This window comes from Acomys minous (genome assembly GCF_964271855.1).
Source record: "Acomys minous genome assembly, chromosome: 4".
Classification (NCBI taxonomy): Eukaryota; Metazoa; Chordata; class Mammalia; order Rodentia; family Muridae; genus Acomys; species Acomys minous.
Genome location: NC_140486.1, coordinates 72,445,808 through 72,689,600, shown reverse-complemented (window position 1 = coordinate 72,689,600; position 243,793 = coordinate 72,445,808). Strand labels below are relative to the sequence as shown.

Sequence of the window (243,793 nt, the reverse complement as noted above, 5' to 3'; positions counted from 1 at the left end):
CAAAGAGTCTCTGATAATACACTCATGAAATTACTATTAGCACACTGCCCAGATACCACGCTGTGGGCCTTGCGTTCTTTTTGAGACAAGGTCTCACTGGATAGCCTTGGCTCACTGTCACTTATTTTCATCTAGGCTGGCCTCAGACTCACTGCAACCCACCTGCCTGTGTCTCCCGAGGGCTGAAATTAAAGCCATATGTTACGGTACCCAACAGGGTATTTTGGAAGATTTAAAAACCCACAAAGAAACAATTTAAAATGATAGAATTTATTTTAATATAATGATATCTGTATGCACATATACTATTTTAAAAATAAGGATGTAAATGATAATAATTATAAAACATAAATCAGCCCTAATTTAATATCATCAGAGTAAAGAGCAGGTATAGAATTCAGTCTAACATTGTTGCATTTGCATCTTAGAGTCAGAACAAACACTTAGCACATTGTAATTTATTCTTTTCAGTTTCTTCTTATCAGGAATGCCCCTCTAATAATTTACATTCAAATCATCAAAATCCCTTAACAGTTATTAAGGTGCTATTAAGTCACCTAAACAGAGTGATCTAAAAATACTAGCCTAAATTAAAACCCTGAGGAATTAAAATCTTTTTTACACAATAGTTTTGGTTAAGTGCAATTCTGTTCCATAAGGACTACTTAATTTTAAGGTCATACTTGGTAAGGCATAGTAAAAATAAGATCTACGATAGTAACAATCTAAACTATCTTTAGTTTCTTGCTACAAAGTTGTTTTGTTTCCCTAAGAAGTTTTTGCCTGTGATTCTGGACCATTTCACCCACCTGCCGGCGTATCAGCATCACGAAATTCCTGCATTAACCTGAACTGCCTTAACCGTGGTGGCTCAGACTTAATGCACCCAGTGACTACATGTTGGAGAGTTCGTGTCCGTGCTCAACCATGGCCTGCACAAATTGCTTGAAGACTCGATCCATGTAAGTGCACTGCCTAGGCCAGATTCCCTCCAGAAAACCAATATGGCCTCCATAAGAAGTAAGGACCAAAGCCACGTTAGGGTTTTGCTTAGCAGTTTCTATTGGGATAGCTTGAGGAATTAAAGTAAAGTGGGGAGTTGGAGAGGGGAGCAAGGAGGTAGAGGAGGGAGAGGGAAGGAAGGAGGGAGGGGGGAGAGAGAGGGGCAGAGGGAGAGGGAGAGGGAGAGGGAGAGGGAGAGGGAGAGGGAGAGGGAGAGAGAGAGAGAGAGAGAGAGAGAGAGAGAGAGAGAGAGAGAGAGAGAGAGAGAGAGAGAGATCATTAACATTCTTCTTGGTTAGGAAAAGTGTACGTCATCATTTGTAATCAGTAAAAACATCATTAAACACATACTTGTAACAGCACCACTGTAGTCCCAGCACTCGGGAGGCAGAGGCAGGCCGATCACTGTGAGTTCGAGGCCAGCCTGGTCTACAAAGTGAGTCCAGGGTAGCCAAGGCTACACAGAGAAACCCTGTCTATCTAGAAAAGCCAAAACAAATAAAAATAAAGATGTAGTGCAGGACTGTAAACTGCTGAGTCATCTCTCCAGCCTGATAACCTGATTCTTCTCTTTGGGACCCACGTGGTATAAAGAAAGAACTGGCTGACCTCTACACATGTGCTCTAGCACTCATGTGCATGCATGGACTTGCATGCACAAACACACATGGAAAGACAAGGTGCAATAAAATGAAAACATAGGCTGATTCTTGTTTTTGAGAAGTTAAAACTAAGCTAATCTTTGTGAGAGTTGCAAATCCATTCTGTATAATTTTGATTAAGTTTACATAAATTTAGATTTCTAAAGATGATTGATATCTTTACAAAGGACTTAAAATTCCAAGTGTGATGTGTGTGTGTGTGTGTGTATTAAAAACAAATAAAATTCTGCCCAGCGGTAACAAGTGTTTAACCTTCTGTTGCTGAGACATCTAGACAAGGCGATTATCTCTTTCTATCTTCCTGGTTTTCTGTTTACACTCAACAGAAAGAGGAACTTTATCGGAAAACAGAGCTGAAGTGAGATGTAATCAACTCCCTAGTAACAGCAGCGTTTGCATGTCTTCTAGCAAGTTTACCTCCCGCAGAAGCTTCAAGAGCACGAAGTAAACATGTTGTTTTCTTTTTCTCGCAGGCGAGAGAGACAGAGACTGTGTGTGTGTGTGCGCGTGTCTGTGCACGTGTGTGTGCGCACGTGTGCGCACGCCTGCACGCATGCGTTGCCTAGCCCCACAGACTAACTGAGAGCCTCATGAGCGCTCAGCCTAAGTTCCCACTGGCCTTCACACAGCGCTCTCAGCGGTTTCTAACCCTGACTGCTACAGTCTTATCAGAACAAAAGGCTTTGTCAGGCTGCAGTCTTGTGAACGAAGTAAGCCGCCTGTTCCCTCAGGATGCAGACAATTGTCCACTCTGTGTAAGAATATCTAGAGGGCCTGGGAACAAATAGGAAATAATGAGTCCAAACTTTGCCCTAGTGAGTCAGGGTAAATCCTGGGAAACTTGTTTGTAGCAAATGTATCCATAAGAGTGGATGGAGAAATACCAGATCTTATCCAGTGAAATTATGTGAGGCAACCACCACACAATTTAATAGATACCAAAGGCAGTTTCATTTTCTCATCTACAGCCAAAGGCTCAAAGTGCCAGTTATGTGATCTCTCAGAGAAATGATGGGTGATTTCAAATATTTGTGTACGCTGCGATTTTCTAAAACATTTACAACATATGCTGCAGTTGGGCCTTTCTGGGCCTCTCACGTGCTGGGCAAGCACCCTACCACAGAGCTCCAACCCACCCCAAAGAAATGGTTTTAATTAAGTAGTTGGGAACATGTTTTTGTTGTTGTTGTTTTGTTTTGTTTTATTCTGAGGGACTGGAGACATGACTCAGAGGTTAAGAGCGCAGGTTGATCTTGCAGAGAGCCTGCATTTGACCCCCTGCTCCCACGGGGCAGCTCACTGCCATCTGCAGCCCCAGTTCTAGGAGCTATGACTTCCTCTTCTGACCTGTGTGGCCAGCAGGCACAGACGCACATGCAAGCCACACACCCCAAAAACGTAAAAGTTTGAAAACAACTTAAAAAAAAAAAAAAATATATATATATATATATATATATATATATATATATTGGAGCCAGGCATGGTGGGTCACACTTGAAATACCAGAACACGGGAGGTTAAGGCAGGAGCATCACGAGTTCCAGGCAAGCCTGGGCTACACAATGACATCCTGTGTGGACAACAACAAAACCAACAGCCCCCCTTAAAACTTCACACAATACAGTTAGAGGGCGAGCCTACCGACACTCCAGTTTGTAAGATTACTTTCAATAAATGAACATGTTTGATTTTAGCTATTCTTTTTAATTTTTTAAAAGTCAGGAGGCTTCTTTTTACGATTTTTGTTATTTAGAGTTATGTGTGTCTAAGACAGGAATGTGCACATGTGTGAAGTGCACTTGTGTGAAGTGCACATGCCTGTGGAGGCAGAAGCAGGCGTCAGGTCTGGAGTTACAGGTGATTTTGAGTTGCTTGATGTAGGTGCTGGGAATTGAACTTGCGTCCTCTGTAAGAACAATACATGTTCCTCACCACAGAGCCATCTCTCTTGCCTAATTGCTCTTCTTCAACTAAGAGACTATGAAGGCTAATTTTAGAGTAATTTTCTTTCTTACAGTATCTAGGGGGGAAACTAGACCATTTTCCTTTAGAAAGGAACTTTTAGCCCAGATCTGCTTCCAGCATTGGAATTCACAAGGACGTTATGTTTCTCTCAGGTTCTCTTCCCAGTTAAAGGGGAAGAAAACTTTAAATTCTCTTACTTTGGGACTCCAGGAAGAGGAGGCAAATAGTGACAATGGACTCCCAGACGAGGCTGCTGGAGCCCATTCTGTTAAGCAGAACCAAAGGTTGTACACACACGAGCACTGAGTCCCACACAGGCTGAGTCCCTGACAGCAGGTGGGGACCCTGCACAGGTGATCTTAAACACTCGGACACTGAGCTGGGAGGGGGGCCTGACTCGGACACTGAGCTGGGAGGCCTGACTCGGACACTGAGCTAGGGGGGCCTGACTCAGACACTGAGCTGGGGGGGCCTGACTCGGACACTGAGCTAGGGGGGCCTGACTCGGACACTGAGCTGGGGGGGGCCTGACTCAGACACTGAGCTGGGGGGGGCCTGACTCGGACACTGAGCTGGGGGGGCCTGACTCGGACACTGAGCTGGGGGGGCCTGACTCGGACACTGAGCTAGGGGGGGCCTGACTCAGACACTGAGCTAGTGGGGTCTGACTCAGACACTGAGCTAGGGGGGCCTGACTCTGACACTGAGAGAGCTGGAGAGGCCTGACTTTGGTTTGCCTGTTTGAGATAATGTCTTGCTAGCCCAGGCTGCTTTTCAGCTCATTAAGTTCAGGCTGGCCTCAAGCTCTTTACATATCTTGCCTCAGTATCCCAAGTGCTGGGATTACAGGCATGGAGCACCATGACAGGCATCTTAAAAAAACCTTAATAGCAGACCAGCCTTTCTGTGTTTATTATCATATCTCCTTCAAAAGAAACAACAGCTTTAGACTTACCAAGATAGGAACATGTTTTCTACAAGGCTGCCAAATACAAATAGCCAAAAAACTATGAGTATAACATTTATTATTTTTTAGATTCTAATAATAATAATAACAACAACAACAACTATTATTATTATTATTATTATTATTATTAGATTCGTCTGTGGTTCTTGGGTCTATGTAGTTTATGTTATATACGTATAATATAAATATATATGTAAAAATATTATTAAAAAGAAAGAAACAACAGCAATATTTTAAGTTAAATGAGGAGCCAGGGAGACAGCTTCACAGTTAAGAGTGCTGCCGCTCTCCCAGGGGGCCCGGGTTCAGTTCCCAGCACCTATGTCTGTGGCTCACAACCATCTGCCACTCCAGCTCCCGGGCCTCTGTTGCCCTCTTCTGGCCTCTGTGAATACCAACACACACTGTCATATATGCACATCGACATACATACACAGAAATAAAACTAAAAAACAAGTCTTTTAAAAAGGAAGTTATGTCACGCCAAAGCATGTGGACAGATGGCTCTCTTACCATGGCTGGGCGAGAACACGTCATCCGCAGCATTCAGGCACAGCACTGGGATCCCCACTGACTTCAGTCTGCGGTTTGGACTGGCATCGGTGTAATAGTCATCGATTGTTCGATATCCAAACATGACTGAGGTGAATCGTTTATCAAACTCTCTGATGGACTTAGCCTGAAGAACAAAACCAGACTGAATCTATCCATTCTTGGCGTCACAAGAGGAAATAAACATCTGGAGAAGTGTCCTCTTACCTTCATGACCTGGTCCATGTCAATTTGCTTGACAAACATATGCCGGTGCCTGGAACAAAAGACATTTCAAAACTGAAAATTAGGATCATCTCTACAAAGCCAGGCGTGGTGCTACAGACCTTTAATCCCAGCACTCGGGAGCCAGAGGCACACGGATCTACCAGAGACACTGTCTCCTAAATATATATAAAAGTAGATAATTAAATAGCCTAACACAGGACACAAAGCCGGTACTAAAATAATATTTCCTGGGCCAGTGAGATGGCTCAGTGGGTGAAGGACCCCTGCTGTCAAGTCTGATGCCCCACATGGTGGAAAGAGAGAACATGGTTCTCATACAGATGGTTCTCTGACCTCCACAGCATGCTGCCTACACAAAGTAAGGTAATAAAAAGCACAATGAAATTATTTTAAGTTTGCTTAATCAGATACAGGACTAGTAAGTACATCAACATCCATTCCTAAGAGGTGTTAGTGCTTTTTTGTTTGTTTGTTTTGTTTTGTTTTGTTTTTTTGAGACTAAGTTTCTCTGTGTAGCCATAGCTGTCCTGAAACTTACGCTGTATACCAGGCTGGCCTCGAACTCATAGAGATTTGCCTGCCTCTGACTTCTAAGTGCTTGGATTAAAGGCATGTCCTATCATGCCTGGCTGCTTTTTAAAAGTACTTTTTTTAAAATTTTTTTTGGTTTTTTCGAGACAGGGTTTCTCTGTGTAGCCTTGGCTGTCCTGGACTTGCATTGTAGACAGGCTGGCCTCAAACTCACAGAGATCTGCTTGCCTCTGCCTCCCAAGTGCTGGGGTTAAAGGCGTGCGCCATCATGCCTGGTGAATAAGTTTTCTTAAAATTAAAAAAATAATCTATTTTGGGTCCGTGTGTGTGTGTGTGTGTGTGTGTGAGTGTGTGTGTGTGTGTGTAGGTCAAAAGTCCCTGTAAGGGACTGTGTTCTCTCCCTTGTGGGTCATGGGGCTTGAACTCAGGTCCTTAGGCTTGGTGGCAGGCACCTTTACCCACTGAGACATCTTTCCAGTTCACGTTATCCCATTTCTAAAACACACCATGCTGGTAAAAACTTGCCTAAGGAGCTGTATTACTCAACACGGGACACTCTGTTGTTGGCTTGTTTTTTGAGACAGGGTGTGGTGATGTGAACAGAAATGGCCCCCTTAGCCTCCTATGTCTGAATGCCTGGCCCATAAAGAGTGGCACTATTGGGAGGTGTGGCTTGCTGGAGGAAGTGTGTCACTGTGGGAGTGGACGGTCCAGCCAGGTTTAGTAGCTCAGTCTCTCTGCTGGCTGCAGATCTAGATGCAGCTCTCTTAGCTCCTCCTGCAGGACCACGCCTCCAGCTTCCACCATGATGACAATGGACTAACCCTCCAGACTGTAAGCCAGGTCCAGTTAGATGTTTGCCTTTGTAGGTGGTGCTGTGGTCACGGTGTCTCTCCACAGTAATAAAACCCCAAGTCACAGGTCTCCCTATGTAGCCCAAGCTGTCCTGGAGCTCACTTTTTAGACCTCAGAGATCTTCCTAAGTGCTTGGACACTTAGCTGCAGAGGACAGTCTTAACATATACCTGAGAATTAGGTTTGGGAAAGATTAATAACCAAGAAATCTAAAGAAATATCCCAAACACTCTCCATACTAACATAGTTTTCAGAATAATTTAGACTAGCATCTTCAATGCAGGATGGGTGTGGGGGATGAGGAGGCCCAGACACAGAATGCTTTATTACTTTTATCTATATTTTCAACTTATAATTTGTGCTATACATTCATAGTATAGAAAGGGATATTTTGGTGTAGTAATAAATCATGTAAATAAATCACATATGCTGGTAGTGTTGTACCCTGAAATGTTATACTGCTGGGTTATGAAACCTAAAACGTTTGTAACAAATGGCTTTAAATATGACTTACTTCTTAACTGAAGACTGGAGACATGTTGTTAAGTAGTAATTAAAAAGCAGCCAGTTCAGTGGCTTCTCCAGCGACTCGGAGCAGGCGAAAGTATTCCAGCCAACAGAAAAGGTCGCAGCTGCCATCAGAGGCGTTTTGGACCCAATTTTGCCCAAGTAATTTAGAAGCAGCATTCTAAAATGGGGAGAAACAAGAAGCCTGTGACTGGTCACATCTGTAAGATACCTCCGTTCTAACCATGAGTTTCCTGAGAACAAGGCAGCAACCACTGCTCAGTTTTTTTTTTTGTTGTTTTTTGAGCTAAGGTCTCAGACAGCCCAGACTGACCCTGAACACTCACTCCGTACGATAGCGCTGAGCACCTGACCCTCTGGTCTTGGCTTCCCAAGGGCTGGGTCTGCCCTATCACATGACTGCTATTTAAGTCCTGCACATTGGAAAGGTTATTTTTGTTCATTCCTCATCGTTTCAAGAGGTTTTTGTTGTTGTTGTTGTTTTTTTATACATGTGTTACCTTTTCTTGCATGTGCACGTGCCACGGTGTGAGTGGGGGTCGGCTTTCGCCTTCCACTGTGTGGGTCCAGGGGTCAAAGTCAGGACATCAGACTTGGCTGTAGAGACCTTTACCCAGGGACATGTCACCTGCTGTGCTCATATTTGTCTGAGAGGACATCCTGACCCATATCCTTACTTACATTGCTCTTGACTAAACTGTGAGTGAGACAAACCGTATTGATTCCTATATGTTTCTTCTTATGGCGTAAACCAAGTCATGCGAACACGGAAGAGATGTGCCCTGTGTACTGCGATCACCTGGGGACGTTGTGAACTATTACTGTCTGGACTTAACTCCCTGAGTGCGGGTGGTCATGGACCTTACCCATGCACTGGCTTCCAGGGCGCGCTTATGAAGGACTCTCCAGTCCAGGAATAGACTTTTTGAGTTGTGGCTGAGCATTTGGCCCTTAAAGTTACAGAATTTCTCTGCCATAGGATATCCTGTTTCTTTTATTCTATTAATTTTCTCAATTCCAGCCAAGTTGGGTTTTTTGTTTTTGTTTTTCAAGACAGGGTTTCTCTGTGTAGCCTTGGCTGTCCTATTCTCACTTTGTAGACCAGGCTGGCCTTGAACTCACAGTGATCTGCCTGCCTCTGCCTCCCGAGTGCTGGGATTAAAGGTGTGCGCCACCTCCGCCCTGCTCCAGGCAAGTTCAATTCTTGTGATGGACAAGAATTGAGTTGAGCTCAACAGTTCAAACCGTGAAGGATGCCGCCCTCGCTGGACCTCTCATTACATCTTCTAGACACAGCTACTTCAGTAGCCTAGGTTCCAAAACAGATGAAATACTCCCTCATGCCCAGCACGGTGGCGCACGCCTTTAATCCCAGCACTCTAGACGCTGAGGCAGCTGGATCGCTGGGAGTTCAAGGCCAGCCTGGTCTACAAAGCGAGTCCAGGACAGCCAGGGCTAACACAGAGAAACCCTGCCACGAAAAACCCAAACCCAAACCAAACCAAAAACAAAATACTCCCTCAATATCTTTTACAAGTCAAGTGGCTTACAAGGGCAGGAAATTTTTATGAAAAGTGGACATCTAGCTTTTGAAATTATTATTATTTTAATTTATAATTACATGTATTTATTGTATGTACACATGCATGTGCATTCTATAGCAAGTTTCTGGAGATCAGAGAACAATCTGAGGGGGTGGGTTCTCTTTCTACTGTGTAGGTCCTAGGCTAGAACTCAGGTCATCATGTAGGGCAATAAACACCTCACTCCTGAAGCGCTTCCAGCCCTGGTCATAATTGGTTTTTTAAGACAGGAATATTCATATTCTCTCTCTCTCTCTCTCTCTCTCTCTCTCTCTCTCTCTCTCTCTCTCTCTCTCTCTCTCTCTCTCTCTCTCGGGTTTCTCTGTGTAGCCTTGGCTCTCCTGGACTTGCTTTGTAGACCAGGTTGGCCTTGAACTCACAGAGATCCCCCTGCCTCTGCCTCCCGAGTGCTGGGATTAAAGGCGTGCCCCACCACACCCCGCTGAATTCACTGTTTTTAGCTCAGTAAGTCCCTGGAATTCGCACAACCAAATCTTCAGAGGCAGTTCCTGGTTATTACTCCCGAGTGAAATAATGTCAAAGTACTACCCCGAAAAAGTTATTATTTTACCCTGAAAGAAGGACCCCTCCTGTCACCAGTGGGCAGGGCACTGTGGGAATGAAAGAACTACATGGAGAAAGAACTCATGAGTTAAAGTATTTAAATACCAAAGAACAGAATTTTATTTGACATCTGTACTATCAAACTATAAAATTAAATAAGAGAAGACTGGGGGATTGTGAACACTCAGCACAAGGATTCTGATGAGTACTGTTTGTTAATCTAACTCTGGTGTGTAGGAGTGTTACAACTTTGCTGGGCATGGTAGTGGCACATGCCTTCAATCCCAGCACTCAGGAGGCAGAGGCAGGTGGATCGCTGTGAATTCGGGGCCAGCCTGGTTTACAAAGCATGTCCAGGACAGCCAAGGCTACACAGAGAAACCTTGTCTCAAAAACCCAAAAACAAACAAACAAACAAACAAAAAAACGTTCTGACTTCAAGAAAAGAGCCAGGCCTTCCCTGTAGGGCTGCCAACTGAGGTCCTAATCCACTGGCCCTCCTCTGTGTGACCCGCTGCTATGAGGCTGATGCACTGTGTGGACTAAGCAAGATCCCATCCCGACTTCCTGTGCCCCAGTCCACTGACTCTGCTGTCCTGGGGCAGAGGCTGTATCAGCCACTGAGGTAATCACAGCCAAACACCGAGGAGTGACTCAACCGGCCCATCACTATCTCGAGATGCTAGGAACTGAGCCCAGGCCCTTCCATGCATTAAGCACGTGCTCTTCTCAGTCCCATCAGACATAACAAAATGATTGCTGACATTTGGGTAACAAGGATCAGAATTGGGACTGAGCTGGTCGCCTGGGCAACACTGATGAACCGAGACGACACATGAGCTGGTAAGCACAGAAGCTGGGGTGACTGTATGCAGGGAATGCCCTTAGGGGTTTGTGTTTGGGATTTCCTACTTATTTAAAAAGTATTTCCTAACTCACTGGGACACTAGAATCTGGATGCAGAGCTGCAGTTTCTCGACTTAAATCTGTTCTGGCTCAAAGCCCACACTTGGCCCCAGGCATCCCACGCACTGAGATGGCCCCAGCCCGGTGGCTCACTGGGCGCAAAACTCCTGCTTTAGTCAGCTGCATCTCTAGAGGAAAAAGAAAGTGCGCTCACTTGGGAATGCATCCCAGTGCCAGGCAACTGGAAGGGGTGATCCCTTCAAATCATTTACCAGCCTTTACTATTCAGCTAGCTGGAAAAGCTAATCGAATGGCCAGACCCCGCCTTTGGGCACCGAGGTTTCAATGCTGGATGAATAGGCCTTTCCCCAGAGCTTCTGAATACACAATTGGGTTCTCTTTATGTAAGGGCTAGCCTTGAAGAAAAAAAAAAGTCATGAATTCATAAGATTAGGGGGGAAAGTTCAGCCCTCATCTGTCTTTTCAGGTTCACACTGTGGGCTGGAGGAGGGAGGTGCTAAAATCAGTCCTCTAAGCAGGACCTGGAAATCCCACTTGTTTCCACACTGACTCAGAATACTCCCTTTACTAGGTCAAGTCAGACCTTCCATGCTAATGGAAGAGATGGATTCTTTATCAGAATCTGAAAAGCTCTTCAAAGTTGGTTGTTCACGGAGCCCTTGCGTTTCCCAACACCCACACTTTTAAGATGTTCTGAAAACAGAGATGGCTAAATCCATCCATCCATGAATACACCCGGAATATAAAGTTAAGAAAACTGTTTTCTGCTTTAAAGGTTGACTGGCTTTAGAAAACAAATAAAAAACAAAACACTCATTTACTTTTACGTATATAGGTGTTTGCCCACATGTACGTCTGTGCACCATGCACGTGCAGTGCCCATGGAGGCCACGAGACAGCACTAGGATCCCCCTGAACTGGAGTTTTAAATGGTTGTGAGCTGTCATGTGGATGCTGGGAACTAAACTTGCGTCCTCTATAAGAGCTGCAAGTGTTCTTAATTTCTGATACATCTCTCTAGCCCTCCAAAAACAGCTTTTAAAATAAAGGCAAATGGTCATTTAGTGTGCTTGAGTATCAATAGTGTAGAATAAAATACACAAATTATAAAATATCCTAATGAAAATAGATAAGTAGTATTAATCTTATATATAGGCTTTGGTGGGTGAAATATCTATAGTTTTATATATATAGTTAAGTCTATTTTTTGGTAATGTATTCTGCAAATAGGTTAAATATGTGCGAAAGAGAATTTTTCATTAGATAAAACTTAAAAAGGTAAAGTGTTTGCCTAACATACATTTATCCTAGGTTCAAACTCCAGCTCTATTAAAAAAAATATATATATATATAGTTTTTTGAGACAGGGTTTCTCTGTGTAGCCTTGCTGTCCTGGACTCGCTTTGTAGACCAGTAGACCAGTAGAACTCACAGTAATCCACCTGCCTTTGCCTCCAAGTGCTGGGATTGAAGGTGTATGCCACCACACCCAGCTTAAAAAATAAATTAATTAATTCAATTTAAAAGTAAATTTGGACATGCTTTAATCCCAGCACTAAGGAGGCAGAGGCAGGAAGATCTCTGAGTTCAAGGCCAGCCTGGTCTACAGAGTGAGTTCAGGGACAGCTAGCACTACACAGAGAAACCGTGTCTCAAAAAAAAGTAAGTTTGGACAGTGGTGAGAGGGATAGTAAAGGAAAATACTAGATAATACTTTAGACTTCTTTCTTTCTAAAGCATGCACACATGTGTATACACACACACACACATGCATGCACACATGCAATACAAACAGTTATTTGTCAGGTATCACTCAAATATAAGTGTGGCAATTCATAGTTCCAAAAGGGGCTGAAGATGCTCTACCACGAAGCACTTAATGCTTTCCCAAAGGACCTGAGTTCAGCTCCCAGAACTCATAGCAGGAAGCTCACAACTGACTACCGGTCCTGCTCCAAGGGGTGTACACACACACACACACACACACACACACACACACATGCATGTGCACACACATGTATACGCACACACACACACAAACAAATTTTAAAAACTGCTCCCCTTGCCTGTGTAGTCCTCTAAGAGAGGGAGGGAAGGAGGAAGGGAGGGAGGGGGAGAGGAGAGAGAGAGAGAGAGAGAGACTATGAACGCCATGAGGGCTGCTTCCATCTCCAACATTTAAGAACAGTCCTTACCCTCCCATTGACACGCCTGCTGCCAGAAAAGGGGCCAAAGGGTATAGGCTGTGGACGTGGTGAATAACGGCCTCCAAGTCTTCAGTGTTCGCACAGCAATAAGTCCGAGGTGTCTAGAAAAGAAGGACATTATTGTTAAAAATGAGTGGAATGATTTGTATAAAGTAGAATTGTTTAATTAAAAAACAAACAAGAAGCCCAGGCCTGGTGGCGCACACTTTTAATCCCAGCACCCGGGAGACAGAGGCAGGCGATTGCTGTGAGCTTGAGGCCAGACTGGTCTACAAAGCGAGTTCAGGACAGGCAAGGCTACACAGAGAAACCCTGTCTCCAATACATACATACATACATACATACATACATACATACATACATACATACATACCTTTCTTGGTTTGTATGTATTAATAATAATATTATGTTCATATCTTATAGTACACATATCTGCCACTTAAAATCAACATGATTTGGTAACACTAAGAAAAAAACTTTGAATGTGCAAAGAAAACTTTACATGAATGGGACAAGCCTGGTAAGTAAAAATACCTTCAATTAAAACAGACACAAATATGCAAATGTGTGAGAAACTATGTAAAGGATTACATTTTATAGAAAGATAATGTATGTTCTCTAAAAGGCAAAATGATTCTTTATTAAAAATAAAATAAGCAAGCAAAAAAGACTTCTTAATAATGTTATAAAAAGGATAAATTGCTGGGCAGGCTGGGAGTGGCGCACTTGTTATTTTAAGTGATTTTACTGCTCAGGTACATGTGCGAATTTATGCTGCTGGAGCAGAAGCTGTGGAGGGCTCGTATTTCCAGGTGGGCGGGAGCGCCTGCTTAGTCTTCTAGTAACAAGCCAACTGGTGAACCCTGCTCTCTATCCGAGTCAGGCGGAATTTAGCATCCTTCTCCTCTCTGTTCTTCTCAAGATGCTTGCAGCAGCAACCTCTTTCTCAAATGGTAGAGATCCTCTGGGACACCAGGGGCACAGCCTTTGGACTTAAGGGTTCTCAAGGTTTTATTACCAGTCACACATCGGACCTGTGCCACTCCGTGTGAGTCCCTTGGGGTCACATCTGGAGGGAGCCAGGCCTTTCCTGGCCACTTTGTAAATCTCTTCATATTGTCAGACATTCTCCCCAGCCATGGTAGGGCAGCGCTTCTGGGCCGGGCTCTTCCACAGGAGCCTGCAGGGACCCATGGCGGCAGAGATCTGGCAGCAAAGAGAGAACCAGTGCTGCACATCTTTAATGTTTGCACGTGGAAGGCACAGTCTGGGTCTCTGTAAGTTCCAGGCCAGCCCGGGCTACAGAGCAAGAACCTGTCTTAGGGGACAAAAAGAAAAGCTAACAAAGCACGCCTGTTTCTCACCAGGGAACTGCCTGACCAATGAAGAGATTCCAGACGCTGCCTTTATCTAGACATGGCACAACTTATTAAATATTTTCTGTTATGTTTCTATATTCATTTGGTCCCAGCTGTGCTTCACTGCAATAAATTCTTAAATTTTAAATTGTGTTAAGCTTATTATGCCTCAAAATATAATACAATAAAACAAAGTTTCCACGTGGAATTCATCAATGGGGCATTGTTTATGGCAGATAAGAGACGCTTCATTTGGGACCTGGCAGAAGGGAACATACACCCGAATGTGTGCTTGAATAATGTATCAGTGAGACAGACAAACTGACATTTAACTACATGCTGAATTGACTAACAGTAATGCAAACACTGAGGCTGGCTGCTTCATACCACCTGGTTTCAATGTTCTGCTAAACCATAAGCACACCGGGAAGCTTGCACATGGGAAACTTGCACACCAGGAAGCTTGCACACTGAAAAGTGCACACCAGGAAGCTCACATCGGGAAGCTTGCACATCACCAGCCATTCAGGGATTAACGAGTAGCTGCGGTAAATTACAACATTTTAATTCCCACCCAATTAAACTCATCCCCAAATCACGGCCTATTGCCCGCTGTCGTCTCTCTGAGATACATGAGTATGAAACACGGCAAAGACAAAGGCCACCCTGACGCTTTATGCTGGCTCTGGGTGTGCGTGGTGAAGCCTGAGGGAGGTGCTTCTATCATCTCTCTTCTCTAAGTGAGGAAAGGAGATAGAAGGGTTGATAGCTCTGCTAGCATTTTACTAGCTAGCTACTCTGTGTAGCCTTGGCTGTCTTAGACTCACTTTGTAGACCAGGCTGGCCTCGAACTCAGTAATGTTCTTTTCTCTGCCTCCCGAGCAGTGGCATCAGAATCCTTTTCTCTCTGAGTGGAACTTACCACCTTCTAATCAGGACACCTAAGATTTTAACTTTCTGCTGTTTGGAACTTAGAATATTTAATTTTGCACACCTCACTCAAGGTCTAGTGATCTGCATGCAATTTTTTTGTTTGCTTGCTGTTGTTTTTCCAGACAGGGTTTCTCTGTGTAGCCTTGGCTGTCCTAGACTCACTTTGTAGACCAGGCTGACCTCGAACTCACAACGATCTGCCTGCCTCTGACTCCCAAGTGCTGGGATTGAGGGCGCGTGCCACCATGCCCGGCCTATATGCAATTATTTAATAATTCTATTTAAAGCAACTCTGTGATTCTTATGTGGCTCTGCCCACCAAAAGAAGTTACTTTTATAATAGGCCTAATTGTGTCCTTCACTCCATCTCTACAGTGTGATTTGTTTTAAAACCATAGCCAAAGGGGGCTGGTGAGATGGCTCAGTGGTTAAGAGCACTGTCTGTTCTTCCAGAGGTCCTGAGTTCAATTCCCAGCAACCACATGATGGCCTACAACCATCTATAATAAGATCTGATGCCCTCTTCTGCCCTGTGGGTGTATATGTAGGCAAAGCACTGTATACATAAGAATAAATCATAGCCCCCCCCCCAAAAAACCCAACAGAAAACATAGCCATCCTCTGTCCAGTTCTTAGTGAACTGCCCATATTGTTCTGAAAAAATGGTTGCTAAGAAAATGGGTCTTAGTGTTGGAACATGAATTCATCAAGTAAAGAGTCTGGAAAGGAGGCATGTCCCAGGAATAAAATCAAAATGCATTTCACTGTAATTTGCTAATCCTGTCCTTGATGGATGAGCAAAAACAAGCAAGTGTCAAAATCTGCCTGAGAGCCTACTTTTCAAAAAAACAAAACAAAACTACAAACCATGAAATAAAGAGCCCCAGGAGGTGGCTGGAGAGATGGCTCAGTGGTTAAGAGCACTGGCTGCTCTTCCAGAGGAACTGAGTTCAATTCCTGACACTCACATGGCAGCTCACAGCTGTCTGTAACTCCAGGATCCAACACCCTCACACAGACATGCATGCAGGCAAAACACCAATGCACATAAAATAAAAATAAATAAATTATTTAAAAAAAAAAAAGAGCCCCAGGAAATGGCCCCGTGAGCTTCATGGCCAGGCTTGCTTCGTAGCTGTAAGCACGGGGCACACCAGTGCACCAGTGACCTTTGGTCAAGTGTCAGAGCAGCTTAGCCAGCCAGACCTTCTCAGAGTAAATTTCTAAGAGGCACATTTCATGAACTTCCATGGATGGGCTTGGGATTACACGAATGTTCCTTGCTTGCCTGTAGAACATGTGACAGTCAGGGAAGAAAAAATGTTTTAAAATAAAAGATCACAGACACTTACAAAAGAATCAGAGTCTGCATGAGGAGTGGGTGGAGTTCATGGGCCAGGGTGTGTCAAACCTTCCCAAGGCGTACAGCCAGGGTGAAGGACTGCCATCTAAGAGGACAGAAGCGGAGTTAAGGGCTGGACAAAGTGTGGAAGGGGACCACAGTGACAAGAGTGAGACAGCGGTGCTGAGTGCCTGGAGGGCACATCTAGTTGCCGGTGTGTCCTCGTCTCTGTGCTCTGAGGGATGCAGCTCTAAGTGTCTTGGACCTCACAGGCTCTTGGGCTCATGTTAGGCATTCAGCAAGCAGGAGCTACGGCATTATCATAAAACCCCTTAATCATTTAAGTTTTTCTTCTTGAGGAGGAAAGGGTTTATTTCAACATATACTTCCAGATTACAGTCCCACTGAGGGAAATCAGGGTAGGAATTCAAGCAAGGACCGAAGCAAACCCACGGATGAATGCTGCTTCCTGCCTCAAGTTCAGCTACCTTTCCTACAAGCTCGGGCTACTTGCCTAGGGACGGTGGAAGCCAGTAACTGACCCCCTTTTCAAAAATCAGGAAAACCCTAATGATATTGTGCTATACTCATAGATCAGTGCCTTGCCCAGTCGCCGTCAGAGAGGCTGCCTCTGCAGCAGATGGGAGCCGGTGCAGAGACCCACAGGCAGACATTGTGTGGAGAGGAGAGTCTAAGTTGGAGGTCACCACTGGTTCCCTCCCCTCAGAGGCCGCAGAACTCTGCAGAAGGCTGTGTCATTATCTATCTGTGTTGTCTGAGGGGATGGAGACTATCAGGAGAACACGGCCCACATGAATCACCCAGGCAGGGCTCCCCACAGAGCCCGTGTGCGTCTGCACCAAGGCCTCTCCCTGCACATCACGGCTCATGGCTTGCAGTTGTTGTGGGACTCCTAACAGTGGGAGCAGGTGCCTCACTGACACTTTTGCCTGCTACCGGAACGCTTCTCCTCCTGTTGGGTTGCCTTGCCAGCCTTGAGATAGAGGCTTTCACCCTGTATTACTGTAGCTTGTTTTGTTCTGTCTGATTGTCCTCTCTTGGGGGCCTGCTCTTTTCTGAAGAGGAAATGGGGGGGGGGCAGGAGGGCAGATCTGAGGGAGAGGGGAGGCAGGGGGAGCTAGGAGAAGTGGAAGGAGGGGAAACTGTTGTTACTATGCATTATATGAGAGAAGAATCTATTTTTTTCTTTCTTTTTTTTTTGAGAAGAACCTATTTTCAAAGAAAAAAAAAGCAGTAATACAAAGAAATCAGGAAAATGCCCCATGGACTTGCCTTCAGGCCAACTTGATGAGGCGTCCTGATTCATGACTGGGCAGGACAGCGTGAGTCGGAAGTGCCTGAGGGGACACATCTAACAACTGAATCATGACTGGCTGCACGGACCTCTGTGCAGCTTATTCTTCTCCCTTGGGCCATAAAGGTGACCCTAAGCCTTTCTAGAAGCCGCCTTCCAGCGCTTGATTTTTTTTTTTAATTAAAGAAGTTTATGTTGGGTGAGAGGGCACAAGGTAGGAGAGGGAACATAGAGAGAAATGAGGGTAGAGATCAGACCTGAGGAGAGCAGGGAGGGGCAGGAGGGCGGAAGGCCTGAAGAGGGCGCTGGCATCTCTGTGACAGGCTGGAGACAGGGTAGGCTTCTGGGAGGATGTGGGGGTGATTCTAGCTGAAAGTGAGACGGAAGAGGATGCCCTCTATCTAAACAGGCGTCCTAGTGCAGGGATAAAGACAGAGCAGAGATTGAGGGAATGTCTAACCAACGTCTGGCCCAACCTGAGACCCACCCCACGGGAGAGAGCCAACCCGACACCACTGACCGGAGCCTGGCATCGCTCTCCTCTGAGAGACTGTACATAACAACAGTTCTAATCAGATGTGGACACTCTTAGCCAAATATTAGACAAAGTGTCATGTGGGAAAGTGGGGGGATGGTAGAAGAACCTGGAGGAGACAGGAGCCCCACAAGAAGACCAACAGAGCCAACTAACCAGGGCCCAGAGGGGCTCGGGAGACTGAAGCACCAACCAAGGACCATGCATAGACTGGACCTAGGCCCCCTACACAGATGTAACTGATGGGCAGCTCAGGTTTCATGTGTGTTCCCTAGTAAGGGGAGCGGGTGCAGTCTCTAACATGGACTCTGTTGCCTGCTTTTTGGTCACTTTCCTCTGGTGGAGCTGCCTTGCCGCCACAGGGGAAGAGGATATGTCCAGTCCTGATGTGACTTGATGAGCTGGTGTGGGCGGATAGAGGGGGCTCCCCTTTTCTGAGGAAGAGGGAGGGAGGGACTGGGAGGAGAGGAGATTGGGGGCTATGATTGGGATGTAAAGTGAATAAATAAATTAAAATATTATGTTGGGGAATTATTATTCCCAGGACTAATTTAGGAAGTAATCAGTAATAATACGAGTTGTAGATCGCTTGAATTCCTGGATCCCTATATTTCTGTTTGTTTGTTTGCTTTTGGTTTTTTAAGACAGGGTTTCCCTGAGTAGCCTTGGCTGTCCTGGACTTAAACTCCCAGAAAGCCACCTGCCTTTGCCTCCCAGGTGCTGGGATTAAAGGTGTGCTCCACCCCGCCCAGCTTGGATTCCTATCTTTGAAAACCAATCTTCCAGGACAGAGGAAAAAGTCTTATATATCCCAGTTCCCTGAAGGGATGTCTGAGGTTCCATCTGCTGAGGCTGGCTGGGTTTCTCTAACTCCTACAGTGAGCAGCCTCAGCAAGGTGGGCACAGGGTCTCATCTCCTCAAACCAAGCTCTCCGGCCTTCCCTCATCCCTGCAAGACAAGAAGGATAACATGATGGGGCCTGGCCCTTTGTGGGGGCTGTAGCGCCCCCTGGGCACTGAGTGTATCTCTGACTCTCTCAAAGCCTTTACTCTGCGGTTTTCCCTCTCCTAGGAAAGCTGCTTACCCTCAATACCACTTCACCTCTGCCAGTTCTCCTGGGTTAATTTCAGTCAGAGACAGTTCTTTCCTGTTCAATCTTTGCTGACTCATCTTTTGTTCTCTAAGTGTTTCTTACTCTGGAGCTCAGCCACGCTGAAACAAGGAGAAGTATAAATAACACAGAACTTCCTCCAGACTGAAACGGAAACCACTCATGGCTCTACGGCAGCAAGAAAGACCACTAAGGGCTCTAAAGGCCAAAGCTGGACCAATACAGGCATCGTGTTCTGTGATCTTAGAGAATGCTCTAGATGTCGAATGACTAAACCACAATCAAAATTAATGTCCTCAGCCAGATGGTAGTGGCGCACGCCTTTAAGCCCAGCACTCAGGAGGCAGAAGGAGGCAGATCTCAGTGAGTTCGAGGCCAGCCTGGTCTACAAAGTGAGTCCAGGACAGCCAGGGCTACACAGAGAAACCCTGTCTTGAAAAACAAAAACAAAAACAAAAGCAAAAAACAAACAAACAAAAATTAATGTCCTTTTGGCTGGGCATGGCAGTGCATGCCTTAAATCCCAGCACTTCAGAGGAAGAGGCAGGCAGATCTCTGGCATTTCAAGGCCAGCCTGGTTTAGAAGGTGAGTCCAGGACAACCAAGGCTACACAGGAAAACCCTGTCTCAAAAAAAAAAAAATGTCCTTTTGAACAAAAAGCAGTTTCACTGAATGTCTAAAAATTGTTATAATTTCTATAACTACTTAAACTCCTTTTATAACTACTTAAAAAGTATTAGAATTGATACACTAATATATTGTAGGGCACTGCTGTGACAGCCCTGACCATGTTGTTTTGGGGAAGATTGGGGAAGGACTTTGGGACTTTGTACAAAAAAGCCATTGAGGGTACTATGCTCGGTGAGGTGCTCTGTAGGAAGGTGTTCTGCAGAAGGTGGAGGCCTGGCTTGTGAAATTTTAGAGGGAAGTTTTTTTTTTTTTTCCTAGACAGAGTCTCTCTGTGTAGCCTTGGCCATCCTGGACTCACTTTGTAGACCAGGCTGGCCTCGAACTCACAGCGATCCGCCTGCCTCTACATCCCGAGTGCTGGGATTAAAGGCGTGCGCTACCACGCCCGGCTTTAGAGGGAAGTTTACAGACTCTATTGGGGGCATTTGTTATTCTGAATTTAGATTCTGTGGTCTGGTTAGCTGGGGCTAAAGACTCAACTGTGACTAACAAGATACCAGAACTAATAAAGTGAAACCTTTGCTTTACGGGAGCTGAGAAATTAGTGGTGGTTAAGAAGAGACCAGCATCACTGAGATGAAGTCTTTGGGGAAGTGTTTTCTGAGAGGAAACAGAGCTGTGTTCCAGGGGCAGCCAAGGTTGTACCCTGTGTGGGCAGCTGAACTTGGCAGTGTGAGAGCCACCCAGGTAGTACTGGTTTGAAGGCATGGAGGTGTCACGGAGAGCTGCTGAGACTTGTGAGACTTGGCACTGTGAGAGGCCAGGAGAGGCCATCGGTGAAGGCGCATCCTCAGGGACAGGTGAAGGACCTGCACTGAAGGGGTCACGCAGAGAAGCGAGCTCAGGGAGGCTACTGGTGAAAGCGCAGCCCAGCTGCAGCAGAAGACTCCCCCAGTTCTGGAGATGCAGGTACCGTGGGATGACCACCAAGGGCAATAGCAGCAGTGGAGGGGGAGGCAGCCGGAGCCTAGAAGACAAGCTGCTGTGTGTGCTGCAGAGGGCGGAGCTGGAGAAGTGACCCAAGCCCTTTCTTTGAAGGAGTCCAGAAGACCGTGGGTGGATCCTACACACTGGGCGTTGAGTTATTTACATGGTTGGTGTTTGAATATGCTTGTTCAGACTGTGACCATGCCTTGGTTCTTCTCTCTTGAAGTAAGGAAATATTTACCTTGATTATTTATTTATTTATTTATTTTTTAAAGGAGCCAACAATAGAGAGAGTTTTGAATTCTTAAGAGATTTTGGACTTTAAAAGAGACTGGATGTGTTAAAGGGACCGAATTCTATTTTCGAGACAGAATTTCTCTGTGTAGCACTAGCTGTCTTGGACTCGCTTTGTAGACCAGGCTAGCCTCAAACTCAGAGATCCATGTGCCTGTGCCTCCCCATGTGCCGGGATTACAGGCGTGCGCCACCTCACTGGTTGGGACAGCATTTTTTAAAAAGTAGATATTTATTTATCTATTATGTATACAGTGTTCTGCCTGCATGTATGCTTGCATGACAGAAGAGGGAACCGGCTCTCATTATAGATGGTTGTGAGCTGGGAATTGAACTCAGAACCTTTGGAAGAACAGCCAGTGCTCTTAACCTCTGAGCCATCTCTCCAGCCCTGGACAGGATATTTTTATTTAATTAATTTATTCAGATTACATCTCAATAGTTTCCCCCTCACTTGTATGCACCCATTCCTCCCTCCCTCCTGCTTTCAGCCATGTTAACAGTAACATTGTTAGCTTAGCAATGTGAGATTCCAGGTGGCTTGGGCTTAGCCATCATAACAATAGCGCAAGTTAACAGTAGGCAAGTTAAAAATTGCAGGCTGGAGGTAAAACTTCTCCCCTAGGCTCCATCTCCACCCTGCTCTCGGAATTTACTGCCCCCAACGCATCCTACTTGGAATTTACTACCTCAGACCCCCATCCACCTAAAAGGTCACCTAGTGTTAGCCTATCACTTGATAACTAACCATCGTTGCTGAGTTCTGCTTCTATAAAGGGTAATTAAACCCTCTGCTTTTACAAAACGAGGTCTTCCAACTCTTCTGAGCTTGGTGGACCCCAGCACATCGGCTCAATAAAATTCCTTGGCTTTTGTGTCGACTCTGGACTCTGACTCTCAATTGGGCTTCCAGGAATAGACTCTGACGATCCAAGTCTGAGAGTCACAACCTTAAATGCACACTCAGAATGTTACTATCTTTATATGAATTTTCCCACCTCTTCCAAGAAGTTAGTTATACATTATTTGTGTTTTGCCGCTTAGCATAGCTTGCTACAGTTACACCTGGCATTGAACTGCACCTATTTTTTGTGCACTTGAGGCCTAAGCTTCTGAGAAGTACGTTATGGCCCATTAACGTGTACTTTATTTCCTTATTCATGACATCTTGTTTTCAATAAACAGATCCTTGTCTCTCAGACCATGGGACCCAAGAGACTCTGATTTAGCCTCTATTCCCTTCAGATCCTCAACACTATTATATTCCTCTTCTTGGGGTCTAGGAAGCACATACAGGAATAGGTAGCCAATAGGAACTGCTTAAGGTTGGGTGACGACCACAGTAGCCATCGCAAACTTTTTCCTTTAGAATGTCTGTCTGCAAGATTCCTACAGGGAACTGGGTGGTGATGGTGATGGCGTGTGCCTTTAATGCCAAGGGAGACAGAGGCAGGCGGATCTCTGTGAGTTTGAGACCACCCTGCTCTACAAAGGGAGGCCTGGACAGCCAAGGCTACACAGAGAAACCCTGTCCTGAAAAAAACAAAAAAGGAAGGAAAGTAGGAAGGAAGGAAAGGAATAAAGAGATTCCTAGGGAGGGGCTGCAATTGGGATGTAAGGTGAACACATTGGAAAAAAAGAAAGGAAGAAAGAAAGAGAGTCCTACAGGGCAGGAATCAATGAGCAAGCGTGAACTTTCTTTTCTTTTTTTCTTTTGGTTTTTCAACACAGGGTTTCTCTGTGTAGCCCTGGCTGTCCTGGATCTCACTCTGTAGACCAAACTGGCCTAGAACTCACAGAGATCGCCTGACTCTGCCTCCTTAGTGCTGGGATTAAAGGCGTGTGCCACCACGGCCCAGTTGCAAAGGTGAACTTGAATGCCACACTTTTCATGAGACATGAGTAAGAGCACAGACACTGTAACATATGCTTCTGAAATCATGTGATCTTTTTTCCTTTTAGTGCCTAAATAATCCAAAAGCTCTTTTTGTGAAAAGTGCTCACAAAATTCTGATGTTTGAGATGTGTGTGTGTGTGTGTGTGTGTGTGTGTGTGTGTGTGTATTAGTTTTTAGAAACAAGGTTTCTCTAATGTAGCCCTGGCTGTCCTAGAACTTGCTCTGTAGACCAGGCTAGCCTCAGACTCAGAGATCTACTTGCCTCTGCCCCCTGAGTGCTGGGATTAAAGGTATGCACCACCATATATTTTTTATTTCCATGTAACTTAATTATTTATACTCATTTACAAATTATATGGATAAAAGTTTTGCCTACCTGTATGTCTGTGCACCATGAACATGCCTGGCATCCACAGAGGCCAAAAAAGAGAACATCAGATCCCCTGGCAGTTGCCTTACAGGCTGATGTGAGCTGTCACGTGGTTGCTGGAAACAACCCAGGTCCTCTGGAGGGGCATCCAGTGACTCAACCACCGAGGCATCTCTCCAGCCCCGATGCCATTCTCTACTAATAAAAACTTTCAATTCTAGCAGATTTTTTTTTACACCTGTTGAACTGTTTAATTAGAAGTTAAAAAGCTATAAGAAAATTTCAGCGTGTTGAACTTTGCACTACTGTGATAAAATGCCTGGGAGCAAGAGAGGAAAGGTTCGTGGGCTTGGTACCTGCAATCACTCTTTCATAGAGATTGTCTCTGAGTCTCCTAAAGGTGATAGTGACTGCTGTAGAAGACTGAGGGAAAGCTGAAAGAATACAAACCAGTACACTTTTAGACAATTGTTAAAATTATTAGCATCCTTATAGGGAAATCACCCACCAGGGAAACACTTCTTAAAGCCTCTCTTACTTAGTGTGCTCTGTGGTGTACAGGGCTGAGCTTAAGTAAAAGACTGATCCAGATTTGAAGTGAATCTCTACCCCTGTGTCAGTGAGCTATCATGTACACGATGTTCTGTCTTTTGTTTCCTCGGCTATAAGATAAGGACAGCCCAATTTATTTTTGGTTTTTCGAGACAGGGTTTCTCTGTGTAGCCTTAACTGTCCTGGACTTGCTTTGTAGACCAGGCTGGCCTTGAACTCACAGCGATCCTCCTGCCTCTGCTTCTCCAGTCCTGAGATTAAAGACGTAAGCCACCATGCCAGGCAGGACAGCCCAATTTATAACAAATGTACGTCAGGTCTATAGCTGGCAAAATCTTTTTGTAAAGTGGGCAGAAGGGCGGAGAGAAAGCTCAGCAGGTAGTTAAGAGCCCGTGTTGTGCTTGCCTGGCACCTGAGTTCATTTCCCAGCACCCACACACAGCAGCTTATAACTGTGACTCCAGTTCCGAGCATGCCCCACTCTTTATGTGGGCGGTAGGACGTGAACTCAAGCCCTCATGAGGGTGCAGTAAGCACTCTTATCCACCGAGCCATCAACTCTTTATTTGGTTTGTTTTTGAGGCAGGATCTCACTCTGTAGCCCAGGGTCAGTATGCATGCCAGGATGGCTTCCATCTCTCAGCAATCCTCCACCCTCAGTCTCCTGAATCCCAGGCTTGTAAGTGTGCACTACATTCAGCTTCCACAGGAACCTCTCACACCAATCAAGGGGGCAATCATTAACCAGGACAAGCACACTCCTCAGCAGCCTGGCAAGCAAATGCACCTGCTGCTACGGCACCCCAACTGAGGGCCTGCACCTCAATACAAAATGTTCTCAGTTCTCTTCTGAGCTCCCACAACAGTTCCACCATTGTGAAAGTCAAAGACAAATGCTTGGCTGTGAGTCCCTACAAGCCATGAAAAAGTTGTAAACAGTGACACAATGGTAGACTGTAAACACTATCATTCTAAAAGGAATAGAGAAGAGCAAGGAAGTACTGGATCGCAGACCTCCGGAGTGCTTCCTACCTGGCATGGGATAATGGAACGGTGGGCTCCAACAAGCATGGGCAGCCCTCACTCGACAGCCAAGGCAAATCTGTCTTGATTTTCTGCCTGCAACTTTCCATATTGCTCACATTCCCAAATTCTGGGGTCTCATTACACACTTAGGTTTTAACCTCACAGCTTCATGTATTGCCTTCTCAAGGATTTTCTGCAGAGCCCCCTGACACACACACACACACACACACACACACACACACACACACACACACACACACACACACACACACATTGCTCCTCACCATACAAAAAACCATTGCTTTGGAGTCCAGATAGAAACCTCCTTGGAGATAAAACTCCTGCGTCTTGTATGCCTGCACCCAGCACCACATAAACCTCCAACTCTGCCACCATCTCAAATGACAATTAGAATCCCACGGACCACAGCTGCATCAGCACAGACATGGCTGAGCATGCTTAAGTAGATCCCAGGAAACAATCTCCTGGTTGGTCTTATGGGAACAAGGACCCTACAAGCATTGTCTTGATAAGAGAAACTCTTTCCAAGGACTTACTTTTCAGGCCCCTGAGCTGACCATCTGGCCAATTCCTAACATGCCACTAAGGCGTTGGTCCTAGTGCGCAGTCTCAGTCTCAGTGCACAGTGATGGCTTCCTAATGGCACTGGCCTCTTTAGAAACCATGCCTTTCTCATTTTCAACTTTACACTGGTTTTTCTAATCAACTTTTATTTTTTTGGAAGGGGGGGTTATTTTTCCTTTGTTCTTTTTTTTTTTTTTGGCCCAAATCTCATTTAAAAAAAGAAGAAGAACCACTAGCAACAATAATGCCATAGGCTGAGTATTTGGTGGCCTTCCTTAAAATCTTAACATACAGACAAAATAAAGATAAGTTAATTGCCAGAACAAATAAAATTTCCAATAGAGTTCTTGTTTCCATATGAAATTTCACAACCAGACTCTGTCCTTTCTACAGTTTTTTGTTTGTTTGTTTGTTTTGGTTTTGGTTTTTGGTTTTTCGAGACAGGGTTTCTCTATGTAGCCTTGGTTGGCTGGAACTCACTCTGTAGACCAGGCCGGCCTCTGCCTCCCAACTGCTGGGATTACAGGCATTTGCCACCACCACACCCGGCTCCTTTCCACAGTTCTATCAGCACTCAAGGCATCTGACCCCCTACCGGAATCACCCACTGATACTCAGTGCACCATTCTAGGGCTTTCTAGACCAGATACCCAAACTTTCACATTTCTCCTGACAATTAATTCCAATTTCCATATGGAAAGGTTTTGTTGGCTAGGTGTGGTGGCACACACCTTTAATTTCAGTACTCTGGAGGCAGAGGCAGGCAGATCTCTATAAGTTCAAGGCCAACCTAGTCTACAAAGTGAGTCCAGGACAGCCAGGGCTACACCGAGAAACCTTATCTTGGAAAAGAAAGAAAGATTTTGTTACGGCAACCACCCTACTCCTGGTACCAAATTTCTCTCTCTCTTTTTTTTTTCATTATTCTGACAGACCATCTAAGAAAACAATGTAAAGGACAAACAGTTTCTATTGCTTAGTTTTAGTGGTTTCAATCTATCATGGAAGTGGGCTTGGCAAAGATTCTATCACAGTGGCCAGGAAAGGTAGAGGGAGGGAGAGATAAGGAGAGAGAGAGAGACAGAGAGAGACAGAGAAAGAGAGAGAGAGGGGGGTCTAGACTGGTTTACTTTCTCCTTTTCCCCCTTCCATGTCTCTTAGCCCCACAGACTATGCAATGGCACCCATACTCTTTGTAGGCTTTTCACCCTGAGTTAACTTTCTCTAGACCTGCCCTCACAGATACACTTAAAATTCTCACAATTGTGTGTTACTAGTTTCATAGGCACTTTCTCATCAGGTCAAGCTTACAAGATGAACTTGTGGAAAGTATGATGCATTACAACATGGTCAATGGGTTTTTGTTTTGTTTTTGTTTGTCATCTCACTGTGTTGGCTTTGAATTTCTGAGCTCAAGTGATTCCCCTACTTTAGCCTCCCAAGTAGCTGTGAAGAAACATGCAGCGTGTCGCCATGCCTGGATCAGTGCACAGTGATGTGAGCGAATGTCCATTCTGCTGAAAACTAAATATAAGTTAGAGAAGAAAGGACATGATTTGAATTTCATTTTTAAAATGTTTTTGGTTTTTCGAGACAGGGCCTCTCTGTGTGAGCCTTGGCCTTACTCTATAGACCAGGCTGGCCTCAAACTCACAGAGGTTTGCCTGCCTCTGCCTCCCAAGTGCTGGGATTAAAGGCATGCTACACCACCACGCCTGGCTTAAATTTTAAATAATTTAAATAATATTACTTCTATGTAAAGCCTGGCTGTCAAATAAGCATATAATATACCGTCAATGTGTAGCATGACAAAACTAAATCTCTCTTGCTCATTCTTTTTTTTTTTTTTTTTTTAAAAAAACCAGGGTTTCCTGCCTGTCCTGGAGCTCAATCTGTTGACCAGGCTGGCCTCAAACTCACTTGTCTCTGCCTCTGGAGTGCTGGGATTAGATGTGTGGCACCACCACCCAGCTAAATTTCTTTTTATAGCAGAGAAACACGTACTGTTTTTGTTGTTTGGGGTAGTTTAACTGAGAAAATCCCCCATTGTCTCATATGTTTGAATGCTTGGTCCTCAGTAAGTGGAACTGTTTGGGAAGGATTAGGAGGTGTGGCCTTGTTGGAGAAGATGTGTCACTAGGGTGGGCTTCACACCAGGTCCAGTTTTGCTCTCTCAGCTGATGCCCATGGATCCAATGTGAACTCTTAAAGCTACTGCTATCTGCCTGCTATCATGCTCCCCAACATAGTGGTCATGGACTGACTCACCCTCTGAAATTGTTAGCAGGGCCCCAGTTAAAAGCTTTCTTTTAGCCAGGTGTGGTGGTACACCCTTTTAATCCCAGCACTCTGGAGGCAGAGCCAGGCCGATCGATGTGAGTTCAAGGCCAGCCTAGTCTACAAATCGAGTCAGGACAGCCAAGATTACACAGAAAAACCGTGTCTCGAAAAACAACAAACAAACAAACAAGTTTTCTTTTATAAGCTGCCTTATTCATGGTGTCTCTTCACAACAATAGAACAGTAACTAAGATCTTCTTGTTTTTGTTTGGTTTTTTGGTGTGGTACTAGGATCGATCCTAGAACTTTACAAATGCCAGGCAAGAACTCTAAACACTTAGCTGTATCTCCAGACTATAATGGTTACATTTTTAAAGAAAATGTATTTTGCATTAAAAATGACAGGCATACCTGGGTGGTGGTGGCACATACCTTTAATCCTAGTACTTGGAGGGGAGAGGCAGGTAGACTGTTGTGAGTTCAAGGTCAGCCTGGTCTATAGAGCAAGTTTTAGGACAGCCCAGGGCTACACAGAGAAACCCTGTCTGGAAAAAACAGTATCAACAAAAACACATTAATATCTACTGATGTTAAAATATAATGAATATAGCAAAAATAGTTTCAGTTAAAAAAGACACATTTCATTATAAAACAGGAAGTGATTCTTTTCAAAAATTATGAACATGAGACTTGTCATTTAAATTTACTTACCAAGAGACTCTCTCCTGCCACTCCTCTGTTATTAAAAACCACACACCTAAAAATGAAGAAAGCACTTTGTTATTTTTTCTACACAATTCTTCCTAATGATATAATATGAGATTGTCTTACTGACACTACGCTACAGCATTAAAATAGTAAACAAGTTGGATCAGGAAAAAATAGTTGGACGAGGGACGTAGCACAGTCCTAGTCTAGCATGCGCGAAGCCCCAGGTCCAATGCCAGCACCTCGGGAACTGGTTCTGGCGATGCCTGCCTACAATGCCATGGAGAAGCAGCTGCAGGGGGACCAGAAGTGCAGGTCAGTTTTACCTGTGCAGCAGCAGCAAGTGCGAGAGCAGCTTGGGACAGATGGAGATCCTACCTCAAACATCTGCCAGACGAGCAGCCTGAAAAACGCCCGTTCTAGGAACTTTGAGATAGCTTAGCTGGTAACAGCACTGTTTGCCAAGCCTGACCTCAGGTGCATCAGTAACCCTCAAGATTTAAAGAGAGAGGGCTGGAGAGATGGCTCAGAGGTTAAGAGCACTGGCTGTTTTTTCAAGGGTCCTGAGTTCAATTCCCAGCCACCACACGGTAGCTCATTACCATCTATAATGAGATCTGGTTCCTTCTTCCGGCATGCAGGCAGAATACTGTATAAATAAGTAAATAAATCTTAAAAAAAAAAAAGGATTTAAAGAGAGAACTTGTCCTCTGAGCCCCACACAATCACAACAGTGTATGCACATGTATGTGTGTGTATAAACATACATACATGCATACATACATACACACCAATTAATAAATACTAAACATGCCTGTAATATGGTCATGTTTTAACACCAAGAAGTAGCATCTTTAATAATTTTCCATAAATGACTACAAACCTTCACTTTTGGCTGTGCTACCGATAAACCTAGGGCCTCATGTTTGCTAGCAAACTGCTCTTACCACTGAGCTATATTACCAGTTCTAAGGAGTTTAAAAAAAAAAAATCTGTATTTGGGTTCAATTACAAAGTTACAAATTGGTCTCATGTTACTTTTTCCTGCCAAAGAGTATATACTTTACATTTTCTGATAAGCACTTCTCAAACAATTTTAAGTCAAAGTTACACATTTTTGCTTCAAATGTATCTTTTCCATTGTATTCATAGTACTAGTAAGAGTCTGTCCACACACTAAAACCAACTCTTATCCCTCAAGGTTCAGCAAACATGGTAACCAGAATTTTTTTTTAAAAATTAATATTTACTTTAGCAGAGTCTGGTGGTACACGCCTTTAATCCCAGCAGGAGGCAGAGGCAGGTGAATCTCTGTGAGTTCAAAGCCAGCCTGGTCTACAGAGTGAGTTGCAGGACAGCCAGAGCTACATAGTGAGATCCTGTGTCAAACACTTACTTTATTTTTAACTATGCGTATGAGTGTGTTTCTGCGTGAGAACGTGCACACGAGTGTGGCTGCCTCGGGAAGCTAGAAAGGGGAGTCAGGTCCCCTGGGACAGCCGTCACAGGTACTTGTGAATTGCAACGTGGGCGCTGGGAACGGAACTCAGGTCCTCTGCAAGAGCAAAAGCACCTTTCACTGCTGAGTTCTCTCTAGGCCTTACAAAATTTCGAAACATCCTTATTGTGTATATGTGGTGGTGGTGGGATTTATTTACCATGGCATAAGTATGCAAGTTAGAGCACAAGTCTGTTTTTCCCTCTGCCATGTGACACGGGTCCTAGGGGTGAAAATCACATCGTTGGGCTTGGTGTCAAGTACACACTTCTACAGTTCCAAGACCAGAGCCTTACCATTAGCAGTGCTAAAAGTGGTGGAATGGGCCACCAATATGCTACTATATGCATTAAAATATTTAACTCTCATTTAACTTTCAGTTAACAATTATATATACTATATATTACACATATATGTAATATAACTATATATAACTATACATATATAGCTATATATAACTATAACCATATATATATATTTACAATTCTTGACTCCTACCTATATGGATTTAGTGAGTGTATATGTGTGTATAAATATAACGTGTATATTTTTTCATGTCAATTAATTTTGTTTTTATCTATTTACCTAAGCAATCAGGCCCATTTAAGATTCAAACTTTCAGGCTGGAGAGATGGTTCGGAGGTTAAGAGCACTGCCAGCTCTTCCAGAGGTCCTGAGTTCAATTCCCAGCAACCACATGGTGTCTCACAACCATCTATAAGAAGATCTGGTGCCCTCTTCTGGTGTATAGGTGTACATGCAGACACAAAATTGCATATATTAAAATTTTTTTTTCAAAGTTTCTTCTTCTAGGGTCCTGTGAGCAGGGATGCATTGATAACCCTATGGAACATGCCTAATTCTGACTCTCCTCTCAGGGTGCGAGGGTTCAAGGCACACTCCCTCTGTTGAAGGTGGTGGTTTAGACTGCTGATTTACTTATTTATTCTGCCATTTCTTTTTGCATCTGAAATGTTATTTATAGAATTTTTAGGTTGAGATAAAAGAAAATAAGTGAAAGGTTAAAGATACCAGACATCAAGCTAAGGAGATGGCTTAGTCCATAAACCAGCCACCTGTGGTGAAGCACACTTGTGATCCCAGCACCAAGGAGGAGTGACAGGGAGCCTCAGGGCTTGCTGGCCACCCAGGGAGTCATTGGTGGGCGGGAAACTGTCTCAAAGAACAAACTGAGGAAGACACTTGAGAATCACCTCAGGCCTCCACATACATGTGCAGACATGAGGACACACACCCACATGCACACGTGCACCCACTAACATGGAAATCTAATGTGAGAAAACATAGAAATATTACATCTTAGTTGGGGATAGTGGCACACGCCTTTAATCCCAGCACTTGGAAGGCAGAGGCAGGCGCCTCTCTCTCTGTGAGTTCGAGGCCGGCCTGGTCTACAGAGTGAGTTCCAAGCTAGCGAGGGCTGCACAGTGAGGCTTTTGTCCTCTTAAGAGATGGAGTCTCCTACATGGCCCAGGTTGGTCCTAAACTCAGGTTCAAGCCACTTTCTGCCTCAGTCTCCCAACTAGCTGGCTGACAGACACAGTCCACTATAGTTGGCTTTCTTTTTTATCTCTTTTTCCTCTAAAAAGAGGAGCCAGACAGACTAGATATAAATAACAAATAAGTTGGCCACGAAGAGCCCTTGCATAAGCACTCGGCCACATGTGACCTCCAGCCTGAAGCTCCTGCAGAGGTAAGAGCTGCTTTAGAGGGCAAACACTAAGCACAGGCTCACACGCTTCTGGAGCAAGATGTCATATGACTGCCACGGGCTACAGAGCTAGAGAGGGAAGAGGAAAGATGACTTTCAAGTGTGTGCAAAAGCAATTTATCCACTTGGGACCATCCTCCAAACTACACTCTGGGCATGTGAGTCCCCCTCCTCTCCCTGCTCCACCCCTGTCCTGGCCTCTGCAACCAGGAAGTCAGAGGGAGAAATTGATTGACCTCTCCATCTTTGCACAGCTGTCACCTTCGTGCTTGGACATGGGCAGAGGGGTAAGGAAGCATGAAGAAACCGTTTGACCAGCCTGACTGTCCCTCTCTCCCAAGAGCTGTAAGAGGTGGGGACAAGCCCCATTATTAGCTCTCTCCACTTTTTTTCCATTCATCCAAATACCTTTAAATGGTATGTACACAAGAAAAATGGGACTGCTAGACGTTCTTCCTACATTTAGCTACTTAATTTTTTTCTTCTCAAAGCAAACAGAAACAAAGAGAAGACCTAACAAATGAACACGTATGTGTGAACAGGACCGAGAGGCACTGTGGTGGTTTGAATGTGATGGCCTCCCTCAGCTCCTATGTTTGAATACCCGCTCCCTAGCTGGTGGAACTGTTTGGAAAGATAGGGGCTGTGACCTTGACAATAGAGGTGTGCCACTGTGGGTGAGATTGAGGTTTTATGTCATTCCCAGTGTGCTCTCTGCCTCCCACAAGTGTGAGCGCTCAGCTGTTCCTACGACCACGCCTTTGCTCTGCCAGTGCGGACTCACCCCTCTGACACTCTGCATTCACTTAAATGCTTCCTTTTGTAAGTTGCCTTGGTCACTGCAAGGTAAGCACATAAAACTAACACAGAAGCCTCAGCGGTCAGGAGCTCTCGGTGCCTGTGTAGATGACTGGGGTTCAGTTAGCAGTTCCCACGTCGGGCAGATCACAACTGTGGCAAGCCCAGCCCCAGTGGATAAGAGGCTTTTTGGCCTCCCTGAGTACTGCACACATGAATGCAGACATATAATTTCTTAAAAATCGTAAAAAGAAATTTGATATGAAGAACTTCACAGCAAGAAAATATGTTCACCACTGTTTCACGTGACTTGCATGTGTCCCCAAGGGTTTGTGTGTGGGGATTTACATTGTGAGGTATTAAGAGATTAGAAACTTAATCTATGATCTTCATAGGTGAGGCCTTTGGGAGGTGACTGGAGTTAGACAGGCTCATCCAGTCTGTTCCTATTTGAAGGAAAGTGACAGACAGGACACACATGTGTGTCCTCCATCTCTCTTGCCATGTACTCCCCTGAGCCAGTTTGGGACTCAGCCTGGAGGAAGGTCATTTCTATATGCAGTCCCTTGATCTTGGACCTCTGGAAAAATGATCAAAATGAACCCTGTAGCTATAAACATCCAACCTCGGGGATTTCTTTACAGTGATGCACCAGGAGTTTTCTCTAATGAAAGTTAAATAAAGGGCAGAGAGCTGAGCGTAACCACACAGGCCTTCTTCATCTTCAACATGTGGGTCCTTTAGATGAGATAACTCTGCTGTAGGGCTGCCGTGTGTACTACAGGATGTTCAGTAGCATCTCTGCTCTCTCCTAACTAGAAGCCAATAAAAATGCCCCAGGCGTGACACTCAATAATGTTCATGGGTGCAGGGGAGTAGCTCAGTGCTAGAGATTTGACGGTCGTATAAGCCTACTTCCATGCCTTGTACTGTCTGAAAACACAAAACAAAACAAAACATAACCCATAGATACTGCCACATGTTCTTTGGTGCAAAGCTGCCCCTTGCTTGTATGGACTTGTTACTATGAGATCAACCAGAGAGTCAGGATCTGCTCAAGGGACCAAGAGACACATGGGATTTCCTACTCCACACACGGGCACACAGAGGAGCCGACTGTCCAGCAGGTGCCCGGCAAGCGCAATGAGATCATCTGTAAGCTAAAGGGATGTTGTCAGATCGTCTTAAGTCCTCTCTAGCTCTCCCCGTCTTCAGTTCTAACAGCCTCCAAGTCTTTGAATATGAATGTAGGAACACCGTAGGTCAGAGAGAAGCCGCCGGGTACATGTGCTGCCTCTCAAGCCTGATACCCTAAATTTCATCCCTTGGACCCAAGTGGTGGAAGAGATAGCCAGTTCTCACCAACTGCCCTCTGACCTACACACACACACACACACACACACACACACACACACACACACACACAATGGAATATTTATTCCTTTCCCCACAAAACAAGTGAGTAAAATATAATGATTCACATGAGCGCAGAAGCACCGACCAGGAAGCGGCGGCGTGAGAGGAACCCTCAGGAACCGGCTGCTTCTGCCAGGCCACCATTTCAGACACAGGCACTGTGACTGTCCGCCACCTGGGCAGAGCATGTCTTGCACAACTCTCAGGGCTGCTAAGATTAGAATGGCCCATTCATTCAAAACCCTCACGAAACAGAATCTACTGAATTAAAAAACAAATCGAAGCCTATAAAAGAGAAAAACAAAGCAGCAGTACGCAGTCCCTCAAGGAATATCTTCAGTTAGACTGAGGGCTATTTTCAGCTAACTAACGCAGTATGACAAGAGGGTTCAGTGTCCAATGAGTGGCGCACCAAGTACAGCTCTGTGGGTTCAGGATGAGCCGAGTTGATTAAGGCAGATAAATCTTATGCTGGCGCCATAATTGTAACAGAGAGGCAAGGTGAGACTATATGAAACGTCCTCAGGGTCAGGGAGGACGACATTATATTAGCTGAAACTACTGTGGTGGTTTGACTGAGAATGGCCCCATACGCTCACACGTTGGAATGCTCGGTTCCCAGCCGTGGGAACTGTTTGGGAAGGATTAGGAGGTGTGGCCTTGTTGGAGGATGTATGTTACCGAAGGTGGGCTTTGAGGTTTCAAAATGTTGTACCAGGCCCAGTCTAGCTCTCTCTGCTTCCTGCTTGTGGATCAGACGGGAGCTCTCAGCCTCTGTTCCCAGCTCCGTGCCTGCCTACCTACCGCCATGATGGCCATGAACCAACCCTCTGAAACTGTAAGTACAGCCCCCAATTAAACTCTTTCTTTTATAAGTTGCCTTGGTCATCTGTGTCTCCTCATAGCAACTGAATAGGAACCAAGACAGCTACCTAAAGAATAATGAATGTGCTTGTGCGTGTGTGTCTGTCTGTCTGTCTGTCTGCGTGTACGCAGGTGCCTAAGGAGGCAGAAGAGGGCATCAGAGTTTTGAGCCACCATGAGCTCCCTGATGCAGGAACAAGGAGCTGAACTCAGGTCTTCTGTAATCCCAGTAAGCATGCTCAACCCCTGAGCCAACTCTCCAGCCCTCTGTACAGAGCGCTAATGCAAGGTGAGGGAAGATGCCAAGGGCGCTCTAGTTCCAGGAAGGTCAAGGCAGAGCTTAGATGAGTAACTGTGAACTTTCAGAATATAAAAAGTAGGGAGGGAACAACAGCAAGGTAGGCAGAAAGTGAAAGCCACGGTGACACAGGGGAAAAGAGCACTGAGAGCACTGACTCCCTGTTTAGTTTGCTGAGGATGCTATTTTTCCATGACAGACAAAAGTCCAATAGAAACACTTGGTCTTATTAAGCTTGGAGAATACAAAGTTTGGGACAACTATTGCAGTTGGGAAATAGGGGAAACACAGGAAGAATTCTAAATTCTAGATGAAAACTGGGCCCTAATCTCTCCATAACCTCTCTGTTCCTCACCCAGCAGATTCTAAGCAGCATCTTTAAGGCTGTGAACTAGACAGAGATTTTAATGGCTGAATATCACAGACAAGACAGAGTTTGAAGTTTGAGTCTTGCCAAAATATCTGCCTGATAGAATAAAGAAAAATCATCATTATTCAGGAAAATATTACAGAATCCAAATTTTGTTTTGTCTTGGTTTTTCAAGACAGGGTTTCTCTGTGTAGCCTTAGCTGTCCTGGACACTCTCTGCAGACCAGGCTGGGCTGAAACTCAGAGCTCCACCTGTCTCTGCCTCCCGAGTGCTGGGATTAAAAGTGTGTGCCACCACTGCCCAGCTCTGAATCCAGCATCTTTGGCTGTGAGCCTAGCCTTTAACAGCCGAGCCATTTCTCCAGCCCAAGAATCCAGAATGTTAAAAATGGATTATCCATAGCACAGCTCAAAATTAGTAAACCATGAAGAAACGGGAAAACATAAGCCACACTCAAGAAACTAGACAACTGCCCCTGGCGTCCAGATGGCAGAATCAAAGTGAACTTAGAACACTTGGGGTGTATGTATGTGAAGAATTAAAAAAGAAAATCCCAGGCGGAGGTGGCGCACACCTGTAATCCCAGCACACAGGAGGCAGAGGCAAGCGGATTACTGGGAGTTCAAGGCCAGCCTGGTCTACAAAGTGAGTCCAAGACTGCCAAGGCTAACAGAGAAACTCTGTCTCAAACAACCAAACCAAACCAACCAAACAAACCTGTTGGGGGATGGTTTGATGTATTTTCATGTTAATTACTGTTTGTTGTCTGACCCAACCTTTTGTTTAATATGACATTTAAAAATATTTTTATAATTTTAAGGATTCTTTGACAATAAGACAGGTTAACTCCTGACAGTACCAAGCCTAACATAAAGAAGATGATGAGCATTAAAGAACCTCTTTGTGGAGATGGCTTTGAGTGTGACAAAACAGCCACAGGACAAAAATGTCCTCGTTTCTCCCAAAGACAGAATTCTGCCTAAAATGGACAAGCTTGGATACAGACAGAGTCAACTGCCAGACTCTGGCAAGACAGGGTAAACAAGTCCTCAATAGTTCCTGCTTCACAAATGTGTCTGTCAAATATACCGGGCCAAAAGGCTAAAGATGATGCTCCAACGTTATAGAGAGTTTTGGGTGTCTATTCAGACAGTAAACTGTCTCTGTCATTTTTTCATTTTAAAAGCTGCCAACCTGCACTTCCTGTTTATTCAGGTAGTTAATTTATTCCTTCTCAAGTCTCTGATGGGGTTAAAGACTAGATAGTTAATTTTTAAATTAAGTTTAGTTGTTTAGAAATTAAAAAGATACTTTTAGGTTGATAGATTTGAGCTTTAATAAATGTTGATTTAGGTTCAAAACTTTAGATTTACCAAGATAAAATAGATAATATTTTCTACAAGGTTGCCAAACACATTTTGATTAAAAATTATGTGTGTAAGTCTTACCTATTGGTTTTTATAATTTTTCACAATTGTACTTACTACATATTTTAAAAATGGTCTTTTTCATTTAGACAGAAAAGGGGAGATGTTGGGGGATGGTCTGATGTATTTTGATGCTAATTACTGCTTGCTGTCTGACCCAACTTTTTGCTTAATAAAAAGCCATCCCACCTGGGCAGGGCAAAGGAGGTAGGTGGGGCTTAGAGAGAGGAATTCTGAGAAAGGAGACCTGAAGTAAAGAGAGGAAGACCGCCATGGGTTAGCTGGAGGAGAAGCACATGGCCGGCGTGGATGGAGAATCCGGCCCAGATGAAGAACATGAGCAAGTATTTGGGGTTATGGATGGGACGTAGCTTGATAGAAGTTAATTGGAAGCAGATGGCATGGGATTGAGGCCGGGATCCCATGCCCGCCCCACTATGGGAAGTAGTTTAGAGGATTGATATCTGCCCTGCCCCAGGTTAACTAAGGCTATTTAAAAATATAACAAGTGTCTGTGTCTTGATTGCTAGCCGGGCCTACTGATAATACAGATAATTTTTAAAACAATACAAACCAACAACAAAAAAGAAAATCCCAGCAGAGGAACAGCACCTCTTAAAAATATAAAAAAGAATTGCCAATTAAAAAAATAGAAACTGTCAGACTAGATGAAACAAGGTACACACACACACACACACACACACACACACACACACACACACACAGTTTGTGGGTTTTTGTTTGTTTTGATTTTTGAGTCAGGGATTCTCTATGTGGCTGGGTGCCCTGGAACTCTCTGTATAGACAAGACTATCCCTGAGAGTCACCGGCCTCTGCCTCCAAAGTGCTGGGATTAAAGGTGTGCGCCACCATGTCCATCTTGGATTTTTAGTTTCTGAGACCGTCTCTTGTAAACTGAATCTGAAATCACTGTGCAGCTGAGGGTGGTCTTGAACTCTGCAACCTCCTGCTTCTCCCTGCCAAATGCTGGAATTACAGCCTACTGTGTATGTTATTAAGTTTAACAAGAGACATTCTGAGAGGTAAACAATGAGAAAGGATGTACCATGCAAACAGTAAGCAAAAGCCTTGAGTCATAATAACATCAGTTAATTGTATACTCTGTGACATGAAATTAAAAATGACCTATGAGGTTTCTGGCTTGGGATCAGTCGAGGGACAACAGGTACTCTGTCAGATGACAAAGGTAAAAGCCCCTGAGACGGTTCAAGAAGCAGCCAAGGAGATGGAGGAAGAAGACAAAGCGTCCAAGCAGAAACAAAAAAAGAAGCAGTAGGGGTTGAAGCAGCTAAAACAAAGGCTGAGGGTGAGGGCTCTCTGGCTGCAGGTGGAATGAAAAGCCAGGCAAAGAACAAGCTGCTCCTTACGCCTGGGACCACGGTGACCCCTGGCTCCTTTTAAACACCACAGTCCTAGTAATGATATTGTTTGCCACCTACAAAGTGAGCTGCCTGGTATGTGTGCTCAGAGCTGAACTGGGGTTCTCAGAAAAAGCAGCAAGCACTCTGGACTCACTCCTGAGCCATCACTCCAGCCCCGTATTTCTTTGGTGGACATTATTTTTTTTAATATTTATTTACTTATTTATTTGTATTTAGTGCTCTATTCACATGTATGTCTTCGTGACAGAAGAGGGTATCAGATCCTATTACAGATGGCTGTGAGCCACCATGCAGTTGCTGGGAATTGAACTCAGGACCTTTGGGAACAGCTAGTGCTCTTAACTGCTGAGCCATCTCTCCAGCCGCCTTGGTGGACATTATTAATGGCATTTTGAAGAGTTACTTGTTATGAGCTCAGCACCTAGACATGCAAGGGTATAAAAAGTTATCAGAGGAGTTCTGTGTGGTGGCGTATAGCTATAATGCTGGAATATAGAAGGTAAAAGCAAGGAACATCTGGAATCCAAGACCAATACTAGCTACAAAGATAATTCAAGGTCATCCTGGGCTATAGTTTAGCCTATATTAAAAAAATGGAGTTGTTGCGGGGCTCAGTAGTGCACGCCTGTAATCCCAGCACTGAGGAGGCAGAGGCAGGCGGATCTCTGTGAATTTGAGGCCAGCATGGTCTACAGAGCAAGTCCAGGTCAGTACAGAGAGAAACTCTGTCTCAAAGCACAAAAACCAAAAAGTTGTTAAAGTTCCTCAAGAGCTAATGACATCCCAAACAGCCTAACAGAAACTGTACAATTATCTGTAGCAAAGCTGTGACGCTCAATCCCAATCTTGTTACACACTAGCTGTATAACTGTGGTTAAACTACAACCTAGTCATTAGTGTATCTTGGTGAATTCAAGGCCATCCTGGGCTATGGGTCGAATGTGAAGACAGCACGGGCTACATAATGAGACCCTGGTTCAAACAAAACAAATCTTGGAATTAGGTGCACATAAAATGAGATTATGTATCATGCATAGTAGAGGCTTTTATTGGTGGGCAATCAACAATGCTAATTTGAAATTTTCATTTCCAACTGACATATTGTACAAAGCAGCAGGAGGTACTGCATGATAACCCAATGCCTGTATCCATTGCGTAAGCATCAGCTCAGGGAGGGTTGATGTCTCTAGACCCTGACTTTCACCATTTCTCTGTGTTGGAACTCTACATGTCTCCCCGGTCCCTGTCTCCCAACGCACCCCCCCCTACACTCCGCTGTAGAACAGCAGGACTTACTGTTCTCTCACCCCACGCTGCAACTCTTTATTCAGCTCACCACTTCTCTGTCCCTTCCCCTCAAAGGCTACATTTAATGGCCAAAGGAGCAATTCTAGTTACCTTTGATGATACTTACCTTAGTGGCCCTGTGGATTTGAAAACTGGAAAAGCCAGTTACTTATTTTATGAATGTGGTTTAATTTTTAGACATAATGTTTTTAAAAGTAGTGGCTGCATGGATGAAAGTGTCAAACACTTCCTGCATGGGAAGAAGGAGAAAACTTCAAACCCAGCTGGCATCAAGACTGCTCTTTCTAGAATCTTCTCTCCCACCATGTTACTGAAATCCCCCCTTTCAGTCCTGTTGCCTCTGATTTGACATTTATTCAGCAGCTTTCTGGGGCTCTCATATTTTATCTTGCTCACTTGCCTTCCAGTCCATGTCTTTAATTTCTTTTCTTCGTATTTTCTGCCAACTAAATATAGAGCCAAATTAGCTGAGTGTTCATAGGTAACGGGAGTGTCACAAGGTAAGGAGCACGGGAGGAGGTTAGCAAGGACAGCAGCAGCCTGACTGTCTCAGCAAGGCAGTCTTTTGGATCGCTCACTGCGCAGCTAGGCATGCTACCCTAGGCTTTCTCCGAATGGTTTCCTTGAGCAATAAGCTACCCAACACACCTTGCTTGTGGCTGGGCCTTCCTGGATGCAGGGCTCTTCCTTAATGATGACAGCCCTCAGTCACTCCTGTAGAGTCCAAGAACAACACTTTCTAACTTGTTGTTCTTGATGAGGGACCAGTCAGTGTTTATCCAGACTACACGGGAGCCTCGTAGTCTAGGAGGTGGAACGCATCCCTGCCAAGGAGAACATGGAGGGGCAGGGGGATCTCCATGAGACATTCCTGGAAGCACATATAATGTATAACCCTGGAACCTGAACTCCAAAGACTTGATGCAAAGATCCCTTGACCCACCTCACTCCTCTGTCCTGTTAGCTAAGCTAGCAGCATCAGAGTCTTTTTTTTTTTTTTGCCAAGGTGGATGGGAGTTTTGAACACATAGCATATCCCATGGGGATGTCAACTGTGATAGAAACAGCTCTGACCCTGAAAGGTTAAAGGTTATTTTTGCTTTAGCTTCTGCATGTGTATGTGTGCTGGATGAAAGTACAGCCTCGGGCAAGCTAGGCAAGTACTGGACCACTAAGGTACCTCTTTATCTCTGAGGTGTATGTTGACTATCTAACAATGGGACCGCTCCTCAGCAGCCACCATTAGACTATCATTACATTATCTGAACTTTTCATCAATGTTTCCCAATATGCTTAACCTAGCTAGTTTCAAGAGCAATTATTTATAACTACCTTATTTCTTATACTTAAAAATGCTATTTTTACAAAAAGTGAGTTACCAAGATAAAAAGCTTCTGATGCTAATTTAAAATAATTTCTAATCAAAAGTGTGTGTGTGGGCGGGGGGTGGGGTAGTCAGAACTCGATGTTTTGTTTCAAGAGCTCAATTGTTCTCAGTTTGGTTTTCCTCATTCTTCCTCCCTTGCAGGAGTCTTCAGGTTGTCCCAATGCACTGCTAATGGTCCTGGAAAAGCTACATAGCATTGAACTCTGACATCATGGCTATTATACCCTAAATAAAACCACAAGCAGAGAAATAAGGGCACGCTTGAAAGTGGTCAAATTTAACCTTAAACCGTCTCCCAAACGAGTCTCTCTCCTTCTGCCAATAAGGAGGTTCTGCAATAAAAGGGCATTGTCCTGTCAGACCACAGGACAAAAATTGCTCTTTCTCTAAGTAGGAAAAAAAGTATTGAGGCATGTTTCGAAACACAAGTCTTTTTTTTGTTTTTGTTTTTGAGACAGGGTTTCCCTGTGTAGCCTTGGCTGTCCTGGATTCACTCTGTAGACCAGGCTGGCCTGGAACTCACAGAGATCTGCCTGCCTCTGCCTCCCAAGTGCTAGGGTTAAAGGCGTGGGCCACCACACCTGGCTCAAAAGTCTTAATGTTGAAAGTTTCTCAAAAAGCTTAAAAAGGGAAAAATATCCTCCTTCCTTTTCTTCTAACTCAACTTCCCTCTCTCCTCTTTCTGTCAGGAGTATCAAATGCATACTCAGCCTCTGCGCTGGTCTCCTGAGGACATCTTAAGAGATGAAAACAATCCATCTTGGGGACATTCCTGGGGATCACACATGCTAGGCAAGCACTCTAGCACTGAGTTGAGGGCTTGGCCCCTTAGCTGTAGCATCCTTAAAGGATGAGGGTATACTTCCTACTCTTCTTTTACTCCCTCTCAGGCACTGGGATTCAAATATAATAGCTAGAGCTGAAGTGATAGGCTGGGGAGATGGCTCGGTGGGTGAAGTTCTTACTGTGCACGCTTAAGGACCTGAGTTCAGAGCCCAGCATGCATAAAAGCCAGGCTCAGCAGACAACACCTGTAAGAGTGTGTGTTTGTGGAGGGGGCCAACACAGAGAGACAGGTTGGACCTGGAGGCTTGCTCACCCTAGTCAGTCTAACTAAAATGGTAAGCTCCGGGTTCAGTTCAGACCCTGCCCGTACCCCCAGCTTCCACATGCACATGCATGAGGGAACACATTTGTATCTACACATATGTACATCACATGCATACCAGAGTTAACTGTTCCATGGCTCCTCACCAAACCAAACAACAACAAAACCTAGACTAGGGAAATGGCTTAGTCTGTACATTAAGGAGCTGAACCTACTGTATAAAACTGTTGGTGGGGTTCAGGGCTGGAGAGATGGCTCAGCAGTTAAGAGCCTTGTCTGTTCCTCCAGAGGTTCTCAATTCCCAGCAACCACATGGTGGCTCACAACCATCTGAAATGTGATCAGATGCCCTCTTCTGGCATGTACATGCAAATAGAGCACTCTTATACATAAAATAAATAAATTAATAAAATCTTTTTTTTTAACAAAGAGTATTGAGCCAGGTGTGGTGGCACACGCCTTTCATCCCAGCACCCGGGAGGCAGAGGCAGGCAGATCTATGTGAGTTCGAGGCCAGCCTGATCTACAAAGTCAGTCTAGGACAGCCAAGGCTACACAGAGAGACCCTGTCTCAAAAAACTAAACAAAACAAACAAACAAAATTATTAGGTTTAATTCCCAACACAATTGCCTCTACTCTAATCCCTGGGGCTCTGACACTTTGGCCTTCACAGGTCCTAGGCATGCACGTGGCGCTCAGACATACATGTAGGTAAAACACACATACATATAAATAAACATTAAAAAAAAAAAAGCAAGACATGGGCAAGGTGGTACACATCTGTAATCCCAGCATTAAAGCTTCCTGGGAACCACTGGCTAGTACACTTGCCTATTTGCCAAGCTCTAGGCCAGTGAGAGACCCTGCCTCACAAAACGAAACTAAAAACCATGAATGGTGCCTGAGGAATAACACCCTGGGCTGTCCTCTAGCCTCTATGTGTGAGCCTGTGTGTGCGCGCGCGCGCGTGCGCGCGCGTGTGTGTGTGTGTGTGTGTGTGTGTGTGTGTGTGCGCGCGTGTGCACGTGCGCGCACGCGCGCACTGATGTGCACCAGACAAGCTGTGTCAACCTCCAGGACTTTCATGGAAAAGAAAGACATCTGTGCCTTATCTTTACAACCCTTTGGTACTAGGGACCCTTCCCAGGACATCAAGCACACTGAGCAAGTATTCTAATACCCAGCCCAACTCGGGATCTTATTGGGCCATCGTCAGTTTGCACTTTCTATCTCTTGCAGCCAGTTCTGGTTCTGCAGAACGCATGCTTCCCTGTTTCTGCACATGCTGTCACTTCAACTAGACTATAGGTTCCTGGGGAATATAAGCTCTGATACTGCACAGCACCAAAATACTTAATGACTAACCTAGATTTCAATGAGCTTGTTATTACATAATTGTGGACAGGGTGTTACTCTTTAATATTAGCTGAGGGGTGGAGCATAATGATAAATGTTTGGGGAAAAAAGGCCAAGGTAAAAGCTGGTCCAGATATACTCAGGATCACTGTTTTCCTCTTGTTTTTGTTTTACTCCAGGATTTGAGCGAAAACAGGACATTAATTCTGGTATACAATGTTCCCTATTAAGCTTTGCTACAACATGTAAGTTTACTTTATTATTTCACTATGTTCTCATGCTTGCCTCAAACTCCTAGGCTCAAGTGATTCCCCTGCCTCAGTCTCCTGAGCAGACATAGATATATCACAAAGAAAGACTCTGTGTGTGTGTGCATGCATGTGTGCATTTGGAGGCCAAAAGACAGCCGCTGGCATCAGGCTCCAAATTCCACTGTGTTGGAAACAGGGTTTCTGTCATCTTTTTCTGTGTCCTATGCCAGGCCAGCTGCCTGTGGTCTCCTGGGTTCTCCTGTCTCTCTTCCCTTCTCCTGGGTTCTAGATAGCTGTGCTCTGGTATCTGGTGTTTGTTTGTTTTGTTTTTAAACCTGGGTCCTAAGGGTCCCCATGCTTGCATGGCAGACGGTTTTCTCACCAGAGCCATTGCTCCAGCCCCTGAATTGGGATTTTTAAAAGAAGCCAGCATAGGGCTAAAGAGGTGGCTCAGCAGTTAAGAGCACTGGCTGCTCTTGCAGACCACCTGGGTTCAAATCCCAGAGCCCACATGGCAGCTCACAACTGTCTGTGTAACTCCAATTCCAAGGGACCTGACACCCTCACACAGACATACATGCAGGCAAAACACCAACGCACATGAAATAAAAATAAAGACATCTTTTAAAAAAGGAATCCAGCAGGGTGATAAGGCCTAGCACCGGGAGTGATAGTGCCTGCCATTTGTAGCTCCTGGAAAACTGCAGAGGGGAAGTGAGAGTGCCATGCCAGCCTGGGCTACATACTGAGTTCTAGGCTAGCCTAGACTACTAAGTGAGACCCTGTCTCAAAGACAAAGAACTACCTTTTTCTTAGTCCTCCGGTTTCCATGCAATGTTTTTTCTTGTGGCCTCAATCTGCCTTATTTTGTATGCCCTCTAGAATGTCTCAACAGGTTAATAAAATTGGAAAGAATGTATCTGGCTCAAAAGTAGTCTCCCACAATAGGACATTCCCCAGCCATCGTGCTGTGACACCGGTCACAGTGAGCAGGCTAAACATTCTCCCTCCAAGCCCACTTACCTTTGACCTAGTTAGGAATACCTTTGCTCAACATTATCTTATATAAACTTTGGCCTAGTTTCTTACCCATCAGTCACGGGTTTTGAGTTAAGTGGAAAATGCTGTGTTTACATCAACCATAAACCTTTCCGCTTCACTCATCCATAGGCTGGGAGTTAGCTTCTCTCTAGTGCCTCAGTATCTTAGCAGAGACAGGGTCAGCAGTTCCCAGCTGACCTCACAGAACCCAGCTCCCCCCCCCAAAGACCATGAGTGGAGCTGGGTCCCTCTGCATCATCTGGCTGTTTATCTCTGTCTACAAAACTCGGTATCAGGAGACATTATACTGATGTCCACATGCTCCTGAAAAGAAAGGAGGCGTGGCTTGTGCTTCTAAATTATACAATTTACGACTCTGTATGGAGACTAAAGATGACAGAAAGAAGACAAACAGCAGGGCGCTGTGGCGCACGCCTGTAATCCCTGCACTCAGGGAGGCAGAGGAAGCCTGGTCCCAGAACTCTGGGAGGCAAGGCCAGCCTGGTCTACAAAGGGAATCCAGGACAGTCAGGGCTACACAAAGAAACCCTGTTTTGAAAAACAAAACAAAACAAAACAAACAAACAAACAAAAAAGAAAGAATGAAGGAATGAAGGAAAGAAAGGAGACAAACATTTTCTAAAGACACACTTTGTGTAGACAAGTACTGTATATGATCCAAGTAAATTCTCTGAAGTAAGAGATGGAACTGGGATAGGGCAACACAACTGCTTGGACCACTCTGTAAGTGGCAGTCCCATAATGTGAGTCCAGGTTAATGCTAAAGCCTACATAGGCCCCTTCCTCAAGCCTTGTTACCTGACAGCTCCCCAGCCACGCCCACAGTACCTTAGCTCTCTTTTGCTTCTCCACGACTCAACACAGCCTTCTGTCAAGCTTTCAGATTTACATTTTACTTTAGTGGTTTTGGAAACTCCCCGCAGTCTCTGTGGTAAATTACAAAGAACATTCCGTCCGAGCTTGCAATCCCTGCTCATTGACTCTGGGATAACTATCTGATTTGTTCCAGTCTGATTTGGAATGTTACAAAAGTAACACTGTGTGGGAGTTCTCAGTGTGGGCCTCAGAGGCCCTGACAGCTTTGGCTTTTGCATTCAGTAAACTCTCTTACAACAGCAGCAGTAGCAGCAGCAGCAGCAGCAGCAGCAGCAGCAGCAGCAGCAGCAGCAGCAGCAGCGCAGGCTGAGCCTGAGGGTACACCAGGCATCATGCCAGCTGAGCCGAGCAGTCCCAGCTGTGGTTCCCCAGCATGTGGCTGTCTTGACAGCTGACAATATATGCACTGACAATATATGATCCTGGCCCAAACCCCAAGACACATTCAGCAACCTTAGCCCAAACTGTCAGCCCCTGGGACTGAGCAGAATAGTTGTCTTCAACCATAAAGTGCTGGAGGGTTTGTTAAATGGCAAAGCTAACTGATACACCCCCACCCTACCCCACCCACCCCGACTTAGAGCAGAGTCTTGGAATATTTTCCTTGAGGCTTTATTTGTAGAACCAGAAATTCTTTGTTGCATGTGTCTATCTGTTGAATGTACTTATCAGTAATGGAGTATGCATGTGAGTACATGTGCATGGAAGAAAGAGGTTAAAGGTCTCTGAGTGAACCCAAAGCTCATCAGTCTGGGTGGAGCGGCTGGCCTGTGAGTGTCAGTGACTTGACACCCTCTATGTCCCCAGTGCTGGGGTTACAGGCATATGTCATTGTGCTTAGCTTCCTTTTCTTTTTTAGGTTTTATTTATTTTATGTATATGAGAGTTTATCTGCACATATGCATGTGTATCATGTTGCATGCTTGGTGCCCACAGAGGTCAGAAGGGAATCTAGAACTAGGTTTACAGACAGCTGTGAGCTGCTATGTGGGTGCTGGAAACTAACCCTGGTCCTCTGCAACAGCGCTCTTAACTGCTGAACTATCTCTCCAGTCTCTATGCTCAACTTTTCACACGGATTCTGGGGTCTGGACTTGGGTTCTTGTGTGGACTGGGCAGGCACTGTACTGACTGAGCCATGACCAGCCGGACCAGAGGTGCTTGGCACCTAAAGGTAAGTGGCCCTATGCCCCAAGGCCACTGAGGAGTTCCCTGATAAAGGCTTGCTGTTTCTCCCTTCTTCTGGCAAAGGCAGGAACTCCTCACATGCACACTGCTGCTCAACTAGTGTGCATGACCCCTGGGGTCAGTTCTGTAGTGACAAATGTATAACCACAGCACTCCAAGGCTAGAATGGGAGGTCCAGAGGTTCAAGGCCATGCTTGAACTGACCCACCCTTCTCTTTCTCACAAGGTTCCAGAGAGAAGTACAAAGTTTCTGATTCTTTGTGCTTGCCTTACATTTTGGCTACATAGTGACTTTGAGGCTAGCCTGGACTACATGAAGTTCTGCCTCAAAACTGGAGTTAGAGAGGGTGGCTTTGTAGACTCCCACCTTTTTAGCACGGCCAATTTTTAGATGCAAATTAGAAACATGCTTTGACTTAATTGGATGTTGCTTAAAAATGAAGCAATTATGTATTCCTCGTGAACTTCTGTAAACTGTCTGTGCAGAGGAATCTGAGCCTCTGAGAGAATGCTCCTCTACAGACATAAGAGGCTTTGGCGGCATACGCCTGTAATCCCAGCACTCGGGAGGCAGAGGCAAGTGAATTGCCATGAGTTTGAGGCTAGCCTGGTCTACAAAGCGAGTCCAGGACAGCCAAGGCTACACAGAGAAACCCTGTCTCAAAAAAAAAAAAAAAAGCCTTTGCCTGTATAAGATCAGAGTCTTGTTAAGACAGAATTATCTATTATGACATTTCCCTCTGCACCACAAATTTATTCACATAAACTCAACATTAGTTTTCATACACACTGAGTGTTTCCAGTTTATCCAGAGTGAATTCTAAATACAAGTCGCAGAGTGTTTAGCGTGGTTAGTCACTGCTGTGCTTGCCCTCAGCTGACGAACATACAAAACCAGAATCTCTCATAACAGCCCTGCATTAAGAAAGCTCTAGAGCTGAATCTGAAGTGTAAAGCTGCCAAGTCGCTTGGAATAATTAAATTGTACCTGGTGGCCAAGCTGAATAATGGTCCCTCAAAAATGCTATGTTATCATCTGGCCACCAGCCACGTGCACCTGCAAATTCAGGTGGACAGAAAAGGAACGGATTGCCTGTGGAAAAATAATGATGACGCCGAACAATTCCCCCCCTTTGGACCTAGGCCAGGTAGGTAAGATGAACAAATCTAAGGTCCACATTCAAAGTGACATGAGGGCCTCTGTACACTCTCAGGGACATGGAGCTGCTGTTCTGCAAAGCACTATCTGGTGGGGTCTAGTGCTCTATGTGGGAGGAGGTGGCGCCAGTCTCATTTGCTCATTCACCCTATGCCTGTGTGGCTAGCGTGCTAAAAATGATTTCCTGTGAGGTGATCGTTAGGAAACAGAGACAGAAGAATGAGGTATAAGTAACAACTTAGGAGTGTAAGCACATGCACACCTGTGTGTGTGTGTGTGTGTGTGTGTGTGTGTGTGTGTGTGTGTGTTTGTGTATTTGAAACATACAGTGAAGGGAAAAAAACCTTGATTTTGAGGGGGGGATTTTTTTTTTTTGAGACAGGGTTTCTCTGTGTCAGCCTTGGCTATCCTGGAATTCACTGTGTAGACCAGGCTATCCTCGAACTCACAGAGATCCACCTGCCTCTGCCTCCCAAGTGCTGGGATTAAAGGCATATGCCACCACCACCCAGCTTTTTTGGTTTCCTATTAAAGACAGGGTTTCTCTGTGTAGCTCTGGCTGCCCTGGACTCACTCTGTAGACCAGGTTGGCCTTGACCTCATAGAGATACATCTGCCTCTGCCTCCTGAGTGCTGGGATTTAAAGGCGTGCAACAGCACTGCGGTGGGAGTGGACTTTTTCTTTTCTTTTTTTAGATAGGGTGTATATCCTAATGGCCTAGATCTAACCTTGAACTCCAAGAGTTCTACCTGCCTCTGCTTCCCTCATGCTGGCCACATGCTCACTCAGCTTCATATAGCAGTAAGAATTAAGTGAAAAATGGGAAACAGTCTTTCACAGGTACCTGTATCCTAAGTCTTCACTGAGATGGATCATATGAAGGATGTAGGATTCTTTGCTTGTTCCAGTGAGGCCAGGCAAGAGCAGGATAGTAGGTCTGGTGCTGGCATCCACATAACATGCACTGTTATTGTTATCAAACCAGTCCAGTGAGATCTGTCCTCCATCTGCTGTTCTAATGAGTTCGCTGAAAGTAACAATTCCAGACACATTACCAGTCAGTAGTCCTTTGAGTCGCATCTTTGTTTTTTTCATTCTACAAATATGACATTATCTGGTCATCTCAAACGTATGTATGTACATTCATAAATATACACATATCTGTAAAAGTCATCTTCTTTCAGTATAAAAACATTATAAAGATTAATGCCATATTTCTAGCAGCCCTGATAAGAGGTAATGGACTCCAAAAGGGAATAAGTAGGGTAATTGTGTGTGTGTATATATATATATGTGTGTGCGTAAGAGAGAGAGGAGAGAGAGAATGTTGTCAAAAATACATTATATACAAGCACAAAATTATCAAAAAAAGCCAATAAAATATTTTTAAAAATTAATTTAGAAAAGAATAAACTTCAAAGAACTTAAAATATTTGCGGTGGGAATGTGGTAGAGCCCCTGCCTAACATGCATGAAGCTTTGGATTTATTCGTGGTAGCACATAGACACACACACACACACAGAGGCCTTAATACACTTACGTTAATTATTTCCTTATTACTCTCCAATGCCTAGCATTAACCCCTGTTTGATTGCGGTCACACAGATACCGGCAGGGAATTGTGAGGAAGGCTGGCGTACAATTCTTTTGACTCAGAGATGCAGCCCCTCACTGCGTGCCTTACAAGATTTGCTTCTTGAATGACTTCTCACAGGGCATCTATGGACCCAGGAGGACAAATTGGGAGGAGAAAAGGAACTCTGGAAATACTAGATGACTCAGGGAAATGTAACAGACTCTGTCTACATCTCACGGTTACTATGTCCCCGTTCACATCTGCAGCACCTCAGAAACACTATCCTCAAAAAACCCATGTGCTTGTCACCATGAGCTCTTCTGTGGGGAGACACACACAATCTGAAGCGATTGACAGCTGTCTGATCCCTATCCCGGCACTGTCAACACTTGAGTACTTTAGTGCATCTCATCAAGATGTCTAGGTCCTCAAGGACAAATGGAAATGACAAATTGGAAAACAGTACACCCCACCCCCGACCCCAAGGTGCTTCTCACATCCCAGAAATAAGCCAGGACTCCTATTCTGCCCATTTATATTAGGGTGAAAAGGAGAAAAGATGAAAGAGGGGGAAATTCCTGAATAATTTTCTACAGCTGGCGGGAGGTGGGTAGAGAGGGCATCCCTCCTATTTTCTGGTCTCTTTAATTCTGTTTACTTTGTAACCACGGGTCTATGAACCAAGAACTGGAAGCGGGAATTAGAACCCGTGATTTAGAAGACATGCCTCAAGGTGGACATTCACTTACTTCCTGTACTGCACCAGGGGCTTGGCAGTGATGAAGGGTCTCAGCAGCGTCTGTCCTCGGCTCTCCCAGCACCAAACCGTCGGGTAGTAGGTTTCTGTCACCACCGGACAGTGGTCCTGGAGGAAGCGGCTGAAACTTTCCCCTCCAGTCACTAACTGGGGTTTCTGCCGGGAGAAGCAGCATCGGTGAGGGGTCCAGAACAAAGTTTACAGAGGCCATAAGCCAGCAACCAGTGGACTTATAGGTGTCCCCACCCGAAGGCCGCGCGCGAGCCCTCCGGTTCCGTCTCCCGGAGACTGGTGCACAGAATCCACAATCACAACAGTCCCAAGCTGCGCTCAGTCGCATCCCAGGGGAAAGGCGAACAGAGAGCGCCGGGTGTCCTCCCCGAAGTACCGCAGCTGTGCTAGCCGGCCGGGGCAGCGGCCACCGGGTGGACCTGGAGCAGGACCCCGCACTTTGGCGGGCGGCTAGCGTCGCCCGCGCGCCCCCGGGGCCCGGCACGCTCCACTGCCCCCGCCCCCGGCTCACCTTGGCAATGCTGCTCAGGTAGTAGCAGGCATAGGCGACGCTGAAGCCCAGGATCAGCGACAAGCCCACGCCCGAGCCGAAGAAGCCGACGCGGACCTGGTGCTCCAGGTAGAGCGCCAGCTCCCGGGACAGCACCCGCAGGTCCATGGCCAGGCGCTGCATGGCTCGAGCGCAGCACAGCTGCGGCGGAGGCCGGCTTGCTGGAGCGCGGGGGACCGGCGACCGGCGACGCGGAGGCGAGGCGCCTGCGGGGCGGAGCGTGGCACCGGCCTCGGCCAACGGCGGCCTGGGAGGCGGGGCCCGCCTCGCCTCGCCCCACCCTACTTGCGAACCTTCCAGACGTGAGCTGGAACGCCCGTGGCCGTGGACCCCCGGGTGTCCCTCCAGAGCCAGGATCCCGGGAGAAAACGGGCCCTGCCGCCACCTGCGGTGACCTTGAACAAGAAGACTTGGCGAGCTCGGGAGGCAGCGGTTTGCAGAGAAGCTGGGCCCTTGCTTCGGATTCCAAGGAAGCTGCGGAAGGAGAGCTTTTGCACTACGTAGAGGGAGAATGAGTCCTCCATCTCACAGGAGCTCGCGTGCCTAGGGACACTATTGAAAGAGAAAAGATCCCATCAGCCGCAGACACTCACACTTGACTTTCAGTTTCCCAGTGAGTCTTGTAAATAGCTTACGGCTATTAAATGAGAACTAGGTCTTGAAAAGGTCAGGAACCGGAAATAAGATTAATGAGACTCACAGGTGTATAGTAATTCGGGCTGATTACCCAGCATGCGCACAGGAAAGCATTTATGAAGTAGGATCTCAGGCTTGTTTGTGGCAACGTGACAGAAGTCTGAGGATAAAGACATCTGAACCAAAGGTGGCAAAATTAAAAGGAAACAGTGAAGCAAGCTAAGGGCTGACGAGACTATGAAAAATGTCACAGTTTTAAATTATTTGAATATATTGGGGTTTTTTTTTTCTTTTTTTTAAAGGCAGAGTCATATGTAGCTCAGGCTGGTCTTGAACTCACTATGTTGCTAAGAACTTCTGATCTCCCTGCTTTCACCTTCCTAGTGCAGGGATTACCAGTCATACTGGAATCACCACCAACCCACGTTTATACAGTGCAGGGGACAGAACCTAGGGGTTTGCGCCTGCTAGGCAAGCGCTCTATCCGCTGAGCTACAGTCCTAGCTGTAGTGCTTGCTTCTATATGAGCACTTGTGTATTTGTGGATTACAGTGTGAGATGGCAATAGGGATCAAATCAGGGCAACTAGCAGACTAGTCCCTTGCTGCAGACATTCATCATGTCTTCATGTTGGGAACATAACAGTTCTGAAATAATAAGGTGGTGTCAGCCTGCTAGGATTGTGAGTTAATGATCTTTTGGCAGGGAAATGAGATGGGTTGGAAGTCAGCAGTTTATTTGGCTTTGATTTGGTGGTCATGGAAGCTTGTTGGCGTTGATCCCAGAATAACTCTCCTTCGACTGAAGAAAGCTCTCTGGATCTTTCACTGTTTTGTTTTGTTTTGTTTTTGTTTCTCAGACTAGCACTTTTCTATTTTTCTAATTTTTAAAAAAAGATTTATTTATTATGTATACAGTGTTCTGCCTGCATGTGCACATGTACTCCAGAAGGGGGCACCAGATCTCATTATAGATGATTCTGAGCAACCACGGGGTTGCTGGGCATTGAACTCAGGACTTCTGGAAGAGCAGTCAGTGCTCTTAACTTCTGAGTCATCTCTCCGTAGATTACCAGTTTTCAATCTGTGGTTCTAGACTCGTTTGGGGTTTGAAGAACCCTTTCAAAGGGCTCACATATCAGCTATCCTGCATATCAGATATTTACGTGATGACTCATGACAGTAGCAAAGTTACAGTTATGAAGTAGCAACAAAGATCATTTTAAACCTGGGAGTCACCACAATGTGAGGAACTATTAAAGGTTTCGGCATTAGGAGGATTGAGAACCACTGCTCTAGACTGCCTGGCCTCCAGATCTCTGTGGAGCTGAAAATGACCTTGAACTTCTCGTTCTCCTGCCTCCGTCTCCCAAGGACTGAGATTACAGGGTGGTACTGCTGCCACATCCAGGGTTATGGGGTACTGCGGACCAAACCTAGAGTTTTGTGCATGTTAGCAAGCACTCTATCACCACACCACATCCCCAGCCCCTTGTTTTATTTTTTTTCTTTTTTTCTTTCTTTCTTTCTTCCTCCCTTCCCTCCTTTCTTTTTTTGTTTTTTGTTTTTCGAGACAGGGTTTCTCTGTGTAGCCTTGGCTGTCCTGGACTCATTTTGTAAACCAGGCTAGCCTTGAACTCACAGTGATCCGCCTGCTTCTGCCTCCTGAGTGCTGGGATTAAAGGCGTGCACCACCATGCCCTGCTTTCTTCTTTCTTTCTTAAGACAAGGTCCTGCTTTATAGCCAAGATTGACCTGAAACTCACTGTGTAGCCTGGGAGACCTGGAGCTCACAGTCATCCTGCCTCAGCAGCCCAAGTACTTGCTGGACTTACAAATGTGTGGCACCAGCTGGGCCCCATTAATCCCAGCAGAGGCAGGCAGATCCATGTGAGTTCGAGGACAGCCTGGTCTACAAAGAAAGTCCAGGACAGCCAGGGCTACACAGAGAAACCCTGTGTAGCCACAACATCATGAACCTTTTTTTTTTTCCTTCAGTTTCATGTAAGATAAGGTCTTGCTGTGCAAGATGGCCAGGGACCTTCATGGTTCAGGCTGGCCTGGAACTTGTGGTACTCCTCCATTCTGAACCTTGCCAGTGCTGTGACCACAGGCCTGTGCCACTGTGCCCAGGAATATGTGTCGTTTTGTTTATGTGTATGGTGCTGGGGACTGAGCTCAGGGGCTCATGCAAGCTAGAAAAGCACTATACAATTGACCTGCACATCTGGTGCTCTATCCGTGACCTGCACACCCTGGCCTGTGTCTCCCCACTGTACCTGGATGCCCAAGCCTCTTTTCTCTTAGGATATTTACAGTATTCCTTTTTAAAAGATTTATTTATTTATTATTATGTATACAGTGCTTTGCCTGCATGTACACCTGCAGGCCAGAAGAGGGCATCAGATCACATTATAGATGGTTGTGAGCTACCATGTGGTTGCTGGGAATTGAACTCAGGACCTTTAGTAGAGCAGACAGTGCTCTTAACTTCTGAGCTTTCTCTCCAGCCCCAATTTACAGTATTCCTTAACACAAGAACCTAGACTCCTAAATTACAGGTGAGAGAGTGAGATTCTGGGTTTTATTCACTTTCAACTAACTTATTTGATGACCAAGAGACCAAAGACTTCAAAATTAGAGGCACAGAGGAGTAAGCACTTCAACGGGAGGAAATCTGCTGTGGTGGGGCGGGGTGGGGTGTATCAGTTGTAGTAAGGAGGGGTACTTAGAATAACAGGAAAAACCAATTTGGGTTTATTGTACATAGAAATGTATTAAAACAGCATTCAACAGTGGAGGAACTCTTTCTACTAGGTTTGGGAATTAAAGGCAATGCCTTACCATGTTGAAGAGCTGATCAGCAGGCAATGCTTACTCAGCATACGGAAGGACCAGGCTTTGATCTGCAGCACTGCATACCTTGGGCATTGTGGTGCATGATTGTAATCTCAGCACTTGGGAGGTAGAAGCAGGAAGCTCAGAAGTTCAAGGTCATCCTCCACTGTATAATTAGTTGGAGACCAGCCCGGGGTACATGATATTCTATGTCCCTCCCTGCAAATGTTGCAGAGCTGGTCCCGTGCTGGCAACACTCCTATCATTTCTAAGCTTTCTGCCATGGTGTTGGGCATCCACACTTACCACACTGGGCTCAAGCTCTGCTTTCAACATTGGCACCTTGACCTCTGTAAACAAGGGGCTATCGTCTTTGCCTCTTGCTTGTAGGCATTTCCCATGGTTCCTGCTTCTTAACTTGGCTGGTACAATGCAGTCTGGGTTACAGGCCAGCTTTTCTATGGCGGTAGGAGAACAGCCACCTGGTGTTTGTTGTTTCTCCTGTGTGTGGTGCTGGGGATTGAGCCTACAGCCTCATGCAATGTTGAAAACTGCCCCGCCACTGAGTTCTATCCCCAGCTCCCATTTTCAGCTACAATCTACAGTCAAAAGGCAGCTGGAGAAGAATTTCTGAAAGGATGTGAGCAAAGACTGAGTATCTTAGCCCAACTTTCCATTGCTATTGCAGAGTTGCCAGGGTCAGAGTGGTTTTCAAAGGAACGAACTTTGTGTTTCTGGAGATTCATGTCCAAGGTGAGGGACCTCATCCTACAAGAGTGTCACACACAGTCAACATCAGAGAGACGGCAGGCTGTGCAGAAGAGACGAACAGAAGTGGCCTTGAACACCTGTTCCTCAGGATGCACCCAGTTCCATGAAACCAAGCACTTACTGCTGTGAGAATTAACTTAGTCCTTCCAGAAAGGGAAGAACCCTTGTGGCCTCCCCAGTACCTCCTCAAGGCCTCGTTACCATCAGCATTGATACCCTAAGGACAACATTTTGACATGGTTTCAAAGGTAGCACACCATATTAAAATATAGCCTATAAAATACATCTCTAAATAAGTTAAAACATTCAACCCTTCGATATTCAAAAATAAGAAACCTAGTAAGAAAAATTGTTTTTCTGTTATGCTTTTTAGATTTTTTTGTTTGTTTTTTGAGACAGGCTTTCTCTGTGTAGTCTTGACTGTCCTGGACTTGCTTTGTAGATCAAGCTAGCCTTGAACTCACAGAGATCTGCCTGCCTCTGCCTCCCAAGTGCTGGGATTAAAGGCATGCACCACCACCGCCCGGCATAGATGTGTGTGTGTGTGTGTGTGTGTGTTGAGGCCCTTCACACTTCTAGAGCTGGAGCTACAAGCAGTTGTGAGCTACCTCACCTGTGGATGCTGGGAAGTGAGTTCCAGTCTTCTGAAAGAGCAGCAAGCGCTCTAAACCACTGAACTATTTTCTATACCCCTCTTTATGCATTTTTTGCTAAAATGCCACAGTGAACATTTGTCAAACAAACAAAAAAAAATGTGTGTGTGTGTATGTTTCAAGACAGGGTTTCTCTGTTTTAGCCCTGGCTGTCCTGAACTCACTCTGTAGACCAGGCTGGCCTCCAGAAAAGAAGAATGGATGATTCCAGAGGGTGAAAAAAGGCAGCTACATATGAAAAAACATAATTGACTTGTCATTAAATACCTTTAAATTTTTTTGTCCTGACTTTTACCATATGTAAACAACAACAAAAGGCAAAGAACTTTATTAGTTAACATTGTTTCAAGGTTAAAAGCCAAACCACAGAATGTACCCTGGCTTTACTCTTATAAACTTTGGCAGAATGTCTCTGTTTGCTATCGGGAAACTGCACTGGGATCTGTGAAGGTGAAGGCTGTGGGTGGAATCCTATGAGCACCCTGCGCAGATTACATTGTAAAAAGAAGGATTACAAGAAACCTGCTAGTCTCTGGTGCCATGTCACTGTGCTAATCGTCTATAAGCATTATTCCTGGATTTCCTAGGAAATCCATTCAGCCCCACAGCTTAGAGGATGAACTTTGGAGAATTTTTGCTTTGGTTTGGTTTTGGGTGCTGAGGAGTGATTGTGCAGCATTGACAGTATGCGTGTGTTTATCAGTGAGCTTTGCCTCCAATGCTGGAGAAAAACCACAAAACTGACTGGGCAGCTATGGCCTCGCCCAGGGTACAATGCTGGTAGCACTTTTCCTCTTGCCCTAGAATTGAATGTAGTACATATACATGCACGGGGTATCACATGCCCAAAGCTGGGGAGCTACACAGCTGTCTGGGTTTAGGACGTGAGGTTTAACCTAGTCTAAATACCCAATGCCAACATTCTAGGTACTTCCCTGTCTTCCTGGGCTGCATAGACAGACTGGAGTGGGAGAAAAAAATTGGGGCTTAGCATTGTTGGCCCGAGAATTTATTTTAAAGTCCTTTCTTTTTTTCTTTTTTCTTTTTTTTTTGAAACAGGCTGTCCTGTCCTGGACTCACTTTGTAGACCAGGCTGACCTCGAACTCACAGACGTTTGCCTGCCTCTGCCTCCTGAGCGCTGGGATTAAAGGTGTGTGCCACCATCACCCGGCTTAAAGTCCTTTCTGATGGCAGGTACATAAATGCTGTCTTCTTTGTGAATGAATCCCTAGCTCAGGATGGGGAAGAGATGGGCAAGCGCTCCTGTGGCTGGGCAGGTCTGCAGAGCACATTCTTGAATGGCTCCTTAGAGGCTCACTCTTGCGCGGTGCCTTCCAACAGGCCTTCTCGGCTCCACAGCCTCTGTCTTGCCCAGGAGTCTTTCTTCAGGGGGCAACTGCATTTGTGTCATTCTTTGCCAAGCAGCCTTTATACTGATGAAGCTGCAGGGGGCTAGGGTCTGGGTCGGTGACAAAGTTCATACATGACAGCTAGGTTTCACAGCCCAGGGCTACACAGCGAGCAGAAAGCCAGACACACGGACAGCTGCAAGTTAGGAAGACATGCTTGCTTAGAGCCTAACTTTCATGTTTTTGATTTCTTTTGTTTTTAGACGAGAGTTTCCTCTGTAGTCAAGGCTACTTGGAACTACTGCTGGAGCGGTGGGTATGGACCACCATGCCCAGCTGGAGTCCCTGTTTATTAGCCTATATATGTAGAGACTCAAGGATATTTACCTACTTACAGGAGGATTAGAGTCCCCAAGCACATTATTTTATTTTTTTAAGTTTTATTCATTGATGGATCGATTGTGCGCGTGTGCGGTTGCTCCCATGCGAAGGGACAGGTATGGAGGTCAGGTGAGAACTTGCAGAAGTAGGTTGTCTTCTACAACGTGGGTCACGGCGACTGAGCGCAGGCTGTCACACCTGGCATCTTGCCTCTTACTTTATTTCTAAACTTCTTAGGGCTGTGGCCACTGATGATGCTTTCATTTTGGCTCTTGGACAGTCTTCCTCTGTCATTGAAGTATTTCCTTACTGTGCAGTCACACAAGGAATTATTTCTAGTACTGTTACAGGCTTATTTGGCCATTTTTCTGCCCAAAGCCTAAAGCTAATTGGGTACTTCACTAAAGAGCCATGGTTTGTTCGTTCTTTTTGCTTTTTTAAAATCAAGAGTGATGTAGCCACTGTCGTTGGGATACCACTGTGATGCTATGAGCTCAGCGCCATGTACATGTACATTTGTATGTCTGCAATTATTTCTACCTGTATCCATCAGGACACTGTAGTAGGTAAAGATGAATGTCTGAACCCTCACATGAGTTCCCTGAGGGTTCACAAGGAGGAGTTACATCTCTTAGCAACGCTCTTGTTTCCCTTCTTCCACTGTTGGATGAAGCAAAAATTCTATCTGCAGCAGAGTGCATCCTATGTCTTACCCTTCTCAAATGTGCAACAAATCAGCAGCAAAAACTAGTCAGGAGAGCTTGCGGTTTGCATTTACAAAGAATTCCAGAACTGAAAAGCATATGCAGATAATGAAAACAATTTCAGGACTTATTCAACTTAAAATATACCATAGTCCTGTATAGATTATATGAGAAATAACAAGTATCATTAAATTAATAAGCTATTTGTTAGTAAAATACTGTGACCTCCAATTTTAACTCTGTATCTTATTGTTATAATCATAGCCCTAACTTGAAAATAACCGTGATTTTGACAGATAGGCACCACCTTTAAAACTAAACTAAACTAAACTAAATGGTCTTCCTACGAAGTCCTGACTGGCTTTGAACTCAGTACCTCTGCTGGCTCTGCCTTTCTAGCTTTCGACATGTACTAGAGACTGTGCACCATAGGCATATGCTGCTAAGTCCAGCCTGGCAGATGTATGTTGTAGACCCATTCTACCCTAAGAGCTGAGGAGGAAAAATCCCCAAGAGGATGCCGGGCATGGCAGCACACCCCTTTAATCCCACTCAGGAGGCAGAGGCAGGCAAGTCGCTGTGAGTTCGAGGCCAGCCTGGTCTAAAAAGGGAGTCTAGGACAGCCAAGGCTACACAGAGAGACCCCGTCTCAAAAAACAAAACAAAACAAAAAAACAAAAACAAACTAACAAAAAAAGATATAGAAAGCAAAAGGAACTTGGGTTGCAAGGAAAGGATGTCTGTGGTGTAGGAAACGGTCGTCAAGGGTCAGATTCATATTTGGCCTTGGACCTCATCCTGTCTGTATATTCATACTCATCTCTGGAGTCTTGGGTAGCAACGTGTTCATGGATTCCCTCAACATTAATTTGTGTTTATTAGATTCAGAGCCAAGCTGTATCCATAATAGGGAGAAAAATTATCCCTCCTTCCTCCAAGGTGACTGGCATCTTTTGGGAATACTTTCATGTGGAGAGGATTAATAACTCAACTAATAGCCTGATGGGGGAGGGGGACAGAGACAACTAGAGAGGCAGAGAATGGTGCTCCTTCCCTGGGAAGGAAGGAAAGAAGGAAGGAGTGAGGAAGAGAGGGAAGACAGGCAGTATAGGTTATAAATTCAGTGACCGAGACAAAGATTTCAGCCGAATTATAGCTTAATTCCTCTAGTTCCACTTCATGCATGTATACACATGGGGGCGGGGCTGGTAGGGATGTGCCTCAGTGCACATGTGCAGGTCTGAGGTGGGTAGGGATGTACCACAGCACACATGTGCAGGTCTTAGGTGGGTAGGGATGTGCCACAGCACACATGTGCAGGTCTGAGGTGGGTAGGGATGTGCCACAGCACACATGTGCAGGTCTGAGGTGGGTAGGGATGTGCCACAACACACATGTGCAGGTCTGAGGAGGGGGGAGGGATGTACCACAGCACACATGTGCAGGTCTGAGGTGGGTAGGGATGTGCCACAACACACATGTGCAGGTCTGAGGTGGGTAGGGATGTGCCACAACACACATGTGCAGGTCTGAGGTGGGTAGGGATGTGCCACAACACACATGTGCAGGTCTGAGGTGGGTAGGGATGTGCCACAGCACACATGTGCAGGTCTGAGGAGGGGGGAGGGATGTACCACAGCACACATGTGCAGGTCTGAGGTGGGTAGGGATGTGCCACAACACACATGTGCAGGTCTGAGGAGGGGGGAGGGATGTGCCACAGCACACATGTGCAGGTCTGAGGTGGGGAGGGATGTGCCACAGCACACATGTGCAGGTCTGAGGAGGGGGGAGGGATGTGCCACAGCACACATGTGCAGGTCTGAGGTGGGGAGGGATGTACCACAGCACACATGTGCAGGTCTGAGGAGGGGGGAGGGATGTGCCACAGCACACATGTGCAGGTCTGAGGAGGGGGGAGGGATGTGCCACAGCACACATGTGCAGGTCTGAGGTGGGGAGGGATGTACCACAGCACACATGTGCAGGTCTGAGGGGGAAGGGAGGGATGTGCTGCAGCACTTATGTGCAGGTCTGAGACCAAGGAAGTGGTGTCAGTCCTCTCCATCCACCCTTAGTTACATGGCTCTTGGGATGGAATTTGAGTTGCCAAGCAACTTTCTTTAGCTGCCAAGCCATCTCATGAAGAAATACCTCTAAAACATTTTAAATGTGTGTTTATAATTTATGTGTGTGGATGGATGTGCTTCTGAGTGTGTGGGTGTGAGTGCCATGGCATACGTGTGGTGGTCATTTCTCTTCCATCATGAGGCTGTTTTGGGGATTGAACTCAGGTCATGAGGCTTGGTAGTCAGTCCCTTTACCCACTGGACCATCCAGTTGGCCCAGGAAGCAATTTTCCGATCATGTGGAGTTGGAAAGAGAAATGTTTTTTGGTGATTTTGACATATGGGAAAAAACATTCTGTCTTGTTAATTCTTAAATATCTCTGAGGACATATAACCACAGATAAGTATAGAGTGGTCATGTGAAATGCTCTAAGGATTGCTAAAATTACCTACCTACCGTCCTTCCTTCCTTGGTATTTTGGAGCAGGGTCTTGCTATGTAGCCTGACTGGCTTGGAATCTGCTGGGTAGATCGGGATGGCCTGATACCTTCGTCTTTGCCTCCTGACTTGTAGAATAATAGGTATGCAGTGCCATGCCATTCCTAAGCAAGTCAACTCATTTAAGTTGGATTTCTCCAAGTTTAGCTTCAGATACACTATATAAGTGAGAATGCAGGAGCGGCAGCACAGGTGGAGGCGTGTCCTTTCCTGCCTCACAATCACTGTGCTAAGCAGAGTCCTAATGCCTCCCCTCACAAAGAACTACTTTTCTATTGCTGTGACAAAATAGCATGATCAGGACAATGTGTAAAAGACAGCATATAATAAGCTTATGGTTTAGAGCAGTGGCTCTCAACCTTCCTAATGCCATGACCCTTTAATTCAGTTCCTAATGTTATGATGACCCCAACCATGAAATTATTTTGTTGCTACTTCATAACCATAATTTCCTACTGTTGTGAGTTGTAATGTAAACACCTGACATGCAGGATCTCTGATACGTGGCTCACAGGTCCCGAACCACTGGTTTAGATGGTTAGAGTCCATGATGAAGGAGCAAAAGCATCATGGCGGGAAGAGCTGAGCGCTCACATCCTGATCTTACGCAGTGGGAAGAAAGAGGCACATTGGGAATGGCAAAGGCGTTTGAAACCTCAGAGCTCACCCCTCCCCAGTGATGTATCTCCTCATGCAAGGCCACATCTAATCCTTCCCAAACAGTTCTACCAACTGGGGATCAAGTATTCACATATAGGAACCCGTGAGGGACACTCTCATTTTAGTCATCACGAGATTCCTGATACGCACAGTTCTGGACTGTCCTTCCCCTTGGTGAGGGGTCAGGATACATGAATATGACAGAGTATCACTCTGGTGACTATTATTCATAGGACAAAGGTAATGGGATGCTGTAAGTGTAATTAAGGTCTGTAGTCAGTTGACTTTGAGTTATCAAAAGTAAGATTATCTTGGGCAGATATGATCTAACCGGTTGAGTCCTTTTAAAAGAGAGACCTGAGACCACGGGTGGAAGAGGGCAGAGGCTCCACTGCCGGCCTTGAAGAAGCAGCTGCCATGAGTTCTAGCTGCCAGCCAATGCATTCTGTAAACAACTGTGAGCTTGGAAGAGGACCTTGGACTTCAGACTGGACTACAGCTATGGTCACTGTGCTTGACTAGCCCTGTGAGACCCCGAGCCGGGCACTCACATCGACTGTGTCTGCTGTGGCTTATAAAGCAGTAATGGAAAAGTAATAACATCTTATCAGTCATCTCCATCTTCTGGTCCTTTCATCTGTTTGTCTATCCTTTTCTCTTGTTCCTCTAGGTGTTTCTTATCATCAGTTAAACAAGTTCAAATTGTCTAATCTTATAAATCTATTCCTAATCAATGTCCCCATGTAGTTTTGGTCTAGCTGCCTCCAAGTAATAGCTAGACATCTCGAGAGAACAGTGTGGTGTGGCATACAGCTCACATGAGGGGACTGAACAAGCTAAGGCTTTGCTTTTCTTTCACATGAAGGCAGGTAATACCGGATGTTGGCAGCAATACAAAGGATGTCTTCAATGTCCCAAGATGCTGGTTTCCATTCCTTAACGTGTCATCTTATGGTTGCTTTTATGATTTTCCCATTCCTGTTAAACTGTATTACAAGCAGGTAATAGAAGGGACTGTCACCTCTTTAAGGAGGGATCTCAGATGCATCACTCAATGACCGGCTTATACCTCACTCTATAGCACTGGGCCACATGGCCACACTACCTTTATGGGACCTGCGGGAAAGTCCATTTTTAGCTAGGCTCAACAGGGCACATGAAGCCTTAGCAAAATCAGGGCCTCATTCGTGAAGTGCCTTAGTCTACTTGTGTTGCTGTCTTTAAGTTGGGCAATTTATAAGCAATGGAAGTTTATTACTCAAGTACTAGAGGCTGTGAAGCCAAGACCAAGACACTGGCAGCGGCTAGGCAAAGCGGTGTGCTTCTATAATTCCCACTTGGGTGATAGAAGCAAGGAGAGAGCTACAAGTTGGAGGACAGTCTGGTTTACATAGCAAGTTCCAGGTCAGTCAGGGTGTATTAGTTACTTTTCTTATTGCTGTGACAAAATACCTGAGAACATAACAAGGAAAAGAGAGTCTATTGTACCTCACAGTTTGAGAGAACAGGTCATGGAGGGAAAGGCATGTGAGGTGGCATGCTTGTGAGGTGGCATGCATGTGAGGTGGCTGGCGTGTGAGGTGGCAGGCGTGTGAGGTGGCAGGCGTGTGAGGTGGCTGGCGTGTGAGGTGGCAGGCGTGTGAGGTGGCAGGCGTGTGAGGTGGCAGGCGTGTGAGCTGGCAGGCGTGTGAGGTGGCAGGCGTGTGAGGTGGCAGGCGTGTGAGGTGGCAGGCGTGTGAGGTGGCTGGCGTGTGAGGTGGCAGGCGTGTGAGGTGGCAGGCGTGTGAGGTGGCAGGCGTGTGAGGTGGCAGGCGTGTGAGCTGGCAGGCGTGTGAGGTGGCAGGCGTGTGAGCTGGCAGGCGTGTGAGGTGGCAGGCGTGTGAGGTGGCAGGCGTGTGAGGTGGCAGGCGTGTGAGGTGGCAGGCGTGTGAGGTGGCAGGCGTGTGAGGTGGCAGGCGTGTGAGGTGGCAGGCGTGTGAGGTGGCTGGCGTGTGAGGTGGCAGGCGTGTGAGGTGGCAGGCGTGTGAGGTGGCTGGCAGCTAAGACAGGACCTAGAAAAAGGAGGGGAGGGGAGCTGAGGGGAGGGAGAGTGCAGAGGGGAGAGGAGGGAAAGCGGAGAGAGGGGGAGGAAGGGGAGGGGAAAAAGGGGAGAGGAGCTTATATTTAGCTCACGTTCCTTCTCTTATCAGAGTAGGACCCCAACCCATGTAATCGTGCTGCCCATATTCAGGGTGTACTTTGCCTGCCTCAGTCACACCTTTCTGCAAACAGTCTTACAGGCACTCCTCCGAGAGGCCTGTCTCTTAGGTGGTTCTAAATTTTGTAAACTTGACAATCAAGATTAACTGATCATAAACTCTTCCCTTGTCAACCTGACACCCAAACATTGTAAAATGATAACATTTCACGCATGGCCCCTAAAGAGTCATGTTCGTTTTGTAATGTAACATTCATGTAGTTCGTATCTAGAAGTTCCCCCAAATCAAGATAGTTCCAAGTCTTTAAAAGCATAAGAGTAGTGTCTCTCCTGAGCCATAGACACAGTCAAGGTGAGTCCATATAAAGTAAAAGTTACATATTTCCAATACACAGTGGCACAGTAAAAACATTCTTTTTTTCTCTCTGTGTAGCCTTGACTGTCCTGGACTCACTTTGTAGACCAGGCTGGCTTCGAACACACAGTGATCCACCGGCCTCTGCCTCACAAGTGCTGGGATTAAAGGTGTGTGCCACCACCGCCCGGTGAAAAACACTCTTACTGCAAAGGGAGAGATGGGGGTACAGCGAAGAAAGACTGGACCAAAACAACACTGAAACAATGGGGAAAACAACAAACACCACAGTTCTGTATCTGCATCTGGGGCTTATGGAGCATCATCTGGGATGCAAGGGGCTTAGAGAGCCCAGCAGTCACGTTCTGCTGCCAAGAGCACACACAGCCTCTATCTAGGGGTAGCTGCCCCCATGCTCGCAGCTTAGCTGAGCAGACATACCAAGGCCCTGGCATCTTCAATATTCTTGAGGTCTCCACTGTCACTTGGGGTTCACCTTCCTAGATTTATCAGGTGGCTGCTCAGAGCCTCTTTGCAGGGATCAGATCCTTACACATACTGCCTGATTTTAATAACGTTCTAGAACCTTGGTGTAATCCCGCCTGACCTCTGTAACTCTTGCATTCTTCCAGGCCTGTAAAACCAGTACGGCATTCGTTGCTTTTCTATTACTATGATAAAACACCACGACCAAGGTAATTTATAGAAGGATGGGTTTATTTGTGTTTACAGTTCAAGATGGATAAGAGTCCACTGTGGCAGAACAGAGCCATGGGGCTGGAACAGGAAGTCAAGGGCTCACTTCTTAAATAGTACGCAGGAAGCAGAGGGAAAGAACTGGGAATGGTGTGAGTTTTAAACTCTTAGGAGTCCACCCACAGCAACACACTTCCTCAAACACTGCCAGGTGCCTGAGACTAGGGGGGACATCGCATTAAAACTACGAAGAGCATCAGGTGGACACTGCCCTTAAGTTCTACTGCCAGTTCAAGATGTAGCCAGGCCCACTTCTAACACAACTGTAGTGGTCTCAGTGTGCCTTCTTAGCTGAACTTGAGAACACTCAATCTTAGGCAGTTGCTTTCAAACAGGGGAGCGTTTTAGCAGAACTCTCTGTTTGGGTGCTCTGTTTTCACATGTCTGCACGTTTCTAAGTTGGCCCCTTTGATGGGTAGAGTCCTTCCCTCAGGTACTGCTCCTGATGTTCCAGTGCAGCATGGGTACTTTTTTTTTTTTTTTAAACACAATTGCTTCTCCTTCTCCTTCCTTGTGGTCCATTCGCCACCACCTGCACACTTTCCCTATTTTTCTTTTCCCTTTGCGGCTTCTCACAATACCAGTGAGCAATAACTATGGTAGAGTTTGTGTCCCAGGGTTTGACTAAATTGTGTGTATACATTCTCTTTAAAGTCCCCATGTGAGAAAGGTATTTCTGCTAAGATTGCTGGGAAAGAGCCTCCCTCACTTCCCGAAGCTTCTAGTGGTCAGGGTAAGAAGGCAGGAACTTGAGGCCACTAGCACCCACAGAGGAAACCAAGACATGGGAAGGCAGGAGTGAGGATGGAAAACCCGGGTCCAGAGATGCTGCCTGGACTAAAACAACACACAACCATCGGAATTTCCAAGGTGTTTCCTTGCCTGTCCTGGCATTCTGTAGAGCAGGCTGGCCTCAGACGTGGAGGTCTGCCTGCTCCTGCCCCCTGAGTAGCGGGGCTAACGGGCTGCACCACCACTGTCCAGTATCCTATTGTTAGATAATTCAATGAAATCAACTTAATTTCAGTTAAGCCAATTTAAATATTTTTTCTGCCTTTTAAAATAAAAATTTCCAACGAACACAAAAAGTTTTGAAAATTTTATTTATGTCTATTTTATGTACATTGGCGTCTTGCCTGAATGTATGTGTGTATGAGGGTCTCAGATGCCTGGAACAGGAGTTACATACAGTTGTGAGTTGGTATATGGGTGCTGGGAATTGAACCTGGGTCCTCTGGGAGAGCAGCCAGTGCTTCTAACCATCGAGCCATCTTTCCAGCTCCACAGAAAGATTTTTGTTGTTTAAGCAAAATAACTTTAGGAAGGAAGATAATGGAAATCACCAAAGAATAAATTTCTGAAATAACATATTAACATACACTATATTAAGATTTTGAAACAGCCTCTCAGACTCTCTCTCTCTCTCTCTCTCTCTCTCTCTCTCTCTCGATCTATCTCTTTTGTCATGGGCATTCCCCTTTTTATTCTCCCTCCCTGCTCTATCTCCTCTCCCCTTCCCTTCCCCCCAGAAAAATTCCTTATACCAGAAAAAAGAAAAGAAATTGAAACAGGGGTTGGAGAGGCGGTTCAGTGGTTAATAGCACTGGCTGCTCTTCCAGAGGACCTGGTTTAAATTCCCAGCACCCACATGGTAGCTCACAACTGCCTGTAACTCCAGTCCCAGGGGATCCAACGTCTTCTTCTGGCTTCCAAAAGTACCAGGCACACATGTAGTGCATAGATATACAGGCAGACAAAACATCCACACACAGAAAATAATAAAGAAGGCAGACAAAACATCCACACACAGAAAATAATAAAGAAGGCAGACAAAACATCCACACACAGAAAATAATAAAGAAGGCAAGAAAGAATTCGAATCATTTAGGACTATACTCAGTTTCAAGTTACAAGAGACCTATCTACTCAGGCCTGGTTGCATATGCCTGTAATCACAGCCCTTGGAAGGCTGAGACAGGAGGATTATGAGTTAGAGGTCACTTTGGGATTAGCAGTAAGATCCTGTCTCAAAACATAAGCCAGATAGCGGGGGAAGTTGCTTGGAGTTAGTTGCAGGTGGGGAAGCTGAGGCCTGGGGATTACTTGAGCCCAAGAGCTCCAGGCCAGCCTGAGCAGTGCGGTAAGACCCTGTGTGGTGGTTTCAATGGGACAGGCCCCAGAGGCTCATGTGATCGAATGAATGGTCCTCAGTTAGAAGTATTAGGAGGCGTGGCTTTGTTGGAGGAGCTGTGTCACTGGGAGTAAGCTTTAAGGTTTGAAAAGCTCCTGCTAGGCCAAGTCAGTGTCTCTCTCTCTCCCTGCACATTGGGGATCAGATGTGAGTCCTCAGCTGTTGCTCTAGAGACATTTTTCTCCTGCCTGTCGCCATGCAAGGTCATTGCTTTGAATATGTGACCAATGTATGCTATTCCTAAAGTCAGAATCAGTAGGTTCAGGAAGCAAGGTATTTATTTGGCTTTTTTCATCATCACACTACTAAATAGTTATCTTATAAATGTTTGGGCCGGGTGCTGAAAGGGGATAGTTTAATCACATCTTTGAGGTAGGAAGACACACCATTAATCCTAATCTTGAGGCAGGAAGAAATATACACCTTTACTCCAGATAGTTTTGAGTTGGGAAAACCCATCTCTTTCTGGGCCACACCTTCGGCTGGCAGCCTATGTAAGGACATGGAAGAGGCAGCTTTTGTTCTCTGCCTGTTTGCCCTCGCAGCCCTAGCTAGCAAGCCCACTCCTCCACTGGCGTTAGAGCCTACTCCTTCAGGATTCTGTCAGGTGCTGAAGACCAGCTGAGATATCCAGCCTCAAGGGACAGAACAATTATTGGATTTTTGGAATTTCCTTTCATAGGCAGCCATTGTTGGATTAGCTGGAGCACAGCCTGTCAGCAATTCTAATAAATCTCCCCTATATATATGTGTGTTCATTCTGTCAGTGCTGTTCCTCTGTCAGTGCTGTTCCTCTAGAGAACCCTGACTAATACAGTCAGCAGGCAGTGTGCGCAAGAGGTGAGATGCCGGTATTGCCAGTTCTGTAGTCTCAGACTCTGCTCCCACAGTGTATGCAGGAGGTGAGCAGCGGTGTTGGGAGTTCTGGAGTCTCAGACTCTGCTCCCACAGTGTATGCAGGAGGTGAGCAGCGGTGTTGGGAGTTCCGGAGTCTCAGACTGCTTCCACCCTCTCAAGACTTCACTGGAAGAGCGTTCACATTGAACATGCATGAGGCTACTTTTGTTATATGGATATTTAAGTTTGGTAGGATGGTCACAATGTGCTGAACACCTGAGGTAGTAGGCTATTTTTGTTATTTGTAAAAGAAGGAAGGAGAGAGAAGTCAAGTTTTGCCCTGTTCTTGCTGGAGCTGTGGTGGTTTTTTGTTGTTGTTGTTGTTTTTGTTTTTTGTTTTTTTTTGAGACAGGGTTTCTTTGTGTAGCCTTGGCTGTCCTAGACTCACTTTGTAGGCCAGGCTGGCCTCAAACTCACAGTGATTGGCTTGCCTCCCAAGAGCTGGGATTAAAGGTGTGTGCCACCATGCTCGGCAGCTGTGGTGATTTGAATGTGCTGCCCTCCATAGTCTTGGGCATCTGAATCCTTGGTTCAGCTGGTGGTGTTTGGGAAGGCTTGGGAGGTATGACCAAGGTATGTCACTGGAAGTGGGTTTGCAAGTGTAAAGATCTGTGTCATTTCCAATTTGGTCTCTGCTTCCTGCTTGCAGTTTGAGATGTGAGCACTCAGCTCTCAGTGTCTGGTTCCTGTCGCCACGTCTGCCACCTGCTGCCATGCTGTTCTGTAAGCCCAAATAAAGCCTGCCTTCTGTAACTTACCTTAATTGTGGTGATTTATTACAGTAATAGAAAACTAATACAGGGAGATTTGGGAAGTTTCTGGATACCTACAGAGGCACGCCTGTTCCAGCAGCTGCAGGATCAGGGTGTGCCCTGTACTCACAAGCCCTGTTTCTGGTAGGAGTCGAGACAGTGGTGCGTGGTATCGGGCTCCTTGTCTCAGTGTTAGTGTGAATGAGAAGCCCCGGCTGGCTGCAAAATAGCCCTAGTTGTAACAGTGCCAGAAGCTGAGGCACAGCCGCGTGGCTCCCCTCCCATGCCCTCCTTTGCTTCTCTAGTACCAGGGATGGCACTTTCTATTTTGTTGATGTCTTTTCATTTCTGCAGCTCTCCCAGCACTTTTTGCAGTCAATTTGCTATATTAAATTTCTGCTGTTTGGCTGCTTAAGAGTGATTTGAATTTTCAAAAGTCATCAGTTAAGTGACACGTTACACATGGCACTCAACTAGATTACATTTCCCCTCTTCAAGTAGGTGTGCCAGACGTCTAGATGATGGACTGAGACATGTGGTTTTGGAGTAAGGATCTTAAGAATTCTGGTCTTCAAGCCAGGTGCAGTGGCACACGCCTGTAATCCCAGCACTCGGGAGGCAGAGGCAGGTGGATCTCTGTTAGCTAGAGGCCAGCCTGGTCTACAAAGCAAGTCCAGTACAGCCAAGGCTACACAGAGAGACCCTGTCTTGAAAAACAGAAAACAAACCAACCAAAAAAAAAAAAAAGAATTCTGTTTCTCTATCTTCTCCCTCCCTCTGTTAGCTGTGTTAGGGGACTTAGAAACTGCCTGGATTCCTGCATCAGCACTTGGAGGAGAGCATCCACCTGCTTTAGCCTCTAGAGTGCTCGGATTAAAGGCATGTGTGAGCACACCCAGCAAGGATGCATCTCAGCCGTGGTTAGGAGAGAAGACATCTCCTAAGTGGTGAGTGGCACCAAATAGTTCCTTTTAAAAATGGGAGTAAGGTAAACTTAGGTGTTCAACAGCTGCATTACAAACATGACAGACCCATGTACAACAGCTGCATTACAAACATGACAGACCCATGTAGTTTCCGTGATGAGTCAAAGTGAGTTTGGAAAATGCCAATGACGTAGGTTGGCTCGAGAGCTTGATAACTTTTCTAAAGACATAAACAATCTTTTTTTAAATGTCTATTTTATATGGTAACCCACACAATGTAGACATGCATTGGGCTACATGAGATCCTGTCCTTTTTTTAAAAAAAAGATTTTATTTATTTATTATGTATACAGTGTTCTGTCTGCACGTACAGAGGACACCAGATCTCATTACAGATGGCTGTGAGCCACCATGTGGTTGCTGGGAATTGAACTCAGGATCTTTGGAAGAGCAGACAGTGCTCTTAACCTCTGAGCCATCTCTCCAGCCTGAGATCCTGTCTTAAAAGCCACTCTCCATTATAGATAGCCACTAGCTTATATTACCTCTTAAAACCCTTCCCATCTTAAGAAAGCGCAGCTACTCATCTAAGATAAAGTAAAATTCTTGGGTTTTATGTTTTTTTGAGACAGTCTGAATACGTAGCCCAGGCTGGCCACAGATTTACCGTCTGCTTGCCATAGTTTCCCAAATGCTTCGTTACAGGTGTGCACAATGATGCTAGGTTTGAAAAACAAAATACTGGCATTATAATTTTCTGTGATTACCTGGGTGTGGTGGGTGCAATTTGAGAGCTGAGGCAGCTAGTCTCAGGTTGAGGCTAAACTGGACTACATAGAGAAATTCTGTTTCAAACAGAACCCCAAAGATACGGCATTAAAAGTAAAAGTCCGGAGGCTGGGAGTGTAACTGTAGCTCCGCGGTACACCATGCATGTGCTTGGCATGAGAAAATCCCTATGTTCAATCACTACCATCCCCTTCCAAAAATCAGTTTAAATGTCATAATAATCATAATATGAAGGGTGGATTCGGCTTATTATCCTGACTGCAGTTAACCACAGCATATCTTTCAAAAGGCTTAAAAACACACCACCAGTCACCCACTCTAGTTTAAATTGTTTGTAATTTGTACAGGGAATTCAGGTCATCTTTAATCTGTGCTGTCATGTGCCCTACTCCCGCTCCCGTTAGAAAAGAAGCCTAAGACAGCACGCAACCCTCCACTCACATCCTGTACACCCGGAATCATCAACACTGACCTCAGTAGAGCCTCAGCTGGCTCGCAGCAGCCGGCTCACACTTCCTTTACCCCACTTCCAGCCTTCTTCCTCGTCGCTCCAGACGGGGGCGGGGCTTTCGGCCTGCTGGTCCCGGCCGCGCGCATGCGCGTTCCCTTTGCGTCCGGGGGACGCTTAGGGATCCGTTTCCTTCTCTTTCTTTTCTGGGTCGCGCGGCGTCCCCACAGCCTTCCCACCCGGTTCTCGCCGAGGAGCTCCTCGCCGTCCCTCACGAGGCGCCGCTCGGACCCGGGACGCGGCGGTACCCGGATGTGGAGCCGCTCTCGCCCGGCGGGGACTCGGTGGCGGGGCGGAGCGCGGCGGCGTGCGCGGGGGCTGAGGGAAGCGGGGCCCGGGGCCCGGGCGCCGGCCGCTCGCCGGCCGCTAGCGCCGCTGCCCACCGCGGAGCCGGCTCCCGGGCGCCCAGGCCCGAGCGAGCGGCCGGGGGCCGCTGACGGCCGGCGGCTCGCCCGGCCTCCCGCCGCGCCCGGGCGAGCCTCCCCCGGCCCTCCGCGCTCCCGGCCGGGGGAGAGCGAGGTTTGCTGGCGGCCGTCGCTGTAGCCCGGCCGGGGAGCCCGGGGCGAGCGGCAGAGCCCCCGCCCGCGGCCGCTCGCCCTCGGCCTGCAAGCCGCCGCCTGCGAGCCTCCGCGGGCGGGCCTCCAGTCGGAGCGGGGGCCGCGACGGCCACGGCCCGGCCGGGGTGAAGGGCTCCTCGGGGACCGCGCCGCCGCCCCGGTGAGTCGGCCCCACGGCCCGCGGGGCTCGCTGCCGCCTCCGCCGGCGCCCCGAGTGCGGCCCGGGCTCGGCTCGCTCACGGCCCCCCCGCCGGCGGCGGCGCCGCCCACCGTCCGGGCCCCGATGAGTAACTCCCGCAACAACCGGGTGATGGTGGAGGGGGTCGGTGCCCGCGTCGTGCGCGGCCCGGACTGGAAGTGGGGCAAGCAGGACGGCGGCGAGGGCCATGTGGGCACCGTGCGGAGCTTCGAGAGCCCGGAGGAGGTGGTGGTGGTGTGGGACAACGGCACGGCGGCCAACTACCGCTGCTCTGGGGCCTACGACCTGCGCATCCTGGACAGCGCGCCCACCGGTAAGCAGGGCCACGGGGCCCGGGGCTACGCGCGTGGGACGGAGGGAGGGACGAGGCCAGTCGTGGACGCCTGCCTTGAGGTGCAGTGCGGGGCCTCTGGGAGATTGAGGTTCCAGACTCGGTAAACAAAAAACTTGCCAAAGAGCCCCCTTCCCCGGTACCCCGCGGAAGGGCCATTACCAGGATGCTTTCAGGTTTGCTAGATGAAAAGCATTGCAGACAACAGATTGCCTCCTCTTCTGGAGCAGGGGGCTGGAGAGACTGTCTAATAAGCATTGCCATTAATCAGCCACCAAGTGATAACTGATGGGAGGCTTGCCTTGCCATATGGTGTGGAGTTGCCAGGGGTCCATCACTTGGTGGCTTCGCTTTGTTGAGCTAGTTTTTTTTTTCTCCCCTGCCTGCCTGTGACACAGAATGACTTATGAGTTTAGTTGTTAAATACCATTTGGGACTGAAAAATGCATTTTCATCCAAATTGTTTAAGTATATATATCTTTGTAGTAGTAGAGGGGGAAACACGGTTAGCTATTGCACTTTCGTGTGTGTGTGTGTGTGTGTGTGTGTGTGTGTGTGTGTGTGTGTGACTTTTTCCAAGGGGAAGACAGATATAGGAAACGCCCTTCATCTTCTTTGGTTAGTATCCTGTCTCGAAAACATGATGGTAAAATTCTACACATTCATCCTGAGGAGTTAGTGACCTTGGTTTGCTGTATTATAGGTGCCTATGAGTTATTGATACTACAGTTTTTATGTGACAAGTAGAGGGTTTTTTTTTTTTACGATTTTATTATTTTTACCTACTTTCCCTTAGATCTATTTATTTATTTAATTTTTGGTTTTTTGAGACAGGGTTTCTTTGTGTAGTCCTGGCTGTCCTGATCTGGCGTTTGTAGACCAGGCTGGACTCAGAACTCACAGAGATCCTTCTGCCTCTGCCTGGAGTGCTGGGATTGAAGGCATGTGCCACCACGCCTGGTGTTACTTAGATCTATTCTTGATAATTGTATTTATTTAGAAAGTTCAAATTAAAATTATATTACATTTCAGAATTTCTAAATAAGATGCTATTAAGACAATGGGCTAAGCAGAGCCTAAGTCTTGAATAGTTACTGGTAGCAGCAGAAAAAATTAATGTGAGTAAACTTGCCTTGGGAGTTGAACAAGAATTTATAAAATTTTGTTTCATTTTTAAAAAAAGAGAAGGTTTCATGAGTCGATGAGGCTGGCCGCACTCCTGATCTTCCTGCTTCAGCATCCCCAAATGCTGAGTTACAGGTGTTTGTCACCATACCCAGCTGAAAATCTTGTTTGTTTTACCTAGCACTGAAAAGGATGTGTGTGCATAACTCAAAAAGGCAACTATTGTTACTTGTTTCTTGTATATTTTTACAGTTGCAAGCACAGTTGGGAATGTACTGAAAATACAAATCTCTTTCTCCCTTTAAAAACAAATAGCAGTGAACTATATTTAGTTCTGCACTTTGTGTCTGTGCCTGTTTGTGTGTGCCTGTGTGTGCACAAGGATGGGTATACATCTGGGTGTGCAAGTGTGTGGAGGTCAAATGTTGATGTCTGGTGTCTTCCTCAGTCAGTTCTTTGCTTTGGAGACAGGGCTGCTCACTGAGCCTGGGGCACACTGATTGGCTGTGAGCCCTCCAGCGCTGGGTCACAGGCGCATGTGTGAGTCTTGATTGGCGTGTTTCAGCACAGGTACTGAGGAGCCATCTCCTAGCCCTCTGCACTTTCGCTTCTTTCATTTAGTATTTCATATTGGTGGTTGTTCCCATGTTTGTACTGCAGTAAGTTTACTTTATTCTTTCATGGGTGAATAGTATTCCAGTGACTTGGATGCAGAAACGTACTTCCCTGGTGGTTTATGGATAGGTGTTTATATTTTAGGTCTTTTACAATCAAACCGTGGGTGAATCCTACTGCCCTTGTGCATATATGCTACTTCTGCAGAAGTGGAATTGCTGCACCAAAGTACACACCTATTTAATATTCTCATAGGTGTTGACTGAGTGCCCCCAAAGATATGTGACCAGTTTATACTCCCAGCAGTTGTATCTGATTATGTACACTTTTGAAGTTCCGTTAGCTGGGTCTGAAGTCTAACCACAGTATAATAATTTGGAGGAATTCTTAGGATCAGTAACTGTAGGTTTATGGAGAAATTTTAAGTGTCTTTCTAGGGTAGAGGTGTTTTTATCCCCTCACACATTTATCATTTTCTTTGTGGTGAAGAACTTTAAGATCCTCTTCTCTCTCTCTCTCTTTCCTTTTCTTCTTTTTTTGTTTTGTTTTTGTTTTTTTTTGAGAGTTTCTTTGTGTAGCCAGAGGTGGCTTGGACTCACTACATAGACCAGGCTGGCCTGGAACTCACAGAGATTGGCTGCCTGTGCCTCCTGCCACCACACCCGGGTAAGATCTTTTTTTCTATAGCACATTGTTATTAGTGATACCCTCCTGTGCAGTTGAGCACCAGGACTCATTTCTCCTTTCTTCTGCCATGATTCTCCAGTGGCTGTTAATACTGGCTCATGCTCTACCATGGAGTCCACTGTTGTATCAAACAGCTTAGTATGAAAACATTTACTTTTTTAAAAAATGTTTATTTATTTATTATTTATACAATATTCTGTTTGCATGTGTGCCTGCAGGCCAGAAGAGGACACCAAATCTCATTGTAGATGGTTGTGAGCCACCATGTGGTTGCTGGGTATTGAATTCAGGACCTTTGGAAGAACAGGCTGAGCTCTTAAACTCTGAGCCATCTCTCCAGCCCTGAAAACATGTACTTTTAAGAAGTAACTTTCTGAGCCTTTGTTTACTTCAGGGTAATCTGAGATTATCTGTTGGGAAGCTGTTCATCTTGCTCATCTTATTCTTGAAATACTGTTTTGGTGCTGGGGATTGAGCCCAGGCCTACGGTCTGTGACTGCGGCATTCTAGCCTGTAACACTTGAAAGCGCTTGTGCGTGCAGGTTAAGTAGTATCCATGCCGAATGCTTGTTGGAATGTGTTGTTGTAGTGGTTTAAAGTAGTGAACAAACATATGCTTTTAGCTCTGGTTTATTTGCTAAACTGTATAACGCTATTTTTGTTTTTGCTTCATTTATTCTGTTATATTTAGTACTTGATATTTATTTACATAATAGTGAATATTACAGAATTCAGCTTTCACTTTGAAGTTATTTTAAGCTTACAAAAATATTGTAAACTAGTAAAATTTTTCTTGCTTTCTCTCATTTACTGGTCTCCTCTGGGCCATGTTTTCATTCTTTGTCTTTCAGAGGTACCAACCACAAATCATGTAGACTGTCCCTCAGAATGTCTAATGTTTCGTCAGGGTTAAAGGTGGGTTAAATATTTTGGCAACGGTTTGTTAGGAATGGTATTTTGCCCTTTGCAGTGCACTGCATTAGGAGACGCGTAATCGATTAGTCTTGTTTCTGTTAGTGCAGCAGCTCTTCACCTCCCAGTAGTATGATCAGTGCAATGCCAATATGAAGATGTGAGTAATATTTTTCATCTCATCATGCCAATATCTTTGGCCACATGAAGGCTACAAAATTGTCTTCCTTAGGGTTGTTGAAGAACCAGATTGAGAATTACTGTCCTAAGAGACTATCTCATGGAACAGAGTTTTGTATAAAAATGTTCACAGCAGTGTTGGTTACATGTAAAAGCAAAAACTTAGAAAAAAACTTAGCCAGGCGTGGTGGTGCACCCTTTAATCCCAGCACTAGGGAGGCAGAGGCAGGTAGATCTCTCTCAGTTCGAGGCCAGCCTGGTCTACAAAGTGAGTCTAGGACAGCCAGGGCTACCAGAGAGACCCTGTCTTGAAAAACCAAACCAAACCAAACCAAACAAAAAAACCTTAAGTATATAAATAGCATGAGTAATCATAGTGGTGGTAGTAAATGAGAGAACTGCGTATTTGAATAGTGACGTGGTGGTAGTGCAGGAGAGATGGTGGGGATTGAGCTATAAAAGAAGCCTGTGTGGAGTGTTGGAGTTGAGCCTGCACCTCAGGCGGTGAATACTTGTTAGTCGGTACAAGGTTCTGGGTTTGATTATCCGGAAAGACAAAAAAACCCTCTGATATGTTAAAATGCAAAACATTACTATTGAGTACCTAGTTTTAAAATTACATTTGTGTGTGTGTGTGTGTGTGTGTGTGTGTGTGTGTGTGTGTGTGTGTGTCCTACAGTAGGCATAGTGGTTCTCTCATTCTACTGTGTGTCTGGGAATCAAGCCTGGGGATGAGATTGTGAGGCTTTGAGACAGCCATCTTTACCTGTCATCTTCTCAGCTCTGTTGCAGTATTTAAATTTATGTCCTAGGCTAGTCAGACTTTAAGAAGAGGAACATTTGGTAGAAATTTTTATGATATAACTTGGGTCCTAGAAATACATTTGGCTAATTTGTAGTCACCAAAAAGATTGTGGAAATGCACGAGTTACTAGTTTGGGGTTGTGAAGCTTATGATCAGGTAGGTATAGTTGAGTTTGTATCATTTAAGCAGTGGTTTTAGAGGACTTGGGGAGAGGTATATTTTTACTGAAGATTGGTCCTGTCATCATTTGAGTGCCGTTCTGTATTTCCAAAGATCCTGGAGAACATGAACTAGGATTTCCTAAGGTTCCCTCTCTTGTGTGTAAGAAGGTGCTCGTCAGGGAAGTCAGGATTATTCCGACTCCTCCAGTCATTGTTGGCACGAAATGATGGGGTGTGTGGATCCTTGTGTCTTGTTCTACTCCAGCTGAGAGTGCTTCCCAGGTTACATGTGGAAGAACCCCACAGTTGTTTGTAGTCAAGTATGGGTTTTAAAGGTGCTAACCCAGGATTAAAAGAAAGAAGTGATTAGAATTTTCTTTTCTCAGATTCTCTACTGGTCCATTTCTAGAACTATATTAGAAAAGTATACTGCCAGGGGGCAGAGCCTTAGGATGCCAGGCGGAGGGGGAGCTGCTGCTGAGATTGCTGCTTAGTAACAGTTAATAACATCCACAAAGGAAGTTGGTTTTCTTATAGATTCTGACTATTTATAAAGGCTTCTATAGAATGACTTTATTTCTGTTTTCTAAAACAATGTTTTAAGTGAAAGTCCATCCAAAATTTTTTTATGGGCTGTTGGGAGGCTAGAGTCTTGAGTAATCTAAGCATGTTCTCCTACTGTTACTGCCCTTGTTGGATTGAGGACCTCAGCAAGGCCATTTAGTAGACACTATGTTATGTTTCTAAACTTCAGTAAGCCTATAGATCATGCTGGGATCTTTTAACAGCTCTGATTCTGCAAGAACCAGTCTCTTTCTCCCTTCTCCTCCTTTCCCCCCTCCCCTGTCTTCTTTCTCTTTATGTATGTTTCTGTGGAAAATATAAAAAAATGTTTCAAATTTGTGTGCCGACTCCTGACAGCATCAGAATGGTGTGGGAAAGAGTGAAAGGCATCCCGGATGTTGGACTTGACAGTTACAAGGAGCTGCTGAAAGATCTTAAAGGCTTTGATCCAGCAGAGAAATAGATTTATAACACATCATGAGAAATATTTCTCTTTGGACCTTCTGGAAAGAGAGTTATTGAACAAGAGCATACTGCTGTAGACTCTAGTTACTCAACAAAGGTGCTTACTTCCCTCAAAAATCGCCTGCGTTATTATCATGAAGATGAGGCAGACCAGAAGCTGATGATCCCCTGTCCCAGCTGCTCTTTTGCCCCACAGCCTGGGGTGGTGGGCAGGCACTTGTGGATGTTCATGCATCTTAAAGTTCAGAGCTACTCAGTAAGCATTCTGGGTGCATGTGTCTTCTTACACAACTGATGGGTGACAGGAGAGATGAGCAGTCAGCCCACTGAATTCCCCTTATCTTCTCATTTGTAGTACAGTAGTTCAGAGATGGTCACCACCTGCAATACCGCTGTGAGGAAGGGAATTGATTATAAGATTTTAAAACATTAGAAGTGAAATTTGTGCTATAAAATACTATAAATTGGCCAGTACTCTTTTAAAAGATTTTTATTTGTATTTTCTTTTATAATGATACTAGCTGGTTATTTAAAATGAATTTCTGTAACAAGCACTTGTGATTTTTCTTTTTAAAGCTACCCATAATTCTCTGTTGCCTAAAGCCAGGTACTTTGGTATACTGTTAAAAGTTTCTCTTTGCAGACCAGCGTGGTGGTGCACGCCTTTAATTCCAGTGCTGAAGGAGGCAGAGGCAGGTGGATCTCATGTGAGTACAATGCCAGCCTGGTCTACAAAGTGAGTCCGGGACAGCCAGGGCCAAAACAGAGAAACCCTGTCTCAAAGAAAACAAAAAAATAAAAAAAAGTTTCTCTCTTAGCACTTTTTTTTTCATGCTCGAGATTTTATTGGGTAGTTCTCTCTTGATATTTTTGGAGAATTGGTCCTAGGAACCCTTCCTCGTTCCAGAATCTAAGATGCTCAAGTCATTTGATAAATAGTATAGTATAACATTTGTGTATAAATTATGTATATCCTTTTATTTACTTTAAGTCATGTCTGGATACCTAAGCCTAACAATGCAAAGCTGTGTGTATGATAATTGATGCTGTGTTACTTAGGTGATAATATACATGTTCAATACACTTGCATTTTAGTTTTCCTGAACATTTTTTTTAAGGAAGGAAGGCTTTATTCGCACTCAGGGTTTGAAGGCACACAGTTCATTATGATAACAGGAGTGTGACATGACTGGTCACATGATATTTACAGCCAGAAAGCGGAAGTGAATGTACTTTTCTGATATTGATATATATATACACACACACACGCACACACACATATAAAGAATATATATCACTAAATTTTTTTTCATATAATATATTTTGATAACATTTTCCCCCTTTTCAAACTTCTCCCAGATACTTTCTACCTTCCTCCCCACTCAACTTTATGTTCTTTTTCTCTTTCAAAACAAAAACAAAAAACCCTTCACAAAAACAAAAGTCCAAACAAACAAGCAAAACACCAGGAAGACCAAAAATGCCCAAACAAAAGAAAGTGAAACAAAACAAAACAAAAGAGTCCACAAAACAAAACCATGGAGTTTTGTGGTGCTAGCCAACTACTCCTAGGCATGGAGCCAGTCCTAGCGTATGATTGGCACACCCAGTGACACTCCATGGGTGTGTATGGACTTTCCCTTTGCAGTGGGTGGCAGTTGCAAATAGCTTCTTGTCATTGGCTAGGGGACATATGGAACCTCCCTCCTCAACACACAAAGCATCACAGGCTGCTGCCAAGGCTATTGGTTGCCCTAGTGCCGAGTACAGCATTTGTTGATGCCCTTGAACATGGGGAATTCGAGCTGATGCCTGACTAGAAGCTTCACCCCTGCTAGTGTTGATGGTGTTAGAAAGTACTCTTCTGAACCCTGTTGGAGGAGAAGTTCACCCAGCTACAAACCCTACGGCCTATAACAGATACACTGGTGCAATAGTGATACAAATGTTACTGAAGTAACCAACCACTTTTTGATTGGAGTTAAGGCCCACCTTATGAGATGTAAAGCTTACCTGACACTGCTAATTGGCCAAGAACCTGAGACTAGATAGGTCATGGGTATGTGGGAAAGCCTACTACTGTTACTCTGTTGATGGAACATAGTAATAAAGTCATTCCTAATGACTTACTACTATACCCATGGGTAAGTGTCTCACTCAGCCTGCATCAGAGAAGCTGCTTCTTGCAGTAGTTGGGGATTAACACAGAGACCCACAGCTGGACATTGTGTAGACTTTGGAGCACTCAATCAATCCTAAATGGGATGTCTTTGTCACACTCCTCCTCTTAAGACTCAGGGATCATTGTGGGAGAGGAGACACAGTGAACTAGATGCATATATGAACTCAGAGTGGTCCCTTGGACACGGCCTTATCAGGCCAGATAAAGTCCCAGCACTGAGGGGGGGGGGAAGTGAACATGGGGTCTTAGCCATGATCTTTCTCAATATTTTAAATTCATGGGTGATGGGATTTGTGAATCCAGGTTGACTACTGTTGTTAAATGCTTTTCTGTTGTCATGTATTTTCTATTGAGTTGCTCATGGACTGGCAGAGTTAACCTCACTGGTGCTCATGGACTGGCAGAATTAATAGGAAAATAGTTTTATTACCACAAACAATCTACAGGTTGGATGCATACCCATCAAAATTCCAAAAGCATTCCTCACTGAAAAACAAACAATCCTAGAGTTGTTATGACAGCATGAAGAGCCAAGCAGGAAATCAGTGCTGCAGGCAATCACAGCACCTAACTTCAAACCTAACAGATCGGAGCGGCAAACAGACATGGATCAGTGGATAGGATCGAGAAACAAGCCCACACAGCCACAGCTGTGCCATTTCTGATGAAGGTGTCAGAAACAGATCAGAGAGCTGGTTATCCACACATAAAGAATGAAACTAAATCTGTCTCTCACCAGACCCAGAGATCAACTCAAAATGGGTCCCACAAAGATCTAGTGTGAGTCCCAGACCTGGAGCTGTTGGTGGGGCACGCTCTCAATCAGCTCAGAGCGGCTGTGGTTGTCCTGCATCCAGGCTCATCTCACACTGGCGGCCTCCATACAGTCCGTGACATCACAGTTGTCTACCTCAGGTGCCCAGAGGCAGAGGTGCCACACATGCCTTGGCCCCTGGGTCTGTCTGTCTGTCTCTAAACATCTCCAAGGCAACTGGAGATCTCCAAGTGAAACTGGCCACTCAGCATGGACAGGCCCAGATGAGGTGGGCAGAGGAGGACTAAATGGAGAAGACAGCAGAAAGGTATTGGGAGGAGAGAGGAGGGGATCTAGGGAGAGGGAGGAGGGCATTGAGGGGTGAGTGTGAGCAAGGTACAGTGATACATTTATGTGTGAAATATAGTAGTTGATACAGTAACTAGACTGAGAAAAAGAAAACTAAAATCACACCCCAACCTACCCTTGAAGCCTTTGGCAGGAACTGTTGCATTGTTATAATCTATATTTTTTCTTAATTTTAATTTTTAAAATTTTTTGGTTTTTCCTTTTCATTTATGGTTTTGTGAGACAAAATTTCTCTGTATAGCCTTAGCTGTCCTGGATTACCTTTGTAGACCAGGCCCGCCTTGAAAACACAGAGATCCACCTGCCTCTGCCTCCCAAGTGTTAGGGTTACAGGCGTGTGCTACCATGCCCAGCTTTTTTTTTTTTTTAACGACAGACTTGGTGCTTGTGACGTAGGCTGGGTCGGCTGTCCAGGGCTCGTCTCTACCTCTCCAGCTCTGGGATTGCAGAAGGGCACTACTCCCATGGGATGGGTCTCATGCAGGGGCAGTCCTTGGTTGGCCATTCCCTCAGTCTTTGCTCTTTGTCCCTGAACATCTTGCCGGTAGGACAGATTTTGGGTCAAAGGTTGTGGAAGGGTCACTTGAGGCTCTGTATCCCCCACTGCTAGGAGTCTCAGGCAGGGTGACCCCCATAGACTTCCTTTATCCCAGGACTCTGGCAAATCCCAAAGATGTCCCCACCTCCAATTTCCATACCCTCCCTACTCCTGATCCCTACCTCTGCCCCATCTCCTACCTAGTTGTCTCTTTCCGTTTGCTTCAGATACCTATTTTATTTCCCCTTCTGAGTGAGATTCAAGCATCTTCCTTTGAGTCCTCCTTGGCGCCTTTGATCAGGCACTTTATGGCCAATATCCACTTATAAGTGAGTACATACCATGTGTGTCTTTCTGGGTCAGGGTTACCTCACTCAGGGTGATCTTTTCTAGCTCCATCCATTTGCCTCCGAAGTGCATGATGTCTTTGATTTTAATAGCTGAGTGGTATTCCATTGTGTAAAAGTACCACAATTTCTCTATCCATTCTTCTGTTGAAGGACATCTAGGTTACTTCCCGTTTCTGGCTATTATGCATAAAGCTGAACCAATCCCTGATGCTATTAATGTTACTTTGCTGTGCTTATAGATAGGAACCTTAGGCTTTGCCCAGCAGCTGATGGAAACAGATGCAGAGACCCACAGCCAAACATTAGTCAGACATCGGGGAGTCCTATGGAATAGTTGGGGGAAACGATTGGGGGAACCAGAGGGGTCAAGGACTGTACAAGAAAACCTTCAGGGTCAACTAACGTGGGTCCATGAGACTGAACCACCAACCAAAGAGCATGCATGACTGGTCCTAGGCCCTGCACAGATGTAGCACCCTCCCTAACTCTGATTCCTCCCTTTGGATCCTGTTCCCCTAACTGGGCTGCCTTGTCTGGCCTCAGTGGGAGCGAATACATAGTTCTGCAGCAGCTTAACATGCCAAGGTGGGTTGGTACCCATTAGGAACCTCCCCCTTCCCTGAGGAGGAGAAAGGAAGATGGAGAGGAGGGGAAGGGTGTGTGTGTGTGTGTGTGTGTGTGTGTGTGTGTGTGTGTCTGGGTGGAAAGGAGTGGGGGCTGCAATCAGGATGTAAAATGAATGCTTTTTTTTAAAAAGGAGAAAAATGTGTACTACTGTGCCTGTTTTAATTTTTTTCGTTAATGTGGGCTCTGGGATCAAATTCAGGTTTGGTTGTGGTGGTGTTTTGCTTTGTTTTGTTTGAGGCAGAATTTTCCTGTATATCCCTAGCTCTTGAAGCTTACGCTAGACCAGGCTGGCCTTGAACTCAGAGATCTGCCTGTCTTTGCCTCTTGAGTGCTGGGATTAAAGGCGTTCACCACCACTGCTTGGCTAAATTCAGGTTCTTCCTGACTGAGCTATGTTAGTAATTTCTTTCTCTTTTTTCCTTTTTTTCTTTTCTTTGTGTAACCTTGGCTGTCCTGGACTTGCTTTGTAGACCAGGCTGTCCTCGAACTCACAGTGATCCGCCTGCCTCTGCCTCCCAAGTCCTGGGATTAAAGGCTTGCGCCACCATGCCCGGCTCTTAGTCATTTCTTACAAATTATTTGAAGGATTTGATATTTAAATTTTAAACAGCTGTGTTAAAAATCCTCTGAACCTAAAATAAAGTAAAAATTGTTTTAAGACACAGGTATGAAAGTTTGTTGGTAATATACTTCATCTCAGCACTGCAAACTATATATGGGCTGGTTGTGGAGTCTTGTGTCTGATGACAAGGGAGGATTGTGAGCTTGGGGCCCGCTTAGGTTACATAGTTGGTTCCAGGGTAGTTGAGCTACCTGTGAAACATTGTTGCTGTTCCCTTATCCTTAAAACAGTTGTTTGACATTGCTCCATCCATCTGGTTTCTTAAGATGGGACAGGATTTTCTTATTTACTGTCAGACATCACCTGTACCTAGGAGGGGTAGTTTAAAATAGGTGTATTTTTTCTTAAAGTCTAGGTGAACCAGTAATGACTACTTTTCAGTCTGGAAAAGGTAATGCAGTTTTAGAATACTGTCTGTTTTGTAGAAGAGAAATGTGGAACTCTTCCTTAGTTCTGGCTCTTTTGGCTGTAATCTCAGTTATTTTGGAAACTCAGACCTAAGTAGGGGCCCAGAAGTCACAGCATATGCTAATGTGCCAGAGGTCCACTGCTGGCAGGGCCCTAGTTAGCCCTCGTGTTCTCAGAGACACCTGTGTTCCATGTATGAATTTTACAGAGACCTACTGAGAGTGCTAGAGCAGCTGACCAATTTACAATTAATAAATAATACACATGTAGCTCAAAAGTAGTTTGTTTGTTTCTTTTTCTCAGAGGTGGGGTTTCTCTGTGTAGCCTTAGCTGTCCTGGACTCACTTTGTAGACCAGGCTGGCCTCGAACTCACATCAATCCACCTGCCTCTGCCTCCCAAGTGCTGGGTTTAAAGGTGGGTGCCGCCACACCTGGCTCAAAAGTAGTTTTAATGAATTTCTCTAAGTTAGTCAGGTGGGTGAGATTGCATTTATTTCCCTTTGGATTGTAGAGCAAGTGGCATGGTGTGTTTGCTTCCTAATACTTAACACCTTGAGGCTCACAGGAGCATTTTAAACAAATATATGAAATTCTGTAGTGAAGGTTAGGAGTAATCCCAAGGGAATTGGTTTTGTTTGGTTAGGTCAGAGCTTACCAAGAGTGAGTTTGCTGCTACTTTTTAAAAAATTGTTGGATTTGAGAATTACACGTAAGAAACTGGCTTGTCTGTCCTTTCAGGTCCCTCCCCACAATGCTCTCCCACTTCTTGAGGCACTTGTAACAAAGCAGGTTTTGCAGGAAAATCATTCAAGGCTCCATCATACACTGTCTTCTGGTATGTTGCTAACATCTCTCCTGCTTTCTCGCCCACTTTATTTATTCATTTATTTATTTTTCGAGAGAGGGTTTCTCTGTGTAGTCCTGGCTGTTCTGGACTCGCTTTGTAGACCCGGCTGACCTCGAACTCAGATTGCTTGCCTCTACCTTCCCCAGTGCTGGGATTAAAGGTGTACACCACTGCACACAGGTGCTGCTTGCTCACTTTCCGGCCCAATCAATTGTGTGCCCTCCCATGGCTGTGGAGCTAACTCTCCTAGTAAAACTCATTCCAAAGGTGGAAAGTGTGTGACACGTTACCTTGCATTTCACAGGGTCGTCTTCCTTAGGTCATGCTTCTCACTTTGAACCCAATGAACACGCGGGAACTGTGGGCGCCTGTGGGACAGTCCTTTATCCTCCTAGAGGACTGTAGGTGTCTGTGGGACAGTCCTTTATCCTCCTAGAGGACTGTGGGTGTCTGTGGGACAGTCCTTTATCCTCCTAGAGGACTGTAGGTGTCTGTGGGACAGTCCTTTATCCTCCTAGAGGACTGTGGGTGTCTGTGGGACAGTCCTTTATCCTCCTAGAGGACTGTAGGTGTCTGTGGGACAGTCCTTTATCCTCCTAGAGGACTGTAGGCGTCTGTGGGACAGTCCTTTATTCTCCTAGAGGACTGTAGGCATCTGTGGACAGTCCTTTATCCTCCTAGAGGACTGTAGGCGTCTGTGGGACAGTCCTTTATTCTCCTAGAGGACTGTAGGCATCTGTGGACAGTCCTTTATCCTCCTAGAGGACTGTAGGCATCTGTGGACAGTCCTTTATCCTCCTAGAGGACTGTAGGTGTCTGTGGACAGTCCTTTATCCTCCTAGAGGACTGTGGGTGTCTGTGGGACAGTCCTTTATCCTCCTAGAGGACTGTGGGCGTCTGTGGGACAGTCCTTTATCCTCCTAGAGGACTGTGGGCGTCTGTGGGACAGTCCTTTATCCTCCTAGAGGACTGTGGGCGTCTGTGGGACAGTCCTTTATCCTCCTAGAGGACTGTGGGCGTCTGTGGGACAGTCCTTTATCTTCCTAGAGGACTGTGGGTGTCTGTGGACAGTCCTTTATCCTCCTAGAGGACTGTGGGCGACTGTGGGACAGTCCTTTATCCTCCTAGAGGACTGTAGGCATCTGTGGGACAGTCCTTTATCCTCCTAGAGGACTGTAGGCGTCTGTGGACAGTCCTTTATCCTCCTAGAGGACTGTGGGCGTCTGTGGGACAGTCCTTTATCCTCCTAGAGGACTGTGGGCGTCTGTGGACAGTCCTTTATCCTCCTAGAGGACTGTAGGCATCTGTGGACAGTCCTTTATCCTCCTAGAGGACTGTGGGCGTCTGTGGGACAGTCCTTTATCTTCCTAGAGGACTGTGGGCATCTGTGGGACAGTCCTTTATCCTCCTAGAGGACTGTAGGTGTCTGTGGACAGTCCTTTATCCTCCTAGAGGACTGTGGGCATCTGTGGGACAGTCCTTTATCCTCCTAGAGGACTGTGGGCGCCTGTGGGACAGTCCTTTATCCTCCTAGAGGACTGTAGGCGTCTGTGGGACAGTCCTTTATCCTCTTAGAGGACTGTGGGCGTCTGTGGGACAGTCCTTTATCCTCCTAGAGGACTGTGGGCGTCTGTGGGACAGTCCTTTATCCTCCTAGAGGACTGTGGGCGTCTGTGGGACAGTCCTTTATCCTCCTAGAGGACTGTAGGCGTCTGTGGACAGTCCTTTATCCTCCTAGAGGACTGTAGGCGTCTGTGGGACAGTCCTTTATCCTCCTAGAGGACTGTGGGCGTCTGTGGGACAGTCCTTTTTCTTCCTAGAGGACTGTAGGCGTCTGTGGACAGTCCTTTATCCTCCTAGAGGACTGTAGGCGTCTGTGGACAGTCCTTTATCCTCCTAGAGGACTGTAGGCGTCTGTGGACAGTCCTTTATCCTCCTAGAGGACTGTGGGCGTCTGTGGACAGTCCTTTATCCTCCTAGAGGACTGTGGGCGTCTGTGGACAGTCCTTTATCCTCCTAGAGGACTGTAGGCGTCTGTGGACAGTCCTTTATCCTCCTAGAGGACTGTGGGCGTCTGTGGACAGTCCTTTATCTTCCTAGAGGACTGTGGGCGTCTGTGGGACAGTCCTTTATCCTCCTAGAGGACTGTGGGCATCTGTGGGACAGTCCTTTATCCTCCTAGAGGACTGTGGGCGTCTGTGGGACAGTCCTTTATCCTCCTAGAGGACTGTGGGCATCTGTGGGACAGTCCTTTATCCTCCTAGAGGACTGTAGGCGTCTGTGGACAGTCCTTTATCTTCCTAGAGGACTGTAGGCGTCTGTGGGACAGTCCTTTATCCTCCTAGAGGACTGTGGGCGTCTGTGGGACAGTCCTTTATCCTCCTAGAGGACTGTGGGCGTCTGTGGGACAGTCCTTTATCCTCCTAGAGGACTGTGGGCATCTGTGGGACAGTCCTTTATCTTCCTAGAGGACTGTGGGCATCTGTGGGACAGTCCTTTATTCTCCTAGAGGACTGTGGGCATCTGTGGGACAGTCCTTTATCTTCCTAGAGGACTGTGGGCGCCTGTGGGACAGTCCTTTATCCTCCTAGAGGACTGTGGGCGCCTGTGGGACAGTCCTTTATCCTCCTAGAGGACTGTGGGCGTCTGTGGGACAGTCCTTTGTCCTCCTAGAGGACTGTAGGCGTCTGTGGGATAGTCCTTTATCTTCCTAGAGGACTGTAGGCGTCTGTGGGACAGTCCTTTATCCTCCTAGAGCAGCGGTTCGCAACCTCCTTAACGCTATGACCTTTTAATACAGTTTCTCATGTGGTGACCCCCCCATAAAATAATAATTGTTATTATTATTTTGTTTTGTTTTTCGAGACAAGGTTTTTCTGTGTAGCTTTGGCTGTCCTAGACTCACCTTGTAGACCAGGCTGGCCTCGAACTCACAGCAATCCACTTGCCTCTGCCTCCAAAGTGCTGGGATTAAAGGTGTGCACCACCACGCCCTGCTCCATAAAATTATTTTTTGTTGCTACTTCATAACTGTGATTTTGCTACTGTTATGAATGCAATCTAAATATCTGATGTGTAGGATATCTGATATAGGACCCCTGTGAAAGGGTCATTCTACCCACAAAGGGGTCGTGACCCACAGGTTGAGAACTGCTGTCTGAGACCATGTCTTTACCTATGTTCCTAAGTAGCCCTCACACTGCTGTCTTATGCAGGTAGGGTAACAGTGATTGGATTATGACTTAGATGAATTGGGACAATCTGGAGTTTTGGAATTACACATAAGAAGTTTGGAATTGCAACAAAGAATTGTTGGAATTACAACTATTACAATACAGCAATAATTTTACCATTGTACTCTATAGATTGTATTTTTGGAGTAAACAGGTTTTGTGAAATAGTTGTGTTCTACCATTACCTTGCATTTGTTTCTTCAGGAAAATCAATTCTAGTTTTTAACCTGTTAGTTTATAAATGAACTTGTGAGATATAATATCCTAGATAAAGTGAGTTTAATTAAGTGGATGAGGTGGGCTGGAGAGATGGCTGAGCGGTTAAGAGCACTGACTGCTCTTCCAGAGGTCCTTGAGTTCAGTTCCCAGCAACCACATGGTGGCTCACAACCATCTATAGTGTGATGTGATGCCCTCTTCTGGCCTGCAGGCGTACATGCGGGCAGAGCACTGTACACATAATAAATAAATCTTTAAAGGGAGGAGATAATGTCATAAATAACTGCAAATAGAGTCTAGATGTCCTTCCTCCTCCTCCTTCACCACCATCATCATCATCACTATGCTAATTTTTAAAGTGTCTACCTTTGTAGGCATTTACTTTGTTCAGAACTGACCACACTAGAGATAGGAATATTTGGTTATTTTCCAGGGCTTGCTTTATTTTTCATCTTCCTTTTCTTTTTCTTTTAAAAAAGATATATTTATTTCTTATTATGCATACAGTGCTTTGCCTGCATGTACACCTGCGGGCCAGAAGAAGGCATCAGATCACATTATAGATGGCTGTGCGCCACCATGTGGTTGCTGGGAATTGAACTAAGGACCACTGGAGGAGCAGTCAGTGCCCCCTAACCTCTGAGTCATCTCTCCAGCCCTATTTTTTATTTTCTTTACATTCATTTATTTTGTGTATGTATATGTTTGTGTGCATGTATGTGCCACAGCACATGTGTAAGAGGACAACTTGCAGAAGTTGGGTCTCCTTCTACCCCTTGGGTCCTGGGGATCAAATTCAAGCCATCAGCCTTGGCAGGAAGCACATTCACTTGAGTCTCTGAGCCGTCTCACCAGCACCCCAGGGCTGTCTTGATGGTGATTTTGTTTTTTTAAACAAGATATGCAGTAAAAACTCTGTATTTAGGAGAAATCATTTGATCTGTAGGAAAATGTCAGGGTTAGTGATAGAAAATAATTAAAGCTGGGGACTTATATACATTGCGTTATGGTGCCTGGGGCTTCCCTCTTCAGTCCCTTTAGGGAGTGACAGAAAATGCAAAAGCTTGGCAGTCGGGGTCAGGGCAGTTACTGTTTCTGATTTTACCAAGTGAGGGCATTAGGTACTGGTAAGGGTTCCCTCTTAGCCCTGCAGGGAGTATAGGCTTCATTGTGCTGGTGACAAGCCAGGCCGTCTGAGGTCAGCTGAATGGGACATTCAAATCTAGTCTGTCAGTCTTCACCCTCCTTGGCTTTAAACCTTGCTTCTTTTTTTTTGTTTTTTTGTTTTTCCACAAATCTACTTTTATTTATTTACTTTTCATTAGTTTAAATCCAGGAAGGCTACAGCATCACATGGGTTCGCAGGAAGGTTGCTTTGGAATTTGGCAGGAACCATGCCACTGTTACTTTCCCCAGATCACTCTGGTTTTGTTTGCTTTGCCTCCAGGAGTCACTGTGTTGGTTTTTGCTTTATACTCATCAGCACATCTTCTGACTAACTAGACTTCTGTTTAACCCCGGGCATAAACACCTTCAATCTTAAGAAGAGCCGTGTGCTCTCTTTAGTTCCGGAGACCTCTCTTGTAGCCAGCAAAAATGGCCTTGCTCTATAGCCTTCAAGACATAGTTCTGTTTTAGAAGTCCTGTTCCCAGCAGGCCTCCAAGGCTTAAGCCTTAGTTTTTAAACCTACAAATAAAAAAGGATGCTCAAGTGTTCTGTTTCTAAAAATCAAATAATGAGTCATCCCCACCCCCCCACTGCCCACTGCCCCCAAGACAGGGTTTCTCTGTGTAGCCTTGGCTGTCCTGGACTCACGTTGTAGACCAGGCTGGCCTTGAACTCTCCTGCCTCTGCTTCCCGAGTGCTGGGATTAAAGGCATGTGCCACCACCACCACTACCGCCTGGCCAATTACTAGTTTCTGATTACCTGCTGGTTCAGCACTATTCTTTTGCTTCTGTGTGGCAGGGTTACAGATTTAGTTGAGGAATTTCTAGACATTTTCTAAATGTGAAACACTATACTATGTGTTTGTCTATACTATGTGTGTGTCTATACTATGGAAACAAATTTTACAAACAATCTTTTAAATATTTAACATGTATTTCCTTTGGAATTTATTTTACTATTGGAATTTAATAACTTACATCTTGAATCCAGTAGGTCGAATGGGAAATATACCCTGGATGTTGAGGCTTTTGGAGTACTGCTTGTCTTTTTTTCCCTCCTACCTACTCTTCTACTCGCTTTGTAGACCAGGCTGGCCTCGAACTCACAGCGATCCACCTGCCTCTGCCTCCCGAGTGCTGGGATTAAAGGTGTGTGCCACCATGCCCAGCTACATAGAGTATTGCTTGTCAAGAGGTGAGCCTTGGAGTCAGTCCCACCTGGATTTGAATTTGAGTGTGTCCCTCTAGGCCAGCCATTTCTCTGAGCCTGAATTTCGTCATCTATAAAACGGGGTAATAATACCTATTTTAGGATTGCTGGAAAAGTTAAGTAAATGATACAGAGCAGCAAGTTTGGTAAAATAGTGGTAAAACAGTTACATAATACTTAAGATACCTAAGTAAATAACTAGTAATAACAATGTGCCAATTTAGATATTCTTTTTTTTTTTTTTTTTGGTTTTTCAAGACAGGGTGTCTCTGTGTTAGCCATGGCTGTCCTGGACTTGCCTTGTAGACCAGGCTGGCATTGAACTAACTCATAGTGATCTGCCTCTGTCTCTGCCTCTGGGATTAAAGGTGTGTGCTACCATGCCCGGCTGATTTAGATATTCTTACCTCACTGTGAGTATCCTTGTAGGGAAACTTCAGTTCTGTTGTCTTTTCTCTTTATAGGTTTAATATTTTATCTTAATACTTTGTGAATTTGAATTTTTTTTTACTGGTTCTCTTAAGAGCTTATTTTTTTTTTAGTAGTGATCTTAGCAACATGTTGTACTATATTTCTAACAAAAAATGTTAGCTATATACATTTTTTGTTGTTGAATTTAGGAGAGATGCTATGAAAACTGAGAGCAGATGGTCATTTGAATTTTATTTGAATGAGTCAAGCTTTCATTATGTCCTTTATATACCTTTAATGGTGGCAGGTGTCTTTATAAAGCATGGGGAAAAAGAACATTAACTCTCCAGGGTAATGTGACACGCAGCACCAAGGAGACAGGGCACTAATAGATTTAGCTAGGGAATTAAGTTTTTTGAAATGAAAAATGTAAGGAATAACTCTGCTGGAGCTAACAGTATTAGATGAGAATGACTTGGGGCGCTTAGCACCCTAAACATCAGTGCCACGTTAGCCTTGTTTATGCCCTTCCTCCTGTTTAAGGCCTATGTAGCCATCTGCTTTTGTTTTACTGTCAGTCGTGTTCTCATTAAAAGTCCTGCAGCACTCTTGATGGTAGTGGAGCCATGGCTTTGGTTACTTTCTTTTTTATTCTCAGAGCTAGTCTGTTTCACAGCTGTTCAGTGGCTTTGTGGGAACTAAGAAAGGATTTAGCTATGCTTTTGTGTGCATTGGTGGTTTTCCTGAAGTATTCTTTTAAACCATGAATTGTAAATTGTAGGTTGGCTTTTTTTCTTTTTTAATGTCAGTTGTCATTGTGTCTTTAAATGGTTACTTTTAAAGAAAGCCTGTGTGCAGAATATGAGCTCATGAATGTTACTTTGTGGAAAATGAAGGGTACTTTGTGGAAAATGAATTTAAGAGATGAAAAATACATAGATATGGCAGTATTTACAAACTGCTTTTCTGTGAAGGGGGCACTTCTGAAAAGAACTTTTCCATCTCCTTTGCTTGGCTGCCTCATCAGCTGCACAGTTAGTTCTGTGGGTGTTGATTGGGTCAGTAAATTTTACATTTGTGATAACTAATTGGAGGTCTACTCTGGTCTGTTCAGAAACAGCCATTTTGTAGGTGCTTACTGTGTCAATGTGATGACACTTTGGCCAGCTTTCCTGCAGTGTCCTCATAAGCATGCTGTAACTTAGGGTAAGGGTTAGTAAAGAATCTCAGTAGCAGCTTGTGTCCTGGAAGTTAGATTTTAAGTGAGATACCCAACATCTCTGGTGCTTATAGGTCTGTTTTTAAGTGTTCTTTTTTTCCAGGTGCTCTTAGAATTAACACATAATCAGTGTAGATTCTGTGGAAAACTGCAAAGGGCAATTCATAGCATGTATTGGTAATTTTCTTTCTAGTTTGTCTATGTAGGTATATTATGTAATTTTAAAATAAAATGTTTCATTGTAGACATTTGCAAACTAGGTAAACTGATAAAATATTTTACCATGGCAACATTTTATATGTTTTAATTGAATAAGATTTCCTCTGTGTATTAATATAGTTTGTATACATGTAGCTCCATATTTTAACATCTGTTAAGTTTTTGTCTTTATACCAATAATTGAGTATTTTTATTCCTTAAAATTTTGAAAGCAGGATTAAAGTCTTAAGTGATTTGAGACATTTTGCAACTGTCTTCCATAGAAGTTATGTCAGGGCATTTTTTTTTTCTCTCACTAGTGCCTGATTGACTTTCTTGACATAGCTAATAAGCCTAGAATAGTATTTTTATTTTTGTACTTTTACTTTTTATTTAATTTTTTATTAAATATTTTTACATACACATTTATATTATTACACACATATACAATAAACTATCTGCAGCAGGAAGAACCATGACACATTTATATAAATGTTACATTCTTAGTGTTTTGGCTATTTGTATTTGGCAGCCTTGAAGAAGACATCTTTCCTATCTTTTACTTGTGATTTTTATTTATTTTTGATCGTTTGAGACAGGGTCTCACTGTGTAGCCTTGGCTGGTCGTTCTTCATTGTTTTTCCCCAAATTAACAATATGCTTCTCAGAAAAATGTAAGCAATTTAGAAACATAAATAACGGCATGTGGGAGCTGCGGGGGTGGCTCAGGAGTCAAGTGTTTGCTATGCAAACAGGAGCGTCTGAGTTTAGTCCTCAGCACCAGTCCACATGTGGACAAATGTGGTCACTCCACATGTGGCTTCTACGATTTGGTTCCTGCTTAGAAAGTTCTCCTTCAAATTGTACCATTTGCCAGTTAACTTCTGTTCATTTTTCCTGCTCCTGTGCTGCTGGGAACCCAATGCTGTGGAGCATCATAGGCAGTGCCGTCTACTACTGAGCTACTCTACCAAACTCTTCACTACTGCTTTCGTGATTTCCTTTCTTTCTCTTTTAAAATTATATTTAACTCTTCATTTTTGGTGCATTGTATTGTAGGAGAACTGTAACAAATATTAAATATTTTTAGCTTTCTTTGTTACAGTTACTATGGCTACCTCACAGATTACTCACACCTTATGCAAAGCGGTTTACTTGCTGGCTCCTGTAGGTCAGAAATTTGGAACCAGCACAAGAAGTATCTTGTGTTCACAGCGTTGAGCATCAGCTCTGGGTGTCTGTGGTACCCACGGCTTCTCTGTACAGCTCTGTCCACCATGCACTGTAGTCAGGCTTGAGCTTCAGGAAGGAGTGAGAGCAGCCAGACAGCAGCCGCCAGCTGCCATCTGACAGGCTGTCATGACCTGACATTAGAAGTTACACACTCTTGTTTCTGGCTAGGAAATGGACTCCACCTTTTCATGGTGGAATGTCATTGTCTGCTACAAAGAGCATATGTGGTGGGATCATTTTTGAAAATGCAGGTTGTCACAATCCCTTCTTTAAAAAATATTCTTCAGGTCTTTAGGAATGTAATTAGTATAATGCACATCTAAAACAGAATGCACTGATTTCAGTATTAAAATCTGAAGTTTTCTTTTTTATTTTAAACACTTTTTAAATTGTGTATGTATGGAGGTCAAAGGACCTCCTTGGTTGTCTTATTCCCACTATGTGCGTTTTACTGACCTAACATAGTGATGTCATCAGGCTGGTTGGCAAGCACCTTTATCCACTGAGCCATCTCACAGGCTCTAAAACCTGTGTATTTTTTTAAAAATTCATAAAATATGCTGAGATTCTTGGCATTTCTATACAAATTTCTATTTTAAGGAAAACTGAATGGTCATTTTTATTGTCCTGTACCAGATAATTATGACTCTTCAAAAATACTTATCCACTGATGAACTTAAGAATTTACTGATAAAATGTGTGAGAGAACATATTTTCACTTTTGACCTTTTGGTAGTAATGACAATAGAATTAATAGAATTAGTATTATAAAATGAAATTATATACCATTGCTTATATGGTGATTTAAGAAGCATTCTTACTAATCTAAGGGATGATTACAAATAATTTTGTTTGGTTTGGGGATTATTTGTATACTTTCCCCCTAAATCATTCTGTGATTAAAGAAAAAGAGCCTTATGCCTCTGTTCTTTCATGACCCCAGATGACAGGTGCAGCTCGGCCCTTTGATGTGAACTCAGTGATTGAACATATAGTATGTGCATATTGATAGATTTAAGTTGTGCTGCTGTGCCATTACATTTCAGTTTACATTCCACTTAGGTGGGAGTATAATTTTTTTTTTAGGATCTGTGCCTGATGATAACTTTCATGATTGATATATAGTCAGACTTAATTTGCCATTGTATACAAGTATCATGATTAACTGGTAGGAAATGGCGGGTGGGTCATCTACTAGCCTGGAAAGCTGTTTTCCTTGGCAGCTTTGGAGTGAAAAAATTTCAAAGGAACTATGAAGATACAGGTATCTGGAACACCAGAGCTCTGAGGACAGATGCAGTAGTAATAAGGGCTGTTGAGAAGGTGAAACACTTGATAAAATGGGCTAAATTCACACATGAATGATCAAATATTCTCTGAAGGATTGGGGAATTTAAGTATCCAGTGTCGTCTGAAGAATTGGGCACTCTTCAAAGTTCCTTCACTTCTGATTACAGACTGTAGAATTTGATCATTAAGTGTAGATGACCTAGTACATCTAATGAATGCATATTAAGGTCCGTAAAGTGTGTTCACCTCTATATTGCTTTGGCCTCTATTTGAAAGGAAGTGTTTTCTCAGTTTTCAGATGACAGTAGCATGGTTTGGACCCAGCGTAGTTTAAACTGATAAAATATTTTGTGTAATTATACATTATAGAATTAGGGTCTTAAATCACATATCCTTGTTTTTATCACTTAATGTAACACTGTAAATTACAGGTCAGAAACCGTGTCTGAACTTGTTAGTTCCTAGTCTAACTCTGTAATTTATCTCCAAGTTCTGATTATATTTTATGGCCCTGCTAAAGTGTGAAGCCCCCTGTGCTTGTTCTTCTGTGATTTCTTCCTTTCTTTGAGAGTCTTACTCATCTGTTGTTTCTGTGGAACTCTTGCCTTATTCATGCCAATTGTTTTGGTGCTGGCAGTTGGCTACACAGATACTATATGCTCTGCTGCCAAGGTCTATCCATAGCGCTAAGTAGAAATTATTACTGCTTTTTGGTTGATAGCTTTCCTTTTCCCCCATCTCCTCTCCCCTCCCCTCCCCTCCCCTCCCCTCCCCTCCCCTCCCCTCTCCTTTTCTCTCCTTCCTTTCTTTCTGTTTTTGTTTTGTTTTTTGAGATAAGGTCTCCCTGTGAAACCATGGTGGGCCTTGGATTCAATCTTTCTGCCTCTACAATTCAAGTACTAGGATTCTGCCATCTCTTGATATTATAGAAAGAGTGATATTTGAATCCCTTCCTGTCTCTACCAGATGTAAAAAAAATACAAGGAGTGGGGGGAGGGACACAGGGAAATTACCTCAGTCAGTGTTTTAGGATTTCTGTTGCTATGAAGAGACAGCATGACTATGGCAACTCTTAAAAAGGAAAATATTGATTTGTACTGGCTTTCAGGTTCCAGGGTTTCGTTCACTGTTGTCACGGTGGGCAGCATGACAGCATGCAGGTAGACCTGGTGCTGAGAGTTCTGGTTCTGGATCAGCAGGCAGCAGGAAGAGGGAATGAGCCATTGGGTCTGGCTTGAGCTTCTGAAACCTCAAAACCCATCCCTCGTGAGTGACACACTTCCTCCAACAAGGCGTGTCCGGATCCTTTCAAATGATGGCACCCTCTGTGAGCCTGTGGAGACCCTCTTCATCAAAACCACCGCAGTCAGTAAGACCTTGCCTCTCAAGCACAAGTGCTGGAACTCTATTGAAAGCCATGTTAGGACGGCATGGCAGAGTGCTTGTGATCCAGAGACAGAAGTGCCCCGGGTTTACTGCCTACTCTGTTTAGCTGACCGAATTGGTGAGTTCCAGGCCAGCGAGAGACCCTGTCTCAAAGGAAGCGAGGGTGACTCCTGAACTTGTCTTCTGGCCTCCCTAAGCATATATACACACATGCACACATAAGTACATGCGAGTACACGTGCATACATGCTAAAAAATAATTCTGAATGAGTTTATAGACATTGATGTCCACTGCCTTCTCTGTCCTCACAGTCAAAGATTTGTAAAGTAGGAGACTGAGAGGTTGTGCAGAAGACATGTTTGACATTGGAATGTCACACTCTCGGCTTATGCAGTAGCCAACCTAGTTAACTGTAGTGTGTGTTTTCACCTTCTACCCCCCCCCCCCCCCCAATTTTACTGTGGCTTAAACACAGGCTTGTGCTTGAGTTTAGCCCCTTGTTTGGGATCTGGTTGTTTCGATATAGAAAATGAGAAATATAGTTTCTTTCTTATTAGGGAGTAGCAGTAGTTACTATTCCTTTTAGGACTTAGCAATAATATACTGTTTTTGTCCTAGTTCTTGAACACACAGCAGAGTCTTGGCGTTTTAGAACATACCACCTCACCACTAAAGAACATTGTGCCTTCTCCAAAGGAGGCTAAAGTTTTCAGTGTGAAAAGACTTCCTTTCTTTAGTATGGAAAGTTCCCTAAATTAGACAAAATACAGACTTAAGAGATCTCGATGTTAGCTACCAGGCATCTTTAGCATGGCTAATCTTAGTTCATCTAAATCCCATCATCATCTCTACCTGTCTCTAATTATTTTGAAATGTATATCAATATTTTATATGCATGGAGTTGGAGAGATGGTTTCCAAAGGTCCTGAGTTCAATTCCCAGCAACCATGTGGTGGCTCATAGCCATCTATAATAGATCTGGTGCCTTCTTCTGGTCTGCTGGTTCACATACAGGCAGATGCAAATCCTTTTTTACAATAACTTCCTAAAGGATACAAAATTAGCATGAGCTAGCTTTTAGCTCAACAATGAGTTCAACTGCTAGGATGTGCTTGTAAAGTGGTGACACTAGTGTCACAAGCTACATACCACTAAAAAATTCTGGTTTCAATTTATTAAACAGTGGTAATAGTGCCACAGGACAATAAAGGAGATTTGCCCCCGGTCTTCAAGTTACTTTCAATAATTTGTTATGCTTTCTTTTAGTATCTGTTTCATCCTTATGTGAGCAGTCTGAGGGAGGTTACAAATTGGTAACAAGTTTTGTCCTTGAAAGGAAGAGCATACACCATAGTGTACTGCTTTCCACTTAATAGGGAAATTTGATTGGTAATCTTTCTTTTTAAGATTTATAATTGTGTTTTCATGTGTGTAGAGTGTTTTAGTATACATAAGTCCCACAGAGTCCAGAAAGGATGTTGGATCCCTGGAAGCTGGAGTTACAGGTGGTTGTATGCCTTCTCTGAAGCACACTTTATGTTCTTACCCTCTGAGTCCACTCAGCACCAGTTGCCAATCTTTCCTTTAAAAAAATAATTGTTTAGTTTGCATGTGCAGGTTCACATGTGCCATAGACAGTATGTGGAGGTCAGAAAACAACTGTGAGAGTTGTTTTTCTCTTTTCACTCTATGGGTCTTGAAGATGGAACTATGGTTGTTAGGCTTGGTAAGCGTTCCTAGTTGCTGATGCATCTCACTGCCTCGTGTGCCTTGGGCTGGCTTGGAAGTTGTCGAGTAACCAAGGCTTACACTGAATTCCTGACCCCTTCCCTCCATCTCTTAAGTACTGGGATTGTAGCGTATGTACCATACCCACCCTTAGCTAATAATGTTCTAAAATTTAGTGGGTTTTTTTTTTGGTGGGAGGGTACTTACTATTTACGTTTATTGGTGGCTTGTGTCCATGATACCACGATGATAAAAGTCCATTTTAAAAAATAATTATTTACCTAGATAATAGGCTGCAGTTCTCTCAATAATCCTGAGGGTTTTTAATTTTTTTTTCATGTATATGTGTGTATGTTTGTATCATGCATGTTTGCAAGTGTGTGGACACACACATGTGCATGTGGAGGCCCAGGGTTGACGTTGTGTATGCTCTCCTTTCTCTGGAGCAGAATCTCTGAGTTGAATCCAGAGCTCGACTGATACAGGCTAGTGTAGGCTGGCTCTGTGTCACATCTGAGCACTGGGGACACAGGCAGGCAGCCCACCTGGTATTAAATGGATTCTGTACTTTCGAACCCTGGTCTCCATGCCCTCGCAGTAAGTGCGTCAGCTACTATCTCCACAGCCTCTGATCTATGAGTATTTATAGTCAGAAATGTTCAGATGGTGAGAAAAGATTCTGTGCATTAAGCCTGGATTTCCATTTATGGATGAGACCTAGGCAAATGCTAGTGGCTTGTGTTTTACCAGTAAAATGAGAGTAGAAAACATGTTTAATTTATGATTTATATTGATCAAAGTGCTTCAGATCTGTCAGCTTAAAGTTAGATATGTTGTGTTTTTTTCCCTGTCCTTTGTTAACATAACCTGCATTATACTGTTACGCTTTTCCCAACATAGTAGTATGCAAATAAGTAACTGCGTGTGACTGTCCCCATAGGCATCAAGCATGATGGAACTATGTGTGATACGTGCCGCCAACAACCAATCATTGGCATTCGATGGAAATGTGCAGAGTGCACAAATTATGATTTGTGCACTGTTTGTTATCATGGAGATAAACATCACTTAAGGCACCGATTTTACAGGATTACTACACCAGGGAGTGAACGGTAAGGGAAAGATGTTTTTCTTCAGTCATGACTTTTTGTTTTGTCCTATTAGCTTTAAATATAGGAATAGGAAGTAGCTTTTGAAAGTTTAGATTTAGTATTGGGGAAATGAATAGCAGGCTAGACATGGATCAGGCTAGTTGATTTGTGAGAAGCTCTGAAGGTAGAAATTCATTATATGTGGCTCTTCCCCTCCCTTGCCCCCCATCCCCTCCCCTCCCCTCCCCTCCCCTCCCTCCCCACCTCCCAGCACCTATAAAAGGCTAGGCATAGTGGCACATTTCCAGTGCTGGTGAGACATAGGAGAGATACTTGGAGCTTTGGCCAGCTGGTCTAGCTGAACATTGAACTCCAGACTCAGTGCAAGATCTCGTCTCAAAAAATAAGGTGGAAAAGTGGTTGAGAAAGACATTTAGCATTGACCTTTGGCCTCTACATGTCCATACATATCTGCACACAGATGCATGCATGCATGAATATATACACACAGAAAGACCATATGGCAACTACTCTGTTTGTGATTTGAAGATAGTTTTCTTAAGGAGTTTATAATTTAAGAGGAATGATGGATCATGGATGATTATCATATGATGTTTTGGACTATGGTAGGATAACACCTTAGTTCTTAGGAGCAATTTGAGGGGCATGGCTGATGGGTGTGAATTTAGGTAGTGGAGTATAACTGGAATACTGCCCTTGAGGAGGAACACAGCCAGCTAAGAGCCACAGGGAGGTGGAGTAGATTAACAGAGTTTGAGTCACATCATCTCATTACAAATTATGGTCTTGCCACTCTTTGAAAACAGTTACTTTTCGGTTTTGCTTATGCTTAAAATTAAGGAGTGGTAGAGTTTTGTTGTTGTTACTTTTATTTTTTATTTTTTTATTTTTTCGAGACAGGGTTTCTCTGTCCTGGACTCACTTTGTGATCCAGGCTGGCATGGAACTCATAGAAATCTACTTGCCTCTGCCTCCTGAATGCTAGGATCAAAGGTGTGCATCACAGCCCCCAGCCCTAAATAGTTTTGTTTTTTGGGTTTTTTTGTTTTTGTTTTTAAATGAATGTAACATCTGCAATCTCTGAGTAAAAACAATGTAGACCAGTAAGGGGTAGATGGCCTTGGAGAAAGCAGCTGGCTCAGATAATTAAGCGGAGTCTTTGCCAAGGTTTTAATGCTCCTAGGTGTGCAGTGCTTGGGAGGCACTGCAGTGTAGTGAGCCCTGCACCTCAGGTTCACTCTTCTTTCATGCAGTGCTCTGAGTTTGACTCATTGCTCACCTTCCACAGATTCTTAAGGACGCCTCCATCCCCGCTCAGAACCCAGCTTACTGCGCTTGACAACATTTGGCAGAAGCAGAGGATCTATTGTTCTTTGTAGCAGTTATGCCCTTGAGGTGACCAAAGTGCTGCCACTAACTGTTCTAAGAGCGGAGTCTGATTTGCCACTCATCCTGAGATACTGGCTCCAATAGGCCTTCACAGGGGACACTTAGAGCCATAGCCTGGAGCGGCTAGACTGGATTCCTGTTCCCTTACCATTGCTTTGTAAAATTTTGAACATGAAGAAAACATTTTTTTCATGCCTTGTTCCTCATTTGTAAAGTGGGCAGTAGAGTGTTGCCTTTCTTTTAAGGAGCTAACACAGCCATGTAAATGCTCTTACGTATAAATTGCTATTACTTAGTTTTAATGAAAACAAAACTTTTGTTTTTAGGGTTCTGTTAGAGTCTCGTAGAAAATCTAAGAAGATTACAGCCAGAGGAATCTTTGCGGGTGCCAGAGTGGTGCGAGGCGTTGACTGGCAGTGGGAGGATCAAGACGGGGGCAACGGGCGCAGAGGGAAGGTACAGACGTCATGAGACTCGCCGTGTGCTCCACAGTGTTGTGGGTAGAGATTTCTGTTGCTGCTGAGAGCCCGTGTCTTGGCCTGTTTATTTACATGCCTGGAACAAGTTTTAAAAATTGTCATTTCTTTCTTTTTCTTTTGGAAGAAAACAGTGCTCCTGCTTCTTTGTAAGTGTATCTGTTTCTTGACAAGGTTGTTAAGTGGGTTTTACTTCATATAGCTGTTACGCAGAGGTGCCTTCCTGCAGACTCCATTTTTGGGCCAATTCTTTCTAAGTAGTATCTCATGTCCTTGATTTTCCTGCTGCTAACATTTTATCTAAGGGGCTAAAGCTGTAGCTCAGCAAGAGTGCCTCAGTATGTTCCGGGGTCTGATTCACAGAGCTGCTGGAAAGTATAAACATTAAGCCCACACATTCTGTTCTTTTAAAGGCCTGTTACTGAGTAAGCAGTTGCCCCCTTTTGTGGGTGTGTGTCTGCGGATCAAACTAAAGGCCTTGCTTTGTCACTGAGCTCACTCCTAAGTTCTGGGCAGCTGCAGGCCTTTCAGTCCAGGGACCTCTGTTGTCTGCTCAGGTTAGGTGAGTGGCTACCATAGCAGTTATTTTGAGGAGGTCTTTACGGCCAGTACTTGAGCAAGTTGGTTATTTGGATCTCATGTTCTTTTAGCTGATAACTCATTGGTTCATGTAATCAACAAATACTATTCAGTATGCTCTTCTGTGTTACAGTGGACAATTCATGAACTGAAATGATGCATGCCAGTCACTATCAGTTCTGCTAGCTTTTGGAAAGCTTTGTTTTGGGGGCATAGGATATATATGTTAGTAAAAGAGCCCTTGCCTACCTGCACAAAGTCCCAGGTTCAATTCTGACTGCTGCTTCCCCCAAGTTAAACCAGATCAAAAGAAAAAGATTAGTTGTCACACCCAGCCACTGGTTTTATATTAAATAATAGAGCATTTAAACAAAATTTGAAAGCCAGACAAGTGTGTTTTACTATGTTTCTGAATAGCTTAATTAAGGAAATAAACTTTTCCTTTTTTTTCTTAATCCAGCAAATTTATTTAGCACATTATGTTCAGGGTTCTATTCTAAGCATCAAGGATACAGCACTAAGAAAAAGAGTTCTTACTGTCTTAATTAACAGAGAGAGGTAAAGGAAAAGAATTGAAGTCTGACTTGTGTGAATGTGACAGAATGTGTAGAACAGCCACATCGGTGCCACCTGATATTGGCTTGGCAGTGAGCAGTAATAAATGTGCTTCCTCACACACGTTCTAGACCAGGACCTTCATTTTAAGAAGATCCCTGGCTCCTTTGTATGCACACTGACATTTGAAATACATTGCCTCTCAAAGAAAAAGAGAGCAGTGGGGATTTGGAGAAGATGCTACTTCTATACTCCTAAGTAGGTGGATCATCAGAGAGGCATGGCTGCCAAGCCAGTGGCAGAGAAAGGCACTCCTTGCCAGCCCCCACTCCTCAGCAAGGCCCCTCGGTAGTGAGCATCTCTACAGAATTCATAGTCATCCTGCATCAGCTGTACCAGAGAATGTATAACATTGAGAAGACAGCGGTGGCGCACACCTTTATCCTAGCACTCAGGAGGTAGAGGCAGGTGGATCTCTGTGAGTATTGAGGCCAGCCTGGTCTACAGAGTGTGTTCCAGGACAGCCGAGGCTACACAGAGGAACCCTGTCTCCAAAAATTTTTTGTTTTCTTTTATTACTTGTTGTGTAGTATTGTCTTTACAGCAATTAATATTTACATTAAAAAAAAAACAAAGTAGCAGTCACAGGCCTGACTTATTTTAAGTAAGGGTGGGGCAAGATGTTTCTTTTAGATGAGGCTCTCAGATGCTATCTTTCTTCAGCATCTCTTAAAAAAAGTTTTGTTTGTTTGTTTGGTTTTTTGAGACAGGGTTTCTCTGTGTAGCTTTGATTTTGTCTACCAGGCTTGTAGACCAGGCTGGCCTTGAACTCACAGAGCTCCTCCTGCCCCTGCCTCCCAAGTGTTGGGATCAAAGGTGTGCACTGCCACCTTTGAGCAGTAGAGATCTTGATGATAAGAGCTTTAGCTTGTTCAACACATCAGGCTACCTCGTGTGCTTGATGCCTGCACATCATCTTGCAGACTTCTTTTTATGGATTCCTGTTTTTCCTGGATTCCTCTCTGTCCTTTTTTCTCTGTCCTGCTATGTTTTTACTTTATCTTTTGGTAGAAGACAACTTTAGAAAATTCATAAGAAGAAAAAATTAATATTTTAATCTGAAAAAACGATTTTATGTCCTTTCCCACAGTTATGTAGGCAGAAGATTAGAAGTAATTTTTGCAAATGGCTTTCTAAGTGCTGGTGAGGCACTCTGAAACAGCAGAATTGGGATTTATTGCATTTTACTTTGGTTCCCATTTGCTTTCTGTTGCTATGACAAGAACACCAGCAGCCGCGGGCCTGGGGTGGGGCTGTCACTGAGTCCTACAGGTCAGAGGGCACCATCCAGGGAAGCAAGGACAGGAGCTCAAGGCAGAGCTGAAGTGGGCGCCATGGAGGAGCACTGTTCCAGGCCTTGCTCTGCTTGCTTTCCACAACACAGGACCACCTGCTTAGCTTAGTGACCTAGGCCCTCCCACTTTTTATTCAGTCATTAGTCAAGAAAAGCCCCACAGGCTTGTCTATAGGCATCTGATAGAGGCAACCCCTCAGTTAATTAATGGTCCTTCTTCCCAGATGACCATAGCATGTATCAAGTTGACAAACAACAGAACTTTTGGGAGGAAGAGGAAAAGGGATATAAGTAGGCATCCTGAAGCCTTCAGTTATCACTCTACAGTTTTAGTTTGTTATAGTTTATCACAAATTATATTTTAAGAACACAATGAGAAAAAAAGACTAAAGCCATTTTGTACTCATGACACTTGACTGAAAGAACTTTATATAAGTAAAGATAAGTCTTTAGAATGACATACTTTACACTCGTGTTTAAGACCAAATGTGACTTTGTGGTTTGACTTTTTTGTTTATGAGTGTGAATACAGAATTATCTATCTTCTATTCTGTATTAGCTACTCTGGTCCCTATTGACCCATGTAGTCCATGTTGATGGTGTGCTGTGCATTCTTTTTTTTTTTTCTTTTCTTTTCTTTTCTTTTTCTTTTCTTTTTTTTCTGGAGACAGGGTTTCTCTGTGTAGCCTTAGCTGTCCTGGACCCACTTTGTAGACCAGGCTGCCTTTGAACTCACAGAGATCCTCCCGAGTGCTGGGAATGCTATGCATTCTTACAGTTCTTTCTTTCTATCTTTCTTTCTTTCTTTTTTTTTTAAAGGTTTATTTATTATGTATACAGTGTTCTGCCTGCATATAACACCTGCACACCAGCAGAGGGCATCAGATCTCATTATAGATGGTTGTGAGCCACCATATGGTTGCTGGAAATTGAACTCAGGATCTTTGGATCCTGTGAGCCATCTCTCCAGCTCCTTACAGGAATGCTTAAGTTCCATTACCTATGCTCACACTTAAAGGTTATTTTTGTTTTATAAAAATCCATGTTAATTATTTTATACAGGTATGCTAAGTCACATTCCTTCTTTTAAGGATCTCTGTTATACATCCAAGTAGAAAGAATGACATAACAGATTTCTAGGAATTCATCACTCAATTTAAAAAATTATGAGCCTTTTAAAAATGTTATTTATTTGTTGAAGAAACCAAGATTTTTAGCTTTGGCTGATCCATCATCTATGTTCTTTTTTGTGGTAGTGAGGATTGAACCTAGGGCTTCACTCATACTGATAGATAGGTAAATAAATAAGTAAGTAAATATTAAAACAGGCCTTTGGGGGCTGGAGAGATGACGTACTGGTTATCAGCATCAGATGCTACAGACGAACTGGGTTCAGTCCCCAGCACCCATATGGCCTCCTCACAACTGCTTGTAACTCTAGCTCCAGGGGATCTGAAGCTCCTACACACATGTGGAGCTCACAAACCCAGAAAGGTGCATCACACATAAGTAAAAATAAATCTGATTCAGAACCACCTGAGATAGTGTTAAATTTACAATATGAAGTTGATAAGAGTCTGAAAGAGGTTTTCCTGCGGGCGGCATGCTGCATGGTCAGCTCAGCACCTCAGAGCCTGGGTGCGCAGCCAGGCAGAGAAGCACAGTGGGGCAAAGATGGAGAACATTTAGAAAGATGGCTGCCGCCTTAGAAAGACAGGTGGAATGTGGATGTGAGGAGGTGCATGTGAGGACTTGAGAACTCTTGGCATCGTTTTTAAAACAGTGGAATAGTTATAAGGGAGTTCATTTTTTTATTTTATTCTTAAAAGCATACATATTTTTGTATGTTCACAACACATAGAAAGTTTTAAAAGAATATACAGCCTTATTAGTAATATAAAATATGTCTCATATGGTTTACTATATCTTAAAAGAAATCCTTTTACGTCTACAGAAGCACTGCCAAATACCTACCTCACGAAACTATTTCTTTTTTACAGAGCAGAAAAAAAAAAGTTAATGTGTGTTTTATTTAAAGTAAAATGAGTCTGTTTTTTTTTTTGTGTATGTGACAGCTGTGTGTTGTAAGTTAGAGGCGAAGGTGGGTGGTGATGGTGCTCACCTTTAATCTCAGCACTTGGGAGGCAGAGGCAGGCGGACCTCTGAGTTTGAGGCTAGTCTCGTCCCAGGACAGCCAGGACTACACAGAAAAGGCCTGTCTCAAACAAACAAACAAACAAACAAAAAGCTAGAATAGAGAAAAATCATTTGAATTGTATGTGAGCAGTTCCCTGTTCATAGTTGTAGATGGACTGAAAGTTGCCAACTCAGGGACTCACTGGGTGCCATTTTGTGTACTTGAGTCTAGGCCTTAAAGGAGTAGTAACTAGTACCCGTGTGCGTGGGTGCAGGTGTTTATATGTGGCGGAGAGTAAGGAGAGGGAGAGAATACGGTAGAGTTTAACCAGCTAGGTTTTAGAGTCATTTTGTTGTGGCTGGGGTACTGTGTTTGTGTGCCCACCATAGCATGCTGGGGTAACCCGCTTTCTCGGCAGCTGCAGCACAGTGCCACTGACATTCTTTGCAACTTTGGATTTGTCACCTTGCAGCTGACTAGAAAACAGGCTCATCATTGGATTTTAAGTTATGTATAGGGTAATTGGCTAAAAAGAATATACCATGTTTTTAAAGGATTTAAAAACTTGCATTATTCAGCTAGGCCGTGGTGGAGCATGCCTTTAATCCCAGCGCTCGGGAGGCAGAGGCAGGTGGATCTCTGTGAGTTTGAGGCCAGCCTGGTCTACAATGTGAGTCCAGGATAGTCAAGGCTGCACAGAGAACCCTGTCTTGAAACCTACCCCCCCAGTTGCATTATTCATTTTTTGATAATGTATTAATGCAATTCCTTTGCTTCCCAATTAAAATTTTTCTACAATGATATTAGAATGTACTCCATAATTCTCAGGTATGATGATATAATCAGTAATGCAAACACAAACCATGAGGTCACCCAGGCCTATATTCTGATACTCAGCGTCCCCTGCCCCAAACAAACAGCAACTGAAACCCCAGGCTGGGCATAGCCCAAGTAGAGTACTTGCCCAGCATATGGAAAAGTCCAGTGCTAAGTACCACAAGGAAACAGCAACATAAACAATTGTGTAAGTCAGTGCATACATCCTGCAGTCCTGTGCCCTGAGGCATAAGAATAGTGAGTTAGAGGCCAAGATGGGCTACTCAAGGATGTTCTATCTTAACAAAACAAAGCAGTTATAATTCTGGAAAAAGAGGACTTTATTGATAATTCAACAATACTAAAATTGACATATTGGGCAAATAAGTTGATAATTCAGCAATACTAAAATTGACATATTGGGCAAATAAGTATTTTTCTTGATTTTGGTATATAAATTGGTAGATGAAAATATTTTTAAAATTTCAGTATAATTAAGGCATTTAACTTCTTTCACTTAAAAAAAGTTTGTTTGTTTTCTTAAACTTTATTAGGTAACGGAAATCCAAGACTGGAGTGCGTCGAGCCCACACAGTGCAGCATACGTCCTCTGGGATAACGGTGCTAAGAACCTTTACAGAGTCGGCTTTGAGGGCATGGTGAGTAGTAAGAAGCCAGCTGGCAGCACACGCTGTGCGTGCATTTCTTGCTTTACTTGAGGACATGTGTGTGAGCCATGAGTATTCACTAGAAAAGAAGACCTGCAAAGTGAGGGCTTCCCCCTTCGTACCTGTCTTAGACTCTGTAGAGTTTTTCCTTGGAGTAGACCTGGAGGCTAGGAGTAAAACGAGGCAGGTTTTGTATTCTATGCTGTAGTAGCAGATAAAAAGAATAATTTATTTTTAAGAGAGTTTTTTTTTTCAAGTACAGATGATTAAACGTGATTATCTTGTGGCACATGGGAGCCTAGCATTCCAAGCTGAAGGCAGGAGGATCTCAAGTTCAAGACCAGCTTGGACACATAGTGAGATTGTCTTCAAACACACACACACACACACACACACACACCAAGATAAAGCTAGAAAGTGATAGACTTGGAAACATCTAGAACTAAGTGGAGAATAGTGTAGGTTTAGTCAACAGATTGCTTTGTTTTTCTTATATTTCATGAGCCGTTACTTGAAAACTGACTTTACTGTTCATTTTGTGACAGGTTCTCACTGTGTGGCTCTGGCTGGCCTGGAACTTGCTGTGTAAAGCAGACTAGCCTTTAACTCAGAGAGATCTGCCAGTCTCTGTCTCTTGAATGCAGGGAGTGTGGGCCCCATATCCAGCCTAACTTTACTGGTTTTTTAATTATGTGATACAGATTTCTTTAATAACCTTTCATTAGGAAAGCAGAAAATAGGCAAACACAGCTTAGAAAAGAATGAACAAAGAATTCTTGGGCTGAGGATATATCAATGTTAATGCACTTGCCTAGCATGCACTTCATTAAATTAAAGTATAATAATTACTTAAATTGGAATATTTTCAGAATTAAGAGGTTATTAAAGAAATATTCAATTCTGAATATATTCCCATTTAAGTAATTATTAATATTAATTATATTTCCTAAAGGAAAGCAATTGTCTCTCTAATATTTCATTAATGTATGGAAGCTACATATAAATTTAAGCAAATGTTTTCTTTTTTGGTATTTTTTTTGAGACAGGGTTTCTCTGTGTCACCTGGCTGTCCTGCCTGGTTGTCCTGGAACCTGTTCTGTAGGCCAGGCTGGCTTTGACCTCTGAGATCTGCCTCCTCCTGCTTTCCCGAGGGCTGGAATCACAGGTGTGCACCACTGTGCCTGGTGTTGGAAACAACTCTTATTTCATGTCTTACTTCATTAAGTTTTTTTCTTGTATGACAAATGCTAACAATAACAGTTACTAGTGTCTTTGATTTCAAGGCCAAATTCCAAAGCATGGAGAGGCATCTGAATCACGAATATGAAGTAGGACAGGAAATTAACTGACCTTATAACAGATGATAAAATTTGGCATTAATAAAGCATTTGCACAGAGTGCTGTGGTGGCGCACACCTTTAATCCCAGCACTTGAGAGGCAAAGGGAGGCAGATCTCTGTGAGTTCGAGGCCACCCTGATCTCCAAAGGGTATCTAGGATAGCCAGGGCTACACAGAGAAACCCTGTCTGCAAAAAACAGAGAAAGAGAAAGAGAGAGAGGAGAGGTGTGGGGGGGAGGGTGTGGAGAAGGGGGAGGGAGAGAATACTGTGATGTTGAAGGTTCAGTGCTAAATTTGACCTTTAAAGTTAGATAGCTGATGGTAAATAAGACCTTTCTGAAGACCAGTGTTTGGTTTAGTAGATGTTTCTGAGAGCAGAGTTGAGTGTGGCCTCCTACCACACTACCTCTGCTGTGTTTGCTGAGTGCAGCTTACCTGCTTCAGGTACTGCGCCATATTTCAAGTTTTAATGGGTGACTTTTCTGGTTTCTTTTCTTCATAGTCTGATCTGAAGTGTGTCCAAGATGCCAAAGGAGGTTCTTTCTACAGAGATCATTGCCCTGTGCTAGGTGAGTTAGCAGATTAAAGAAAATTTCCAAATAGTGAGTCAGGTTTATAGAATCAGTATAGTGTCTAACTTGGACAGGAAAAAAATGATTATAATTTAAGTTATGTAGAGAAATACTTAGTTTCATTTAGTTTTAAAACATTTCTTTTTTATGGTGTATTTAAACTCAGAATGAGTTGCCGTGTCTTGGAAATTGATGTACTATTTGTCATAATGTGTTTTTAACCCTTCCCCCCAAGTATTTTTTGTTTTTGTTTTTTTTCTCAAGACAGTGTTTCTCTGTGTAGCTCTGGCTGTCCTGGACTCACTCTGTAGACCAGGCTGCCCTTGAATGCACAGAGATCTACCTGCTTCTGCTTCTGAGTGTTGCTATTAAAGGTGGGTGCCACCACTGCCAAGCCTATTTAATACACTTTCAGCTGACCTTACACCATTGGAAATTTTTGTATTAGATTCTATCAGTGTTGTATCTCCCACACTACTAAGGAAGAAATTTGACAAGTTAGTGCTTACAAATACCTCACACTTACTGTAAGATCAAGGTAATATAGAACATACAATTCCAAGTAACATAAATTTACTTTTAAAGAGTAAGAAACCAAAACTGCTTTTGTTACAAATCCATTGTTGTTGCCATGTTGCTGGGATAGAGCCTTTCCTCACTGTGCAGTGATTTCCTCTTTCTGAACTGCTTGACTTGACTTGCCTTTGTGTCAGAAAGTGTTACTTTCTTTCAGCATACTTTTGTTGCTTCTTAAAGGAGAATGTAGGAAAATACCCATGTTTTTAGTGAGCTCTTATTTTCTTACTTTCTTTTGTGCTTTTACATGAAAAGTGTAGACGAATGAACATTTCTATCCCTCAGTGTAGTGTTTTCTACTTTTAAGTCTTCTTTGTCCCAGAATCTTTATTTTTAGTTGACCTTAGACAAAGATGCAGATTTTGTTTGTTACAAATACTAAGCACATTTGAGGAAAAAAATCCTGGTTTCCCCTTTACATTCTGTAATTGGTTACTATGGTTACCATGGCTCTGGTGCTGTGCTAGTAAGGCATCCGAGCAAAACCATGAACCCTAGAACGCTGTATTTTGACGTGGGATTGGTAGTCTTTCATAAATACTGCTTCTACATAAATTTTATGAATGATTATATTGTTACAATTTCTTTTACTTTTTTGTGGTTTTGAGGACTGAGCCTAGTTCCTTTCCCTGACAAGAGGTGCACCACTTGCACCATGGCCCATGTTAGTGCAGCTTTTGAGTTAATATTTGTTTGCTTTTTTCTGTATTTGCAAACTCAGTTCCAAAATCTTGTACTTAAATAATTACAGTTCTGGGATCTTGTAGCACAGTGTGGTGACTTTAGTTAACACTAATGTCTGTTTTGCATCTCAAAATAGCTAAAAGAGAGAATTTGCAATGTTTTTTATCATAAAAAAGGATAAATATTTGAGGTAATGGATATGCTTATTACCCTCATTGCTCATTACACATTGTATGCTTCTATTAAATTATCATAATGTATCCATGAATATGTACAATTACCATGTGTCATTTTAAAAGTAAGCTTAAAAGTAAGTTCTAAGGAAATACATGAATAACTTGGTCAATAAACGGGATAAACTAAATGTAAAGAACAGAGTCTTACACAAAAACACAACTGATTAGAGAGGATAAAAAAAGAAATGGAAAGTTAACAGACTTCTATCTGACTTAAAAGGCTTCTGTTGCCATGATGATACACCATGACCAAAAAGCAAGTTGGGGGAAATGTGTCTTGCCACCTTTCATTTCCAGATCACAGTCCATCATTGAAGGAAGTCAGCACAGGAACTCAAACAGGACTGGAACCCGGTGTCAAAAGCTGATGCAGAGGCCATGAAAGGGTGCTGCTTACTGGCTTGTTCTTCATGGCTTCCTCAGCCATGAACCCAAGACCACCAGCCCAGGAGTGGCAACACCCACAGTGGGCTGTCTCCCACCCAACATTGATCACTAAATTAAAAATACCTACATCTGAATCTCATGGAGGCATCTTCTCAACTGAGGCTCCTTCCTCTCTGATTCTAGCTTGTGTTAAGTTGACACACAAAACCAGCCAGTACATTTAACCTATAACCAGTGCAGAAAGCAAGGTGATCAACACACATGAATGCAATTGCATACTTGAGTGACTATCTTCTTTTCATTCAATTTCCCCTTTTATTAATTGTGTTTGAAATTACAGGTGAGCAGAATGGCAACAGGAATCCTGGTGGATTACAGATTGGTGACCTGGTAAATATAGACCTTGACCTAGAAATTGTACAGTCTTTGCAGCATGGTCACGGAGGATGGACTGATGGAATGTTTGAGACTTTAACTACAACTGGAACTGTCTGTGGCATTGATGAAGATCATGACATCGTAGTACAGTATCCAAGTGGCAATAGGTTAGTACTGTTTCCTGGGTTTTGATGACAAAGTTAGCACACAGAGACAATAGCCTTAAAAAAAACAAATAATATATTCTAGTTTAATATATTTAATATAACTAGTATAAGCTAACTTTTAGGCAGTAGATATGAATTCAGAGCGTGTGGGCAAGGCAGTCAGGGATAAGTGTGTGTGTGTATTTATATATTTCTGATAAAAATTTTAGACATTTAGCTGGGGCATGGTGGCTCACACTTGCCTTGGGGATGTTGAAAAACTTCAAAGCCAGCATACTAGTTTGACTGATAAATGTCCTCCATAGTCTCAGAATCTGAGCACTTGGTCCCCTTTTGGTGGCGTGTTTGGGGAGGCGGAGCCTTGCTGACAGAAGCACTTCAGTGGTGGCAGGCAGGCTCTGAGCTCCCAGCCTCCTGCTGCCATGCTCCCTTCATATGGATTCTTTCTCTGAACTGGAAGCAAACATTTTCTCTTGGTTCTATAAGGTGTTTTTGGTCCTGGTATTTTATCACTGTTGCCGTTACTTTATCAGTATGACCTAATAATGTTTATTATCAGGCCTATAATTATTATTACGGCAGTATTTTCTAACCTGCTAGCAATCAATCAAGACACAGACACCAGTTACATTTTAAAATAGCCTTAGTTAACCTGGGGCAGGGCAGATATTAATGCCCTAAATCACATCCCATGCCATCTGCTTCTAATGATTTCTGTCAAGCTACCCCTCCTCCCCCCATAATCCCAAACACTTGGCTAACCTCTTCCTCTGGGCCAAGTCTCCATCCACGCCGGCCCTGTGCTTCTCTTCCTTTCTCTGACCCACGGTGCGGCCTTCTTCCTCCTCAGTCTCCTCCCCAGTCTCCCCTCCTTCCCAAGATTCTCTCTCTCTCACAAAAGCCTGGGAACCTCAGCCATGCCTATCCTACTTTCCCTGCCCAGGTGTGACGGCCTTTTATTGGTCAGACAGGAAGTTCCTTAGGTGGAGGTACATAGTAACTGTGGGAAATAGAGATAGCAAGCAGTAATTAGTATCCGTGTATATCACACCAACCCCCAGCATATCACAGGAAGAGAATCTCAAAGAATGAAAAATTGAATAAAAGCAGTTCTATGTGCTATCAGCATTAGGTCATGGTGGACTGTAACACTCTTGTGAATGAAGAGCAGTAACATTAAAATTCCTTTGGCTCAGTCTCTGGGATCCTCTCTTAACAACACAGCCTTCCTTGCTCCTCTAGACACATGGCTGGCCCTTCATCTTGTCAGCAGTGCAACACTGCATGCATTGAGCGCTGAGCCGGTTGTAGGACTGTGCATTTCCTCCTTTGGGACCCTTTCTATACCTCCCTGTGTGTGGTGGACAGCTTACTTTTTTTTCCCTGTCCTTTTTCAGTGGATTTTACTCCTTTATACATGCTTTGGCAGCCTTCTGCTTCCTCTACACACTATGGCTTCAAATTTCCTATTATCTGTTAAAATGATTATTGACTATTTTGATTTCAAATTTCTTGGAGGCTAAGTATGTCCCTTTTATTTTATTTTGAATCTAGTTACAGTATGTTAAAAGCTGTGGTTAAAGGTAGTAGCTAGAGTGACTGACTGTGTTTTTTAGGGGAGGGGTTTTATTTACAACAAGGAAAACTGTAAAACAGCTTGCCTAGGTATGGAATCATCTGAGATAGTATCCAGATATTTTTGTGTGTGCATGTACACATGTATGTTTGGTAATTATGTTTTTGGGACATGAGGCTCACATGTAACTCACTCTGTACCCTTGGCTGTTCACAAACTAAATAATCCTCTTGCCTTCGACACCTTGCCCCATGCTGGAATTGGAAACATGTACCACAGCCACGAGCTGTATATCCAGATAGTCAGGGTACACACAGTCATATCATAGATAAAGAAGTGCTTTAGAACGCATAAGTTAGGTCAGGAAAATACTTGAAAGGACAAACATAAGAGAGTGGGAAGCTCTGTGTGTAGGGAGAGAGAATCAAACCTGCACTGCTGTGTTCAGGTGCTTCTGTAAGTCTGGCAGTTTTACAGTGTAGTTTTGGAGGTAAAGGACACTGGTTGACAAGAAAGAAAATAGAATTTTGTGTATTATTATTAAAAAAAATATATGTGGGTGTGCATGAATTCAGAGGACAACTTGTAGGAGTCAGCTTTCTTTCTATCATAAGGGGTCCTGGGCTTTAAGCTCAGGTTGACAGGCCTGGTGGCAAATGCCTTTACTTGCTCTGCCATCTTACTGGTCCCTAAATATGATTTTTAGAGACCCTTTCCCTCTGGGATTGTGTTAAGAAAATAATTTACTTTATGCTTGTAATATACATTATTCAGTGTATGTGTGCCTGCATGAATTTATGTGCACCGCCTGTGTGCAGGAGCGGGTGGGGCCAGAGGAGGGCTCTGGGTCCTCGGGGATGCACTTAAAGGTGGGTTTGAGCCTCCATGCAGATGCTGGGGACCAAACCACGTGCAAAAGCAGTGAGTGTGCGTAACCCAGGCTTCTCAGACTTCCTAATGACGCAGCCTTTAATATGGTTTAATACAGGTGTGGTGACCTCCAAGCCTAACATTACTTTGTTCTACTTCATAGCTATAATTTTGCTATTGTTATGAATCCTAATGAAATTTTAGTGATGTGCAGGATATCTGATATGCATTCCTAGAGGGTCTCCACCCACGGGTTGAGAAACACTGGCTTAACCATTGAGCCATTTAACCATTCCCAACTTGCGTGATTCTAGGAATCTGGGAATAGGCTTGTTGTTGATTTTCTTTTTTTTTTTTTAAATGTAGTCTGATTTTTCAGATTCTCTTATTCCATATTGGGTTCTGGAGAGTGTATGAGATGCAAATAATTATGAATTGGTTTGACAAGGAATTGTATGTCCGTGCGTGTGTGTGTGCGCGCGCGCACACACGTGTGCACATTTACGCACCCGTGCTGGAGTTAAGTGTGTAGTTGAGAGGAGTGTGTTGTGTATGTTGTGATACATTTGTTTATGAGACACCGAGTAGTCAGGAAAATGACAGGAAGATGATAGCAGCACAGAGAAATGTTAATATAAAATACAGAAGCCATAATTTTGGGTGGAGATTATAGCTCAATTGATAGAGTGTTTTGTTGGTATGGCAAGCCTTGGGTTCCGTCCCTTCCCTGCACAGATGTGGGATATGGCACATGCCTGTGATCCACGTGCAGTGCAGAGGCAGTAGGACAGAAAAGTGAGATTGTTATAGTATATTTGAGGCTAGCCTGGGCTATATGAGATTCTGTCAAAAAAAAAAAAAAAAAAAGAAGACAAAAACAAAAACAAAAGAACTTTGATTTCTCTGTGGTCCTGGGAAGTTGAGACCCAGACTTGGTTAATTTTAATACAGGGATTATAATTATGGAAACCATTTATGCATGACAAATTAAAACTAGATAGTCATTTATCTGTGAGATGGCAGTGCTATAGGGAAGTGGTTTTAACCTTCCTAATATTGTGCTCCCTTAATTCAGTTCCTCATGCTGTGGTGACCCCCAGACATAAAATTATTGCTACTTTATAACTGTGATTTTGCTACTGTTATGAATCATAATGTAAATATCAGAAATATAGGACATCTGATATGTGTCCCCCAAAAGTTTGAAGACCCTGATCTAGGGGATAGATGTACTTGGTAGGTAGTTTGGCCAGGACAGAGTGGTAAGTAAGTACTTGTTGTCATCAGGAAGCTTTCTTAAGCAGCTCTGAAGAAGCCAACTCTGTGTGCACTATGATGTACATTACAGGGATGTTCTCTATGTATCGTGTGCATTGATAAACATTGGAAGGTCCATAACAAAAGAAATAAAAATCACTCAAAATGTAATGGCGGGCGATTGCTTTATTATTTTGAAGTGGTGCAAGGTTTTTCTCTCTGCAGTGTTTAAAGATTGAATAAACTCATTTGTTCTGAGCTTGGCTCTGCTTTTGTAGGTGGACCTTCAACCCTGCTGTCCTCACTAAGGCAAACATTGTCCGAAGTGGGGATGCTGCGCAGGGTGCTGAGGGAGGCACTTCGCAGTTCCAAGTGGGCGATCTTGTGCAAGTTTGTTATGATCTGGAAAGAATTAAACTTCTGCAAAGAGGACATGGTGAATGGGCTGAAGCGATGCTTCCAGTGAGTATTTGTAAAATAGTTGGGAAGAAATAGTATACTATGTTAATAGAATTAAAGTAAAATTATTTTAGAAACAATTGGAATTGAAAGCAACATAAAAAAGAAAAACCACTGGGTGTGGTAGTGCATGCCTTTAATCCCAGCACTCAGGAGGCAGAGGCAGTTAGATTGCGGTGAGTTCGAGGCCCAGTCCAGGATAGCCAAGGCTACGCAGAGAAACCCTATCTCAAAAAACCAAAAAAGAAGAAGAAAAAAGAAAGAAAGAAAGAAAGACCACTCAGAATGTAATTGCAAAGGATTGCGTTATCCCTCCTTCCCTCCCTCCATCCACTCCTCCGTCCATCCCTCCATCCATCCTTCCCTCCATCCCTCCCGCCCTCCCTCCATTCCTTCCTAGCTGTACTAGGCAGCAAGGTGTACTCACAGCAGTTGGAGTAGCCTAGGAAGATCCAGAAGAGGCTAATATTTCTGATAACACTGTTTATGGTGGATGTGAATGTAGTATTAGGAGGCAGAGATTTTCCTGGTATTCAGTTCCCAAATGAGAGGGCAGCATGCTCTTCAGTCTCAGTAGTGTGACAGCACCACAACTTTCCTGCTGTTGGGAGCATAATATGTAGGGCATGTGGGGCAGTTCAAGCGCATGTCTTCTAAGGGGACTTTTGCTCTCAGTGAGTACAGCTTAAGGTTTACTTTTTCACTCAGTACATATTTTATCAATGGTTCAATGATAATAAGTCTATTTTGGATTTCATTTATCTTTTCTTACACCAGCTTTAGCTTTTCTTCTGTCTCCTCTTGTATTGCCTTGCTTCCATTTTTTCCTGGTTCTGTGTCCCATCCCCATTCACCTTGTTGTGCCCTCCTGTTCAGTCTACTTGGCCCTTGGCTGTGCCTCTACTTCCCATTCTCGGCTTCCTCTCCGCCCTCGTAGAATCCCATCGCCCTGCCCTGTGTCGTTCAGCCTCCTTTCTTAGGCCAATGCTACCGGTTCTCCCTCTCCGCCCTCAAGCTCCTGCCTTAACTCTCCCCACCCTGTCCTCACTGTTGTCTGTTCTGTTAGTATCCCATCCTTGTAGCTGCACTCCCTCAATAGCTATTGTAGAACATAGCAGACACCGCTTAGACTTAAGAATGCAGTTGTAAGTAAAACAAGGAAAATGCGGTCTCTTGTACATTACCTTAAAATATGAATGAGTAGCTGGTAGCTACCCAGCCCACATCAGAGTTTTTGGCAGCTGAATGAATTGATAGGGCATCTGGTAGACCTGAGAGCAGGACCTGTTTGCTGTAGTAACTATCAGATTCTCCTTGGCTGCCGTGGAGCTTAGTACTCTAAAGCTGAATCTTAGAGTGCTCTACAGACTTCAGTTGACTGAACATAATAGGCTCACGCTAACGTCAGCTGAGGCCACCCTAAGCTCCCCTCCAATGTAGTCTGTTAAGGGAAAAAAATGCTAAAGATAGACATGAAACTGAGTGAAATTGAGACAGTGTTGGCAAAGGCGTGGCAGGTATACAGATAGAAGGTGGTACTCTATATGTAGTCATTACTGAGGGCAGGATTAAAAACAGCACTACAGACAAAGAAAGATATGCACGGAAATATGACAAAAGATAAGTGAAGCGATTCAAAATAAGCTAAAATAAATCAAGAACATGCCAAGATACAGAAGATTGAAGTAACAGGAACAAAGTTTAGAACTTAAGAAAGAATTCAAAAGAAGAAAACATGATTGGCTGAGGAGACGGCTCAGTTGTAAAGTGCCTACCAAGCAAGCATGAAGGACTGATTTCCTTTATCTAAAGCCCAAGGAAACCATAACAGAGAGGTAAATCAGTGGATCTTGCTTGCCTGCCATTCTAGCTAGTGGGTAAGTGCCTGGCTTCCCAAGTTAGCCAGAGCCAGAGCCAGACCCCCAATCATCTCTCAGAAGATAAGGTGGAGGCTACGGAGAGGTGGCTCAGCTGCTAAGGGCACCTGCCAGCAAGGCTGATGATTAAGTTTCATCTTCAGGACCCACATGGTAAGAGGAGAGACTATAATATATAATAGATCATGCATGGGTGCACACATAGATTTTTGTGTATACATAGACACTTGTGGTCTTACACACACAATAAATTAAAATGTATTAAAAATGAAGTGGAGAGTACACACACACACACACACACACACACAGACACACCCTCTCTTCAAGAACTTATATACCACATACTGACACATTCATACTACATGAACATGTTCCAATAAGCTTTTTAAAAAGTAATGATTAAGTTGGAGGAAACACACAATAGATATCATGGATAATGTCTTAGGAGCAATAGAAGGGTCAAAAGCATGAAAAATTTAAATATGAAAAGGATAAGATATATTCCATATTAATGACATGTATGGGATGTATGCATATGTAATCCCAGCAAAAGAAAAGCGTTGAAACGAATAGAATTGCTTTCGGTGTAACTAAGATCTTGTGAATGCTAGCCAACTGTCCTCCACTAAGCTAACACTGTAATTCCAGCTAAATGTCCATGAAATTGAAAACAGATTTGAGAGTGAACTTCAAAGGGAGGACATGTGACATACTTGGGGAAACCTACTCTGACAGAGTAATTGAGTCTTCAAGGATAGGAAACATTCTTCAGACCTCTGAGACAAAAGGTCAAATGATTGGTCATAAAGAGAAGAGGAATATTTTGTTTTACAGAAAGATAGTTCACTGTTTTATACCAGAGAACATGGTGTGGCTCAGTCCAAATGCCCGTGAGATCAAATGCATTCCCAGTTCTTGTCTTCTGGAAAACTGGCTTCCTCTTGTGCTGGAGTGCCACACCCCACTATTCACAGTCACTAAGAGATATTATGTCTAGTCTGCATTTATTTATTTATTTACTTACTTATTTATTTTTATTTTTTATTTTTCAAAACAAGCTTTGTTTATGTAGCCTTGGCTGTCCTGGAACTCGCTCTGTAGACCAGGCTGGCCTTGAGCTCACAGAGATCTGCCTGCCTCTGCCTCCTGACTATTGGGATTAAAGGTGTGCGCTACCATCACCAGACTTCAGTCTACTTTTTAAAAAAAGTGTCTGCCAGGTGTGCTGGTGGACGCCTTTAATCCCAGCACTCAGGAGGCAGAGGCAGGTGGATCGCTGTGAGTTCGAGGACAGTCTGGTCTACAAAGCGAGTCTAGGACAGCCCCCAGGGCTACACAGAGAAACCCTGGGTCGAAAAAAAAAAAACAAAAACAAAAACAAAAAGAGAGAGAGAGAGAGAGAGAGAGAGAGAGAGAGAGAAGAATAAAAGAAAAGAAAGAAAATTTAAAAGTCTGTGTAGCTGGGCGTGTAATCTCAGCTGAGGCAGGCAGGCAGATCTCTGAGTTCGAGGCCAACCTGGCTTACAAAGTGGTTCCAGAACAGGCAAGGCTACACAGAGCAACTCTGTCTGAAACAAACAGAAAGTGTGTATGTGACGATGTTGGGAGGGGTCAGGGAAGGGTGTGTAAGAATACATGAATGACTGACTTCAGTATTGTTCATACTATAGACATTCAAGTATGAGTCTTTTTTAAAAAGAAGGAGTAATGAAATGTATGTTTTAATTTGTAGTTATATAAAGATATTAGTTAAATATAGCTGTTAGGACAGTATAAACTTTATATAAAAAAAAAAACAAGAAACCTAATGGTGACTGGAGATTTACTGTCAGTTGGTAGAGTGCTCACAGCTGGCTTTGTTGTAGTCTGTAACCTCAGCTCCAGGAGATCTGATGCCCTCTACTGGCCTCTGTGGGCACCTGAATGAATACATGTGGTACACATACATACACTCAGACATGCATGCATACATTTAAAATAAGAAAATAGCTTTTAAAAAGTCATCAAAAATAAAAACATGAAAAAATAAAACCTTATTTCTGACTTTTGTCCACGGAGAAGCCATTAAGCAGTGAGACGGTAGTAGCGGTGACCAACTTGGTGTAGCTTATGACTTCAAACTTTCCCTTAGTAAAGAGGAGAATTAGGTGAGGATGGACCTTATACCACAAAGTAAAGAAGCTATCAACAAGTTGTAGAGTTGTGCTCAAAGAACAGCCAACTTGAAGAGTTCTCACTGACCACATACAGAGGACAGACAAGCCTGTTCAGGTACACCAATTAACAAAATTCAGATTGTGAGTCAAATAGCCGTATTTCTTCATACTACTTATAATGGCAAAACCACATAGAGACTTTGTTTTTTAAGATTATTTTCTGTCTATAAGTGTTTTGCCTCCACTTGTGTATGTGCATCATCTATGTGCCTAATACCCACACGGGTTGGAAGAAGGCATCAGGTCTGGAACTGGAATTGATGGACGGTTGTGAGCTGCCATGTAGGTACTGGGAATTGAACCTGGTCCTCTGCAAGAGCAAATGCTCTTAACTGCTGAACCATCTCTCCAGCCCTCAAGGTTTATTTTTACACGTCTGTCTGTCTGTCTATGGATCTGTGCATGTGAGCACATGTGCTTCCAGAGTCCAGAAGAAGGCTAGAGTTCCAAGTGATTGTGAATCCACCAAAGTGGGTGCTTGGAACCAAAATTAGCTACTCTGCAAGGGCAGTGTGTGCTCTCGGCTGCTAAGCTGTTGTCTCTCCAGCTCCCGAACTTTGGATCTTCATTGTAAACACACTAAAAAGTTATTTGACAGTTGGGAGTTTGAATACTAATATTTTATGCTTTGCGATGCAGAGTTATTGACAGTGCTGAGTGTGTAGATATTAGTAGTATAGATCTGTTCAAAGAGTCTGTTTCCTGTGTAGACCCTGATGTAATCGTGGAGTGGAGAATGGGAGGGGGAGTACACGAAGACCGGCAGGAGCTGATAATTAGTTTTAGCTGTTGGAGACTACATGAAAACTCAGTATACTGCTAAGACTTTTGTTTGAAGCGTCCCATAATAAAACATCAAAGAGGGAAAGAAAAAGAAATGAAAACAGTTTTATGTAGTATTTATTAAATGTTTATATGTACATATCTATCTATATCTCTATGAGGAAGAAAAGGAATGGGCAAAAACACCAGGCTGTCATCTAGAAATGGTGAGATTCCTTTCAAGAAGTTGGAAAAGTCAAACAAGCCAACAGTGTACAGGCTCCTCTGATCTCTGTTGGGAAGTAGGAAGCTTTTGTGTTCTCACCAATCTTCAGGTCAAGCAGTGATTATGTGATGCTTAAGAGAGTGCTTTTGAGCCGGGCATGGTGGCGCATGCCTTTAATTCCAGCACTTGGAGGATAGAGGCAGGATGATCCCTGTGAGTTCGAGACCAGCATGGTCTACAAATGAGTCCAGGGCAGCCAGGGCTACACAGAGAAACCCTGTCTCGAAAAACAAACAAAACAAACAAGCTGCTCCTGGTGTCTGCAGGGCTCCCCTTCTTACTCCATTTAGTGTGCATGCTACTTCTACACCCTTCTTTTGAAATAGTTACTTTATATTTTATTTCAGAATAATTAATATTTTGAGTGTTTTGCCTGCATGTGTGTATGTGCACTACATGTCTGCTGCTCCTTTGGAACTGGATTTAGGGTTGGTTGTGAGCTGCTGTATGCATGCTGGGAACAGAACCCAGCTCCCCTGCAAGAGCAGGTGCTCTTAATGACTAAGCCATCTCTCCAGCCCCCATTCCGATATTTTAAAAGATACAATTAAGTTTGTGACTAATAATCTGTTTGAATATGGTTATCTCTTAAAATTTTTAAATTAGTAAGTAAAATCAATACTTGAGAATGCAGAAGGTGATGATGACATTTAATAATACTTTTTTTTTTTTTTAAAGACTTTAGGTAAAGTTGGCCGAGTACAACAGATTTATTCAGACAGTGATTTAAAGGTGGAAGTTTGTGGAACATCTTGGACATATAACCCTGCAGCAGTTTCCAAGGTGGCGTCTGCAGGGTCAGCCATTAGCAATGCATCTGGTGGTAGGTTTTGTTTTCTTTCCTTAAAAATAATGCCCAGTTCTCAGGCTGGGCACAGTGCCACAAGCTTTAATCCCAGCGCTCAGGGAGATCTCCGCATTCAAAGCCCGCTTAATATCAGGCTAGTCAGGGCTATACAGAAAAACCCTGACACCAAAAGTGATTCTCATGCACAGGTGATCTTATATGTACTTGCCTTTTTTCCAGATGACAAAGGTTCACTTGAGTATTGAATACTTTGTAACCTTTTTATTTATCCTTCTCCTCCTCCTCCTCCTCCTCATCATCATTTTTGGTTTTTTGAAACAGGGTGTCTCTGTAGTCCTGGCTATCCAGGAACTTGCTGTGTAGACCAGTCTGGCCTGGAACTCACAGATCCACTTGTTTCTGCCTCCTGTGTGCTGGAATTAAAGGCTTGTGTCCTGACCACCCTCTGTCCCCTCTCCTCTTTTAGTGTGCTGAGCAGCCTTTATTCTGGCCGAGGCACTCCCTGGAGAAGTCCATGGATTTGTGCTTGGACATCAAATTTCTGTGATAGACTTGAAGTTCAATTCTTATCTCTAATCAGAACTTGTATTTTCTCTTTCTCAGCTTACTTCTTATTTCCAACATTATTGCTAGCAGATATTTTTCTTCCTGTGTATTTTTATATATCAGTCATATTACCATCAGAAAATGTGGTAAAGTGTGAATTTGATGAATGCGTGGCTAAACTTGTTCCTCTTGTTGTTCCTTCATGTCTCCCAGCTTGGTGTGCAGCCTGGTTTATTCTGCATCATTTCCTAAGTTACTGTATGTGCACGCTTGCCTTCTAGTAAGGGAGACAGAACCATAATAGTAAATGGAACATAACATAAAACTTCTCAAAAGCCCATTGGGTTAATAGACATGCTGGTATAAGTCTTGGTCATATTTGATAAGGAGAGGCAAGGGAATCTTGAGTTTGAGACTAGCCTGGGCAGCTTGAGACCCTGTATTCAAAAGGAAAGAAATATTTAAGATTGAATTTTGTACTGCTTTCTACTTTCTCCCTTCTGAGTTCCTGTTGCAAATTGCTAGTGTACTGATAACTTAAGGCAAGCAGTGCTGATTTCTATATTGAGGCTAGGTGCATCAAGCTTGTGTGGCTGCATATAAACTAAAAGTGAAGAGCAATTAGTATCTACTCTGAAATAATTGGGCTTTGCATACCTTGTAATTTTTCTCTTAACCCACTTTGTGATTGCTCTGTTTTTGAGTAAGTCTCAAAGAATTAAAGACTAGAAGCTGGGTGTGGGGCCGCACCCTATAATCCCAGTACTCAGGTAGGCAGAGGCAGGTAAATCTCTGTGAGTTCAGGGCCAACCTGGTCTACAAATCGAGTCCAAGACAGCCAGGACTACAAAGAGAAACCCTGTCTCGAAAAACAAAACAAAACCAAAAAATAATTAAAGACTAGGACTTGATATCTTATACTATTTAGGAAAAACAGTCAAGTGGCACTTAACAAAGCATGCTGGTATCATTTAAATGTTCATTTTCAGCTGAAAATTGATTTTCTCCTAAAATGTATTCCCATTTTACAGAGATACTGTAAAGGGTACATTATATCAGAATTATAATTGTTGCTTTGTTGAGTTTTCTACAGTCTGAAATGTTCTATGATGTGTACTGTAGAATTAAGACCTAAGAGGTATTTTTATTGTTGTAGGATCACCATATTATTATGTTTATGGTATTGTAAGTATGACATTAAATCTGAAATTATTTTAGTCTGTAACTCTATTTTTTCTGTACTTGAAATACATGATTCGAAGGCACTTGGAATATTTATGGAGTTGAATTTACGGAGCCCTTGAATTAATGCTATTACTTGCATGGGTAACATTAATGTCAGAAGTAACAAAATAGGAAAAGCATTTAGGAACATGGAGAACATCTGTTCCTCTGTTAGCAGCTTGTTTTGTCCTTTGCAGAAAGACTCTCACAGCTTCTGAAGAAATTATTTGAAACCCAAGAATCCGGTGACCTCAATGAAGAGCTGGTTAAGGCTGCTGCCAATGGGGATGTGGCTAAAGTGGAAGATTTGCTGAAAAGGCCAGATGTAGATGTGAGCATTTCAAAAGCAACTTTGAGGCATATGCAAAAATAGTAGTTTAATGATTAATACAGGCTGAGGTCTTCAAGCCCTTTAGAATTGGCTCTTGCGGTTGGTAAGAAGCATGAACCTATTTTTATTCTTCATGTAGATACACAGTATTTTTAGTACTGGATATTGGAAAGTCCAGAAACAGTCGTGTTTCCGGTATGTATCCTCGGCTTCCAGTGCCAAAACATCAGCTGCTTATGGATGCGGGAGTTGGTTGTTCTTGTGTCTGCTTTTGTGTCAACGTTTTAATTACCATAGTTCTGAGTATATCCTGAAGGCAGAGTACCAACAGAGTTACAGAGTTCTCCGCTCTGTTCTTCCTGCTCATGATGGCTCTGTGTGTGTGTCTGTCTGTCTGCCTGTCTCTCCCTCTCTCTTTCTCTCTCTATCCTAGTTGACTTTTTTATGTTTATTTATTTATTTTTGGTTTTTCGAGACAGGCTTTCTCTGTGTTGCTTTGGCTGTCCTAGACCTGCTTTGTAGACCAGGTTGGCCTCGAACTCACGGCGATCCAACTGCCTCTGCCTCCTGAGTGCTGGGATTAAAGGCGTGCGCCACCACGCCTAGCATAGTTGGCTTTTTTGTTGTTGTTGTTCTGTCAAGAATTGAGCTTACATTGACCATTTTACTATATTTATGTGTCCTCTTCAGTTTCTTTCCTCAGCAGTTTAGAATTTTATTGTAGAAATCTTTGACCTCTTTGGTCAAATTTATTCTTTGCTACTTTTGGGGTACCGGTTGTAAGTGGGATTGAAAAGTTTTCTCCTTCACATGGCTTGCTGTTGAGCTTTGCCAGTATAGAAACTGCTCATATCTCACTATTGTTGCTATTTATTCATTCAGGCAGGTTTTTGGTAGATTCTTTAGGGCTGTCCCTCCATCTTTCTGTCTTTCCCTCCATTTCCCCTCTGTATTTAACATTCCTTTCCTTCTCCTTCCTTTGAGTTTTTCAGACAGAATCTTCCTTAAAGTTAGTTTTCACAATGCCATTTATAATAAAAATTAAAAGCAAAATTTTTGTTTTACTTCTATCTAAACTTCTTAAGCATGATCACTTGAGTTCATACAGAAAATGCGTATCAGGGAGCTTACACTATACATTTATATTGTGTGTGCTGTATCCATAGCTGCTGCTATTTTCAAAGACTTAACTGACTAAAGTGCTCCAGGTTGTTGCATGCTCTCTGAGTAGTGCAGACAAGTCAAGCCCTATGATGTGTTCTCCCCGCACTATCTAGTGTAGCTTAAGTGTGATGTGTTCTCCTCACACTATCTAGTGTAGCTTAAGTGTGATGTGTTCTCCTCACACTATCTGGTGTAGCTTAAGTGTGATGTTTTCTCCTCACACTATCTGGTGTAGCTTAAGTGTGATGTGTTCTCCTCACACTATCTGGTGTAGCTTAAGTGTGATGTGTTCTCCTCACACTATCTGGTGTAGCTTAAGTGTGATGTTTTCTCCTCACACTGTCTGGTGTAGCTTAAGTGTGATGTGTTCTCCTCACACTATCTGGTGTAGCTTAAGTGTGATGTGTTCTCCTCACACTATCTGGTGTAGCTTAAGTGTGATGTGTTCTCCTCACATTATCTGGTGTAGCTTAAGTGTGATGTGTTCTCCTCACACTATCTAGTGTAGCTTAAGTGTGATGTGTTCTCACACACTGTCTGGTGTAGCTTAAGTGTGATGTGTTCTCCTCACACTATCTGGTGTAGCTGAAGTGTGATGTGTTCTCACACACTGTCTGGTGTAACTTAAGTGTGATGTGTTCTCCTCACACTATCTGTTGTAGCTTAAGTTCTACTTGCACTTAATGTACTCAAGCTATCATATGAGCGCTCGGGAGGCAGAGGCAGGCGGATCGCTGTGAGTTCAAGGCCAGCCTGGTCCTCAAAGGGATTCCAGGACAGCCAGGGCTACACAGAGAGACCCTGTCTCAAAAAACCAGAAAAAACAAAACAAAACAAAAAACAAAAACAAAAAGGTAAGATACGGAGAGCAATTGAGAAAGGAACACTGATCTAGACCATGGCCTCCACATGCATGTGTGTACAGACTCACACTCTCTTTTATTTCTTTAAATAATTTCTATGTCTGTGTTGTGATGTTTATAATGTCAGATTGTTCTCAAAGAATCATATACTACACAACATACTAATAAATCATATTTATTGGCTATTTCTGACTTGTGACATTTGTTAATTCTTTCTTTCTGTTTTAGGTAAACGGACAGTGCGCTGGCCACACAGCGATGCAGGCGGCTAGTCAGAACGGACATGTCGATATTTTGAAGTTACTGCTGAAGCAAAATGTAGATGTGGAAGCCGAGGTGTGTGACTAACCCTGAGAACACTTAAGTGAACTTTCTAGAAATAATTCTATAGAAGACATAATTTCGTTCTTTTTTAAAAAATTATTTATTTATTATTTATAGTGTTCTGGTTGCATGTATGGCTACAGGTCAGAAGAGGGCACCAGATCTCTTTATAGGGGGTTGTGAGCCACCATGTGGTTGCTGGGAATTGAACTCAGGACCTCTGGAAGAACAGACAGTGCACTTAACCTCTGAGCCATCTCTCCAGCCCCCAGAATTTCATTCTTGAAATTTAATCTTCACTTGATGTTGTCCAAATTCAAATGAAAATTTGAGAACAAATAGTTGAAAGCTTTGTTCTCTCTTCTTCTCCCTCCCACTCTTCTGCTCTGTTTCAGTGACTCCCAGTACGTTGGCCATCGCTTCCTTTTAGAGCAGCAATGCTGCTGGGAGCCCTGCTGGCTGCACCTGCCCGTCTTGCTGGACATGTACTCAGGGGTGTGTACCCGTGGGCTCAAGGTTTTTCTTATCTAACACGTAGAGGTCTCTTTTTCTTACAATTTAACTGTCATTTTGCTTGACCTGTTTATTGTTATTTTTGAAGCATTTACAGTACATTTTTATCCCTGCACATATACATATGCTTAACTTTGTATTATAAAAGGGCAATAAATACTGTCATTGGAGTTTCGGCTGTTTCGTATTTGAGCCATGTTAGCTTGTTTTGTTAACTGTAACACTATGGGGGGAAAAGGATATAGGATGGTGTTTATTCTAGTTTAGACTTGGCAGGATATGTAGTAGTTTTGCCCTTCAAATTCTCCTGTGGGAGGATTTTCTATAGTATCTCTCTTTCTTTTTGGTATAGTTTTTGTCTTCCTGATCTTATGTGACTTCTTTTTTTCTCAGTTGTTCTACTTTGTTCTATTGGACACCTAAAGACCGTGTGGTTTTTCACCACTAAGGAGTTCATTTTTGATGTTGGAATTTTCTTTGCCCATGGAGAGTGCTTCAGTGAATTTGAATTTTTAATCTTTTTTTCTTTTTTGCAGGAAGAGAGGGAATACATATGTTTGTGTTTATATGTCTGTCAGTATACATTTGCTAGTAGAGGTGTGTGTGTGTGTGTAGAAGACTTGAAGTTGATGCCAGGTGTCCTCCTTGGTTGCAGTCTTGATTTTGAGACAGGGTTTCTCTTGTAGACCAGGCTATCCGTGAACTCACAGAGATCCATCTGCCTCTGGCTCCTGAGTGCTGGGATTAAAGGCATGTGCTACCATGCTGGGCGAGTGCTTGAATTTTTAAAAATGATTTTATTTCTATGTAAAATTTGTGTGTGGGTGTGGTGTGTATGTGTCCATGTGAATACAGGTGTTGCCTAAACTTCAAATTAAAATTAAAGGAGATGCCAATCACATAACAGTTATTTTTACTGTGATGTTTCATTATGAATGGGATATATAATTTGACTTTTCATTTGCAGTAGTATATAAGTTGAATTTTTCCTGACTGAATTTAGGAATCCAGATGTGTGTTAAAAAGCTATTTTGTATTCAGGCAGTGGTGGTGCATGCCTATAATCCATTTGGGAGTCAGAGGCAGGTGATCTCTGTCAGTTGGAGGCCAGCCTGGTCTACAAAGCAAGTTCCAGGACATCCAGGACTACAAAGAGAAACCCTGTCTCAAAAAATCCAAAAGGGGGAGAAAAGGAAAAAGTTATTTTGTCAGGAATGGTGACACATATTTGTAATTTCATCACTGGGAGACTGAGACAGGAGAATTGCTGTGAGTCTGAGGGACTTCCAAGGGTGCATAGCAAGCAAGACTTTGTATCACAAAACCAAAATATATATTGGTACACATGTAACATACAGACACACACACATATACATGCATACACATATATACATACCTATATATACATGAAAGTTATTTTTGTTCTGAAAAAAAAAAAAGAATTGTTAATTTTAGCATTTTGTAAATGGAGGGTAGTTTTATTTTGTTATTTTGGTTGGAGAAGAAACTACATAGTTGGAAACAGTGTGAAACCGAGCTGAATATCTTTTTAAATTTAGTAACACCAGAATCTATGTTAGTTAGAGGCACTAACCAGTGCTTTTCTGCAGTCAGAAAGCTAATGAAATAAGAGGCTGAAACTGCTGTTCCCTTTTTGCTTATTTAAAAACAGAAAAAGCGTATGTCTAGGCTTAATCACTAAACCGACAACTTGGAACTATCTGTATTTGTGTATCTAGAGCTCTTGTCCTCAGAAGAAGCTCTCAGGAATATAGCTGAGGAGTTTGTCATGACATTGACCAACTTTCATCAGTAAGTTTTATTCCTGCTTAATTGAACTCAAATATAAAATAATGGGCAGTTAATGCTATAAGCATGTAAGGCTGGAGCTGGGTCTGCAGGTGAGATGTTTGTAAGTAGCTCTTCCTTTTGGAAACAGTCCGTTAGCTAGAACAGTGAGCGCCTGGGGACTTGTGCTGTGCCCCCCACTCAGGGTTCCATCCATGTGCCTCCTGTTACTGCAGACTTACATACCTTGTAGATGTAGTGTGAAAGTGACGTTTGTGTGGCAGTACAGTTTCCTGGGATCTCTGACAAGGAAGGGTCAGATGAAAGCCTTAATCAGACTGTAACAGTCAAAGTAGAGAGAAACAACACTAGCTGTCTTGAAGGGACGTGATTGGGAAACCACTCCTGCTCATTAGGTTATATTTTCACACTTAAAGCCTCATTTGTGCTTTCTTTATCTGTCTTTTGTCAAAATACTAAGTGGAGTCTTGTCTTTTTTGTTTGTTTGTTTTGAGACAAGCTTTCTCTGTGTCCTGGACTTTCTTTGTAGACCAGGCTGGCCTCGAACTCACAGTGATCCTCCTGCCTCTGCCTCCCAAGTGCTGTTCTTGTCTTTTTTTTTTTTTCAGTCTTTGTTAGAATTGTTTAGAGAGGAGCGGGGAGGGGCTTTGTAGATACCTCCAGAGTTTAGTTTTTTTGGGTTTTGTTTGTTTGTTTTTTGTTTTTTAACCCTTAGCTAATTAGACATTTATATTCTTCAAGATAATCATAGTATTTTGTACTGCCAAACTGCAGCAGTCACAAATACTCAGTAGAGTGAAAAGATAAATAGCACAGTGTCACTCAGCCACAGTGAGATGAAGGCAGAAATCAAACAGAAGGGCATCAGGGCCAGTCTGTGCCACACAGCGAGGCAGCAGCACTGCGGTGCAGAGGCCTGTCGTTGGCATAGAGTGAAATGGACTCAAGGTGAGCTGTGCCAGTGAGTCAGGCCTGTTGGAGAAGAGAGACTAGATGGGAAAATCATTTTAAGAATAGTAGCTGTGGATTCTGATGAACACATGCATGTATTCAGGAAGCAGATGCATGTAGGTCTGATTTTGCTGACCATGTGGGCTGGGATTGAAAGGAGAGAGAGGGCAGGAGAGGAGGGGTAGTGTTAGGTGTAGTTGCCATGTGCAGCAGCACAGAGACAGCCTCTGCTGAGGGGTTATTTGGAGTGATTCAAAAGAAAGCAGTAAAACTTAGAATTAAGCTATGGTAAACTCATTTTCTAATTTAGAAGAGAAACTTTGAAACCAGACTAAATTGTAGTGTCCTATTATATGTATATGTGTTCTATAATCTTCAGGTTTTTTTTTTAAAAGAATGAATTTTACATTAATGTCATGTATCAGGACTTAAAATTTTTTTAGTGTTTTTTTTTTTTTACATAAACAAACTGTGGTGAGGACCTACACAGCACGCTTCAGTTAGTGGCTTTGTGCTTGTTTAGTTTTCCTTTTCTCTTTCTCTTATTATTCTCATTCCTCCCTGCCTGCCTACCTGCCTTTCTGATTATGTGAGTCTCACTGTATAGTCTGGGCTGTCCTGGAACTCTAGTCCAGGCTGGCCTTGAAATTTGGTTCTCCTGCCTTAGCCTCCTTACTGCTGGGATTGTAGGTGCCTGGTTTCAGTTAATAGTTTTCTAATAGCCATAAAGTATAATACATTCATATACATAAATAATTCCTAAATTTATTGTGTTGGTGTTTGTAGACCAGTGTTCCATTTTAAAGGAAAGGTAAGTGATAGTCTTAAAAATTATAGATGGGGTAGAGAGGTGGCTTTGGTTGAGTGCATGTACAACTGTTGTCCAGGACCTCGGATCACTTTCTAGCACCCATTTTGGGTGTCTCACAAGTCTGTAACTCTAGCTCAGGGGTTGAAAAATGCCTCTGGCACATATCCACAAACTAACACACTTACACACTCATATTCACACTCTCTCTCTCTCTCTCTCTCTCTCTCTCTCTCTCTTTCTCTCTCTTCCCCTCCCCCTCCCTCCCTCCCTCCTTCTCTCTGTCCCTCTCCCTCTCTCCTCCCCCTCCCTCCCTTCCCTCTCTCTCTGTCCCTCTCTGTGTGTATGTGTCAGTGTGTCTGCCTGTCTCTTCTACCCCTCTTCTCTCTCTCTCTCTCTCTCTCTCTCTCTCTCACACACACACACACACGTGTTTTAAAACTTATATAGAAAAAAAAAATCCAGATTAAAGGTTAGAAAAATCAGTTCGTCCCCCCAGGATATATATGTATGCATGTACATACACTTGTTTTTCTGGGGTATTTGAATGCAGTGCTGTTCAGAAGCATGAGAATTGAGCCTTCTCTGTGGTTGCTTGCCAGCCCTTCATTCTCAGAGTTAATAGGTAACAAAGACTTCTAATTTGATTAAGCTGGAAATAGCCACAAGGTAGAAATTTCTGACCTTTTCAAGAAATTTTATTGAACCAAATTCATACCTAAATAGTACCCTTGATACCTGTTTGAAAAATAACAGATAAATATTAAAAAACAAAAAGCAAACCTATCTTGAATTCAGTGTCTGTTTTGTATCTATTCATTTGTTTTAGATGTATTTAATTACAACAGTATTTACTTGTGTGATCCTTTAAAAGTAGTTTAAGTGATCCTGGGCACCAAATTAGTCTTCAAACCCTTTTGTAAAACCTAGGGAGTCAGCTAGATACCAGCAGAGATTGGGGTCACTGTTGAGGAAAATTTGAATAGGCAGTACATTCAAGTGTACTGGTGTTGACATTGGGAGTGTAGTATTCTCATGATGACTATAGCATTATAGTAGCATTCTCTATGTATATGTACCTCTGCACAGGTAATAAGACTAATTATGTGATATGTAATATATATTACCCTTAGGGTGCAATACAAACATTTTTCCCTTTACAGAGTAGTTTCTTACTTTTATGTAAAAAAAAAAAAGTTAATCTTTAGAAATACGACTATTATAGACCATATGGCAAGCATAGTTTAATTCCTCTGAAAGAGTTTTAGAATTTTGCATTTTGTATTTTGTTTGTTTTTTGGTTTTTGAGACACAATTTCTCTGTGTAACTTTGGCTGTCCTGGAACCTGCTCTGTAAACCAAGATGGCCTGGAACTCACAGAGATCCTCTTGCCTCTGCTTTCTGAGTGCTGGGATTAAAGGTGTGTTCCACCACTGCTTGGCCTATTTTTACAATTTAAAAAAGCATTAATCAGGAAGATTTTTATGTTTCTAATAACACAGACATGGGTATGTTCAGCACTAAGAATTTACTCTGACTAACAAATGTCAAATTCCTATATAAAGGTAACTAAGACCATATTGTTTTGCATCCATCTCTCAGCACTCAACTAATGTTGGTGCAGTTTTCATGTAACTTAAAAGACTTGAGTTGGTTTAGTTGTCTATGCTGGACATGTCAGTACTTGGGAAACTGAGGCAGGAGGGCTCAAGGCCAGCGGAGGCTACATAGTGAGCTTCTGTCTAAAAGATGGATTGTTACGAGCTGGATGTCTCATCTGGGTGAGACTCTTGCTTTGATCCCTAGCCCTACAGTTTTAGTGAAGTACTCTTAATACTGGCTTAGTTTAATATGGTGTGATGTAACCCATCTAGTTTCAGCATTTGTTGTTGTTCATGTCAATTTAGAGCTATTTTACTGGTTGCACTGTTTATATTTTTCCACAACTTTTCTGAGTTACTTTGGTTCATGGTCTTTTATAGCTTTAGATTTTCTTTCTTAACTCTTCACTGATTGCCCTTCCATGCTGATCTTCAGGATAAAGATGGAGATCGGGCCGTTCACCATGCAGCCTTTGGAGATGAGGGTGCTGTCATAGAAGTCCTGCACCGAGGCAGTGCTGACCTGAATGCTCGAAATAAGCGTAGGCAGACACCTCTTCATATCGCTGTCAATAAAGGTCATCTTCAGGTTGTGAAGACTCTGTTGGACTTTGGTTGTCATCCTAGTCTCCAGGTAAGACTTGAAAGGAGTGTTTTGAGCAGGTGTTGGCAGGACACTGTGGAAGTGACCACCAGGTTTTTTGGCAAATCTGTGACTGGGAAGGATAGCCAAGACACAAGCGATACAAAGTAACTGACTTCACAACTACCTAAATAGTTCCATTGTAGCTTAATTTCTAGGTTTTTGGCTCAAGTTTGTTTTGGAAAATACATTGTGTTGATTTAGAGTAGGAAAGAAAGGGGCCTGATTTTTTTGAAGAAAAAAAAATCTCCCTCAAAATGATTTTTTAAAAAACTACTTTTAAGAACTAGATGAACTTAAACCACATATGTAAGAGAAACATGGTCTGTGTCCATGATGTGCTTATTTTCACAGGTGGGTTTTTTTTTCTTGCATACATATAAGGTTAAAATTTGGAATGAATACTTTATGGCAAAATAAAACAGCACATAATCATGCCAGTGTTTGCATTTCTTTCTAGCCTTTTCCTATTTTGATCATCTTTACCAAATACTTGAAATACTGTGGTCCTTGAAACATTATTTGAATATGTAAAATTACTTTATTTAAATTGAAAACTCAATAATTAATAATAATAATTAGAAGACAATAGGTATAATCATGATCTTAAATAGCTTCTGGCATGGATGATTCTCAGCACAGGTAAATTCCTCCATCTTTGGAAGTAGCTGGACACTAGAGTAGCAACCCAGAAGAGAGTAGCAGGTGCTACTCAGCACACTGTTACTAGGAAGTGATTTTCTGAGCTAGGATGTAGCTTTACAGGTATGTGGCAGGCTTAGAGAGTGGAGGAACAGCTGAGCATGTTGATCTGTTAGAGAAGGAATTTAGATCTAGTAGCCTTTCTGTCTGAAATGGGAGGCAGAGTTATGTGAATTGGGGTCACGGTAGTCAAGGCATGGTTGAGACTTGTGCTCTGGAATACCTGTTGTGGGGAGAGAAAGCAGGACAGACCAGGGACCCATGGACGTGTATTCTGGGCGTGTTAGTCCACCTCAGGTGAGAGGCTGTACATTCTTAGTGCCACCAAGTAGGAGCCAGGGGGCTGGATTAAACGTGGGTTAGAGATATCTTATGTAGGTGGGTGCCTGTAATTGGAAGACATCTTTTTTAAAGATCAGATGATACAGTAGGTTTTCATGTGTTTTGTTTCAAGATCATACAACTCTGCCATTATAGAATGAGGTAATCATAGCTCATGTATAGGTGAATGGATATGGCTATATTCTAGTAAAATTTAATTTATAAAAACAGATGGCAATTTTTATCTGACAACTGTGGTATATAATAGAGGGTATGCTAATATATATGATTTTGTAAAACTACAAATTATATATATACTCTAAAAAAATCATTTTTCAGATGATTGATACCAAATTAGAAATTATTGCTAAGTAAATTGATGAATGGTAAATATCTCCAAAAAAGAGAGATGGAACGATGGCTCACTGAGTAAGAGCACTAATGAAAGGAAGAGGACGGGAGCTGGGCCTGTCTACACATGCCTGAAACCCCAGCACCAGGGTGACGGAGACCGTGGGTTACAAGCTCACCGGCTAGCCAGCCTAGCAGAAACAGCTAACTTCTGATTTAATCAGAGACCTGTCTTTTTTATTTTTTCGAGACAGGGTCTCTCTCTCTTAGCCTTGGACTTGCTTTGTAGACAAGCTGGCCTTGAACTCACAGCAGTCCACCTGCCTCTACCTCCCGAGTGCTGGGATTAAAGGCATGCACCACTCTGCCTGGCTCAGAGATGTGTCTTAAAGGACTAAGTGGAGCAGAGTAGAGGAAAATGCCTCCATGTGTGTATGCATGGTGCACATACTTGTACCACACACTGTTCATGTACACACAGATACAAGTTTTTAAAAAGTAGTTTAGAAAGTAGAGTTTTGATTAGATTTTTTTCTACTTTGAACTAAGTAACTACTCCTGCCCTTTGAAAACATTCCGGTCCTTGATTCTCACCTGTGGCTGCATATTATATTTATATAGGGAACTGAGACATTATTGGTACTTGTGTAATCAAGGCTGAAAACCACTGACCTTAAACTCATTGTTTAACTGCTGCTGAACGTTGTTTGTATCAATATTTGAGGCAGCGTCTCCTGTAGCCCAGGCTGGCTTTGAGCTCACATTGTAGATGATAGTGGCCTTGAACTTCTGATCTCTGTGCCTTCCCCTCCCAGATGCTGGGCAGGTGCTCTACCAATTGAGCCCATCTCCAGCCCTGACTTTTTTTTTGCCTGTGTTTGATATTTAATAGAGCGTGGTGTTGGGTGTTTTAATACATGCCTATAATCCCAGCACTTGGAAAGTAGAGGCAGGAGGACCGGAGTTCAAAGCTAGCCTCAACTCTATAGAGTAAAGGTTACAGAGTTAAAGGTTAGCTCAGGCTGCAGTGTGAGAATCTGTCTCAAAAAACAACCACCACCTCCATTGGAAAAGAAACCAACAAAGGCCCTGAGGGTGATTGCTGACTGGTGCATGTTTGCTCCTTAGCCTGCTTCTTTGTTTAGTAGTTCTTTGAAGATCTTTGTGGTGATCACTGGAGGGGAACTAATGAGGTCTCTTTAAATTAAACAAACAAAAAAGGACTCTGAAGGTGACACCCCTCTCCACGATGCCATAAGTAAGAAGCGGGACGACATCCTGGCAGTTCTTCTGGAGGCTGGAGCAGATGTGACCATCACGAACAATAACGGGTTCAATGCCCTGCACCATGCTGCACTGAGAGGGAATCCCAGGTAAGATGTCCTCCTGTTGGAGGTGGTGAGCATAGCTCAGCTAATTTCAGCACCACAGGTGTTAAAGCTCTGTAGGAAACATGCCTTACCTATTAGGTACAGATTACTCTAATATAAGTATTATAAAATGGTTAGATGCCTATTGAATGTAGATATAAAATAGCTAAAGTTTTAATAAATTCATTATGAGTTTTTTGCTTCTTCAGCATCGTTCTCAAGGTGTCTTCTAATCTCACATTATCCACTTGCACGATGTTAAGTGTGATCGTTATCAATACTGGGCTATTTGGATGTGTAACATCAAGACCCTAATTATGTTTTCTTAGTGGGTTGTCTACCAGATAAAAAGGGATTGGTGGTTAAAATTGAGAGAGGGTGTCTTTAGAAACAAATGCAAATGGTGAGGTTTTCATAAACTTACCTTTTTTTGGAACAGTTTACCTCTGTTTCTTTATATTTGAGTAAAACCCTTTAATATTTTGAATAAGAAAAATGTTCACTTTGATGTTTGGTAATTTTATCTATCTATCATGAATTTTTATTCTTTGGAATTTCTTAATGTGTTCTTTTTCTTTTTACTTCTTTGAAAAATTTTTACATGTTATGTATTTTAAAACATATTTCTTTTGTTTGTTTTTGACATTTTTAAAGCATTTTGGATGACCACTTGAGAGTGGTCACAGAATTATTGGGACCGATGTTTGCGGAGGATTGAAGGACCGTATTGTCCATTACACATTGAATTTTTTTTCAGATTACAAGTATTTGAACTCTTCATTCTTTTGTGCTGTGAAGGAAACAGGAATGACTGTGTTTCTGCCCTTCAGACAGGCGGTGGCAGTGATGGCACCACTTACCTCACCTCTGCTAAGTGCATTAGACCCATTCTTTTAACCATTTTCAAAGCCCGAGTTTTAAAGTCTTAGTGTGATGTTTTGCTTGCACTGCAGGTGGTTGTATGTAGGCCCTGCAGCTTCTGGGGGAGCCCTGTGCCATCAGGCTGTCGACCTGGCCCTTTGCACAGTTTTTGGTTGAGTGTTACAGCCTCTTTTATAGATGAAGTATGCAAGAATTTATATGCCTTGAGTTGTATTCAAGCCCATTTCTTTTTCTTTTTCAAGACACTTTCATTGGGTAGCTCAAGTGGGCCTTGGAACTGTCACCTTCCTGCCCCAGTCTCCTCAGTGCTAGGATTACAGGCATGTGAACATGACCAAGCTAGGCTGAGTGACTGGAGCCCTTCACTCCCACTTTATCTCCCACTAATTAAGTATTTCTGCCTGCCTTGCCCTTCAGCTACATTGTTACACTACTTTCCTTTCTAAAGGAGGCTCTCTGCTCTCTTCCTCCAGGCTCTCAAACAGTTTCTTTCATAACAATGTTATCTTAGCCACCTTCCCCTTCTTCCCACCTGCAGCTGCCTCCTCCTCCCTAGAGTTGTGTTCTGTGTGCTGTGTCATTCACATTTGTGGCTTGCTTAGTGGTATCTGCTGACTATGTGTGTTTCCTTCCCTTGGGATATGTATGTTCACGTTCATGTGCACGTCCTCCACGTGTCTGGATATAGCAGACAGTCTTAACCATAAAGATACTGCCAGATCTCAAAAGATAGCGTATGATTAATGACAGAGTGAATCATGTCTGTAGGAAAACTGGGTGTTCAGATGTAACAACCACTTCAGATTAACTGGTCAGAGAGGTTATGAGGGAAGTTAGGGTATAATGTTACATTATGAGGTTTCAGATAGACTAGAAGCGTGAATCCTTTGGAAAACGGGTGTCTAAGTATTTTGAATTGTTCTCATTAGATGTGAGCATAGTGTAGTCTGATCTAAACACACCGAGGAGGGACACTTTTCTTCTGTTCCTTCAATTCCTGTGAATTCTTGAGAATTCTTCAGCAGATACATTAATAGTGACTTCTTCAACCAGATAATTTGTATTAGATGACAATCAGAAAAGAAAGCAAAGGGCCCGGGGAGACGGCTCAGTGGGTAAAGGTGCTTGCTGCCTGATGACGAGGTCAGTTCCCCAGGACCCATGATAGAAGGAGAGACCTGGCTTCTGCAGGTTGTCCTCTGACCTCTGTGTGATCACAGTACACAAAGACCCCATGTGCATATGCAGAGGAATATTTTAAAAAGAAAGAAAATGTGTTCATTGTATAACAAAATGGCTTTGGTTAAAGCTAGCTGACTCCTTTATTCCTTCCTATTTAGTATATTTTAGGTGGCGGTGACGGTTGGTTGTCATATGCAGGTTTTATTTGAAGATAGTAAATGTTTATATAAACATGTATCAATTATAGTAGCATGTTGAAGTGTTTTGAGAGTTTTCTCATAACAGGTATTTTAGCAGTTAACCTTTTTTTTTTAAATACCTTTATTCTTACTTTAAAAAAGCAAATGTGGCTTGGGCACAGTGGTGCTCACTTGTAATTACAACACTTGGGTAGGCAGAGGCAGGCAGATCTCTGTGAGTTCCAGGACAGCCGGGGCTACACAGAGAAACCCTGTCTCAGAGGGTAAGGGGTGGGGGTGGGGAAGTAGATATGACACATTGTTATTTCCTAGTGCTGACACTTCCCTTTCTTTGAGCGTTCTCTAGTCTTGTGAATATGTCTGTCATCCATACTGAGTGTTTGAGGCTGTTCTTGTGACCTTGTTTTGGCACTGCCTGCTTTTCCCTAATGTGATGGGCTGCATGTGGGACTTATGTTCCTCTTTAATTGTAACTAGTAAATAGTTCTTTAGTTAGTATAATTCTTGGGTGTTTCTGATTTTTTTTTCTTTTTCCTTTTAGAATGTTTGTACTTTTTCCCCCATTAATTTTTCCTCCAACATTGTATAAGCCAGTCTCAGGACAAGTATTTGCTTGTAATCATTTCCCCTTTTTATGATTGAAAATGTAGGAAATTTCTAGACTTACATAGGCACTTATGTGTGTGCCTGTGGAAATTAGTACATTTCTTGGCTTTGCTTTTAGTTAAGAACAGTAATTTTTCAGTAGTGCATCAGTAATATTGAAAAACTGATAATTATTGGATGTACTTTTCTGAAGGAAAACTTTTATCTTGGACTTGAAAATATGTGTAGGTACGTTATATTCATGGAAGATTTATTTTGAGACCTGGACTTGAAGGTGAAGATCAATACAGATTGTAAATTTCAAAGCTGATAAGGTTTAAGAATTTTAACTCAGAATAACACTGGTCATGTTTTCCAATACTTGGTGTGCTTGTTTGTTTTGTATTGAGGGTGCTGGAGGTTGAGCCCAGGACATTGTATATTTGAGGTACCCTTGAGCTATATCTCCAGACAAATATTTGATGTTCATAGAGATGTTTCCCCCTAGAGTTTATTCCTGTTACTTTATCTCCACTGGGTAAAATTTTAGTTGTAACTCAAGATAAAATATTGTTTGTGCTGATATAATGAAAGTCAGATTTATTTGGATGAGCAAGCATCCAAGCGCTGCTCGGGTGCTTGCCTGCAGGCCTTCGTCAGTTGCTGAGGTGTTTGCTTATTGAGCAACAGTAAGCCATCCACGGTTCTGTTGTAGTTACTGACAGAATTAGGTGCGTATTGGTCCCTGTTTTTGTCTCCTTCAGTTTCTCTCCACTTAGAGACAGCAAGAGGACAGTAGTATGTTTACAAGTAAGGGTTGTGGAGAGTTGAAAATCCTCCCTCATAAGTAATGAGTAGTGATGTTTTAGTGTTTTCTTTCTGTTTTGAACATTAAAAGCTTTTGCTTCAGGTTCAGGGTCAGACAAATTAAATATTTATTGTGAAGTCTGTTCCAGAGACAGCATTCTGCAGCATTATGCTAAAACTCAGTGCTAAAATTGAAGACTAGTCCTGATGAAGATAATGACTGCATTCTGGAGTGCTAAATATTATAATGGTTTTCCATAATTTAAAACAACCATACCGTGTGCTAGAGAGGTGGCTCAACAGTTAGGAGCACAGACGGCTTTTAGAGGATGTGAGTTCAGTTTCAGCCACCCATGGCAGGTGGCTTACATCTGTCTGTAACTCCAGGGGAATCAAATGCCTCTGCCCACACGTGCCCACAACGCAGACACGTGCAAATATACATTAAGTATCTTTTAAGACTTATATATAATAACTCTTAAAATACTCATATCCATGTGAAACATATTATGATACTCCCATCATGTTTTTTTGTTTTTGTTTTGTTTTTTTGAGACAAGATTTCTCTGTGTAGTCCTAGCAGACCAGGCTGGCCTCGAACTCACAGAGATCCACCTGCCTCTGCCTCCCAAGTGCGCATCATGTTTTTATGTGAGTTTTTGGTGAATTTCTCAGACGCTTTCTTCATTTTCATTAGGGAGTACAGTAGATATTTTATTATCATTTTCAGAAGAATAAGAAATTTAATTGCCAACCTGGTCTACAAAGCGAGTCCAATATATCCAAGGCTACACAGAGAAACCCTGTCTCAAAAAACAAAAAACAAACAAACAAAACCCACAAAAAACGAAAAAAACAAAACAAAAGATTAACAAAATTAGTAATGTAATTTTTTTAAATGTGCAGTGCTTTTTTAAGTTTTAAAAATGTATTAATTAAGATGAAAAGTTAATACCAAAGACCACAACCAATAACTTTATTTGAAATCCTTTTTGGCACATATTTTTCATAAAGCTTTTAATAAACATCTTTAACCACTTTAGTTCTTCCAGATACAGTTGGCAGTTGCAAGTTACTTGCTTTTAGTTACAGTCTGAATGAATCCAGAGAGTTGAAACTAGCTGACATGTTGTCCGTGATCACAGGTGAAGTGCTGGCTGTCCTGTGGTGATCAATGCATAGCTACAGCTGGTTGAAGGGGACCAAATCCATTGAAGAGGCGATTTGGTTCCATTTTACCAGCTTTAGCAAAGCATTGCCGCTGCTAGTTCAGGATCCAAACAGGTTAAGTTCTCGTTTGTAAAAATCTATCATGACAAGTATTAGACGTTCCCACACTGGTGTGCTGGTCGCTCAGTGTAAAACCCCCATTTTAGGCATATATTCTGCCACTTGCTCCTCTTGCAGCTCAGAAGTCTTCTTTTTTAATACATTAATGTGCATCTTAACTCTGAAATGCACACAATAACCTCTTTCAAAACCAACAACATTTAAAAGAACAAACAAAGCATAGTGTATTTCCATGTAAAGTTTCCAATTTATCACTGGATGCGTCCGTCCTTCCTTCCTCCCTCCCTCCCTCCCTCCTTCCCTCCCTCCCTCTTTCTTTCTTTTCTTTCTTTCTTTCTTTCTTTCTTTCTTTCTTTCTTTCTTTCTTTCTTTCTTTCTTTCTTTCTTTCGAGTCTCTCTATCTAGCCCTGTCCTGGAAATTCCTTTTTAGAGCAGACTGGCCTCAAACAGAGATCTGTCTGTCTCTGAGTACTGTGATTAAAGCTGTGTGCCGTCATGCCTCGCTGCAAGCCTGGTTTTTAAATAATAAATTAGAAATTGAGAAAGAGTCGTGTTAGCTACACATCTCTGCACTGCTTCTACTATAGTGTGATATCTGAGGACTAAGCATGTTGCTGACAGGAAGTGGAGAGATAGAAATGACCTTAAGGAAACGCCTCTGCCCTTTAGCTTATAAATAGATCACACGTCATGTCATTCTTTGCTTATGTTGGCATACTAACCTTAGGGTCATAATTTAACCTTTTTTTTATATCTATTTCAATGACTAAATTCTGTGCTATTTTGAGTATAAATCTATAAGAACGGTAATACCATGAATTTTGAGTATTAAAATCTAACCCGTGATACTTAAAAACAGCACTTAAGTACTTGTCAATATGGTTCTGCTGTAGATTTCCTGCCTGAAGAGAATGTCTTCTGAAACATACTTACAAAAGTCTGATAAATTATAGTTTGTCTGTAAACTAGGAGCCCTAAGTGAAATACTATATTGATTTAGTGTTTCAAACTAACCTGGGAGAAGGACAGAACAAGCCCAGACAATACGCAGATAATTTACTCTTGTGTTCTGCGTCTGCTTGCTGGTAGTCATTGTCCTGCTGGTGAAATTAGTGTAATTGAATCCTTGCCATCATTTCCCTAACAGTGAGACAGGTATTCAGTTGCCTGAACTTAAGTGCTGAAGATAGCACTAGGCTGGTTCTATTTTTAGTAGTTACATGGCAGCCATTCAGCAAGTCCAGTTGCTCAAGTGTGCTTTTGGATAGTTCAGTTTCGTGTACTGGCCATATCAGGGCAAGAAGAGGCCATGGGAAAAAATAGTACAGCGTCTGATAATGTCAGCATCTGTCATCCCCGTCAGGGAGACAGTTGAAATGTCTGACTTACAGCAGTGTCAGCAGATGCCCAGAGTTGAACATGTGCGCACTTCAGAAGGGACAGCTGATCTCAGTGCTGGATATGACCTTTCAGAGTGACTGAAAACACCCCTAGGTATGTTAAGCTAAACTTGGAAGCAACAGAACCAGTTTTCAGTTTTATATTTTCTCAGGATTGTAACAGAAATTCTTAGTGGCTGAAATATGTTTTTAAAGAATTATTAAAACCTTTCAGACCTTTGGAATAACTAATATAGTTGTTCATAGTTCATTATGAGCAGAGTAATACCATTTCCTATAAGCAGACATAATACAGACTTTAAATATTTGACAATTTTTTTTACTATTATTTCCTGTTTACTTTTAGTTGTGGCCCAGCATTTTGTCATTTTTATCATTCTATATCATGCTTTAAATATTAACTGCACTTAGAATGAAGACAAACTAGAGGAAGGGCCAGTGATTTCATAATTTTACTTAAAAGGTAGTCTTTTAAAATTATGGCTTCTATAGCTGACAGAGAAGAAAATATAAAACTGACAAGATTGCCTTAGAAAGTCTTCTGATTTTAATAGGTGATAAATTTTACCACAAGTGAAGAATAGCTATTAAAATATGAGTAAAACCAACTTTTTGTTGCTTTATTTTTCTTGTTAGATCTGTTGGTCCTGATTTGTTAGATATGATGCACTTAAATGAAGATCAGATTGTGACGATAGAAAATGGTTGATCTGTGTCTCACTGTTTGTGCTAGCAATACATTTTCCCTTCTAGTAGTCAAATTTTAAACATGTGAGTACTCAAACAATATAGCGGATAGTATGTTTCAAAATGAGAATTGGAATCCACTTGCATGGAACATTTCCTTTGATTATGGTATCGGTGGTATTAGTCTGCACCTGAGTGGCTGGCACTTTTGGAATGGGATGTTAGTGTTGTCTGTGGCCATTTACTTGACGTAGGGTTAATTCAGAATATGCAGCTCATCCTCCTGGAAAGTTTTCCTTTAGCTGCAGTAAAGCTCCTTTTGGTGGCCATTGCCTACCCAAAATACATACTTCTTTACATTCCATAGCATCATATGTTCATATGGGTACATAAAGAAGTATGTGCTCTGAGTAGGCGCTACTAAGCCTTTAGCTGTGGAAACACGAAGCAACCCGCTTCCCATTCATAAGTAAAACATTCTGACTACTGATCTGGAACAGTAGTAATAGATTACGTGCAGAGATTAGCTTATCAGAGACTGAAATTTACAAGAGATTTACCTGATCCCGTTCATGCCACTTAGTGTTCCTGCCATGCTTTGTCCCGCTCGGTTCTTTTTCAAGAAGTGCAGAAGCCTAAGTATACTCAGAAATGCCAGCGCCTGCTTACTGTTTTCTCAGCCACAGGCCCTTTTTCTTCTTTATAATTTGCTTCTAGATCCTATAAACAGATGATAATTAATTTGCTTTAAATTACTTTTATAAATCAAATACTTTTACTTAAAATTTATTGGAAGGAACAAATTACTATAACTAGAATTGACTTTACAGTTAACACAGGCTTTGAAAATTAGGTCATTTCATTGCATGTGTGAATGAATGTTTTTAAATGGAAAATTATTTTCAAAATAACAGATAAAACTCATTATCAATTGGCAAGTTCTTTGTTTTCTTGTTATTCTTGAATTTTCTGTTTCTGTTTGCATTGAATTACAAATTCAAATAGACATGTATTTGGTTTGTACAGATTACTTTTTAAAAAATGGTTAATATAAAGGAAAAGTACTATAACGTTTCCAAAGTTCTCAAAAAACAGAAACACTTTAGTTTGAGTGTCTGTGTTTTACCTTGAATATTTTAGTAAAAGAAAGGAGAAAAAAACTTTTTTTTTGTGAGTAGCCAGTAATCACTATGGCATTTATAAGGCTAATTCAAAAGGAGACTTCAAGAAAATCTGAGATTTGGGAAAGTATAGAAAAGGAAGTGTTGAGCCAGTTGTGGTGGTGCATGCTTTTAATCCCAGCACTCAGGAGGGAGGCAGAGGCAGGACAAACAAGGGTACACAGAGAAACCCTGTTTCAAAAAACAAAAACAAACATACAAACAAAAAACAAAAAGAAAGAAAAGGGAGTGTTGGAGGTGGTGGATGTTGGTTAGAATTTCTACAGCCTGTGAAGAGAGCTCCTGCAGCTCTTGCACAGTCCCAGGCAGCAGTGCAGCTGAGAGTCACACCCTGCACCGTCATCCATATTCCTGTGGCCTAAACAGTACACGGGGTAGGCTGGGAACGTTTGTAACCTGCCGTGTTTCCTGCTTACCTAAGTCTTGAAGCAGCTTTTAAAAGCCGTTGTACTCTGGAGGCAGGGGATGCAGAGTTACTGGGGAAGTGAGAAGCGATTGAAACAATCCTTTGATCTCAAGCAATAAAGGCTAAATCGTTAGTAATGTAATGCCTGTGGTGGATGGTACAGTTTGAAGTTGCCTGGCATGCTGTTTGGACAGTGGCATTTTGAAAACTAAATTGTCAATCTGCGCTTTGAAATCAGCCTATGCCCAGGCACAGATGAACACCGAGAGTCGAAGCATCCTTACAAGTCAGCCCTCGTGTTTGGTCACCTGTGCGTTTAGCGCCTGCGGCACGACAGGGAAAGAGAGGTAACGACGTTGGGAGTCTCTTCAGTCACGCTCCGGCACACGCTTGCTGACTCAGCACTTCTTTTTAAGCACTGGGTGAAGTAAGGGGTGTACGTGAGCACAGACCCTGCCTTTTAAGATAAATGTGAGACAATAAGTACACACAGAAAAGAAAATAGATAATCTACTTCCTCAGCGCACGCACACACACACACACACACACATGCCCTAAAGTTGAATCAACTTTGGTCATATGATTTGGAGTGTAATGTATCAGTTATTGCATAGATATGTAGAGAAAGTTAGGTAGTGGGGAAAGATTGCTACAATAGCAAAGAAAATGTACCTAGTTAATTTGTTAGATGAAATGATTCACAAGAGGAAAAAAGTTACAGAGGAAGTTAATTATATAATCTAAGATAGATACAAACAAACAAGCAAACCAACCAATCAACAAACAGACAAGCAAAAACCCCAGCAAACAAAACCCCAAACACACCTTACACTCTTCCAAGTAGCTATAAACATTCACCCTGTTTCCTGTGCCCGCCAGAGTATATTAGGTTCTTCTGATGCCTCAGGAAATAGTCTGCGTCTTTCTTGCTTTGAGATTCTTTTGGGGAAACAGGAGTTTGCGTTTCCAGGGTAAATGGTAGATCTGGAATGCAGCTGCCTTGTCATATCCAGAGGTGAGTCTGCAGGCGCGGTCAGGACTTCCACAGAGTCACCACAGAGGCCACCTTATACTCTTCCCTCAGTGACCACAGCCTAGGCTGTTAGAGCTTTATAGGCAGCTAAGCATTTGAAACATGCACTCCCAGGCAAACAGTCTCTCTTGTCCCTCTCTCTTCCCTGACCATATTTAGTCAACCATAGCAAAAAATAGTCTCTCAGCTGTCGATTGTCGATCTAAAGGCCGAGGAAGCTTGCATCTTGCTTTCTGCCTATTGATTGTTCTTCCTGTGGTCCCAACACCGCTTTGCCATTTGTCCTGCTTTTTTTTTTTTTTAAGTACTGCCAAATAAAGCGGTGTCTCATGTTTCCACTTACATTTCCCAGATTCTCCCCGAGCTTGTGCTGAGGCTAGGAAAACCTCACGCGGCTGTCACTATACTTAGAAGCACTGCAGAGAAACAGAGAAAGAGGGGCACAAAACTTGCCCCGGCTACTATAAGACAGTCTTCGGGCAGATCTGGGGCATGTAAAATTCCTCTGCTGCCAAAATATTTCATAATCTGACCTTTTTTTTATTGGTTAAAACGTCTTGTATACTAATATATTACACAGCTGTCGGCCTGTAGGCATTTTGTACAGTTAACATTTAGGGCACAGTTATTTCTATAGCTACTTTTAAAACATAAAACTAGTACTTGAATGAAAGCAAAAATAGTAAATAAAATCTATATAGTATTTGTGACATAAGCCCAGAAAGAAAGAGCAGCATGTGGGGCTCATAGTCCACTGCGGTCGCGGCGTGCAGTGTGCAGTGCACATGCAGTGGGAATGCCTTTGGAGAAGTATGTGCTTTAAGCTCTGCGTGTGCAAGTCAGAGGCGCCTTTCAGTGTGAATGAAACTCTGCCTTAAACCAAAGTATGAAGGGCTTGCTCTCTTTTCCTATAAGCCATGACTCCAGTTTTCAAAATAGCATTTAGGTATAACTGCCCACAAAGTAAAATGGTCATGAATTTGGTATAATTTTGCTATGTAGTATGTGTCTTAAAAACAATAATTATATCAGAATTCTCAATTTTACTAGTACATTCAGATTAAATTTAAATATCGACATTTGTTTTTAACAGAAAATGAGCAGCATTAAAATATGAAACCCAACAAATCTATGGAGGTAAAATTTAAATCTCAAAAACCTGAAAAAATGGGCAGGAGAAACCAAGTGCGCCTTGTTCTTAATTCAGAAGTATTCGCTTAAGTGCATGTGGAGCTAAGAGTCAAGTAGAAGTACTGTCCCTTCACACCGACAGGGGCTGTCCTTGACTTCGCACCGGCAGGGGGCTGTCCTTGACTTCGCACCGGCAGGGGCTGTCCTTGACTTCACACCGGCAGGGGCTGTCCTTGACTTCACACTGGCAGGGGGCTGTCCTTGACTTCACACCGGCAGGGGCTGTCCTTGACTTCACACCAGCAGGGGGCTGTCCTTGACACCTTTTGTCTTCAGGTTAACTCTCCTGAGGTGATGGCTTCAAAGGAATGCTTCTGTAGATACTTTCAAATTTTAGAAAACATGACCTTTTCTAGCTGTACAAAATGTGTACACATTAAGAAAAGAACTTAAAAAGAAAAAGAGAACTTAATTTTCTGATCCTAAGTTACCCCACTTTCCTGCTTGGTGGCAGTGAACACTGGGCCATGCTCCTGTGCTGAGTTGTGACGTTGAAATGACGCCTGGGGCTCAGCCATCCACCCAGAACCTGCCGTTACCAGTACCTGCCTGGACACTCAGAGTGGATTCCCTGTGTTTCTTCGTTTTTTACACTCAGCAAAACATTGAGCTCTGTGCTTTCCATGTGCAAAGAATCTCCTTTTGTATACAATTGTGTAGTAATGTTTGAAATGACTCCAAAAACTTCTGTTTGTGCTTGATTAAACTTTCTTAGAGTTCTTCATGGGTTCTATCCTAACCTATTTTACCTTCTATTTAAGGAATTCTTAAAGTAACTAAGCAAACATTTATTGAACACCCAGTGCAATGCTGTTCTAACATTAAATGATACTAATATGCAGTACTTTCATAGTTTACCTGCTGGGTTTATTTGAGAAAATGTTTCCACTTTTGCTGAAGAAAGACATTAGGAATAGCATGGCAGGCACTAGAAATTGACCCAGTGCCATTTGAGTACGACATGCCAGTGTAGACAGCTGCGTGTCCCTCTGCTTCTTGGAACTCATTTGTTCGTCATTCAGCAAATGCCTCAGCACTGCCATGTGCCAAGGATTAGGCTAGGCACCACTCTTAGTTGTACTGGAACTCAATGCCTCTTTGGCACTGTTTACAAATGCCTGCTTAACTGGTAGTAAGATCTTATCCATAAAATATCTATGTCCTTAACCTGTTGGTAAAGAACTAGTTGAGAAGTAGAAAAGTATGTCCCTTTTGGGAAAAACAACACTAAATCTGCAATTAACAATCTGTTGGCTTAAGAAGAGATTGACTTGCTTACTGAGCCAGAGCAGTGTCTTGCATGTAACTTCTCGGTCCAGTGCTTGCAACATAGCAGTCGGCTCAGCAGGAAGTGCTGCAGAGAAGAGCCTGAAGCTGTCCTCACAGGCTCTGTGCTGCGTTCTAACGTTGCCCGTGCTGTAGGAGGAAGAAAGACTGCTCTGATGTGTTCTCAGTGTACTGAGGGCACCAGGGCCTCTTTCCCCAGAGCTTACCTTGCAGGCCGGGCCCAACGTTGGTTTCTCTTCTCAAGGTCATGTGTTGTGTTGTTTACTTTTCTGAAAGGGTTGACACATTTCTAGTTAGGATCTCTGAAGAGGGGCTTGGAGAGATGGCTCCACCACTGCTGTTCTTCTAGAGGGCCTAGCTTCAATTCCCCACACCCAAGTGGCAACTAACAACCGCCAGTAACCCCAGTTCCAGGGATCATCAGGCACCTTCACACAGGCATACAGACAGGCAAAGCAACAACAATGCATATAAAATAAATCATTAAAAATTTACTGTGTGTGTGTGTGTGTATCTGGAGAGAGAGAGAGAGGGGGGGGGGGGAGGGAGGGAGAGATCTTAACAGAAGAGTGACTGCACAGCTCCAGTATAGACTGCCGGTTAGCATGTGTAGATGTTTCTCTCAGACAGGGGACATGGCTTTGCACTACTTGAGTGTGGGCTGTGCAATGACTTGTCAAGAGGGTAGTGTAGAAACAGCAGAGACAATGTACAACAGAGACATACACATCTTCATCCAGGTGTTGGGGGTCAGCATCAAATTAAATGGAGAGATACTCAAGGAAATTCCTCTAAAATCGGGGACCAGACAAGCCTGCCCACTTTCCCCATATCTCTTCAATATAGTTATTGAAGTTCTAGCCAGAGTAATAGGACAACAAAAGGAGACCAAGGGGATCCAAATGGGAAAGGAGGAAGTCAAATTATCCCTATTTGCATAAGATATGATAGTGTACATAAGTGACCCCCAGAATTCCACCAGAGAACTCCTACAGCTGATAAACACCTTCAGCAAATTGGCTGGATACAAAATTAACTCAAAAAAGTGAGTAGCCTTCCTATATACAAATAACAATCATGCAGAGGAAGAAATTAGGAAAACTACACCCTCCACGATAGCCACGAACAATATAAAATATCTAGGAGAAACTCTAACCAAGCAAGTGAAGGACTTGTTTGAAAAAAAAACTCTAAATCTCTGAAAAAAGAGATTGAAGATGGCATCAGAAGATAGAAGGATCTCCCATGTTCATTAACATAGTAAAAATGGCCATCTTACCAAAAGCAATTTATAGATTCAATGCAATCCCTATCAAAATACCTATACAATATTTTAAAGACATTGAAAGATCAATTTTCAACTTCATATGGAAAAACAAAAAACCCAGAATAGCTAAAACAATCCTCTATAAATAAAGATCCCCAGGATGAATCTCCATACCCGATCTCAAGCTGTACTATAGAGCAACAGTAATTAAAACAGCATGGTACTGGCACAGCAATAGGCTGGTTGATCAATGGAATCGAATCGAAGACCCAGAAATGAATCCACACACACATGGTCACTTGATTTTTGACAAAGAAGCCAAATCTATTCAATGGAAAAAGGATAGCATCTTCAATAAACGGTGCTGGTCTAACTGGATGTCTACATGTAGAGAAATGCTATCTAATTAGACCCATATTTGTCACCATGCACAAAACTCAAGTCCAAGTGGATTAAAGACCTCAACATAAAACCAGAGACACTAAATCAGAAGAAAAAGTGGGGAAAAGCCTGGAACACATAGGCACAGGAGACAACCTCCTGAACAGAATACCAACAGCCCAGGCCTTAAGGTCAATGATTAGTAAATGGGACCTCATGAGGCTGAGAAGCTTCTATAAGGCAGGAGACACTGTCAACAGAACAAAGCGACAGCTTACAGACTGGGAAAAGATCTTCATCAACCCTATATCTGACAAAAGTCTGATATCCAAAATATATAAAGAACTCAAGAAATTAAACACCACCAAACCAAATAACCCAATTAAGAAATGGGGCTCAGATTTAAACAGAATTCTCAACAGAGGAATATCGAATGGCTGAGAAACACCTAAAGAAATGCTCAACATCTTTAGTCATCAGAGAAATGTAAATCAAAATGACTCTGAGATTCCATCTTTTACCCATCAGAATGGCTAAGATAAAAAATTCAAGTGACACCACATGCTGGCGAGGGTGTTTCAGACATTTTTGAGCTGCCATGTGGGTATTGAGAACTGAATCCAGGTCCTCTGGAAGAGCAGACGTCTTTCCAGCCCCACCCTTCTTTATTTACCGTTACAGTTAGTAAAGACTAAATTTCTAAACACATATAATTTTCATCGTTTCTTATTGTAATTTCATTTTCATAGTTTAATCTTTAGCCCAATTAGATGTCTGCATGTCTTCCACAAGTCTGTGTTGTCTGTGTTCATAATTTACTTAACAGTTGGTTTCTTCATCTCATGCACTAATACAGCAGTTTATAGGAAATCAGAAATGACCATTTCCATTCAGAGTGCTTCATTAGAGGTGCTACAGAGATGACTCAGTGGTTAAGAGCAGTGGCTGCTTTTGCAGAGACCCTGGTTTGGTTCCCAGCGATGGCATGGAGACTCACAGCATCACCATTTCCAGGAGCTCTGAGGACCTCTTCTGACCTTTGTGGGTACCAGGATGCACATACACATTCAGCCAAACACTCATACACAAAAAATAAATTTTAAAATAAAAATACTTTGCTAGTACTGTAATTTCTAACTACTTAAAATGAAACGTTTGGTCTAAATAATGCCGTATTTCTTTTGAACTTTGGTTGCACAGATAGTGAATTCCAAATGCTGTCTTAGTGTCTGATTTTTTAGAAGTTGTTAATTGAACTCTATCCATGGTTAAGTGGTACTGCATAGATTATACTGCAAGAAGATAGCTGTCTTCTGTGGCATTCTTCTTTTGCCTTAGTCCTTCTCCCAGTAACTTGTAACTTGCCTGGTTTTTAAAAGTCAAAGTCTTTATAAATAATTTCAAGTTAGGGAAAACAAAGATTTAAAACTAAACACACTTCACTACTGTCAGTTCTTAGTGTAACACAGCTTTGGTTTAAGTCAGTAATGTCAACAGCGGATTTTAGCTATTGTTTCTTTTTTAGACTGTGTCTCTTGTAGCTCAAAGTGACCGTGCTGTGCAGGTGAGAGTGCACTTGAGCTTCTGGTCTCCCTGCCACTGCTTCCTGATCGCCAGGAGTGCCAGCATGTGTCACTCTTCTGCCTTACATGTTGTTAGGGAAGTATTCTATTAACTGACTCACACCCCATCTACTATTTTTTTGTTCTATTGCCTTGTGGCTGGTTTACATTACTCCGTACACACTCACACCATGCCCCTTTTGTTTTTTGGAAACAGGGTTTCTCTGTGTGACAGAGCCCTGGCTGTTACGTACACCAGGTTGGCCTCAAAATCGTAGAGATCCACCTGCCTCTGCCTCCTGAGTGCCGGGAATCAAAGGCGTGCTCCACCACACCTGGCACCTTAAGTACATGGGTGTTTGCCTGCATGCATGTCTGTGAGCCACATGCATGCAATGCCTGAGGAGGCCAGACGAGAACATCAGATTCTCTGAAAGTGGAGTTGGAGACAGTTGTTAGCTTCCTAAGGGTGTAGAGAGCTGGACCCAGGTATCCGTAAGAGCGGAGCTCTTAACCACTCATGGTCTCTCCAGCCTCTTGCGTTGCTTTTAAGTAATAACATTTTATTTCTTCATAAAAGCTGTTTTAGATTTACTTATGTATATGATTTATATACATTTGTACCTGGTGCCCCAGAGGTCAGGAGGAAAAGGAGGAGTTGCTGACAGCCGTGAGCCACTGTGTGGTTCAAGAAGCATCCATTTCCTAAGCCAGGGTCCCCTGCAAGAATAACAGGTGTTCTTAGCTTCTGAGCTATCTCTACATCCTCATAACATTTTATTTTTAATAATCTTTTTTTATGATTTGTATATCTTTTAAACTTTTTAGAAAAAGTATACATCTTACAAGTTTTTTTCTCATGTGGTCTGATGTGTAATGTGATAGTGATGATATTGCAGTCATATGCATACATTGTGTAGTATAGTGTGTCACCAGTGACTTTCCGTAATCTGAGTCAAGTTCTGCATGGTGCCTCATGTTTGTGATCCCAGCACTTGGGAGGCTGAGGCAGCGAGATTAAGGGAGCCAGCCTTACCTACGTAAATAGCAATACTCTAAAAACAAAAACAAAAACAAAAAACAACAACAACAACAAAAACCAAAATGATTAAATTTAGAAACTTGACAGCGTAAGTTCAAGTTTAGAAGTTCTTGGTTCCTCCAAAGCTTAATTCCCACTCTGACCCTCACTCTCCCTTTCGTTTATGAAGACAGGTTTTTCTCTCTATAAAAGAGCCCTGGCTATCCAGGCTAGCTTCAAACTTAGAGAAATCTGCTTGTCTCTGCCTCTTAAGTGCTGGGATTAAAGTTGCACACTATCATACCTGGCTCCAAAGCTTAACTTTTAAAAGCAGTTATTTATTTATTTATTTTTAGTGTATGTCTATGTGTATGTATAAGCATGTATTCACATGTGTGCATGGATACCCTATGATGCCCATGTTGAGGTCAGAGCAAAACTTGTAGGAGGAGTGGGTTCTCTTCTTTCACCATGTGAGTTGCTGGAGTCCAACTCAGGCAGTCAGGCTCTCATCTGCACTGTCAAAGCCTATTCTTAGACTCTTTGAACTTCCTACGTGGGATTCATAAAACTCTGCCACCAGAGACACTTGCATTCCAGTCCTCTGGGCGTAGTGTCACTTTAGAGGCTGACACCTCAGTGAGTTTTCCATACAAAATATTCTCGTGAGGAAAAGTTGCCTCTGGTTTTACTCTTGCTCTTTGAAGATATGCTCAGCTGTTTTTCTTTAAGAAGCACTCATTTCTTAATATTTTGGTTTTCTGAGACTTTTAAATCTTTCATGTTCTTTAGGATATCTTTGACTTTCTTTGGCTTTAAAAATATTAACAATTTCAAAACTGTAAGTATTGAATTATGCTTGTGACTTTATGCATTATGAGCCAAACTGAATTTTAGCATTAGTTAAACATATATCAGATTTTAATTCTGTTATTCCTGACAAGCTACCAAGTATGTCTGATCACTGTTTTTCTCCTTGCTTGCTCTTATTTCCTGTTGTTACTTAAGCCAGACATGGTAGCAAGCTCCTTTAATCCCAGCACTCAGGAGGCAGAGGCAGATGGATCGATGTGAGTTCGAGGCCAAACTGGTCTACAGAATGAGTTTCAGAACAACCAGGGCTACACACACAAACCCTGTCTCAGAAAATCAAAAACAAAACAAAACAAAAAAAGAATAACAGAAAGATTTTTTGTTGTTGTCTTGGGATTTTTGTTTGTTTGGTTGTTTTTTTGGCTTATTGAGACAGGGCTTCTCTGTATAGCATTGGCTGTCCTGGAACTCACTTTGTAGTCCAGGCTGCCTCCCCGAGTGCTAGGATTACAGGCGCGCACCACTGCGCCTGGCTTGTTACTTATTTTATGGGTAGAAACTACATGCAGGCTTCCTAAGGCCAGACTGTATCCTTTCTGACCTTTGCTCCTGGGAGTTTTTCCTCTCACAGTATCGTCCCTCTCTAGCACTTGCATTCCATGCTGCCTCCATTCTGGAAATGCTGATTGTTTAGTTCTCAAAATACCACAAAAGTAAATATTGGAGAATTAAAACAATAACTTCCGCCTGTCTGTAGGGATTTTTTCTTTCTTATTTTTTTTAAAGGATATCTTCATTTGATTACAAGATTTCTTTTGAATAATTTTCTAAAAAAAAAAAAGATCGTATTATGCAAGTGTAAAGACAATATGAATTTGCCTTTCAGTGCAATGCGTGTTTTGCTCTCAAAATTACCAAGGCCATGGATTGTGGATGAGAAGAAAGATGATGGTTATACTGCCTTGCACCTGGCTGCCCTGAACAATCATGTGGAAGTGGCTGAACTGTTGGTACATCAGGTAGGAGAACCAGTTATGTTCCAACAAACTTAGAACATTCTAATTCTTTAATTTATTTCACCAAGTGGATATTAATAGGCTGCCGTAAAACTCTCAGGATAGTGAAAATTAACTCAATGTATTCTCTGCTTTTTAACACTTTATTTTTGTTTGTTTGCATGAAGCAGTCTTGTTGTGTGACCCTGGCTTAGCTAACACCTGGCTCCCACCTCACCCCCTCATTTGTGTTTACACCGTGGTGCATGTGTAGAGGTCAAAAGACAATGTTCAGGAAATGATGTCATCCTTCCATCATGGAGACTTTGAGAACCAACTCAGGACAGCAGACTTAACTGCATCTTGCCAGCCTTTCTTTAACACTGGCTTATAATCTCCCCAGTGTCCACATTTAAACAGGCGTAACAGGATGAGCTGAGAATCAGGCACCTCATGACCAGTCGAAGACAGGTCTGTCTTCCAGACTGTGGCATGACTCGGAGCGTCAGCTCTGCCCAAGCGGAAGCGCAGGCGACCAGCAGACGTACTTAGGCTGCCTTAGCCTGGAGGAGTAAGAAGCTTCCTTTGAAGCACTGACTCTTTTCTTAATTTTGCTTTGATATGGCAGGCATTATGCTAAGCAAAGTTTTGTGCTGTATTTCTTAATCTTTACATAAGCCCTGTGAAGTAGGTTATACTGTGGTGCCATTTTGGAACTGAAGAAAAGGGCTAAATGGTGAAATGCTTACAAAAGTTTACATGGCTTGTAAGTAGCAGAGCTGAAGACAAAGTAGTGCTTTGATCCCAAAGTGTATAATCCTGTTCTTTGCCTCTTTGCCTTGTGCGTGGTATCAGCTGCTTTCAGTGCTTTCACTAGCTGACTACTCCCCTGCGCCTGCATGGGACTTCCTGCTCTACCTTACTGACTTGATGGCTACTCAGATTCCTTCTCCCTTCTTTTCACTGAGTGAGGAAGGAAGTGAACAGCATGTCAGTCTGAATCCTATGTGGAGACACAATTGCTTTTCAGAGGCATTTACAGTTTATAGAAGTTGCTGCCAGGGCTATTGAAAGGGAACAGTGCCAGCTCCATACTGTACTTTGTCTATGAGCTGATTTAAGGTGGCTATTGTAAAAGAAACACTTACTTCTACATTAACTGTTCTAACCATGGGTTTGCTATTCGTCCAGTTTTCAGTGTCTGTGTGAAAATTGTGTCAGTAGCGTCCAAGGAAGAAACAGTAGTCAACAGAGCTACTTACTCCTTGTCAATAGCTAACAGTTTGTATGGTCTTCACTGTTGCCCAGATATAACCATTTAAAATCTGTTCATTGTTAGGGAAACGCAAACCTGGATATCCAGAATGTGAACCAGCAAACGGCCCTACACCTTGCTGTTGAGCGGCAGCACACCCAGATTGTTAGGGTAAGTATTTATTCTTGTTAATATTAGCATATAGTAGCTTTTAAACCATGCTAAGGTTTAGAGCCTTATGAAAATTGAAGTGATACAGTGTTCCACTTCTCAAAATGACATAATGCAAGGAACTTAAAACTTTATTTTGTGGCTGGAGAGAGGGCTCAGAGGTTAAGAGCACTGGCTGTTCTTCCAAAGGTCCTGAGTTCAATTCCCAGCAACCACATGGTGGTTCATAACCATTTGTAATGAGATCTGGCGCCCTCTGAATACTGTATAAGTAATGAATAAATAAATATTTTTTTAAAACTTTATTTTGTGTCTGTTGGGTAAGGAGTTAATATCTAGTTCAAAGACTGCATTATATTCTCAGATTTCTGAATTCTCAAATTAAGCAAGAAAAATTTAAAGTGATGGTTAATTTTGAATTAGCTACATCCTTCTTTTGGTTTTTCGAGACAGTTTCTCTGTGTAGCCTTGGCTATCCTAGAATCGCTTTGTAGACCAGGCTGGCCTCGAACTCACATCTGTCAGCTTGCCTGTGCTGGGACTAAAGGCATATACCACCACGCCTGGCTGCTTTAAATATTTTTACAGAGTAGTGACTCTTAAAAGTTTGGAGACTAAAATAACTGCCACGGTATCACCTAGAAGTGTGACAGGAAAGTTAATTCTTGCACTCTGCCTCAGAGCAGCAGGACTGGAACATGGCAGGGTCCTTTAGTTGCTTTTCTCTTTGCTGTGACAAAACACCTGATGAAGGTGACCTAAGGGCTTCTGTTGGCTCACAGTTTGAAGTGATGCAGTCTGTTGTGTGGGGAAGTCATGGCAGGTAGAACATGAAGCAACTGGTCACAGTGTGTCCCCTAGTCAGAAAGAAAAGAGCTGAATGCTGATAGTCAGCTCACTTTCTCCTTTTCCCTTTTTATTCAGTCCGGTACCCCAGACCACTGCACAGGGCCATACACAGTCCCTGTGAGTCTGTCCTTAGTTAAACCTCTCCAGAAACTTTGTCAAAGACACACCTACTCAGAGGTGTGTCTCCTGGGTGACTCCAAATCCAGATAAATTGACAATGGAAATTAACCACCAAAGGTGGATAAATTTATGGTTTAGCAAGTGTTCAGGTAGTTCTGATGCTTTCAAGTTTGAAAAATATGGCCTAGAATTATATTTTATATAACTTGTTAGAACAAAAAAGAGACAAAACAAGACAAAAAGTGAGATTCATTTCTGTGGATGCTATTGGCTAGAGCTCTTTGATGATGGTATTTGTAGAAAGGGTTAGGAAGAGGATTAAAAAAAACACTACAAAAGCCTGGCGTGGTGGTGCACACCTTTAATCCCAGCACTCAGGAGGCAGAGGTAAGCGGATTGATGTGAGTTCGAGACCAGCCTGGGCTACAAAGTGAGTCCAGGAAGGCCAAGGCTACACAGAGAGACCCTGTCTCAAAAAACCAAAAAAAAAAAAAAAAAAAAAAAACCCACTACAAAAAACAAACAAACAAAAAACACTACAAGGACAATCTAAAGTGAATTTACAATTTACTGCGTAAGTCACATAATGAAATAGTAAATAACTGATTTTGCCAAGTGATTGGGATTTAGCAGTGTTTACATTTATTGTTTGAAATTTCAACTTTCACATAGGTCCAGAGTGTTCACTGTTACTTCAGATAGGCTGCAGTTTCTTCTAGGTGTGGACACTATCCAAATGAAGGATCTTTGCTTTCCCTCAGCTTTTGGTCCGTGCAGGTGCTAAGCTAGACATTCAGGATAAGGATGGAGACACTCCTCTTCATGAGGCTTTGAGGCATCACACTTTGTCTCAGCTACGCCAGCTACAGGACATGCAAGACGTGGGCAAGGTAGATGCTGCCTGGGAACCATCAAAAAACACTGTGAGTAAAGATGAAGTCCCGTCACTACTAGTGAGACCATGTTCTATATTTACTGCTTATATGGTTTGTATTGGATAAAACATTTTATCAGCGGTGTATTTGGCTTTATAAAAAGTAAATACTATTACTGGTTGCTGTGAAGTGCTTTTGTTCTGCATCTTACCAAGAGTTATTTTGGTCTTTGTAACTTCAGCAATACAAATGGGTGGAATGAGTATCTGTTGTGGTTTTATCTGTCTGTGTGTCTGTCCACCTGTTTGGTTTTTTTAGACAGGGTCTCTGTGTGGTCCTGTCTGTCCTGGATTCTCTTTGTAGACCAGGCTGGCCTCGAACTCAACAGAGATCCACCTGCCTCTGCCTCCCGAGTGCTGGGATAAAAGGCGTGCGCCACACTACCTGGGTCTGTTGTGGTCTCCATTTGAAACCCCTAATGCCTGTTCATTTTGACCAGCTTTTCATTTGACCAATCCCACATGTATTTGATGAGCTCTATGCTCAAATATTTTTTATTAAATTTTTTGAATTCTGTGTTTTCTTTTTTGAGGTGTTAGTTAGACCTCATGCTTGCTAGGCAAGCACTCTCCCACTTCCCAAGTCTTTTGTTTTCTTCTGATTATTCAATAATTGTTTATATAATATGAGAACAAGATGATATCAAGGATGTGGTGTGTACATATTTTTGCCTTCTCTGTGGCTTGCATTGCTCCTGCTGCTGCTGCCGCCACTGCCGCCTTCTCTTCTTTTGGGGATGATAGTGGAAGATAATAAATGATGGTCCAGTGCTTTCGTATGGGTATGAACAAAATTTATTGTGCAGTGTTTTTATATAGAAGTGATAGCTTAGTCAAGAATATTCAGTGGTATTTTTCAAGAATTAATGTATGTAAACAGAGGCATGCTAGCTCCTGACTATACCCCACTTAGGAGAATAAGACAGGATTTGTGACCAGATTGTGCTATATGTGAGTTCCAGGCAGCCTAGGCTAGAGTGAGACTCTGTCTCAAATAATCAAAACAATAAGAGCTGCCCTGTATAATTGCATACCCTACAGTTCCCAGACACTGCAGAGATGCTGTGCCCTCCAAGTAGAGATAAGTAAGAAGTGCGGGGGATACCAGTTGTGTGTTTAGTGGCTGCTGTGCTGTGTCCGCACCTTCTGTCTTCCTGAGCAGAGGAGTCCCAGAATGGATATTGGATCCTTTTTCCCTTTTTCAAAACCTGATTTTCATTCTTAGAAGGCTATAAGAGATGGAGCTCCATTTAATCTACTGTTTCCTCCAAGATGCTTCTCTAAATTTAGATGGGCCCAGAAGTCTAAAGTCAGTCTGGTGTGTCCTTGTCAACAGTGCCCTGGGTAAGAAGAGAGTTGTACTGCACATGCGTGCTTCCTTCCCTTCCTTTGACAGTGCTGTTTTGTGACGAGGCCTCACTATCTTGCCCAGTTGTCCTCAAACTCTCAGTCCTCCTGCCTTACCCATTGAGTGACTGGGATGACGAGTGTGAGCCACCATGCCCCAACACTGTCTTAGTGTTGAGGAAGTATAAACACTTTTTTTCTTTTATTATGTATGCTTTTTATGTGTCCTAAGAAATCTTTGGCAAAATGGAGGCCACTCAGACTTCTTGATTTTATGGAGAGCACAGCACAGACTGAAGCCATTATCACTGATGGATGGCCAGGTGTCACTGCACGTTTGCCGAGAAGCGTCTTTTTCTTCTTGGTGCCTGCTCTTCTGTCTAAGATGAGTTAGCTGTGTGTCTGGAGGTCTCCTGCCCGGTGTTCTCAGCTATGGGAGGCCTCCTCAATGCACGCCTTGTAGCTTTGTAATTCAACGTTTGATCATGTTGAAATCAGGCAATGGAAGGCCTCAAAGTACTTTTAATTGTTTGGCTATTTTAATTAAGCCTTTACACTTCCAAATGAATTTTATTATCATTTTAAGGAGTATAAGTGAATCTGAGGCCAAAATGTTTCTGTTCTTAACTCCTTTATGCCCTCTTTTTTCTTTTTCCTTATTTTAAAGTTGAGAGAAGCATACCTCTAGATTATTGTGTAAGATGATAAAAGTACTTAAAACACTGCATGGCCCATATGGATGCCCACTGAGTCTTGATAGTTGTTTTAACAATCTCAGATATGTTTGGGTCCATAGCTCAGGTAACATAATCAGATTATGGTTCTTCTCGTTCTTTAAGTTCTGCCTTGGCTCAGAAGTGTTGCAAGGTGGTTGGTAGCAGCCCCAGAGCTACACTGAGCAGGAGCAAAAGCATTACTTCTTCTTAACCAGAACCTGTGCTTGAGCTCCTCAGCCTTAATTGACCTGACTTCAGTTCTGTGTCTGGCTCTGAATCAGTCATGTAGGAGGCAGACCTCCAGCTGGGTTTACTCACTGTCAGTCCACTTGGACACTGGACAGTTAGTTCTTAAATGTGGTAAAATCAAGGGAAATGTGGGTGGGGAGAAATCAGTCCATATTAGGACTAAAACTCATAAATGTCCAATGCACACACATACTTACTGTTGTGATGGTTGGTGGCAGGTTTGTGTAAGGGAAAACCATGACTTTTTCCATTTGATTTCAGTTAATAATGGGACTTGGTACCCAGGGGGCCGAGAAGAAGAGTGCAGCATCAATTGCCTGTTTCTTGGCAGCCAATGGTGCCGACCTCAGCATTCGGAATAAGAAGGGTCAATCACCACTTGACCTCTGTCCTGACCCAAGTCTCTGCAAAGCGCTGGGAAAATGTCATAAGGAAAAAGTCAGGTGTGTAGTTTCTGTTATGGTGTAACTTAACACTGTGTTGGTACGTGCCGTGCAGCTCTGTAAGGGAGGACCTGATATTGCAGATGTCTTGACCTTTGCGCTGCCGCTTCCTTCCTGGGAACTGTTTCCTCTATGAAGAAAGCCTCGTTTCATGTTACAGTCCCACATTGTGTATACTACTTTACTTACGATAAGCTTAAATAACTTTTCTAGACCAGTTTGATCTTCTAGGAAATCCTGCCTATTCTAGAGTTTTAAGGAAAAGCCTTACTAGTGAAAATGCTGTGATTAACGTTACAGTATTTTCCTGTGAAGAACAGCTTACTCTCCATGAACAGAGCAGCTCCCGTGGAAAGTCTGGAATGATTCTTGCACCTTCCACCAAGACCTCGAAGACAGATAATAACAATAAAAGGTTAAAAGAATAAACAAAACAGCCAACCACTTATGCCAGCCCTGGTGGCGCACACCTTTAATCCCAGTGCTTGGGGAGGCAGAGGCAGGTGGATGTCTTTGATTCTGAGGCCAGCCTGGTATACAAAGTGAGTCCAGGATAGCCAAAAGAAAAGAGAAAAAGAAAATTTTAATTAGTTTTATTTGTGTGTCAATCTGTGGAGGTAGGAAGTTTTAGAACCTGCTTGGAGCTGGAGTTATGGGAGGTTGTAAACCATCCGCTGGGGATGCTCAGAACTGAACTTGGGTCCCCTGAAATAACAGTACATTCTCTTAGCCACTAGGACATCTCTTCAGCTCTCTTTTAATTTAAATAGTTTAAATGGGAACCGGAGCTAGGTTACCAGCTCAACGTAAGTATTTTAATGTATGTATTTTAATTTTATTTTTAATGTATCTATTTTTTAAAGTATATCTTTAAGGAACTTAGCCTTCTGTTGTAGGAATGTATAATATATCTATAAGTAGATACAAGGCATTCTCATTATTGGGGCAATGGTCTTGAGCAGTGGGGTCTTATGATAGAACCTTTATGTGCATTCATAAGTTTCTGAAACCTGCATTCATTATACATACATGCATTTTCCTGCCTGTTTCTGCATATTTAAAAGAAGTAGTCTATCTTTCTATAGTAGAATTTTATCCTCCTTAACAACACATTCAATGGAATGGCAAAGCAGCAGCCAAAGTGCCTTATTTAAGTTTTCATTTCTTGTGAACTCTAGTGAGGCTTTTAAATTAATATAGTAATATAGTGCTACTTAGGATTTGTTGTTGTTGTTGTTTTCCTGTGGTTTCTTCTGCTTTTTCTATATACATAGAATGTATTTTAAATTAAATTTCAGTTACATTAGTTTTTTATTATTTTGAGACAGAGACTCAGTGTGTTGCCCTGACTGTCCTGAGTGCCTCTTCACCTGGCTCACTAAGTTAGCTTTTGCTTGTGTTTTAAGTTCTTTATTAGAAATTCAACCTTTTTCATTGTGTATTAATTTAATTGGAAGGCTGACTGATATTAGAAGACTGTGAAGATACAGAGAGGTTTATAACGTGGAAAACTGGAACATTTAGTACTTTTTTGGTCTATGCTTTTGAGCTGTAGAGCTGTGAAAATGAGCAAATTTAACTTTTTTAAAAATAGAAAAAAAGGTTTTACATAAAGTTGTTGACGTTTTATCTTTTGGTACAACCTGTCTTTATGTGAACTAATGACATTCTGCATGTTAGAAAGTTAACAAATTTGTCTAGTATACTCAGATCGGCTTGGTTTGAAACCCTTTGTTTTATCAGTGGCCAGGTGGGTTCTCGGAGCCCTTGTGTGATCAGCAGCGACTCTGAGACCCTAGAGGAGTGCATGGTGTGCTCAGACATGAAGAGGGACACGCTCTTTGGCCCCTGTGCACACATTGCAACCTGTTCTCTGTGCTCCCCGCGCGTCAAGAAGTGCCTCATCTGTAAAGAGCAGGTTCAGTCCCGGACAAAGGTAATGAGCCGCTGCCCTGCTGTGCCGTGGGATTCTTTGAGGCCATGACCAGGCTAGCTGTAAAGAGCTCAGTGCAGGTTTTGTGAGTTGATGTCTAGTCTAATCTTACTGATGTACCTTGCCACGTTGATTATTATTAGAGTTTGAAAGCCATAGTTTAACTCTTAATTTTCTTAGTTTACATTTCTTTTTTATATCAAAGTATAGTAGTTAAAAATCATTACTGTTCTTCTTTCAAAGCCATTTAGAACTTAGATGCATTGAATTCTATTTTGTATTGTGTACTATGGAGTTTTAAATCTGGAAAATGTAAAAAGCAGACATGTTTAACCAACTCAACAGATTGGCTGTTATTAGCTGTTTTGACCACAAGGAAATAGTGACACCAAGTGGATAAAGGGGGAACCAACAATTCCATTTAATAAAAATAGTAAAATTAGTATTTAGAGGAAAAGGTGTTTTTAGATAAATCATTTGGATTCTTTAGTAATTAGGAAAGTATAAATAAATTCCAAATTAATACAGATTTTTTTTGTGTTGAATTAGGAAATAAAAGTTTTTTGTTTGTTGATTTTAATTTTAAGTTCTAACAGTCAAAGAGGCCAGGAGTCCATTCTCTGCTCAGACTCACAAAATGCTTTGATTCAGCTGTTCCTCTCATGAGACTGTAACCTGAGGAAACAACCCAGAAAGAGGAAATTTGTACTTAGAAATACTTTTCTTTTAAGTAGGGGAAAAGGTAGATAAGTGATTGTTTAATGAATTTGTTCTATTATTTTAAACCCTTATACATAATATTAGGTAATTTATTAGCATTGGTGGTAGTTTTTGAGTTCAAAAATATCATGAGACTAAGCCAGGTGCCGGTGGCAAAGCCTGTAATTGCAGCACTGGGGAGGCAGAGGCAGGTGGATCTCTGTGAGTTCAAGGATAGCCTGGTCTACAGAGTGAGTCAGAACAGCCAGGGCTACACAGAGTAGAAGACTATCAGAGTCCAACCAGGTTTTACTGCACTAAACTAGTATGCCAGGTATGCCAACTTGCTACAGCACCAAGGCATAGGCTGCGAAAGCACACGTACATGAAAGCTAGCAAGAGCACAGTGTTTTAGTGGTTGGGTGGTGTTACAGGGGGTCATTTCTGGACAACAACACTAATAAAAGGTAGTTAAATGTAGCTATACTGTGGGTAGACTGTTGGGAAACAAACGCGAAACTCAGTGGTATGAGCTAGAGGGAAGAGGGTGCTAGAGCCACGGCTGTCACAGCACATGGCAAGGTTTACACATTGCCGATGGCGTCAGATGGAAATTACGAATAGCTTGTAGAAGACGTGAGGGCTTAGTGATGGGACAGGGTGAGGAATAACCTAATAGCTTTGGGATCCGGCAGCATGGGAATTGACGAGGTCCTAAAAGTGTGGGTTTTATGAAGAATTCCCTGGATGGAGGTAACACAAACTCCCCCTCTTGAACTTTTAACAGTTTGACTAATCTGGGTAAGAGTTTGTTGTTTTTTAGTTTTCTTACAGTCAAATGTTTTAGTACTTGTTTATTAACATTTCCTTTTAAAAACTAACTTTAGCCGGGCATGGTGGCACATGCCTTTAATCCCAGCACTCGGGAGGCAAGAGGCAGGCAGATCTCTGTGAGTTCGAGGCCAGCCTGGTCTACAAAGTCAGTCCAGGACAGCCAAGGCCACACAGAGAAACCCTGTCTCGAAAACCTAAATAAATAAAATAAAAATTAACTTTAAAAAAAATTTTAAAGAAAATTAACATTTAGCTCTTTGTCCCTGACCTCAGATGAAATGGAATCTTTATATACAGCTTTTGTGTCAAGTAGGGACAGGAATGCAGAAATAGTGCCTGCCAAGCTCAGGTGCCGGCAGAGGAGCAGAGGGCGGGGCTTCCGTACAGGTGGAGCACACTGCGTGCACTGCTGGGGGTTCGCACTTTCTCTGCAGTTGCTCACTCCGCTTTTCTTGCTGTAGATTGAAGAATGTGTGGTGTGCTCTGACAAGAAAGCAGCTGTTCTTTTTCAACCTTGTGGACACATGTGTGCTTGTGAGAGTAAGTAGCTTTTTGGGAACCTCCCCAGTGATGGGATAAATATAGAAGAAATTAAAATTTACATATTTGATTTGTTTGTCTATTGGATAACGTACAGAAAATCTGGGCAAGCATTTAGTGCCTTTTTGGTCTCTACTTTTAAGCAATAGAGTAAGTATACTGAACAGTTTGACTACTGAAATTCTGTGTTCTATCAGACTGGATTTTTAAAAATGTATTCTGTATTTTGTGTTTATTTTTTTATTCCTACAAAGGATCTATCTTTTTCACACACAGTGAAAACTTATTTCTAAAAATATTAAAAATCTTTATTTCCTATTAGAAAGCTCATCTTTTTTGCTATAACATTATTTGAATGTCCCTTCATTTGTCTTCGCCTTAACCTGCCTTTCCTGTATGGCTGCCCGACTCCTCAGGCTCACACAGCACATGCTGCTTGAGGCTGTGACCTTGTTCTGTTAGCTCTTAGGGTAGGAGAAATCTAAGAAATCCTTTCTTTAGGAGGACAGTACTGAAGCTCTCAAGATGCTTTGACTCTGTGGTCCTCAACCTTCCTGATGCTGCAACACCTCATGTGTGGTGGCCCCAACCACAAAATTATTTTCACTGCTTCTTCATAACTATGATTTGATAACTGTTATAAATCACAATGTAAATATCAGACATGCGACCCCTGTGAAAGGGTTGGTCAGTCTCCGGTGGGGTTGAGAAGCACTGCTTCAGCATCTCCCCAAGCACAGTGTGAAGGCCGTGGCTCTTTATACCCCTCACAGCTTTCAGGGTGTGAAATTCTCTTTTCTTTTTGTTTATTTCTCTTACTTATCAATAAAAGATCTCAAAAAGATTAACACCTTTTTAAAATAGTATTTCATATTATAAAATAGGTTAGTCAACAAGTGTTGGTTTTTAATATGTTATCTGGTTAGCATATAGAGTATGCTAACTACATGGTAGTTCAATCTCAATTGGTATACATGCCCTTTAAATGTTGGGATAAATTTTATTTTATGTTTAGTTATTACTTTGTATGTCTATAGGTTGTATATGTATATATGGGGGTGTGCCTAACGTGTGTGGGAATTAGAGGGCACTTAAGGGAGCCCTTCCCTCCTTCCACCCTGAAAGTTCCAGGGCTCAAACTCACATGGTCAAATTTGGCCACAGATATCTTTACCCACTATGCCATTTTTTTTCTCCCCCAAAGATTTATTTACTTATTCTGCCCACATGTGTGTCTGCAGGCCAGAAGAGGGCGCCAGATCTCGTGATAGATGGCTGTGAGCCACCATGTGGTTGCTGGGAATTGAACTCAGGACATTGGAAGAACAGACAGTGCTCTTAACCTCTGAGCCATCTCTCCAGCCCTCACCCACTGAGCCATCTTACAGGTCCCCTGAATATGTATGTTTGTTTGTTGACAACTAGTAGAAAAGGTCAGGATTTATGCTGTTAACAGTTTACCTCAAGTAACTGTTTCTGTTTACCAAGGCCTGGTATAAAGGCTGTCATCAGCTGTCAGAAGGACACAAAGAAAAACATTCTCTCTGTCTTAAGTAAACTTTTGTAGGTCAGAGGTTGGCAAACTTTTTCTGTACAAGGACAAATACTCAATGTTTTTGGCTTTGTAGGCCACATGGTCTCTGTAGTACCTACTCACCTCTATTTTTAGAAAGATATAACTATAGACAGTTATGGTAAGTTCATGTAATTGTGGTGGTGTGCTACTTGATTAGTATGTCATACATTAATTCTTCAAGAAAAAATTCTGCCCTCAGACTGAAGACTAATCTCAAACTAGACTTGCTGGTGCTTACCTACTGCATATTACATAATCAAGTGTGAGGACATTGTATGTTCATGTTCTGGTGTCAGTCATTAGATGTAGTAACCCGCATCCATGATTCCGTGCTTTGATAAAGTTTGAAATGAGGCAGACTTACATGGTAAATGCTGATTTAAAAAGGACATGTTGACGTGCTGTGCAATTAATTAACAAGTTCAAACGTAAGGTGAGATCAACAATCAATAATGTATATTGTGCCTAGTTTTCTTTCTTTGAGTTTTACAATCCGCCATGTGTGGTGGCACACGCCTTTAATCCCAGCACTCGATAGGCAGAGTCAGGTGGATCGCAGTGATTTCAAGGCCATCCTGGTCTACAAAGTGAGTTCAGGACAGCCAAGGCTACACAGAGAAACTCTGTCTATGGGGGAGGGGGGGCGGTTTAGAATTCAGGCTAGAGAGATGGCTCAGAGGTTAAGGGCACTGACTGCTCTTCCAGAGGTTCTGAGTTCAATTCCCAGCAACTACATGATAGCTCACAACCATCTATAATGGGATCTGATGCCCTCTTCTTTCTTGCTTGTGGGTGTACATGCAGGCAGAGCACTGTATACCTAATAATAATAATAAGTAAATCTTTTGAAAAATGGTTTTAAAATTTGTGTTCTATGTATATGGGTGTTTTACCGGAATGCATGCCTGTGCACTATGTCCATGCAGGGCCTGAGGTGGCCAAGAGAAGGTGCCAGGTCCCCCGAGATTGGATTGCAGATGGATGTTAGCTGCCATGTGTGTGGACCCTCATGAAAAGCAGCCAGTGTCCTTAATCGCCACTAAGCTGTCTTGCCAGCCCCAGTGTTTGTTTTCCATATTGAGAAAGGCTAGTAAAATGTAGCTTATAGTCTTTGAAAACTGATCATGAGAAAGGTAGTCTCGGGGAAACACTTTCGTGGTTTCCTTAAACAGTACATTAGAGATAACCACATGGTAGCTGACAGAAGGAACACAGGGGAAGAGAAGAATGAGCCGTGTGCTGTGGAAAGTGTTCTAACTTAGACAGTTAGCATTAGGCCGGCTGCCGTATTTTAGCGAGGCAGAATTCTTAGTGATTTGTCCTGTTGACCTGGAGCAGGCATATCAAGAATGAGCTAATGGGAAAAGAGCAAAGCTCCTTGGGGACTGTCTACAAGTGTCACAGTGTGTGCAGACAGTGCACACTATACCTGCCTCCCTTCAGATGTTTACAGCCTGGGTGTGGCAGCGTATGTGTCCACAGTGTTTCTCTCCATTTCCTAAACTTTAAGATCTTATTTTGTTTTTTTTTATTGGTTTTGTTTTAGATTTTTGAAGCAGGATCATAATTGTATACCACCATTCCCTACTAATCACTAAGATTTGGAAATATTTATTTGAAAAAAATCACCATTCAGTTACATTAGAAAATGTTTTCATAGTAGGTTCTTTGTTCTAGCAGACAATTCTCAATCTTAGGTTAATAATATGACAATAAAGTAGACATTTTTTTTTCTTTTTATACCTTGTTGGGCAATGGTGGCACACATCTGTAATCCCAGCACTCAAGCAGGCAGGGGCGGGTCGATATATGTGAGTTCGAGGCCAGCCAGGTCTGTAAAGTCCAGGACAGCCAGGGCTACACAGAGAAAGCCCTGTCTCAAACAACAAAAACAAGTAACTTGGTATAGATAGGATCTGGTATGTTTCTTTTTGTTTACTTCAGTGTATGGTTAATATAGAAATATATTAAATAGAAATATAGCAGAGAAAGGCAATGTTGTTTACATTGTAGCTAAAGAAGTGTTACTGTTTTCAGACTGTGCCAGCCTGATGAAAAAGTGTGTGCAGTGCCGGGCAGTAGTTGAACGAAGGGTGCCTTTCATCATGTGCTGTGGGGGGAAGAGTTCAGAAGACCCCACTGATGACATCTGTGAGTGTGTTCTCTCAGCAATTCCCTGCTTTCCTTTCTTGTTGGGTATATCCCCCAGTACTCTCTCCTGCTGCCTTATTCAACCTAAGATTTGTGAGTTAGGTTGACAGAGGAACGGGTATGGTTTTTGGTGAGTTTTGTTTTGTTTTTTAAAGTTACAAGAAATGTAAAATTAGATTTTTAATTAGTATGCGGAATGCTTATAAAACTTTCACAATGTGTATATGCGTGTGTACTGTGGGTGTCTGTATGCCTTAGTAAGTGTGTACGTGGAATTCAGAGGCCAGCTCTATGGAACTGGTTCTCTCCTCAGCTGTTACGTGGTTTCTGGGAATCTAGGCGTACAGGGCCAGCAGCAGGCATTTTTACCACGGTGTCAGTCTTGCCACCCCAGCATCAGACTTTGAGGCTTTGTAATATGAAGAATGTTATGTTCTTGCTTAACAAATGTTTGCTTTCTGTTTTGAAATTTAATGGCTGTGTATGTGTGTCTATTTCTGGGAGTCAGATTAATTAGGCATATACTCTACCAATAATCTGTGTACCAGCCCAACTTAGTGTATCTGGAAATGGGGCATTTCCCCCCATTCCAACTTAATTCCAACTTAATTTCTTTTTCATTTTACAAATGTTATTAAGTTGGTCCCTTCATATAGCAGGCTTCCAAGATCATGTAAGTGGTGTATGCTGCACAGAATAGTAATTATTAGGGACAGAGTAAAGGAAGCTGAATTGTAGCACAGACAAGTAGAAAGACGAGAGTAAGAGTCACTGCTCATGCTGGCAGGCACTGACCTGCGTACAGGGTCATTGTCATCGGCATGCTGCATGGAGGTACACATGTGCTAGACAAGTAGTTGACAGTTCTGGAAATGGATCCATGGGCAGCAGGAAGAGTCTCTGGAATTGGCTTGGGCTTTTGGAAGCTCAGCGCCCACCCAGTGACACGCTTCCTCCAACAAGGCCATACCTCCTCATCCCTGTCACGTAGGACATTCCCTGATGACCAAGCTTTCACATCTGTGGGCCTGTGGGCCGGTTCTTTTCAAACCACAGCAGTCAGTGAGCTGGCTCAGCAGGTAAAGACCTTCCTGTGTAAGCCTGACACCCAGGTTCAGTGCCTGGCGCTTACGTAAAGTGATGGAGATGGTGTCTTTGATTCTTGGTTTTATAAGTATGTTTTGTACAGATGAGGAAGAGCATTGCTACATATACCACTCACTGCCCAAAGCTCTTGTCTTTTTCACAAGTAGAGAAGGATAAAATTCCCAGGCACAGGTATTAGCTGAAATAAAAGGCCAAGGTTGGACAGAGCAAGGAAGGTAAAATCAGAGAGCTCTTAACACAGCCTTCTGAACTTTCAGATCAGATCCTTAGCAATAAGGAACTCTTGGCATAAAGAAAGGAGGGTCTGGCTTGGGCTGCTCATTCCTGTAATCCCCTCTCCCTCATCCACTCCTCCATTTCCCTTCAGAAAATAAATAGCAGCCTTCCCGGGATATCCTCCAAACATGGCAGAAGCCAGTATGAGAAAAAGGGTCCCAAGAATAGTCCCAAGAGCCGGAGATATACCCCACTTGGACTGCTAGGAGTCCTACAAGAACACCCAGTTACACAACTGCCATGTACATGCAGAGGGCGCAGCTTTGGCTACTTCAGGCTCTGTGAGCCCCTATGAGCCCTGCTTAGTTGATTCTGTGAGTGTTCTCACGGTGTCCTGGTCCCTCTGCCTTCTGCAATTCCTCTTCTACCTCTTGCATGGGGTTTCCTGAGCTCTGCCTAATGTTTGGCTGTGGGTCTCTACATCTGCTCTGGCACATGCTTTTAATCCTAGCTCCTGGGAGACAGAGGCCAAAGTCCAGCATACTCTATATGGTGAATTCCAGGACAGCCCGCACTACATAGTAAGGCCTAGTCTGAATTATCATCATCATAATCAGCAGCAGCAGCAGTAGCATCATAATGAGTTCCACGCCAGCCAGAGCTACTTAGTAAGATCTTATATGACTCAGCATCATCACTGTTGTTGTCCAAGTATGGTGGGCTGCTGTACAGGGTTGCCTGTAATCTGAACCTTACTTGGGAGGTGGAAGTAGAAGGATCAGGAATTCATGGCCAGCCTTGGCTACATAGTGAGTTCAAGGCTAGGCTGGGCAATGTGAACCCTGTCTGGAAAGAAAGAAGAAAAGGAAGGGAAGGATGATACATTTTCTTTTTTAAGTCATCTAAGAGACTCTTGCAGTATCTACTTTGCAATGGTTCTAGTGGCCCTTGAGTAGAGAAAAGGAGCATACGTGCTTATGAGCTTGCCAGAGGAGCAAGTAGCCCCTTGCAAAGCTTAGAAGTTCTCTTTTGCTACAGACCTCTTTCCCCACCACCACCTTTTTTATTTTTAAAATATGTATGTGTGTGTGTGTCTGTGCATGTGTAGGTGCCCACGAAGGCCAGAGGCGTTGCATCCCGCTGGAGCTAGAGTTACAGTGGTTGTGAGCCATCCAGTATGGGTGCTGGGGCCTAAATTCTGGTTCTCTATAGCAGCACTGTGTGCTGTTAGCTGCTGAGCACTCTCGGTAGCCCCCAAATCTGCTTCCTCTTGAGGATTATAAGTGGGTATTATGTGAGTGTCACCACTGTATCTTGTGTCTCAGTGTGGATAGCGTAGGCCTCCTTCACCCCTGTCCTGCGTTGAGGAGCCTACAGAGCTCAGTGCCTTGCACGTGGATGCAGGCATTCCCACCACCAAGAATCTTCAGCCCCACAGTTACGTCAAAACAGTAATAACTAAAAAGACTTCTCTTGAATTCTGTTCTAGCAAGTGGGAATATCCCAGTACTGCAGAAGGACAAGGACAACACCAACGTCAATGCGGATGTGCAGAAGCTGCAGCAGCAGCTGCAGGACATTAAGGAGCAGGTAATGATTGCATCCCGCCACCCAGTGCCACTTACTGTGCCACTGAATGTGCACCTGCTGCTGTAATGGCCTAGTCTCCAGGAGTCACAGTTTGTGAAAGCAAGTCACCAGTGCCACTAAACCCTGAGAACCTCAGCGAGGTGCCACTCCAACCTGCTGTGTGAGGAGTGTGGAGAAGCTATCGCTGTCAGTGGGGGCAGACAGAGATGCTGCTCCTGAGACTATACAGGAAACCTGTTCCTGTGACAAACCCAAGCAGGGTGCTGTGTAGGACACAGACCTGCTGGAAATCAGCATTATAGTCTGAGCAGTCGTCTTCTCTGCTAGGGAAAAGCGAAGGGAGTCTGGTCAGGTTGTAGACTTCTATGTCTTGTGTACATTTCTATATGTATATTCTCTAATAGAACATAAAAGTATGTAGTTATATGTAGGGGTTATGAGACCCACTGCCCAAGATGACTCATGACCATGTGAGAACTAGTTTAAAACTCAATGCGTGTATATGCTAGGCCTTTGTTCACATATCTGAACAGAGAAAACACTTTTTGTGGAGCTGGTTTTTCCTATAGATTAGGATTTAGCAATAATTGCTGTGTAGTGACTAAGTAAAGATAAATGATTTAAAGGGGTTTTTCCCCTCATTTGTCTCCCCTCTTTCCTTTTGCATATGTTTGAGTGTGTGGTATCTGTACATGTTTGCATGTTTGCAGGTACACATAGGTATGCAAGTGCATGAGCATGTGTATGCACATTATGTGGAGGCACATGGTTGACAGGTGTTTTCCTTGATAGCTCTCTGCCTTCCTTGTTGAGGCAGCTGCCCTCCTGAACCTGGAGCTCACTGTTGTGGCTAGGGTGGCTACAGTTTGCTCCAAGCATCCCTTGATTGCCTCCTGTGCACTGTGGTTACAAGTGGATCGATGTGCTGACCTGGATTTTACATGGGTTCTGGGGGTCTCAACTCTGTCCTCACTTGCTCAGCATATACATTGTGGGTTTCATTATGGCATTTCTATAAATACATATTATTCTTTGTTCTTATTTGTCACCCTCCCCATACTCCTACCGATCAGCCTTCCTTCCTCTTGTTGGGTGTCCCCTATCCCCTACCCCCCATTAGGCTTTCTTACTGCTTCTCTGTCTCCTGTGTTCCATTGTGTTCTTAGACCCCTGCCTTCCTGTGTCCCTTGTACTCCTCATTTTGCTTCGCATCTAATCAATATGGATATATACATGCATTTGTGGAAAGTTACGTCTAGATTATGCACATGAGAAATATTTGGCTTTTTGAGGCTGACTTGCTTCGTGTAACAGGATTTCCAGCTCCTTCTACTTTGCTACCAGTGTCATCATTTCATTCTTCTTCATGGTGGAATTCCATTTCTATGTACCACAGTCTGTTGATGGCCGTCTGGGCTGTCCACACACTGTGTGCAGTGCAGCAATGAATGTGGGTGGAGTTACCTGTGCTATACTGAGTCCAAGGTGTGGGGCAGCTAGATCTTACAGTAGTTCTGGCTTTAGTTGGTTTTTGTTTGTTTGTTTGTTTGTTTGTTTTGAAAGAATCATAATACTTTCTGTAGCGGTGGCATCAGCATGTGCCCCACGAATGTATAGGATTTCTCTTTGTCTACATGCTTGCTAGTATGGTTTTGTTTTGTTTTTTGACAACTGTTCTGACTTGAGTGAGATGAAGTTTTTTGTTTTTTTGTTTTTTTTTTTGTTTGTTTTTGACAACTGTTCTGACTTGAGTGAGATGAAAGTAGTTTTAATTTTCCTGATGTTGAATACTTTCTAAGATATTTCTTGGCCGTGTATTTTTTCTTTTGAGAATTATCTATTTGATTCGTTATCCATTTGTTGGTTGGATAATTGTTTACTTTTTGGAGTTTTATCTCCTGTGTAATACGTAGTTGATAGAAGTTGTCTCCTCTTTTTATTTTAATTAATTAGTTATGAGGTATATATGTTTATGACTGTGCATGTATGTGTATATTTGTAGTGGAAGACAAAGGTCGTCATCAGGTGTTGTATTGCAGGCTGGTCTCAGACTTGTAGTGATCCTCCTGCCTCTGCTTCCAGAGTGCTGGGAGCATGTGTGCCACCATGACTGACTGTAGATTGTCTCCTTGTTGACAGCTGCTTTTGCTGTGGGAAGCCTCTTCGTTTCCTGCATTCATATTTATGTAAGGTTATTAATGTAGGTGGGAACATTTTGACTCATTCTAACATAAAGTAAAGCAGCTTTGGGCTTGGAGAGATGCTCAGAGGTTAAGACTTTGTTTCTAGAGGTCTTGAGTTCAGTTCTTAACACCCACATGGCAGCTCACTACCGAATGCCCTTTTCTGTTGTGCATGCATGCAGATAAAGCACTTGTATACATAAATAAATCTTTTTTAAAAAAAATAAATAAAACAATTAAAAAATTTTGAAGCTCCCTGTGTTTCAGTTTCTTTCCCATGAGACATAGAACGATCTTCATGAGTTCGGGGCCAGCCTGGTTTACAAAGTGAGTTCCAGGACAGCCAGAGCTACACAGAGAAACCCTGTCTGGAAAAACAAAGCAAAAAGAAAAGAAAGAATAACACAAATGTGTTTCCTTTTAGAAATACAAGCTATTAATTACACAGGGTTTCTCCCCCACCCCCTCTGAATGGAGGCTAGAGGCTAGAGCCTCATAAATGCTGGGCAAGTTCTCCACCTCTGAGCTGCAACCCTAGCCTAGGGGCTCAGAGTTCTTGAAAGTTTTAGTGGAATGAAGCTGTTTTAGTGCCACTAAATGAGTGGGCTGACTTTCTAAAAATCTAAAAATGTGACATACACACCCCCAATCTTGCTTTTTTTGAAATTTCAAGATAGATAATTGTAGCAGTTTTATTTGTCTTTTATGGTGGTCTTAGTATCATCAAGGTTACTAGCTGCATTGCCATAGACTTGAGGCCTCATGTAGTAATCCAGGCATTCCTGTTCATTTTCTTTCTGTGTTAGCAGGGAGAGAGAACTCAAAATAACTGTTACATTAGCATAAAATGGGGTTTTGTAAAGTATGTTTTATGAAAAAATCATGACTTCTTACTAGAGTAGCCAAAAGCACATACCTAATGTTTTCCTCAGTCTTATTAGCAGAGTAGTGCAGCGAGACCTCGGGGCCACACGTTACCAGCTGACGTGTCCTGAAGGTGTTCTGAACCAGGCTAAGCCTGGAAGTGACTACTGAGAGGACTGGGTGTGCTGTGTCCAGCATAGTGCCTAGCAAGGGCCTTCAGCGGCCCCCACCACTGCACCCCACTTCAGTGCCACACAGAGACACCTGGGCACCTGGAGGTGGCAAGTTGGCTTCAGGGGCAGCAGGCCTGCTTTCATCTGTTGATCATTCTCCTTTTGTAATTAGCATTATTTACTTATATAATAGTTATTTCAGGATGTGTTCTCATTTATGTTATATGTATTTGTGAGCAAGAGTTTATGTGCATCTCATAAATGTAGAAGGCAGTGGAGGTCAGATCCCCTGGACCTGTGAGCCAGTGTGTTGCATGCTGAGAGCCAAACTCAGGTCCTATGCAAGAGCAGCAGTAAGAGTACTTAACCTCTGGGGTGTTTCTTGAGCTCCATAATGTTTGTTTTATGTATCACCTTTATACTATTTTGAAAGAATAACTAATATTTGTTTCATAGGAGTGATGCTTTGATATAACAATTTTTGAACAACTAATTTTTAAGTAACTAACATATTTTTAAGTTGAGGGTGGTAGCACACACCTTTAATTCCAATATTTGGGAGGCAGAGGCAGGTCGACCTGTTCTGAGTCTGAAAGCAGCCTGGTCTACATAGTGAGTTCACCAGCCAAGGCTCCATAACAACACCTAGTCTCAAATCCCCCCTCAAAAAACAAAAAGCAGCTGGGTGTGGGGGCACACACCTTTAATCCCAGCACTTGGGAAGCAGAGGCAGGGGATTCTCTGTGAGTTTGAGGCCAGCCTGGTCAACAAAGCAAGTACAGGTCAGCCCTAGTTATTACATAGAGAAACCCTGTCTCAAAAAAACAAACAAAACCTGAAATTTTTATTTCTGAAAAGCAATAGGTTATTTGTTCAAAACCAGAAGAGAAAACTAATGACATGAAAGAGTTGTCATGTTATACTTAATGGCTCACGTTCACTCATTGTCTCCTTCCATTTCAGACAATGTGCCCTGTGTGCCTGGATCGTCTGAAGAACATGATTTTCCTCTGTGGCCACGGGACATGCCAGCTCTGTGGAGACCGAATGAGTGAATGCCCAATTTGTCGCAAGGCAATTGAACGGAGGATTCTTTTGTACTGATTAAGAAACACAGAGTGTTTTGTTAGTTCTAAAGTATGTGATCATGAGGTCTTAGTAAGTTCTAAAGCTAATGGGAAGTTTAATCTAATGGGCTAATCTGTAATTTCATAATTTCCTTCTTAGAATGTAATTAGACTATATAGTACCACCATCACAACGAAAACATCATACAGTGTTTGAAATTGCGTGTGTGTGTGTGTGTGTGTGTGTGTGTGTGTGTGTGTGTGTGTGTGTGTTTCCCTCTTAAATTTGGAAAATCAAATCCATGGCAATTCATAGAAAATTTGCTTTTGGCTTTGAAGAGGAAAATTCTTTAAGGACCTCCTTTGACATGTTTTTATTGCATTTTTCTTTTTTAATTTATAAATATGTTAAACCTTAGAACCTGACTTAAAAAGTCAATATTCTGTCGTGATTTCACGATTGTCATGATTTCACTTAGTGAACTGACATAGCTATTCCAAAAAGTCATACCTAAGGTGAGTGTGGCAAGTCAGACTGTGTCACATGTGTTAAATGATAAAAGTAGTGGAGCTGCCACGTGGCTACGTCAGTACTGAAGGAGAGTTTGCATTTCAAGATAACTAGAAGTTATCCAAATGATTGTTTATGAATTTTTAGGTAAGTGGAGGTATGGGCTAAGAGAATAATGGATTTACCTTATTTTCTAGACTTAAAAGGAAAACTTAAATAAATGACTAATTTCAAAATCAACAGTAGATGTGAAAAGAAAAATCAAAATTGTAGTAAGAACTGAAGGCTAGCACAGAAAGGTGCAGGCGCACCTCCTACCTGGCCGCTACTGCGGCACTCCTTGTGTTAACTTGTCACTGCTGGACCAGCCATTTGTACATGTGTGAAAAGTCACTTCCGTTGTGTGCAGTGACAGCTGGCTTGGGCTTGGTCTCATCAGTGCATGCACACTGTCCCGTCTGTGCCTCTGAGGTCTGCTCAGCTGGGTGCTGCACTGTTAGAGGCAGCAATCTTCTCTGTACGTCTGTTCATTCTGACAGTGTTACGGATTCTACCTTCATCAGAAGCCTTACTTCCATTCTCCCTCAGATAGTAGTTTCTACTATAAAGAACATAGTTTTTCTTCATACCTACAGATGAATACTCTTTAAACTGCCCCCATTGACTCAGATATACTACATAGCTTAGTGTCGGGTAGTTACTTAGAAGGGGGTGTGGGGCATTTATGGGAAAGCATGTGATGACATGTTGACTTGGCTAGGCGCCTAAGCATTTTATCTTCTTTAAATGAGTAATCTTTGTATCTAGCGTAAATATACGCATAAATGTTTGGAGATTCCTCACTACTAGACTATAAGAAATAGCTGTTTACAATAGTGTCTACTATGTACTGTGTATAAACTTAAGTATAGTGTTCTTTAGGAATAATTCCCCCCATTTAAATCTGTCCAGCTTGTCTCTGTTTTTCTGCTGTAGCAACTAAATGTGGGAGAGCAGGGTCTAGCCTGGCCGCACTCTGTTGCTGGTGGGAGAGCAGAGTCTAGCCTGGCTGCACTCTGTTGCTGGTGGTTTACTTGCCACCACCTTTGCCAGGCCTCATAGTTCATAGTGAGCTGTGCTGGCTGCATTGCAGACTCCGCAGTTCCATATCCGCAGTTAGCTGAGTAACTGCTGTATTTCTCTTTTGTGTTTTTGAGAAAAGAGTCTCGCTATGTATTCCAAGCTGGCCAGGAACTTACTGTGTAGCTCAGGCTGGTCCCAACCTCATGATCTTCCTGCCTCTGCCTTTCAAATTGTGGGATTATAGGATGAGGACCCCACCACACCCAACAGCTAGTAATCATTTTGGATGGAGTAGTCTTTATCAGTTTCAAATTAGGAATGTTATGTTCTGACTCTAGCTATGTAGTAAGGAACCAATGAGGCTATTTTCTAAATACAATTTGAAGTTAAAAAAAAAATACATCTGATGACACGATGTTTACATAAAAGAGACAGACTATCTTCTTACAGCCTTGGAAATAGCCAAAGTGAGGATCTTTTCTTCCTTGCCATAGGCTGCCCAACTCTTTATCCTCGCCATCAGGCAAGGAGGGATGGCTGCTGCAGTCTGTGAATGCAAGAACCCGTGGGCAACAGCTGCATCTCACTCACATCCCTGTTCTCTGTCTCCTGAGCTGACTAGCTCCAGCATGTCTCCTCCATGGCAGAGCACAGTCTTTTAGGAGACTGTCTGTGAGGGAAGCCGTAAAGTCTGCAGTGCTGGAGACCTGGGGCTTATGCTATGGATACAAGATAGTCTTCTATTCAGTCTTCAGGAACCTAAAGTTATTGTTAATTTGTTCTGGGTTTACAGGAGACAGACCAAGAACTGACTCATGCCAGTGACTCCTCCCTCACTCTCTGAAACTGCTACCTCTTAGTCTCGTCACAGTACTTGGCCCCTTGGGTATATTTCCTTCTTGTTACCCAAACTCTGTTTCCTGTGCCTCAGAAGAAGTCTTAATTCCCTTAGAATTATTTTTACATGACATGCATTCATTTTTTAAAGTATTGGACTTCAGGGACTGATAGGGAGGTCAGCATCTTGGTACACTCGCAGTGTGTGCTGCAGTTGGACAGAAGGACAAGATCCTGAGACACTGTTAGCATCCCTCGCTGCTGTCTCAGGAGAGCTGTGGGGAACAATATTTGGATTCCCTTTCTGCACTCCTCACCCTACCACATCTTCTCCTTTATTCAGTTAAGACTGTCAGCTTTCTCACTCTAAATATATACAATTTGCCAGATGGTGCTAGCACAATGGCCCTTGTTCACACAGTTTAACATTCTTATCTGGGCTGTATACATGCATAATTTTACTGGGAGCAAGGTTTTCAAGAGAAGACAATTTTATATTAGTGTAGGAATATTGTACTAGGCAAGTATTTAGTTTTGTTGCCTGAATTATGCTTAAGGTATTTGTAATTTAATAATGGCAGATTAACCAGAAGTCTACTGAAATGTAAAATTAACTGGAAATAACTTCTTAAATTTATATTTTTGATGATTTTAGCCTGAAAGAACATTTTACTTTAGAATGTTGAAAATGCATGCTGCTTAAGATTTGTCTAGTTAAAAATTCAAACCTTGCTGGGTCATTTTTACACATAAGAGCATCCTGGGTAATCATGTGTTGCCTCATAGATGTTCTTTGTTTATTTTGAATTCTGGACACTTTTTGGACTAGGAAGAGTTAAACTTGTGAACTAGGACAGTGCTAAGTGGAACAGAGTTGGTTTAGGACATTGGGCTGCAACAAGTAGGAAACAAAAAACAATAAGCACAGATGCAGGAAGCAGTGTGTAGGATTTGCACAGTATTAGTGGAGAGGGCATATTTAATTATAAAATAAAAAGGATTATTAGGTCAGTTTTTTTCATATGGCTTGCCATTTATTTTGTAAATTACAGATTAACACAACTTGCTTTTTTAAGTTCTAAAAGAAAAAGTACTTATCCTTTTAGAATGTCTGAAACGTTTATAGTAAAATTTATATAAAAACTGGCTCACGGAATACATTTTTGTTTTGCTTTTTTTGTAATGAGAACCACATATCATAAAATTTGTCATCCTGACTTCTGAACATGTCACTCCCTTTGTTGGGAAACAAGCGTGGAGCGTCATCCTGCACAGTTGAAATGCCGCATCTGTCAAATACTCTTCCTTTCTTTCCTCTGTGCAGTAGGGTTCTGACTACAAATAAAGCAAGGAGAGTCATTTGTGTTTGCAAGATACAAACCTAGGTAGATATCAGGTTCCTGAAATTTGAGGGAAGGGCATCTCTCCTCTGCCATAATTGTTATTTTTACATGTATATTAATTGAAAATGTTTATTATTTCATTTTGAGCCAGAGGTGGGAAACATATTTTAAATATGAGAAATAAGTTGGCTTTGGTTTTCTGGCTTTGGGATGGTAATAGATTTTCACAAGTAATTTGTGCCTTGTTGTAAACATCAATTGTCACTGAGTGTACCTGTCAAAGTCTCAGAATACATTTTTCTTTGAAAATGGCAGCCTAGTTTAGCTTGCTTGACTCTTAAAATAGGAGCTTACTTATACTACTTGATAATCATGTATACCCTTTTGACTCACACACAAACATGCGTGTGCGACAGCAGTATTGGTAATTACAGTTGTATGTTTCTAAACATTAAATGTGAGGAAGCTGCTCAGTGTGGTCTCGTGTGTGTTGCTTCACTGCAGTGAGGGAGAAATCTTTTGACCTGAGCGTCACTGGCTGATAAGTGGCTGGCGGTGAGTAAACTACAGTGTAAAATAGGAGTGGACAGTTAATAAAGTTAAGTTGCTACTTTGGCATTTTCTACCTCCTTTTCTACCAGAATATTGCTTTTCTTTCCCCCTTTTAGCATCTTGTCTTATTTGTTAGTGAAAAGGAAAGAACCTTAGGTTAAAGTTAGGTTTTCTTCCTCTTTTTTTTTGAGAATTTAAGCAATAGAAGTACAGGGAAAGTGACCTGTCCCATTAATTTGGTGCCTAAATCTAAAAGTTTTGAATTGATGTGTAGGCTGCCTAGGAAAGATGTAGTGCTGAGTATTTGGGTTGCCCTGTAGAGTTCTCTTGATTTTATTTCATAAACATGACTTTTTTCTCAAAAGCAAAGTGGTTTTCTAATTTTTTATGAAATAAGCAAATATGCCATTTTATCTGAGTACAGTTTCAGGAAGCTATTGAAAGTTCTGACTCAGGGCTTTTTAACCATTTAAGCAATTGTTAATATATTTTGGAAACTCCATCTGCATATGTCTTCAGTGCCTTGAAAGAACTATTAACTTGGCAGCACTTAAAAGCCTTGTAGGCAGTGTCCAGTACGCTCCTAATCACACTGCAAAAGACTGCGTGTGCTGGGTTTGCACGTTCTCTGAGGGAAGTGTTGTGCCGCTGCACTTGGTTCTGGTTTTGTGAAAATGATTATCAAGGCCATGGCACTGTTACCAGAAAAGTGGTGTTTGCTGTCATTATGCACATCACCTTACAGGGCGGCTGTGGAGAGGAGAGCTCATGCTCGTGTCTAGGGCAGAAAGGATCAGTTCGGGAAACAGGTCATCTTCCTCTCAAGTGGAGGCCAAACCAAGCCAAACCCTTCGTTAATTAATTAGGTAAAAGGAAATCATGAATTGCATGTCATTCTTAATGCTGATCTGTAGACTAAATGCATGTTTTTGTGTTTCTTTCAGTATGTGTCTGCCATTTTAAGTACAGTATATTCAACTGGTAGAAAAAAGGTTGACTCAAGTGTTTTGCTTTGTAATTTTTCCAGTTCTTTTTAGCTTTCAATGTTGGAATAAATTTAAGTCTTGTTGATGGATAAGGTTTCTGTATGGAAAAATGATTCTTGCTTATTAGCTTTTGTTTAAAAAAGCTTAGTAAAAACTAAGCTTTTTAGAATAAATGCAAACATTTACCATTAATAAAACATGTGGTGTATTTTTTCTCTGATTTTTTTAGAAGTTATTCTTTATAATAATATAAATGAATTTTTATTTCTAAGGCATTTGAGAGCAGATCTCAATGTGTCCAAAAAATCCTATTATTGGAAAGAAAATTAATGTTATCTTTGAGGAACAAGGACAACTCTTTCCAACTCAGTGTAAGAACGCAGCATCCATGTTTAGAAGACTCTTATTGTAAGTGCTCACATGTCAGGGGTCTCTGACCAACAAGAATCAAAGGGACTTTCACATCCTAACACCGTCTCTTTCAGGATTAAGGTGTATTTGGAAAGTAACCTGAATAGAATAGACTTGATCAAAGATCAAGGACTCAAACACACACACACACACACACACACACACACACTCGTTCTCTCTCTCTCCCTCCCTCCCCCTGACCCCCCTTTTAGAGCAACAGTAGTTCAGAAGACACAGTAAAGCATGAGGTAAATAGAAAGCCGAAATAACTGCTGTGAGTGAGCATTTGGCTAACAGCTTCCCCATTTACGACCAACAGTAACTGATGAGCTCAGATGATGGTGACGATGAAGATAATGATTGTAGATGTAAGTGTAAGACCAGATGCAGAACAGAAGCCATCAGTGAGCGGATGACACAGCAAGGAGACTGGACGGTGGTGCTGCTGCTGTATGATGCCCTGAGATGATACTTTTGGTGTGCTCTTGATAGGCCCTTGCATTTACAGAACCATTTCCTGAAAGAATTTTTGTTTGTTTTGAGACAGGGTTTCTCTGGGTAGCCCTGACTCTCCTGAACTCACTTTGTAGACCAGGCTGGCCTTGAACTCATCAGTCCACCTGCCTCTGCCTCCCGAGTGCTGTGATTAAAGGTGTGCGCCACTGCAACCGGTCTAAAAGACAGAATTTTAAAAACAATGTAAATGCTTTTTTCCTAATTAATATTAATGTGAGCAAAACACTGGCAGTGTAGAAAGTACTATTGGTCAAGTTAATCCTAGCTTAATACAGACAACTAGCAAGGTGAGCTTTTACTTCTTGACCATACTTACAGGTAAACCATTGCTAAAAAAGTAGTCAAGAGACTCATAGCTTGCTGAGACACTCAGGAGTAGAGACTCCTGTTGGAGCCAGTACTGAGAGAACTGTGGTAGATGAATTATTACTAGTTTGGTCTGAACAAATCTAAGAGGTGGACAACAAGGGAGGGTCCTGTATGGTAGAGCATAAGGCACCGTCAGCTCTTACCTAAGTGGTAGAGCACTTGACTAAAATGTGTGACCCTAGGTTCAGAAAGAAATCAAAGAAAACACATTGGTCAACTGGATATAGTTGATATCTGATGTGTCCCGGCCCACAGGACAAATCGAATCAGGGTTCTGCCTGTGTTAATCAGCCTCCTAGTTCCACCTTTCCAACCGGCTACGTATCTGTAGCCATCTCTGCTCTGTAATAGTCGAGCCCGCAGGTAGCTAGGAGTAGTGTCTAAAATTATCTGGCTCAAGGACATTGTAGCCTGGGCTTGTTTAACTAGTTTGATCTCAGCTGAAAACTCCCAGCTGTAAATGTCTAGTTCCAAGGACAAAACTAGTTTATTTCTCTTTTTTGAGAATTAAAAAAAATTTTTAGAAACATCTCTCAAGCAAAAATTAAGCAAGGAAACAAAAAAATTGTAAATACCTTGTAGCTACGGAGTTTGGAATTAACTCCATTCCCTAGACCAGTTTGGAAAATTGTTAAGTCTCTTACAAGCAAAAATTAAACACAAAAATTCTAAGTTTAAGGCAATAAACTATTCCTTAGACCATACTTCTCTGACCAACCATGTTTTCAGTCCCTGTTTGGGCGCCAAATGATGTGTCCCGGCCTGTGGGACACATTGAATCAGGGTTCACTGAAAGAGGGAGTGGGGATTGAAAGTAGGATACAGAGACATGAGAAATAACGTGTCATGTCTAGAAATTTCTGATCAAGACTTGCTTTAATGCCAACTAGTAATATATAGAGAGCAGGGTCAATAGGATCTATTCTAATTCCACTCACCCTAGCCCCCAGGCAAGAATGCAATAGCCTGAATCACTCCCTGCTAGAACTTCCTAGTTTTCTGAGTAGTTCCCTGTAAGAACTTCCTTGATCCTCCAGGTGGTTCCAAGTTGGGACTTCCCTACTTCTTTCAAAGGTAAATAGTCCAAGGATAGCCTAGAAAACAAGACCTCGTGAGGCGAAGGTCAGCAATTCGAAAGTCACAGCATGCAGCCTAAGCACAGGATTTCTGACATGGCAGAATTTGGCATGGCTCCCCACAGATATCTACAGAGTAACTTACCCCAACAGCCGAGTACACATAATTCTCAGGCCCACATGGGACATTAGTAAGGAAGGAGATATTTGGGGCCTTCGCATACACTTAAAAGAACAACACACCATGTTCTCACAGACCACATGGAATTAAACTAGAACTCTAGAGAGATGGTTAAAAATCGTAGTCATTAAGTTAGTGGTGATTAAGCCACACACACAGAGGTCAGGGAAATCTCAAGAAGTGAAGACAACTTTGGATACTGGTTATGGTGGCTCATATGAATGTTCATAGAATTTAGGAGGTGCAAGGAAAAGGATCTCAAGTAGTCAGAGGTGGCCAGGTGGTTCACGCACACATAGGCGCATGCAGACAGCAGCGAATATATCCCTCCCTGCAAGGGAAGCTGATGGCTTCCAAACTTAGCAAGATCAAACTTAGCAAGCCTCCTCTCTAGGAAACTAGAAGAGGAGCAAGTTAATCAAAAGAAATGAAAATTATCAAGATCTAAACTTACCAAGCCTCCTCTTTAGGAAACTAGAAGAGCAACAAGTTAATCAGAAGAAATAAAAATTTGAGCAGAACTTGGAAGGGGAAAAAAATCTAACCCAAACTTGTAAGTAGGAATTTACTGGAGGAAAATTAATAATATTAAGAGTCAGAGCTTGAAATGATCAGCTAAAGAAATCAGCTAGGTTAAATAAGCAATTAAGAGACACTAGAAATAAAGACAATGGAATAATTATAGATGTCACGGATGTGACATGGAACCCAGTCAGGGTACACACATGCCATGTGCATAGCAGAGGCAGAAAGTCATCTCACATGCATAGTGAGTTCAAGCCCACCCAAGCTACATGAGACCCAGTTTAAAAAGAAAAAAGAAAAAGAAAAAAAACCATTACGAACAACTCTACCCCTTGATTTTTTTTATTCTGATTATTTTTACCACTTAAATAGTTTCGTTCTTTGAAAGGTATTCCCATCCAGGAGAACTGGGGGCCTGGGATAGCTATCAAAGAAGTTGCCTTTAAAATAAGCAATAGGCCAAGTAGTGCTGGTGCACGCCTTTAATCCCAGCACTTGGGAGGCAGAGGGAGGTGGGTCTCTGAGTTCGAGGTCAGCCTGGTCTACAGACCGAGTTCCAGGACAGCCAAGGCTACACAGAGAAACTCTGTTTCGAAAAACCAAAAATAAATAAAGTAAGCAATAGGAACAGACCATTTCATGCCAAATTCTGTAACATGTTTATGGAAGAAATTATGTTTGCTACTGTTGGACCCTGGGAGTCCAATTCGGGAAGGGGGGGGGGGTCGCCGTGAGAAACCACTCAAGTCACACTAGCTGAGAGATATAGGTAAAATTTATTACTGACACACCAGAAGTCCCAATTGTTGATGTGTCAGGGTCCCTCAGCACTCAGGAGGCGAAGGACCCTGAGTAGCTGTTACAGGCTAGTTTTAAAGGCAAAAACCACAAAGCTGGTGGGGTTGCTTATCACTGGAATCCATATGGATATTAGGACATCTGACCTGAGGGAACTTCTTGTGAGGACATCTGATACCTGTAAATTTGTATGTAGCTATTCTGGGAATTAGGGTGGAACTCTTGAGGTTAGCAGTTCTAAGAACTGGGAGAAGCCTCTGGGGTCAGAAGTTTAGGTTTTACAGTTTCTCACTACCTACTGTCTCTTCAAAAGATAGAAGCAGAAAGAACACTTCCTAAGAGAGATACCAAGTGTGTAAGTAAAAAGACAGTATCCTTGGGGTCTTTTCCAGCTTGATCTATAAATTCTATCAATAAAAATACCACCAAAGCTTGTTTTCTGACTATTGACAAAGTGACCTTAAAGTTGATGAGAAAGTTTGAGGATTAATACTCTCTGACTCCAGGATTTAAGATGTAACTGCTGAAGTTCCAAACTCGGCCAGATGCTCACCAGCAGATAATGGACGGAGAAAAATGTTATCATACAACCCAGCTGTAAAGAGTGAAACGCCATTTGACAAGAAATGGATGGAACCGAGAGATCTTCGTATTCAGTGATAGGTTTAGACAGATGTTGCAGTGTGATGGTTAATGTGGTCAACTGGACCGGGTCTAGACTCACCGAGGAGACATGCCTGTGAGGGCTATTATCCACATCGAAGGTACCCTACTGTGCCTGTGAAAACGGCCTAGGGAGGGTAATTAGAGTGGGAAGACCCACCTTAACTGGGTGGCACCGCAAGAACCAGGGTGCTGGAGGAAATGAAAAGGAGGAAGCTAGTTGACAGGGTTCACCACTCTCCACCTAAACCTGGGTGCAGTGTGACCAGCTACTTTGCGCTTCTGCCGCCATGACTTGGCTACCACGACTTGACTGTACCTCCGCTGTTAACCCAGGTAAGCTCTTCTCCCTCCAGCTGCTTTTGTCAGGTGTTTATTCTATCACAGCAGGAAAATAGTGCAGTTTGGTACTGAAAAGCAGGCCTAGTGCTATGACAAACTTGACTGTGTGATTCCTAGGCCCTTGGAACTGGTTTGAAAATTGGAAACACTGGACTAGGAAAGCCCTTGAGTACTGCAGGGAGAGCATAATGGGCCATTTTGATGGAAGTTTTTTTAAAAAACATGAATGCTAAGAAAAACAAGACAGTCGGAACTTGGCTTGTGAGGGTAAGACCCCACCCACTAAAGGCTCTGTGTTGTGAAATGCAAATTCATTAGAAAGGAAAGAGCATAAATGGAGAATGGTGCTCAGAAGCAACATCTGGCAAGTGTCTCCCCTGGTCAGCACACAGAAACAAATGCAGCTTGTGATCCAAGGGAGTCAGGCCCCATCCCAGGGGCAGCAGTGAACATGAGGGATCAGAGGGGTTGTCCAGGTGTGTGTCTCTGTGTCTGAGCCTAAGCTGCAGTGGAGACTCAGAACATCGGACATGCCAGGAACTTGGGACATCTGAAGAAAGCTGCAGTCACCCAGCAGAGTTGGCCCAAGCAACACCGTATGCTGTAGGTGCCACAACTGAAAAAGGAGCTACCTAAATCATCTGAAGCACAGACGATTTCTGTTGTGACTCCCAGATGCCAGACATGGAAGTTGATGTTTGTCCTGCTTTCATTTGATCTTTCCTTGCTTTGTCTCTATTCTTCCCTTTTGGGATAGGAATGTTTGTGCTATGCCATTGTCTATGTATGTAATTTGTTTGGTTTTTCTTTGTTCTTTTTTACAGGAGTTCATGGTTTATGAGTCTCAGATGGGACGTGGACTTTTAAAACAGTGTTAGAAGTGTTAAAGATGATGAGGACTTTGCGTTATGAGATGGCCATGAGCCCGTGGAGATGGAAATTATGCCTTGAAAGTAATGTGTTTGGGGGGCTGGAGAGCTGGCTCAGAGGTTAAGCGTGCTGTCAGTTCTTTCAAAGGTCCTGAGTTCAATTCCCAGCAACCACATGGTGACTCACAACCATCTATAATGAGGTCTGGTGCCTTTGTCTGGTGTGTAGGCACATATTCAGGCAGAATGCTGTATATATATAAAGAAAGTAATGTGTTCGGGTATCAAGTTGACAAGGGTAGAGTTGTGATGGTTAATGACTTTAACTTGGCAGAATTTAGAATTATCTAGGAGATAAGCCTCTGAGCATGCTTATGAGAGCTTGTCTAGAATAGACCAGCCTCTGGTCATGCCTGAGAGCTTGTCTAGATCAGGGTAATTGAGGTCAGAAGAACTACCTTAACTTTGGGTGGCACCATTTCATAAAATGGGATCCTAAGGGGCTGGAGAAATGGCTCAGAGGTTAAAAGTACTGGCTGCTCTTCCAAAGGTCCTGAGTTCAATTCCCAGCAACCACCTATAATGTGATCTGATGCCCTCTTCTGGCCTTCAGGAAGAACTCTGTGAACATAACAAATAAATCTTAAAAAGAAAAGAAAAGAAAAAAGAAAAAGAACTAGGGTCCTGAACTGAATAAAAAGGGGAAGCCTAGTTGAGCATCAAGTCATTGCTCCCTGCCTCCTGACTCTGCAGCGAGCCTGGGTGCCTCAAGTTCCTGTTGCCATGAATTCCTAGTCATGGTGTAGCTGTGGTGGACGGTGCCCTACTATAGCTGTTGAGTTGAACTAAAACCACCTTTCCTGGGTTAGATCTGGTGCCCTCTTCAGGCCAAATACTGTACAAATGATCTTTTAAAAAAATTACTCACAAAACAACATGGATATTTAATTATAATTGTCAAAAATTGGTGTTGGCAAAAAGTTAGTGTCGGGTCTCTTACCCGGCAGGTTGGGCTGGAAAGGGAGAGGATTCGGACCCGCCATTTCCTCTCCCTGGGGGCTGAGCGGGATGGTGAGTGTCGGTGACCCAGCCTCCTCCTCTGGCACCTGGAGGAAAAACACACTGTCGGGAGACTCGACAGAGTGAGGTCTCAACTTTATTGTGGCAGGTTTCTCTTATATATAGTATAGGGAGTGGGCAGGGCATAAGGCCTCAGGAGATATGACATCTCCCAGAATGTAAAGTGCCACCAATTGGCTGTTGGCAGGCAGGGCTCGCACCAGGATGGACCATGCTGAGTCATTCCTATGCTGAAGTATTTACTAGAGACTGTTGCTGAAACTCGAGCCAAGCTTGGTCTTTGTCCTCAGGGCCTCAGAGGGCTGACAGATTCGGCCACAGGGCCCAACAAGTAAGCATATACAATGTAATAATCAGAAATAGAGAGGAGTGTTAAGCATCATCAAATGAAGGATGCTGTGCAGAAATCAAGGTGCTGCGTGAGTCCAGCTGTCTGGTACAGAAGAAAAGCGCTACTATGGAGACAGTAAAATATCCGCGGTTGCCAGAGTTTGGGTGGTGACTCGGATAATAAGCAGAACACAAAATATCTGTGGCAGAGAAGTTATTTAGTAAGGCTATTGTAGTAACATGTAAAGAGTGCCTCATGGCTGGGTGCTGTGGCGCATGCCTCTAATCCCAGCACTCGGGAGGCAGAAACAGGCAGATCTCTGTGAGTTCGAGGCCAGCCTGGTCTACAAAGTGAGTCCAGGACAGCCAGAGCTATACAGGGAGACCCTGTCTGTCCCCTTGAATGTGAAGCCCTGTCTGTGACATCTCTCTCACCACATTGATGGACAGCCTTGATTTGGCTGACTTGAGGAGCTAGGTGAAACCCATTGTTTCTTGGGTCCTTCTTGAAGGTTCATACTTGACAGATGAGGACAGCCTTCCCTGAGGTAGGAGGATCAGTTCAGTCAAAGGGATGAGCAGCTGTGCTCCCCTGCCAGAACCTCCACATCACTCTCGAGAGCGAGCCCTGCTTCAGAGTATGGACTTCTACCAACAGTAGTGTGCTAACGTTTTAGAGCTTATGTATTTATTGTTGTGTCTGTTGTGAGCTTGTGGAAGTCAAAAGGACAGCTTAGTGGAGACAGTTCTCTTTCCTCCTTTACATGGGAGTTCAACTCAGGTTGTCAGGCTTGTGTGACAAGAACATTTACCCACTGGGCTGTCTCACCGCCCTCATGTATTAGTTTTGATTCATCAAATGTACAAAAGACCCCACACTATTGGAAAATATTGATAATAGCAGAAGCTGCATGTGAGGCAGTGTATGGCAACTATACTGTCTGGTCAACGTTTTGGTAAACCCAGGACTGTTCTGAAAATAAATCTATTTTTAAAATCTGAGAGTAGTTTGAATAATGTCTGCCTTCTTACATAAAAAGGTATGAAGCTGGGTATGGTAGTGCACACATTTAATCCTAGCACTTGGGAGGCAGGGGCCGAATGATCTCTGAAACTCAGGCCAGCCTGCTCTACATGGCAAGCTTTGGGATAGCCAGGCCTACATAGTGAGATTCAGTCTCAGAAAAACAAACACAGTCTGGAGTTACAGACACTTGTGAGGCACTCTATGGGCACTAGGAACCAAACCCAGGTGCCCTGAAAGAACGGCAACCACAGAACCATCTCTCCAGCTCCCTTTTACCTTGTTTTTAAGATAAGGTCATTCATTGGGCCTGGCTGGAGCTTACTGTTGAAAATGTAAAATTGAAAAATTAAGGATAAATACTAGAGAAGTAAATATGTGGCCAAATATAAATGGCCACTGTCCTAATATGTAGTAGGTTTTTGTTGCTGTTGCTGTTGGTTTTGTTTTGTTTTGAGGCAGTTTCACTATGTAGCTCTTTTTGGCCTGTAACTTACTATGTAGACCAGGCTGCCCTTGAACTCACAGAGAGCTGCCTGCCTCTTAAGTGCTGAGACTAAACATGTACATCGCTGGCCTGGCTGATATATACTATTTAAATCACATGTGGAACTAAGATGGGTGAGAACATGAGTGTAAAATGTAGTGTGCTGTGGTTTAATGGTTGTGTTTTTATTACTCCATGTGTTGAAGTTTCTTCCTGACTGTGTGAGGTAAGGTGAAATCTGAATTCCACTCTGGTGCATTAGTGGTGGGGCCTTGGGGCTGCATGGGGTATTAATGTGGGACGCCAGAGTTGAATCCTATTGGTCCTTTAAGAATTAGGGGAGAGGGCTGGAGAGATGGCTCAGCAGTTAAGAGCACTGCCTGCTCTTCCAAAGGACCTGAGTTCAATTCCCAGAACCCACGTGGCAGCTCACAACTGCCTGGTAACTCGAAGATCTGACATCTTCACAAGACATACATGCAGGCAAAACACCAATGCACATAAAATAAAAATTAAGAAAAAAAATAAAGAAATTAATTTTTAGAAAAAGAGGGGTGAGGGCCCGGAGAGATGGCTCAGTGGTTAAGAGCATGGCCTACTCTTCCAAAGGACCTCGGTTCGATTCTCAGCACCCACATGGCAGCAGCTCACAACTGTCTGTAACTCCAAGATCTGACACCCTCACATAAATTAAAACTAAAACTAAAGTACTTTAAAAAGAATTAGGGGAGAGAGCACACAGATGCGTAGATACTAAGTGTGCCTGTCTCTCTCTCCAGCTGTGTGATGCTGATGCCATGGTGGAACTCTCCAGCAAGATGGGAGTCAGATAAAGCCCTAGACCTTACACCTGCAGAACCATGAGGCAAAATCCCCTTCTATTCTAAAATGTAGCCTGTCTTAGTTACTTTGCTATAGTAATGAAAACGAGCTACTCAGGGAGCAGAGGCAGGAGGATCACTGTGAGTTCAAGGCCAACCTGGTTTACAAAGAGAGTCCAGGACAGCCAGTGTGACACAGAGAAACCCTGTCTTGAAAGAGAGAAAACAAGTTTAGAAGTGCACCCATTTGGTTAAAATGAAGACAGTAAACTGATACTGACAAGTTATTTGGAAGGAAAGATGGTATCAGATAGATACTGGTACCTCTATCTTCTGTAAGACACCACATCCAGCCTCCACCTGAGAGGTTTTGTTTTAGTGGTGTTTAGTATCACATAGAACATCTGGGGTTTTGTTTTGATTTTCAACTTTGCCTCCCAGGTCTAGAATTGGACACTGGGGCCCTCTGGCATTTTGCTACTGTGACAGTACCCACAGCTTGGCAGTCTGAGACCAACCTGGACTACAATGAGACATGGCCCCAACCCTTTCTTGGGAATGAGACCTAGGAAGTTACCATCTTGCCTGCACTGGATTGATGACCTGAAAATCGGGAGCCCAGTCCTGAGATCAAACCAAGTGTTGCTGTTTTCTTTTTTTTTTTTAAAGGTCTTAGTCTCTCCATGTTTAGCTGAGTGCCCATTACTGTTCAGCCCACATCTTCTCTCCTCTGGGGAGAAGCAGAGGTGTCACTCAGTCTTCACTCATCTGCCAGGTGTGGCAGGTCAGCCACCCTACTGTTCACCTACAGTTTGGCCCCGCAAGAGGGATACCAGACTTCCCATGCAGGAAGTGTGTCCACCTCTGTGCGTTTGCAGAGAAGGTCAACCTGGCCTCACTGACAATTTTTCCCCTTTACTTGTTTGTCTCTCACTCTCTGTAACTGCTGAGCGTCATGGTACCTAGTAACTGTGATGCCTTCTCGTTTAATGGCACCTGTGCCCCACACAGAGCTGACAGGTCAGCACTGCAGGGCTCCGTGACCTGTGAATGGGGAAGGCCTCAGAGAAGTGAAGTTATGTAGTTATTCTGTTGTTAGCAGCTGTACTTAAAGTCCACCCAGTTTTCTTTACCTTCCTTCATCTGGGGGAGGGGGAGGAGGGCAAGCTCTTACATAGCACGTAGCCCGGGTTGGCCTTGAAGTTGCTCAAGATGAACATGACCTTGACTTCTGAGCCTCCTTCCCTCACCTCTGAGTTGGGGTTCAGGAAGGCAGCACCAAGCCTGACTTCCAAACTACTGTTTCCTTTTCCTTCCCCGCTTGTCCCTCCATCCTCCCCCTCCTCCCCCTCCTCCCCCTCTCCCTTTTCTCCTTCTTGTGCTCCTTCTCCTCTCCCCTTCTCACTTTCCGTTCTGTTGTTCCAAAGCTCCCGCTCCTAACAACGCACCCTGCCTTTGCTGACAGCACTGAATTGTGTTGCAAAAGACAACAATCCTGGAAGCACCCTGGGGAGGCTCAAAGGAACAAAAGGGTTTTACCGCTTACCTTGCTTTTGGCTTTGGATATTCGGGGAAAATGGTCTGTGGAGTCCTTTAGTTGCACTATTTTTATACCACAAGGGGGCAGTAAAATTCTGGTGACTAAAGTGCTGAGACTGCTGTGTTGCATCCTTTCTGCTAACATGGATTATTCCAACTGCACTTGTTCCTCCTACTTTTCCTCTGCCCTCACCCTGTCCTGTGGTGGGAAACAGGCAGAAGGCGCAGAGTTATAGTTCAGTCTTTGCTTTTCAATAAGTGATGTACCAGTCAAAAATTGCTGCAGATAAAATATGGTAGCACCCAACTAAAAATAAAAACAGGGCTAGATAGATGGTACAGTGCTTAAGAGCACTGACTGCTCTTCCAGAGGACCCAGGTTCAAATCCCAGCACCGAATGGCAGCTCACAACTGTTTGCAATATACATGCAGGCAAAACAACAATGCACATAAAATTCTTTAAATTAAATTAAAAAGAATAAAAAACAAAAATAAAGCTGGAGGTGCTGGTGCACACCTTTAATCCCAGCACTCTGGAGGCAAAGGCAGGCAGATCTCTGTGAGTTCAAAGCCAGCTTGGTCTATAAAGCAAGTCCAGGACAGCCAGGACTACACAGAGAAACTCTATCTCGAAAAACAAAAACAAAAACCTTAAAACAAGTATATTGGCCTGATGCCATGGCTTAGCTGGTGAAGGGGCTTGTCCCAACCCTGATGACCTGGATTTGATCTCAGACCCAGAACCATCTGGTGGAAAGTGAGAACTGATACGGTCGAGTTGTCCTCTGACCTACAATACACGCACACAAGGTAAATAAATGCAATCGAGAAATGTAAAGCACCCTGTATCTCACCATTACTGTGTCTAAAGGTTTTGAACAAGAGGCAATATGTCTAAGGCAGCAATAATGAGCATGATGAGGTGATCGAAGTGGCAGGCACCATGGCTTCTGCAGTATGTGACATGTAAACAGCTGGCAGTCTCTGCCTGAGAACGAATTGTCTCTCCTGGGTAAACAACGCCCCCTCCCTCCCCCCCCCCCCCCCCCCCGCTGTCCTCCCCACATTCTGCCCCCCTTCCCAGCAGAGCCACTTCCCAGTTAAACCCACTAATGTGCAGATCAGAGGTAAGTGCAGGCTGTGGGGCCAGGAGCTCACATGATGGAAATTCTATCATTTTTGAAAACAGCATAAATTAACAAATACAAACGGGGATGCGAAAGACGGTTAGATTTACAATAAGAAGTCACAACAGAGTAGTTAGAACAAAGATTGCACATATTCCCCATGCTCCAGAAATAATTTGTTTGTTGTTACAGTTTTTTGAGAGAGGCTTTCTCCGTGTAGCCCTGGCTGTCCTGGAACTCACTTTGTAGACCAAGCTGACCTTGAGCACAGAGATCCACCTGTCTCGAGTGCTGGGCTTAAAGGTGTGTACCACAAAGCCCAACTAAGGAAAGGATTTTAAAAGATAAACCAACTCCCTGACATCTTTCTCCCTTATTCCTATTTGGACTCTTGCTCTTTCGGTGTGTCTGTAATGTTGTAAAATTGTTTTTATTAATAGACAAAGCAGAAAGACAGTACAGCACGGCGCCTCCTCCCCCCTCTCCCTCCCTCTCCTCCTCTCCCAGTTCCCCCCTCACACCTCCCCTCCTTCTATACCCTCTCCGTTTCTCCTCAGACAAGGCGAGACCTCGCATAGATATCACCCCAACTTGGCATGTCAAGTAGGACTGGGCACATCTACTACTGAGGCTAGACAAGGCTGTCCAGTTAGGGGAAAGGGATGCAAAGGCAGGCAGCAGAGTCAGAGACCCCTGCTCCTGCCGTGAGAGGTCCCACATGAGGACCAAGCTGTGCATCTGTTACATCTGTGTGGGTGGCTAGGCCCATCCCATGGAGGCTCTCTGGTTGGTGGTTCGGTCTCTGTGAGGTCCTATGGGTCCCCGTTAGTTGTCTCTGTAGGTTTTCTTGTGGTGCCCTTGACCTCTCTGGCTCTTTCAATCCTTCCTCCCCGTCTCCCACAAGATTCCCCAAGTTCTCCCTAATGTTTGGCTATGGGTCTCTGCATCTGTTTTCATCAGCTGCTAGGTGAAGCCATTCAGCATCAGGGGTAGGCTGTCTCTCATGGCATAGGATTCAAGTTGGGCAAGTCCCTTCCCTCACTTTCTGCTCTCTCTCTCTCTCTCTCTCTCTCTCTTTTTTTTTTTTTTTTTTTTTTTTTGGTTTTGGTTTTTCAAGACAAGGTTTCTCTATGTAGCCTTGGCTATCCTAGACTCGCTTTTGTAGACTAGGCTGGCCTCGAACTCACAGCATTCTGCCTGCCTCTGCCTCCCGAGTGCTGGGATTAAAGGCATGAGCCACCACGCCCGGCCTCTGCTCCCTCTTTATCCCTGACCGGCCCCCGCCCCCCACCCCAGCGACAGAGTAGCCTTGGCTGTTCTGGACTGGCTTTGTAGACTAAGCTGGCTTTCAACTCACAGAGCTCTGCCGCCTCTGTCTCTGGCTGGGTTGGTATCCCTGTCTCTTCATTGGAAGTCTTGCCTGCTTACAGGAAGTGACAGGTTCATGTTCTGTATCCCCTATTGCTAGGAATCTTATAGATTCCTCGGAGACTCCACAGCCCTCAATCTTAGTTTGTCCCAGAGATACCGCCCAGCACACAGACTGATGCCATTTCTGTCTTCCGCCATCCTCTACACACAGGATTCCCTCCTGCTCCCCTCCCCACTTCCTCTTTCACCCAGTTCACTCCCTCCATCCACCCCAGATGTCTGTTTTATTTCCCCTTCTCAGTAAGATTTGAGCATCCTCCGCTGGGCCCTCCTTGTTACTTAGCGTCTTTGGGTCTGTGGATTATAGCATGGGTATCCTGTACTATGTGGCTGAAGTCCACTTTTAAGTGAGTACATACCAGGTGTGTCTTCCTGAGTCTGGGTTACTTCACTCAGCATGATCTTTTCTAGTTCTATTCATTTGCCTGCAAATTTCATGATGCCATTTTTTTTCTTTTTTCTTTTTTGAGGGTTCCTTGTAGTCCATACTGCCTTCCAACTGACTAGAAAGAAAAATAAACTAGGAAATATGGTGCATGCCTGTACTTTCAGTCCCTGGGAGGCTGAGACAGGAAGACTGCTGTAAGTGTGGGGCCAGTCTGGGCTATAGGTTAGAGCAAGACCCTATCTCAAAAGAAAAGAGAAGGAGGAAAAGGGAAAAGGTGGAGTGGGAGGAAGAGGAGAAAGAGGAAGGGATGTGTTATAAATGTCCCATGCTACATTTGCAACAGGATGCACCTCCATTTTGACCTGGTGTTAGTGCAATCTCTGGTGACCCCACAGCTAGTTGCATTTGTTTTGAACCTCCTTCTTCCTCCTCAGCCTGCACAGTTCTAGCGCCAGACACCTTAGGAAGAGCATAGTGGTGACCACCTCCCTTCCATCCCAACACCAGACAGAGTGCTCCTCAAAGCCTCCTAAGTTATTTTTAAAATAACTTAGGTTCACACAGAAATACCCATGGGATGCATTAATGCGTCTATCTAATTAAACCCCGAATCAACGTGTCCTTGACACGCCCTTATCTGACTTGCCTCCGAAGTTCCCATGGGTTGTCTACCTCCAGCTGACAGAAAGAGTGATGAAAAGAAGGCAGAAGCAGAGGGTCCGGGGTGCAGCTCGGTTCGCAGAATGCCTGCCTCGTATGCATGCGTGAAGCCTTGGGGTCTGGTCCCAGCCACCCATAAACCAGCTGTGTCGGCACAAGAGGTGAGACGCTTTATCTGCCCCTGGAGGTTGGTTTTCATCCTCAGTGCAATCATCTAGAATCTCAAAGAGCTGCAAAAAGAGCTAGTTTTAAATCAGGGTGGCCTGCAAACATGGCCATGGGTGACGTTTCTTTTTTTTTTTTTTTCCTGGTTCTTATTTATTTTATGTGTATGAGTGTTTTGTCTGCATATGTCTGTGCGCCATGTGCATCCTGGTGCCTGAAGAGATGAGAAGATGCCTGGCTCCTTCCAATAGTGTCGAGGCACATCCATGTTCTCACGTCCCCTGGAACTGGAGTTAGAGACAGTCGTGAGCTAGCCTGCGATGCTGGGAATTGAAGAAGCAGCCCACGCTACGTGGCCCTCTTGGGATTCATCCTGGGCTATGCGTTAAGCAGCAAGCACACATGCACTCACCTCTCTCTGCCTCCTGCTCCTGTTGGGGCCTCCTGCATGGATGACCACACCCTGGAGTGGTAAGTTAAAATACCTATGTCTCTCCTAAACTGATTGCTTTCAACTCTCCTGTGGGACCAAGTTTGGAGTGGGGTTGAGCACTGTCTGTCTCCCTGTGCCTGGCTCCTCACATAGCATCAAGGCTCACCCACGTTGTCACAAACGGCAACATTTTCTTTTGTTTCTGATGAATGCTGTCCTGTGCTGTCTACGTCCCACATGTTTCATACATGCTCATCTGCTGACGGGCGTTAGGTGACTTTTGTGTCTTGGCTATCCTTTGTAGAGTGACAGTGAACATGGAAGTGCAGATAACCTTTAGCTCACTGAGTATGTTCCAAGATGTGGGAGTTGCTAGACCAGAATGATCAAACTATTATATATATATTTAATTTTTAAAGATTTATTTTTCGTTATCACTTTTTGTGGTCATTTTTGAGACAGGGTATCACTGGATAACTGTGGCTGGTCTGGACCTCACTATATAGACCAGGCTAGCCTAGAACTCATAGAGATCTGCCTGCCTCCACCTTCCATGTGCTGGGATTAAAAGTGCACACCACCAGCCGGGTGTGGTGGCAATACACCTCTAATCCCAACATTTCGGAGACAGAGGCAGGTGGATCTCTGTGAGTTCGAGGCCAGCCTGGTCTACAAAGCAGTCCAAGACAGCCATAGCTACACAGAGAAACCCTGTCTTAAAGAGCCGAAAACCTAGCCCCCACCCCGACTCACCCCCAAAAAAAAGAAAGGAAGAAGGGGTGTGCACCACCACACCTGGCTTTACTTTTTGTGTATATGTATGTGTGTGAGCTTGTGTGAATTTACGTGCAGCACTTGTGTGCAGGACCCCTTGGAGGTCAGAAGGGGGAGTCAGATCCCCTAATTGGTATTACAGATGGTCTGAGCTGCCGCATGGGTGCTGGGAGCCAAACCCACGGTCCTCTGCAAGAACAAGTCCTCGTACCTGCTGAGCCAGCCCTCCAGCTCCTGACTTTGATTTCTTTCTTTCTTTTTCTTTCGAGACAAGGTCTCTCTGTGTAGCCTTGGCTGTCCTGGACTCACTTTGTAGACCAGGCTGGCCTCGAACTCACAGCGATCCACCTGACCCTGCCTTCCGTGATTAAAGGCGTGCGCCACCATGCACAGCTCTGACTTTGATTTCTTGAGACAGAATCTTACTCTGAGGTGCAGGCTGGCCTTTGTCTCATGGTGATCCTCCTGCCTCAGCCTCCGAAGCTCTGGGTATAGGAACAAGTTACCATATCTTGCTGTTCTGAGCAGCAGTTTTTGAGTGGTCTCCATGCTGTACTAGTTACATCCGAGTGCAAGGCTTTTATTTCTCTCTACCTCTTTACACTGCTGTGATTCTTTATCTTTTGAAAACAGCCATTCTTACTAAGGGAAGGCATCTCTTGTGCTTTCCCTGACAATCTGTGACATAGTTGTGTACAGCTTTCCACACACTTGTCCGTTTGTGTGTCTTTTTCTGAAAAATGTCTATTCAAATAATTTTCTTTTAAAAAAATTTATCTCTTTATGATATATACACAGTTTTTGTCTGCACGTACACCAGAAGAGGGCACCAGATCTCATTATAGATAGTTGTGAGCCACCATGTGGTTGCTGGGAATCGAACGCAGGACCTTGGAAAGAGCAGACAGTGCTCTTAAACTCTGAGCCATCTCTCCAGCCCCTTCAGATAATTTTCTTATTGGATTATTCTTATTATTAATTTTCTGTTGATTTGTTTGGGTTCTTTACTTACTCTAGGCATTAGCTCCTGTTTGGATAGATGCTGTGCACAGTTTCTTCTCAAGGAATAATGAACTCCTGGCCATTCTTCCCTGTTCTGCAGACATCCCACATCCTGGCTCTAGCCAGGAGCTTTCCTTGCAACTCTAAGGCCCACAGATCTTCCTCTATCTGAATGACACGATTGCAAATGCCATGTCTGTACCAAGTCATTGCTAAAGACCCATTGCTAAAGACACAGGGCTAGCCTGTGTTTAGGTTCAGCCGTAGCGAGTCACTTACAAAGCATTTTCTGTGAGTTGATCACTGTTTAGTCAGATTATAAACAACTGGTGACAGGGACCAGAACGTCTCCCTGGCCTATCATAGTTCTGGGTGTGTTGGCACTGAAAAAGTGCATGTTGATGGGTGTGGCTCTGACTCCTCCCCAGGAGCAGATCTCTTGGCAACTTCCTCCTAAGTAGACTGGAGATGCCCTGGCTGGGTGAAGATGGTATGGTCATCTCCTGCACAGACCCTCATGGAGTTCCCCAAACTCCGATTGTGGGCTCTGGGCCAGCCTCTCTGCAGCTCATATTTGAAATGATTTTTCATTTTTTTCAGCAAATTGATTAGACATCTTGATGTTTTTCTTTTACTCTTTAAAAATTGTGTGTGTTCATGTACGTGTGCTCATGCATATGTGTGCTCATGTATGTGTGGCCAGAGGTCAATGCTAGGTGGACCCTGAATTGTTCTCTCTTTTTTAAAAATTTAATTAATTTATTCAGATTATATCTAAATTGTTATCCCGTCACTTGTATCCTCCCATTCCTCCCTCCCTCCCGCTTTCACCCTATTCCCCTCCCCTAGGTCTATGACCGAGGGGGACCTCCTCCCCCACTATATGGTCACAGCCTATCAAGTCTCATACTGGTAGCCTGCTTATTCTTTCTCTGAGTGCCACCAGGCCTCCTCACCAAGGGGAAGTGGTCAAATATGGGGCACCAGAGTTCATGTCAGCGTCAGGCCCCGATGTGGGGCCTCCACAACTGTAGAGAATGTCCTGTCCATTGGCTAGATCTGAGTAGGGATTCGATGTTTTCTGCTTATATTGTCCTTAGTTGGTGCAATAGTTTGAACAGACCCCCCCTGGGCCCTGATCCACCTATCATGATGTTCTTCTTGTAGGTTTCTAGGACCCTCTGTATCCTTCTATTTCCCCATTCTCCTATATTTCTCTCACGTAAAGTCCCAATAGGATGTCCTCACATCTATTCCAATCTCCTGGATGTTGTTGTTGTTGTTTTTTTTAATGATAGATTTCTCTCTTTTTAAAAAGATATTTATCTATTATTATGTATACAGTGTTCTGCCTGCATGTACACCTGTAGGCCAGAAGAGGGCATCAGATCACATTACAGATAGCTGTGAGCCACCATCTGGTTGCTGGGAATTGAACTCAGGACCTTTAGAAGAGCAGGCAGTGCTCTTAAGCACTGAGCCATCTCTCCAGCCCCCTGAATTGCTCTCTAACTCATTTCTTGAGACAGGGTCTTTCACAGAACTTGGGGTTCATTGATTCGGCTAGACCACCCACCTCGCCAGTGAGCACCAAGGACGCTCTTGTCTTCACCTTCCCAGTGGTGGAATGACAGGCTTGTGCCAGTGAGCCTGACAGGATGTGAATGCCGGCCTCACGTTTGTGTGCCTAGTATTTTACCCACTGAGCCATCACTACAAGCACCACCAGTCCTTCTCGGAGCATTAGGAATAGAAACCAAAGCTTTACACCGGGGAAGTGGCCACCATTCGCTGCAGCTCTTCCACCTTGATTATTGACAGAGTGATGATCTAGTCACCCGCCTCGCTCCCACCCCAATTCCTTATTTAGTCAAGCAGTAAATCTGGAGGGTGTTTGAGCTGGATCTAAGTCAGTGTCCCGTAATGCAAGTGGGCATGCTATGTGCCTGCTTCATTCACCTGTCACTGGTCCTGCTGCTGTCCTGAAGCCCTGTGAGGAACAGGGAGAGGAGCGGACTTGACTTCTCCTTCCCCTGGACCCCAAGCTGGCCTTGTCACCCACAGCTGCACGGCCACATCCCCTCCTCCTCCTCCTCTGGAAACTGGGACGCGGCCAGAGCCCATCACTCACCAGAGTGGTAAGAACTCTGGGGAAAACAGCAGGAGCTGGGCCCGACCCATTGGCTGTTTGGGCATGTTCTGCTTGCAGCATGGCTTGTGTCCTCTGCCCCAGGTAGGGCTCTGTAGTATTTCTTCTCTGCCCCCCCCCCCAAGCACATGGCTTCAGGGGTCAGAGCTGGGATGTAGTGACAGCTGGGTACGTTTTGGAAAGAGTTGCCCTGTGGGAACTGGACATGCCTAGACCTTCAGGGACTAGAATTAAACAGCCAATCATACTCGGACAAAAAGTTGCCTTACCTGATATTTTTGAAACTCAATTTTTGTTTTCACTAATTTTTATGTGTATTTGATGTCAGTGCTGCATTTCTTCTGAGGCCCGGGTCTTTGGCTGATTTGGGGGGGTGGGGTGGGGGGGAGGCTCCCAGGGCAATCTCTTCCGCGTCTGTCAAATGGAGACTCTAGTGGCATTTGTCCAGAGGGCAGTCTAAAGAAATGTCTCCACATGTGGAGTGGCAACCCCTCCTTTCCTGCCGCACCCCCCCCCATTGACGTCTTCCTTAGTCTTTTTTCTTCTCCTCACCACTGAGGCTTGTCAACTCTGCCCTCAAGGTGCATCTAGAAACACTGCTCCCACCAAGCGTCTGGACTGAGCCACCTTTTGCCTAGATCCTGGCAATGCCCTGCAAGCACACCCTGTTGGTGTTGTAAGTCAGGCTGCATGAGGTGGCACTGAGCCCTACTCCTGGGCTCCCCTGCTCAGCCACTGCACCTGCTCCACCTCCCCCATTTATTTATTTATTTATTTACTTACTTACTTACTTATTTAATGTATGTGAGTGCTCTGTCTTCATGCACTACAGAAGAGGGATTCAGATCCCATTACAGCTGGTTGTGAGCCACCACGTGGTGAACTCAGGACTTCTGGAAGAGCAGCCAGTGCTTTTAACTGCTGAGCCATCTCTCCAACCCCTTCCCCTTTTAAATGTACTTATTATATATATTTGTATGATAGCAAGAGGTAGGAACTGTGCATATGCCAAGGAGTGTGTGGAGATCAGAGAGCACATCTGTGGAGTTGGTTCTTTCCTTTCAGCGTTGTGTGGGTTGTGGGGAGTTACCTCAAGTGTTCCCCTCCTCCCCAGAATGCCCTTCCTACGGCTCTTCACAGGGCCCAATTCCTTTGTTTCTTTCAAGTGTTTGCTTAAATGCCATTGTCTTAATTTGGATTTTATTGCTGTGAAGAGACACCATGGCCTCGGCAACTCTAATAAAGGAAAATGGTTAATTGGGGCTGGCTCACAGTTTCAGAGGTTTAATCCATTATCGTCATGGTGGGAAGCACGGCAGCGTGCAGGCAGCGCGGTGCTGGAGGAACTCAGGGTTCTACGTCCCGATCCACAGGCAGCAGGAGACTAAACATACACTTGAGCGCAGGAGACCTCAAAGCCTGCTTCCATGGTGACACACTTCCTCCATCAACGCTGCACCTCCTAGTGGTGCTCCTCCCTACGGGCCAAGCGTAATGGGGACCTTTCCTGTTCAAACCACCACAGTCACCGAACTGCTCCATGTAAGGCTGCTCTTTCCCCAGCGCCCAGCGCCCAGCGCCCAGCGCCCAGCGCAAACCTCCACCGTAATTTCTCACTCAGCTCCCTCTTTGGATGGGGGCTATGTCTACCGCTCACCGTTGTGTCTGCAGTGCTCAGCACAGTCACCTATCATTGTTAGTGTTAATTAAACATGTGTTGGAGCAAACACAGCCACAGGAGGATCTCTGAGTTTGAGGACAGCCTGGTCTACCAGGCAAGTTTCAGGACAGATAGGGTGACACAGAGGACCAAACAACCAAAACAAAAAACAAAAAACCTCTTCAAATATTAAAAGGACCGTACAAAGGTGAGCTATTACTCCTGTCACTGAGTGCCACTGAGGAGATATTGCTTGTTTGTTTTCTCCTACTGAGTCCTCCTAGCAGTAATATGAGGAGTGCTTAGTACTGTCTTCATTTTGTATGTTACTGACATTTTATTTTATTTTATTTATTTTTATTTTTTTGGTTTTTTGAGACAGGGTCTCTCTGTGTAGCCTTGGCTGTCCTGGACTCACTTTGTAGACCAGGCTGGCCTCGAACTCACAGCTATCCGCCTGCCTCTGCCTCCCAAGTGCTGGGATTAAAGGCGTGCGCCACCACGCCCGGCGTTACTGACATTTTAAATTTTGTGGTTAAAAAAAAAATTGTGGTAAAGTGGAACTGAGGGAGGTACTGATGAGAAAGAGTAGTTCTCAGCTGGTCAAATGTGCCAGCAAACCACACCTGGAGGGTCAAGAGTTAAACAAACAAACAAACAGCAACAAAAACAAAATGCTTTGGCATCTTGGTCATCCTATGTCTCTCCCCAAACCACTTTCTACTCACCAGGGTGCACAAGGCATGTGGGATGCCTCTCAGAATGTGGGGGCTCTTAGCCCTGTCACCCAGAATGTGGGGGCTCTCGGCCCTGTCACTCAGGATGTGGGGGCTCTCAGCCTTGTGTGTCTTCCCTCCTGATCTTCCTTGCTTTGAAAAAGGGAAAGTCCCACTGGCAGCCTGAGAAATGTGTGTGTGTGTTTGTTTTTATTGTTTTATTTTATTCTTTATTTTTTATTTTTTTTTATTTTTTTGCCTGAGAAGTCTTGATCTAGAAGGGCCTTGGGGGGCGGGTCATAAGACCTTCTGATTTTTTTTGTTTTTGTTACTTTCTTTTTTCCCAAGACAGTGTTTCTCTGTGTAGCCTTGGACTTGCTTTGTAGACTAGGTTGGTATTGAACTCAGAGACTCTCCAGCCTCTGCCTCCCCAGTGCTGGGATTACCTGTGTGGGCCACCAGATTCTTCAACACCCCTCAGCAAGGCCTTCACAGGTAAGACGGTTCCCTCCTCCCTCCCCTCCCTTCTCCCCTCCCCCTTCTCCCCTCTTCTCTCTTCTCCCCTCTCCCCCCTTCTCCCCTCCCCCTTCCTCCCCTCCCTCCATCCCTCCCTGCTTTCGTACTCCCTTCCTGCCCTTCCTCATTTACTCCCTCCCAACTCCCTTTCTTTCTTTCTTTCTTTTTTTTTTTTAATTTTTGTTTTTGGGTTTTTTGAGACAGGGTTTCTCTGTGTAACCTTGGCTGTCTTGGATTCATTTTGTAGACCAGGCTGGCCTTGAACTCACAGAGATCCGCCTGCCTCTGCCTCCCAAATGCTGGGATTAAAGGCGTGCGCCACCACGCCCGGCCCCAACTCCCTTTCTTGATTTGGAGGTAGAGTTCTGCTCTGTTGCTCAGACTGATGTCAAACTCCTGAGCCTCAGGATAGAGTCTCCTCAGCAGCTGGCTGGGGTTTGAGGCAGGCGCAATGTAGTGACCTTCTATGCATATTGACCTCTGTAGACAATTCGATTATTTTTAAGGAACACGTGATTGTATTTGTTTATTTGTTTATGAAATAGAGTCTCACACTGTAGCCAGTGCTAGCCTGGAACCCTGGAAGCTAGTCTGGCTTCACTGCCTGGTAACCTATGCTTGCACAATGTGTTGCTCCCTTCTTCCTGTAAAGCTGACTCCAGGTTTTTACTTGGAGTCTTAAAAACAGCACACTTATCTGTTCAGACAGCAGTGAGGGCACAGCACACGAGTCCTCATACAAGCGCTGGTTCCCTCCTCCCTGCCCCCCACCCCCATCCCTCCTAGCCCCCATCCCCCCTTCCCAGCCCCCCACTCCCCACCCCCCAGTGCCGGGAAGACTTTTCCTGCTGCGGAGCAAGCTCACTGTGTTATCAGAAGTCCTCGGGCAGGGTGGAAAGTATTCTTGAAAAGCTGGCAAGTGGGGGAGGAGACAGCTTTGCTCCGAGGGGAGGGGCAGAATTTTCTTTCTTTTTTACTTATGAATTATAAGAAATCAAGGAAGGCAAAGAGAAAAAGGGAAATTTTTCAACAACCATTTTTTAAATCATTTTATTTCTCTGTGAAATATGGTTTTGCTTCAAAATATGTGCTTGCTATTCTTTTCACTTTTCCAATGAAAACAGATAGAAAATGTCCTACCTCTCCAGCGATCTTTCTGATTGTCAGAAACAGGAAAATAGCCTAATTTCCCGTGAAATGCGGGTGTCAGCATGACCTCTTAGTACCACAGGGTGCCACTCTGCTGCGGTTCCTGGGCCTCTGGCTCACATACTATTTTTCAAAGACCTTCGGGTGCGTCTGGTGCCAAGTAGGTGCTGCCTTGACGCTTCTGTGTGATGAATGGTCTTCTAAGTGCCTGTACCGAGCTTAAGAGAACACCGCAGCACGTAAAACCCCGTGCCAGATCGCACACAGCCGCCAAATCACACCCGCTCCTATCTCACTGGACCATCCTCTCCCGCCCCTCCCCCCTCCTCACCCCCAAATCTAGGTCTGGCACCTTGCCCTGAGCCTCAGCCAACTGGACATTAACAGACCACGATGCAGAGAGAAATGCAGATATGTTCCCCTGTAAATCTCCAGCGGAGCCAGCCCCTGACGGCTGTGTTTGTGGGCAGTGGAGGAAGGGTGCAGAGGAGTGCAAGTGGAATTTGCAGACGCTCAAATTTTCTTTAGATACCAGAGGAAAGAGCGCTTTCATATTCTCCAAGTTCTGATACACACAACACGGGGACTGTCGATAGCTATTTCACTCCCAGTCTTCACAGTGCGTTTTCTAGGTGAGGTTCTAAAGTGAAGTGAAATGGCCAAAATGTACGTGCCCCGCTAGCTAAAAGAAAAAGAAAAGGCAGGGGCAGGGGCTGGGGCAGGAGCAGGGGCTGGGACAGGGGCAAGGGCAGGGGCAGGGGCTGGGGCAGGGGCAGGGGCAAGGGCAGGGGCAGGGGCTGGGGCAGGGGCAGGGGCTGGGGCAGGAGCAGGGGCTGGGACAGGGGCAAGGGCAGGGGCAGGGGCTGGGGCAGGGGCAGGGGCAAGGGCAGGGGCAGGGGCTGGGGCAGGGGCAGGGGCTGGGGCAGGGGCAGAGGCAGGGGCAAGGGCAGGGGCTGGGGCAGAGGCTGGGGCTGAGGCAGGGGCTGGGGCAGGGGCAAGGGCAGGGGCAGGGGCTGGGGCAGGGGCAAGGGCAGGGGCTGGGGCAGGGCAGGGGCAGGGGCAGGGGCAGGGGCTGGGGCAGAGGCAGGGGCAGGGGCAGGGGCAGGGGCTGGGGCAGAGGCAGGGGCAGGGGCAGGGGCTGGGGCAGGGGCAGAGGCAGGGGCAAGGGCAGGGGCTGGGGCTGAGGCAGGGGCTGGGGCAGGGCTGGGGCTGGGGCAGGGGCTGGGGCAGAGGCAGGGGCAGGGGCAAGACCAGGGGCAGGGGCTGGGGCAGAGGCTGGGGCAGAGGCAAGGGCAGGGGCTGGGGCAGAGGCAGGGGCAGGGGCAAGACCAGGGGCAGGGGCTGGGGCAGAGGCTGGGGCAGGGGCAGGGGCAGGGGCAGGGGCAGGGGCAGGGGCAGGGGCAGGGGCTCGGGTTGGGACTGGCCTAGATCTCAGGCGGTCCTGGGTTCCAGCCAAAGCACTGACTAGACCCACATGCCTGTCCGGCATGCAGAGGCCCCAAAGTCATCCTTGGCTATACAGTTAGTTTGAAGCCAGCCTAGGCTACATACGACCCTGTCTTGGAAAAATATAATAAGAGAAAGAAAAATGATCAAACAGAAGGACAAGGAGGGCTCAGACTGGAAAATGAAGCCCACGTGGTTCAGAGTAAACCGAGGCTCTGTTCTCTTTAGTAACTACTGTAGCCATAGTGTCTATGTAAAGGGTTTAACTGAGTTCCAATTCATATCCTGAGATTTTGAAATTAACATTTAAATGCCTTAGGTTGAATGCCTTAAGTAAGAAACTATATATAAAGTCAAATGATATACAACCATGTGAATGAGAGGCTTCATTTATGGTGTGACAGGACACAGACCAAACAGCTGAGGGGTCCCAGCTGAGAAAGCAGGCGAACTGAGGTGGGCAGGGGGCGGCGGGGGGCACTAGAGGGTGCTTTAAACATTTTGTCTTAATTTTCAATTGAGAGCATAGTTGATCCTTGATTTTTTTTTTTTTTTTTACATTTTTATTTTATGAAGTTTTGTTCTCATTGTAAAGCCAGTGTCTGCGCTGGGATGCAGCCCAGTGTCTATCTAACCTGCTTGAGGACCTGGTTCAATCCTCAGCACCGTAGAAAACCGGCTGTAGTGCATAGACCAGTAATCCCAGCACTTGGGCAGGAGATACAAATTAGTTCAAGGTTATCTTCAACTATCCACAAGGTCAACCTGGGCTTCCGCAAGCTCTGTCTCCAAAACAAACAAACCCTAGATAACTGTAAGTGAAACAGCCCCGCCCCCCACCACAGGCTGACCGAGACAGCGGCCTCTGCTGGCCTTTGTCTGGAGAGAGGCTCTGACTGTGGATGCTCACTGGGCTGCCTGATGCTTGGAATCCACAGTGGAAGGAGGGAACCTACTCCTGAAATTGTCCTCTCACCACCATGCGCACATTCTGGCACACGCACACACACGCACACGCGCGCGCGCGCACACACACGCACACGCACACGCACGCACACGCGCACACACACACACACACACACTTACATTAAATTTAAAAAATTCAGAGGCCTAAGTACAATGTCATCTTCTAAACCATCATACACTAGAAATCCTTGGGTTTCGTTCCTCAAGGTACTATCCACATTTTTTGTTGTTTATTTTGAGTACAGGGTCTCTCACTGACCTAGAACTCTCTTAGTAGGCTAGGGAGTCCCAGGCCACCTGCCTCTGCCTTCTCAGTGCTGCGGTACAAGCACACTCCACCACGTCCAGCTTTTTCATGAGGTCTCTGGGGGTTTAGCTTAGGCCCTCACACCTAAACAGCAAGCAGAACCCTCTGTCTTTCTGCTTTTCTGTTTCATTTTTATTTTTTTATGAGTTAGAGTTGGAGTCATGGGGCAGCCTGCAGGAGAAGAAATCATGTCAGCCAACTGAAGAGGACACGTCTGTTGTTGTAGCCGCACTGCAGACAGGGAGGAAATCTTAGTGGAGGCAGGCAGGCCTCGGCAGGTAGAACATAACGTATCAGGTTTGCAAGTGACTGGCTGAGGTTAGCCTCAGCTCACATGTGTCAGAGCTGTCAGAGGCTAGCCCTGAAATCTAGAAGACATTACAACTGGGAATCCAAAGGAGGAGGATGGGAGATCTCCATGGGAACCAAACACACACACACACACATGCAATGCACACACACAAGCACACTGTGTTCCTGTTATGCCTGTTTATCCCAAAGACAAGTCCAAGAGTCTGCAGGCCTCTTCTGAGAACTTGTTGCTGGTTTCTCAGGTGACACAATGGAGGAAGGCGCCTCCCATTGCCTAAAGCCCTCTGCAGTGAGAGAGCAGCTTGGCTTGCTTGTTTCTGCTGGGAAATTGTTTATTTTGCAGCTTATCGAAGACAGCCTCTCAGAATATCGCCTGGCTCCAGAGGACAGGAAAGCCACAGGAACGGTGAAACTTCCTTTACTTTCTAAAGTAAAGTTGTGGGCTAAGATATAACTCCATTGCCAGGCAGTGGTGGCACACGCCTTTAATCCCAGCACTCGGGAGGCAGAGGCAGGCAGATCTCTGTGAGTTCGAGGTCAGCCTGGTCTACAGAGTGCGTCCAGGACAGGTAAGGATACACAGAGAAACCCTGTCTCAAAAAACAAAAAAACAAAACCCCCAAACAACCAAACAAAAAAACCCCAACAAACAACAACAACAACAAAAAACCCAAAGATATAACTCCACAGAGCAATGCCATCCTAGCATGCCCACAGCCTTGGTTTCACTCCCCACCTCCACAGTAAATAAATAGATACATAAATAAGTCAATGTGACTTTGTCCATTCTCTGTGGCCTCAGTACAAAAGGGTGTGTGTTTTCTCCAGCACTCTCGCTTTCCCTAGGCCCTGCTTCTCTGTCACTGAGTCCTAACACCGTTCCCAGCCCTGTGTCCAGTTCTTCCTTCATGAATCCAGCTGGGGCCTCACCAACCCACAGGGCTCTGGGTATGATGCTTGGCACACAGGACGTGAGTGTGGCAGAAGCGTGACACTACTCCGTTTCTGTGGGATCCAGCATTCACAGATGAGCCCGTGACTACCGCTAAGGCCACATCGTCAATCGACTTTTGGTGGTTGACTCCTAGAAAGGTCATTTAGGTAGCAAACCAATCTGCCTCAGCTGGGAGTAGTGGTTCAAGCCCATAACCCCTGAACATGAGGGGCTAAAATGGGAGGCTTTCTCTCAGTTCCAGGCTAGCTGTAGCTACAGAGTAAGACGCTATCTCAAAAGGTAAAAGTCTCAGCTCACCACCACCAAACCCAAATGCTAAACCCAAACAAGTCTTAAAAATATTCTGTCAGTAATTCTAGTGTGTAATGTGTGGTCCGGATTACCAAGCATTCATTTTTTTTTCAAAGTAACTGATATGATTCTTTCATTTCCCGTCGTGAACATCTTCCTTCTTTCTTTCTTTCTTTCTTTTCTTTTTTTTTTTTTTTTTTTTTGGTCTTTTGAGACAGGGTTTCTCTGTGTAGCCTTGGCTGTCCTGGACTCACTTTGTAGACCAGGCTGGCCTTGAACTCAGAGATTCACTTGCCTCTACCTCCCGAGTGCTGGGATTAAAGGCGTGCGCCACCACGCCCGGCTCACATCTTCCTTCTTTCATTCCTGGTAAAAATCTCCAAGATCTACTGTGTTGTGCTTCTGCAAAGACCAGCATGTCAGAGGCTTGGCCTCTAGGGGGTGCTGCTGAGACGTGCGGTGGCCTTAAAGAGGAAGGACTTGTGGAAGTGGGTGGTGGGCGTGGCCTTGGATGGAACACTGGACGCCGCCGGCCTCTCTTTTGCTTTTTGGCTATATGGGGTGAATAGATTTGCTCTGCCGTATGTATGCTTTGACTATGAAGTGCTGTGTGGCCCCAGAACAATGACCTCTCAGATCTGTGAGGCAAAATGAACCTTTTCTCTTTATAACTTCGTTTCAGAGACTTCGTTACCGTTACACAAAGCTGACTTAAACGGCTTCCTCTGTCTTTGTAGGATCTGTGAGCTGATCTACAGCTACGGGAAGACAAACCACTGTTTATGCGATAGGTGAGCCAGAAATGTGAGGCTCTCTCCCTCCCTCCTCCCTCCCTTCCCCCTCCGCCCACTTTCTCTCTCTCCCCCCTCTGTAGAACAGGCTGCTCTTGAACTCAGAGACCCACTCCTCTACCTCCTGAGTGCTGGGACTAAAGGCGTGTGCCACCGTGACCGGCCATCGAGATTTTCGTTGATTAGCGTAACACAGCATTTCCTCTGTGCCAAGCGCTTAACATACCAAACCATGTCATACACCCCTGCCATGTGCTAGCTACTTACGATCCCCATTTGGCGGGCTAGGAAAGCGGGCGATCAGAGACTGTAAGTAATGCGTTCAGTTTGAAGCTAGACTTCTTCCGTAAGCTGCTCCCCACCCCCACCCCGCTTCTTTCAATAAGCTCTCACTGCGTCGTCCACGCTGATGAGAACTTGCTTTGTACCCTAGACTGGCTCCAGACACAATCTTCCTGCCTCTGTCTCCGCACTGTGTGCACCAGCATGCCTGGGTGAAGTCAGACTCTAATCTCATTTTGTGGGTCTTGGTACCCACTGCCAGCTCCTTGAGGGAGCCTATAGACAACGTGGGGCCTGCTGCAGTAGGTGCTTGGTAAATAGCTGCTGAACAAAAGGACCAATCCAGCTGATAACAGCCCAGCCTTGACATACTGGACTTCCTTAGAGAGGAGGCGGATCTGAGGAAGGGACCCAGGCGGCGCTGTGTGGAACATGGCTGTGATTATGCAGGTGCTCTTGTCCTGTGCTGTGTTTTGGTAACATAGTTGTCTTCATGTCAGCTGGTGTCAGCCACGTGGAGGGAGGGAGGGAGGCAGGAAACAGAGACCAGCAATAGATAGTGTGGCGCGCCACAGGGGCCCTCAGCTTTCTTTGAGATGCATGGCTGCTGCTTTGATGGGTGAGGCTGTGTGAGGACATGGTCCCCTCTTCCTGGAGCTTTCTTACAGGTTTGCTGGTGGATCTGCTAATTTTCAGTTGCTATGACAAAATACCGTGATAGAAGCAAGGTAAGGAAAGAAAGTTCTGTGTTAACTTACGGTTCCAGCAGGGTTGGGATCTGCCATGACTGGGAAGGCGTGACATGGGGGCAGGAAGCTGGTTTCTCCCATTTTCACCCACACAGAGGAAGTTGAGGGAGAAAACAGGAAGTAGGGTGAAGTTATGAACCTTCAAAGCCCACGGCCAGTGAAGAATTTCCCTCAGCAAGCCTGCATCTCCTAGCAGGCCAATCTTCCCCAACAGCACACTGGCTGTGGACCAAGTATTTGAAGACAGGAGCCTATAAGGGACATTCCTCATTCAAAACCACCACAGGAAGCGGGGCGGTGGTGGCCCACACCTTTCATCTCAGCACTTGGGAGGCAGAGGCAGGTAGAGGGTGAGGAGAAGAAAAGCGGGGCACAGTAGATGGTGTAATCTAGGCATTGGGAGATGAAAGAGGGAGAATCCGGAGTTCAAGGTCATCCTCCACTATATTATAGCAAATTCAAGTCTCCACTGAGCCATGTTGTAAAAACCAAAAACGAACCAAAATAAAAAGCAAATAATATTGAACATCATGGTGGTGCATAGATATGGATGCATGTATAGGAAAGTTATGAAGTGTTAGGGGTCAAGGCCAGGACCTCATGTGTGCTAGACAAATACTGTATCAACTGGGCTGCTATCTCAGTCCTAAATATAAATAGAGCAGAAAAACTATTTTTACAATTCTGTATTGTGTATGTATGCATGTTGGGAGGCACATGATGTGTAAGCCACAGGGTGAGGTTTACGATGGAGTCACCATGCTAAAGAGTATCCTCTGAGGTGTTGGAGCAGTGGCTCAGGGTTAAGACTTCTTACTGCTCTTCCAGAAGACCCAGGTTCAATTCCTAGCACCCCCACCAGGGGCTCACACCCACCAGTGCTATACATCCCCACAAAGGCTCTAAAAAAAGAAATTGTTAAAAAAGAAAGAATGAAAAGGAAACAAAGACTCATTTTCCTAGAAACCACCTTGCTTTGCTATTTACCTCCTGGGTCAGAAGAGCTGAGCTCATTTGCCAACTTGTCTGAGAATACAGCCACCCCTCAGTGCCCCACAGGTCAGGTGTTCCCCACAGGATGGAAATCCGCCCCCATGACAGTTCTGGCAAAGCTTGAGGGGTGTTCTGCAGGAGGGCATCTCCACCCAGACCCTGTACTCAGTGCATGCCCAGTGGGGGAGGGCAGAAGTGGGGAAAGTTTATTGTCATCTGCTTGTCAGGGATGATTGTGAAAACCTTTATTTTAGCCGGGCGTGGTGGCACACGCCTTTAATCCCAGCACTCGGGAGGCAGAGGCAGGTGGATCGCTGTGAGTTCGAGGCCAGCCTGGTCTACAAAGCGGGTCCAGCACAGCCAAGCCTACACAGAGAGACCCTGTCTCGAAAAACTAAAAAAAAAAAAAAAAAAAAAAAAAAAAAAAAAAAAAAAGAAAAAAGAAAAAAGAAAAACCTTTATTTTATTGATGTAGCAAATGACATACTGCATTTAAATTTTATTTTAAAATATTGGGGGCACAGGGATCTTTGGGGAATATGGAGAATTCTTTTCTGTGTAGTCATCTGAATTAATTGAAGATTTTAAATATTGTGTCTATTTTAAGTTTATAGCAGTGCACTTTGATGTACATGCATATAGTTTTCATGGTTACTACGGCCAGGTCAGTAAATATGTCATCTTAAAAAATTACTTTTTAACACTAGGCATAGTGGCACATGCCTTTAATCCCAGCACTTGGGAGGCAGAGGCAGGTGGATCGCTGTGAGTTCAAGGCCAGCCTGGTCTACAAAGTGAGTCTAGGACAGCGAAGACTACAAAGAGAAACCTTGTCTCGAAAAACAAAAAACAAAACAACAACACCAACAAATTTACTGTATAGCGGTGTGGTGGCACACACATTTAACTGCAGGAGGCAGAAGCAGGTGGATTGGGATGAGTTAGAGGCCAGCCTGGTCTACAAAGTGACTCCAGGACAGCCAAGGCTACAAAGAGAAACTCTGTCTCGGGGAAAAAAAAATTACTTTTTAAAGCTTCATTTAATAGCCAAGCATGACTCCAAAACCAAACCAAACCAACTAATCAATTAAAAAACAACCACAAAAACCAGAACTGGCAAGATGACAGTGCTGAGAAAGAGCCCAAACCTGGAGACCTGCACTTTATCCCTTGAAGGAGAGAATGGAGTCCTCAGCGTAGCCCTCTGGACACTTAGTGGCACACACACACACACACATCCTTACTCACATCTCAAATCATCTTCGTACATATACAATGCAAATAATGAATACAGAAATTAAAAAAAAACAAAAACACCCCTAAACAAAACAAAACCCCCAAACCTTTTTTAAGGCTTGAAAGACCCATAGAATTCGTTTATGCCCCCTTTTTATTTGAAGGGCTGTATAGACAGTAAGGGAAGGACAGAGCTAGGACCGGAAGCCTCGGTCTCCAAGGTGACTGCTGAGACCGACTGCGTCGGTGGCCCTGGCTCCTGCAGCCTGTGCAGAGCGGGGCACTGTGGGCCAAAGATCAGCCAGGTCCCACTGGCGCAGGGATCCGAAGTAGCCAACCGCGATGGGAAACTGCACTAGAGCAGGAAGGAAACCACGTCTCCTCTGCTTTCGAGATTTCTGTGCTTCTCTTTGTGATGCCGGCAGAAAGAAAACCAGAGCCCAGAGCCTCCCATCCCCAAAGGGCCTCTCCGGGGTTCTCTGTCTCCGGGTTTAAAGCAATTTTCCCTGGCAGCCATTTCCTTATCCCAGGTGCCCCCAGAGGTCCTGAAGTGTCCCAGAGGCCACCAGGAAACCTGGGGAAGAGCCTACACCCTACTATCTGGGTTCCCATCGCCACCCCGCAGCACAGCGCTTGCAGGGAGTCTAACTTAGAGGTTTGAAGAGGTCTCTTTTCCCGCCGTTGCTAGGGCTGGCGCTGCCTCCCAGGCTTATCAGGAGGAGGACAGTTTAAACAGGTCTTATCGCTGTGTATTCAATCAAGGTTTATGAGGGCTGATAAAGATGTCACCCAGAGCTTCACGTGTTCACTGAAACTCTACTCCCTGGTAGGTTAAAAGGCAACGGTGTCTGTTTTCGTTTTGTTTTAAACAGAAAACCTTGGAATAAACACGTTTTTGTTTTGTTTTTTTGTTTTGTTTTTGTCAACCATGGCACACGCAGACAAGCCACGTGTGTGATCAAGTCCGTTTTATCGTGGAACCTGGGCTAGGACGGCCCTCCTGAGGCCGTTGGCCTCACTCGCAACACAATTCTATCGTGAGTTATCATAATTGGTTGTTTAATAATCAGGGCCATCCCTGCCCTCCGCTGAGGTGAAGCAATAAGCTATTGTGTGCTTTTAATTTTGCGTCCTTTTATGTTATTAAGTCATTATAACAAAAACATGTTTGCTTTCATCTTTAATTTTAATAAAAGTCTTCTAACTAAACGGGTTTGATATATTCCCTCTTTCTATGCGTTCCTTCCATTAGGAAAAACTTGCCAGTGTTTCCTTTATGAAACTGTATCTGTGTATGCACAGCTAGAACTGCCGCAGAGATAACCAGGGACATGACACAGGGCCTGCAAGCCTTGTGTGTGCTTTTTCACCAGGCCTGTGCTGGACACATCTTCCGCACAGTGCCGTGTCGCGGGGGCCATCTAACATGTTTTCTGTCTGTTAAACTAAGGCGCACTTGCAGAGCACAGGGCAAGAAGCTGCGTGGTGTTACAAGGTTTTCTCCCAACTCTCAGTTCAAAGGCTCCATGGCTCCCCAGCTGTTTTCCCTCCTTCTGATAATGCCGCTTGGCCGGGTAAGGGATCCACATTGCTAGCCGGCTACACAGTCATCCTGAGTGCTGGGGTTACAGGCGTGCACCACCATGCCCCGCCGCAACTAAACAGTATTAAACCAACAGGTAACTTGATTTCCTAAGACTTAAATTTGATGATCAAGGACATCAGAGATGGTTGGGATGTCTCACCATACTGGCTTTGTGAGAACTTGTCTCAAAAAAAAAAAAAAAACCAAACAAACAAAACACACACACACACACACACCCCACACACAAATAAATTAAAACACTTCAGCCGTGTCCCCTGCATATCTTTAACTACAATAGACTCCTATAGACTACAAGTGTCTCCTACAAGTACTTAAGAGACATTTGTAGGTGACAAGTTGGGCAGTGTCTTCAAAAAAGGCTTGTGTCCTCTAGGAGGAGTAAGAAAGCACTAGTATTGGGGGCTGGAGAGATGGCTCAGAGGTTAAGAGCACTGGCTGCTCTTTCAAAGGTCCTGAGTTCAATTCCCAGCAACCACACGGTTGCTGTCAACCATCTATAATGAGATCTGGTGCCCTCTTCTGGCACACAGATGTACATGCAGGCAGAACACTATATACATAATAAATAAGTCTTAAAAAAAATGAAAGCAGTAGTATCAGAACTTTTAGAATGCTTATCAACTTGGAAGACAATTCTGCAGAGTGAGCTTTTTGTTTTTGAACACACCAGTCAAGGGTACTTGGGAGGCCGAGGACCACAGCTCAGGAGTTTAAGACTAGCGTGAGCAGCACAATGAATTGGCAGGAAAGTTTATTTTTTTTTTATCACTTTTAAATTTTAGTATTCATGTTTGTGTCTGTGTGGTGTGTGCATGTGAGTGAATGTGCCTGTAGAGTCTAGAAGTGTGTGTGTCTAGACAGTTGTCGCTGCTTTGCAGCAGGCTTGGGCATACCTCTGTGAGGGGCTAGACTGAGCGCTTGAAAGTTCGCAACTGTGGCAAGGCTCTTCTCCCTCCTCCCTCTGTCCCTGTTTCCCTGTCCTTCCTTTTTCCTCCTGCCTTTCTTTTTTACTATTTTCTCCCTCCTCCCTCATCTTCCTCCTCTCTGTCCCTTCTCTTTCTCAACCCTTTCATGAAGGTGAAAGCCATTCCTGTTGGAGGGGCTTATGAAAACATACCTTGGAAGAGCTGGGGGATAGAAGGACAGGAGTTCCACAAGGAGAACAATGGAGCCAACAGATCTGGCCTCAGGGGGAGGCACCTGCAGAGACTGATGCACCAACCCAGGACTGAGATGCCCTGCTCAGATGCGGTCGATAGGCAGCTCAGTCTTCCTGTGAGCCCCACAATATGGGAAGCAGGGGCTGCCTCCGACAAGGACCCTGTTGCCCACTCATTGATCACTTCCCCTTGGTGGGGTGGCCACGCCAGCTCACAGAGGAAGAGGATGCAGGCAGTCCTGATGACACTTGATAGGCTGGGGTCAGATGGTAGGGGAGGAGGGCTCCCCCTTCCTGAGGACTAGGTCAAGGGGGAGGGCGGAGAGGGAGGGAGAGTGGGGACCTGGAGGAGATGAAGGAGGGGGCTACAGTTGGGAAGTAAAGTGAATAAATTAAAAGAAACGTAATTAAAAAAAAAAGACTTGGCTCACTCTTTTTTTCTTTCTTTCTTTCTTTCTTTCTTTCTTTCTTTCTTTCTTTCTTTCTTGTTTTTTGTTTTTTCAAGACAGGGTTTCTCTTGTAGTCCTGGCTGTCCTGGACTCTCGTTGTAGGCCAGGCTGGCCTCGAACTCACAGAGATCTGCCTGCCTCTGCCTCCCAAGTGCTGAAATCAAAGGCATGTACCACCACCTCCTGGCAAGGACCTATTTCTTTATTCCTCCAAAAAATTGGTTAATTATGTAAGTTGTTCCTTTATTCTGCCACTTCACTGAGTAGTTTGTGTGTGTGTGTGTGTGTGTGTGTGTGTGTGCGCGCGCACGTGCGTGTGCACGCGCGTGCTTTCTTTCTATTTTTAGTGGTTTGCTTGCTCATGCTGCTTTTCCTACAAAGATTAATATCACCTGCAAATAATACACTGTGTTATATCTTCCTTTTCAATTCTTACCTTCTTCCTTTTTATTATCATGTACGTATATGTACGCATGATGTGTATGTGGGTGTGCATGCATTTCAGCATGCGTGTGAAGGTCAGAGGACAACTTTGTGGAGTCAATTCTCTCCTACCTTCGTGTGTCTGATGCTACGTAGCTCAGGCTGGCCTCAAATTCACACCTTCTTGCCTTTGCCTCCCCAGGGAATATAGGTACGAGCTGCCACCCACAGCTTAAAGCTTCCTTTTGAAGACTAATGGGGCTAAAGGTTCTGGTGTATTGCTTTTGCCAAGTTAAGGCATTTTCCTTCTATTATTTGCTAGGAATGTATTCAGGGAACGATGTTATCCAAAATGTTTTCTTAATCATCGAGATGAAATAATCTTGCTGCCTAAAGTATTGAGGTGAATTGATTGGTCTAATGATCACATATTGAACCAGCCTTGCTTTCTGAGATAAATCTTTTTTTTTTTTTTTTTTTTTTTTTGGTTTTTCGAAACAGGATTTCTCTGTGTAGCCTTGGCTGTCCTGGACTCACTTTGTAGACCAGGCTGGCCTCGAACTCACAGCGATCCACCTGCCTCTGCCTGCCGAGTGCTGGGATTACAGGCATGCGCCACCACGCCCGGCTCTGAGAGAAATCTTATTTGATCAGGATTCAGTTACTGTTTTGAGACTTTTACATTTACATTCATGAGTGAAAGTGGCCTGTAATTTTCTTTTCTTATCATCTTCTTATCTGATATCAGAATCAAGATTATGAAAGTCCATAAAATGAGCTGAGAGCTCTTTCTGTGATTCTGTTTTCCTTTCTTTCTTTCTTTCTTTCTTTCTTTCTTTCTTTCTTTCTCTTTTTCAGTTTTTCTGAGATGGGGTTTCTCTGTGTAGCCTTGGCTGTCCTGGACTCGCTTTATAGACTAGGCTGGCCTTGAATTCATAGTGATCCATCTGCCCCTGCCTCCTGAGTGCTGGGATTAAAGTCGTGTGCCACCATAAAATAAGTCTTTTTTTTTTTTCAAATAAGATTGGTGTTTATTTTTTTTTTTTAGTTTAGAACTTAAATTTATTATAATTTATTCAGATTATCTCCTGAATGTTATCCCCTCCCTTTTATCTTCCCATCCCCACCCTCCCTCCCTCTGTTGCCCTATTTCCCTCTCCCAGACCTCTGACAGAAGGGGCAAAAATAAGTCCTTAAGAGGAACAAATAAATGAACAGACCTTGAAAATAGTTTCTGTAAGGTATATTTTCAATAATTTAGATTGCTATCTGCATTGTTCTGATTTCACTTCTTATTTTCTTTTGTGTTTCATCTATTGCTTTCAGAAAAGCATCTGTCAAAATTTCCAACTTTGTCTATATTTCTTCAGCGCCTGGTCAGTTATTGCTGCATTTATCCTGATGCTGTATTGTTAGATGTCTTCTCACTCCCCACTACTGTCCCACTTCCCCTCTTCTGACAGTTTTTCTGTTAAGTCGGGTCTCTTATTAGGCATTGGCAGTTTTTCTGCTCTTCAGTTCTCTTTTTTGCTAGCTTCGCCTCCCTGCTCCCTACTGAGAGTTTCTTCATAGAATTCTGCTGCTTTTCCTTTTATTATTTTCTATCCATTGTGTTCCTTAGTTCCTTTTTTATTTTTGTTTGTTTGTTTTTTTAATTTGTTTGTTTGTTTCTCTAGACAGGGTTTCTCTGGGTAGCCTTGGCTGTCTTAGACTTGCTTTGTAGACCAGGCTGGCCTTGAACTCTCAGTGATCTACATGCCTCTACCTCCTAAGTGCTGGGATTAAAGTCATGCACCGCCATGCCTGGCTTAACTCAATTTTTATATATTTTGTACTTAACTTTTCCATTTTCCCATTATTTTAAATTTATGCTTTTTTGGCGTTGTGTCTCCTTGTCTCCATTGTCTCCTTGTGTGTGCACGTTAATGTTTACTTAGAGTTCTTCCTTCCTTCCTTTCTGTATTTTCTTTCTTTTCTCTCTCTCTCTCTCTTTTTTTAGGCAGGGTTTCTCTGTCAGGTCTGGCTGTCCTGGAATTCACTCTGTAGACCAGATTGGCCTCGCACTCACAGAGATCTGCCTGCCTCTACCTCCCAAGTGCTGGGATTAAAGGTGTGCGCCACCACCCAGCTCTTTCTGTGCTCTGCCTGCATGAACACCTACATGCCAGAAGAGGGCATCAGATCACTTTATAGATGGTCAGGAGCCACCTGTGGTTGCTGGGAACTGAACTTTCTGGAAGAATAGCCTCTGTTCTTAACCATTGAGCCATTTCACCAGCACTGCTCAGAGTTCTCAGTCAATGTGTTTGACTTGCCTTAGATGCTCTGGCCCCTGGAGGCTGGGGAGAGAGAGGGAGGGAGGAAGGGAAGGAGGGAGGGAGGGAAGGGGAGGGAGGGAAGGAGAGAGAGAGAGAGAGAGAGAGAGAGAGAGAGAGAGAGAGAGAGAGAGAGAGGGATTTGGATTGTGAATCCAGGCATGTTTTTATCAGCAGAACTTTTGGATCTTCCTGCTTTTCCTTTGGAAGTGCCTGACTCCCACACTGGGCTTGTGCTGTCCTGACATTCAACAGGTTTGGCGATTGCTCTCAGTTGCTCTGGAGATGAGGGATCCAAGGATAACTTTTTATAACTATTTATTTGGATTTCTTGGCAACAAATGAGGAATATATATAAAACGTGTGTGTGTATATATACATATATATATGGTGTGTGTGTGTGTGTGTGTGTGTGTGTGTGTGTGTGTGTGTGAAAACAAAATTGCCACTGATAAAGCCTTTGTGGATTATCAATTCATAACTCTCCCCAGTGTATTATTACTTACTTATTTATCGTGGGGTCCCGGTCCCCATATAACACATAACAAGTTAGATGTAATCTCCAATATTACTTTATTGGCTCATTGAGCCTGATACATTTTCAAATTTTAGAAGTATACTTTTGAGAGACATAATCTTTGAAACAAAATTTCTTTACTACAGATTAGACAGTTTTGTGTTCATTGATAGCATAGATGAGCCCGTGTGTGTGTGTGTGTGTGTGTGTGTGTGTGTGTGTGTGCAGATATAGTGTCTCAAGATAACTTAAGGGCACAGTTTTTTGTTTTGTTTTGTTTTGGTTTTTTGAGACAGGGTTTCTCTGTGTAGCCTTGGTTGTCCCGGACTCACTTTGTAGACCAGGCTGGCCTCGAACTCACAGTGATCTTCCTGTCTCTGTCTCCTGAGTGCTGAGATTAAAGGCGTGCACTAGCACGCCTGGCTAGGTGCAGTTCTTTGATTACCTTTTAGATGACAAAAGATTTGGTTGTGGTTGACAGGAAAATACTTAGATATTTCTTTTTGTTGGTGGTGTATATTGTATGTGGTGTTGCTGGTCATAAAGATGATTTAAAGTAGATCATACAGTCTGCGTTTATTCACCGCTCTATCTTCCCCTTCTCCCCTTTCCTTCCTTAACCTCTTGTGCTTTTGTGCTGCATGTGTGCATGTGTGCATGTGTGTGCATGTGTGTGCATGTGTGTGCAACGTTCACACACACAGAAACAGAGCCACATGGAGAGAACTATTTTATCTATCCATATAAAATCCAGGATATAATTAAAAATACAGGCTATATTCAGGAATGGTGTACTTGGGCCATATAATTGTTTGATTTTTAGTTTTGCTAACAGACATTAGCTTCCTCCCTACCATTGTCCAAGATAATACCTTGTAAATGGGTCAACACAGTATTGATTTGCCCCACTTCCATGACACAGGAGTATTTGCTCTTTAGAAAAACATGTATTAAACTAAGAGTTGAGGCTCTTACTTTTAATCCCAACACTTAGGAAGCAGAGGCAGGTGGATTTCTGAAAGTTTGAGTCCAGCCTGGCCTACATAGTGACTTAAAGGATAGTTCAGTTACATAGTGAGACCTGCCTGGGGAAAAAAAAAATCCTGAAATGTATTTATTGTTCTAGTCCCTATAATCAATAGATTCTGCTTCTGCTAAGTGTTACTGACAGTGAGCCAACAATAAATAGGTAGCATAAAAGTCAGTGCTGAGGGCATTGTCTCAAAGGAACTTAAATTATGACAGCTATAGTTTATCTAAATATACTGTATTGCTTTAGCACACTGAGTCTAATGGGCAGTATCAATATCATCTTCTAGACTCTTCTTGCTCCTCTCTGGAGAGTTCTGTGACAGGAGAGGTCTGCAAGGAAAGCTCTGACTGTGTGTGCTCTGAGATGACACACATCTCACAGAAGGCAAGAAAAGCTCTGACTGTGTGCTCTGAAATGACATACCTCATAGAGGGCAAGGAAAGCTCTGACTATGTGTGCTCTGAGATGATTCATGCCTCACGGAAGGGCAAGCAAAGTTCTGACTGTGTGTTCTGAGATGACACACACCTCACAGAAGGCTAAGATCAGCAAACTGGACAGCCAGATGGTGGCACTTTCTGGTGAAGATGAGAGAAATTAGAGGTTTTATTCATGGCCTGGGGGTGGGGTGGGGTGGGGTGGGGTGGACTGCAAAACTACCAAATAAAGTTATGTAGTGTCTAATAAAGTAAAACTTTTGTTGAACAGACAACTCAGCTGTCATTCATCTAAATGGTCGTCACTCATGTGCAATAAGAACTTATGTTCACAAGGATAAATTTGGACAAGAGTGCTCATGATTATCTCAAGCTGAAAATGACTCAGAGGATGCTAAAGCTGCTCCGTGCCTATCCCAACTGTGGTCTGCTCATTCTGAGGAACTTACCTGGTAATAAAAGGATGAGCTTCTGCCATCTGCATGAATATGAATGAATCTCAAACGCCTCATAAGAGATGAAAAAAGCCAGACTCTAGAAGCCGTGTGGGGCCAGAGGGGTCTGTAATGAGAATTTTGGAATTTTGGTTTCCTTAAAAAACACAGAAATTTTACAGGAATATGTTTTTCTTTTAATCCCAGGTGTGGGGATCTGGGGCTGCTTCATAGCAGCTGATTATGATTTGCCTCGTGCTCTGACAGGGGCGTGATTTTGCCAGACTTTTTAGAGGGTGTATAAATGCTAGGGCCCCAGAGGCAGGGTGGGTTGCTGTTTGGTTGTTATTGGTTGTGGTTTGTGAAGAAGTCATGCCCAAAGAAGAAACAAGAAGAAGAAATTAGATATCCTGGTGGTGAAGATTAAACTTGGCCCAAGGAACTCAATGCCCCTTATCAGCAAGACATAGTCTGACGGTAACATCGCCCCCTTTCCGACCCGCCTCAGGGATCTCTTTCCTTTCCTCTCCATCCTTTTTTCCCTCTTAACTTTTGTTAGGGGGTTGAAATGGTGGAAGAAGAGGGGTGAAGAAGGGTTAAGAAAAGAGCCCCCCCCAAAAGTAGTAAAAGTCCATCGCAGGGGCCACCTCAACAGGTGTACTTGACACCAAACAAGAGGACCTGAGTGTGTTTGTGAGACCCACATGGTAGAAAGGGAAGATTGTCCCTCTGATGTCCACTTGCATGCCATAGCCTGTGTGAACGTGTATACACACACACACACACACACACACACACACACACACACACACACGGTGGTTTCACTGAGTCAGCTGGTTTGAGACCAGCCAAAGGCTTCTCTTTCTCCAAATGATCCCTAAGAAACACAAGGAGGGAAGGGTTGGCTTGGAAAGAGCAGAGGTCCTGACCCTGGAGTATTTAACAAGCTGGATTCAGGAAAAATAAGTCCACGTGTGCAGCTGGGTCCTCTATGGAACTGTGAAAGAATGCCAGCCGTGGTGGCAGGAAGGGACTGTGCTTGCAGGCAGCCTCAACAAGGCCTTGGCTCTCCAGGAAAGCCTGCAGCTTGGCCTCTGCACCCCCCTGCCATGTTATTAAGCAGGGGTGGAGGTTGGGGTGGGGGTTGGAAGGAGGTCTGTCTGTGCTGAAAACAGGGAGGACTCTGGCTTATTCCCTCAAAGAAAGCATAGCTCTATTTTTTATGTAGAAAGAATTGATACTGGAAGTATCTGTACAACCAAATTCAGACTCTTTCTGGAAAATTCTAAAACTTCTGGAAAACTCTAAAACGCTTGAGTAAAGAAAGATTAATGGCCAAATTAATAATTAGAGAGTTCGTCTTTTTTCATCTTAACTGAGAAAAGTTCCAGAAGACTTGAAATGACATGTGAGAGCATTTTATTGTTTACATTTCGTTCATTTAGTCTAGATTTCCAGCACTTCATGTGTTCAAACCTGTCAACCAGAAAAAGCTGCTCGATCTACAATCTAGTTATCCTGGGAATTTACTAAGGCCTGTCCGGCTCAGGCAGCTGTAGGCTGATTGTATTGTAACTGAGTTCTCTCAGTGAGGAAACCCAGTGGGTAGCGGGGCCTAAGTGTCTGTGGAAAAAGACCTCACATAACAGTGGGATCCTCATGCTAGCGGCCCGAAACTATGCCCAATTCCTTATCAGTTCCAACTTCCTAGCCATTGGATGACACAGCACGCTCCCACGGAAGGCAGGAAGGATGGTTTAGAGGTTGGGTTGGGAGCAGGGCTCAAGCCTGTTGTCCCAGCACTTAGGAGAATGAAGGAGAGTTGCTGCAGGTTCTAGGCCAGCCTGGGCTATATAGCAAGGCCTTACTTCAATAAACAAACAAGCAAGAAAATATTCTTGAAGGTATTCTGTGTGGGGCGGTGGGGTTCGGATGAACAGCGGCCAGGTGTGGTGTGCGAGCGGTTGAAGGAGGAGGCTGGCTTCCTCTCCTTGTATTTGACGTCACTGCTTCCCATCATCTTTAGGCAACGCAGAGGCACTGCTTCTGTGCCCCAGAGCCTAAGGGCTTTCGCCCCAGTTGTGCCAAAGCCTGGGAAGAACACAAATCGCTGCCACAGGCGACGAGAGTAAGAGTGAGCGAAGGGGAATGAGACGGAGGCTACAGGAGAGGGCCCTCCAGGTCAGAAAGCCTCACCCTCAAGATACGCTCCTGGAAGGTGGCTAGGCTTCGAGCCTGGATTAAGAAGAAAGGTTTAGACTGGGTAAAGGAGAAGCACCAGGTATCTTTGTACCTCCACGAGACCGACTGTCTGAGAATAAACTTCCGGTTGAGCCACAAGAGCTGCCTGGACTCACGCACCAGTGCTGCTCCAGGCCACCAGCTCATACTGGTGTGAGTCTACGTTCCCGCCAGTGCCCTCTCAGCCTTGCATAGGCAAGGAAGAGGACGAGAAGGAGAAGACTGGTGATTGCGGTGACTATCAACGTTCCCAGTGCAGCAGGGGTCTAGTGAGACTGAGTTCTGACAACCAACCTGGCTTCCCACAAGCCACTTGCGTGATGTGGGGAGCTCAGTGTGGCTCCTGAAGAAGCTGACCTTTGTGACTCCAAGGTAAACAAAAGGACATGGCGTTGGGGAATTACTATGGATGTGCCACTGGCTGGCAACTTCCCCTGTACCCCAGCTCTGCTTCTGATGAGAGCCTGGTCTAAGAATGTTGGTTGGCACTGTGGTGACTACTTTTGCTGTCCCACTCTCTTTCACATGCGCTATGTGACAGCAGGATCCTGTCCAGGGCGCTTGGCGGTAGCCGGGGATACCACTCCTGATGTAGCCTGGCGTACCCCTCCTGATGTAGCCCACAGCCGCCCCCTACCCCCTTCATGCAGACTCTCAGTAGCTTTGCAGAGAACTCCTAGCTCTTCTTTAGCTGTCCTTTAGGCCCAAAGTTTTGGTTTTTGTATGTGTCCAGGATTTGTTTTATACATTAAATTAAACTTCTGATTTCCTCTGAACAGTCCAAGTAAAAATAAAAGCCTTCCTTTAAAAAAAAAAAAAGGCCTGCAGGTACTAGGCAAGCCTCAAAAGTCATTTAGCCTCTCTGAAAAAGGAAAAACAAGATGTATCACCCGTAGAAAAAAAATTTAAATGTATGTGGAAATGTGAGAGTTTTTAGTAGGCACTCAGTGTTTGGCCTAGAGCAACCAGTATAGTCAAAACTTTACAGCTAGCAACTAAAGCATTGTATGTGTGTATGTATGTATGTATGTGTGTATGTATACATATGTGCATGTATGTATGTACGTATGCATGTGTGTGTGTGTGTGTGTGTGTGTGTGTGTGTGTGTGTGTGTATGTGTGTGTGTGTATCCCAGAGTAGCCTTGAAACTCTCTTCCTAGCCAAGGTTGACCTTGGTCTCTTCATCTTCTTGCTCCCGGCTCCTGAGTTCTGGGGTTAAAGGTGTGGCTCATAAACCCCTTCTTCTTCTCCTTCTTTTTGGTTTTTCGAGACAGGGTTTCTCTGTGTAGCCTTGGCTGCCCTGGACTCACTTTGTAGACCAGGTTGGCCTCGAACTCACAGAGATCTGCCTGCCTCTGTCACCTGAGTGCTGGGAATAAAGGCCTGTACCACCACACTCAGTTTTTTTTTCCTCTTTCTGAAATAGACGAAGTCATCATTTCTCTCTCTCTCTCTCTCTCTCTCTCTCTCTCTCTCTCTCTCTCTCTCTCTCTGTGTGTGTGTGTGTGTGGTGTTTCATTCTCTACCTCTTCAGTGCTGTGGTTACAGGTATGTGCCACCGTGCCAGCTCAGTGGTGCTAAAGCATCGAGCCTGAGCTTTGTGATTACCAGGTAAACACTTCGCCAACTGAGCAACACCCCAGCCCTAACCTAGCTCATACAAATGTAAAGGAAGCCCAGTTTGCTGGTGCACACTTTTCATCTCAGCCCTGGGGAGGTGGAGGAAGGAGGTCTTTGTGAGTTTGTAGTTACCCTGGTCTACATAGCAAGTTCCAGGCCAGTCAGGGCCACATAGTGAGAACCAGTCTCAAAACACCAAACCCAAACAAAAGATGGTTTTTGTTTGTTTGTCAGTAGAAGAGGCTGGCCTTGAACTCAGAGATCTGCTTGCTTCTGCCTCCTGAATGCTGTGCTTAAACACCCAACAACAACAACAACAACTAACCAACCACCACCACTACAGACGCAGGCAGCATGCACTTGCTCCAAAGTCAGGCTGCTTGGCATACAGAGGAGCAAGTAGTCTCTTTAGCCTGAAAGCATGGCTTTTGATGCCTAAGGAACGGGGAACACTAATACCTGGATAAATCTGAGACACCCAAACTTCCTTTCCAAACCGATGCAAGGGAGGAGGAGGAGGAGGAGGAGGAGAAGGGGATGGAGGAGAAGGAGAAGGAGGAGAAATTAACTCTTTGGTTAAGACAAGGGAACTTGATGTGAGATTCAGCTGGAATTGTAACTGATGAAAAGCCACAATAAAGCCACCACGCCTGGCTTTATTGTGGCGCACGCCTTTAATCCCAGCACTTGGGAGGCAGAGGCAGCCGGATCGATGTGAGTTCGAGGCCAGCCTGGTCTACAAAGTGAGTCCAGGACAGCCAAGGCTACACAGAGAAACCCTGTCTCGAAAAAAACCAAAAAAACAAAACAAACAAACAAACAAAAACCGAAAAACGAAAAACTGCCACAATAAGAGATCCTTTAGTGAGCTTTGGGTTTAAACTGATACTGCCCAGATGGTTCAGAAGTATATCAAGCCAGTTTGTAAACGCAAAATAAAATAAAATAATAAAATAAAATAAAAATACTGTCTTGGTGATAGTTTGCTGAGGGAACGGAGTTGGAGCAAATGGTAAACTGACCTGGAGAGACAGACCATTGATGCAGGCTGTATAGGGAATCACACATGGAATATGAACTCACATCACACAAGACAGACAGACAGGCAGGCAGACAGACAGACAGACTGACACCCCCTCCCCACACATACACCAGTGTCTGTCCACACAATGATGGCAGAAGATGTCACAGAGCAGCAGAAGCCTGAAGAGTCCATGAGTTGAGACACGGAGGTGACAGCTGGACCAGCTGGGTCTCTTTGGTACAAAGATAAAGCCTGACTAAAGGTAGTGAGTGGTGACTGTTCCCTTCTGGTTTAGTGAAGGCTAAAGTGGAAACATTCCACTGAGGCCCGCCTATCTCTGCATCAAGGGTTTGAGGAGTGACCTACTCTTCAGGAATGTCAGGTTAGCTTAAGTAAGATAGGAGTTGGGAAGATGAGACTTGGTATCTGGTGAGATGTCTGGGAAGCAGGGAGAATGGATAGGCCAAGGGTTAGCTTACCTTGGAGCCATGATGGAGGAATATGTGAGGACCTCTGTGTTCCATCCAGAGGGTCAACCATGGCAGAATCATTGGCTTAGTACAGTTGTGTGGTTTTGCCTGCTTGTATGCCTGGGCAACACATGTATGCCTGCTGCCAAAGGAGGCCAGAAGGGGGCATCAGATGCTGAGCTACAGACTACTGTAAGTTGCTATGTGAGTGCTGGGAGTCAGACCTTGGTCCTCTGGAAGAGCGTAGCTGTGATGAGACATCAGACCAAGGCAAGTCCTCTGTGGGTCTTAGTCACTGCTCCATCACCGTGAAGAGACGAGCACCAGTGCTCTTAGCCACTGAGCTGTCTCTTCAGCCTCTTCTCTTCTGCTTTAAGGTCAGTTTTGGGAGCCAGACCCACATGGTGGGACAGACCTGCAATCCTGGCACTTGAGAAATGGAAGGATCAGGAGTTCAAGGTCATCCTCAGCTACTTAATAAAATGGAGGCTAAAAATAAAACAAACAAAACCCCAAAACCCATAAAACAAAAAAAACCAAACAAACAAAAACACCAAAACCAGCACACGCACGCACATGCACACACACACACACACGCACACGCACACGCACACGCACATGAGTTTCAGGTTCACAGCAAGACTGAGAAAAAGGCACCAGAGTCTTCTTATGCACCTCATTCATACCTCTACCGTACTGATGCTTGTTACAGCTGATGAGCTTTGGTAAGTGTTTGAGGTCATTCACTTTTTTATTTACTTTTATGACAGGGCTCACATGTCCCAGGCTGGTCTGGAATTCTTTTCAGAGATGACCTTAAGTCCCTAACCCTCCTCTCTGTGTAGCCTTGGCTGTCCTGGACCTCACCCTGTAGACCACAGGTTGAGACCCTCTCTGAAGTGAGAAGCCTCATGCATATTTATAGGCCCTACACACACACACACACACACACACACACACACACACACACACACACACACAACACACACACACACACAGGGCCTTGAACTCAGAAACTGCCTGCCTCTAACTCTGGAGTGCAGGGAAACATACACAGCCATGCCCAGCCTGAATATTTTTGTTGGCTTGAAGTGCTGAAACTCAACTGGGGGATCTTGAACACACTAGGCGACCTATAGGTGGTACCCAGGATTTCTGATTTTCATATCATTTTGTTAATCAATTAATTTGCCATACTAAAGGTTGCGCCCAGGGCTTTGTGTGTGCTAGGCAGATGATCTACCACTCAGCTAAGTCCTAGGTCTAATCAAGTCCGAAAAAGTTTTTTTGGCTCCTTTGGCCTGACATGGTGGTAGTGATCGCCTATAATCCCAACACTTGGAAAGTAGAGGCAGGAGGACCAGGGGCTTAAGATCATTTTTATATACTTGAAGAGTTTCAGACTAGCGTGGACTGAGACACTGTCTCAACAATAAAACAAAGCGTGATGGCACACACTTTCATCCCAGCACTAGGGGAGGCAGAGGTGGACCTCTGAGTTTGAGGCCAGCTTGGGGCTACATGGAGAAACCCTGTGAGGGTGGGGAAGAAGGGATTTTATTTGTGTGTGTCCCTGTGTGTGTGTGTGTGTATGGTATGTGTATTAGCGTGCAGGTGAGAGGGCCTATAAATATGCATGAGGCTTCTAGCTTGAGAGAGGGTCTGTCCCTGAGTCTGAGGTTGGCTGGTGGGTGAGCTCTTGGGGTCTGTCTTCGGTCCCCCAGTGCTGGAGTTACAGGCATGCTCAAAGCCATGCCCATCTTTTCAAGTGCACCCTGGAGATTCACTTCCAGGTATCCATGTTTGTAGAGCAAGGCCACCACCTACCTACCCACAGAACCACTTCCCCAGGCTCCACTATTTTATTTTATTTTTTTAATGTTTTAAGAAGTTTTATTTATTATATATTATGTGTGTGTTCTATCTGCATGTACCCCTGCATGCCAGAAGAAGGCATCAGATCCCAGGATAGATGAGTGTGAGCCACTGTGTGGTTGCCGGGAATTGAACTCAGGACCCCTGGAAAGGCAGACAGTGCTCTTAACCGTTGAGCCATCTCTCCAGCCCGCCCCCCACCATCCCACTATTCTATTTTTAAAATCAAAGGCACACAAAATATCTCAGGCAAAAATATTCCAGGTGAGGAGTGGGGATGGTAAGACATCACATTTCTTTTGAGAGGGAGGTGAGCCACCGTGCTTAATCCCTGAGGAGAACCCTGTCCCTCATATGCAAAGTATGAAGGCAAACTTCAGGCTTCTGGAGACCTGGCCAGCCACCCCAGAGCAGACTAGAAATCTCAGGTGAGTGTGAGCGCGGTGGCACACCCCTGTAATCCCAGCACTTGGGGAAATAGAGGTAGACAGACCTCTGTGAGCTTGAAGCCAGCCTGGTCTACAAAGTGAGTCAAGGACAGTCAAGGCTACACAGAGAAACCATGGCTCGAGAAACAACAGTAAAAACCCTCAGGTGAAAAAGATTGGTTTATCTTGAACCATCTTTTCTGCCTGCCCAGGGCTTTGGCTTCTGTGCCTCCACGAGGGAAGGGCCAAAGAGCTTGAGTCTGAACCTAAAGAAAAGTGCGGGCCGATTTGCTCACAGTTCAGGTCTGAGTCCTTGGAAATTCGCTTTGTTTAGGTCCTTGGCACCAGAGGTAAAATGAGCAGCAAGATGGGGGGGGGGGGGGAAGTGGGGCCCCAGAGCTGGAGCGAAACTGCTAGAAGATGCAAATTGATAAATAAACATTAAAACAATGAGGTAATCCTTTCACAAAGGACAAATTGCTAATCTAACCTCAGCGCCAGGAAGGCCGCCTCGGAGGAACAAAGGCAGCTTTCATTGCCTTGTTTTATTTGTAAACTGGCAGCAGCCGGTCAGTTAAATGGATTTAGTCTCACCTGCCTCCAAGGGGGAAGCGGTGGCAGGTGATCTTCCCTTTCTCCAAACGTCTCGTGGAAGGAATCGGTCACCTGATCTCACCAGGAAAGGCCTTGGAAGCTGAGCCAAATTTTAGCCACTTTAGAGAAACAGCCAAGTTGTTCATCAACAATAGGACCAGTGTGCGCGGGGAAGGGGCTGGGAGTGGCGAGCCTTCCCGGCTTAGACTAAGGACCAAGCTCCGGTTCTAGGTGTTTGAAGCTTTCTCTTGGCAATGGGGTTGTCGTCTGCGCTCCTCTCGTAACTCCCCAAGGACTGCCTGTCACCCTGGCTCCTTGCTGTGGGCACTCTACAGGCTTGCTTCCCTGTAGGTGCTTGCTTGTCCATCTCTCTACCCCCTCCCCAGGCAGAGTCTGGCAAGGAGATGACATTCTCACACAGATGGCAGTTGTCAGAAAAGCTAAACACCCCAGCCACCACAGAGACGTCCCAGGCTCCAGTGACCTTTGGCCTCCTTAACTTGCTGACTGGCTACTGGTCACCAAACTGCCTCCTCCTGGAAAGTCAGGGTGTTGTGGTGGGGCGAAGGGCAAGGCGGTTCCACAGGGGTTCTGCAGGCCTGTATTTCTACGTGCTAACTAGCTCTCTAGGATTTCAATGCTTGGATCTTGGGAAGGACTGGAACCCCAAAACTCTGGACCCAGCGATGGCTTAGCTGGTGTTTGCAGCCGACCTGACTTCAGTTCTCTGAGACCCACATGGTTGAAGAAGGGAATGGACTCCTGAAAACTGTTGGTTGTCCTGTGACCTTGGACACACACACCGACAGGGACACAGACACAGACACACACAGACACACACACAGACACACACACACACACACACAGACACACACAGAAAGCAAAGCCTTTTCCTGTACTCTTGCCTGTACCTGAGACACGGGACACAGACTCTCAGTCCCTAACTATCTGACTGACATGCTAGAACTCTCGAGGCAACACTACACCAACCACGTAGTCCCTGATTTCCCAGGGGACAGGCATGGGGTGAGGAGCTGATCTGCAGTTTGGTTTATCTTACTTGGTTTGGTCCTGTTGCCTCTGAGAGGGCACCCTCCTTGCTCCCTTGTGTGCTGCCGGATATCTTCCCTGACGTAACAGCAGCCCGCCTCTGATACCCCACATGCTCTCTGCTCCGGCACAGCCACACTCTAGCCTCCATCTTACTGGCAGTGTTGGGCGGGCAGGCTGACGTCTTGTCTTGGATCCTGTCCAACCTTTCACTCTGCGAGTTCTTCTCAGGCCCCTCTGGTGGGTTCTGGGGGGAAGGCCCTCTCTTCTGTGGTTCCTGGGCATCCTTAGAATCTGCATGGAATTTTCACAGAAAGGCATGACCTAAGCCTGGTAGTGGTAGCACATGCCTGTAATCCCAGCACTCGGGAGGCAGAGGCAGATGGATCTCTGTGAGTTCGAGGCCAGCCTGGCCTACAATGAGAGTCCAGGATAGCCAAGGCATGGCTGTGCATCAGCCTCTGCCCCAAACACATCCCTCCTCTCATTCTACGCCTCTGTAAAACCTCATTTCATTTGCCTGCGCTGGTTTGTTTATTCAGTCACTCTGCGCACACATTTTGTATTTCCTCTGTCATTCTCTGCCTTATTTTAGGTGTCACAGGCTCACGTGGTCACACTTAGCTTTTACATAGGAGCTGGGGATTTGAATCAGATCTTTTCATTTTCACAGTAAGCACCGAGTCATCTCCCTAGCTCCTTATTTATTGATTTTGAGACAGGATTTCATGTAGTCTAGGCTGGCCTTGAATTTACAGCCTAGCTGAGGATGATCCTGTCTTCATCTCCTGGGTGCTGGGATCACGGGCACACACCCGGGCTTGGAACCCAGGCTTTCATGCATGCTAATGTAGACTAATTGACACCCAGCCCCAGCCTGATTATACCTGTACAGACTTACTGGTCCTCTTTCCAGTGTGAACCCCGTGATACCCCACTGTCTATACTGTTAGAAGCCACACTGGCGCTTGGCACACAGTAGGTACCCAGTCAATATATGTTGAAAGAGTAGAGCATAGCGACTGTTTTATAGAGGAGGAGATGCGGCTTAGCGAGGCCAAGAAAAGCACTTCAGGTCACAGTTGGTGTCCCTGTGGAGGCTGAGCCTCGGGTCTGGGACACCCAGCTGCCACAGGGGCTGTGTTCTTCCAACATCGTTCCCATATCGATTTCTTGCTCACGCACGTGGGAGGTTCCCATCACTCATTGTGTCTGCTCCGCGCCCGGATCTTGTCTGGTTTTCAGGGCGGGGGAACTGATGTGCCTCAGAAGTCTGTTACTCTTTGTGCCACAGAATTTAAAATGCAGATAGGCAGCTTGGGTCAGATTAGCCACTGCACGCTTCCATTGTGTCTGAGTTTGCTCAGCAGCCAGGTATGCCTCATCTTGGATTCGAATTCTACTCTCACCAGGCCATGGTCTCCACCCTCTTTTGTTTTCATTTAAACCAGAGGGACTCTCCCAAACTCTAACCTTATTAACAATTGCATGCCAAAATGTGCCTGACTTAGGAATGTGATGCAAATGTTAGTCTCCAGCTGGGGAACCACAGGCATTTTCTGAACTCGCTTGTCCTAACTCTGTTGCAGAGGCCAAGCTCACTCTTTTTAACTGCTGTGCGATCATAATTAGGAGTTGATGTGGGATCACTGGGGAAATGAAAATTAAAACCAAAGTAGGTGTTGCTGCATATTGGGATGGGAAGACAGTGATGGGAAAAAACATGCTGGGGGGGGGGGGTGAGGACTCGGAACCCTAGAAGTTGCTAGTTGGAGTATAAAATGTGGCAGCCATGATGGAAAACAGTGTGGCCACCTCTCAAGCAACTGAAAGACCGTTGTTCTTGTCATCTGTGTTTGTACTCAGAGCAGTTTAAAAAAGGAAAAACAAACAAACAAACAAACAAACCAGGCACATTTAAAAGCAGCATTGCTTCCAATAACCAAAAGGTGGAAACGACCCAAATTCACCCCCGATGAGTGAATCTGGAGGTGTGAGTGGTCACTGGGGTGGAATATTACTAAGCACTGTAAAGGAATGAGACGTTGATGCATTGATAAAACCCCGTATGTTACGCTACATGAAAAAACCCCCACAAAATGAGTGCTATTCCATGAGCGATCTTACATGAGATGCCTACAATAGGCAAATTCAGACACAGAAAGTAAAGCCAAGGTTCCCAGGAGCTTGGGGGAAATTATTACTTAATGGCTACATTGTTTCAGTTTGACATAATGAAGAATTCTGAGACGGTTGATGATGAAGGTCACACACAGTGCGACTGTTACTGATGCTTTTGGGTTGTATACTAATGATCAAAAATGGTGAACTTATGCCCAATATACATTTGAAATGAAGAAGATTTATTTTATTTCATGTATACATGTCTGTGTCTGAGTATGTTTGTGCACCAGGCGCATGCAGGCATCCGAGGAGGCCAGGAGAGAGCACCATGTTCAGGAATTTCAGGTGGTTATGAAGTGTCCCACATGGGTGCTGGGAAATGAATATGGGTTCTCTGCTCTTAATCACTGAGCAGCCCCATGTTCAGTATAGTTTACTGCAATAAAAAAATGGAACATGACCGGGTGGCACACACCTTTAATCCCAGCACTCGGGAGGCAGGGGCAGGTGGATCGCTATGAGTTAAGGCTAGCCTGGCCTACAAAGCAAGTCAAGGACAGCCAAGGCTAACCCAGAGAAACCTTGTCTCAAAAAACAAACAAATAAACAAACAAACCACCAACAACAACAAAATGGAACACACACACACACACACACACACACACACACACACACCTCATTCATTAGCTGAGGGAAGCCTCAAACTCACTATGTAGCTGAAGATGACCTTGAATTTCTACTCTGACTCCCAGGTTTGATGATACAAGCCTGTACCACAGCACCCTGATTCTTTATGGTTCCCACTGTGACTGTACAGAGACAGACTCTGTCCGATAGGATCCTTAGGAAGGAGTTAGTCATGAGGCTTTATTCTCTGCAGGGGAGGCCAGGGCAATCTCTCTGACCTTTCTGCCCTGTAAGAGCCTTTACCAGGTATTAGACCTGAAGGGTTCCCATGTTTTGGACCCTCCTCTCCCCATGCTTTTCTTGTGTTTATGTTCAGTATGAACTCAGCTGAACTCATACCTGGAATCTCAGCAACTGGGACCCTGAGGCAGGAGGATTCCTCAGCATTTGAAGCCATTTGGCTTACATATGGAGTTCCAGTCCAGCTGGGCAGACACAGCAAGTCCCTGTTTTGACTGCCCCTAAAATAAGCAAGCAAGCAAACAAATTTAAAATCCAGAACTACCAAGTTTAAAGTGTTTTTTAAAAGTTAAACTAAAATTTATTTATTTTTGAGACAAGATGTAGCTCAATCTATGCTGGATCGTGAGAGGTAACCCAGCCTGGCCTTCAGCTGGTGATTTTCCTGCCTCAGGTACGATTCTAGGTTTCCGCCACCACTGGGAAGGTAGTTTCCATGGCAAGGTAAAGGGATTAAAAACCTTTTAGAGCCGGGCGTGGTGGCGCATGCCTTTAATCCCAGCACTCAGGAGGCAGAGTCAGGCGGATCGCTGTGAGTTCGAGGCCAGCCTGGTCTACAAAGTGAGTCCAGGACAGCCTAGGATACATAGAGAAACCCTGTCTCAAACAAACAAACAAACAAACAAAAAAACCTTTAAGGACTAGGGAGCTGGTGCAGTGTAGGTAAAGTGTTGCGGTGCAATTATGAGGATCTGAGTTTGACTCTCAGAACCCAGGTAAAGCAGGTGCGCATGCGCCTGTGATCCCAGCATCCCCCGCCCCCGCCACTCCCCCACCTACCTCGGTGTAGGAAGCAGAGATGGGAGAGTCTGGCGGCTCTGTAGCCAGCCTGGCACAAACAGTGGCGAAAAAGGTCGAAGGTGAAGAGTACCACTCGGCGTTGTCTTCTGCCTACCACATCTGCACCTATATGTGCACACGGAAGTGTCAACATAGAGATGAAGATACACAAGTAAATGAAAAGAGAAATGCCTTTTAAAGATCAGTTATTGCTTTAAAGAGTCCTTGTTTTGGTCTGTGCTATCCCTAGCCATGGATGCACATTCTCCAACTGTTTGCTCATGAGTTTTAGGTGAAAAAAAAGTTTAAGGACTTATTTATTATTTATTAACCATACAGTGTTTTGTCTGAATGTACTTGCCTGCTGGTCAAAAGAGGGCACCAGATCTCATTATAGATGGTTGCGAGCCACCATGCCGTTGCTGGGAATTGAACTCAGGACCTTTGGGAGAGCAGGCAGTGCTCTTTACTTCTGAGCCATCACTCCAGCCCTTAGGTGGAGTTTTAAGTCATAGCTGGCTTACAGCCCAAGCTCTCTTTTCCATGAAGGTGGTGTTGGCAACAGTGCGGCTGGGAAGCATTTAAGGCCATTAGCGATTTGGACCTGCCACCCAGGCTACTTTGGGTCTGTTACCACTGTGCACCAGCTCTATGAAGTGAGCTTACAGAGAGCGGCGGAGAGGCGCAGCTGGGCGCTGAAGAGGACAGATGTGAGGGCTGCGTGCACACAGGCAGGCGATGAGCAGCCTGCAGGTGGATAGGTGCTGCCACTTACACCTGAGCTTGGAACCAGAGCTCGATGGGAGATGGAGGCGGGGTGGGGGAGGCAGGGGGGACGGCCATTTTTAAAGTTCTCCCATCAACAAGTGAGAACATGGCTGGTGGGAATAAAAATGGAGATGCTTGCCTTTGGATCCCGGAACTCGTTGTCCGTGAAAGGTAATGATTTCCTGCGCTTTTACACGGTGTTTAAAGCCTCCCTGTAATGTGTAAGTGCCTGCTAAGAACCCATCTTATTGTTATTTATTAATTTATGTATTTTTGCAGGGAACATTGTCTCACTCTGTGGCCAAGTTCGGCCTGGAACTTCTATGTAGTGGTCCTCCTACCTCATCCTTTCATATGCTGGGATGGCAGAGCCACCGTGCCTAACATTCCTCTGGAAACGGGTTCCTTTGCCCTTGATGTCTTTTAGACTCAGGCCACAGCAATGTTTTACACTCTGTGGTTTGTGTCCCTGTCAGGAAGGCATGTGGGACTCAGCTGCATTTCTTGAGAACAAAACAGCCATGACCTCTTTGGGTCACATATCATACATTACGATTAATAACAGTTATGGAGTAGCAATAGGAATAATTTTGTGGTTGGGAGGGACGCCACAACGTGAGGAACGCTGAGAACCACTGCTCTTGAAGGAGAAGCATGCTAGTGTTTGTATTAGTTTCTTGTGCTGAAACAAATCGGAAGCCACAGACTCAGTGAGTGAGCGCACGGACAGTCTGTCATGTGGAACTTCCCGAGGTGTGGCCAGGTTTTCAGAGGCTCCAGGGTGGAGCCTGTTTCCTCAGCTTTTCTGCCTGTGCCAGCACTCCTGCGCTCGTGGACGTCCGCTAAAGTCGGCATCTTCAGGCCTTTCTCTGTCTCTGTGGCTTTGTTTTGGGTCTCCGCTATACACCGTCACTTCTCCTTTTCTGATTTTGCCCTCTGGACTCTTCCTGCAGAGGGCGCTTGTGAGTCCATCAGTCCCTCGTCATCTGGGACCATTTCCAGTTTAGGACCGTTGGTCATCTGCCAGGTCCCCTTCATCAGTTAAGCTACACATTCAGAGTTCAGAAATTAGAATGTCAAGGTCATCGGGGGTCATTATTCTACTACTGACATTGCCTCTTATACCTAATCATAACTTTTGTTCCTTTAAAATTGATTTATTTAGGGGCTGGAGAGATGGACCAGCAGTTAAGGGCACTGGCCGCTGTTCCCAGCACCCGCATGGAAACACACAAGTGCCTGCAGCTTCAGCTTCAAGTCAACACCTTCTTGACCTCCAACAGGCGTCAGGCACAGAGGAGGTGCACATACACAGATGCATGCAAAACACACAAATAACACAAAAAGCAAATAATCCTTTTTTAAAAAAAATTTGTTTAGCCAGACTTAAGGGCTCATTCCTATAATCCCAGCATTTGAAAGGGGAGGCAGAGGTGTGTGTGTGTGTGTGTGTGTGTGTGTGTGAGAGAGAGACCACGGGCTCTGAGCTCACAAAAGGATTGCACGGTAACCACCAGAGTGTGTTCATCAGCTCCTAAGAGGATTCCCCATAGCAAGCAAGTGCTCAGTTCCTAGCCCGCCTTCTCCCTACCCACTGTCTGCCTCTCTGCCTGTCTCTGTCCCTTTCCTTAACTCCCACCTTCAGTGGTGGTTACATCAAGATGACAAGTGGAAGCACCTTGATCTTGGGTTTTTGTAGCCCCTAGAACTGCTTTTTTTTTCTTTTTTTTCTTTTTTTGGTTTTTTGAGACAGGGTTTCTCTGTGTAGCCCTGACTTTCCTGGATTCCCTTTGTAGACCAGGCTGGCTTCGAACTCACAGTGATCCGCCTGCCCCTGCCTCCCGAGTGCTGGGATTAAAGGCGTGCGCCACCACTGGCTGGATTAGAACTGCATTTTTACACTACATTTTTACTTATAAATGACTTGGTTTCAGGTGTTCTGTTATAGTCGTACACAATAATCTAAGATAATGAACATACTTAACGGAGGATTGAACAGAAATACAGACAGTCACGAGTCCTGGTGAGGCCACGGGAGAACTAGAACCCAGCACACTGCTGGCAGGAATAGAAAAGGGTACAGCCACATTGTTCCCTTGAAGCGTTAAGCCTAGAACGACCCCACAGCACTTCCACTCCTAGTATAAAACTGAGAGAGGTGAACAACAGCATCACCACAACCCAGCTTTACACAACAGATGGGTGGGTGTAGGGCTGCGGCTGTAGCTCAGCAGAATGGGTACCTAGGCCCTAGGGCCAGCCCCTAGCATCCCCCCCCCAGAAAGCCCCCAGCAAATTAACAGTGACTAGTGCGGCAGAGTGGGCTGTGTCCCTGTAGTGGAATTACTGCCTGGTCATACAGACGAACAAAGATGGACACTGTGGGCTTCCATTCATCTGAACTGTCCAGAATAGGTGACTCCACGGAGACAGAAGGCAAATCCGTGGTTGCTGTGGACCGAGACAGGGAGGTAGAGAGTGAGTTTGACAGCCACAGGATTTTTGTTTTGTGATGAAATATGCAGAGGGTGGTAGAGGATGGCTGTGTGACTCAGGCCCTTTACAATAGTTAATGTTTATGCTATCTGAACTTTAATTAAACATAATAAAAACATAAGCTGTACATCGAACCATTGTGTTTCTGCTCGTTTCTTAGACCTATAGAGACACCCGGAGACAGTGTCCCACACAGCATCCCAGCCTGGACTTGGAGGATGCCCGATTCCTTCTGCTTCCACCACCAGTGCTGCTTATACAGTTCCACCGGGCAGACGTAACAGAATTCATTTAAGGGCCACACTGATGGTACGTGCCTGTAATCCCGGCACCTGGGAGGCTGAGGCAGAAGGATGGCTAGTTCAAGGCCTCCTTGAACTACATGGTTAGAGGCCAGCCTGCACTGCAACAGCCCGTTCCAAAACTAAAATCCAGTATGGTTTCTTTAGTATAATCACTTACGGCAGACAACTTTTCATGAGTACTGTTTTTTTGCATCCCAGAAGTTTCAATTACATTATGATTTATTTTTGTTATACATTTCATTATGTATCTCTTTATGCAGAAGTATGTTTCATAACTTTTAAATACTTGAGTATGTTTCTGTTATTAGTTTCTAGTCTGAGTCTATGACGATCAGAGAAAATACTTTGTGTGGATTCATTTCTTCTCATCTCTTTTCTTTCTTCACTGTATTTAGAAATCTTTTAAGAGTCAATTTTGAGGGGGCTGGAGAGATGGCTCAGAGGTTAAGAGCACTGACCTTCCAGAGGTCCTGAGTTCAATTCCCAGCAACCACATGGTGGCTCACAGCCATCTATAATGTGATGTAATGTCCTCTTCTGTCATGCAGGCAGAGCACTGTATACATAATAAATAAGCAAATCTTTAAAAAGTCAATTTTGAAATATTTATAGATTTGCATACGGTGGTATAAAATAGCTTATAAAGATTCCGTCTGCCAGCCGGGTGTGGTGGCGCACACCTGTAATCCCAGCACTCAGGAGGCAGAGGTAGACAGGTCTCTGTGAGTTTGAGGCCAGCCTGGCCTACAGAGTGAGTCCAGACAGCCAAGGCTACACAGAGAAACCCTGGCTTGGAAAAAGGAGAGAAAGAAAAAAAGGAAGGAAGGAAGGAAGAAGTCAGGCGGTGGTGGCGCACGCCTTTAATCCCAGCACTCGGGAGGCAGAGGCAGGTGGATCACTGGGTGTTCAAGGCCAGCCTGGTCTACAAAGTGAGTCCAGGACAGCCAGGGCTACACAGAGAAACCTTGTCTCAAAAAACCAAAGGGGGGAAAAAGGAAGGAAGGAAGGAAAGAAAGAAAGGCTCCACCTGTCTGTTTATAGGCTGAATTCAAGTTCATATTTAAGTCTTACTGCTCATTATCTTTGGATGTCAGGCTTGGAAAGAAATGTCTCCAGAGAGGGAATCAAGTTAGAGTAGACAGTCCTCATCCAAACTGACCCACGTCCTGCAGACACAGGAAACCTGGGGCTGGTGAAACTCATCAGCAGGGAAAGGTGCTTGCTGCCAGGCTGATTAGCTTGAGTTGGCCTCTGGAACCCACAAGGTGGCAGAAGAGAACCAACTTGTCACTTGCTGGCCACATGCGTGGGTTGGCACAAGAGTGCCATGGCATGTGTGTGCCTGTACTCACATCCATACAAAATATAACAAGAAAATTAATATTAAAATGGGGGACTTGGGCCCTGAGACAAGTGCAGAGCAACAATGATGAGAAGGAACATGTGGAGGACTGGTGTCTGAGGACGGAGCCTTCCTCAGGGCAGGCAGGACCTACCAACTGTCCTCTAACACTTTGACCTCGTTTGGCTTCCAGACTCCAGCCTGGGAGAGATGAACTGCCACTGTCTAAGTAACTCGGTGAGTATGTTCTTTTGTTATGGCAGCCCTGGCAAGAGAGTGGGGACTGACTTTCACACGAACTCTGGTGCCCCATATTTGACCACGACCCCTGGATGGGGAGGCCTGGCGGCACTCAGAAGGATAGCAGCCTACCAAGAAGAGACTTGATACCCTATGAGCATATACAGGGGAGGAGGTCCCCCTCAGTCACAGTCATAGGGGAGGGGAGTGGGGGAAAGTGGGAATGTGCTGCCACTGCTACTCATTCCTGTTGCTGTTTGGTGTTTGCTGTTGGACTGGGCTGCTGGTATTCTGACAATGCAGAGTGGAATCACCCCAGAAACTACATTTAAAAAGGTCACATCCCCCTCCCCTATTAACCTTCGTTCTCTCCTATCTCTGGTCAGTGGGTTGGAAGGGAGGTAGAAACGTTGAGAACCTTAAATAAAGTAGGTTTTTGAAAAAAATCTAAGCCTATATTGGAGGTTATTCAGAGCTGTCCTGTGTGTGTGCCGCCTAGTAGCCAAGCTCGGAGATCATCTCAAAGCTCTTTGTATGCTTTCCCCTCTTAATGTTTCTTTCTCCCTGCCCTCTTCTTCTCTACACACACACACACATCACATCACACTACACACAGATACCACACATAGAAATCACACACATGCATACACCACATTACATACCACACATATACACACGCCCACATACACACACCACACATACATATATACATACACATATCACACACACACACACCACACATACATATCACACACACATACACCACATACATACCACACATATATACACCCACCCTACATACACACACACATGTATTACACACACACTTATCACGCATATACAACTTACATACCACACATACACATCACATACACACCACATATCCACGTACACATACCACACATACATATCACACACACACACACACACACACACACACTTTTGTGCTGGGCCTTGTCCACACTAAGAACCCCGTCTGCCGTTGAGCTGTACCTCCAGCCCAATATACAAACTGACAGCTCTCACCTCTCGCTCCCTGCACTGTGGCCGAGCACATGGCTACATTCGGTGCAGCAGCTCTGTGAGGCAGTGGTCACCCTACCTCCCCCGACACTCACACAGAGTTCGGAGTCACACAATTAACCCAATCTGTATTCAATCTATGCACACTTGGGCCGTTCTTCAGGCTTTTTTGAGTCCTGCTGCTTGCAGTGTTCTCGCATGCCCCGCAAGCGGTAGCTGTCCTGTGTGTGGCTGTGTGAGCCTGGCTGGCCAGCGAGCCCCAGGGGTGCACCCGGCTCTGCCCTCTCTTCTCTGGGATTAGAAGCAGGCATCGGCATGCCTGGATGTTTTAATGTGGGTTCTGGGACTTGAACCCAGGTCCTCCTGCTTACTGGGCAAGCTGCTTGCTGACCGAATTACACCCTAGCTTCTCTACTTGACTTCTCTTTCGAGTCGCTGAAAGAGAAGTAACAAAATCCTAGTAGAGATGTGCAGACAAATTAGTGTTTGGTTCCACCTCAGAAGCTCTGGAGCTGGGCCGCAGCCATCAGTCCTGACTGGGGTCGTCGCTCTCAAGCACCACAGGGTGTGGTGTAGTGGTGCATGGTCACAGCCCTAGCATCAGGAGGTGGAGTCAGGAGGCTCCACAGCTCAATTTCATCCTCAGTTACCCAGCAGCTTTGGGGCCAGTCTGGGACACATGAAACTCTGTCCCTCAAAGAAAAAGAAAACACTGCCTTTTCCTTAGTGCTTCAAGCCTGCTCTTCCAATAGGACACCTTAGTTTATTAATGTCACCATCCCCCAAGCCCCAGTGAGATACCTCGGAGTTAGCCTAAACCCAGCTCCCAAATTCTTCACCTTTAGGCAACTGCTGTTGCTAACTTAGCCTTTTCCGCCCGTCCCTCCCACTAAGCCTGCCTTACACCTGGCTGGTGTGCACCCGAGCCAGCGCTTCCCTCTCACTGGTCTGGGTTTTCCTACCAGTAGCTCTCTTACTTCTGGAAAGTTCTTAAGAGTCTTGTCATCCCATCCCCCTAGTGAAACCTCCTGGTTGGCAGCTTGGAGTCTAAACTCCTGAGCCCAGCAGGCCTGCTGTCTGTGGCTTGGACTTTCTTCCCTAAGGTCTCTCTCCTGGCTGGAGTGTCTGCCTTCCATAGTCCAAAGCCACTCCAGGCACTGTCACTCCTCACTGGGGCTCCTACCCTGGGGGCTCTTTAGCCCAGCCATTGAGATGATGGACACTTCCTCATACCTCGAGCTGAGGTCACCGCTGGCTCCTCTTGTTCTCCGGATAGGACCATAGCTTAGTACCAAGATCCCCAAACTTCACTGAAATCATCTCTTGGCAGCTGATGTTGCTTTTTTACTAATTGTTATATGCAGGATCTGAGATGGGAGGACCATGAGTTCAAGACCAGCCTGGACTATCTAGGAAGATACTGGCTAAACAAAAAGCAAAGAAGTCTGCTGCATGAGTCTTTCCCATGAGCCTCAGAGCGCCTTAAAGGCGAGGGCTTACTAATATTTGTCTACCTTATAAAAATTTAAATACTTGTGGGTTTTTTGTTTGTTTGTGGTTTTTTTTTTCTGAGACAGGGTTTTTCTGGGTAACCTTGGCTGTCCTGGGCTCACTTTGTAGACCAGGCTGGCCTCTAACTCACAGCGAGTCAGCCTGCCTCTGCCTCCCAAGTGCTGGGATTAAAGGTGTGTGCCACCACCGCCCAGCATACTTGTGTGTTTTTAAGTGTGTGTGTGTGTGTGTGTGTGTGTGTATGTGTGTGTTATGTGCCATGGCATGCGGGTAGAGACCAGAGGCAGCTTGTGGCTTTGGTGTTCTCCTTCACCCTGTAGGTTCCAGGACTTGAACTCAAGTCATTAGGCTCGGTGTGGAAGGTGCCTGTGCCCACTGAGCCATCTCACTGGCCTCGCAAATTGGCCTTTCTGCAGAACCCAGTGCCTAGCTTGGAGCAGATTCTTAGTGGTCCTCAAGGACACGCACGGACATGTCGTATGAAGTGCTCTTTTATGAGCAGAGAAGTAGGACCTGCAAGAACGCTTGACTGGAGATGGCCAGTGGTTTTCGCATATGAATGACACTGTCATTGCTGGTTCAGGTCAAAGTGTTTTTAAAATCAGTCTGAACTTTTTTTTTTTTTTAAACTGAAGGAAAAGGATTTGCCAAGAAAATACACTGGCAGATAAGCCCCAACATTGGAGGTTGCTAATGAGATGGCTCTAATTCAGGAAGTGGTAATCTTTTTTATTGTTGTTGTTTTTGTTTTCTGAGACAGGGTTTCTTTGTGTAGTCCTGGCTGTTCTGGACTTGCTTAGTAGACCAGGGTAACCTTGAATTTACAGCGATCCACCTGCTTCTGCCCTCCACCCCCAGTACTGGGATTATAGGCGTGAGCCACTACACCCATTTTAGGAAGTGGTAATCTCTTAGCAACTTGAAATCAGTTCTCACCAGCCACTGGCTGCTTCACTTGCTTGTCCGTTTTAGTGGTCTCATCTGTGTAGTGGCCACTACTCCACAGGACTGTGCTGAGGACTGAGCGAGTGAATTTGTCGGCTGGCACTAGTGAAGATTCCATCAGATAGTCTCCTGCTATTTTCTGGAGATTTAGGGGTCACCCAGCAGGCAGAATACACGGAGAGAGGAAGCCAGACACGTCAGCTGCAGTCTTTATGGCCTCCTGTTACTTAGAGGACAATGTCTCTGGATTTCCAAGTCCTGAGGTCCACTCATGGGCTGACAGGCCAGTGCTCCTCCTCTTGCTTTGAGCCACAGTTCTTGGTCACAGAAGTGACAAGCAGCCAGCGCATCACTGTGTGCAGGAGGCCTCTCACTTCCCACCTCAGTGTCTTTGCCTTCTAATGAAGAGAGGAAAAATTTTAATCTGTTACACCTAGACAGACCATAGTCACCAAGGACATTCTAGAAATAAAATTTGGGGGATTAAAAAAGAAGAAATTGGGAGATGTGGTAAGTGCCTTTAACCCCAGCATTTTGAAGGCAGAGGTGGGTAGATTTTTGTGAGTCTGAAGACAGCAAGGGCCACACAGTGATACCTTGTTCACCCCCACAAAAAAACAAAAACAAACAAAAAACAAAACAAAACAACAACACCAAAAAAAACCCAAACCAAAAATAAAACAAAATAACCCTCCTTCCCCCCCAAAAACCCCCTCCTCCAAAACAAAAACAAAAACAAAAAGTAAAAAAATCCAAAGAACCAAAAACAAACAAACAAAAACAAAAACCAAAAACAAAACCCCAAGAAGAACGTCCACGTTTCTGAAGATGCATTTTTTTTACATTGGAGCTCACAGGGCAGCTAGCCTGGGTCATGTCAGAAGCAGGCAGAAGCAAGAGAGACTCTTCCTCAACAAACTGGAAGGCAGAAAAAACTCGAAAATGCTGTCTTCTGACCTCCACATGCCCGTGTCTGCAGCCACACTTCCCGGAGTACACACCACACATAATGAAAATTAAAAACCAAGGGGAATAAAAATCCATCTGTCCAAATGGATTGAATTAGAAATGATCATAATGAGTGAGCTAACCCAGAAGCAGAGAGACTCAAATGGTATATACTCACTTATAACTGGACACTAGCCCGAGGGGCAGGTCTCATGAAAGTTTTCACTTACCAGGAAAGTGGGAGAGAGGTGAGGACATCCTATTGGGACTCTAGGTGAGAAAAATATAGGAGATAGGGAAATAGATGGATCCAGGGGGTCCTAGAAACCTACAAGAAGAACACTATGATGGAAAGATCTGGACCCAGGGGTTTGGCTCGATCTAAGGCACCAACCAAGGACAATATGTGCACCCAGATCTAGCCAAGGGATGGAACATTCTCCACAGTTAAGCAGAAACTGGGGACTGACTTTCACATGATCACTGGTGCCCCATATTTGGCCATGTCCCCTTGATGGGGAGGCCCGATGGCACTTGGAGGAAGGATAGCTGACTACCAAGAAGAGACTTGATACCCTGGCATCATATTCAGGGGGAGGAGGACCCCCTCAGTCACAGTCATAGGGAAGGGGAATGGGGTGAAAGCGAGGGGGAGGGAGGAATGGGAGGATGCATGGGATGGGATAGCAAATGAGATGTAATATGAATTATTTTATTTTTCAATAAAAATGTGTTTAAATAAAAAAAAAAAACCCAAAAAACCAAAATATATTGTATGAAAAGACTACAATAGAAGTTATAAAAAAAGAAATCCGTCTGTCTCAGCAGGAAAGAAAAGAAAGAGAAGACGACCAGAATCAATTGATCTTACATCAGGAGGCCACGTCCTACATCTTCTTATTCAATTACTAACTGAACATTGCAAGAAAACATCGCCATTCTCACTCTTACAGGAGGATAAGTGGGACTAATGAAGATAAACGACTTGCCAGGGTCACTAGCTCATGAGAGGCAGCAATGACTGAAATCTAAGGCAGCCATCTTGAAGAGCAGCTGCCACCTAGCCACGGCTTGCCGCAGAAGCCTCTAGCCCTTTAGTTTCCACATTCTTCTGCTTGTCTGTCTTCATCTCTTCCCCACTCCCTCCTCCTCCACCCTTTTCCTTCCTACACACTTCTCTTCTTCCCTTTCCGGCTTGGAAATTCCCTAACTACCAGTCAGCAGGATAGCCACAGGGATCCAACAAGGCACAGAGTATACCACTGAGGTGCACACCTGTAACCCCGAGCTCAGGAGGCAGAGCACGGTTGTGGATCTGAGGCCAGCCTGGACCACACATTGAGATCCTGGCTAATGTCTGTCAGCTCCACTTTAAGACACATCTGAACGTGTGTTCATGGAGGGGATGTGGAGGGAGGCACGTAGCTATCTCAAGCTTGCGGGTCGGTCAGTATAAGATAGCCAGATACACAGGTGAGGAAGGCACGGAGGAATTGGATATGACTCTGCTTTAATGCAAAGCCAGCCTGTGTCACGGACGAGACTTCCCTGCCGCATACGATAACTTCAAGTGAGAAACAGGCAACGTGGCATGATGTTTCCCATCAGCTGTGCCAAGAACACGTATCTGATGCTAGAGACACATGCCATTCCCCAGCTGGCCTCTGCCCTTTTCCGCCTTTTTTCCACTTGAGCATTGGCCTTGATGCTTTGGGGGGAAAGGGACTTTCCACCCACAGGGGCTCCGAGAATTGCAATGGTGTGTTGAGAAGTCCTAGTCTGAACTGAACAGTAGTGTGTCTGAGCTCCGGACCAAAGAGGCCAGAGTCATCTTCCCAAAAGACCTTGGGCAAACCAGGTTCTGTCTATACAGTGAAACAGAGCTGTCTATTGTAGAGGGATTTTAATCCAGCAAAGTGGCTACTCTGACTGGAATACAGACACACCCTTAATCCCAGGAGATAGAGGCAAGCACATGTCTGAGTTCAAGGCCAGCCTGGTATAGAGCAAATTTCAGGGGGAAAAAAAGCTTAGGTCCAGGTGTGGTGGTACATGCCTTTAACCCCAGCATGCAGGAGACAGAGAAATGCAGATTTCTAAGTTTCTAGTCAGTTCTGCTGTGGTAGTTTTGTTGAGTCAGTGAGTTGAGAGGCAGTGCAATGGAGTTGAGTTTGTAGCAGTTCTATTTTGTGGAATTCAGAGGCAGTTTTACTGGGA

At 44.1% G+C, this 243,793-nt stretch overlaps 2 protein-coding genes and 1 long non-coding RNA gene across 4 annotated transcripts; 1 reads left to right on the top strand and 2 right to left on the bottom strand.

The window, feature by feature from the left end:
* Window positions 1-254: 254 nt before the first annotated feature.
* Window positions 255-51,448, bottom strand: ABHD3 (abhydrolase domain containing 3, phospholipase). The gene is made up of 9 exons (XM_084778062.1): window positions 50,858-51,448; window positions 50,327-50,490; window positions 48,845-49,027; window positions 28,500-28,545; window positions 12,560-12,672; window positions 7,277-7,450; window positions 5,356-5,404; window positions 5,110-5,275; window positions 255-1,072 (listed from the first exon to the last, which is right to left on the bottom strand). The coding sequence occupies exons 1-9, from the start codon at window positions 51,017-51,019 to the stop codon at window positions 894-896; spliced, it is 1,236 nt and encodes a 411-aa protein (XP_084634188.1). The 5' UTR covers window positions 51,020-51,448; the 3' UTR covers window positions 255-893.
* A 20,079-nt stretch (window positions 51,449-71,527) lies between these two features.
* On the top strand, window positions 71,528-177,891 carry MIB1 (MIB E3 ubiquitin protein ligase 1). Its single transcript, XM_084778061.1, has 21 exons — window positions 71,528-71,896; window positions 98,364-98,535; window positions 100,251-100,380; window positions 106,396-106,500; window positions 108,352-108,418; window positions 110,645-110,849; window positions 114,831-115,014; window positions 120,831-120,975; window positions 122,928-123,061; window positions 125,317-125,424; window positions 131,532-131,729; window positions 134,334-134,485; window positions 152,544-152,676; window positions 153,992-154,078; window positions 155,809-155,970; window positions 158,555-158,736; window positions 160,480-160,672; window positions 162,664-162,742; window positions 166,356-166,469; window positions 169,282-169,382; window positions 173,566-177,891. The coding sequence occupies exons 1-21, from the start codon at window positions 71,668-71,670 to the stop codon at window positions 173,704-173,706; spliced, it is 3,021 nt and encodes a 1,006-aa protein (XP_084634187.1). The 5' UTR covers window positions 71,528-71,667; the 3' UTR covers window positions 173,707-177,891.
* On the bottom strand, window positions 139,139-145,434 carry LOC311595413. Of its 2 annotated transcripts, none has more exons than XR_014778430.1 (3): window positions 143,248-145,434; window positions 140,443-142,235; window positions 139,139-139,588 (listed from the first exon to the last, which is right to left on the bottom strand). It is a non-coding gene; the product is annotated as an uncharacterized lncRNA (long non-coding RNA). The 2 variants fall into 2 exon arrangements; XR_014778431.1 differs by having other exon boundaries at window positions 142,076-142,235.
* Window positions 177,892-243,793: the final 65,902 nt, after the last annotated feature.

Excerpts from the sequence above, each read along its gene's own strand:
- MIB1 (XM_084778061.1), top strand. The coding sequence starts at position 71,668 with ATGAGTAACTCCCGCAACAACCGGGTGATGGTGGAGGGGGTCGGTGCC. Across the intron at positions 100,381-106,395 it reads GCAACGGGCGCAGAGGGAAG|GTAACGGAAATCCAAGACTG; the intron begins GTACAGACGTCA and ends AAACTTTATTAG. Across the intron at positions 166,470-169,281 it reads AGACCCCACTGATGACATCT|CAAGTGGGAATATCCCAGTA; the intron begins GTGAGTGTGTTC and ends ATTCTGTTCTAG.
- ABHD3 (XM_084778062.1), bottom strand. The coding sequence starts at position 51,019 with ATGCAGCGCCTGGCCATGGACCTGCGGGTGCTGTCCCGGGAGCTGGCG. Across the intron at positions 5,405-7,276 it reads CTCCAGTCTTCAGTTAAGAA|GCACCGGCATATGTTTGTCA; the intron begins GTAAGTCATATT and ends CTTTTGTTCCAG. Across the intron at positions 1,073-5,109 it reads CGTGTTCTCGCCCAGCCATG|CTATCCCAATAGAAACTGCT; the intron begins GTAAGAGAGCCA and ends TAATTCCTCAAG.